The 288,358-nt window shown below is 37.2% G+C and overlaps 3 protein-coding genes and 1 long non-coding RNA gene across 14 annotated transcripts; 1 reads left to right on the top strand and 3 right to left on the bottom strand.

Annotated features, from left to right (window-relative positions):
- Nucleotides 1–76,624: 76,624 nt before the first annotated feature.
- On the bottom strand, nt 76,625–178,506 carry LOC103475352 (uncharacterized). Of its 3 annotated transcripts, none has more exons than XR_014090921.1 (4): nt 178,371–178,506; nt 177,982–178,141; nt 103,718–103,854; nt 76,625–76,639 (listed from the first exon to the last, which is right to left on the bottom strand). It is a non-coding gene; the product is annotated as an uncharacterized LOC103475352 (long non-coding RNA). The 3 variants fall into 3 exon arrangements; XR_014090920.1 differs by lacking the exon at nt 76,625–76,639 and adding an exon at nt 83,202–83,298; XR_535322.2 differs by lacking the exon at nt 76,625–76,639 and having other exon boundaries at nt 102,817–103,854.
- LOC145554880 (uncharacterized) lies at nt 168,287–172,756 on the top strand. Of its 4 annotated transcripts, none has more exons than XM_081615734.1 (5): nt 168,287–168,590; nt 169,281–169,312; nt 170,017–170,172; nt 170,791–170,883; nt 171,602–172,756. In XM_081615734.1, exons 3-5 carry the CDS (start codon nt 170,041–170,043, stop codon nt 171,917–171,919), a joined length of 543 nt encoding a protein of 180 aa, XP_081471860.1. In that variant the 5' UTR covers nt 168,287–168,590; nt 169,281–169,312; nt 170,017–170,040; the 3' UTR covers nt 171,920–172,756. The 4 variants fall into 4 exon arrangements, with proteins under 4 accessions (XP_081471860.1, XP_081471861.1, XP_081471863.1 ...); XM_081615735.1 differs by having other exon boundaries at nt 169,664–170,172; XM_081615737.1 differs by adding an exon at nt 169,664–169,955 and having other exon boundaries at nt 168,287–169,312; nt 170,062–170,172.
- Nucleotides 178,507–182,676: 4,170 nt separating the features above from the next.
- Nucleotides 182,677–224,279, bottom strand: gabrg2 (gamma-aminobutyric acid type A receptor subunit gamma2). 5 transcript variants are annotated; one of them, XM_008426916.3, is made up of 10 exons: nt 223,737–224,277; nt 216,711–216,850; nt 212,597–212,664; nt 211,164–211,384; nt 208,125–208,207; nt 206,535–206,672; nt 193,116–193,268; nt 190,793–190,998; nt 189,624–189,647; nt 182,677–186,284 (listed from the first exon to the last, which is right to left on the bottom strand). In XM_008426916.3, exons 1-10 carry the CDS (start codon nt 223,856–223,858, stop codon nt 186,003–186,005), a joined length of 1,437 nt encoding a protein of 478 aa, XP_008425138.1. In that variant the 5' UTR covers nt 223,859–224,277; the 3' UTR covers nt 182,677–186,002. The 5 variants fall into 5 exon arrangements, with proteins under 5 accessions (XP_008425138.1, XP_008425139.1, XP_008425141.1 ...); XM_008426917.3 differs by having other exon boundaries at nt 182,677–186,281; XM_008426919.3 differs by lacking the exon at nt 189,624–189,647 and having other exon boundaries at nt 182,677–186,281.
- Nucleotides 224,280–249,273: 24,994 nt separating this feature from the next.
- Nucleotides 249,274–280,513, bottom strand: gabra1 (gamma-aminobutyric acid type A receptor subunit alpha1). 2 transcript variants are annotated; one of them, XM_008426914.3, is made up of 10 exons: nt 280,362–280,513; nt 278,148–278,250; nt 271,192–271,304; nt 270,145–270,212; nt 268,323–268,543; nt 267,467–267,549; nt 266,436–266,579; nt 266,131–266,283; nt 255,098–255,300; nt 249,274–253,102 (listed from the first exon to the last, which is right to left on the bottom strand). In XM_008426914.3, the coding sequence occupies exons 2-10, from the start codon at nt 278,225–278,227 to the stop codon at nt 252,782–252,784; spliced, it is 1,386 nt and encodes a 461-aa protein (XP_008425136.1). In that variant the 5' UTR covers nt 278,228–278,250; nt 280,362–280,513; the 3' UTR covers nt 249,274–252,781. The 2 variants fall into 2 exon arrangements, with proteins under 2 accessions (XP_008425136.1, XP_008425137.1); XM_008426915.3 differs by lacking the exon at nt 280,362–280,513 and adding an exon at nt 279,549–279,884.
- Between the last annotated feature and the right edge of the window lie 7,845 nt (nt 280,514–288,358).

The raw sequence follows: 288,358 nt of genomic DNA, 5'->3' as shown, positions 1-288,358 counted from the left end.
TTCTGCATGAGTATTTTCTTAAAATATAATAATTTTGTTGGTCATTACTCATCCCAACCCAGCTGTTCAGTTCCTTCTTCTGTTAAAGTTGTGTGGCAAGTTGCTTTTCTGTACATGTTCATGTAATATTTATGATATTATAGCTATGGACTCAGCTGTGGAACCAGAGACCAATGTATTGTGATGAAAACCTTTGTTTTTGAAGGAAGATGGTTTCTACTAGGAAGGCAAACATCACATATATGTGATGTTTTATCAGACTATCTGATAAAACATATATGTGATGTTTGCCTTCAAAGATGCAAGTGAGAGAAATGAGAGAAGGACTAGGGAGGGGCATCTGTTGCATTAGCTAATTTATCTAAATAACAGCAAAAGAAAAAAACAGCTATGCAAATGACATATGACTTGTGACAAGTCATATGTCCCAAACCTACATATATGTATGCAAACTCAAAACAGGCAGAAACTAAAGAGTTTTTTTCTCTTATCAGTGAATGCACCATACATATGCGCTACCAGATCATCCTAACTCGAGCAAAAAGACTGTGCTACTTCCAATAACATTTTATAAATGAATTCAGAACAACTTGGAACGGTTTTGAATTAATAAAAAAAAAAAAAGATCTTGTGATATGGCCCACCTCCAGATTTTAATGTTCCAAAAAGGAAAGAAATGTTACTCAGCTAGAGTCCCATTTGTGAAACAGTGATTATGATGTAATTAGTTTTTTTTTTACTGGGTTTTATTTGTGCTGTCATATAACCCAGAGGATTTTCATGTACTGGAAGATTTTCTGTGATGCAGAGAGAGAGAAACGGGTTTCTAACTTTGGGTTGCTTGAGAAATTTCATTTTTCCATGAAGCTGCAGTCTCTCCGTTTCCCATCGACTATGTTTGAAGTATCTGTGTTGCCTTTGGTGCCCTCCTTTCAGAATAGTGCATGCACATGTACTGTATATTGGGATCAAGGGTGTGCTCTTCTGCATTTTTACAAATATACAACTATATGAATAAGAAATAAATAAGATAATTAATAGCTGAATCAAGCAGAAAGCAGAGCGTGACGTTCGTTTGGGCTTCATACATCCTGAATCCCAAGGCAAGTAAAGCACAGCATGACTTTCATTGTTTTGTCATTGCTGTGATATTTAATCTGTAGGGTTGTTGTTTCTGTAGCAGCAGAGCACATGTACAGAATGGACACCTTTCAGAGCTGATCGATGCTTTTTGGTTTTCCAAAAGAATCTTTGGCAGCCTGGCTTATGAGGTGGTCAAACTGTGGATGGTGTGTCGTGTTGCTGCGCGGGAACATTACTATCCAGCGGTATCATGTATTCCTATATCATCAAAACAAAATAGAAGATACATTATAATTTGACAGAAGATGGTAAAATGAAAGTAGAAGAAAGTATTTTTTTGTCATTTAAAACTTAAAACATAAAAAATTGACAAAATTTGTGACTGGTAGGTCAGAGCTTTATGCAATCTATATTAGGAAAGTTGCATCTGTAGTTAGAATGAACATAATAATCTGGATCTTTGTGCCCTTGTTGGCCTTTGTTGTGGAGATGATAGAGGGCATCTATCTGAACGGATGTGGAGAGGCTGAGCAGCTCACATCCCACAACGGCCCATGATTCACATTTACTATTGTCATATATTGATCTGGTTAGCCAGAATTGTCACAGTGAATGAATTGTAGGAGTATTTATGCCCAGCTATTGAAGAGAGAGGGCATCAGTTATAGCTGAGGCAATATTTATGCATTAGAGGAGCCATTTGGGGTGTTTGTGAAAGGGTTACATTTGAGTAGAGGAAACAAATGGTTTGATTGTTAACAAAGCTGAACAATAGTTGTCACAAGTCATATGTCATTTGCATAGCTGTTTTTTTCTTTTGCTGTTATTTAGATAAATTAGCTAATGCAACAGATGCCCCTCCCTAGTCCTTCTCTCATTTCTTTCACTTGCATATCATCTATGCCCTGTAGATGGAAGCAAAGTCCCATGGACAGAGAGAGAAATTTGGGTTGATGTAAGTTTTTCCACACGATGAGTGGCACACTTGAAGCTTCTCTGCTGGCAGACAGGTCCTTTAAACTCTCTTCAATCAAGTTTCCATAAAGGCAGAAAGTGACCCAGTTCTCCTTACGATGGGGGGGCGTCGCATGAGCATCATTCTGAAGTGACAGATATCGCAGTTTCAGATCCAATCGACCACAAGCCTGACAGGGAGAGCAGGAGTAGGGGAGAAAATAGCCTTGGAGAGAGGGAAAATGAGAAGGAGGGCACTGGTACTGAGAGGCTACAGATTTGATTAGCAAATGCAGTTTACCAGAAACCCTGAGGTCTTGAAAACACAAATGAAATAAAAGCAGATGGTTGACTCAGGCTTTCTGTGCAACTTTCCCCCTCCTGGACTCCTTGATCAAACTGTGAACTTGGAGTTTAATGCCTTAGGTGCGGCTCTTTCTTGTTCTCTCCATTGCTCCATCTCCCTCTCTAATTAATGCTTAGCTATGTGAACCCAGGATTAGATCAGGCCAGGGAAATCAATGCCTGACAGCACACAAAAGAAGATGAGGGGAGCCATAGGCATGCTGTCACGTTTTAATCAGGGTGGGTATGGACAGGAGAGGGGTGATAGTTACTCTAAGTGTGTCACGTCAATGCTTATTTGTGTCCACACATGTAAGCGGGCTTTTAGGGACGTTGTCTGTGGGAGAGTTTGGACCCTGAAGTTCCCACTAATCCAGCTGATCCCTGAAAGTCTTGGAGGCGCTCGTGGCTGTGGTGGCTAAGCAGGAGTGTGACCTCAGCAGCCGTAGTCGTGGGAATGGAAGGTACAAGAATATGTGAATCTAGGACAGCAGCTTCCCGTTTTGATTTATTAACTGTTGTTGCAAAACTGTATGAAGAAAAACATTGAATATGTTTGAGAGCCCCCTCATTTTTCATCATAAGGTTGTTTTCCAGTGTTCCAGTGTTTCACCCTAACTCAGAATGTTGTAAAGCTAAATGATATCAAAGTCCAATGCTATGACCTATAAGTTCTTATGGAAGTTCTTGAGAGTGACTATGCTTTGCAAAAGTATGTATACCCCTTAAACTTTTTCATATTTGCATATTCAGACTTGAATGTTGCATAGCAACACAAAATAATTCATAAATGTGAAGAGCAAAGACACTGGAACATTATTTTCAAAATATTTTACAAATATAATTCTGAAAATTGTGGCATTCATTTGTATGTTGCCTCTGTTACTCTGATTCCTCTAAATAAAAATCGAACACAACCAATTGCTTAAAAAAGCCAGGGTTCAACATTGTGTAAGGAGTGAGGTATTTTTTACAGAACAAATATGGTCATAGAGTTTGAAAACGATGCATCGTTTTCCTTCCACTTAAGAGCTCTGCACTACTTGGTATTGGTTTATCAAATAAAATCACAACAAAAGGCAGTTAAGTTTGTGGTTGTATGTCTCAAAATTTTGATGGTAGACCAAAATAAACGGTAAAAAAAGCAAACATTCAAACTCCTACATTTGAGACTGAAAAGAGAAAAATACAGTGGCTTACAGTTTGAGTTGTGAGTGTGACTCAGACTATGAGACTAAGCTGAATCTTGAACTAGATGAGACATTATTATAATAAAATAAGGCAATACGTCACTAACAGGGAACTAGGAAGTTCAAACAGGTAGCAAGTTGAAACCTAAATCAAAACTACAAAGAGGTGGTGAGTTAAAACAAGAAGGGAGGCTGATGTAGGAGTGATGGATATTCTGGGAGGGAAACTGAGGGAAGCTAATGAAATATGGCAGGACAAACAATAAGGAAAAGTATTAAACTATTAAACTATTAAAAAAATGGAACATAAACCAACATAAATATTCACCTAAAAATAAAGTGGAACACAAAAACTAAAAAAAAAACACAAAAACCAGGGATATTTTACTATTCACCTCCAATGAAGATGGTTTTAAATAATAAGATTGGTGTTCCTTTGCTTTAAAGAAACATTTTTTCCAAGTTGTGTTTGCTCCTGCGTTTGACTGAACGTCCTCGGCCTCATGCTGCCATGCAGCTCCAACGGTTTAAGAGAAGCTCCTGAGAGAAGCAACTGCCTTTACAATTAGCAGTAATGACCAATCATTTGTTGTGTGATTTAATGCCAGCCAATAAATGCAGCAAGGCCCTTGAGGACAACATTAAGGCAGAGCACTATCCTAAATGGTGGTGCACTTTTACATGAAAGATTTACATTGATTTTGGAAGGAGTTTGCAATGTGTGTGTGTGTGCGTCCGCATGTGTGTGGACCATCACAGAGAGATGGAAATTCAAAAACATTTGGCAAAATTTGAAATAAATATCACATTTATTTGATACTTGTTCAAGCTTAGTGTGAGTTTATGTTTTAAAAAATGTACACAGTATGTTTAGATCATCCCAGATGATGCAAATCTGAGCTGGAAATGGATTACTGCTTTTAAACTGAAAATAGAAATGCTGGTCACTAAACACACACACACACACACCCCCCCGCACGCACGCACGCACGCACGCACACACACACACACACACACGCACACACACACACACACACTGCCCTCACCTCGTCTCTCAAGTCCAAAGGACAGAAAACAGACAGGGGCAGGATGGAATGGGTTTTTCTCAGAACTTCTGAGTGTTTTGTTTTTCCACAGCTCCTAAAGAAAAATTCAGAACAAGAGAGCTCACATTCCCTTCATTGGTTTCCACTTCACTGAGACTGAATGTGACTGTTAGAGGCATGATTCTGCAGTATTTTATTGAAATAAACAGCCCAGCAGGCCTTTATCCAACAATTTGAGACTAATCAGAACCTGGTATCAGTGGACCTGAAGGTACCATCTGCCCCAAATACAACAGGCTTTGACCGGGCAGATGTTGGAGGATGTGCATAGCTAATGGATCAGAGAGGAAGACAAGAATGGGAAATGGGAAAAGATCAGGTGTGATAATGAATGAAGAGGGAATATAAATTGGAATTTGCATATAGAGTTGAGACTAAAATTAAACAATAAGATTGAATGGAGAATAGTACTCACCTGAAAATGAATTTTCATATTTTTTTAAATATTAAAATATATTACATGTCTACTGGGAAAGGATACTGCTTTGATGTGAATATGTACAAGTCCCTGGCAGTCTGACCAGTTCAGTTCACCAGTATGTTTAACGTGTGTGTGTGTCTGACCTGAATGATGATACACAGAAATGAGACAGCTCAGGATTCAGACATTCCCAGGAATAAAAAAATCCTTCTTTACCCGGTTCAGATTTGATCACAAAAAACTTGACGTGTAAAGATTTAAAACTGTGTTTGAGGCATAAAATGTAAAATCTGATGCAATAAATAACTTATTCAATGGCGGGAAAATAGGGCTGCACAGTGGCGCAGTTGGTAGAGCTGTTGCCTTGCAGCAAGAAGGTTCTGGGTTCGATTCCCAGCCCCGGTCTTTCTGCATGGAGTTTGCATGTTCTCCCTGTGCATGCGTGGGTTTTCTCCGGGTACTCCGGTTTCCTCCCAAAAACATGACTGTCAGGTTAATTGGTCTGTCTAAATTGCCCCTAGGTGTGAGTGTGTGTGTGCATGGTTGTGTGTCTCTGTGTTGCCCTGCGACAGACTGGCGACCTGCCCAGGGTGACCCCGCCTCTCGCCCGGAACGTTAGCTGGAGATAGGCACCAGCAACCCTCCCGACCCCACTGAGGGACAAGGGTGCAAGAAAATGGATGGATGGATGGAATGGCGAGAAAATATAAAAAAGCAAAAAGCTGCCATTACCTGTTGGTTGAGTTGGTAACAGTTGCTACTATATAAACTTCCCCTGAAATACAATCACAAATGTGAAATACAATTTAATATCCTGAACCTTAATCCGAGCCAGGAAAAAATATGGATCTACTAGATATGATCTAGTATAAGAAAATGTTAAATAGTGGTGAGGCCAAACGTAAAGTTGTCATTTTGGTCATATCCTGGCACCAGTGCAACTTTGTGCATCACTAAAAGAACATCATCCACATATGGATGAATGGATGATTTAGTTTTGGCAAAAGAAAAAAAAAAGTGGGTTCAAAAATATATATCCAGATCAAAGAATAAATTCAATTACAGGGAAAATTAAAGTGTCAGTAACTGGCTAACATGTTTTCAATATATGTTTAGATTTTATCTGTATTGTACAGGACACTTATTATTTGGGAGAAATATTTTGAAACTATTCATCACAGAATCTTTTTCTACATGACCACTTTTGAGAGTTTCTGTAGAAACATACTCTGATGATTATTAATGTGGGAACAATCAAGTCTATAACAGCTGCTGGAAGAAAACCTGCATCAACTTACGTCCTTCTGCTAAGAAGAAAAAACTAAATCAAAAGGTCAAATGAGATTAAAAGGTTATTGGAGGACACATGGTGCACAAGTGTTTCTCTCTCTCTTTCTTTTTATTTTCAGTGAGAAAAGATAATCGTGGCTGAGCATCAGTAGCAACTGAGATTTAAAAATAGGTTCTCCTTAAAGTACCAGTGGGGGTGGATTGGTCCTACATATTCTTCTGAAATGCTTTATTCTAATAATGGCCTAACTGGAGCATTGAACAGTGAAATTAAACAACGCTCAAAAGCAAATGGGACAGTCGTACACTGCCTTTTAGATGAAGTCCTGTCTTCTGATTTGGTTTAATTATTTGGAGTGCTACAGTCAGAACATAAAGGATTAGGAGGGTTTGTCAAATGTGCAGTAAGGCAATTTTGGTATTTGGCTGAATTTGAGTCATTTTCTTTGCCTGCTGAACAGAACCATGTTTTGGTCTGGACTTTTGTTAGTGCATTAGAAAGTGAAGTAAAAATATGTGAACAGACACCAGAATATTCAGCAAACGTGGTAAACGTAAAAAAGGGAGTTTATGTTCTATCTCTAAGCTGTCTGTGTCACAGTGCCAGTCTTATATCATTTTATTGGTTCCATTTTAATATTTTTAAGAACGTTTTTAAATTTTCAGTCATTTATTAGTTTTGTCATTTTATCTGTTTTATCAGTAGGTGAGTGTTACTAGATTAGTGAGTTTGTAGGATAAAGTATTTAAATGTACAGTTGAATTCTTATTAAACTCTTTTATAATATAGAGAAGTTGTCTATTTATTCCATACTCATCTGCATTATCTTGTTGAATGCCAGTGATGCTCTTATATCTTCATCTATAATTTTTAAACCTATCAGGTAGGCTTTATAGACAGAGACTGAGCTATTTGATCATTATCCTCCTGATCATCAGGTGGTGCCTCAACTTTGTAATTTTAATCTACATCACAGGGAATATTTCGTTATCCAATCAAGACTAGACTTTTGCTGTCACAACAATGTGCATTACTATATATCTGATAGAAAAGAATTGCCAGGTTCTGCTGTGTGAGTGTGTGTGTTGTGTGAATGCAAGCTTCTGACTCTGTTCCCGTTTGACAGCTGGGTGTGTCTGGGCTGCTGCCTCCTGCACACCTGCAGGAGATTCCCTCATTTGGCAGAGACACTAAAAGCTACAGAATGTCTTCTCTTCGCCTGATGATTCCTGGTAAAGTTTTGCCAGCATTTCTCTTGGATTCTACCAGAGTTACCTTCACATCTCTAGTGCTTTTTCTGAAAATGTTTTTGCCGTTTTTGCGAAAACCCCTTTTGCTCTGCTGACTTTGTTCCTTCTAATTTGATTACTCAGGTGACTGATCACTTAGAGGTTCCACCTCCATCTGCCCTCAGAGAATCTCCTTGCACTATCTGTCACGAACGCTGACTGCAGTTTCTCGCTCTCTGTCACGGCTTGCCCGCCCGCTCCCCAACACTCCACGCCCACCTGCTAAATGCTTCCAGCTTCTGGCTCATATAACCTGGATTCCTTCAGCACACTCACCTTCAGGATCTACAGACTCCTCCAAACAATCTCCTCTGACAAAGTTAGCTTCATCCCCCCTGCCATGCATTGCCATCCACCTGTATGACTGGATCTAACTTCATCTCACTCTTAAAGTTGCCCTGGATCCAATTCATTTCCCAATCAAGTTAGGACAAAGTCAGGCTAGATATACCAGCAGCTACCTCCATAAAGTGACTTCTATGACCTTAGCATCAGCTTTAGCTAAGAAAAAGCATGATGAGAACCACATGTCTGGAAACCCAGACAGGTTTACTGAGAGTTGACAACCAGATGTGGACCACTCTGAGGAGTTTTGCTTCTGATCTGGCATTTTCCTAGTTATTGTTGGTAAAACTGACAAACCCAAAACCCACAAATTACACACCACAGAAGTTATGAACCTATTAAGTAAATAAGAGCATCGGCACTGCCTCCACAGTGCTGTGCTGCACCTCCGCACCACCATCTGGTAAATTACCGAGTCTATTTTTACTGGATGCCAAAACAAGTGCAGAGCCCATCTAAAACAATCACACCGCACTAATAGGAAAATGAACAAGCATTTTTAAATGATTTCCAAAAGACAGACGACATCTTCTCAAAATCTTAGTTATATTAGTAAATATGAGCATATATTTAAACATACATGCTTTTGAAATTGGTCATTGGAGTAGAGTGCAGCCACATGCAGAGTTTGCAAACTTTAAGTTCTCTCGTTTTTCTCACATATAATTTTGCCTGAAATTACTGTCAGGTATTATAATTCATAATTGGACAATAAAAAATAAATTGATGTGCTTAGATGCTAAAATCAAAATGCAACATTTGTTTTTATTAATTTTCTTAGTTTTTACAATGACATCACAGTAATTAGTTAAACCAATAATAATCACATAGCCTTGCTAGTAAATGTCCACACTTGTTAGCAAGGCTGAAGACCTTGGTCACATAATGGACAAAGTATTTTAAATATAATGGAAAAAGTATCTTAAAAGACATTTAAATGTCTTTTGAAGACAAATGACAGAGGAAGTTAAGGCACAAAGATAAGTATTGAAAAGAGGGAGTAAGACAGGAAGAGGGGAGTTAAGATGACAGAAAAGAAACAAATATTGGAGAGAAGCACCAGCGGAGCATGAGATGAGATGAAGAGTGAAAACTTGGCTGAGAAGTGAGACAGACTGTTTAGAGAGCTAAAGAAATAACTGAACACGAAGTAAAGCTGTGTGATATGGTCAGCAAATTTACAGACCAAAACAACATGATGACTTCCTCACAAAACTCATCTTAAAGTGACAGACAACTCTGGGGATAAATCTGTCCTCTTATTTCCTTGAGCTGTTTAATAAAGACGTGTTGCTATGAGTGGGGCCTCCTGTAAGAAAGTGAAGGATGTCACTTTTCAAATAAATAAATGTTCGTAAAGCATCATTTATGTTGATTTGCATTTCTCTTAGAGCTTCTTAAATCTGTTCGTATGTTCATTTACACACCCAAGATCTTCATCTACTTGTTATTTGCCAAAGTCTTACACAGCATTTACATGCATCAGGGTCTCGTTGCCAAACACAGATTAATATTATGATACAAAGGCAAGATGTTTTTGTTGCCATGATTTCTCAAAATAACTTTTCGAATATAATACTCCAGAGTACCAGCACCTTCAATAAAACCAGCTAACATGTGGACTTTATTGCAGCCGTTTATCACTGGAGGGTGGATGTCTGTCCCTCATAGTTGAAGCTTAATCAGCTGAGTAAGACTGGAGTCGCAGCAGAAGATGCAGTTCAACTTCTGCTGGTTTTGGTTAGAGAGATCCTACAAATCAGAATAAACTGCAGAACAATAGCTAATACAATAAAACAGACAGGACTCAATCAGTCCTGATTGAGGACTCAGGAAAAAAAAAAGTACAGCATCCAGAAGAATCCATGCAGTTCGTCGGGCTACTTCAAGTTTGACTCTCCCTCCACATCTGCAACTACAAGACTTGGATCAGAAAACCCAGCTGATGTTTGACAGCAAGCTGCAGAAACATGTCTCCACACACATCTGGGTACTACTGCAAAGAGAAAGTGCAGAGTTTCCCCATAAGCAGTGAAAACCAGCCATCGCTGTGGAGGAAGCGGCCGTGTCGCGTTATGGCGACTCGCCAGAGGCACGCATTCTAGAAATGCTCAAATTAAAGGGAAATACTAAGAATGGAGACTGAATAAACAGTCTCCATCAAAACCATCTGATGTATCAAAGTTAACATAAAAAACAGCTTCAACTTTAAGATACAATAAATAACGTTTAATGCTTCTGGTTTTAACTTTTTAGTTGCAACAGCAGGAAATAGTTTTCAGCAGAAGCACTGCAAGGGAAAAACGTTAGCTGATAGCACCAACAGTATGTGTACAGTATGTCTCCATGTTTGGTTCTGGTTCTGGGGATGCAGAGCAGAACCAGAACCAGAAGACCTGAGTGATCTGGAGGGTTGGTAGAGCAATAGCAGGTGTTTAATGTATTTTGGTGCTAAGCCTTTTCAGTGCTTTATAAACTAACAGAAGTATTTTAAAATCAGTTTTCTGGGAGCCAGTGTAAGGACTTTTAAACGTCCTGGTTTTAGTGAGAATGCAAGCAGAAGAAAGAAAAACTCACAACATGGTTGTTTCTTGTTATAAGCTCTCTGCTGCCCAGCCACTATAGCAAAACATGCTGCATTACGAGCATGCTCAGTGCAATTTTCAACAACTCTGTAATGTAACAAATGGATTATAGCTCTGACAGGCAAACAGTAGGCTAATAATAATAATACTAAAGGTTACACAATTTTGTCAGAAAGGAAAGGAAAATCAATAATTTTCTTTTCTACATTTAGTGCACAAAATGCCTGGTAAGCTAACCAGCCTTTGAGAATTTATTTCTTTATCCTGAAGAAAAGGCTTTACAGGCTTATGGCTGCTTGACCAGTTGTTTGGTTTCTAATTAGTCTGACCTTATATATGTTTTTGCTGACATGACGCTTTGTATTTTACACAGACATCTCATAAGAAAGGCTGCTTTAAACTGGTAAGGCAAACACAAGTTTTAAGTTTCAGTTCTGTGCATAAAACTATTGCTAATGTTTTCTTTGAAGAACTTTTTAATAGTCGTCTTACAAACACGTACAAGTCTCCAATTATTTTGGAGGTCTAATAAGCCTGTACAAAACAAAAAATATATAGTTATTGGAGCAGAGGTCGTACAACGACTGGATGTGTAAAATTGTTGGAGCGCGTTAATTACAACTATTTCTGCAGATGTTTGACTGCATATATCAAGTAGAGTCTCAAAGGTCAAAGCTATAAAAAGGATCACATATTAAACTCCAAAAAAACTGCTCCCCTGTGTAGTGTAAACTTGATGCAATGATTAGAAAATGAGGCTGCCATTTTCTTTTCTTTCTTACCTGCTCAGTCGAGGTTGTCTGATTTCAGTCAGCCGTGCTGTTAAGCGAGATTCTCCAACATCCATATACTGAAGTGCATCTCAGTGCATCCATTATTTTTATGGTCTGTGAAACTAAACTAATAAAATCCTCATTTAGAGTATTAAAAATGAGTCACCTTATCCTTCTGAGTCTCTGCTGAATCAGCACTGTCGTAATCAGCCGGAGACTCACCTCCTTCTGCATCTCATGCCAAGCTGCAGTCAATTCTCTCTTCGTCAGAAATACACAACGAAGGAATTAAGTATGTTTTATTCTTATTATTTATAGAAGGAGGGAATGCACATTGTTTAGCTCCCATAGATGTTCTCCAGTTATTTATAATTATTATATGCATCAGGCATAAGAAGCATTTTGATGTTAATGACAATAAAACATATCATTTAATAAACATAAATCTGTTTTTTGTTTGGTGCATCTATCTTATAACTGACTTTGAAGAAGAAGCAGAAATGATCTTTATTTTCTGACATTTTCAAATGTGATCAATAAATACATTGCTCTATACATAATCAATGCAGCTCCAGCAAATATTTTAAGACATAGTGAAAGGTGAAAATAGAGGGTTGATGCTTGACATAAATAAAAACACGTACATGTAATTGCTGACATAGTCTTTTGAGAAATAAAGGTAAATATAAAATCTGAGCTCTTCTCAGTCTCACAAAACAAGATTTTCTTAAAAACAAAATTAAAATAAAAGTAAAACCAGAGAATGATGAATAATGATGAATGAATAATCAAAGCGATTTAACTCGCCGTTCAAATTGAATGGTGTTTTAATTACTTAATCTTAAAAGGAATCAATCAATGCAAGATGTTTAGAAAGTCTAATAACTAAAAAGGAGGAATACAGTCCAAACTCAGCCTGCAATTTAATAAGGAGCAAATAATTCATCACACAGAGAGCAAACTGTGGCAGGAATGACCTTCAGCAGAAACCAGTTGGTTCCTTTAGCAGCACTAAAGAAACCTCCAACTGAGTAAATTACTTTTCCAATTAGGTATTACTTTATAATCACTTACAGGTGACGGGAAATACACTGATTATATCTTCATCATTACATTTTTTAGTATGTGGAATAATATTAAGCAGCAAGTGAGCATCTTATTCTGAAAGTTGATGTGCTGGAAGCAGAAGAAATGGTTTAGCAGAAGGATTTGACCTGATGATGGTACCATGGGTCAAAGCGTTCCCAAAGCTGAAACATCTGGCTTGTACCAAATCTGCTGTGGTCAGTATCTATCAAAAACAGTCCAAAAAGGGAACAGGATACTCAGGGTGATGCCTTTCTACTCAAGTAGAACAAATAATAGGCACACGAGCAACAAATGAGGTGCCCTGATCCGATGAAGCAGTTTTTTCTTTTACATGGATGTATGTCACTCACCTGGGGAACACAAGGCACCAGGCTGCACTGTGAGACAAAGGCAGGCCAGTTGAGTTGCTGTGATGCTTTGGCTGCTGCCAGCTATTTGGATGTTACATTCAGTCATATCCCCTATGTTTTGCAGATCATGCACTCCCTTATGACTATGGTTGTAGTTTGGCAACCGGGTCCTCGCCTCCTGCAAGCTATCATTCTAAATAGCGAAGGGTCCAGACCCTCTGAGCAAAGCAAAGTGTAGAACCCGGGGCTGGTTCATACTAAGCCAAAACCCTCAAATTTGTTGCAGGACCCTCAGACTAATCCAAAACTATTTTTCCTTATGGCAGAGTGCACCGGCAAACTACAGCTTTGAAACAGTGCAGAAAATCTACATCATTGTTCACAGATCCCAGATCTTGAGGTCATAGATTCATGAAGGGACATCTAAGTCTACATAAAGGAGCTGCTGCTAACATCTTGGTACCAGATACCACAATCCTCCTAGTCTAGTCCATAATTTGACAAGTCAGGGTTGTTTTGGCAAAAAAGGGGAGCAAAACCCCCTACAAACAGCTCCAATGTTAGATTTTCAGTCTAGTTTGCCATCATGGCAAACTTCCAGTAATCAGTTATTTAAGATAATGAAATAATTTACTTCACGTACATTGGTTTAAAAGAAAAATATTGCTCCTAGTGTAATTAGTTTTGCTTCTGATTATTTGCAGCCCATTTGTTTGGCCCACAGGATCATCTGTGTGATGTGACCAACAAAAAGTCCCTCAATCTCCTTGTAAGTCAGCCTTATGTCACAGTCTGACATCACTTAACACCTTTAGCTGACCATCAATCAATAGGTGCTGCTGCTGTTTGAGCAGCGTTACAGTTTAATTAGCAGCTCTGATTTTCATTGGGGTATTTATCTATTGGTCTATAGATGACCTCTATTGGGACTAATTTTGTATGAAAAGGTTTTCATTCATCTCTTAACCCCCATGTGGTCTGGTGATATGAAGACAGCAGGACAAAAATAAGGTTAAAAAAGGTAAATAATTTGACCCAACTTAGTGGCCTTCTGAGTTTATGCCTTCGTTTCGTCAACCAGATATATAATAAACTTTACTGCAGAGTGGCAAGCATTTGTTTTGCGTCTTTACTCTGCTTCCCTCCTCTGATGCTTTAAATAGTCTGAGCAATCACATCGACAGCCCCGGAGACCACAAACCCACTGCAGAGCCCGAGATTCACGGCATTTAAATAAATAAAAACCAGGCAAACGAAGAAAGCGATGTTTGATAATGCAGGGCGAGGATGAAAAAGTGCAGGAGATTAGCTGGAGATATGCTGTATGCTGATGGGGAAGAAATGTGGTGTGCAGGAAGCAAGAGGAATAAATAAGAGAAGAACCACCTCGGGTTTAGAGCTTGATGATGGGCTGGGAGGAGATTTAATTCAGAGAAGGTATTTCATCTTCTCTGGAGCTAACTAGCACAAATTAGTGTGACGTTTTTATTTTAAATTCCTGTAAAGCTACTGACACACTGCTTCCTATCTTTGAACATTTATTGGTTTTTCATTTTTTAGACAGTAAGGCTTGTCATGTATTTGAAGCATTTGTGCTACTTTTAATATTTCCCCCTATCGCATTTGTCTTGGACAATCAGTGCAGAATCCAGTTTTTAATTGTGCCAGAATGGTGTACATTTTTTCTTATTTTTCTGTAACATGAAACTGTTACAGAAAAAAATGAAACTGTCTTGTTTCATTTATTCTTTTCTAAATTTAGAGATTAATTGATCAAGATCTGCTGATAAATGTCCCTCGTTCTTTTCTGATTAATTTATTAGCTATAGTAATAAAATAAAAATAAGTGGACTGTCATCATTTGTAGGAAAATCATCCTGCCTCAGGCAGGAGGCTGCGGAGCATCAAATGCAGGACAACCAGACTGAGAAACAGCTTCATACCAGAATTTTCATTTTTCTACTTCTTGTTCTTATATATTTGTAAATATTTTTCCTATTTATAACAATTGATCTTGTAGCTAGTTTTTATATTTTATATTTGGATGTAACTGGGGCCGTAACTCTCAATTTCGTTCCACCTCATGTAAACACGTGATGTGATTGACAATAAAGTCTCTTGAATCTTGAATCTATTCTATTGGGCAGCACATCTAAAAACCTGCACCATTCAAAGAAGGCAGTGGATCTAACTGCCTAGTTCAATTCATTTTAATGTTTTACTTAGTACAAAAAATATCGTCTAAAGTCTCTTTGCAGAAAGAAGAAAAAAAAAATCCAATACGTCAAAAGAAACGAATTCACAATCAGGTACATTCCAATTCTGCATCAAACAATGAAGTCATGTTAAGTTTTTTTCACGGAATCCCAATAGATTGCATCAATTCACTGACCTGTGGCCAATGCGCCTCCTGGATGAGCAAATACTAGACAGTAGGCTGCATCAGACTGTTCACTTTATAGCATCCATCACTCTAAGCACGCATGTAGTGACAGCAGACAGGAAACTCCCCTTTAATGAGAACAAACAGGTCAATCAGAAAATATCGTAGCACGTTAACATTAAGCAGAAAGTCCAGAGCAGAGCCGGCCACGACTATATGCAATATAGGCAAAGGCTGGGCGCAGTGGATTCATAGGGGTGCACTAAGGGCAAGTTTATTTCACACTGACAACCAACACTGCTCTATGTATTATTATTTTGTGATATTACCAAAACCCACTAGAGCATACATGAAGCATCATTCAACAGGAACACCCTTCATCAGCGCGCAGTCTTCAGCTGGCCAGACAGCATACAGAGAACACAGCTCAGTTTAACGAGCGAGCAGGCAGCCAGCCCAACAGCCAGTGACGGCTCTGACTTTAAACACACACCAACCAGCCGGCCTCGGTCATCAATCTACAGCATCTTTACAGTAAAAACAGTTAACGGGACATCATGTCAAAATGCCAAAGCTGTCAGGTGCTCAGGAAGAAAGACAAGAAAAGAGGAAACACAGATAATTCAGGTGTTTGTTGAAAGTTAATGTTGTATTTCTAGCTAGCTTTACTGAAGCAGAAGATTGAGAGAGCACAGAGTTACATGCAGCAGGTTGATTAGCTAAATGTAGTTCACTTTGGAGGATACATTGCTAATTAAGCAATGTTTACTCCAATGGATGGAAAGATAAGAGCTTTCAACAGTGACTCCCACTTTAGGGGAGGTTAGAAAGTATTCAGGCGCAGGAATACCCTGTTAAATATATTATTTATATATATTTAACACTAAGTCAGGTATGAAATGTAGGAACTGATCTAAAGATAAGGATGAATGAAATTCTTTTTCAGGTATATCGACATTACTGAGTAAATTGTCATAAAGCTATTTAGGTAATTCAGTTCAAAACGTACAACTCTTATATCATAACACACTGATATGTTTCAAAGCATTTATTCCTGTTCATTTAGATAATTATGGCTCACGGTGAATAAAAGTTATGTTTCCCAGAACACCAGACTATTACACAAAACCAACCAAAATTTATGTATTTATTTGTTGTAACTGCAGAAAATATTGATTTTTCCGCTTTAAAGGTTCATCTAAAATATGACTATCTTTAAAATATGTTCATTTCATCTATTCAAGAAGAGAAAGTCAAATAGAGTTATGGCATACAGAGTAGTATCCAGTATTTCAAGCTCCTATTTTATTAGTTTTGATGATTATGACTGTTCAGTAGCTAAAACCTGAAATTCTGTTTCCCAGACAACTAGAAAACCTCCATGTATTTGTTTGGTTAAAGTCTGCTTGCTCATAACTTACTGCATCAATGCAGCATAGCATGGTGATCAATCAGAGGTGTTGATGTTGTCAATGTTGATTTAATAAAGACCTTCAGCTCATCTGCATTGTTGGGTTTGGTGTCTCTAATCTTCCTCTTCATAAAGGTTTAGGTCAGGCGAGTCAAGCGGTGACTTCATGATCATTGAACCAGGGTTTAGTACTTTTGGCAGGGTTGGTAAAATCTAATTAACATCTCCAATAAACTTTTTAGCAGAAGGAAGGTTGAAGTTCTCTGAAACTTCCTGGTAGATAGCTGTGCTGACTGTGGACTTAATAAAACACAGTGGACCACCAGCAGCAGATGACAGGACTCCCAAATCACCACTGACTGTAATAACATTAAAGACCTTGGATTGTGACCCTCTCCCCCGTTTCCTCCACTCAAGTCTGTATCCATTCCTGTTTCTTGTGAACTTTCTCTGCTACACTTTCTTTTCCATCCAGCTCTTCGTTAATGTGATTACTGCTGCATGAAGACAGCAGCCAGTGACTCGAGCAGTTTTATTTAGTAACAATAACTGTTTGTTGAGCAGATATAAAGTCTATAGTATTCTCAATCATTGCACGGTATTTCTGTATTAATCTTGTAGTATTTTTCTCTGTACTGCTTCAAAAAAAGATACTTCTCATCCGAAGTCAGAAGGCCTTCTTTATTAACTGGACTTGTAAAAAGTGCCAGTGATCAGACGTCACCGCCATTTGAGGCCAGCAGACCTCAACAATGTTCCTGGTAGTGGTAATGAAATCTCCATTAAGGCCACATCGGGGCCGCTCACTCGACAACCGTCTCTTACTCCTGAAATCTAATGGCCATTAGACTTCAGCGCCGAACAGGCCCTGACAACTGCAGCTGCTCATGACAGTTTAATCAAATGCTGCAAGCAGCTTTGGGGTTTTCACAATGTTCCTCGCATGTAACTGTGTTTACATCAAACGTTGATGAGTGTGTAAGTGCTGTACACTTGCATGCTGACATTGAAACATTGCTGATACTTGTCTCATTAGAAAACTTCATACCATGAAATTGTCTTTTCGTTTTCTTGTTGAATAAGCCTATCAATTGATTAATGAATACATAGTTACAATATGAACAATACTCGACTGTGAAATTCCCATCTGAATGAATTACCTTTTAACAGACACATTGCTAAGGCTTCAGTTTCCAAGTCATAGGTGAAATATTCACACTTTTCAGCATATTGCAGGCACTAACAACACGTAAACTAGTTTGTACCTAAAATATAATAATGCTTTTGAAGCATCAAAAATTCTAAGCTGTACATAAGTACATTTTTATAGGATGTACCATTAATATACCGTTATGTTCGGCCTCCACTGCAGCGTTGGTTTTCCGTTGGCATTTTAGTGGAAAAAGTTGAGTTTAGCTGTTATCAGACTTTGCTGTGTCCCCCAGCTGGATAAAGCAAACATACTAGATTCTACTGTGTGTTTTTTCTATGGTGTATTTTTTTTGCCACTCTTATAAAAAGAACAAATTTGCTGAATGCAGTGCCAACAGTTGTCATGCCAACAGATTCTTCTAGCTGAGCTGTGGATGTCTAATGTTTATTTTTGCCCAGCTCATCAGTTTAAGTGGGCATGTCCTGGTGCATTTATGTGAAGGTGTTGTTTCAGGATGAATGGAAATGTGCAAAATGATATGATCAGTCAGGGACATTGTTCACTTTTTAAACTACTTTTTAAACTTCAGTTTTTGTGGTTCCCATGTAATAAAATGTGAAAAACTGTTCATGTTTACTTATTATAGACCAGTTTTTTTGTTGAATTTCAACACTGGGCTAAAGCAGTTGTTTGAATTCAGAGCAGTGGACTTAAAGAATGGTGTAAATATAAGTGATAAGAGCTAATAGCCATGAACTGCTTTAAGAATGTTACGTTTTTCTTCTACCTAAAGGGTAGTGAGGCCACGTTTCTGTTGGTTTAAGGGATATTTATATATGCATTGTTTGAGGGAGTGCAAATTATCAGTCACCGTTGACTGGCTGCTGATATGGCTGATTTATTGTCAGAATTTGATGAATGCTTAGTGTTAGACATGGTGAAGATGAACCAAGTGTGATAGGAAGAGAGGAGGGACTAGAACCACAAAGCTTTAACAAAGTTTGGCCTGTTTGTAACTTTGCTGCATCATCTTGCCATTTTATTGAAGGGTATATGGCAGTGGTTCTTAACCTGGGTTCGATCGAACCCCAGGGGTTCGGTGAGTCGGTCTCAGGGGTTCAGCGGAGCCTCTGCCGCGGAGGTAAAGACACACTTGTGTAAAGTCGTGATGACGCCCCGCTTTGCCATCACTTGCTGCAGAGGATCACGTTACATTGCTTAGCCAATGAGGATCACGTTACATTGCTTAGCCAATCAGAGGATCACGTTACATTGCTTAGCCAATCAGAGCTGCGGAGGAGCCCTGATTGAAGGAGTTTCACTCTTTTTACCAAATTCTATAGTCTAAATCTGCTCCTTAGTCGCATCTTTTCGGGGTTGCTACTGCCTCTAGTGGCGTGGGGGTGGTAACACAGCTAATATAATTACATTACTAAATCAGTATACCGCAAAGTATGTTGTGTGTCGGGGGTGGGGTGGAGGAATAAGAAGAAGGGTTCGGTGAATGCGCATATGAAACTGGGGGGTTCAGTACCTCAAAAAAGGTTAAAAACCACTGATATATGGTATATGAAGGGTATAAGAAAATGATTTACAATTTTGAAGTCAGGGTAAGAGGTTAGCTCTGAGCTCTGTAACTGGCTAAATCAGATTTTCTATTTGTTCTGTGAAAAGAACGCCACATTTACTGAAAGAATGCATTTCTATTAGATACCAAGGCACTAATCCAGAACCTTTATATTATTTTTGTGAAAGCATCATTAAATTTTTCAAATCTTCATTTATTAAAAGCAATCAGAACCATTTTGACTGAAGAGAAAAAACGACTTGACAGGATTAAGAAATTGTTGAATGACAAAAGAAGACAAGAGTAGCAGGTGTAGTTGATGAACCAGCTACAGGCCACAGCAGACTGCTGGAAACTTGTCCCAAGTGACGATGTACATGGTCTGCTCTGGGCCATCCATCTGCTCTCCCAGAGTGAGGATGTTGTTTTGTATGTCTAGATTAGTGGTAGGATGGGCACCACTGTGAGAGCCAAAGACGTGCAGCCTGATGTACAACGTGTCAGTGATTTATAGCTCATGATGTTCCTGCTGGCCGGGAACCTGAACAATGGCTGGTGCCAGTGACATTCATTCCCTATGCCTTTATGAATTCATACAAATTAATGGGATGTCCAGGTGTGAAGCATAAAGTGACGCAATAGATAAATGAAATGATAGACAGAGTATTGAAGTGTCCTTTGCTGGCCATTTTAATATCCACACTAAGATATGCTTTTATAGCAGTAGAATAACTTTGCAGTGGAAACATGGTGAGGGAGGAGTTCAGTGAGGCCATAGAAATGAGTTTTGTACGGCTTCCAGCTGATTCTGGTCTCAGGGTCTTGTTCACCAAATGGGGACAAAATGGAGCAGAGAAACGATAGATGGACTGGTGCTATGTCTGCATGTCTTGATGTTTATTTCAAGTGGACCTATTACGCAAAATTTACTTTTTGCACATTTGTGTACTTCCGTCTGGGTCTTTTATGCATCTAGAAACAGTCCAGCCACTAAAGAAACCATCCATCCATCCATTTTCCTACACCCTTGTCCCCCTAATGGGGTCTGGAGGGGTGCTGGTGCCCATCTCCAGCCAGCGTACTAAAGAAACCATCCAGCTATTTTTCATCAATAATTAAGTGGTTTTTGTCTCAGGACAAGGAGCTGTTTCAAAAACCTGAGGATTATTAAAATAAACTGAACTAACCAGGTGAAATGTCATGATCTGAAAGAGTTTTGCACAAAAATTTTTTTTAAAATAAAATGTAGTTGACATGGTTTTATAGCCCATAGATCTAGTCTGACTTGTTCAAGGAAGCATAATAGATCTCCTTAATGTTGCACTTACTCATCAAGGTTGTTGTCCTTTCATCAAGATAAAATCGCTATTTTTTGTGCTCAAGTTCATTTTGTTAAATCTTATTTTTTATTATTTCAAATGTGTTACCATTCAGAACAAGGCTTTCTGCTGGAATATGCTACACTGAGAAGAGAAACTCTTGTTTATGTCTGCTCTAAGCTCCATGTCTAAGTGCATAAAAATGTTTTGGGGACAGAGAATCCTGTCTCAACCAGATACAACACGTGTCAAAAATACAAATACATGCTCACATGCACTCTGCTTTGGGTGTGATAAAAAAGCCCAAACATGCAAATGGGAAAATGTTCTGTGTCTCTGTGCAGGATCACTCACTCACACACATAAACAAAGGCAGACCCCCACACACGTGCACTCAGGCAGCCGTGCACACTCACTGTCACGTGAATCTGCACGTGAGCTTGGAGACACTGGGGTAGAGAAATGCAAATGCTCATCTTTTCAAGTCAGCAGCATGGCATCCATTGGGAGATGAATGTGTGTGAGAGAAAGGGGGACATATTGAAGAAGAGAGCGAGATGCCGCTGATTCACTGTGTCCCCCCTTCGCCTCAACGTTCATTGCTGTGAAAAAACACGCTTGTCAGGCAGCGAAAATGCATCACACGGTCTCAGGAGGACGCCGCGTTGCCACAAAGTCTCATTTTATTTTATTTATTCTTCTCACTTCTCTTTTGGTCTAGTTCTTTTCACCCAGTATAACATGCCTTTCACATGTTATTCGCGACGACGGAAATCCATACCCCTGGTTTCTTTGCTCTCAATTTTCACTTTACCCTGCCTTATCCCTCCAACTCCCTTCGTGCTTTTCCTGGACTGTCAGGTTGCCAATCGTGTGAATGCAGGATTTCTGTAAGCACACACACGCTGGTGAGACACTGTGACTGACCTGATTGCTAGAAGACGACACAAGTCTGGGAGATACAGAGATAAATATAGTGACAAGACTGATTTTAGTAATGTTGGAGTCTATATCATTTTATTCTACTGAATAATAACAAAGGTATAACACATTAAAAATTAATTAGTAACCAAAATAGATGTTTTGATGATGGAAAGTAATTAACAACAAACAGGAATAAACAATAAGAACATTTCAAAGTATTTTTAAAGAGCCAGAGTTGCATTTCCTCTAGAATACTTTTCTGTGAAACTAAATTTATAAAGAAATTCCAGTAGAAATGCTTCCTTACTCAAATTTGGCCAATAAAGCTGAGTCTGATGCTTAAGTAACTCTTTATTGATTTCAACCAAACTGTAGTTTGGGTTAAAGTAGAAAATCTATTTCTTTTTTGTCAATATTACAGAGAATGCATCAAATAAATGTGCCTGGTTTTATTATGCAGTGTATTCTACTGGATTCCAATGCGTTCCTCTTTTTATATCATAATAAATTCCTCTACAGAAGAGAACAATAACATCATATTTTCATATTTATGTTTACTGGAACAGAGATGCATTACCACAGGAGCAGAACCAATTAGCAGAGTTCCTTTAGGGAGAAGGGACATGTCTGTGTTGGTACAACTCTTAAAAAATGTTGTAGCTTAGAACTATAACATTCGTTCATGATGTTAAGTTTTAATACAGCCGCTTTATGAGAACCATTACAAGTCCTTTGTTTTTATTCTGTACAATCATACTGCTGCTTGTTCGTTTCTTCATTTTGACTCATTTCCTGTCTCAAACAGTCCACATTCATAATTTACAAGCAGTAATTTGTGTGGCTCCCCGTACTCCACTTCTCCCAGAGCTAGTCGTTGCATTTCTTAGTAAGAAGAATAGAGAGCAGTCCCAGGCCTGTGGCAAAAATTAAAAGAATGTGTTTAGTTTCAGGCCAAATTCATCAGGGACATATTTGTGCCACCAACCGATATATTTGAACCACCAAGATTAAGTATTGTTCAGTCTCCAGGTGCTCACCTTCTATTAACCTGCCAGTTTTCTCAAGATTTGTTCACTTTTTCAATCTAAAGCCCACATTGCATTTTTGCTCCTCTTTTCCACTTCTGCAGGTTTTTTCTGTGGTGGTAGGAAAAGGTAAGCTACTTTCCCTTTTTTCCTTATAGCAGAATCTAAAAAGTGTTACCTTCCTTGTTTCTAAGGACCAATGTCGTCCTACGCAGTTGAACTTCATTTTCATCGCCAGGCTGTTCTCCTCCTGGGATTTCTCCCATTGAGCTCAATTTCTCCAGTTGAATTTAAACTGATTTACATTGAATTGTGACTGTTTTACAATTGTAATCTGCCTACGGCTGTAGTTTGACAACGGCAGCAGAGGAAGTGAACTCCAAATGTTGAGCAATTAAAGTCGGAGCAAGGGAAATGTACAGCACATTTTATATCTGGCCTTACTTCCCATGAGGCTGTTTACAGGGGGACCCACTTTCCATAAAACTTCATCAAGCTGGTGCATAATGTGTTCTGAATGATTGGATTTGATTTTACCCAGTTGCTAAAGTTTTCCTGTTTCTCTCCGTATGAAGCAACGCTTTGAAGATGGGGCTGGGTTTTACCAGGATACCTGCAGGTAGTCTGCCACGGCGCCCCACGTGATTAGGTGACATAGTTTAGAAAACTGAAGCAGCAAAGCTTCTTTGTTTTGAAATGTTTGCTGACATTATCATTTCAGTACTTTATTTCTTATCTGATCTAGTACAACTTTGACATTAAGTCTTTAAAATCTCTTCTGCAAGTCATTACCTTTTGACTGTATTCTTTCAAACAACACAAATGTCATTTGAAAAGGACAACCTTTACCACGTTGCTGCTTTTTCTCAATAAAGGTCATAGTCTTTGGAAAGTTGTGTCTTAAGCCCCTCCATGTCATTTAAGTCATGAATTCTCATATTTTCCCTGTTAGTTTCTGAATCATAATGTTAGTGAGAGTGTGTGTTTTGTCCCAGTGTGGATATCTGTGTGTGTTGCTCAGCTGAGCAGTCAGCCTACCTACTCACCTGTGGTGCCATACATCTCAGCTCCTTAATGTGATTTGACTGCATTCCTCCAGCTCCTGTAGCTGCCAACTGCCCTCAGCGCGATTCTGTTGTCTGGCACAAAGTAATGAAAACACATAAACTTCTCATTACGTGCCAATGGCTGTGGAGTGCAGCGCTAGTAGACCTGTACGCACTCGCTGTCTCTTTCATAAACACACACACTGTAGAGAAGAGGAATATGTTCCCACATAACGTACACATTGACATGTACACAGCTGCAGACTCTGATGCAGCAGTTATATTACACAGCTGTCATCCGACTCTGATTGATGGTTCCTTCTCTCGTGGTTTTTATTATGAGCTCTTATTGGCTGGGTAATTTTTCTCTGGCCATGTTAGGATGTGTGGGTAAACTGATTTGGAGTAATACATGAGCAGCCTCACATTCATGCAGATTACAGCCACTGTGCTCTTGCAGTGATATCTGCATGTTGGTACTCCTGTACATTTTGTTGCCGTTTGTATAAGATACATTTGATCATATTGAATTTAAAGATAGAAATGAATTATTATTTTTTAAGTTTTATCCTGTTTCCATCATTTTAAACCTTAGTAAATCTTGTTAACGACATTTTAACTGCAGCCATCAAGCAAACCGAAACCAGCCCTGAGTTCACTGAAGTCCACTGAAGTTAATTTTGCATGCCTGATTTTTTTTTTCTTGAGCTACCGGTCTTTTTTATCTTCACTTTGTTCAAGTGTGTCATTGTAGGTGCAGGTCATCAATCTTCAACAGAAAATTAAAAAAATTATAGACAATCATTCAGGAGCAGGTTCATTAACTTTTTTTCACTTGAACCTATTGCACTAATTTTCCCGCTGTGTGGCGTCTCTCAGTAATGTCTCCATTGTGGTTTCTGCAAAGGGTTTGAAGCTGGACCAAAGGACAGCTGCAGCTGAACTTTAATCAACTCTAAGACAAGATGGAGTGAGGGGAAACATTGGATTGGTTGAAAAGAAATTAAAAACTAGACTGAGAACCAAATGACATAAAAGAAAAAAAGCTTAGAGAGAAAATGCTGCCAAAAATAAATGATTTAAATCAATATTTTTTTTGCTTCAAGCAATCATCAAATGTATTTTATATACATAAATGCATGCACTTTTTCTTTAAATAGTTAAATTTATAGAGTGCTATTGCTATTGAAAGCACCTGTTAAACTTTTTCAGGTGGTGTAAAGATGTTTTTACCAGACGGTTTATCGTTCTTTAGCAACAAGGACCTTCTCTGGTGTTTCTGACAGCCTCAGGCCTTGTTCCCCTCCAGGTTTCTCAGTCTCAGCTTCACTTGCAGAATGTGTGTTAGATTCAACAGAGCTCCACTGTGCTTTGATTTTTACCACCACTTTATCAAATGGACTTCATAGAAAGTATACGTAGATTTATTTATAATCTGATTTGTGCTAAAACCTGTCCATAAGACATTAACCTGTTAGTGGCTTGTGGAAATGGAACTGGGCTTTCCTTTCATTATTATCTCTTTCAAAGATTAAGAGATAATCTGAGATGGAGTTTTCTGTTTTCTTCAGTTCTTTCAAGACCCATGTGCAATATGTATATTCTTACAAAAATAGATTATATTTTTTGTTCTCAAATTATGTTTGATAATACATTTTGAAATGGCCTGAAGAAAGGACTAATGTGAAACTATAGTAGTGTTTTCAACTTGTAGTGACTGAGTAATAGTGTCAATACTAACTTATGTTTACAGTGGAGAAAACTTTAGCTATAGTAGCTTTTTAGTGTTGTTCTCGAAAAGCATTTTTTTTGCATTTCAGCTCAAGAAAACATAAAATAGTATCTGATGCATCTTGTGTAAATTGTTGTATCAATAACTTCCTCTTTCCTTCTTTCAAGCACCATTTTTGGGAGATAAAATCTTCACCACAACTTTGACAAAAAAATCTATACAAGCCTTTAAGGCAGAATTACTTGTCACTAATCCCCTTCCTCAGTATTTACACTCCTGGGTAGAGTGTAAATACTATAGACATATATTGACATTTTACATAATATTATTTTTAGAGTTGTACTTGTATCATTGTAAAACATAAAACTACCTGATCAACAGGACAGAAATACAGTGTAGTTTTTACCTTCTCTGCCAGATCTTTATTCCTGAGTGGATAGCTCAGCAGCTGATGTGCTGCACAGCATTTTGTCGTTTCCTGTGTCCTACATGCACTGTGAGGTGCTGAGCATGTTCCATTAAAACAACGTTAAAGGAAAATGCTTCTCTGCCGAGTGTGAAGTGAAACATTACAAGGCTGATAAAACAGTTGTGCTGTGTTCGGCTGAGGACAGACGTGAAGGCAGCAACACTTCTTTTTAACCCAGAGTAACTCTAAAAGAATTTTCATCTGATAAACTTTTAATCTTAAATCATTTTGAGGGATTTCACAAAAAAAACCCCAAAAAACAATGTTTTTGGAGGAGTGAGCTGTTGGTTTGCCACAGCTGGTCAAAGCGGCACAAATTTATTTTTTATTGTCTCCCTATTTCACATAACAACTAAGAGAAAGTATGAGAGAAATAAACATGTTAGTGTTTATGACAGCTATTTAGATGATAAGCAATATATATATATATATATATATATATATATATATATATATATATATATATAAAACTTTCCCTCAGTATAAAAAATGGAAGTTGCTTTTTTCTCTATCAATCAATCAATCAATCAAATTGTATTTATATAGCACATTTCAGCAGCAAGGCATTTCAAAGTGCTTTACATAATTAAAATAAAAACAGCATGTGACATTCAATAAACATTGAGAAAGAGATTTAAAAAACAACAACAAAAAAACCATTATAACATTAAAACCCCTTTAGGACTTCAGTTAAACGCCGTTTAACTGGGATTCTAACCCTCAGGGACTTTAGTCAAAAACACAGTTTGACAAGGACTCCAACCTCTAGGTTTTTAGTTGAAACTCCATCAACTGGGACTCTAAACCCCGTAGAACTTTAGTTAAACGTCGTTTAACTGGGACGTTTTCCGGGGGGCATTACATCATTAAAACATAGAAAAGAAAAATAAATAAATTAAAAACATTAAAGACATAAAAACATGGAAGACATCAAAACCCACACTCTAACCCTAATGTAGCCATAAGCAACTCTAAACAGGTTTTAAGTTGAGATTTAAAGGCACCCAGTGTTTCAGCTGTTTTACAGTTTTCTGGAAGTTTGTTCCAAATCTGTGGTGCATAGAAGCTGAATGCTGCTTCTCCTCGTTTGGTTCTGGCTCTAATCTCTTTCAAATTCATTGGCAGGTCAAAGTAACTCCCTGTTACTTTATGTATATTTGGCATTTCATGTCGTGAAGATATAAAACTCCACCAACTGTCAGTATATCTCTGTGATCAAGCCTCTTTTCTCTGGGTTCTTTTAAGTCTTTCAGTGAAACTTTGCTGTTTTTCCCTCCATCTGTTGTTCTGTTGTCTTTGTCCTTTCAATGTTCCCTGCTGCATGTTTTGTTTTCTGACTTTTAATCAACCAGTACTTTCACAGCAGGACCCTTAAGGACCGCATTGGTGTAGTAATATAATCCTCAGCCCCTTTTTATCCGTACTTCTTTCTGTTCTTGCCGTGTCCTCAGGGATGGCACTGAATCCACTGGACATGTTAATTGTCCTTTCTTCACATCCTCATTTTGACTGTCTTTCTGTCCCTGTTCTTTTTTCTTTCATCTTAAGTTCATTTTCTCCTGCTGCATGCTGCTTCTCATTCCCTTTTCAACTTTTTTTCAGTTCCCCTAGGATGTCTTTTTCTCCTCCAGATACATCCACTCCTAATTCTTCTTCATCGCATACTTAGCAGGCATTCTTTCCCCTCTCTCTCTCTTTTCAGTTTCTTCTCTCCTTATAATGACATTTTTTGTCATTATTTTTGGACATTTTTTTCTATCTCTGTCCCCACATAAACTGTATGTGGAGATGAAGAGCTTTTTGTGTGTTTTGTGTATCTAAGCACAGCTGTCATCCCACACAGGCAGACCTCTGTTTCTGTGACAAAAAGACCATTATCTCGAAGATGTTCATGGACTTGAAGGTAATTGTTACACAGCTGACTTTCTGGTACATAGAGTGCTTTTACTGTGAAGAAACTCAAATATCTTTTTCTGTCATTTCAGGAGCCCCACTTTCTGTGTGCAGGATCATTTTAAGCAAAAAAAAAAAAGTACTTTAACGATTTCTTGAGGAAAATAACTAAAAGTTATGTTAAAAAAAGAGTATAATTAAAATATACAAATGTAATAATAAACACACTCAGCAGCTATCTTGTTATTTTCTTAACGCTGAATGACATCCATGTATTTGAATTGCATTTAAGTTAATTGTCTTTGTTGAGTCTTAAAATTTAAGAGCGGTTTTCATTCCACCATGATTTTTCACTAATCAAATCTTTACATAAAGCCTTTTTACAAATTATAATATAAAGAGTTTTATATGTTCAATACTGAGACAATTACATGTAGCTGAAGAATTGTACACGACGGTGGGACATTTTATGGAATATCTCAGCCGTACACAGTGAATGACGCTTTCTAAGACATGTTTTATTACATGTGCTACACATGCTGACACTCCACAGTCTGTCTTATGTGTCATGAATATGTTGGACTGTTAAAATATTTCTGGTTTAGAAAACATAAAGTGTATAATCAAAGTTATGCATAAAAATGTGTTTTTCCTCTTATGTGTGATCTCATTCTTTAAAGCCAAACATTATCAAACATGACTTTGATACGCATTACAATGTAGCAGCAAACTTCGCTTCTTAATGTCAGTCAGCCTGAACAATTCATAATTGTTAACAACCAAAAGGTTAATGTCGTGAAATGATTAAAATCAGCCCATGTTTTTGTCGTGTAGTCGGGGCTAATTTACTGATGAATTATTGTGGAAAACAGTAATTACTTTAGCAATCAAAACGTCACAGGGTGCATCAGAGCATCAGTGCTGTCACGTTACTGGAAAAAGGACATTTGGATACAGATCTTGACAAGTCATTTACAACAGATGATTTCTGAATGGACCATGACAACACGAACAGTGATTATAAAAATTATGGGCCATTGTTAAGCTTGGTTAGACATTGTAATTAATTTCTCCTGCAACAACAAGTTGTGTCCAGCCCCCTGCTGACAATGTCTAATTGGTGATGTGCTGAGTCTGTTCTCACATCTGCTAACAACGGATCTGACAACTCGTGAACCTGATGCTAACACATTCTTTGCACCCAGCTAACAGGCTCCTGCCTATTTTTCTAGTTTTTTCTTTGAGCCATAAATGTTGAGTAAAAAAACAGGGGATAAATGAAATAAAAATGCTGAGTGGATAAACATTGATGAATGCAGTTTAAACAGACAGAAATGTCAATGTCTTTCACTCTGGTGTTTTTTGCAATGCCTGATCCGTCAAAGATTATTTTATATCTGTCAAGCTGATAATGGGTTTTTGTCACCACTTGAGTTTGGACATCTATTCTTTTTTCCACAAAGGACGTATTTTAAAAGTAAGATAAATAGACAACATTCAGACTTCTGGATTTAGTTTTAGTTGTTGGATGCCTAACAACTAAAACTTTGTGTGTCTGAAAACTGAGTTAACGGTTAAAGGTAAGCCAGGAGATCTGTTAAAAGATTTTCCAAGTTGTGGATATTATTTCTCTTCTTGCTTTCACCTCCTTTCTGTCTCATCAATACCAAATGCATCACAGCCAAATGCATTTGTCGGTATTTTCTAGGCATTGTAATCTATCTGTCAAAATCTTTGGAATAAGTTTGAAGAGGTCATGTGAAAAATCCTGTCGTATTTACACACAAACACCCGTCCTGCAAACCTGAGATTACAAAGGCAGTTTTTCAAGTACAGTTTCATGTTTTAGGCCTTGAAGAGTTAAATCCGTCAGCGTTGAGGTTGAGTTGAAAGACTTAAAAAGACAGAGAAGGTCTGAGTTGATAACTAGAACTCAGATCTTTAAGAAAGCTTGTCCAAGTTTTTAAAGTTTGAATCCATCACTTTGCATTTAAATTTTGATTCATTCAAAAGAAGCAAAGACATTTTGTTTTTGTGTTTTAATCTCACAATAACAAAAACTACCTTTAAACATTACATTTCAAAAGCTGAGGTCAATTACTTGGACCTCAAGGGTTCTCGTTTACTTTACTTCTGTCCCTCCTGGGAAGATGGAGTCTTTCTTGCCAGCTCTCCTGTCACTTTCAAACAGCAGCTTATGCTGTTGAAAAAGTTAAATGTGCTAATTTGTGGCCCCTTGGCAGCTCTTTTAGGAGTTATAAAGGCACTCAATTTATGATGAAACTACTCTGAAACTGAATTAAAGTTACTGCAGGAGAAATGTGATGATGTAGCCATTTTTACCTGCAAAGGATAGATTCTACTTTAAAACCGATATATTTAGTAAAACTATGATATACATCATCTTGCTAAAAGTATTCGTACCTCTGGGACCTTTTCCCTGTTTGTCTGCAACAACATACATTAATTTATTTAATGAGATTTTATGTTATAAAAAGCAATCTGCATGTTGTGCACAAAGCAAAAACCTTAAAATTGTGCCACACATTTGTATTTAATCCTCATTTCTCTCCCATAGATTTCATTCTGAAGTCACTGAGTAGAAGTATAAAGCAGGTTTAGGCTGTAAAACATTAGATTAAGCTTTTAAATCTCAGACCTGTTCAGTCTGGGGCAGCATCAACACCCCATATACAGAAAAGTGGTCAGACTGAGATATTCTGTTCAGAAAAGGTTTTATGACAGCATTTGACCTTACTAGTGCAAGAGAAACCAACCTTTTCAGATTTGAAGAACTGATGAATATAGATAAAGAGCTTTTGGCAAAAATGGATCTGCCTTAGATTAAAGATTGGAGCCTTTTGTGATTGTGATTATGCATGCGTTTGCTGATATCAATCAATGGCATGCATCAGCACTTTTTAAGTTTTAAAGACCAGTGACCTGCCCTCTGTTTCTGCTTGTGTGTGCATGTCCTTTTAATGTCTCGGAGTGTTATGAACTGAAAAGAAATGCCGGATATGAACATCTGTTTGGCAAAGATAAATTGCTGTTCAACCATAAAACACATGTATCGCTTTGTGTGTTCTATCACTCATTTTACAGTCATCGCTCCACTTCTTCCTGAGAACCGTGTGGACGTCTGTGTGTCTGGATTAATATCAGCCGCTGTCAGTCAGCCAGCAGGACTTTAAAAGGTGCTGATCAGCAGGACCACTGATGGGTTAAATACCCCACGTCTTGATGCTTTGATCTCACTGCTGACAAAGTACGAGATGGCTGTGTGGGGTGGAGGCTGACAACGTGGGAGATGAAGGGGAAGAGGCGATCAGAGGAAAAGATCCAAGAGGCTGAGTTTGAAGCGTAGGGAAATGGGGTTAAAGTGTAGCACTGCGGGTAAAAGAAAAGATCCGAGGAGCGAGAGAGGGATAACACAGAAATGATGCATTTTGATAAAAAAAACTGCAACAACAAACTGATGAAAAGTGATTTTAGATGCTAACATTTTAGCCATTGACCTGTTTATTTTCCAGTTCATAAAACTAAGATTCATAAAAACAACACATCTCTCTCCAAGACACTAAATCATTTAGACATACTTCATCAAGAAAAGTTAAGCTTGATACTGTGGCTGTATATATTAACATATAAACCAATTATTTGATGGCATTCAATATAAGTATTTTTCCAAGTTAGCTTATTACTGCATGTCGTTTACAAAATGTAATGATTCCTTGTATATTTTCTATACTTACATGGAGATTTCAATACTTACATTTTTATTGCTTTAGCATCACAGAATAAAGTGGAAGAAGCGATAAAACCAACAAGATGCTCCATGTTTTGATAGATTTGGCTTGTGCACTTTACAAATGTTATGTTCTTCAGACAGACTTTTAGGTCTTAGAGAAGATTATGTTCTGTGGAGCTGAATAATTCCCTCTTAGTTTGTAACTGTGTGACATTGTAAACCAATATTTGATGAGATAGAAACTTTTCCTGGCTTATGACAAGTTTTTAAAAGTACACAAACATTTTGCCTTCACTTAGGAGCTCAGATAGCTTCACACAACCATCATTTCTTACACTCTGTTTTCATGTTTATATTTCCCCTCAGCTTTATTTTACGACTTTTGCATCTAGCAAAAGTTTCCACCGTGAATCATTAAAGATTTATCTTATCTTCACACAGAAAACGTCAGGCTGACAGGGAACAATGCAGACAAAGATATGTGGAAAATGGGACAAGACAAAAAAAAAAAAAAGTGAAAAGATGGTGCAAGCTGAGCAGCAGCCCAGCAGATAGACAGATAAAACATCCCGGCGAACCGAACCATTGAAAAAAGAACATGCTTTCTCCCTGTTCTATCTGGCTCTGTCCTCTCCGGCCACAGTCTTCAAAGCCGTGGCAGAAGGTGACACTTGCAGCTTTGCTCCCCAGCTGCTTTATAAAACCTCCTCGGGTCTATTTACTTTCTGCAGGGATTACATTCGGCACTCATCTTTCACTGCGGCTCATTTGGGAAAACCTCTCTTGTGTTTCTCTGGCTCAGCCACTGTACGCTTTAACATATGTGTGTATGTAAGAATGGGGACAGACAGCCTGTGTCAAATGGAGAAAATTTGTGTTTGTCAGTGTGTGTAATTCTATCAAGGGGAAGTTTCTTTTCTGTCTGTGAGGTTACTTTCATCCACAAGTGTCTTATTTGGCACAGAGATGATTTTCTGACTGACTGCGTTGTTAGTAATTTCCCTGGCAGGCGCATCTGAAAGAACAGGCAGGATGGTTGGTGTTTGTTGTGGAGATCAGAGCGTGTCAGTGGAAGACGTCACATGTCAAGAGGGATGATTTTCTTTTAAAACTCTGGATTGAGGCAAGTTATTATTTATTCAGCTTTGAAAGGTGAAAGGAAGATTCACAATAAGTAGATTGTCTGGATATTCTGTCTGTATTTTAAATGAAAAATATTCTCTTTCTTCTTTGAATGACCCTGTATTTGAATATTGTGAACAGGAAGGACTTTATATATATTGTTGTTTTCAGAAGAACAGCAGAAATGACGCTCAAACATTTTTTTTTTAGCTCAGAACCTTGTACAGTGTGTCCCTTATCTGTTTCTAAATGCCAATCAGAAAGACGCATAAATAAAGTTTTTTATTCAATGTTTCTATGTAAACATTTCAAAACAAAACATTTTGTTAGAACAGCACGCAAAGCTTCAAAATTCGATTTTGAAGCTTTATTTGCTCAAATCTAATGGCCAAAATATTTAATGTGTGTAAAAGGTTTTGCATTAATCACCATTGTTTGCTTAAAATGAGGCGGCGCTATCAGATCCAGCTGCCATGCTTTGAGGAACAGCTCCTGTTTGCTTAATGCTCAGCTTCACTGGTTGGGAATGGATTTATCCTGCTAGAGTGGAAAGCAGCCTTTATGTAGTAAAGCCAGGTATGCAGGACAAAATACACTTAGCATAAAGTCAAGAAAAATACATTGAAGTTTGTAGTTGTGACATGACAACGTCAGAAGTGTGAAACTTTTATAAGGAACTGTATGTGGAGACCTGGAAACTCACACTTGAGTCCCATGTTGTCTTTCACAGAATTTACATTCTTTATTTATAACTTCCTCAAATTCTTCTAAAATTTTAAAACATGTTTTAGGGCTATTATTACTCATTCTTCTGACAAGTACCAACCATAAACCAGGGGATACCTGAAGGGTAAGAACGGATTTGAAAGGAAAGCCTGTTATTCTTGCTACTTTGTTGACAAAATCTGGGTCTCCTTTGAGGCATCATGGCTGAGGCTCCTAAAGCTTAACGTCTTCTTGAAGATGAAAAACACTCACAGCTTCACCACAGTCGTCAAAAGCTCAGTGCTGAACATTCCTGTCCCTGCAGTGACCAGCTCAAACAGAAACCTCCAGTAAGCATCGCAGCTTTTTTCTTAAACATGGCAGAAATGCTTTGCATTGCTAATTCTGTATTAAAGTGGCACAGATGTGCCTCTGGTGTTGCCCATAGTAGCTGAAAACCAACAGCGTGCTGCTGCAATCAGCCGTCTTGCATATGAAGGTAAGGAATTTTATTTTTGTGATGTGTGTTTAGGCCAAGACAGCTTTTAAATCTGAGTTGACTACATTTCTCAGTTCATTTTACAGCTACATGTTGGATGGAAAATCACTCCAAGTCAGGAAAAATCTAAACAGCGAATACATTTGACAGATAGTTTTTTTGCCTGCAGGTTTCCTGGAGGGTTGTTGGAAAAAATCATCCAGTAAATTCTTCCTCTTATCAAAGTACCAAACACCTTTCGTTCCCAGTTCTTTGTTAAAAAAATTATTTGGTATGAAAAACTCCTGCTTGATCCAAATTCATCTGAAACCGTGAGGAAACTTTGTGCCCTCAGTGGATTCTAAAAGTAAAATGATGAAGTGAGTGTGACATGTGCCATCCTGCAAAATCTTATTCTTCAAGCCTGAAAACATCAAATAGTCTTTGGTTGCTGGGACTAAATCCTTTAATTCAAGTCAGTAGAGTTATTGCAGCACTTTTGTTTGTTGGAGTCTGGAGAGAAACAGAAGGGCGTCCTGAATGAGTTGTGACAAACGTTTCGCTGCTGCAGTTGGGCTGACATTTTCACGCACATCGTCCTCCATCCATCCATCCATCCATCCATCCATCCATTTTCTTGCACCCTTTTTCCCTCAGTGGGGTCGGGAGGGTTGCTGGTGCCCATCTCCAGCCAACGTTTCGGGCGAGAGGCGGGGTCACCCTGGACAGGTCGCCAGTCTGTCGCAGGGCAACACAGAGACACACAGGACACACAACCATGCACACACACACTCACACCTAGGGACAATTTGGAGAGACCAATTAACCTGATAGTCATGTTTTTGGACTGTGGGAGGAAACCGGAGTACCCGGAGAAAACCCACGCATGCACAGGGAGAACATGGAGACTCCATGCAGAAAGACCCCAGGCCGGGAATTGAACCCAGAACCTTCTTGCTGCAAGGCAACAGCTCTACCAACTGCACCACTGTGCAGCCCACGCACATCGTCCTCTGATCTTAAATCCTATGAGGCTGCCATTGCTCAGTTTTACTATAGTTTGGAAAATTCAAACAGTCTCTACATTTTACAATTCCTGTACACTTTAACGATGCCAGAGAAAGTGCAGGAGGGAAAACTGGGTTGGCCAGCGCTGCCCTGTTGCTGCACACTGCCAGTCAGCTGAATCCAAGACTTGTTCATTTTTATTATATTTACTGAAAAAAATCAAGAGCGATATTTTCATGTTTAATGTTTTTCACAGCAAATTATTTTTAATTGATGAAATAGTCATAATAGTCATAAATAGTCATAAATGTATGATTTGACTTTCGATTATGTGCAGCAATACTTAGTTTGAATTAGTCATGGCATTTTAATAGAAATTTGACTTTATGTATTTTTCACACATGTCTGAAAGCTGAATAATAATATAAATATATCTTTCAAAAACTAAAATCTTCTGAATTAAACACTTGAGGAGGCCGATCACATGATTCATTGTGTCCTCTCACCTCGTCTTATTCCACACTTATTTTTTAAATGTATAGTAATAATTACCTCAAAGTTTACTCTCAAAAACTGTTCCACTTTTTTTTTTTTATTCAGCACTGTTTAATTATATAACGCCATCATTAAACTGTGCTGCTCTCATCACACACTGTGCTTCCTGCCACCAGCAAAACACACAAGGGAGGAAGAGCGCGTCGCTCAGTCTGCACCGCATTCTGCTGCTCTGACATTTACTTATGTAAACTCTTGTTCAGGAAGCTTATGTGTCTACAATCCAGTGCAGTTGTGTGCATTATTTCTTCAATAAACTATTTTTTTCTGTAATTAATTATTTGGATCAAACATTTTCATTCTAAATTTTGAAGTTTAGGGTATAATTATCACAACCCACATTTCTTTTTGTATTTGTTTTGGGTGATATGTTCTATAAAAAGCAACATTAGCAAAATACTGGATATTTTTAAGTCCAAATTCTCTTGCTAATTCTGGCTAAATACTTTAGTCTGGGTTTTGCAAAAGATAGATTTGGTTCTACCTCTGCTTTCAGTTCCATAACTGACTAAAAGTGGTTTTACTAAATTTTATTTCGACGTTAAAACAACTGTAAGTGGTACTGATTAACAAATTGATGGCCTGCAGTATTTACATATAAAATAATTATTTTAAACTTATTCATCTTGAAATGTTTGCTCTGGCATATTAGGTTTGTTTTCAGAAGTTTGATTCAAATCTCACATTCAGCCATATTTTTGTTTACGCTCAGTGGGATGTGGGGTATAAATATAAATATATATATAATATATATGTTCCCAGCTGCTTACAAAATCCATAACTTTCCACTAAACTCTGAAGGAAAACAGCAACTTACATTGAGACAGCTGAATGGATGCTGCAACAAAAGCTAAAAAGTCTTTTATGTTTTGTGATTCTCCTTTAGCAAAAGCAAACATCTACCACCCACTCTGTCAACTGAAACAGTTCAGCGTGGAAAAAATATTTTCTATATTTGTTTTACATACAGTGACACTCAGATATGTTTGTTTGGGTAAATACACTGCAACCTACCACAGTTACTGTAATAAAGTGCTAAAAAACGTATAAAAGATGGTGCTGCTGATGAATAACCTGCTCTCTTTCTTCAATTAAGCTGACTCACTGCCGGCGGTGTTTTCGATTCCTTTTACTGTGTCAATATCTGTGTGTGTGCAAAGTGTAAAGCTGCCAAGGACAAGTTCCCCGTGGCGCCGTGAACACTACCCTCTCAGATTATTGTCCTTTTGTCATGTGTGACACGGGGAGCAACAGAGAACAGGGAAAAGTGAGAACGCCTGACGGCACCAAAACGCATTGAAGACACTTTCAAATCCAACTTTTAGTCATCTGTTCCTTTCTTTCTAAGCAATCCTGGATCCTTCTGTATCCCTTTCTCTTTGCTTTCTTCTCACATTTTCTTGATGTTATTCTTTCACCAAGTTTTTTCAAATGAATAAGGAAGGTCATTGTGGTAAAGAGTTCTCTGTTTACTAAAGTACACTTGTTTCTTTGTAGTGTATTATGCAAGCCAGCGTAACTCTGCGCCTGTTCAGCTGCTGTCCTCTAGTTTCATCCTCACCAGACACCAATCACTGGTAAACAATGTTATGACAAAGTCACAGAAGCAGCTGTATTTATGGTCCATAGATTATTATATGAGAAAAAAAACTGTGACATTGCTAGGAGAATCAAACTGATGTACAAACTTCTTGCTTGATGTTTGCAATCCATCCATTTTCTTTCACCCTTATCCCTCAGTGGGGTTGGGAGGGTTGCTGGTGCCCATCTCCAGCTAACATGCCGGGCGAGAGGCGGGGTCACCCTGGACAGGTCACCAGTCTGTCGCAGGGCAACACAGAGACACACAACCATGCACACACACACACACTCACACCTAGGGGCAATTTGGAGAGGCCAATTAACCTAACAATCATGTTTTTGGACTGTGGGAGGAAACCAGAGTACCCGGAGAAAACCCACCATGCACAGGGAGAACATGGAGACTCCATGCAGAAAGACCGGGGCCGGGAATCGAACCCAGAACCTTCGTGCTGCAAGGCAACAGCTCTACCAACTGCGCCACTGTGCAGCCCTGTTTGCAATATTATGTACAAATTGTAAAAAAAAAAATAAAATAAATGAAAATGAATCAATTTAGTTTTTAAATTGTGATCCTGGTGGTTAATTTTTGTCAGGACAGATAAACAGTAAAGTGAGAAATTCTCACAGCAGAACACTAAATAGCTCGATCCCCTAAGATGTAACTCCTTCTCAATCAGTCACTGGCCACTGCAACACTGTAATTAGCCTGTCAAACATTATAATGGGCCTAAAGGCAACTAACACAAGTGGTAGATTTTATTACCTTTGATCAATGAGACATTGCATTTAAAGTACAGAAGGATATAAGAGCAGATTTACAAAGACAATTATTCAATTTATTGGTCACTAAGTCCAGACAATGCAGCTGCTGAGGGTAAAGTCAGCAGCTATAAAGGGCAGTCTGGGATTTGCATTGACATTTAAACTTGTCATCAGCTTCATTATTTCATTTTGGTGAAATTCTGCTCTTAAGTCTCATGTGGCACTTTTTCCGCTTCCACCAGATTTAGTTGAAGTTGCTCATCCTGTCAGAGACTTACAAGAGAAGAGAGAAAATCCTGCATCAAAGTGTTTCTCAGCAGCTTTCTTGGCAAACCTCTACTTTTCTCGAAAACCTTGGTTGAATCAGCAGTATTTGATTCCTAATTTGTTTAGGAGAGTTGTACTTTCAGCATGAAGCTCAGCTAATATTAGCACAGTTTGGTTTTCTTGCAAAATGCCCAGATTTCTGGCTCCTCATCCTGCCTGCCTGCACAGCTCAGAAACCAAAGGAATATGCTGACTTGCCATGAAGCCAAGCGCAGACAGCACTGGACTGAAATTACAAAATAAACAAAAAAAGTGATCATATTTTAAATGATGCTAGAAATTGGCACCAGTATAACACTTATCCTGTTATGAGTTAATAATTCATATCTTAGTTGAGATCCGTTTTGTTATTAGTGAGGAAATATGTAAGCATCTTCTGTGCAATCCATCACTGCCACCGCGGGATTTGATCTCCTTTCGCCTGGGGAATAACTGTGAGAAATATGAGCTGAGAGTGATAATGTGCTGGCGAATACAGATTGGAAACATTACCGCTAATAGTGCAGAGGCTACTTTTTGGAAGTCAATAATGACACCCTCATCCTTCACTGGCTCAGGTAACTTCCCTGGCTGTCATATCACCCATGCTATTGCAGAGCGGGAGCGTTGTGAGGCACAATCTGCTAAAGTCAGAGCCATAAAATAAAGTTCATCACCATAAATTAAAGGGGAAAGATGATTTGGACTGGAGCAAAAACGTGTCTCCATGCACCTAATTGCAAAATATAGATTATTTTAACATCATAGCTTCTTTTAGTCTCCAATTGCACTGGATCAGATCCTTTGATGCACTTTGTAGCTACTTTTCTTCTGTTAACTGGCTGATTCTGACTTCAAATCTTTACTACTTCTGTTTGACTTAGTGACATGTCATCCATCATGTGAAATATAAACATGTCTTAGAGAAAAGATGAAAATTCTGCATCAGATTCTGAATAAAGTCAGCTGTTCGTCATCGTGTGAAAGCCAACACTGTGAATGTAGTGTTCATATACTCTTACCATCTGCTCACTTTGAGTTTTCATGACCGACCCCGACATTACTGACTAGTTTACTGTCCAAAAATAGGATTTGCTTTTTAAATATTGTTTTTGTAACATTGTGTAGTGGAAAATTGTCATTTATTTTCCAGTTGTGTTTTTATTACTATGTTGTGTTCACTAAAATTACTAGCTATATGCTGTAAAGTCAATATTTTCATAAAAATATATTAAGCTGAAGAGGAAACAAAAGCATAATCTCTTGGCATCTTATTGAGTAAATGCCGCACCTCACTCTTGCTCATTTATAACACTTCTGAATCTCACATGGAACTCGTCCCAAATAAATTCCCTCTCCCTACTTTCTTTTTCCCAAGGAGACAGGAAATCTAAACTGAGATGCTCATCAGCGCTCACTGCAGGATTACAGTTGAGGTATATCGAAATTATTAAACAACTCACAGGCAGCCTTCAACAGGACAGCCATCCCTAATGAAATCATTTGCACCATTCATGTGTTGCCTCCAGATGAACAAATAAAACCCATTTTTTCTACTTCTGTGATTCAATTGAAGTCGACCTACTTTGTGGAGAACCTCTGTCTGACTTCCTTTTCTCCCACCAGCAAATTTACAGGAAATTACAGACTATTAAGTGTGCAGCTACTTTCAGTGCAGATATTTAGGGCTTGTATTATGAAAATGTGACATATTCCAAAAACAGTAACCCAGTTTCAGTGATTTTTAAATCAAAATTCTAAACAGAAATGCTGATGAAGACTCAAAGAAATCTCACCATGAGACACTGGTACAAATTTAATGGACATTTTTGCTTGTCATTTTAAATGTCAGACAAATTATTAACTAGCTACATATTTTTTATTGCTTAAGAAAAGTGGGAAATATTTGCAACATATGCTGGGCTGCATCTGCAGTTGATTAAAAAAATAGGTTGACTCTGTTTAGAAGAAACCATGCCTGCTATGTGTTAAGTCTCTCCTAATTATGTTTGTGAACAGCTTTTACCATTATACACATTACAATCTTTTGAAAGTTAAGCACAACTACTTTTTTTATAGGAGCCATATGGGCAATTGCCCAGGGCACCATTAGAGGAGGAGTTGTGCCTTAAACAAGTTTTCTGCTTTTATGAATTTACCGTCGATGGGAAGTTGAGTGCTGAGTAGGAAACCTTTTGCGGTGCAGAAACAGGAGATTGGGTTACAAGCTCTGTGCAGGACTGAGCTGCAATTTCCTGTATTTGGAGTGATTGACAGCGGAGCTTACCCAGGCGCCACTGATTGGGCATCAAGATGCCATACAGGTTCTCTCCAGAGTCACTGAAACAAAAATCAGACAATAAGTAATATAGCATTAGCGCTCCAGCCTTTGACTGTTTTTGCAACTTGCAGGTTACTCTTGACAATTAAAGTAAACCAATAATAAATAATAAATTAAGCTCAGTAAACAGGTTTAATTATATTATTAAAATATGTATACCACTCCTTCCATGGGTGTTGCATAACCCTCATTGGATCCCAATGTTTTGTTATGTTTTTAAAATCATTTCTGGTTCAGAAGGATGAGCCGCTGACATTGATTTAATGTATTTCTGACATGATGCACAGCTGCACACATCACTGCAGAGGATCTTTCCTTAGGCTGTTTCCTGGCAACCAGAGCTGTGGTTGATATCTCTGTAATAACGATGCTGAAGAGGTCTTTAGTGTTTTAGCTATTAGGGTCACTTTGACACCGCAGACAATTGTGTCAGATATCACATGTCATAGCCTTGTCTAGAAATAAGGAAACTCGGATATCAGACAGGAAGAGTTTCACAGGACATGGTACAATGTGGTTCATGTCAATTCTTTGTCATCTTCAAATTTAACTCCACAAAATCTCCTGTGCCATTTTAATATAGCATATTTACTTGTTTTGCACTCATATCAAGATTTGACCTACTGCTCAACCGATGCTCTATATTGAATGATTTTATTATCCAGTCATCATATTCATCAATAAATGTGAAGTCAGTCATCAACAGATAATCTGTCTAAATATTTATCTAATTACTAGATTTTTTCCCCCTACAAATATAAAAGTTTCTACACTTCCATTTATGTTATTTCTCATATATACTCAGCCGACTGTTAGTTACTAACCTGCCAGATTCATGTCTGACTTGTTTTCACTGAATGGATACATCATTTATATCATTTATGTTGTCTATCATTAGAAAACTCTGTCACACAAATGCTGGATTTCTTTGTTTTAATGAAACGTACAGTCAAGTTATTTTGTAAACAAGGTAAATACAAATTTGGTATTAATGTTTTTATTTTTATTTTCTGTTGAATTTGTGTTTTCATGGTCAGGGAAAACAAATATTTCCCAACAGAATCTACATTTTATCATTAGCATGCATAGCAAAAATAATAAAACAGATTTAGTAACCAATAAGAATATTATTTTAGTCATATCCTCATATAATCCTAAATTGTCCTAAAAAAATAAGAATAGAGAAAAAAAAATCAATTCAATTGAAAACTTCTTTCAATTTAAGAAAAGATCAAACTTAATTTATCTTAATATTTTGATCCTTGCCTCCAAGCATTTTGTAAATGATTGCTTCTTTTCAAGCAAGATTTCAAGTGAACCAATTAATATGTACTTCAAATTTCTATCTTTATCTTAATTTCCACCAATATCCAATATTTTCAATGCATAGCAGCAAAATATTCCAAAAACATCTAAATAAACTCATTGTTTCAGGCGTTTTATCAGTTTGTCAAAACTGTGGAATTAGGTAGAAATGTTTTGCTTTCATGCAGTGCAGAAACATCCTAAATGAATTAATATTCACAGATTGTTTTTTTTTATCATTTACACTGTTTACTGTTTGCTCTTTAGATAAACATTTTAATCCACTTTCTCCTGTTTTTTCATTTATTAATTTTTTATTTCTCCCCCTTGTGAGATAAATGTTACTTTTATAAGCTGGAACAACTGATCTTTCCCATTATAGCGATGTCACATCTCATTCTTATGATCGGCTGATGCCCTTTGCTGTCGAGGTGACCAGAATGCTGAGATGATGATAAAAAGGATGAACGACCCATCAAACACTTTGTGTAATCCAGAACACATTCAGACATTTTCACAATACTCTTTTACTCTTTGGTAAAACGCTCATGTTTTGGTTTACTTTTGATTTGATTTTCCTATAAAACATGTTCGTTTGTAACTCTGTTACATCATATATATTAGAAAATGTCGTGATCCGTATGTCTATGTATTTATTTTCGAGTTTCTGGGTTATCCTGTTCCCTGTTAGTCCTGTCTCTGCGTCTTTCCCCGTTGATTGTCTCGTTCCCGTGATTGCCCCGTGTGTATTTAGTCTCACCTGTTGTCTGTGTTCTTCGTCGGATCCTTGTCTACTGATGTCGTCTGTTCCCGTTGATGCCCGTTTCCCCGTGCTGTTCTCTGTTTGGATCATTATCATTAAATTCATCATATTTTCACTACATCCTGGGTCAAGCCTCGTCCACTTCCTCACTGTAACCTACCACCTCATGACAGAAAACACATTGTGATAAGACTAATTTCATGCAATAAATGTACTTTTTGAAAATAACATGCTGGTATTGAACATGGTTTTTATTAAGCCCATTTCTCTGTTCGGTTGTTCTGGACTCACCCACTTCCTCTGCCACTGGTTTCACTCCTCAGCTTTTTAAGAATCATTAGATCCTCTCTTATAGCTGCTGGTTTCCACTTTCCTTTCGGTTTGTGGCAGGTTTTGGATTTTGTTATGCCTTACATATTTTTTTTGGACTCTGCTTATTCTTACTGCTTTTAGATCTAGAAACAAAAAATGACACTCAGCAAATCTGTGAAGTTCAAACCTTCCTCATCTCCTGACCACCTTACCAGAGCCACTGCCTCCATATCACACTGCAACTTCATTCTTTGAGAAGCTATTTTTCTATAACCTTCATTAGCCTTAAAATGAACTAAAATAAGCACTAAATTGATAACTGAACCAAATTTATATGTTTCACTTTGAACTAAGTTACTAAAATTAATTCACTTTTCAGTAATTGAAGTAAACTTCCTTTTCAAAAGGTTTATTTATTATATAATTATCACCCCTATTGTGTTAGCTTCCTCCTCTTCTGAATAGCTTCATTTATTATCATCTCTCTTTTTCCTTGGCATCTTGCCCCATACTATATATAGGATAAAAACTATCTACTTCTTCCATATAAACCCATTTATTGGTCAATTCTTCATTATTTTCTACTCGCTCATAGAGGTTGCTTTTCTAAAGTGTCAGAAACGCAGGCGAACTTCGCCCGAGGCATTTGTCACATGCCCCAACTGCATCAAGTAGATAGCTTTAAAGTCATTTTAGTATTTTTTTATTTGATTTATTCTAAACAAGTAAAGTGTCAGAGATGCCCTTCTGGAAGATTGTCCTTGGATTGAGGGGTAAAATACTTGAACTTAAAAACAAGGACACACTATATAGCAGTTGCAAAATGCAGGGGGTGAAAATCCGTTTAAGTTCAGGCAGTAAAAATAAAAGAGAGCGAACCTTTTGATAACACCATAAGTGCTCTAAAACAACAGAACAACGGCTACAACAGGCCGTGGACACTGTGGAGCCAAGTTCCCAGAGCAGAGGAGATTCATTAAAAGCTTAAAGTTGTGATGGATTATTGCTCAAAATCAAAAATCTCATAAGACTAGTGTTGAAAAAATTATACCCTTAAAAAAGGTTAAATACTACTGCAACTGATTTGTTGTTTAGTTTTGATGTTTTCGTTGATGAAGACTTGATTCAAAAATATCTGATGTTAAACAATCAATATTTTAATTTTCCAAATATAACAAATCTGAACATAACTGAACAATTGGGAAGCAGATTGACTGCAAAAGCCCCGTTCCTCTGCAGAGATGGAGGATAATGATTAGATGAAAATGTGAGGCTATAAAAAGAGACTTTGTGACTCGTAGTGCTGTTGATGATGTGCCTGATATGGTCTGTCATGTCTGTCCTCCAGAGATAGAAACTTGAGTCTGAGACTTGGACTCCAGGTCTGAGACTCTAATCTTATGAGCAGTTTTTATGTAAAGATGGATATGAAAGCTGCAGCCTGCAGCTGCTGCTTTATTGTGAAAGTTTGAGTTTGAATTTTGGCCAGTGATGTTGGAAGAATGTACTCTGCTAATGGCTTATGGCAATCTGTTCACGTTAGATGCAGCTTCACAATAATGGCCACATGAATTTCTCCCCAAATAGGAATTTAGGAAAACAAGATGAAAATAACTTACCTCAGATATTATCTCACCGTTAAGCTAACTGCGACAATTTAACTGAAAACATAACAATAAAAGCAATTTTTGTTCCATTCATTCAGAAATTTAACTGTCTTTTTGTACCTACTACACCAGGGGTCACCAACTCCAGTCCTTCAGGGCTACCGTCCTGCAACCTTTAGATGTGTCTCTGCTCAAACACACCTGGATCAAATAAACTGCTCATTTCCAGCTTATTGCAGAGAGAAATGAATGCTGGTGAGGAAATTCAGACATTTTGGAGCAGAGGTGAATCTAAAAGTTGCAGGATGGTAGCCCTTGAGGACTGGAGTTGGTGACCCCTGTACTACACTTTGTCTTGTGCATTATAGTGTAATTATTACATTATACTTGAACATTTACAGCATCTCCCTGGTGCTTTTGTGACAAACAGATATCTCACTTGTAAAAAAAACCCCAGCAGTTTCCTTTTTCTTAAATTTCTCTGTCCTGTGAATAACTTGTTTCCATGGTTTTGTGGTGTTGGCAATGATCCAAGGACTACAGACCAGGCTTTGCTCTGCGCTACAAATGGGTTGTTTCTTTCTGCCAGAGGTCATGGTGCTCTGTCTGCCTTATACAGATGTTTCAGGTGGGTGTTCAACTGGGGTTCAATGCAACTCATGCTGCAAAGCCTTACAAACTCTGAAAAGAAAAACTAAAACAACGATAGTGGAATATGGGTCGCATAAGTAATGCATTTTTAATACACTAAACATTTTGCTTCTGTGCCCCACTACCATGCCTCCATGGAGGAAAAGAACTGCTGCCTGTTGGTGGAAGCTGCTTTCTTTCTGCCAAGCTGCTGACAGTCTGTGCAGATTCATTCATCTTACTTTCCTAAACATTTCCTCAAATGAATGACAAACAATGTTGTCTTACTCTCAGCTGTGTTCCATATCTGCATGTGTTGAATGTCAATTTATTAAACTCTTGCAAAAACTCATGCAGACAGTCATGCTCAACAGACTGAAGGTTAGAACTCATTGTAAATCATATTAGAATCAGGCTGAATTGAAACAAATGATTAGTTCTGTTACACAGTCTCATTTGATAAGTTTATGAGTTGGGTTAGGAAAGAATATGGAAAATTAAGAAGACCTTTATGTTAACATTGTTTACATCACAGAGCTTCAACTCTTGTAAAGTAATTGAGATTATATCTGGTATGGTATTTATAACGTCCAATGTCTTTACTGTATCAGAGTGTACTATATCTGTGTAGGTGTGTGTGTGTGTGTGTGTTTGAGCCTGTCTCATTAGGCTGTGTTTCAGTGACACTGTTGTGGAAGAGGTCACCTATTAATCCTCTAGGGATTGCGCATAGCTACAAAGAGAACAGATGACACAGCACACAGGTCCTGTTTTCTGTAGAGAGTTGATAATTAGGGTTACAATTAGTGTTAAACAGCCAAACTCTACAGCATTTTGGGAAATGTGCAGTGATACATGTGGAAACAAAAGGAAAGAATCCAGGTTTGTTGTAACCAAACTCAGCCAAGCTGGGTTGTTTAACTCTAAAGCCAGAAATGAGCTTCACGCAACTAGTCTTGATTCTTACAAGTTATCAAGAAGTCAGCTTTTCACCGACTCTTATGATGTCATAATATTGCGCACTTATTACAAGCATCAACAATTGCAGACCTTTTCATGCTGACTGAACTGTTCTCTTTACAATGAAATCTTTAGACAACTACAGTTTTAATAAGTAGAATTGAATGTACAAGTTAGATTTTGTTTATATAGATGGAAAAAAAACTACACATGTAGGCTCAAATGTTTAAATTGTAGGAATAAATACATAAATAAATGTATTTATTCTGCCATGTTGCACAATAAAATATACATACATATACTTTTTAGCTTCTTGCCTTTCAAGCATACATCTACAACACTTTTCTTAGTAGATCTGGTAAAGCTCATTTAAATTGGTTTGTTTTCTTGCCACAGACCCGACTTTTAAATGTAGTCATGTAGTCGAAAATGTTATGATCCTTTACACATGTATTCCAACACCAACTGTGGGAAAACCCAAATCTGAGTTTCAACCACCTGGCTTAATTCGTCACCCTCAGGGGGAAATAGATTAATTCGAATCATCGAGAACGGTACAAAAACAATTAGGGTGCAAGTACATTTGACGGCTCCAATAAGTCAATGATCCCAAAGACACATTAGTGCCGATTTTGGAATGGTTAAAGCAGACTAACACTAAGCTTCTGGATTCCCTCACATCAACCCTGTTAAAATGAAAAAAGGATATGGACTGCATCAACATCTGCAGGGTGAGAAACCAGATGATCTACCAGAATATCACAGTTCTGTTAACATCTATCAAAGTTTATGTGAAATATGTTTGCGTTCACTTTGCAGCAAGTGTCACTTTGCAGTTGATCTTAGATTCCAGGATTTTGACATTTACTTTGTTTTTAAATCGTTGTCAAAGTTTTTCCTCCTTTCATGTGGCATTCACAACGTAGAATCTAACTGGGAAAATAAAGCTGCAACTTTTTTGGTGGCTGTTCACAACCTGGAACTAAAACTTTGTCAAAGCACCTTTTTCAGTGCCGCCATTCAGTTATCTTCGGTACACATCAAAGAGCAAACATATTTGATCTGGAATAAAGGAATAAACCAGAGATAAAGTTCAGCTGTCCTTGTAGAATTGTCTTGACATTTGTGTGTTTTAGTTAAAGCAAGAAAAGGGACTGAAACATCTTCGAAAATAAAAGCACAAAAAGAAACAGTGACATTGCAAAGGTTGTTTCTCTAAAAGCAATAAACTCACAAAATGGAAGACGGTGAAGGAGCTCCACCAATTTCCAATAAGTACTGGTTGTATTGTCCTTGTGACAACAGTCTTCTGCATTTTCCATTATTCTGGATTAAAAAGTAGGATTACAAGAGAGAAGTCTTTCTGTCAAACAAAACTTAGAACAATGTTTTAGAACTTACAGAAACCAGTCAGGAGTTTGTAGACTCTCTGTCATATTAGTGGCATTAACTGCAAAGCCTTGGGTTATTCCTTCCAATAAAGGTTTATAATTAATAGGTAAAAATAATACATTTTTAAATCAACAAAGAGACTGTTTTTGTTGGGAAGGAAAGGTCCTCCATCTTGTTAACATACCTGTTCTGAGCTATGAGTGCAGACGTATGTTTACAACAGAAACGCTTTGCACGTCTTCATAAAGAACACCAAGCTCACTCTAAAACACGGCGGTGGCAGCATAATGCTCTGAGGTTTCTTTTTTCAGTTTTGGGATATCTAAATAGACTCCATAGCTACATTTGACCCTGGGGTCGCCTGGTGTGTGATGTGGGAAAGAGATGAACCTGAAAAGAGATTTCACATTCAGGACAGAGGATGACGGCTGAGCTCTACAAAAAAAAAAAAGAGAAAGCTGAAATTTAGCTCAACAAAAGATCCATATTAATATGCACGCTTACGCAACTAGTCTATTGCTGTTTCTTTTTTACATAAGTACATCTTTAAAAGTCCAGATTTTCACTCCCGCTGTGAGAGAACATCAAAAGGCCACTGGAGGTGCTGACAGGTCATTTAGACTCATGCATTTTTCATCATCCTTTATGTTTCGGTGCTTTTTTATGAACAATCACCGGTTCACGGTTGTTACACCAGGTTTTAATTAGCACATCCAATCAGGAACCAGCATCACTGTTTGGCTTAACTGTCTCCTCACAAAACAAAATGCCACAAAACTCACTCGGTTGTAAAATTCAGATGTTCTTGTGATTTGCTAATGAGTGCGAGTACAAATGCAAATTGCTTATTCACAGAACTTGATCTGGGATGCTTGATACCCGCTGCCACCAGCAAGATTCATGTGGATTTACTAATTGGTAGGCTTACTCAGTGTTACATGATGCACATAATATTGCATCTTCATGATGAGTCATCTGACATTCTTGTCTCTGCTCACACCATCAGTCAGAGTCATTAAGATCACAACAGAGAATAAACCACAGCAGCGAATAGCAGGAAAGAAAACTGAACTGATCAAACTTTTAACGGTTTAAACCTGGCTCAAGAAGTAACGCGGAAAAGTTTCATGCAGTGTATTCATCTTATTCTAAAGTTTTACAGTCTTCATTGACAAATTGATATTGTGAGAAACAAAAATGAAGAATTGAAGACAAGCTGCCTTGAAGGATGAAAACATAATATGAGACAAATATTTGGTATCTAAATTCTCTCTACAGGTTTCTATTGGGGCATCATTATATAAAAGATGCTGAAAAAAATCAATGGCGTGTTTGGAACAATAGAGTTGGGCATTAGGGCATCATGGCTGCCCAAAAAGCACCAATAGTAAGTTTTTGATTTGCTCTAGAAGTCGATCTCGGGATGTCAGCTGATGTTTTGTTTTAAAAGAAGGTTATTCAGTAAAACAAAGTTTCTCACTGATGTTTCTCCATAAGGAGCATGTTGACTGCGTCCTCTTCCCTCAGTCCTTCATCTTCTTGACAAATCTCACCCATCTTTCCTGCAGAGCAGAATTTTTGAGGGCGGAGTCACCATTTATTTCTCTGTGTTGCCAGGCACATATCCTTTTAACTAGTTTGAAGGTCGGTTTTGACAACAAAATAAATAAATTTCAATGAAAGAAATTGTCTGTGATGCTCTACTACTCCACCCACAAGGTCATCCTCCATGTACTGCTTAGATGAATAACACCAAACACTCATTTTTTATTAGAAAAGTACGTTTTATAATCACTTATCTGCTTCAAAATATAGTCAGAGTGCACTAGATCCTTTTATTTGTACTTCAGACTTAAAATATGACGACATCTATTCAGTACGAGTTGCTATAGAGCATAATGGCACATCCCACTAACGTCAAATGGCTGATAGACTACCGGGTGCTACTGAGAGTGAAGGAGTTTGCTAACTCTGCATGCAGCTCAGACATCTGCCTGAAGTCTGAATTTTAATGACTTGTAGGTGGCCAGGGTTCAGTGTAAAGCATACAGCAGTGCCTTGCGCAGAGGGGCATATGCTAATTCCCATGCAGTGGTGATAGAAAAGCTGGTGGATTTGATTGCACTGCAGCACTACAAAAATAAATGCTTGCAAATAAATATCTTGTCACACTGGTGGCTTTCATAAAACTCTCAGAGGTATGAGTTCCCTCACAACATGAACAACTAAAGATGAGACGTCTTCACATTGTGAGGAAGGACACCCGTCTCTTGTTTTGCATCATTATTAGATGTGACGTCCAGTTTCTTTGCTCGTCAGCTGCCACCCTTTGCTGCTGCACTTGTGGCACCCAGACTGTTGAAGGGGGAAAAAATGAACTTTTACATAAAACTGCTTTGATCAATTCAACCATGATGATTACATTATAGTGGAAAAGTAAAAACTAGTGGTTGTTATATAACTGCACATCCATCAGAACTGATTTATTTTGTGAAATGTAGGTTTAAAAGCAGATTCAGTCATATATAAAACGACTTCACTAACAAAGATATTCACTTTCACAACCAATACAGTGAAATCAAAGAAAATTGATGTATAGTTTTAAAAACTAAAATGTGCGGCATGCATTTGTAATTAGCTACCCTGAGTCATTTAGCAGCATTCACTGCATCTTCAGGTTGGACATATCCAGAGCAAACGTTTCATCCAGTCTTCTTTACAAAGTGGTAAAGATTGAATGGAGAACGTCTGAACAGTAACAGATTCAGGTTTGACGTCTGAATGAGTCTTTCTTATAAGCATGAATAAGCTCATCTCTACTGAAGTCTGGTTGTATGTTTAAGGTCATTGTCCTGCTGAAACACAAAAATTTACCCAAGTTTCAAGTCATTTGCAGTCTCTAGCAGATATTCCTGCTTAGTTCCTTTCACTGCTGAAGAAAAGCATGGGTCAAGCATAACACTGCCCCGACCATGCTTTACTATGGAGACACAACACAGCATGATGCTGCCACCACAAAGTTTCCCACTACAGTGATGTTTTGTATGAAGCCAAAAAGTTCAATTTCAGTTTGGTCTGATGGAAATGCCTTCTTCCACATGTCTTTTAAAGTAACTCATTTACAGAGACCATTGGGATAATCAGAGTTTGACACTTTTAAGCTTCTCCTCATTATTATCCCTCCATGATGCTGTTTGTTCACTAATGTTCCCTAACAAATGCCTGAGGCTTGAACAGAAGACAGAACAGCTGTATTTACACTGAGACTAAACTGCACACAGGTGGATTTTATTTTTATTTTACTATTTGCTGCCAATATTATGTTGACAAGTCTTATGTTGACTTGTGCATTGGTTTGCACTGAATTTTATTCATGTTTTTATAGTGGTTGTAACATGGCAAAATGTAAAAAATGCACTTTAAACACTCATCTCATTGAATCAGAAATACAGTACCTTATGTAGACTTTTGTTTTTTAAATGTTTGATTTTGAATTCAAGGTGGCAGAATTACGTCTTCCAGGCACAGAGTGCCATTTTAAAGCTCAATCAAGTAACTGTGTTACCTTCATTTGTTATAAAAATACTGTTTATCAAATATGACTGAAAGGAAATTTTACTTCCTAATTTAATTCTTTGAAATTGGGACTCTGTCACTATAAAAAGTCTTGCTCTTTATGCAACGCCGCCTTCAGGAGTCATCATAACATCGCTCCTCTATTAGCCTTTTAACATCATTTTTAGCAGAGTTATGCTGAGAAGTAGCTGGCATAATGAGCTCAGCAGCTAGCGGTTCCACCAGATGTTTGCTAATTACTGCTTGCTAGTCTGAAGGAGCTGAGTGGGGGAGTTGGGAGGAGAGTTTATTCTGTGACTCAGGAGCTCAGAAGCTTGGAAACTCGAACGTGGTGCCAGGTCCCTCAAGGCATTTCGCACAGCTGAATGGTTGCCATGGAGATTACAGGATTTATCAAACATACATAAAATAACAAAGGCAAATGTCCAGGTATGCTTTTGATGACGGAATAACCTTATAATATGATGTGAAGCTCAAAAAAGTTGATCTAACATGATGCCGGCTCTTTAATCTGGGCTCCTCTTTGATCACACTGGGTGAACAAGTTGATGTTTTCACATTTCCGTTTTCTCTTTCAGAAGACAAGATATGTCGAAATCACAATCTTTAATTGCACTTGCTTTTTCCTGCTGTCACTGATGTTGGCACACAGCTGCAGCTGCTTCCATGCCTGGCCAGTCATTCAGAGAATCAGCGTTGTTTTTTATTCAAGCAGTCTTTAAAGGCAGTAAAAAATGATGCCTCCACTTCCAATTTACGAGTCTTATTGATTGAAATTCTGACAGAGAATCTGCCGTAAGCATATTTTAAGTACGAGTTGGAACAACATGCACATCAGTGAAGCATGAGGGAAGACTGCAGAGACCCTTAATGTAAAAAGTGCATAAATTAGAGCACAGTTATTGAAAGGAAATCACAAGTTAGCCAAGTAATGTATCAATTCCCAAATTGTCAAAATGTTCTTTTTCTGAAGCAACATAAAGGACTGACGAAATAAGAGTTATATATAGATCAAATAAGATTTTGCAACAGTGGCAGTAACAATTTCAACAATTTACGACCAACAGAGCCCATGGATGTGTTATTTTTAGTTCACTGCAATAAAAAGCTTCTAAAAAAATAATGTTAAACCTCTGATTTAACCATTTGCAAAGACTCCTCTTTGTCCAAGTTCTACCGCCTTTAGGGGGCAGTGTTGATTCATATCTCACCTTGTATTTCATAGCCATTGGAAGAGCGTACGACTGCTGCATGTAGGAGGGAAAGAGTGAGCAGAGCCGAAGATGAGGAGGCAGGGAAGAGTAGGAGTTTGGAAAAAGAAGGAAATCTAGAAGAAAATAAAAAAGATAGAAGCAGATGCGTACAAAAAGGTGGGCGGAGAACAAGGGAGGAAAGCTGAGTTTGAAAAGGCTCCACAATTACCATTAGGCTATTATACTTCTTAACACAACCAGTTAGAAAGTTAATTATAAATATGTAGCTTTTTTTTTCTCCCACTGTTGAACATTGTTGCACATACATCTCTCCCCGATTGCAAAAATATAAAGCACACAAGATTATTTGAAGGAAACTCCAAACGAAAGTCCAGTTTTCGCCATTCAAAAAAATGCTTCCTTCTCTGAATGAAGGCTGAACATGCAGTGCAGTGTGGCAGTCAAACTTCCTGAAAAGAACACAATGTCTTTGCGCCCCTCAGCCATCCCTTTTTCCCATCCGTTGCTTCCTTCCTCATCCCTCAGTTCTGTTCCTTCCCGATTCCTCTGCGCCCGTCTCCCTTGACACACTCTCCTCTCCGCTGTCTCTCCAGGTAGATGAGGTCATTGATCAAGTGAAGGCATTTGCGTCAGTGTCAAGCTGTGAAGTTGATGTTGAATCAAGCAAAATTAATTTTCTCAGAAAAAACATTTAAAGTCAGGAAGCCTTGTCTTGAGAAGTAGGTCAAGGGGAATACATGAAAAATAATTATAGGGTGACTAATCAACATCGCGTTTATGTAGAGGAGGTAATAATTGGGTAAGTGAATTGAAGTTAAAAAGGAGAAGAGCGAAAGGTAAGAAAATAGAAAAGTAGTCATGGTGTTGCCGTTAATCTTCAAGACTTGATGTTAGTTAATTCATCATGATATTCAAAAACATGTTCTGATGAGATGTAGACTTGGTGACTAAAAAAATCCCAAGAAATGAGGAACTGATTCATATTAATCTCTCTAATCAATGAACAAAAAGGGAGAAGCTGTGTCTGATCCGGCTTCAGAACGTCTGCGGTGCTTCAACATTCCCAGTTTTACTAAAAGACATATGTGAATGCTGATAGCAGAGACCTGGCATAGCTACTGTTTTGGTTATTGATGCCAAGTTTTATTTGCATGTCAAAGGTTGAAGAAAGACGACAATAGGAGTATTCAAGAACAGCAAAAAAATATTTCCAAGGATGATCTTTGAATACATTTACTTACAAAAGCCCTCATGAGCTCGTTTTCATAATTTATCACATAATCTGAAACTTTGATGTTTTTATTAGGAATTTATCCTGTGGAACAAAACACATTACTAATAGTATAGTAGAATAAAAATGACTAATTTTAAAAATACTTAAAAACATTAGTTTGAAAAGAGGGGCATGCATTTGTACTCAGCCCCACTGAGACAATACTTTGACAACATTTCTTTTGCTGCTAGTTTTTTGAGGGGTCGTTTTGAATAAGAAATATTTCTCAATTTTCTGAAGCAATAACAGCTCAAACTCAGTCAGATTGAATGGAGACTGTATACATAGATGTCAAATATAAATTCTTATCACAGATTCTCCTTTGGATTTCAGTCTGGACTTTGATCAAGCCGTTTAATAACAGGAATATACTTTGATACAAAACCATACCTACGTAGGTTTGAGGCTTTTTTTGCTGTTTCTAACAGGTTTTCCTCCAGCATATGCTCAGCCATTAGCTCCATCCATCTTCTTATCAACCTTTACCACTTTCCCTGACCCTGCTAAAGAAAAGCATTGACAAAGCACAATGCTGCGACCTCCTTGATTTACAGTAGGGATAATATGTTCAGTGGTCGATGTCGGATACCAGGCTTATTGTTTGGTGAAGGATTTGTGTGAGTCATTATTTTATAACCTAACCATGATTGAACCTAACAACCACACAGCAAAACTGGCTTATTGCACCACTGATTTTCAATTGATGCATATTGTAAGCATAATAAAGATCATATTGTCACCATGTCAGTAATCTGCCACAGACTACAACAGGGCATTATTATGCGCAGTAGGGCATAGTAATGCCCTATTCTCATTATTTGCATACTAAATATTTGCATACTTTTAGTGCCATGTTCAATAGAAAACACTCCTCTGACAGACGGAGCTCGCCAACACAAACAAGCCGTTTGAAATGTAGATTTTTTCCAAATGCTTGAATTTCTCCTAAACATGATCCCTGACCATGCAGCGTGCTGTTTTCATGTTCACTAAGATTTTCTGACAAACCTCTGAGGCCTTCACATGACAACTTTATTCACATCGAGATTAAAAATAAATGTTGTACTGATTAACATATTTTTTCACATAACATAATGTGGCTGTTAGGAATAGTTTAAATATTTAGCACCCCGACTGGTGCTTAATTGAGAATCATGCCTTTATGGGATTTTTTGGATGTAGAAAATAAATATTCTGTTTTGAGTTTTTCAACTGTTTTTATAAGCAAGATAAATGAAGAACCTTCAGCTCATTCACACTGCAGTATTCACTCCTCTGGCTGTAAAATAACAGACAAGAGAAGAATAATAAAAGAAATCAGGTTATTTACAAGGTGGTTTAAGTCAGTCACTATAAATCCTTATGGAGATTAACAACAACGTTCAGCTCAACATATGCATCATATTTCCTAAGATGGCTCTGAAGATGCTCTGTAACATCAAACATGTTTTCCAGCAAAGGAAGTAACTTTAAATGGGGCCTCCTGACAGCACCCTGTGCTGCATTCGGGCGACTGTAATGAAGCCAATCACTTTTAATTTGGCCTCCCTGCGTCAGCTCTGTGATGGTATAATTGGGTTACATAATTAACACTAGCAGGAAAACAAACCACAGCACTTCTATCAGTGTCTTGCAGGAGGATGAAGAGCTAAGAGCTGTTGCAAACACGAGGAGAGGGGGGATAAATAGTGTCAGTGTGCTGACAGCTATGATGTGCCGGATCTGGTAAGGAGATAAGGCAAAGGTAGAGAAAACAAGAGGAGAGAGGAATAAAACTGCTTAAGATTGATGAACAGAGCAGAGGGGGATTTAGATGAAACAAGACTAAAGAAAGAAAAGGGCAAGAGAGAGGACATATGAGAAAGGAAACTTACTCTTGTCACTGCAATTAGCTGTAAATGGTACACATGAATGCAAATGTTTTCACTTAAAAGGTCACCAAGCAATCCAGTGGCAATACTAAACCATCACGTCTTGATTACCAGCTCTCTTCTGCTTTTTTCAATGTTTTTTTGACTGTTTTTATTAAATCTTAACGATCAACAACACATGAAATAAAATCAAAGCTCTAATTTCTCCTTTTCGTGTCACAGGAACATGACACCCCAAATGAAGCAACACTGGAATGAGTGTACTCATTAGTGAAAAGGATGAGCACATATTAATAATGAAAACACCATATGCAATCTGTAGTGGAGGACTGGTGCAGGAAGAAGAAAGAGGTTGATGAAATGGAATGCAAGGCCTTCATTAAGCGCAGTGACAGCAACCTGCTTTCGATACGGAGGGAAGCTGCTGCTGCTCGGGGACCGCCTGTACTCTGAGGCTACAGCGTGAACTCCAGGAGAAGACTGTGGAATGTTGCTTTGAAGCTCTGAGAGCTACGGAGCTGCAGCGGTGACGGACAAACTTTCTGCAAAAACGCCTAGTGAGAGACAGAAAGGAACCCAGAGGAAGAGAGCAATCAGCCATCATTCTGACTCTGCAGCAGAAAGCAGCCAATCAGAGGCCAATCAAAATCTCCACTCTCGGGACATCAAAAATAACTCGGAGTAATTCAACTGCACTGGCTGCTGGGAATCGGTTCATGATCACTGGGTCCTTGCTGGGAAGGCAGAAAAGTTAGTTTGAAGTCATGACTCACATTTAAACTTACAGAAAACTTATAGCGACCCAATAAGCTCCTCTGCACAAAGTGGCACATCCAATATGCCACATCATTTTGAAAAGAGCGCAGAGGTATTTTAAACATTGGAATAAGTTAAACAGCATAAACACGTCTTCCACTCTTTTACCTTGGAGGAAATTTTTTGTTAAAATGTTTGTTCGGTGAAGTATTGAAATTTATTTTACCAGTTTTTGGTTATACATATTCAGATAACGATTCAGAGTGGGATCATAAGAAAAGACTCCAGAGATCAAATTAAATAAAAGGAGTTTTGCTAATTGCAAGATAAAAACATAAGTAAATAAATAAATGTGGTTGATGTTTTCTTAATTTAACCTTGAAATCAGGAGTTAAAAAAAACATTCTAAGGCATAATTGAAATTGTAAACTGTTTGCTGAAGTTCTGCAAACCATATGCAGCATGTTTTCTTTATTTCTGAGCGCTATGTGCCAGTCTGGTCCGGAAATGACAGTTTAAGGGAAAAGAAAACTTGATTTCCTTGCTGGTAAGAACCCGAGGGCGTCTACACGTCTTCATGCAGTAGAAACAGAAAATTGGAAAAAGAAGCTGACATTATATGTCCCTGCTTGCTTTTTTTGGGGATATGTGGTGCATTAATTATTCAAAATTTGATCATGTGGGCTTTGGTAATCCAGCCATTTTTGTGTGTTTTGTTCAACTGCACATGCCAAATTTTTCTGTGCCGTTCATGAATCAGGAGAGGGCCGCTCGCTTGCTGTGGCAAATTGAGTCTATTAAAGTCTATGTTGTGTTTACACCTGTATAGGAAGCTCTGAGACTGATAATCTGCTCAGAGACGGCTACGACAGAGGAGAAGGTGGGTGTTTGGAGAGACGGGGAAACAACTATCTACTGGAGCGATAAGAGAAAAGGGAGGAAACCAGGAGGATGAATTTAGATACTTCAGGAGAGATTGTGGAGAAGGGACGAAAACAGTCAAGTGGAGGACATGATAAGAATATAGGACACGTGAAAGCCAATGACACTTGAATCAGAGTGATGGGCAGTTCTCGTTTCCACCCATATATAACATTTTGGATGAATGATAAAAATATATTTGGACCTCTTATAACTTTCAACAATCACTTTCTTCTTAAAGGTCCTACCTACGAGGTTTATTGGTGAAATGCACAACAAATAGCCATCAAGTCCAAGGATTCTCACACTTGAGCTGTGGGTTTCTGCAGCTCCCCCACAGTTATGATCAATCTGTTGGCTTCATCACTATTTAGTCCCGTCTTTGCTTAGATTGTCTGCTTAGCTGGAACTGCCATGTCTTCACAGACTTTCAACTGGGTGTCATTCCTATTATTTTTAGGTGATGGATTTAACAGATGTTTAAAGTGTTTGATATTGTCTTACATATAGTTTGGCAGCTGGGACATGATAAACAGTGAAAACTGCAATAAAATGTTACAGAAATGTTTTGGTAGCTACAGTGTGTTGCTTTAACAAGACTAACAGACAGCTGTCAGCAGGGGTGTGTGTTGCTGTCCATGTCGGAGCTTTGTCAGCATGCCTTACATTTTCCCAGGCCTCATTATTGAAAGACAAGGAAAGATGGTTAGTTACAGATGTGGTGGCTGCTGTTGTCTCAGCCTCTGTGTTATGAACAGGAGCAGCATGTCATTAAGTTAGACCTAAAGGGACAAAGAGAAAGGAAAAACAACTCTTATAAACCCATTAGCTTTGCGTTGTAGCCTGTTCTGGGTGTCAGCTGGTCAAAACACGTCTAGCCAGCATGTAGGTGTCTGTGAGTACTTGTGTTTCTCTGCCCTGGAGGCTCAAAATATTCGCTTAGCATAATTCATCTTGATGAGGATCCCAGTGGGACTCTTGACAGTTTTAGAGTCCATGTATTTTCTCATGACGGTGCTCAGCGATACATCATTCAATCAAAATAAACTAGCCTTTAACCTTGGAGATAGCAACAGACCATAAAAGGAAAAAGTAATTATGAGCCTCACTTTCTTTTACGCTCTGCTTTTGTATTTTGGATCACCTTGTGTTAAATGACATGCTGTAATAAGTTATGTGCTGTTGCTCATCTGAAGTTAGATGCACCTCCTTTTGAGGTCTTGTAAAAAGTTTTACAATCAGGTCAGAATCTGAAGTAAAATAAATAAAAAGCCACAAAATGTTACGTTAACATGTAAGAAGCAAAAAATAAGCATATGTTGAGGGTAATATTTAATTTCATTGTAGTTAAGGAACATTTTGATTATATTATTAAAATCAATGTGTATTAGGAAAACAGGAGGAGTCATGCAGGGATTCCCACACTCCACCTCTGTAATTTTTAAAATTCCCAATCTGCCCGAGATGTGAATACACATTCTGCAGCAGTTTATACACGCTGTCTGACAGGACGACTCCCTTCATGGTTCATAAGAAATGTCAAGAATCACCACCGGAAAATAAGCGTAAAGTCAATGTTAATGAGGGCACCTTTATTAGAGAGCCAGCAGTTTTTTTATAGAAGACTCCTGACGGGGGAGACTCTGATCGCTGCACCAAGAGCATTCAGAAGAAGTTTAAAGACATCCATCCATCCATCCATTTTCTTCCGCTTATCCGGGGTCGGGTCGCGGGGGCATCAGCTTCAGAAGGGTTTGGTATTGGTAAGTTTGGTATTTCTAATGCCAAGAAAAACTGCATTCAGTTGCATCAAAATGAGCTCCGGGTTGGGCTTCCTCCTCCAGAGAAACGTTCAGAGTCCAGCTTCACTCACCACATATCAGAAATATTTCTACTGAAATTTTATACCTCGTCTTCTATCACACAATATTCACTGCAATTCGTGCATAAATAGTTTGGTGTAGATAAAATGTGCCTCTATTAAATAAATGCTAACCAAAGAAAATTGGTTTTCTACTCTAATGAAAAGGTCCAATCTTAAAGAGCTACTTTTAGTGTCTATAGCACTTTACAATAGTTAATTTGCGTTTATATTCAAAATCATTTTTTAAGCTGCTTTCAGCCTCCAACATGCTGATCTTCCTGTTTTGCAGAGCATACACTCACACCATGCACAAAGTTACAAAAATAGGAATGTGCATAATCAATAAATACAACAGGATAAACTGACTGCAGATGTCTTTCAGGGGACTAAGGACGGACACGACAGATATAAAGTTTTAAGGCTGAAACTGATGGTAAAGGTGCAGAAACCTCCTATATAAAAAGAAACATTTCCCAGATTGTCAGGAAAACATCTGAGAGCAAATGTGTTTAACAGAAGGAGCATCACTGTTGTTTGATGGCTGGGAAAGCAGGAGAACAAACTTGTGTGACAATAAGAGCAGAGCAGTATTTCACTTCCTTTCACACTGAAACGAGGTTCAACACATTTACTGCAAAATTTAAACATAGGCAATCCTTAACTCAGTATGAAGAAGGAAGGGCACATGCAGGTTACATTTTTGCACATCTATAAAATTTGTTTGTGGGAAGTTTGAAGACTGAAGAAGAAAACATTTAAATTTTAAAATATAAATGTAATAATTTTGAAATATAGTTGTTAAAACTTTAAAAATGAATCACAAAACAGAATACAACACAAACCTAAAAGAAGTTGTGTCGATACAAAGCTTTTTTTTTGTTTTGCCTGAAACAAGTATGTGATTAACCACAACATCTGAGGTCAAATCATTAATTAGATTTTGCACCTACATACAAGATTGTGGGCGGACTGTGGAGTAATGTGACTAATACTTGTGTGGGTTTGGTGAGATTAGACACAACGTGGTGACATATTTTTCCTTTTTTGAAGTTAAAAAAATAAGGACTGATCTTAAAGGGGTAGTTTCAACAGATTGGTCTTTTAGCTCGGAGATATCAGAAAGTCACACTCCTCCTCCTCCTCACTCTCCCCTGTCATGCCTTGAAAACTCTGAAAAGGTAGATGGGCTACACAAGAGCTGAGGCTTATCTTGGATATGAATTTTCACTCCAGTGAATATATCATTACGATATAGGTATTTTCAAGGCTGTATGCACTGGTAGACACACTTTGGCTTCATATTACACATAGCCTGCATAGCCTGTCGTGGCTTGCAAGATGATGCACATCAGAATCTTTACTTGTGGAAGGGTGCTGACCCAAATAGAAGCAGATACATGTGTACAGAGTTCACACTGGGATGAACATGCTGTGAACTTTAAATGGGATGCACACCTTTCACTGTGCTCATTCTCCAGAAAGCATTTTCCTGGGAAAGAGACGGTTTCTTAATAGTCAAAGATGTCTTGCTCATCTTTGAAAACATTTGAGAAAAAAGCTCAGCTTTATCAGCGTTATGTGGTGGAGGTTTGTAACAGAAGTCCCCTATGCAGGCTGGAGACATAAAGACTTACACTTTTGCACATTCTTCTTTGCAAAATATCTTAAGCTCAGTCAAACTGGATCATAAACTTCTCTAAACATCACTTTCCCAAGTCTTGCTACAGATTCTGTATTTGATTTAGGTCTGGAATTTGATATAATTTAAAATGTCCTTTAATCTAAACTGTTTATCAGGATATTTCAGGTTGGTGGTGCTGGAGAGTTTTTGCTTAATGTCAATCTTTTGTATCCTCTTCCTCTGCCCTCACTCTAGAATCTCTTGTTCTTGTAAATATATGTTTTATAAATGTTTGTGTGAATATACATGCTTCCACAGAACTTAATTTGCTGCTAAAATGTCGTTGATAGCTCAAAACATTCTACAGTTAAGAAAGAAGTTCAGATTTTACAAGTTGGTTTTATATCTTTAAGTACTTGGGTGCTTCTGAGTAAAGTCAAACATAATGCAATTAAATAATTTAATTTTTTCCTTTATAAAGATTGATGATTGAAAGAATAAAACTACAGATTGTCATCAGTTATTTTGGGAACCAGCAGAATGTGGCAACATTCCCTAAGCATGACCTCTAAACATGAAACATGATCGTTTTCTCACATACGGATTGATGCGCAATTCCAAAACACAAACAACAAAAAACACATCTAATTTAAATTATCTTGTATTTTAAAAGCTAAAACAGAGAACATTCCTTTTAAGTATTCACATCTTAGTTTGCTGCAAACCAGTTTATTAAGCATCCAAACTAACTGCAATCCCAGAATCTAAAGTTTAAGATGTGGAATGATGACGTTATGGTATTCCTTTGGATTTTATGTTGTTCAACAATTGTTAATTTTGAAGATGAAACATTCCTCATCCTGAGACAGGCATCTGTGCAATGATCAGTATGGCAAGACATCCTGACTAATCTAGAGTAACAAAGAGAGGAAAGATGGTGTAAGCCTGGAAGAAAAATATGAAACATAAAAAATGTAGCATCTATATCAGGAATGTATTCATTTGTTTAGAGATTACAGCTGTTAAGGTGCTTCAGAGGGTCATTCATCTTTAAAGTCCAGGTAATGGAGCGTGTTTAGGTTTCAGTCTGCCTGTCTGCTGGACTGTGGTGTGTGACTTTGTGCAGGCCAAACAGTGACATTTGAATTACCCCTTATTCACACTGACTTCATGTAAGGCCTGCAGTAACAAAGTAACAAGTCAATTTGTCCACAGTGGCGCTGCCATACAAAATTTATGAATGGTTCACATCACTCAGACACCAGAGAGGAGTATGATTCATTTTCTGAATATACACGCACACCAACACACGCACGCACACACACGCACACGCACAGCTCATATTTACTTTCAGGGTTTGTATTGGTGGCGTAAATTGTAACTCAGCATCTCCGATCTTTAATAAAATATCCAACAAACAAACTAAAAAGGTGTGACTGGACATTCTGAGTTGCACTAAAAGTTATTTTGCAAACAAACAACGTGTACTGTGATCTCACAAAAGATGACTGTTGAATTAACACCCACAATGCTGTGCAATGCTGCGTAAGTTCACACTTTCAAAGATCAATCAATGAATATTTAAATTAACTCATAATTTAATATTTAAATGCAAGTCTTGCAGTCTTTAAAAAGAGTCATGTAACATCTGAAATCAGAGGATTGCCTTTTGAATCTATTTACTTTTAACCATGTTTTTGCTTTTGATCATGTGCTCTTGGTTAATAATCGCTGGCTAATCAAAGCCATTTTGGTTTCTTGTGCTACAAACGTAATAAACTTAATATCATCATAAATCACATTATCACTGCTTTGTAATTACTCTAAATTGTCTTCAGTTCTTCTGCATAAAATAAGATATAAAAATCAATTGTGAAAAAGTTTACATTGAAATAAACTTTCTCTACAAACAGGTAAGATCAGATTTAGTCAACTTTTTGAAAGAGATTTTCATAAATTATCATTAAAAAAACAAAGTGAAAACAACTTTAGACAATAGGCTACAAAAATTAAGAGTTAGCAACAGAATCAGTATTTCAGTTAGTCTCAAACTATATGACTATTTGTACAATCTAGTCATGTGGTAACAGTGACCTGAATAACTCAAACTCTGTCAAATCCAAATTAACTTCAGTGACAAAGATAAAACTGATCTTACAAAAGCCTCCAGTTCAAGCCAGACTTTTTCCCGACTAATTACAGGGAGAACAAGGCCCAACATATTTCCATAATCCTTGGCTGTAATGACTGGATCTATTTAGTGATTTCAGACCCATCAAACCGACATGGCTCTGAGCACAGCGAGTCTCCTTCATCATTGTAGCATTATCTGTTCCTTCAGAAAGTAGGAGAGTGTGAGACAGATATGGATGAAGGGCAAAAGAGTTACATCATCCCTGCATGCTTGTCAAGATGGAAATTGACTTTGGACTTTAATTCAAGCAGTTTGATGGAAAAAAAAATATACAAATACACAACGGTTTGTCAAGTGCTTCAGCAGAGTGAATAAAACACTTCATGGTATATCAAAGATCTTTCATAATGGCTGACAGACTACAACCCCTTCTCCATTGCTCAGGAGCAACCTGTGATCAGTCAAAAGAAGAACTTGGAGGCCATAGACTTGGATGCACCGTGTAAGTCAATGCTGATGGCTGCACTGGAAGCTCCAGAAAATCAAAATGAATATCTCCATGATAACTTCAAATGGATCAAAATGGGAATTTCCATGTTTGAACAAGACAGTGAAAACAAACGCAGCAGAATACAGCAGATGATACTTCCCAAAACCTACATGTTTTACTCCAAACAGGACGTCGGCCATCTTGAATTGAATAAAAGGAGCGACAGTAGCATCATGCAACCCAAAGAAACGTGTGAATCTAATACTAGTTGGAGAGACACCTTGTTTTTGTTTGTTTTTACCAAAGACAGAAGAGAAATCCTATAACCACTAAATTATGAGGCCATTTCATTTCTGTTTGCATTTTGTGAAAAAGGAAGTTGCACGCATGTCTTCCGCTGAGGTCTTGCCACTACAAGCTGAATGAATACGTTTTTGAAAGGTTAGATCATGTGAGCTGAAAAAGTAACAAATGTTGCAATTTTTGTCCCCAATCAAAGCATATCTACTGGAGTAGCAGGTGTGAAAACACCCTTAGTTGACGTGAAATTAAATTTAACATCATTTAAATCCTACATGATGTCACATGTAAAGATTCTATACAATCACCATTCATTTCTTGACTCTTGGTAAATGCACATTTTGTCCTGAAAAAATTCCTGTGGCACCAAATGTTGAAGACTTAACTAGCCACCCAGAACTAATCTCCTTAAAAACCTTTGCCTCTGACTATACATACCTCATATATTTAGTCCATTTGACTCACAAAACACAGCTGCTCATGTGAAAGCCCAAACTGCATGATGCTCCATTTATTATTCATCTATGAAGAAAGAGGAGAGAGCAAAAAAAGTTTGAAACTTTAAAAAGATAAGGCAAAGTGCTGACTTATGAAGAGTGAAATCGAGATGAGCGCAGATTTTAGTGCAGACAGGTGAAGCGGGTGTTGTGTAGAGAAGTGTGCCAGAGTCCTTTGTGAGCATTAACCTGAAACTGTGGAACATTGTTTAATTAGCTTGAGAGCCAAGTAAGGGGTTCAAATTATGATGAGACTCTCAGAGAATGATAATCAAAGCTAGGAAAGCCAGAGTGAATAAATGATCACAGGGACTTTCTCTAATGCAGCTGGATGTTCATAGAAAATGTCTGAATTACATCTTAAAAAGTCCAGTGATTCTCAGGAACAGAATTAATTTCCTTTTAGAAAATTACCAAAGAAAAGATAGCAAATATTCCCATCTTGTTGCATCATTTTCATACAATTTTACCAAATCATCATGAAGACTTGTCAAGATATCCAAAAAATGGGAGCCCAATTTGTCAAGATTCTTGCTCAGAAAAATGTAGACCTAGTTGCATCTCTCTTTCACATGAAGACTTTTGAGACAAAAGTTGTCTCCCTCCAATCCCTGCCTGAAACTGGTTTCTACACTCTCAAAACTGCTGAGTTACTTTTTTCTCCAGATCCTTGGTTTTATAGTGATGGAAAAAAATTATTTTACTACCATTTGTGGTAATTCTATATCATTGTCAATTGGCTGAGAGGAGAAACATCATTCTTTAAAGAAAACCATGACAAACTTTGCAATTACATGGTCAGACTTCCCTGAACCCCGGCCAGGTTATTATATATGATTAGTAAATTATGGTGTACAGAAATGTTAATGTCAATGAGTTGCAGTAATAACTTCCCTCCAGAGTTTGGTGACTTAACATACAGTGACATCAGCTTTTCTTTCTTTGTTTTAGACACAATTGAATTTGTGTGTAAATTCAAATTTGTCTAGTTGAATTAGACAAATTAATTGGCAACAAAGACTTGAATGCCAACTGAATTCTTTAGTGATTTCTCCAATTCACAGAGTATTTTTGTTACATCCACAGGGCAACACTGTTTTTATAAATCAACCTGCATTTACCTCAGGTTGAATTTGTTTTTTTAAATATAGTATAATGTTATATTACTAGTTTGACATGTATGAAATAATTCACACTTGTATTAGTGTCAGACTTCTAAAAAGATATTCTCTCATGTAATGGCATTATTCCCATTAACTCTTATTACTTATTTGTGTTGGACTTCTTCCTGATTGTGCAGACAACAATAAGAGGGTGTTGCCTGCAGCTCTTCACAACAGTTCATGGCCTTACACTTGTTCTACAACTTTTTGCAATATTTATACCCTAAGTGGCAAAACGGAAAAGCCAAGAAACGGCACACATCCATTTATAAAAACAATCTATAGGTAAGAAGTAATACGATTTGTAATAACGCATATATCCTGAGGCTGCCTTGTAAAAATGGTGTGCTAGACAAAGTTTTTGGAGAAGGTTGCTGTTGTCATTGATAAATCTATGATCTCTTCCTACCTGTGTTATGAAAACATAAAGGTATTTCCGTTCCTGCCTGAACTCTGAAACTATTTCACTTATTAATGATCCCATGTTGTAAGGAAGAATACAAGCACATCAACATCTACCAATGAAAACTTTAACATTAAGCTATTCGGATATCAGCAAAATATAAAGCTTCAGTTCCACCCTGCCTCCTTTCTTTTCTGTATGAATGTGTAAAATATACTCCAAAGTTTCTTTCTGCCTCTTTGTAAAAAAGAAAGGTCCATATCTCCCATTGTGCAGGCGAGCGGACTGATTGGATTCTCAGCCTGTCAATGGAAATAACTTCAAAGAGTGAACAGAAATATGAAAAGGTGCTCCTAAGAGGGCCCAGGCTTGGTGGCTAAGTGGGAAAAGGGCACCCTGTCACAAAGAGAGGAAGAGTGAAGACTGAAAAGTAATGAATCTTACAGTACATGGCAGCTGATTTTTTTTTCCCAATAGAGGACAAGGTCAGAAGTCATGTTGAAGGAGATGATGTTCATTACTGAGCTGTGAAAAACACAATATTCTTGACATATTTCACTAAAATTATTACAAGTAAACAAGTCTTGGTAATATAAATGACTCTTTTTAAATTACACGTATGCTTTTAAAGACACTTTCATGGCAAAATTTTTAAAAAGCCAGTAAATAAAAGTGTTTTGTGGCCTTTGGAGAAAGGAACTAATTCCATTTCCTGATGTATTTTACACACACAGGGTGGTGCACAAAATAATATAACAGGATTGATTATATATTTAGATACAAAACTATTTTGTTCACCTGAATTGCAAAAAACATTTGGAAAACACAATAGTTTTGATATAAGATTCTCGTGCTTGTCCAAATTTAAAGTGGTTCTAATACATTTCTTCAAAATGTTACAACATTTATACAAATAGTGTTTTAAGGACCATCTCTTCAGTATCCTGTTCAGGCAGAATACTGCCTTCTCATTGTGCTTCATAACTTGTCTGTCATTCTGTCATTGTTTCTTTGCTCATCTAAGTACCTAAAATGCTGCCAGACTTAACAGGTGGGTTCTTATTCAGTGCTTCTGAAAAGCAGTAATAACCAAGGAGCAACAAGAGCAGACTGTCAATACAAGAAAGCAAAGGAAGTATTTCCGTTTTAACTTCATGGTTTCAAGATAAAGTCCCTCTCTTTTACATCCTGTAGCCATATTTCCTTGAACTTCCTGCACCAGGTAAACTCATGCAAACAATAACGAGTTAGCACTTTGAGTCAGACATGACTTTGGTTAGTCATTCGTGCTACTAATTAAATGCGACTGAAATGCATGTGCAGAAGAAGAACATTGACATCAAACAGCAGCATATGGCTTACAAAAGTAATAATGGTGCCACCTTGAATAGATCAGTTTAAAACATTACTGTCACAAGATCATAACACCAAGGAAGCTAATAAAAGACAGTACAGCTAATAGTGATGGCCTTTTGTGGAGCATTGACTGCGGCATCTGTATTGAAGTCTTTTTGGATGTGTATTCAGAGCCAGCAGTGGTGGGATTGTGATGTGAAGTGAAGTGAAGCGCTATAAGTTCATAATTTTCCCAATTATAATTTTCAGCCATTGTGTACATCTGAATTCATTGCTTCTGGCTTCTGCTGGTGCAGAATTATGATGAATGTCTCGCATCAATAAAATAAAAGCAGCATAAAATGAAACATGATCGTTCAAACTGAAAACGCTTTGAAAACAGTCGGATACATTTCCAAAGTAGAACCACATATGGAAGTTGCACATATTGGATATTTTGGGGGTGAAAAGGTCAGAATTGTGTGAGTTAGACAGCAATGAAAAAGTTGGATTTGTGTTGCAAATGTGCAAACAAAGCAGATGTGTGTTGCATTTGAATGCTGTGTGAACCCCTCCACATTTGTCATATGCAATTACCCTGGTTCACTTTCTATACCACTAACTCATACATTTACCAACAGATTCTACATAACACTGTCACCACTTATGTTGGACTGTTTAAACTTGTGATTATCAATGGTCACACCAAGAAAGATGTGTAAAGTAAAGTTTGAATGATGCTCTGTTCCATAGAGCTCATTAATCTGAGAACTGTTGTCAAAAGGTTCAAAAGGTAGGAAGACAACTACTGACAGGACATGTACTGTGGAGTATTATAAAACAGAAGTGAGTGATTGGTCATGGTATCTTCATCTGTCAGCAGATGTGTAGATACCCAGTTCAGGTTTGGTAAGTAGAGTAGGTATTTACTTTACTAACTAAACTTTTGCAGAAGTGAGAAAGCTTCCCAGGTGAGTGTTGCAGTAGTGGAAGGAACCAAGAAAATTGAGAAGAAAATCATATAGTGGTACAAAGTCACCTCCAGGCAGGTTATTGCTATCATGGCAGAGAACCTGGCTGATTCTCCTATAGCATGGCTCAAGGAGTTGATGGCTTGCAGGTGGTAGCAAGAACAGTCCAACCCTCAAGGAGAAAAGGAACAAATAAGGAAAATAGAACAGAGAAAGAGGAGAGACAACCCCGCCCCCCACCCCCCCAACTCTTCTCATATCATGGGATATTGGACTATTGGAGGATCGAACTGCAAACAAGAGTTCAAGAGCCAAATGGTTGTGAAACAGAATATGTTTAGGTTTTGGGTAAAACCATGTATTTATCTAAATCTATGCAACAAATTGTAGTCTAACAGAAATGGCTCAGAATTGCCAACAAACACTATTGTTACATTTTAGTTATTTAACTCCAACTTTCTGCAGCCTCAAAGAAATCTATAAAAAAAAAAGTTAAAAAAGTCTTAACAGCATTCAGTACAAGAGAAGCCTGACCTCGAACACTTGGCCAGGACAAAGGCCTGGCAGATAATTTTTTGAGTCTGATCAAACTCTTAAATGTCTCTGTGAGAAAAGACAGAAGGAATGGAGCTCCTGTCACAGACAGTTTTTCTTTTCCCGCAGGTTTTGTCAGATTGTCTGCTTGTCTACCTTGCTGGAAGTCAAGGTTTGGCAGAATACATCTAAAAGTAATCATGTTCCTGGGTTTTGAATTGCACAAGCCATAAGCAATCATTATAATGGAGGCTGCTTTGCATCTTTACTCTAAAAATGCATGAATTCACCGTAAACACAATCCACTGAGTCACTTCCTTCATATACTTAAAAAGATGCATGCGCATAATTTAGGGAAACTGTTGTATCTTCTGCTTACCTAATTCCTTAGCAATTGTTCTGCACTTTTTAAACTACTTGTAGCAATGAAAGGCAAAGAGAAACAGATGCTGCTTACACTCAGATTCAGTTTTCTTTTTCATCCCTATCTCTGTTTTTTCATGTGCTTCCCTCTCAACTCTTTTCATCCCATAGCATTAGTTTGAAAAGGTTCAGTGCAGTTTGAGCTGTCACATATTCGATAATGGTAATGACAGTAAAGACAGGCAGAGGAATCTTACTTCTGCTTCATTTCCCCAGAGATGCTCGTGATTGGTGCTCCACTGCTCCGAGAAAATGATTGTAATTATTTGTCGATTTATTTCCTTCACCCATTTTTACAAATATACTTTGTTTTTTGTCAGAATGGAAAATGCTTTTTCAAAGGACTAATGTAATTTAAGGTGGTTAGCCTTGTTTTGCATTAGTTATTTAGCTGCACTATTTAGAATTCCACTTTTTTTTACCATTTAATCATTTTTACTTAACCTTTATGCAGTAAAAGCTAAATACAACAAAAATGGCTTTTTCATAACAAATCAGCCGATGTCTGAAGAAATAAAAAGTTTAACTTCTAATTTATTACCACAGGTGTCAGACCACACAAAAATTTTAAGATTAGTACAAATTAATGAGAAAAACTGTGTATGAGCACATGTTTAGGCCAAGGGAGATTCAAACATACATCAAAGAGTCAAAACAACACTCCAGGTATGTTTTTTGACGACAATAACATTATGACATAAATTTCAAAAAAGTAAATTTTAAATAATGACCCTCACAGTTTTTAACTGCTGGACTTTGTAGTACCTTTATGAGATTCTTCACAAACAAGTCAATAATCTACACAATAGCCAAATTTAAAAAATGCGATCAAGTCAGTCACTGATTTAAATTGTTAAACAATATTTTTCAGAGACACAATTTCAGTTCACCAATTCCTCTTGAGACTAGTGTTTTGAGACAGAATAATATCCACACAACGCCATCTGTCAGAAAGAATGATTGCTGACGTTTATCAATCCAGTCATCTGTGCTTTCACACACTGTCAAGAAAACTGTCTTCAGATTGAATGTGTCACATTTGTAATGATGGACTAGCCTGAGGAGAGAGCAAGTTACATAAATCACAGATGTTTTTCTGTACTCAAACATATTTGACACACACAAATTGCAGCTACATAAAAAGTGGTGTGATTTATTAAACACACCCCTACCATATTCAAAAGCAAAGCCTGTTATCTACTTTTAACCTGTCCTGTATCTACTGCCTAATTGCTCATGTCTGATTGATGGGTTTCACAGACGAGACTATCATCTCTTTGTCACATAGAACTAAAGACACTGCATATCATTGTCTGGAATGATAAGTCATATCGGCTGAAATCATATTAAACTGTAGATGTCTAAAAGCTAATAATATGCAAACCCCGAGGCCTGGGCTTGTTAGAAGTGATAAGGACATTAATCTTTGTACCAGATCAGTGAAGTTTTACAGCGGGTCTTGCTGGATGGTGCTGCAAATTTGGTTTACACAAAGAAAATAATATTGTACGGATTTCACAGTGAGGTCACCATTGAAAGTCAGCCATTAAAGAGGTTTTTTGGACAGAAACAAATCCGAAAGAGAGAAGGAAGATTGGAGAATGGAGAGATAAAAAGCGCAGCATTGGCAAGTTCTGCTGTCTTTGATGGTGTTAAAGAGAAAATGTTCTGGATAGACAATCCATGCCTCTGGTGACATTCTTCCTTTGTGTTTCTGTTTTAAACTAGAGGCTTCCACATTTTTTCCTTTCTTGTTTTTCCCCCCTTTTCTGTTGCTCTATTCACATTCGCCTCCATTCCCTACATGCCTCATTCCACTTTCTTTCTTTCAGGCCCTCTCCCTGTTATGCCCCCGTCTCTTGGTTTCATTTTCAACTATCCCATTCTCTCTGCTTTCTTCATATTTCTCTCCAGTTATTTGCAAATTCTCTTTCAGTCTTTTATGCTTCCATCCTCAACTCTTCTGCCTACCAACCCCCTTTGTTGTTTTCTTTCCCTTTCCTCCTTTTCTCTAGGTGGATGGTTTGCTGTTCTCATGCATGCAAACCACATCTTCCAATATCTGACCAAGCACCTGGCAGGCGTTAAGCTGCGGAGACCAATCCGTTACCTTAGCTGGCCCTCAAACTGAAGTGCTTTTCAGAGGATCAGAAGAGTCCAAGCAATCCCACTGACATCCAACAATGCAACTTCTCAAAGGTGTCACATTGTTTTTGTGTAAAAATAAGTAAAAGAATAATCATGCACAGTATTCATATACATGCAAATTGAATTATACTATCAACATTTCCAAGTAGCATCCAAGCAGCATGGGGGCCAATAGCTGCTTCTTATTGACGGTGGCTAAACATGCTTGCCCTTGAAAAGTAAGACAATGACCTGATTGAGATGCAGTGGCTGAAATGGGTTCTTTCACTATGAAATTTTTCAGAGTTGGAATAGAGAATAAGCAGATCAAGATAATGGAATCGTTCAGATTGAAAATGGAAGAGGACAGTTTAGCCATAATCACATCTCCTGTTTCAGTTTTTCGCTCTCTGCCTCCTTTTCTCTACTTCTCATTTTGTTTCGTTTTCTCCATCATAAGCATGCAAACACCATCGCTCTTCTCCCTTACTGTTCTGTGCTTTTATTTTTCCCTCCAATTCCTAATGTGGCAGCATGGAACAGAACCTGCATAAAAAGCAGTATCCAATTAGGATTTCTCTTTTCATGTTGAGGCACTGCGCTGAATATAAAAAGGGCTGAATATGCACGCATGCTCAGGCCATCGTCACTGACAGCATGCAAATTCTCACACTTTCAGGCACTCAAGCAGTGATGCCACAAACACACTTTAACACACTTGCATGCACAACTGTAGAAGCTCAGCTTCCCTCTTCACTTTTCGCTACCATCCAAGGCTATTTGAATATGAAACCTCAGTGTCATTTGCACAGCCAAAAGAAATAAAACACCAAAAGAGCTTTTCTAGATGTGCCTATAGTGCTTGCACAAGTGCGCAAATTAAAAAGTTTATCTTGGAAAGTGCTTACTGTAAAGTAGCAGCAGAGAGATTGAGGTGAAATAAATAATTCATAAATAAATCAATGCTCTTTATGTAACGATTTTAGAATAAAGTGCCTTGCAAAAATATTCACTCCATCTGAACTCTTTCACCAATACAAATCTGAAAAGTGTGGACAGCAGTTGATGTAACCCCTTTTCCTCTGAAACTCATGAAAAAGCTTCAGTTGCTTTCAGAAATGATGCAATTAGCAAATACTATTTAAATGGTACTTGTCCATCTTGTAAAGGGACTTGAAATTATATTTGCTGTAACTGCACTAAAATTTACCTGCCCAGATGAAGTGTCTTTCCCAAGAACACAATGATGGAGATAAAGCAGAGGGTCGAACCGGAAACCCACTGGTTACAGGATCAACTCCTACCTCCTGAGCCACCATTGCCCCATTTTAAAATATGTTTGTTTTTAACTTTTTGGTGACATGTTAGGTATACATATATATTCAGGATTTTCTGTCACTTCTCTGGGGTGTGTTTGACCACCATGCAACATTTTGATCCACATTCAGATCACCAAGCATGACAAAATGATATGAACAAGATCCAAGACAAAATACTGAATCATTTTCATTATTTCAACAGAGGCTAAAGGTTTTCATTCTTTGACGAGGCCCATTATTTATATTTTAAATTGCCTAAAAACTAGAATAGTTTATAAGCAATCGAAGCTTCAAATGTATTTAAATTATTTGGTTACAATTTTAATGCTGAAAATCACAGCTTTTTATGTTATGAGGAGAACATCTCTGTCATTGAGTGAGATCTCAGTCGACTGGACACTGTTGCAGAGTTTGCTGGTCTAACTGTCCTGTTCCACAGTTGGGATGCTCACAAAAACGTTTCTGGAGAATGTTCAGGAAAATAACATAAGGTTCTACTCTACAGACGTTTAAAGTAGAGTTATGTGATAAAGCAATATTTGAAGCTTTCAATGTCCTTCTATTATATGAAAACAGTATAGTATTACGCCACTGTAAACCTACATCCTACAAATCACCATAAACACATAAAAACATGTTTTAGAAAGAAAAAATGTAAAACTTAATGGGATGTGAAAACATTTTTGTAAGAACTGGTGAAGTTTAATTTGGTCTAATGGGATCTAAGTTGTACTGAGGTTTTAAATGCCACTGAAAATAAAAGATCACAAAACCACACAATGTGCTCAAACCTCATTATTTTTCCATCTGCTGATTCCTCTTTAGTAGACTTTAATTCACTAAATACTCCTTCATATGTTAACTGAGACAGAAACAAGCAGATGCCGAGATGGATTTTTATTTGCTGGCACATTTTGTTGTTACTGTCATCATGATCACATCTTTTTCGCCTGGCATGAGCCATATGCCTAATTTCTGAGTCAGACAAAGTCATCCGTGTAAGCTCTATGGAGCTTTTTCTACATGGTTGAAATATATCAGCCAGCAAGACAAAGCAAGTGGGACTTCTGTTCACGGCCAACGGAGGTGGGGGAGAAAAGAGAAAAAAGAGCCAGTCGGGAAAAGACAATAATTCAAAACCTGCCAAAATCATTCTTCCCTCTCTAATTCCCAGCCGAGGAGGTGGACTTGGTCACTAAAGCTCTCTGGTAATGTATTATGGAGGCTCTGGATAAGATGGCCGTTCTGCTGCAACACAAGCAGATTTGGATGTCGGCACCAAGCCCTTCACGTCATTGCTGTTTCTTAAAATAAAGCCGTTCTGGCTCCATGATTGCTCTATCTCGAGCTGTAAAAACAATTCTCCTAAGTGCTGACTTAAAAATGAATCTCACTAGATTCTCGGTGCAGACAGGAAGTATGGAGTGTGTTATCACCAACAGGCATACTTGTTGGTGGTTAACCAACAAATATGTTGACTACTAGAAAATATTTCCCAAATTGAACAATTTCTCTCAGATGAACCTCAAGTATCACTGATGATTTTGCATCTTTTGACATTTAGATAAAGCATGACGATGCTAAAAGAGGGGCTGTGGCATTGCATGAGATAGTCTGGAGTGGCAGAGAAGTATCTTAGAGTGGTGCAGGACATGTGTGAGATCTGTGAGACAGCAGTGGGGTGTGCTGAAGGAGTGACAGAATAGTTCAAGGTGGAGGTGGGGCAGCATCAAGGACTGGCTATAAGCCCCTTCTTGTTTTGGAGGCACAGTCAGAGAGACCAGACTGAGTTGATTGGGTGAGGTTCAGAGAACAGACAATAATTATATTTATAGAAGGATGCTGAGTTTGGAGTCACTGGGTAGGAAGCCAGGAAGAGCGAAAAGTAGATTTATTGATGTGGGGAAAAGACATGAAGTTAGTTGGTGTAACGGCAGAGGATGTAGTCAAAATCCCAAGAGTCACAATAAACAAAAAATCTAAAAAAAAAAAAAAATGGTGGTGTAGAAACATCTGAAACAATTTCAAATCAATCACCTGCGTTTACAGGATTTTCACTTTTAAATTAAATTGATATACAGTGAAATATACGCAATTCATTTGAAGCATTACTTGGACGATTGTTGCATCTGTTTTAGCTGCAGATTGAAATTTGTGTGGAAAAACTCAATCATGGGAATGAATCCTGGCATAACAACAGCACTGTTTCTCTTGTACTATAAGAGGTGATTGTTTAAATTTAGTGAGACTGACGGGCTTGATAACTGGGTCAGAGCAAGGTAAAAGAAATGGGAGCAAAAAGAATAAAGCTGAGATAAATGTGGATGCAGTACGAAGTTATTTTTGAAGGAGTCTGTATATGTGAGGATAAGAGGTGCACAGGGAATGGCTGATGCGTCTCGGTACATTTGACACATCTCGCAGCCTCTGGCATCAGATAAGTCAGCTGGCGGAGGAGAAGTATTTTAAAAATCTCTGGGATTATGATAACTCCTGTTGAATCTTCTTATAGGTAGACGTGAAAGATTAATGTGGACCTTTAAAAAGTGATGATGGAAGTCATGAAAGTTAACTAAGCTCCTTCATGCTCAACAGATCACTCAAATAGCTTGTCTTTCAAACAGCCTCTGTCATTCTGATTCTGTATTAAGTAAATCCTAAAGTTCACTGTAATAGATGGTAACCCTTTGTCAGCCTGATAGTTGGTCAGCTGTGTGATGAAAGTGAGGGAAAAAAGACGAAATACAATTGAAAGTTTTTTTCTGATTACTGTTGATTCTTTAATAATCCATATAAAATTATACTTTATTTTTTTAAGACATGAACACATTCACTCACAGCGCTTAGCGTTCGGAGTGGATTTTGCTTTGGGTGTCAGAATTTAAGTATCTGATCTTTCTAAAACTTTGTCAGTCTTGTTCATATAAAATAAAAAGATCCAACACAAACAATGTCAGCAACAATACGCTATGGTATACATTATTCTCATTTGGCCGTATCGATTGAAACAATGAGGCTTTTTCATTGAATGTGTGGGTGAATTTTAATGGAGAAACTAGAGGACACACTGGTGTGTCTGTCTGGCCACTGGAAGCTGCCTCTGATCCACTTCTGGTGAGATGCCACCTTATCCTTTAATCTGTGCCCAGGCCTTTCAAGTAACCGTGACCTGGCTTTCCATCAAAACTTACTCACTCATGAGACAGTTTTTATGATTTTTTTGCAGGAGGATATGGGTATGGTAGGCGTGTAGGTGTTTTTCATATAAAACAGACATGAAGTTTGTGTGTGTGGCAAGCATTTCTGCAAATTAGAAACTGTTCCCTATCCTGCTTATAAATCTAACCACTGGCGCAAAAAGTGGGTATGCAACGCATAGGGGCGCAGCACCAGAGGGGGCGCCAAAACCCCGTCTGGAAGGGGCGGCGCGTCGATGATGTTTTCACATACACTTCATTGCGCCTTACGCTCCTTCACCTCGCGCACATAACGAGATAAATGTAGCGAGTTTTACCCTTCCCGTATCGTCGCTTCGGGGTGGGGGCGGGAGAGAGTGAGCGTCGCTCCTTCACCCTGACGTTCCTTCCCTCGGAGAGGGGGGGCACCGCTCTCTGTTTTCGCATCCACCTGAATAATGTGTAGTTGCGCCACTGAATCTAACATGACAAAAAACATTAATTCCTTTAAATGTTTTTTAAATGCCAGTACACAATTGTCTTCCACAAGTAATAACACACCTAAACATTTTTCTAAATGTCTTTCCTGTTGCAAACTCAGCCTACAGCATGCTGTATTTTATGTGACAAAAGCAAAAATAATTTAGAAATGTTAAAAAAAAAAGCATGGTTTTCCAGTTTTTTGCAAGTAAAATAAAAAATTGAGGCATGTATATCTACACTTTGTACAACCACTTTTTGTTGCAATTAAACCTGTAAATATTTAGGGCTATTTCAGCTTTGCACATCTGCAGTTTGAAACTTTTGCTCATTCTTCTAGGAAATAAATCAGACAAGCTTAGTCAGAATGGGAAGAGTGTTGTAAACATTAATTTTCTATCATCCCACAGACTTTTAGATGAGTGCAAGTCCAAACTTTTATTAGGTAATCTTACTAGATTACCTTGTGTTCATTCATTGTACCACAGTGAAGTCATGTGCAGCAGAAAGACAGATGTGGTCATTCTTTTACTTTAACAAAGTCAATTATATATATTATTACATTAGTGACTTATTATATTAGTGAAGGACCTTTGAATAGCAACTGAACTGAAGCACTTCAGCCCACAACACTTGTATAGAAAAATACAAGTCTGTCCAAAATAACAAAATGAAATGCAACCTAATTTTACCTCGAAGGAGCAATCGTTTAGCTTGTTCAGGTTCTTGTTGTTTCTGATTCAGACTCGTTCCAATGCTGTGTCTGAGTCAGCTAGGTCTAGTTCAGCAAACATTCCCTCAGGGTTCACACTCAGCAGTTGCCATGCTGGAGTGAAGACGTGCCGATGGTGAAAAGAGCTGCACATCCTAAAGGACAGGAGGTGCAACATGAGATAGAGTGAGAAACTACTCATTGTCCACCCTTACCTCACAGACACACCTCTTAAAACAGCCAGGTGTTCCGAGGTTGTAAAAATGGCATTGTGCATAAGCAAAGTGATATTTAGAATCACTAATAAATAAATGGGCAAGTAAAAGTATTACAACTTCAGTGCATTATGTATTTCTTTAAAGAGTATGCATAATGATTTGAATGTGAAACCCTTGTTTTATTGCATGTAAACTTTACAGTACGTCAAGACGTATAAAGAAACAGGTCTTAAAAGTGAGAACAGTGTATTGCGACCTTTGGATTTAGCAAAATTTTTATGTAGGTGTGACTACATTCTGAAGATTTGGCAGTGTTACGAATACAGCACCTGGGAACAAAAGCAGACTCAGGAGATGTATGGTAGAGACAAGAGAAGAGGAGATTATATCAGTATTTCCAGTGCTGAACAGCTTTTTGCTCACCTCTGTTATCTCTCATCATTCCTCACATCGGCTTTCGTACTTTAAACTGTAAATCATATTACACGCTGGGTGTCTCTGAAAAATCTTATATTATCTGGGAGGAATGGGTGAGAATTAAACAGAGTCTTTGCTCTTCCACTACCGTCCTACTGTAACATTTTGGCATTGCTTAAAGAAATAACCTAATATGTAGAATGCCTTTTTGTCACTTCTAACTAGGCCTGTCGCGATAAACGATAAATCAATTAATCGCATGATAAATTAAACCTATCGACCTCATTTTAATTATCGGCATTATAGTCTCTTCCTGCCTTTTTTTCCTTCTGCTGATGACACTGAATGAAAAAAGGCTCAACTCCGGTGCTCTCCAGTAACCCCTCCATTCCTCGTTTCTTTAGTGTAATGTCCAGCGCATATTACACGAGTTGTCGGCCGACTGTCAGCCCATTTTCAAAACCTGAGAAACACATTAGCCGACAGAAATCCCAGGTATAACGGTTCGATCGGGTTTGTCGTGTGGTGTCCAGCCACCTGAGCACAAAATAATGGCTACAAGTCCAGTTAACTAATTTTAAAATCAGGCATAAATCAATGCTTTACTAGAATCTACCTGTGATGCATGTGGCTAGAGTCAGTGTAAAGTCCTGACTGAACGAAAATCATTATAACCTCTGTCACTTTAACGAAGAACAGCTGAAAACTTACCGGGTTTATCAACTGCGGTAGCAATTTGGCTCCAACTCCTCCCCTTGTCATTTCTATATTATTTGCACGAAATGTTAAAGAAATATTAATGTTGTTTCCAAATATCTCCAAATGTCCGCTGGACTTTATGTTGCACCGTTTCAGCTGTTTGGGATTCCCTTCATAATTTCCCCTCAGAAAGCACGGAGGAGAATCCGCGCTTTCTGATTGGCTACCTGTCACATTCAGCGTTAAGCTCTCAGTCGGGGAAAATCCCTGATTAAGATCGGAGCGGCCACAACGACCTACCATAACACACCACACACTGCAGGATGATCGGTTACAAAATCACCAACAATCTTAGATCGGCCAACAATTTAAGATTAGGGGCAATTAATAGGGGCAAAAAATCATGTAGTATTAACTACTGCATTAGGTAGTCAATGTGCCCATTTTCTCTATTTAAATCTAGTGATCACTGAAGGGCAATATAGTATACAGACTTCATAATCTGCACTCTTTTGGTTGAATGCAGTATTTATTTCCACTAGTTTCTATTCAAGCACGTTTTTTGTTAATGGAGAATCCATTTTATTTTTGGTTGTTTTCTTTATTTAGTTTCGGTTCCAGTGTTATGTGTTCTTTTGAAAATAAAGTGTATATCTATGGCAGGAAATCGCGTGCATTAATAGTAATTTCCATTAAATCTGTGCAAAAGGTCTTGAAACAATATTATCGTTTATCGCAATAATTGTTTAGACAATTAATCGCTCAGCAAAATTTGTTATTGTGACTGGCCTACTTCTAACTTATTTTTATTGGATAAGAAACAGGAATCTGCTGGGATGTTGAGATAAGAGAATAAATTCATGAACTGTATTCTCTATTAGTCATCAGGTAATTTCTGAAGGCAGTTGGTTGCACTCAGAGAAAAGGGGACTGACTGAATAGTTTTGCACACTGCATTTTCAGGTTTTTATTTGTAAAAAATATTTGAATCATGTACAATTTTCTTTCTTCTTCACAATTGTATATCACTTTGCGTTGGTGATGACTGCTGATCTTTCAGGACATTCACAATCTGTGATTCACAGAAAACTGTCCAATAGAGAAAATATTCAGTGAGTGACAGTGATGTGGACGAACATGTCTTGTTGATGTCAAAGGTCAGAGGAGAATTGGCAGACCGGCTGAAGATGACAGAAAGGCGACAGCTGCTCACATAACCACTTGTTACAGTCGATGTGTGAAGTGTATCATCTTTAACAACACATTAAGCTGAACCAAAACTGGACAGCAAAAGTGCAAAATATGGCCTGATCTTGTCAGTCAATATTCAAAAATTACAGTATGTAATTGGTAATTTTCTGTAAAAACATGAAAACATGAATCCAACCTACCTTATTGTTATGGTTTAGCCTAGTGGTTGTGGTATAATGGTAAAGGGAAAACTACAATTAGACATTGTTTAAATGCCACTCCTGACGATTTCTGCTGATTATGTCTATCCTTTAATGACTGTAGTGTCCTGATTGCGGACTCCAGTAGAACATTGTTCATGTTGCAAAGCTCAGCTCATTAAAAACTGGTTTGTTTGGTTCTGTTTAGGAGAGCAGATCATGCATGTAGGAGGAGGAGATTCATATCATGGATGTGCAACTGACAAATCTGCAGCTGCTGTGTGATACTGTCATTTTAGTATGGACCATAATCTCCAATTCATATTTCCAACACCTTGTTGAGTAGGGTTGTGTAATAATATCGATTTTGCAATATATATTGATATTTTCTTTGCTAGAAAAAAATCGATATTCATCCGCAAGTATCATAACATCCAACTGTCACCTTGCTCACTCACTGCTTGCTTTGCCGGGAGAGTGATTAGGTCATCAGGCTTAGAGTGATTCCTTCAGATGTTAAGTGTCAAGGTTAAAAAGGTATCAAACTATTCAGAGCAGGTACTTGGTGCACTTTATTTACTTTACAAATGCATGTAAGCTACAGTTTGTGCTGTTTCAATTAAAAGAAACATGTTTTCTCACCACTTCTTTGATTCATTTTGTCCAGCTGTCGACTTTAAGTCTGTCCATGTCCAACCAGAGCCAGGTATTGTGTAGTTGGTGCTTTTAATGAGTTTTCAGTTAAAATAATTCAGTCCAACTCTATAACAGTCACAAAATGTCACCAAAATCACTCTGTCCCTCTAAAATCTTTCAGAAAATCGCAAAAGTGTATTGAATTGTATCGTTCGCTGAATATCACAATATGTATCAACGACTATCAATTTCTAATTATAAGAAATGTATTTACCTTGAATTTGACAATGCAAGACTGTGCTAAGGCAACACAGGAGTAATTAATGATTAGTTATTGATTCAGAATGTCCAATTTAAAGGAGAAAACATCTCAACTGTAATACATTTATCTTCCTGTTTTTCCTATAATGTCCTCAACCCCTTGAAGAAGCCTGGATAAACAAATGCTTCTGTTACAAAATTCATTTTTTATGCTCGTTTGCATCTCTTGTACTTTGTCTAACTTCCTATTTTAGAGCCATCATGATAGTGAAAACAGCTGGCTTTGAGTCCCGCAGTAACAGTTTTCATACAGATTGCTCCGCAGAGTCTTGTGTTTAAAGCACAGGTAGTTTTAAAGTCATGTACTGGAAGCTAGATACTAAAGCACAAGTAGCTTTAGTAACTATTATAACTGAATGTTAGAATAGTTGCACTTATAGCGCAACATAACAACTGAGCTACAGAACACTATAAACCAGCCAGATGATATAAACATTTCAATCTGTAGGCATGGTGTTACCCTGTGACATCCCATAACAGCCAGTAATTATGAGCAGTCCTTCAGCTAATTAACCAGCCTGCTGACGCTTAAAAGTATTTTGTGCCTATTTAATTACTGATTTGGTCGCCATGGCAAACAGATTGAAAGCTGGCCCCCAAGTTTGTTTACTTTATGGTTTTTTCTGCAGGGTTATGCCTGCCACGTCAGATGGTAATCAGAAATGCATGGTGACAGGCCCTTTAGCAGCTGAAGTAAATAAACATTTCAGATATTGCTTCAAAACCCTTTCTCTTTTCAAAATAGCACAGACACACTTTCCTTGAATTTCACTGCATATCAAGGCTTTTTTAATGAAGATTTTACATTTGCAAATGTAGCAATATTTTTTCAAATTGTTTTCATGGGAAAAATCTGTTTTTTATTTGTTTGTTATCCTCTTTGTACATTGAAATGTACTGGAAAAAATCTGGAATCTGAGCCTGTAAAGTTGTTATTTTCAGGCTAGATTTACATGATTAAAGATACTTTTTAAAGTTAAATGATTGATCCAAACATAGAAATACTATTAAACATTTTTGTAAAAAAAAAATGTAGTCTGCATAATAATAAATACATAATCTTTGATCAGATGGCCCAAACTCAAATGATCACATATCAGATAAATATCCCCAAATAGGTGACTTTTTTTCCAGTCTAAAAATATTGTTTGCCATCAGTATTATTTTTCAATATAGAATTCCCAAATGCTTGTTCTCATTCTTATTTTATGCTTTGGGCAAACCCAGCTTTATAAATATTTCAGTGTCCTATTAGGCTCCAGAGTCGTATTCGTCAGGTTCTCTGACTTTTAGTTCAACTATCTGAGTAAGAGTTTTGCGCAGCATTTTCACATTACTCTTCAATGTCCCTGGAGCTCTCAATTCTCTATTTCCTTCTGATTTAAACTATTTTATGCCTGGGCCTTGAAGGCAGCAACGATCCAAGAGGGTAGAAATGACTGACACATCATTCTCTCCTCGCTCATCTTCCTCAGTTTTTTTTTCTTCTAAATATGCTTAATCTTTCAGTCTCTATTTAATAAATTCTCAAGACTCGTCTGTCTCTGTTCTTGTGTCTAACTGTTTCACTGCACTTTTTACTTTCTACTCATGATTTCTTTAGTCCCCACTTACTCTCACTCAATCTCCCATTTTCTTGCTATATCTCTTCATCCTGTCCTTCACGGATAATTTACCAAGAGGAGCATTCATTCACCTTTTAACCTTCGTGCTTTCAACACCATTTTACACAAAGTAACTCCGTAGGTGAGAAAACAAGTTAAGGACAGCAGCGGGATCGAGAAAGCTAGAAAGGAAGAGCAAATGAAATGATAAAGAAAGAGTTTGGGCTCTAGAGTATTTGGATGGGACTTGGCAAAGTGCTCTGCAGTAGAAATTCATCCCCTGGAGTGAAGGTCTAGGAAGAGTTAGGGTTTATAACTTTCAAAGTGTCAGGAACAAATTCTTGGTCCTAAATGTCTTATGCTTTTCAAACTTCTGATTTGTGTTTCTTTAACCAAAATTCTTTTTTGCTGTTGTTTGAACTGAGGTTGGGTAGTTTGAGTCAAGCATCATGTCAAAGGCTTTCCCTTACTTTGATTTATTTCTCTCACAGTCTGCCTTTTTGAACCATGCTATTGATCTATGTCCGACACAGAACTAAGCTAGAATAATAGCAAGGCAGCTACTCTGCCACCGAGCCACGTTTGCTAGACTTCAGTAAATATCTGAACCCATTGTCTACTCATTGTTAAAGTTTTTGAAGTATTACAGAAAACAATGTTTTTATATATATTTTAGGTAGTTTAAATGTAACTAAAGACAAGCTGCAAGACCTAAAAATATGTATCCAGTATGCAGATGTTTCCTGGGCTGCTTAATTCATCGGCATGATTGGTGTGACAAATACTTGGCAGAATAAAAAAAAAAAGAAAAAATTACAGCTCATGGCAACCTGAGGCTTGAAATTAATATTTATGAAAGTACCTGTAGCCCAAGGAGAAACACATTATACAGACCTATCAGGCTTAGCATTTATTTCCACCTAATATCTGCAAGCCTGAAGGTTTATCTCAAAACTCCTTTGTCATAATAGCTGCTTAATATTTTCTGTATGGAACAATAAAAAGAAAGTGCCATCTGTAACTTAGTTGTAAGTGAAGAAATTGAGGTTACTGCCATTTCCCTTAGACTATGCTAATAAGTTGCTTCGGGTTGTGCCATTTTTTTGGATACAGTTAAATTTAAAGTGATACTTGGAGGCTGCAGGGAAGCAGCTGTACAATCAGATGAAACCGCAACAGAGACAAGATGTAACTAGGTGAGACAGGATAAGTCAAGTCAGCACGAGGCAAAAGAGGGAGACAGAAAAGGGCAGAAGATGGAAGACACTACCAGGAAACATGCATGTCAGAGTGAAGCTTGAGATGGTAATGCAGAAATAGAGCAAAATAATAATGTTTAAAAATCCCTTAATTGCTAGGTTGCTTTTATTTTTATGTGATGAACCATCTGTGCAATCTTAGCAATACTGCAGAGCTACTAGCTGAAGGAATTAGTGAATGTTGACCACCAGGAACACACCAGGGTGCTTGAAGGGGAAAACTGGAGAATGCCTGCATTTGATTTCCCTCGGGTCCTTTGTCCAAATCCCTGAAAAAAAAATAAGCTTCAGCCTCCAGTGGGCAGCAGATCATGAGCTAAGCTTCTGACAGACAGTAGAAACGGCATGCTGAGTCACCAGCATGCTGGTTCTACACTCACTTATTCGTTGTGGGAAAAAAGTATCTCAGGTGGTGACCTTGAATCAGCGGTGAGATGCAGCAACAGTTGAAATAACAGCAATTCGTGGACGTTAGAGAGTAGGAGAAGAAAATGAGGTAAGGTGGCCAGTTTGTTTTCCAGCAGCTTTCACTTAAAGCAGTGTAACTACAAAGATGGCTCAGAATAACATAACCTCTTAGAATGAGTCAGAGCCAAGGAGGACTGGCTTTCCAAAGTGTGTTTCCTGCCACTGAATCAGGTTGTAATAGACATCGTGTTCAAGAATGATGCAATCCAACTAATTCACTAATTAGAGGCCTGAACCCAAAGTAAATCTGACACATTATTAAAACTGATCAGTTTGATTCCAGAATAGTGTTGAGATCGATTGCAAAGGTTTTTGTGTAGCATTTTCCCTGTCAACTATTAATCCAGATATGGGTTATTGTAATTTATCAAGGTGGCAGACACAACATTGAACAATAAGACTTTATGTTATGAATATGTCTCCGGTTAGTTGAGACACCAGTTTAGTTGATCTCTCAGTTAATCTGATGTAAGGGTTTTCTTCCACATTCAGGAAAAAACCCACCAGAGTCATTTTGCAGATGGTTTAGTCTAAGCAACAGATGATAACAGAGAGAAAAGCCCATCCTCTTATTTCCAAAAGTCTTTTGAAGCCTCATCAGGTCTGTAAGTGCCTCCTCTCCTTAACACCTGTAAACCATTAACACGGTTAATTTACTCTTACTCTGCTCTCTGAACCTTTTTCTACTTGTACTCAACCTCTTCAAGAGCTTTAACTCCTGAAGAGGTTGGATTTCATGATTATGTTCGAGTTTGTAATTTTACAAAAGGTCTAGTTGTGCTTCTTAGTAAGTGGCTTCAGCCTAACACATTTGCTATAACTAACACAAATGATCAATAATATTCCCCCAAAGAGTACAGTAGGCTATTGGACAGAACTTGAGTCTTAAGTAGACTTTAAAAGATTTAACTGCTGTACTTCATTCGATTCAGAGACATTTACACGAGGGCTCAGTGACAAAGTTTTACTTGCCTAAACATAAAACTTGGGTTCTGTTTCAAGACTCGGACTCTGAGCGTGGATTTGTCAAATTCTTTGATTTTCCACTTTATAGAACATCAATTGTGAATTGATCAAGTCAGCAGGTAGAAGTTTGATCAATCAAGAAACTGCAGGGAGTAATTTAGATGAAGCTGTCAATTGTAAACTTTCATCTCCTGCAAAACTGGGAACACCAACCGAAAGAAATTGTGTTAGTGATGCAGTTAGTAAGCATTGAGTTTATCACAGCTCTGTTCTGTGACAAAGTTTTTGTCTTCGCTTTTATTAATTTGACTGGAATTATGGAATCTTTTTAAGTCTTTATTCAGTCGTTAAAGGGAGACTAACGTAAAAGAGGTGGCATTTTCTATGATAAAATCTATCCGAATGAAAAGTTGCAAAACACAGTCACTAGCAGGTAGTGTCCCTAATGCATTTATTTTTGGTGCAGTATGATATTTAAATATATTCTTCATTACTGCTATGCAGATTATATTTAGTTCTACATCTCGGGAGCTCTGAATAAATTCTTGAGCAGGATATCTTGCCCAGGTGCATAGATTCCTTTAAGCAAGGGATGAAATGAGAAATTACCACTTTTGCCCCTAACAGATTATTGCCTGAGGTCATGGTGCCCATGTCCAGTCCTCAAGAGCTACCATGCACCCTTAGTGAGTCTGTGATACTGGGTTGCTTGTATTCTTCCTTCTTATTTGCAAAGTAAGGCAAAAAAGTTTTGCAGAGTTTGCTTGTCCAGTGGACCTTGCATAAGAGTTCTCCTTAGCAAGTGTGTCCTCCCTTTGGACAGGTAACTTATTTTAGAATATGGGTCAAAATAAATATTCAAGCGTGCTTCGTTTTGAGGGAGATACTATTATATCAGCACTTTTCCAACAGGGTGAGTAAGTAGTGTTTTTGAAGCCACACCTGCAGGTTACAGAGCATTTTCTACAGTTTTACATGAGCATTTTAAATCCTCATGAAAAATTTAAGTTAAATATTTAAGCAATTGTAAAATTGTGTTAATCTCTGGAAATGCCACAGAGAGAAAAATTATACATAGTCAGAAAAAATGACAAGCAAAAAATTTATTTCCAGAAGTATTTTAAGTTAGATATATTTTGCAATTTTGTATGCAATATATATTCTATATTTTAATCTCTTTTTAATATCCAGGAAATGGAGAGTTTTACAGGTTGCAGACTGTATGTGTCAAACTGTCACGGGAAAGTCCAGGCATTACTGGAAATGAAAAGAAGGTAGAGATGAGCTGTAGAATCGAAGGTGTGGGTTCATCATGTCCCCAGAATTGTGGAGAGTTTAGGTCTGTTCAGCAGCTGCAGGACTACTTCAGACTGTGTAGCGAGAATTTTGACAGTTTTATGGCATGTTGTGGACAGTGACACCGAGACTCAAAAAAATAAGTAACTTCAGGCTTCCAATCACTCCAACATAACCTTGAGGGGACAGAGAATGTTATGAGCAGCACAGATCCACTCTGCCTTTGCACAAACCATACACATGGATAATTTTGGAAACCGACAGCAGTACTCATAACATGCTTTGTGAGAGCAGCTTTACTTACTTTACCCATCATTGTTATAGTTGATGTGTTTTTTCCTGCCTACCCAACAAATGATGACACTCGAGTGAGTAAAATACCATCGTAGAAAAACAAAAAACAAACCCACTAACAAACAAAAATCTATTTGAAAATCAATACAGAGCGTTTGTAATGCTTTTGTTAAAGTGTTACGAGCATCTTTGTGGCTTAGTAGATATCCATCCATTTACTTTAAATTGGAGTGTCACAGGGGTGCTGATTCCCCTTTCAGCACCCCTGAAGTCGCCACTCCATCGCAGTTAAGTAAAAACTGCGATCAAACAAGCTGTTAGATTTGATACCACTTACATCCAATTAATGATTGCAAAGTTCATGAGTTGTCAAGAAAAACAAAATTATAATCAAGTCTGCTGTTCCCACATACAATGGACCTTACCACAGGGTCCGGCTTTCACTGGCTAATGCCCATTTTACGTCACAGCACAGCTATCACGTGGGTTACTGGCTCACAAACTCATGCTAATGTACATTGTGGACTACCAGACCGACAGAAAGTTTTTGCGTCAGGACTCGAAAAAAAAATGGTTCTCCGTCAGTGGGGTATCTGCGCGATGTCAGGTATCCTGATCGTGTTTGTGGAACTAAAATTCACAGATTTCCAAAATCTGAAACGGAAAACCTTGCTTGGATCAAAGCTTGTGCACGACCGCATTTGCAGCTCAACCGTCATAGGATCAATAAGAACAAAGTGTCTGCTGGCGTAAGTATTATTGCTTTGCTTTCTTTGTGTTTAGTGAATGAAAAAAATAAAGTCAATAATAAATACATCCATTATGAAAACCTTTTAGCCAAGTACAGCATAATGGCAGTACCGATACAACTTCTACATCCTGAAGCCTGTCTGTTACAGCCTTACTTACGTTAGCTGAACAGATCAATATGCAATGTGTACCGTATCTGACATACATTAAAGATTTTATTTCACCTGAGAAGGCTTTTTACTAAACTGTAATCGTGTTAGCCACGCTAACTTTTACTAAACTGTAATCGTATTAGCCACGCTAGCACCGAGTACCGTTTATCAGGCGTAGGCACATTCGAACCCTCAAAACCATGAATGTCCGACTCACCCAGCCTTGCAAGAACAACAGCCATCAGTGATCTTGTCCACAGCTATATTTATGCTGGGGGTCCGAGGATCTGCTGTATTTCCTCATCGACTGGTAGCATTTAGCTGCAACTCGCACAATGTTAGAGGCATTGCGTGGCTAAAACATCTTGATGTCGTCCAAAAAAGATGACATGAACTTGTTGGTTCCCCTGTCCATTGTCGTGGCTGATATTTTGTGAAAATTCGGCAGAAATGCTAAACTAATCGACTCAGAAATACTCTGCAGAGTCAGTCGAAACGAAAAATCCCATAGAAGCTAAGCTCTGCGAGGAGGTTAGTGTGAGACATGAAGTCACGTGGGACTTTCGAGGGGCGTTTCTGGGCGGAGCTTGGTAAGGTCCATGAACATAGATTACAAGACCTCTGACATTAAATTAGATAAAAGTCTTAACTTTTTTTTTTTAATCGTTTACTAGGAAAGCAGCAACAATAATAAAATAATCCAGTTAATATGAGGCTTTTGTTATTTAAGATCTTGAGAGTGAATGCATCACACTGCCAGTAGTACAAGAAAGAAGGGTTTTATGTGTAATTTCTCTCCGTAGTTCTAAAATCCATCAGCCAGATCATAAAAACAGTACAAATATGGATTTTAAAATGAAGTCTATCAGTCAGCTCATCTGCATGGAGGACATTGAACTGTATGTCAAGAATTAGAGAGATATTCACTCTCTGATCCACTTAACGTGGATTTACAAGCATGCCACAATGTCATGGAAACTGGATAACTGTGGCCATATGGAAGAGGGAAGGAGACCAGAACCAAAGTGTTGAACTACTAGAAAACAAGATTCCAGACCCCAGACAGCGACAAGTCCTTGAAAGGCTGAAGACTAGGAAGAAATGGGGTGGACCGAAGATCCTGCAACACATCAAATACATATGAACTACGAAATGAGCGTCTCAGGAAGTACAAAAGAAAAATTGTTCAGGAAATGAAAAGTTGAAGTGACTTGTATTAGGAAGCACTACCGATGACTAGCTAAAGGACTGAGCTACAGCTAAAAGGCACTAATCCTGGTAGCCCAAGAGCAAAGCAGGCAACTGTCCACAAGAAAACTTTCATGATTTGTGGAACTTGTGTTACACTTTACTTTGATATATCATTGTACTGATATTCTGCTCCTTTGCTTCCTGTATGTTCCATCAGCCATTTCCCCCTATTTTCTCAGTTCTGCTTACCTTCCCTCCCAGCTGCATCCTGTTTCTAATCAACCATCTGCTCCTTGTTCAGTAATCAACTCCCCAGTTTAAATATCTGTCACTTCTTTCACTTCTACAGATAATCTCGTTATTCCCACTAACATGTTTTTTGTGATCCTCTTGCGATATATTGTTCAGTTTTTGTAAGGTTTTGTAAAAGTAAGTAAATAGTTTATTTCCATCTGTCTGGGTCTTCCTTGCATTTGCATCCCATTCTTCATCATTACATGACACAGACAATAAGATGCTGCCAGGCATCGGTGCAACTCTGTGGGTTGGAGGTACTACAGCAGGGGTACCCAAAGTCGGTCCTCAAGGACCGTCATCCGGCATGTTTTAGTTCTCTCCCTGGTTTAACGCACCTGGATCAAATGATGGCTCATTTGAGGCCCAAGAAGAACACTGACATGCTGAGAAGGTTGTTGCTTCCAACAGGGAGAGAACAAAGCATGCAGGATGCCGGTTCTTGAGGACCGACTTTGGGCACCCCTGTACTACAGTCTATATACTGATGTGGGCAATTCCAATCTATGTTCCATAAATCCACACAATGCATGCCAAAAAGTTGGTATGCTTGTGTGAATTCTTATTGAACAGCTTAAATAAAAAGTGTTCAACATGTAGAAGGTCAGAGAGAGAATCGGAGGGTTCATAGTGAGACGTTGAAAAGACGGCAAGAAAATCATACTGACTTTGCTGTTTAACAACAATAATATCATGGCATGGCATGACTTTCTAATATCATACAGTGCTAATCTTTACATGTTTCATAATAACACCAAAGATACATTACAGTATCATTTTCAATTCATCAATGGATTCTGCTTTGATCTGACATCAGCTCTCCTTCACTCACAGGAACCTCGTTTGCTTTTTCATCTGTTACTTCTGCACATTTGCATTTCATTTCTTTTCCTCAAACATTTACCTTTTGGAGGCAAGATGATGAGTTTGATTTGTTCCTTAATCTACCTTTATGTTACACATTTCCATCTATTTAATTTTATTTATACATTATAAGACATAGAAGATTGGGACTACCCTCCATCTTTTGTCAGACTCCATATTGATTTGGTTTTTTGATTTTTATTTGCAGTTTTGGAAGTTTTTATTACATTCCTTTGTTTAAAGTGACATTCTTTTGATGGGACCATGCTTCCTGTTACTGAGCCAGTTATAAAGCTCATTATGTTCAAAAACATTCTCATTTAACTGTTTCCTAAACACTGAATGATTTCATCTTTTTGTCCACTTGATTTGAAGATCAAAGTTGTGCTGCTGATAACTATGTTGTCATTTTTTTTCAAGATGAGCTGCAGAAAGGCAAAAAAATGTTTCTTCTGTCTGTATTAGTTTTTGACTCCATCTTCATGTAATTTATTTATTTGCTATTCTTCAGCTTAGCAGTTTTATTTTGTCAAGATTTTTCAGCTTAATCTGCAAAAATCTCATGTTCTACCTGTAAACTGGCCTTTGTTCAAAGAATTCTCATGACTTTATGCTTTTTCTTTTTTGTTTTTGTAAATACTGCTGACTGTGCCTCGTCTGTTCTTCTGAGTTTTGTACAACAAAGCCTAACCAGTTATGAAAATAATATCCATTGTTCTTTAACAAAAAAAAGGGGCACAGTTGGTGTTGCCTTGCAGCAAGAAGGTTGTTGGTTTAAAAGGGGATTTTCTGTATGGAGTTTGCATGTTTTCCAGCTTTGTACCACAACCCAAACACATGATCTGAGGTCAATTAGTCCCTCTAATTTGTCCCTAGATACGAGTGTGTGTGCATAGTTGTTTGCCCTACCCTCTCCAACATGTTACCCGCCTCTGCCCCAATGAATGCTGGGAACAGGCACCAGCCCCCCCGCTAGTATCGATAATGAATGGACGGAATTTCAATTCAGTCTGAAAATGCTGACAACCTTTAACAGCTTTTGTCCTTGATCTGCTGATTAAATATCCAAGATGTAACTTATTTTAAATTCAATTTATGCACTGCTGTTTTTGTAATGTTCAATTTGCCTCGACACTCCATGGTCTTTCTTTTTGCCCTTTTAAATCAAGCTCTTTGTTCATGCACTTTAGACTGATGGTGCTTACAGCCAGCATATCATTACTGCTTTTCTTTACCCCAGAAGTGATTTGGAACATTATTGACCTAGCATACACAAAGCAACCCTCAGTAATGTATTGAAAATATAATTGAATTTCAAACAGTCCATAGAGAGATTGAGAGGACCTTACTTTTCAAACGGACAGCCGTCCACATGTGAGGTTAGGCATTCTCACATGCCTACAGACATGGAGAGGCTGCATGTGGTAATGGAGACAATGTACTTGTAATGGAATCCTGCTCTCTGAGTAGATAATTGTGATGGATTAGCATTAGATTAGATTCGATTTCAGAAAACAGAAGTGTACATTATCTGCATGTTTGTGTCCTCTGCATTTCTACAACATAATGAGCTATATTGACTCTTTATGTTTTTACCCATAAAGATTAATTAAATTATCCTTTGCTGACTCATCTCTAAGTACGAGAGTCTCTGGGGAGTCTGATGCTTATCCACATATTGTGGACACAAAGGTGTTTTGTAATTGCAGCCTGTTGGATAAGAAATGCTGCTGGTGAAATTTAAAGAGTTAACTATGTTGCAAAACCAAACAAAAAGGTAGTTAGACATGTAGCATTAGCATTAATTAAATTAATATTCTAAAATAGATGTGTTCTTAATACATGCATCACTAAAAGCAAACAGATAAATCAATTGAAAAATAAAGATTTCTTGACATGTCTCACTTTTATGCATGATTAGATTAGAGCACATTTCAAAGATGGATCTCTTTTGTCTTGTAGCCGGCAGGGAAATCTGTCTGGAAGTCAGATGAATATCCACCAGAGGAGACGTTCACAGCAGACTGAGCTGCTTCTGCTCCAGAGGCCATTTGTAGCATGTTGAAAGTCTTTTTGAGGTCATTTTGCCTGCAGCTTCTTTTAAGATGGGAACTTCAAGTGTATTATTTACCACTGGCTGTTTTGTATGTTCAGGGTCTCCAGAGTCCAGGCCCGTGCAGAGACCACTTAAGGGGCAGGTGCTCAAAAAAAAAAAAAAAAAAAGGGCACATCTAACCGCATTCTAGGACAGAATATTAACAAAGCCACACAGCTTTCAGAGTTTAATAAACAATCATAAATTACAAAATTGTGAGATATACAATCAAAGCTAAGGGAAATATCTATACAGAGCATACAACTAGGAAAGTATTGCAATATTCAAACCCGCAATTTAGCAAGATGTGTAAGTCAGAGCTAGACCACCAGACATATTCTGTCTTTGCAGAATTACACTATTAAAAATATAAACAAGGGCATAATGCAACCTTTTAGTGAATGTAATCTATAAAACAGAGCTGCCTGTTTGCTACACCTGCAGTGGAGATGAAGACGGTCCATTCAGGAAAGCAGAGCTGCATCAAACTTTATCGTAGAACTGCAGAAAAAAGAAAAAAACAAAAGCAAAAATTTAATTGTTAATGCATGTCACCATGAGAAAAGCCTGAGTTATGCTTAAAAAACCTTTTTAAACATTTAAATCACACATTTGTCTCATGAATTTTGTTTGCAAAACAAACTTCTTTTTGCATGTCAGAAATCTTTTCTTAATATCCTAAGGTTTTGTTTGTGACTCAAAGTTTTGCTTGTGATTCTCACATGACGTCGTGGGCAAAAGATTTCTGATGTGTGCAGATAAAAGTTTATGTTCGGCAAATAACTTTTTAAGTTCACAAGACAAAAATTAATTAAAAAAGTTTTTAAACAAAACGATTTGTTTTTTAAAAAAGAAATCATTACAATTCCAAAAGTTTTGATTACAATTTTATTTTACTTAACTGAGGTTAGTTTTTTTTTTCTCCATTGAATAATTGGGAAACAAATTTAACTTCATACTCTGCGAACCAGACCCTAAACTTAAAGTCTGGGTTGAGTTTTTTTCCCCTTCATTAATGACTTTTATTACATTCATTATATCTATCATGGTAATTCAGGGTGAGTTATTTTTAATTCTAAATTAATATCCTTGTTGGACTTTTATTTAAGTGTTTTTCTCCTTCAAGATACATTTACCTAACGCTAGAATAACTGAAATGTACATTATACAGCAAAGGAAATTAGAAGATCGGACATATATTCATTATGGAGATGATCGGTTTTGGACGGGCGATGTGCCCTTATTGCATAATAAACACTAAAGAATGACTGATATCATTAAAGATACAGGGGAGAAGCTTTTTTGTTATCTAGCTTTGCTAGCAAAGTCGTTAGCTAATAGCACATGAACAGCCTAATATCTGTATGATAAAAATAGTGAATCGATAGATAAGAACAGTTTTTCCGCACCTGGCTGTCTCCTCCCGCTCAGTAGTTCTTCAGAGAAAGGCAGACGCAGAGGCCTGTCAGTGTCTGTTGTATTTCATTACCTCTCTGCTTAAACCGCGACTCTAAGCTGAAGTAGAAACGATACTTCAACGTTTTCTGTCATCTGACAAGCAGCAAGTCTACTCCACTTTATTCACCAAAAACGTTTTTTTTATTCACCAAAAACTGTTCTGTAATCTGGAACGTTCGCTACGTTGAGCTCCAGTTAGCCGCCTTATCTCACTGCGCAAGAGGCAACTGAGTTATGCGTCAAGGGCAAAAGGTCAAAAGTAACAAGGTGACCAGAGGGCTTATTATGTTGTACAAAAAAAATAATAATAAGATTAATTTTAGTACATGTTATGTGTCAGAAGAGGGCTCAGGAAATAATACAAAAAAAATAAATAAATAAAAATTGACCAAAAGGGCACTTGGGGGTAAGGAGCAAAAAGGGCAGGTGCTCAAGCCCCCCCAGGCCCCCCCTCTGCACGTGCCTGCAAGAGTCCGTGTTTTCCTTCCATTATTTTACACAAATTTAAAGCTATATGTTTATGAAATTTGATGTTGATGATGGCAGTTAGATATTAATTTGATCACTGCATTTCTTGAAGCAAAGAATAACCGTTATCTACATGGAAGTTAGAAAACTGTGTACATGCTTTGCACTTTCAGTAAAAACTTTGTGCCATCTTATTTTACTCACTTTCTGTCAGATCCAAGGCAACAAGCCTAAAATAACCCGACCGACTCCACACGGCTTAATTTTATTATTTCTTATTTTGAAAATGTTATTCATGTTTTATGAGATCTAGGACTTAAAGGATTTCACAAATATCTCAAAATAATGTTTGCATTGTAATGTGAATTTGATTTTTAAAAAGTTCAAGAGGTGTAATAGTTATAACTATGTAATGACACATACTGCTTTTTCACCCGTCTGCACAGTGAACAACAGAAGAGTCCATATTTTCCCTAAACCCAGAAGGAGGAGAACCTGACATCAGATGCTGACAATAGCAGCTCTGATGTTGATGTGAAAGCATGTTTCAGTACTACGTATTTCTCAGTGGACTGGCAGGAAGAAAATGGGAGATAATTTTCAGCACCTGTTTCATGTCTTCTCCTTCTGTCTTTGCTTTTATAGTTTTTAGTCTCCCAGGCCCAGCACAGGGTAGTTTCTCTCATTATGTATGCGTAATAACATTAATAATTGGGCTGCTGTTAGAGCTAAGAGAAGCAGGTTGCGCTGACAGCAGGAAAACAGCTTGCCAATAAATGCTACTATTAAATGAATGTTTCTATAGTTACTACTTTTTAACTTTCTGCGTAAAGTGACAGATTTACTCTCTTAATCTTACAATATTTTACATACTCTTAGTATGACTCAAAGCAGGGCATTTACAATTCAGTTACATGTCAGACAATTTTAAGTTGAATTTGAACTATAGTTTGCACTTTTACAGTTGCTAAGCAGTGTGTGAAAACCAGAATATTACAGAAGAGAGAAACTGTGTATTTAAGCTAATTTAGACTCATATACCAATCAAAAGCAATGTTAGTAATTGATAGGCATTGTCAACCAGTTGCTTCATGACTATTTGTAATCTCTAACATGCAACAGAAAACTACATACTCTGTGATGTAAAGCCCAGAGGGCTACACATAATTCATAAACAGGAAGCAAAATTATCCAGCTCTGCACTGAAAATGCCAAAGCAGCATTTCCTTCCTGTTTATCCCTGAAGGAGTGGGCAGCCTTTTCACTGAAAATAGATAAGTATTTAGGTGGCAGTGTGCAGGCAAGCTGATGACTATTTATCATTCAACAATGCAGAAACAGCTGACTAAATGCTAACATGGTCATACTCTGCCAGGTCATTATGCTCATTGTTTCAGGGATCTGCAGGTGCAGTAGAAACCTCTGGCTGCCACCACAACTGTGGATAAGGTCTCTTCCACAGCAAATACTTTTTTCATTGCTGGTAAACAAATGCGGCTAAAATTGGGATACTATTATGGAGAGTCTCAGTACAGCATGCCATTGTGGTGTATGATGTGCATGACAGTGGATCACAGGTTTGTTGTCTGTAAAATTTAATTCAAAACAAGTTGTTTTACTATCCAAAGTGAAGCTAACTGTATCTAGACTTGTGATGTTGACCTGGAAGCTTAAGACTTCAAGGTCAAGTGTGCCATGAAAAGGACAACCATTCAAAAAGGAGCAAGTCCACATTTTGGAGATGCCTAGTCAAAGTCTAAACTTAAATTTAACATTTTTCCCAGCACTTAATATATGACTTAAAACTTGTATTTAGCATAAATTAAAACAAATTAGACCGCTTATGTTAAGTATCTACAGGCCATATAGATAACGTGATAAAATTTTTATTTCATTTTCATCAGGACTTAATTTCAGTTCTCTAACTTGAGCCTGCTTTTGCTGTTATTTTGTTGCATACAAGTAACTTTATCAGCTCTTGGCTGAATATATGCACTTTCCACTTCTATTAATTTTTCAGACCAGCCTCCGTTATTTCCTTCAAATTCCAATTTGGTTTGAGGTCCTGATGAGAAAACACAAAAATAAAAGTTAATGAAGTCAAGTTGCCTTATAATTGACAATAAGAGTTTTCATTACTGTCATCCCCAGAAAGTTAGATTAACATACAGCAAATATTAACTTTAAGTGAGTATTCACTAATGAAGAGGAGGCTACAACAGATTTAGTGGTAGAAGAAAAACAGTTCAATATTCAGTAATGAACATAAAAAAGCAAATGAAAATTTCTCAGTCCGTTTTGCTCATTAACTTATGATTGGCTTCTCTTTTGTTTCTTATCATTGTGGGTGTTCATTTCATTAAATGAATGGACAGCTCTGCTGCTATGGAAAACAAATATGCACAAATTGGATTTCTTTTTTCTTCATGTGCACAACAAATTTTGATCATGCCAGCTCACAGGCCTTTCAGATGCAGGTTAAATGTTTAATAAAGTCCTGTCCATCTTTGACAAGAAGCGAAAGTCAAAGGTCTAAAGTTCTTCTACAATACATTTCCAATCAGTTCTCAATTAGACTGAGGTGTAAAATCATCAACCTTGCAATTTTTCGTGTACTTTAATTTAAGCCAGGGTCAGACTTCAGTCTATTATTTTCATTTAGTTAAATGCATGCATATATTTTAATGCGCTAAAAAGTTAAACTCGCTTTTTTTTATATTCACACGTTTGTGGTATAAAAACAAATCTTACTCACGAACAACAGCAATGGACGAGAAAGCCGCTCCTCTCTGCCCACTGGGCGTTCATTTTTGTTACAAAAAGATTATCTGATGGGACCTTGGAAAAGACAGTCGTGTGCAAGTTGTTCAAAAATAAGTTGGCTTATTATCAGAGCTATTCAAGCCTAAAATACCATCTCGATGCAAACCATGTTGCAGCAGCACAGATGTCCCTAAAGCTAACGTCAGAAGCCACTACATGAGTGATCAGAGGCTCCTGAAACACTTAAAACCTGAATAGGAAAAATTACAATTTACACCAACCTGATGGTTGAATAATCTAAATAACAGATTAAAAATAAAACATATCTTTGCCGTTGAGCTCATGTTTATGTAATTCTTTAGCAGCAAAAAGGGTTCTTTCAGTTTTTGAACTGAAAAAGTTGCCCTTCTTGTTGATATATAGTTTTCGATTAAAACGCAATTAATTGTGATTAATTAGACCCTGCAATGAACTCGATTAAATTTTTTAATCGAGTCCCACCACTAATTCAATCTTGTCAACATGAAATAATGACATTAAGATAATGTGCTGCCTTTTGATACCAAGCATCAACAGACATTTGTGTGGAATTCATTCCAGCATACGGAGACGCCCAGCAGGGCTTTCTCAGCTTGACGGCTCCTTCTTTCTCTTCCTGCCCATCTGTTTTTACGAATAAACCCTTCGCTGCCAGACTCCGTCACCCCAAGGATTTCATAAAGAGGTGACCCACACATATGGCCATTTCATTTGACAACCATCATATCAGAGCTGCGGCTAAATAAGTTGTAGGTATTTTCTCATTTTGATGTACTGAGGTGATGGATGTATTTGCTTCTGAAGTGAACCGTTGTCAGCTGATATAAATTACAACTTATTGATGGACCATTACAAACAAGCAGCTTCCTTGTTTTCTGGCTAAATATAATAAAGAAAAGGTTGGTCTACTTTTCATGTCATAAAACCTAATCATAAAAAAAAACGTGTGATTTTTTTCCCATCACTTTTATTATTAGTAGTGATAAATGTGATGCATTCATACTTCATAGAATAAATGAGTTAAGTTCTATGAATTGTGTTTCCCATGCAGGTTTTGTGCACTGAGGAGAGGACGCACTGAGCAGCTGTGTCTCCAAAAAAAGATCAAGGACTCTATTTTTAACCGGGCCTTTGCTGCAACCTTTAATTAGAAAAGTCTTATCCATAGACTCCGTCTGTCCTCAGATAGCTGTTTTAAATCACTAAGCAGCAGCATGGAACATTTCTATTAGACCGTTTTATTAGAATTAGAGCCAACTTTGTTTTGTCTTATTTCTTCATCAGCCCAAAGCAGCCATTGCAACTTCTTTGCTTCAAAATATTTTCTAGAGTTACGTTGACTACAAAACATATTTTGATGGGGTGCATATGCTTTTTTTCAAAACTAGATTATTTATACACAATTAAAATAGATATATTTATCGTACAAGGCTCGATATGTTCAAATTGGGTAAATGTGAAACATTGTTCAAAAGACATTTCATAATAAGGACAATATTTTTGAAAACTCATTGTTCATTTGTGCTTTTAAAAGCTCATTAGATTTATTCCTTAGACTTCATTTAAACTTTTACTTTTTTTATGTTTTCACAATGTTATTCCTCTTGACGGTGACTTGACATCTGTTTTTCTTCCGTGGGTTTTCTGATGATGAACCATGAATAGCGAAATGGATACAGAGGATAATGACACAGGAAATAACATGTTTTTTGTTGGTTCAAGAACATTCTCAGGTTTTCTCACAGACCTTTAACATCCTGATCCAGGTTAATGCAGTTTTTATAAAGTTTTTTCATACACGTTTTAGCACAAAATTAGTTGCAACATTTTCACATGAGTTCTCCAGCTGTAATAAATAGATTTTAAGATATTAGTCCAAATAATGGCCACTGCCCAGATCAACAAACTCAAGCCATCAAGTGCAACATTACACAATAGTTAATTTGTCAACCACACTTTGACTGGTTAAGAAAACACTCGTTTTTTGTCAGTATGTTTAGTATTTTGCTTTTTGTACACATTCACATGACTGACAGAGCAGTAAGTAATTTCAGACTGAGACTTCTTAGACCCTTTCCCTCTCCCCCTCCTCTTGCAGCCTTACAGACAGTTAGAACTGAAGCTCACCTTATTTCACTTTTACTCAAAATCTTTTAAAGTGAAGTATGGTGCTGCTTCTGTTTCCACTTCCAAAGGTTTGATTTTGCTTTAATTTGAGAAAGAAAAGAATGCAGCATATGACAGTACCATTCAATTAGGTGTGCTCATAAAGCACGGCTTATGATTGTTTGATTTGTTTAAAGATTTAGTTGGAGTTTGAAAACTCATTTTTGAAAAAGTCGTAGTGTTTGCAGAGTATTGACAGCTACTGATCCAGAAGGGCTTTAGTTTCCCTCATCTTTTCTTAAGCAAAGGGGTTTTTGACATTTTCACCAATCGCTAGATTTGATTGTCTCAAAATGAAGCAGTTAAACAGAAGAGACAGTGACTAAGCTTAATTTGCATAGAAGTCAGGCTGTGCTAATTGCTGTTTGATTTTAGTTAAGAGAGAAATGTGTCTGACTGGCTCCATCAACACAGTATGCATTCCCAAAAGGGAGGATGGCATGTTAGTGCTATCTGGTGTGTATGACAGTGTGTGCTTAATTATTTCTGAAACAGTTCAGCAGAGACAGAAACAAAATATAATATGTATGTTTTAATGAAAGCAACTTTTTAAAAGCAACTGCTGTGTTTGGTTTGATCTTGGTACTCTGACTTCCTCTCACTGACCAAAGAACTGCATCATATCTAGATGAGTTCAGCAAACCGGCCGCTGAAAAATTCATGAGCAACAATAAACTCAGACTCATTTTAGTCTTTGTTTAAATTTAGTTATGATTTTATTTTAACTGTTCCAAAAAACCCACCCTTAGATAAGATGAGGGAAACTTTGAAAGCTTTTATTTACTGATTCCTTTCTCCAAAATACACATCCCATGTGTCAAGGATAGAACTGGCAACAGCAGAAGAAACTCCTTTTTCCTATTTATTATCCTGCTGTTGGTGACCAACTGTCTCTACCATGTAGCGAAAAGTGACAGTTTTATGACTGTCTTTAAAAAATAAGGAACACTGTTATCTGTACCGCTGCTCCAATGTAATTCCTCAATGGATCACAGATAATTTATTTGATTTTGATGAGCTGAGCAGAACTGATGTCACTGTCTACATCTTGGAGTAAATTATCTGGTCTACCAATCAGTTCCAGAAACTTGTGCATTACGAGGCAGAATTTTAAAACGTGTTCTGTTATGGTTTTGTAGTCCCACAGTCCAATTCTCCCATCAGCACTGGTTTCAGTGTCTTTTGAAAACTTCATACTCTAAACTACTGCATGTGGTTTAAGGATCTCAGATACATCGGGCTTCCAAACTGTTGTCCCAGCAGCCATTTAAAGCTTGTTTTCCTGATTTTGTAAATCTACTTTTGACTTTTTTGGAAATATATACAACTGGTTGCAGATATTTTTGATTGAAGGGAAGGATATATTAGATTTCCCTTTTCCTATTAATTATGGATCAGTTTCCATATCTGTTGAAACCCTTTTTCTTTTTTCATGTTTCCATTTTCCAAAGCTAAGAGAAGAAAAGACACTTTTACACCCTCTACTTTCAGCATGGATAGCAAGAAGCAGAGTCTGCCTGAAAGGATTTTCCAAGCCAGTCTCCTCCACCATACCAAGATGTTAAAAAGAATGATCAATGACATTTTTGTGCAGTTATTCTTTTTCGAGATCTGGCAGTGCATCGACTGAGTGAAAATTGAAAGATCGTACTGGGTTGGACATTACTGGGCAAAGTGTCGGTATGTGACTAAAATTTCGGTATGTGGGGGCGTAAATGAGTGAGATGGTTTTATGCCTGAATTCAGGGCTGAGCTGTAGACATTGATCAAGCTGCACTTTTTGTAACCAACAGGAAAATTCAACTGCAGTAGTGACCTACTGATGAGGCCAGCACTGAGACGGTTTTGGGTCAAATATTGAAAAATTAAGCAAGTTCACACTCAAGTCTCATAATTTGCACAGTAGCATAAAGTACCTTTGAACTTCAATTTGTACAGTTCGTCTGCAAAAACAAAGTTGATCTGGGTTTTAGCAAAGATTTAACATTTGGAGTATTGCCAACATAACAGTGTTTAAGTTAAAAGTATATGTTCTAAAATGGTTGCATAAATTCACAAGATTTAGTGGACAGCATAGTTTGTTTGAAAGTGTGGCCCTTTGAACGTTTAAAATTATTTTAGTGTGTCTATAGGGCCGCAAATTTGGAAACTGAGATTTTCTACTTTGCTAAAAAAGTTAGAGTAGTTAAGAGTAAATAGATGAACATCAGTTTATACATAGATTGAGTTATATGAATTAACACTTACTGCGTTGAAAACCAAACAATGATAATAATGGAGTTGTTTGGTAAGAAGGTTGTGGACCCATCCACTGACAAGTTATTCACCTCTGGACTTTTTAAATCTTTCATCTGCTGTTTGGTGTTTGTGGTTTGGTGTTTAAAGGACCAAATATTATGCAACATAAACAGCCTCAATTTTTGGCAAATGCTTAGATTCTTTCATACTCCTTGTGAGATACATATCACGTACAACATACTTGTTAATTAAATTGTTATATCTGTCTTAAAACTGCATGTAAAGCTGTACCAGGCAGAATCTCTGAAACGGTTGCCTTCAGTGACTTTTTTACTTCCTGCTCTCCTGAAATCACATGACTGAATCCCGGCTGTCAAGTCATTTACAAATGTTAATCAAGTCCCACCACTATTAAATACATGTGAATTTTGGCAGATTTTGTATTTTACATATTGCTTTTTTGCTTCAGTTTATCAGGCTGTTCTGTATAATTCCAGTTTGCCACTGGTGTCCTCCATGCCGTGTCTTTGCTCAAACCAATTTGAATTGCCAAATTACCTTCTCAGCATGTCTTTACTGTGAATGGATTTTCCTCTCTATGGGCCCTGAACAGATTCACGAAGGACTGTTAATGTCACATTAAAACTAACCTTGAAGCGCCAAGCATGGGTCTGCATGACACAGCACACAGCGCAGCACACACCAAAGTTAAAGTACAATAATTAAAAGAACTCTGATAATAAATCTAAGTTTAAGTTAGTCCCCAACTAAAACTCAAAAGTTGTTTGTGCACCAATCATGGCAAACCAATCAAAGCAAGGCTCTGAACTTTCACGTTTATTTTGGTTTTCATTTCTTTTACTTCTCTCCATCCTCCACCAAGTTTGAAAGACATTAAGAAGGTATTATTCAGGTGCAACCAGCTGAATAATCAAAAACTCTCCTAAATCGGGCAACATCTGATCTCTTTCCTTCTGCCCATCACTTTCTCACTTTGGTTGGTTTCATCATTATTGTGTAGTCTACCACTATTTTTCTCAGGCGCGCTGATCAATAAATGAAGAATAGCAACTACAGGGTTCTGCAGCCTCTACGTTGTTATATTAATGTGCTTAAACATTAAAATGTTGCAGCTTCCACCCTGTCTGTGGTATTACACATAAACCTGAAAGATATGCCATTCATTTTAACTCTGTGAATTCATAAAAAAAAAGAAATGTTTCATAAAGGTTTATGAAAGTAATTTCTTTAGTATCATCTTTCAGCTGTTAGGGGAAGAAAATGATCACAAAGGGCTGCTTTCTCTAGATGCAAATCAGATCTGAATGTCCTCTAATCACACCTGAATGTCTGCTTTCAATTTCTAAAGAACATTTTTTTGTATTGGTAAAAAAAAAAAATTAAATAAATCAGATATCAAAATTGTTGCCGGTATTAACTGACATGATGAATGGAAAGGTGAATGTCTACTATCAGTCTTTTGAACAGTACTACATTGGAGCGGATCATTTACATTATTTTGCTTGCGATTTATTTTTCTACAGGGCAGAAATGGCAGCAGCTGTTTGGAGGACCTTTAAAGTTTTCAGATGACGTGAAAAAAAACAAAAAAACAAAACATGGGAAGCCAAGAGGTTTGACAGAGCAGGTGTTGGAAGGAGGAAACACAAGAGCTGGTAACCCTTAGGGAGAGGGAAGAGAGATGAAAAGAGGAACGACTTCCTTGTAGGACTGTGCAGAATCAAATTAAAGGAAAGAGACAAACTTGCAAGTTTCACTCCTGCTACATTAAAAAAACTACTTATGACTAACCTGTGAATATATCAACATTTTTCTTTGTCTAAACTGATGTTATTTCTAAAGATGACACACTAAAATAAACTGTTCAATACAATGCATTCTATAAGACCAGCAGTACAGTAAATCATGGAAGGAAACAATTATGCAGGTTCATATTGTGGTGCTGCCCCTGGTTTTGTTTCCACAAGGTAATCTCCTGAACAACCAATCTGAAAATAATGTGAATTCACAAGAGAGCTGAATTACTTAACGTTTCAGTTTGTATTGGCATTCTATTAGAACCTATAATAACATTTGAAACCTTGAAAACCTAGAAATGTATCTCCCATGATGGTTTCTTTATGCACAATGAGGGCTCATTTAGGTCTTCTAATTACATTTTATCCTATGATATTTCTTGGAGGGGCAGAGATATGTGGCTCTCATAATGGAATAAAAGATCTCCATGCTTTGTTTAGCTGCGCTCCAAACAAAAATTCCACAGGCACAGTTAAGTTGTTTTTATTTTACAATAAAACTGTCTCCTGGTTACAATAAAATGTCCACCCTTCCACAGAGAATCATTTTAACAGTGTCATTAAATCCTACAGCTCTCCTGCGTCCCTAAATGGGTGCTCTAGCTGGCACTGGCGACAGCAGAGGCTCATCCAAATTACTTCTTGGGACTCTCAAAATAATTGGGAGGCCATTAAATTGCCCTCGTCAGCTGCTGTTAATAAAGCTCAGCTGAACAAAATACCCCAAAGACATTGTCTCATGGATAATTTATACCTCAACTCTAGCACAAACAAGCTACCCTTAAATAAGTAATGGGGTCCTAATTAGCTTCAGATTGTCTCTTTTTAGCACTGATGCTTGGTTTTAGCCTGATGACACACAACCGTAGCAGAACTAAAAACTGAAGGATACAACTGAAGAGGGCTGACCACAGCTCATATGATCCGATTCATTCTATGACTCTTAATAGTCTGAAGCGTATTATTCATTAATCAGGTCACTAAGGATTAATGGGCATTTTGGTCTTGGGAAGCCTCTGATGTTGATGATGATGCAGTTTTCATCATAGCAGGGTTTGTTTCTCTTTAAGATTTCTGCCGTTATATAAAATTATCGAAAAACAAACAAACAAAAAAAAAACTGGATTGTTTTTAACCATAGGTGTTTTTCTTTAGAAATAATCTTCAAAGTGTGGCATCTGTACATTGTTCTCTGAAAAATAGCTTGAACTCTCTATGGTAACGGAGAGTTTTTGAATACTGCACTTTTAAGTCTTCTTATAGAATCTTAATTGGATTCAGTCTTAGACTTGGACTGAACCATTGTAATGTGAATATTCTTTAATTTATGCGATTTCAACAAAGCTCTGACTGTTTAAGGCTGTCGTACGTCTAGAGGGTGAACTTCTGCCCAGCTCCCAGCAGAACTTCTTCTCTGCAGTTTCTTTGATTGTTCTCCTTGCCTTGCCTCTCAGTTGTCATTGATGGCCACATCTTGGTTGGTCTGCAACTGTGCCACATTATCATCTGCAGAAAAAATTGAAAAGCATGTATAGTTTTCCTTCAACTTCAGCTATGCAGTACTTCGTGTGTCATGCATATATAATAGTAGTAAAATGTATTGCAGTTTGTAGTTGTAACATGACAATAAATGAGAAAGTCCTATGACAATGAACACTCTCAAGGCATGGAGCACACTGTTGTAAAACAAACATTCCTGTTTTTGATTTAAAAAGAAAGAACAAATTTGCCATTTACATGGTTAGATAAAATTATAAAAAACAGGCAATAAAAAATAGTAATCAACAGCAATATATCTGACAAAGCAGTTGTGTCACACACAGCTGAAAATATCACTTTTCCATGAGTTTAACTTTACTGTTCAGTTTTACTGCTGAGGCTTTGATTGATCTGCAGAGCAGTAGCTGTCAGCCTGGGACTTATTTAGCACGCTGAAAACCTACTAAAAATATTCCCCACAGCTGAGGAGCCTTCCGGCCTTGCTGTACCCATGATAGCCGGTGAGCTGGACAGTTTTCGCTGTTTGTGGGACGTGGAGGCTGTATGGCGAGTCAGGGACTGCACGGTTGCTGAGGTGCAGAAGCATTAATGATGCACTGGAGGCAAGCTGCAAAGGCATTTCCCCAGGGAGAAAAATACATGACAGGTGGGTGAAAGCACCGAGTCAGTTATGGCACTGATCTTACTGATGGGGAGTAATTAAGCCTATCAGTTTATACAGTTTGAAACTGTCCACAAAAACAATCACCCTCTCTTCTTAGGATGTCAGCTCTGGCTTTCCTGCATATCCACAGTTCCAGCCAGAGAAACCAGTATATGATGAAGAGTTTCTACTTTCTTGAAGATACATCTATGTAGCTAAAATTTGTATTCATCAAGTTTTGTTTTTATTTTCCAGAGTGTTTGTATTTCTGACTGGACTTACTGATATTACAGCTTTAGATGATGGTTTTTAGTTTGCTAACAAGGTAAAAAGCCAAAGAGAAGGGCGATATTTTCCAAGAGATGGGAAAAAGAACTACAAATCAGAAAAAAAAACAAACAGTCAGCAAGAATGAGAAATCCTGGATTTGGTGTAAAGAAAAATTATACAAAGCCTTTTTTAAGACAGAACTCTCCACTGATTTCCATGTAGCTCGAAGCATTTGTTACTCATGTCAGAATTTTGATCTATTTGGTGCTTTGTGCACATACATTGAAAAGCTTTGCAGCATTTCAATGTAGTCAAAACGAGTAAAACTGAAAATGTCTGACTCCAAAATGCTTGAACACTTATAATAAAAGTTCAACACTTGTTTTGTAAACTAAAATTAGTAACATGATCTTTGGAACCATCAGTTTATCCATTCAGCTCTGATCTTAAACTCTTTTAGGTGATTGGATCTACGTTGCCAGGCAGGTAGTGTTTGATTTGAGGTGCAAAACTGAACAATGTAAGGTGTTTCAAAATGTCCCTCATACAACATTAGGAAACTACTTTTAATAGCAGAAACTCAGAATGCCATTAAGATAATTTAAATCAAAAGTTAAATATTGAAGTTCAGCCTGAATCTCTGCTTCACATCAAATAAAACGGTCCTATTGCAGCTTGGTCCTATTGCACCCCCAGAAGTCTTTTTATGTTCTAAGATGGTGTATTATTTATTGAAAGAAAAAGTAGGATTTTGCCTGGGCTGAGAGAAAATCACACTGAATTGTTCCAAGAACATCTTGTCACAATAGAGAGCTTAGGCAGGAGGAGACACTGGAAATGTGATAAAAGCCTGAAGTAATGGGTCACAGGCATTCCTTCTGAGGACTATCTGAAGACAATAATATTTATAGAAGATCTAACAGTGCTCATCTTTTTAGAAGCTGACGTTTTAAAATTATATTTTTATGAAGTCAACATTTGCTTTTAGAAAATACTGACAAGTGGAAGAAGAAAAAAGCTCACCGACTTACATCAGAAGGAAACTATTTAATACATTGATTTATTTCTCAATTTTAATCCTTTAGTTTTTGATTTTCTCAGTTTATTAAGTAAATGCCTCTTTAGATTATTAAGAATATTTAACAAATAAGATTCAAAGGAAAAGTTAGTTTCAGTAATGAACCGCAACAGGAAGAGAGGTGTTTTAAATTCTTTAAATAAAACTTGGAAAGGGAAGTGACGAGAGTAATTGCTTGTCAAGTTTGTGACACGTCTACTTGCTTTCCCAGATGTCTTATAGAAATCCCATTTTTCAAAGTACCTCGCCTTCAAGTTGTTTAAAAGCTTATTTAAAGTTATAGATCTTTGGAATGTGTATTGATTAAAAGTTAAAACCACTCAACCCTTCAACTCCCCGAAAGTCAATTTCACATTGACCCAAGCAAGTGGATTGTACAAATCCCCACTTTGTCTATAGGAATTGTGGTCCGTGTGCTTGCTACTCTGGTGCACCTTTAATTGCTCCTTAAAGTCTGTCAAAATCTCAGACCCGGATTCCACTGGTGTCAGTCACCGTAATTGGTCTTAAAGAAAACAAACTAATACACATCACCCCTAGAGACTTCTTCGACAAGATGAGTTAGCAAGCTTTGGAGCGATGTTTTTGCTATACTGACCAATACATGTGTTGCTAATGTTTTCAAATAATATATCAAGCAATAAGTCTAATAAGAAGAGACCTTTTGATCTACCCAAAACCCTTTAAGGGATATTTACTTTAGGTAAGTTTCTGTGCGAATGCTATTTGTATGTTGTATGCAAGTTTGTAGGACAGACAATTCATCAGTGGAAGGCAAACAGATGGTTAGATAGACATCTGGTTTCAGCTGATTTTATCAACTTAAACTGAAAATATTTGCATCCAGGGTTACTGGATGTCAAAATTGTTGCTTGTTGCAATAATAGAGTTAAATTAGAGAGGGTTACCTTGCTATATTAAGCTGCATGAACCCAAACAGCCTGTTTATGAATTGATTTTTCCTCATGCTCATAGTGATATAACATCTACTAGAGGTAAGGGAAATACTCCTGATAATAACTTAATAGAAACTTTTTTCAGAAAATAATCTGAACCATCCCTGTAAGAATAAAACAGATCAAATAAGTTGTGTCCCTCTGCTCATGCAGATATTTTTCTTTGTGTGACGCCTAAAGAAACACTGAAACATTTGGCAGGTGGGACACTGAAAGCAAGGCAAGTTGGCAGCGAACATCTGGTTAAGCCCTCTCAAGCTCACAAAATGAGGTGACAGAATGTTTGGCAGGGAGTTGGTGGTTTGTAAAGTGATAATCCAGGTGAGCAAGATAAAGTAAATCTCTTTACACAGGTTTTACAAAGATTTGAGCCGTTCCATTTCAGTTCCACTAAGTTTTCCCAAACATTCAATTTAATTTTCATGGTAGTTCTACTCTCTCCATCTTAAAAGAATCAGAAATATACAAGACATAATTCAGTACATCCAATAAAAGAAAGAAAGAGACATGTAGAGGTATATTAAATGACTGAACTGGGTTTTCGGGGGCAAGTCATCAGTGTTTGTTTAAACAGTAGTGGAGAATTTAAAAAAAACAACAAAACAACAACTCATGAACATACATCACAAGAAAATTCCAAGAATCAAAATGCTCCATAACCTTTTACACTGGCATGAACTTTTTCTTTTTAAATTTCAATTTCATGTTAAAACATTTACAGAAAATTAACATCAGTTCTAATGTTTTATGAAAACATTTTCTCTTTCCACTTTACTCATTCAAATGTTTTCTATTAGAAAGTGTTTTGTGCTTGCAGAAGTGAAACAGCACATATATTCACTGATGCTGATTAGTCAAAAGATGGGGAAATGATCATGCATAAAAATGTCAAATATTGGGATTTACTGATAGAAGAGCAAACATCCATTTCGCATTTGAAGTCAATCAATTACTCTCCCATGTTGTTTTTTTTAGTTTAAGCAAATATTCCTTAGCATTGACTTCTGCTAAAAACCAATAAAACATTTTACTGGTGAACCTAATAATTTGATGGAACAGAGTGTTTTCCAGGACATGCACCTTAAACATCCTACTGTCTGGGGCATTTAAACAGACCAGAAATCCTTTGTTTTAATACAAAGAGGATTAATTAAATAAATGAAACATTTAATTTTGTTTATTTATAAAAGATTTAGTGGAATGAAATAAAAGAGATGGATTTATTGAAATGGATTTCCTTAAATACGATGCTGGGTGTACATGTGCAAACTGTACATCTGCATTGGATCATCTTGAGAATATCTGCGAACATGTTCATAAGTTGCTTGCAGTATATGATGATCACCTGGCATCTGGACAGCTTCATAACAGTCTGAATGTACAGTAAGAATATGTGCTCTATGGTTATAGAGCATATATTATAAGCAGTATTCTACGCTGACGGTGAAGTGATAGGATCCTCCTATTTTGTTTCAAACTGATTTATTCTTTGCTAAAATAATGCTGCAGGGTCAACTATCGCACAAACAATAGCCATAGCTTATAAGTGGGAATGTGTACAATGTCACATACTAGCTTGAATTTACTAAAGGCAATTGAGCAGCTAATGAGAACTATTAGACGAGAAAAATATTAAAGAGAAAGTGTTTTGCTCTTCAGCACATATTGGAAAACAACCATCATACTGGCTGTTCTCAAGAAGTCTGAGTGGCTAAATGCAATGAAACAGCAGAGGAATGTCATGCTCTCACTGCAGTCCTAGATTTGATAATGAGTGACAGAAAAATACATTGGCTCATATTCTTTTGCTGAGTTATGAAGGGGACTAAGTTTTTAAATTTAAAATAAAGTTCATATTGGTTTTACAATATATCAGTTTTATTATGAGTTACATAATTAACCAAGACATTTTAAATACTTGGTGAAAGGAATTATACATTGTTCCCATTTTTTTATTTATTTTTTTGTTGTTTTGAAAAAATAACCCTGAAATGTTTGGTGTGCAGTTGTAATAATCCGCCAAAGTTAATATTGTGGGGGTTTTTTTTTGGGGGGGGGGGGTTGCAATCAGGGGAGATGAATGTTATGTTATTTCTTATTCTAGGCTTCCTATGCTGTCTTGTCATACTTGTAGTAGAGGATCTGAAAAAAAATAAGTGAATGTATTTTAATGTCAAAAATTACTTTTATGCAAATAAACAAAAGTACCTGATTGTGTGTTGCTGCTGCTAGAGAACATAACTAGGCATGCCTCAAATAGTCATCCTTATTTCCACAGAAACATTTAAACAAAAAGTATCCTTATTTTAATTTACAGACACAAATCCAGAGATAAACATACTTATTTCCCCCTTTTCCACTTGTGGAAGATATATTCTGTATACACAAAATGCTAAATAATTTGTCACAGAGTTTACACTCTTATTGAAGTATAAGGAGAAAAAACACCTAGTCTATGATTAATCTCAAGTGCTCACTATTAAAGAACATGTTGAAATGTGGTGGTAGGTTGGCAGGATAAAAACATGTGATAGTGAGATATCCAGACCAGGGTAATTAATCTTGTGAAAGTCCTGGCAGATTGATTAGTTAAAATAGATTGCAGGTGATATGGAACCTAGTTGCTGCAATGAACCATGATGTCTGCATTATTTCATTTAGTTCTGCCTAATGTACCAGGGTTGTGGCACCTTCATGTTACCTGGCATGGAAAATTAATTGAAGTCTCTCCGAGACTCATGCATTAGTTTGGGAGTCATGCTATTCTGCAATGCAATGGAATATTTGTTTAGGTAACATTTTGTTTACACATGTCTACAAACTGTTACATGACAGTTTGTAGACAAAAGGAATTACACAGTCTAAAAAAATATTATACTGTTAAGGACAGGGAGAACAAACAGGTCATATCAGTGACAGGGTGAAGATAATGGGGGATTACGTAGGACGGATGAGGAATTCAATCATGTTTCAGGTTATTCTAGCAGAAAATGCCAGGCAGTCTGTGAATGTGAGGAAGTTGAAACTTGGGCTCCGCTGGACCTTCAAACAGGACAGCGACGGCAAGCGTGTCTCAATCTCCAATAAGGCTTAGTTTCAGAAGAAGTCCTAAAAGACATCAGGGACCACAAAGGTCAACATGAATTGAACTCAATTAAAATTTTCTGGTGGGATTTGAAAAAGGCAGCTGCAGCTCAGAAACTGAAGAATATTACTGAACTGGAGGAGTTGAAAAGTGAGCCAAGATTCCTCAGGACTTCTTGGCTATGAATCACATTTGCAACATTTTAATACACTAAGCATGTTTGTCCTCAGGTGTCATCCTTCTACCTTGATGACCCCATCCTTCATAGCATTTAAATGAAGCCATTATAGTTTTTCATTCAGCCTCCTCTGCTGTGATCAATAAGTGGTTTGCATAGTCCAGCGTCTTTGCTGAAAGGCCACAATGTGAGGCAGAAAATGACGTCTGTGGTTATTTTTAGTTGTCCGTGCAAAAGATGCGAAGTCAAAACAATGATGGACTGATGTTTGGCAGAAATTACTTTGCCCTTTTGAGTAACAAATGGCATTTTTAACACCAGTTGCCATTTATTAGTAAACAGTGATTGCTTTCACTGTCCTTCCCTGATCTTTATTGCTATCTGGAAGATTGATGGAGGTGATCAAAGAAAAAAAAAGTCATTATTTAGAGGAAAGGAATGGGTCTGACTTTGAAATTTGGTATTGATTAAATCTGGTCCTCCTCAGTCTGACTTTCTATGTCAACATGATTGCATACAAATGTACATACAATATTTAGGTAAACAGTTTGGTGGAGTACTGCCAATCCAAATTCTATTCAAGGAATTAAAGGTTTTATTTTGTGATTGTGATTTTTTGGTTTACCTGATCTGATTGCTTCCTGTTTGGGTGTATCAATCATTGCAAATGGTGGTGCGAGACCTGAAATTGACCAAAGCATTGGAAAATATCTCAATATATTCAACCTACATCTTAAATGAGTCTTATTTGGGGGCACAGTGGCCAAGCCCATCTAAGCACAAAATATTGATTTTCTTTTTCGAGCACATTACTTAGTCAGTTCTTTATAGCATTGAGAATGACGTCCTTCCACTGTGACAGCTTTTATCTATTCCAAGTCTATTTCAGTCTCTTTTGCCCAATCTCCCTCCCATAGCTTCATTCCTCTTTCAACCTTTTGTCAGCTTTTGTTCCATCCTTTTGTTCCAAACGTGTTGTAATGGACCTTGAAAATGTATCAATGTAATGATATTGAATCAGCATTTAACTCAGACATGCACTTTTCTTCATGCACCACATGCTGAGCTTAAACAAACAAGCAACATGTCAAATTGCCAACAACTGTAACTATTTTCTGTATCCTGGAGTCTTTTGGTTTTTGATTAAAATAGATGAACAGCAGCAAAGTAAAAAGGAACAAATCTCAATTTTATCTCAAGCTCATTTGTTTTTGATGTTCTGTTAATCTCATTTATGTTGCACTACCAAAAGATTTTAAATAGCAAATAACTTTTGTTTAGAAAACCTAAATAAAATATGTTACAATAAAAGACAAAAAACAGGGAGAACAAATAGAAAAATACATCAACATCTTTGAAGAAGAAAAAACAGAAGTAGTTGATCATACACTCCTAATGCAAAATCCCACTACCAGTCACATTTGTTGCTAGCGGATGATAAAAAGGTTTATTGTAAGCAGAAATTCAAAATGCAAAACAAAGAAAAATATCCTGATTGAGTTGGATCAACAAAGGGAAGTGATAGAGTCTAAAGCTTCATCTGCAGTAACCAGAAGGATCTGGTGGATTTCAATGAAGTTCTTCTACATTCTACTAAATTACTTTGACGTTTGTACTCATTACGTACTGGAAACTGAAAAAGCTCAAGGGTGAAGGCACTTTTTAAAACAGTAATTATGATTCTTTTTAAAATCTAATTTTGCTCATTCTCCCCATCGTTAATATGCACTTTACAGTTGATCATCATGAAAATAAACTACTCTAAATAGCTATCATGTTTGACTCAATGTAAGATGAGCTTTTTATAGGCACCACATTATACAACAACCATACATCAGGAGGAGTGTCAGTGAGAGTGTGGTCTAGAAATGCGAAAGCCAAAGCAGCTCAGTTGCATTTGATCCGCTACACACTCCATGATAGGCCATCAACTTGGCCCAATGTTGCAAGAAAAAGAGAGAGAGGCAAATATTCTAAAGTGATTTCCCTGACATGCAATATAGGATTTATGGAAAAGGCGAGGGTTTGCTCATCTTCATTGGATCTTTCAGGAGATGGTAAAGAAACTCAGACCTATACTTCCAACTGTCACTGAAAAGGGACAGAAGTATAATCCGTATTTGACAAAGGGGCCTTCAGATTTGTTACGCCTCTCAGACATTTGGTGCCCATAAAAGTCAAACACACCCAAAGCATATTTCAAGGTTTTGCAACTTTCCCATGTTTTGGAAGTGAGGAGGAAAAAGACACGGCATCCGAGCGACTGCCAGCCATTTTCTGTTGATGAGATGTTTCATGCTTCTTTAAGCATAGATTGCAAAATAAGATTCACATTGTGTCCTCCAGTGCTGAGGGAAATGATTATGGCCTTGCGGGCAAAGCTGTCTCAGACTACAGAATGAATATGCCAGTGAAGCATACCACATTAAGATGCTATGGACCAAGGCGTGCACTTATTCTGCTGTTGATAATGCCCCATGGTGTTGCCAACTCTCAAAGAACTTCCCACAGCAAGAGCACAACATGACAAGGAGTTACAACTTAGAGGAGAGGAATGTTCCTGCACTCTTCCACATGTTTGTCTGTAATACTCACTTACAGTACATGTATGAGTAGTTGCTGTGATTCTTGTCCTTAGAGACCTGTCAGAGCCAAATACAGAGTTCTACAGATATTGATTTGGGGGAGATTGTGTTTTTTTTAGGAGGTTGGCTCAGGCAGTTTCTTTCTGAGTGGCTCACAGTGATTGATGTAAACCCATCACAGGCTCCAATGAGACCTTTTGCAGAGCTCAGACAACAAGTTGCAAATCTCTGGGAGGGAGAGCGTTCTCATTTATCACCGATACCTATTTAGCAGCTGTTGCTCAAAGAGCCTCCTGCTGCTCCCTCACAACATTTGCTACAGATTACATTTTGCCAGGTTTTCTCCACGGTGGAACAATAAAGGATATTTTGAATTTTGTTTCTAATTTTAAGCATTTTACTTGTTGCCAGGGAAACAAAGTACTTTGTAAGAAACTTTACCTAATTAAAGTGTTGTCATCTCTTAGGAACAATTCTTCAACAGCACTGATTGTGTTTTACAAAGGAACAAAAACCTTTACAATTATGTGGCGGATTTACTGTTGATCTAAACGGAAAAGCTTGGGCCATCCACCCCTCCACCTTACACTCTATTGGGCTACGAAGGTAGAAGCCATGAAGGCACATGCCAGAAAAACTTCCAAAACAGTTACCAAACCCTAAACAAATTAAAAAAATATATAAATGTTTTGTTGTTTTGCTCTGAACATGTGCCTGCTCTTGATCCGTTTCGTGCAGACATTCATTGTTTAAGATAGGCAGGAGATTTCTGTGCCAGCAAATATAATTTGCTCACAGCAAATACTTAAGCAGGTCATCACAACAGGAAGAAAAAGTTAAAGGGCAGCAAACAGAATGAGGTTTACTTCAATGACAAGAACATCTTGTCCTGCTATAGATGCAGTGGAACAGAATGAGGAAAGGCTGGGGGCTGTTGTGATGCGATTTTCTGGATGTGTTTGGGACTCAGTTTTCTCATCTGCTCATGGAGAGGCTGAGGGGCGCAGGGGTAAAAAAGTAGAGGGTGAAATATGCTGATGGCTGTAGATAATGTGACGATGAAGGGGAGTGAAAAAAAGACAGCATTTGCTTACTGAGTGAAAGTTTACACCACAGAAAATCAGCAAATTTGGAACTATCCAAACTTTGGTTTTGTTCAGGTTACTAGAAAATATTCGCATTTCACTACCAGTGTGTCAGCAGCATTAGTGGTAAAAATAACTCACTCAAAGTGAAGAACTAGACAATAATCTATACTTTGTTTTTTATCCACAAGGTTCTATTCAGGATACTGTGATGAAAGACGCAGAGTGACAAACAAGATTAAAAGTGAGGATAAAAGGAGACAAAGAGAGCAGAGGAGCCTTGTTGCTGTAGTCAAGGGTGAATGCTGCACTTTTCAACTGTGCCTCCCTATTTATTATTAAAGCACTCAGATGAATCTTTCATGCGCCGGAAATTAAAGAACAGAGTGAGGGAGTACATGGATTAAATTAGTGATAAAAGAAAGCAACTGAAAAGAGTCAGTGAAAGGCAGCATTGAATGGAAGGAGGTACCGTCCCTTTAAAAGTATCTGTATACTATCATTTTGTTATATTACAATTACAACTTTCATCATAGTTTTGGGAATTTCACAAGTCATAGCAGTGACTAATTGTGAAGTGTAAGAAAAATTATTGATTGTTTATTAAGTCTTTGACTTATAAATAAAAAAAACTAGGTCTTGCATTTCTATTCAGCCCTCTTTACTCTGAAACCACAAAATAAAATCTAGTACAACAAATTTCCTTCAGAATTGAATAAACAAGTCTAGTTCAACCGTGTGCAATTCAATGTCTGTATAAATACTGCAGCCCTGTGAAAGTTCAAAATATTTCTCAGAGAATATTGTTGAACAAACAGCATCACAAAGACCAAAGAGCCAGAAAGAGAGACCAGGAAACTGTGAAGTAGAGTTTAATGGAGGTTTAAGATAGAAAACAATAGCCCAGCTTAGCACGACTAAGGGAACACTGCTCAGTTCATCATCTGAAAATGGAAAGACTACGGCAAAACTGCAAATCTACCAAGATGTGGCTGTACAATTCAGCCAAAAAAATTGGGCAAGGCAATCAATCAGCGATCAACATTTCTCTGGAGGAGCTGGAGAAATCCACAGCTCAGGTAGGAAAATCTGTCAACAAGACAGCTAATTAATTATTCACTATAGCAGTGCACACACCAACCCCATTATGAAACCTGGTGACACCAGCATCATTCTGTGGGGATGGTGTTTGAGAGAATGAAAAACAAAATGGAAGTCAATCCACGCAAAAACCCAATACAGTTTCCTTCCACTTCAGTTTTACACGACTACTACTTTCTAATTCTGCTACTTTCTCTTACATAAACTTCCAGCAAAACAAGTGCCAGCAAAAATCTTCAGAGAAACAAATACATGCTTAGTGTGTATAGACAATGGTCATATGAAATCCTTTTGATAGCTAAAACTTCAGTTCCATTACTCACAATTTACGTAGAAGGCAAAACATTGCAGCTTTTTAAAGCTTAACCCATTTGGGGAAATTCAGAGTTTACTTCTGATCAAACGTATCCGTTTTCTGTTTTTGGAGCCATCCATCTCAGTTGTACACACTGTTCTCTGTCTCTGATATTTTCCCAAACAGACATTGAGACAACGTGCAGCACCCAATTGCCTTTGATATTTTCTTCTGTGAAGTTTCATGAGTCATTAAAATCGGGGGCGTATCAACTCAGAATTTGTGACTTTATATGAGTTAATGTCACTTTGAAGGCTACAGACTTTATTGCGAATATAATATGTACTTCCTAATATCAAAGAATTTTCATAGTTTTGTATAAAAAGTACGTCATGCAGTGTGACTCATGAAGTTCACTTGAAGGTCATAAAATAGCTATGAAAGTTGGATATTTGACTTTTCTCACATTTTCTCTGATACAGAAAACTGCTCAGTTTCATTTCCAGATTTTATACAAACGTTCTTTAAAATTAATGCTGAAACAAATTCTGTGGTTCCTATTACTGTATCAAACAACAACTCATTTGGTAAAATCTGACGTGATTAAGTTGTTTATGACCCAGTTACTAACTATGCAGCATCCTTTCAACATCACACCTTGCATAAGCCTGACAGGATGTTGTCAGCAGTGACGATGTGTCTAAAACAAGCAATCTCCTGCCGGGTGCCAGATGTGTGAAAAGGCAACTCTAGACAAAGCCTGGGCATGATTCAAAGTCAAAAGTAAAGTTCATATTGTTCACAGATTCAGAAAAAGAAGTAAAACTGAGGCCGGTGTACGTGTGAAAAAGGGAATAGGATGGAGAGATAGTGAGAGAGACGGAGGCAAAGCAAAAAGGTGTAGATGAAAGGAGGCACCCTGCTGCTTTTGGCCTGGATTACACATCTCATGCAACTAATTTAAAATCTTTTTCCTGTACAGTGCCTCTGTCAAATAGTCAGCAATAAAATTGCTCCTACAGCACTTGTCCTGATTTAACCATTATGCAGCAGTTTAATTTGCTACCATTTTAAGTCATTAAGGAAAATAATACTCACTTCTGAAAAACTGCTTTAAAAACTCTGCTTTTTTCTGCATAATTATATAAAGCAACTTCATAAAAAATGAACAATTTACCCTTTTGAATTGTAGCCTGATTACTGTATGTCAGTTTGATTAAAGAATATCATTACACATGTTTACTTACCATTTAACATGTGTTGCTTTTTGTTTGAAATCCATAGTGGATATGTAGAATATCAACTAAAATAATGACTGATACATTATTTATGAGTAGCATGCAAATAAAAATTTCATGGGGAAAATAAGCTGCTATAAAAAATTTTGCAGATGGACTTTTTTTTCAAGTTTTTTTTTCAGCACAAACATTCTAAAGTATTTGTCAGAATTTCAGAACCAAAATGTCGACTTTCAAGAGTTGCTAAAAAATAATAGTTTACTGCTTTTTATGGTGAAATGTTTTGATCAACTCTAGTCCTGATCAAAATGACTAAATACTAAAACATGAGACAAATGTAATTGATGGCTTAATCAATTTGTTAAAAAGTAATTAATGCTTTTACTATGCTGTTCTATTGTTACTTTGATGGACCTACCTATTATCTAGCAGGTAGAAATATAATTTCTATGAAAAACAGTGGCTAATTAGTAACACCAGACTGCTATTTTTTTTAGTATGCACTTATTTTTTATCAATTTATGACTGCCTGTATACATCTTTGTTTTTAAAATATTGTATGTTGGCTAATCGTTTTGCTGAACCCTGTTTATTTTTTGTCCAGTGCACCTCAATTCCACAAAAGCAGAACATAACTACAACTGAGACATTCAAACATCTGCATCCAATGTAAATTATAATTAACTTAGCATCTACCCAAGATGAAAAAGCTGCTGTAAAAGTTGACATCCAATGTCTCATTTCAGTCTCTCCCTCCATCTCCCTCCTCCTCCCATTATTTTGCACAGTTTAAGTTAATCCATAATAACTGAATTATGTTAATACTTTCAACCTAAATGTCTGCAACCCTCCGCCCCCGAAAAAAAAAAAGATTGGTTTAATCAACACTGGTTAAACATTAAAGCAAGTGTTAAACATTACCAGAGCCATAATCAATCTAACCAGACTCTGATTAAGCATAGTGTCATTAAGCAGCCCGTCTGTTTGTGACATTTGGTTGGATTATAATTGATTTGGGCATGTTGTGTATTTGTGAGATAGGGCAAACAGAAGGAAATCAAAGCAGCCCGGCTCTGAGATGGAGCATCTGGCAAGTTGACATTTAGTTGGCTCGCTGTCTAACCACCTGTAAAGGTCTGTTTGTTCACATGCCTGTTTTCGTTTTGGCTCGTCTGCAAAAAGCTGCATTATATTTTTATTTATCTCAACAACCATCAACTTTTCAAAACTTAATCTTGCTTTGATAAAATAGTCAAATGTTACCATTTGAAAAAAAAGTATTTATAGATTAAGATTAAGAAATATCTCCCTCTAGTACCGTTTTAAGTGAAGAAGAAAAGGCAATAAGCACTTGATTCCTGGCAAGTAGAAACTTAGAAGCAGCTCAGTGGTGGCTCTGTTACAAAAACACAACATGTTAAAACCAGAAGTTTACATACACAGAATTAAAAAAATCCTCTGCTTGAAGTTAAAGTAGACACAACTTGTCTTGTTTAAAGTCAGTTTTGTAAAAATATTACTTTATACAAAATGCCGCAATAATGATAATCTGTCAGAGATTCATTTATTTATGTTGTCAAAATCCAAACTTTTCTTTATATAATGATTAGTATCTCATTATCCAGGAAAGTTGAAGTAATGATAAAGCTTTGGACACATCAAAACCCCCCCAAAATAATCAGCAAACTAACAAATAACTGGCTGTTTGTAGAGTCGTTGTCCTACAATGTGAAGGTTGTAGATTTTCTTCCAGTTTCCTCCATCGCATGTCTATGTGCTCGTGGGCAAGACACTCAACTCCATTTTGCCTCCTGATATGCATATTACTGTAGATATGTCTGTGTGTTTTTGACTTTATAAGAATAAACTGTTTTTGTACTTTATTCTTAAAGAAAAACCTGATTATGGAGGCTAGAATTCTTATACTTTCTTAGCAGTGGATTAGAAAATGACTGTCTCAAATACTGGAACAGTCTACACCATGACTAACAACCCAGTTCAATTTTTGTTCTGACTAAAATTTTTCCATTAAAATTTGTTTATAATTTGAGGGCATATAATTAGGGATAAAGGTACAATGGATTCCAAACACATATTCCATAAATAGATCTCTCTAATGGATGTGAGCCTTCTCTTGTGGGATTTGTCTTCATGACTCTCCTGCCCAGTGGCTACCTGGGAAGTCTGTCATCCATCAAGGGGAGAAAGAAATTGGAAAGAGGGAGATCTGAGAAGATAACCTCTTTGGTCTCCTGTAATTACTGCTGGTTTTAGGCTGTCCCACAGCACTTTCATTGATCATTGATAGTTAAAGCTTGCATGTGTCTGTTTCCAAACCTGTGACTTCCTATTACACAGTTATTGCTCTTACTGTCCCGAGGTTCTACCAACACAGAGACCTCCTGTTTGTATCACCATTCTCTGCCATTTTTCTCTACACTTTTTTTCAGCACACTTTTTTTAAACTTCATTTCATTTAATTGTAGCCTTTGTTTGATTTGTTTATTTTTCCTTTTATAGGCTTAAGGAGGATTACAGATTTGTTAAGGTTGTGTGAAGTAAACTGTCTTCTAAAGATATTTCAGTCTTCTGGATTATCAGAATGAAAACCGTTCTATGAAAACATCAGAGGTTTGTTGAGAGCTGTAGAAAAACAAAATCATAAAGACCAAGGAACACAGCAGAAAGTTGCCCGTGAAATATGCAATGCTAAGAAACTTGCCAGAAATAGCCTGAGAAAAAAAACTACATCATTCTGTCACATTTAAGTTACAAGAATGTAATTAATAAATAATTATTTCCAGTGACTAATTTTTATCCGAGTTTCATTAGTGTTTTCTTTTAGAGCTAAACAACGTGTGTTCAATTTTAATATTTGTTTAGGCCCTGGGCTGCAAAAGACACTTTTGAAAATCTGTTGCACAACAACACATTAAGTGGCATCTGTTCATGAGTGTTGATGTATTACTATTTGCTCTTAACCTAATTAAGAGCAAATTTGTTGTTTGAGCGTATAAAGCCACAGGTGGTGAACCATATCTAAATGAGGCTCCTTTTTACAACATGTAACTTGTTGGGCTGTAAATTTCAAACAATATCATCTGGAGGACTTCTGACTGGGTGGTTAAATTTGATATGGATTAGCATTGGCAGGTACAATTTCCTTTCATCCGTTTTCCCCCTTCAGATTAATTATGTTACCATTTTATTTTGAAATATTGAAAAACCCAATTTCTTATAAACCCCCAGGGCTTCAGAGACTGAGCTGAGAGGAAGCTCCACAGTGACACAATTTCTGCTTATCTTTCCTTTCTATTCCACTTTCATCTTAAAAAATTTCTGTCTTTTCATGAAAATACTTCGATACTTATTTTTTTGTCTGTCTTCGTTTTTCAGTCTCACAACCTACTTTTGCTCCTGGCCTTTGCCTAAATGCTCGAACCCACTCCAAGTTTTTCACTCTCAGTATTGCTCCTCCTGGGTTGCTGTGATGTTTTATTACTCTAGCAGCAGGAGTATATGATATTGACCCCCTTCCACCTTGCAGTCAGCCTCAGTTAGTAGAGAGGGTGCAAAGAAATATAACAAAAACCAGGTTGATTGACTTTGATCGCAGTGCAACAGCAGGGGGCACTCTTAAGCCTCAAGCTGTCATTTGTTGCTGTCACTGCCAGCTTGTGTTTGACTGAAATGGGCAGAAGGGGAACAACGATGCTGCACTTTTGTCATGGTTTAGTTTTCTTTTGTTGTTTGTGCATGCGTGAGTGTGATCCCAGGCATGGAAAGTGTGTCCTTTGCTGCGCACTGGAAAAGGGCAGAAGCGTTGTGGGAGAAAGAAGCAACGTTGTCAATCTCATTAATATGGATGAGCTACTGCATATGTGTATGTTCACATGTGTGGTTTGTTGCTTTAATGATTCTTTTGCGATTAAGCATGCATTTGCCTCAATGATACCAAAGGACATGTCAAGAACGAGGAAATAATCCTTTGTGTACCATGTTACGGTTTTAATACAGATTTGCACTCAGTTCAAACTTAAGCTCAACAGACCGACAGTTCTAAAATAATTAGATTTTTCTTCATCCACCAAAAGTCTACATTTCAAGAGTTGCGGGGAAAATTTTAAACATATCTAACTACTTCACCCCTGATTAGAGCTCAAAGTTATTTGATGACTAGATTTGGTCCAGTGGACAAAACTGACTAAAACATTTTCCTTTGGTGAATTGGTTTTAGACCAAGTTCAAATTCATATATTAAAACTGTGGACACTGAACCTATTCTGCTGCATCTTTGGCTGGAAATTGGTCAAGACCATCTCTGGACATAAAACTTCAAAGAACAGTGCTGAACAGCAGTTCAATTGTTTGTGAACATACGTGATGCACCACGGCAAAAGGGTTAGGGTTAGTGTGGAAGAAAGGGCCTTGGCGATGTGGAAAGTAAGAGAAAATCTGGCATACTGTAACAGTACCTCAAATAACCTTGTTTCATCCAAGGTATGCAACACATCTTCCCTGATCAAAGTAACATCACACTGAAACATTGAAGTAGAAATACTTCAGTACCAGAAGACCACATATGCCACTACTGACAGCTAATCTTACCACAGGCTGATAAAAACTGACCAATAACAGTGTAGGTTGAAAAGTGGCCTAATCTCTCACTTTCAGCTGCAACATTGAGATGACATGTCAGAATTTGGGGTAAACAACATGAAACCATAGATCCATTCTGCCTTGCATTAATAATTCAAGATGGTGGCAGAGCTGTAAACCTCTAGTTTTTTTATTTATTTATTTTGTTTGGTTTCAATGTGTCATGCACAAACCATTTTTTTTATTTAGATTTTCCTCCACCACTTGTGCAGGATACAATAAGCTAGACAAGTTGCATCATTTGTTGAAATGGTAAAGAATTGTTACTGTTGCACCATAGACTTTCAAACAAACAGAGGGACAAACATGTAGAGAACACAGAAACAAGGTAGATGGAAAACTGAAATTATATAAGAACCATTTCCAAAATGTAAATGTGAACAAATTCTTTTCTTTTTACTGTGCTTGCAGTCATTCTTTGATATAAGGCATGTTTGAGCCGACTAAAGTCTTTGATGGAAAATTCAAGGTGTCTCATTTATTGAACTTAGCATGTTAAGGTTAGCTTAAGAACTGATCCAGTGTTGATTGCACAGGACGAAAAGTGGGATTTTTGACCTTGTATTCTGACGCGAACGCAGCTCGTGTGCGACAGATATCGACAGCAATCGACAGTCTGCATTTTCAGTGTCTCACGACTCACGGGAGTCGAAATCTGTCGATTGCGGAATCCTAGGAGGGGGGAGTGGAGGTGCGGGGGAGAGGTGTTAACGACTCTACTTAGCATACGAATAGCCTAGCATAGCGGTTCTCAACGTGGGGGCGTTCAGAGGACAACAGGGGGCGCTGGCGGACATTTTTACAAAAGGGGGGCGCTGGGATGCCTTTGGTTGAAGGTAAACTTTACACCTTAAAGGCACAACAATGCCAGTTTAGACTTTGAGCAACTTAGTAAAACTGTATTGTGTAACATTAAACCATGCTTGGCTGCAACTGTATTGATGGCAGCTCTTTTTTTAATCAGTGTTTGTTAGCTACTGTTAGCTTCTTGGCGCAACTCCGTTCTCCTGCTACTGGTAAGCTAAAATCACGACGCCCTCACTGTGTATCCCTCTGAAAAATGAACCCATTTAAATAAAGAAATAAAGAAATCCCTCCATGGGTGATACCTCGATAGAGAGCGTTCATTTTATAGCGTTAACACGATGCTGTAAGTGGTCCGGTATGAAACGGGGGTGATAGAACAACACAGCACTTTTAAATTTCAATAATCAGAATGCAGAAATTGTTTCTGTTTTAAAATGTTTATGTCAGTCTGCCTTTTCCCCATCGATACGCTTCCCGACCGCCCTGCACCTTAGGGGCTTAAAAAAAAAAAAGACGTTCACATTGCGCAAAACTCTGAAACAGGAGAAGGGGGACATAAAACGGAGCAACGAACTAGATGTGAATTATGGCATAAAAACAGAGAATCCGACGCTGAACAGTGAAAAAAATCAACACATGATGTGAAACACATCATGTGTTGATTAGGAGGGGCAGCAGGTGATGAGATTACCGATGGTGAGCGTCAATAAACGGTAAAATAAATCTAGCAACAGGAAAGAAACTAAAGTGCACATAGCAATAAACCAAGAGAGGATAATACTAATCAAATGAAACTAAATGTAAATGAATGAAGAACAAAATGCAAGAATAAACTAAGAAACTAAAGTAAATACAGAGGAATAAACTGGTATGGCAAGACATTTTGAGCAATAATTAATACAGAGGACTGTATGGCAAGAATAAACAGACACTATTTCCAGATAAAAGGTAAAATAATATTGTTGAAGTGCCATGGATTTGTTGAGACCATCTCTAGTACCCTTCCATCCATTTTCTTTCACCCTTGTCCCTCAGTGGGGTCGGGAGGGTTGCTGGTGCCCATCTCCAGCACACACACACTCACACCTAGGGAGAATTTGGAGAGGCCAATTAACCTGACAGTCATGTTTTTGGACTGTGGGAGGAAACCAGAGTACCCAGAGAAAACCCACCATGCACAGCGAGAACATGCAAACTCCATGCAGAAAGACCCCAGGCTGGGAATCGAACCCAGAACCTTCTTGCTGCAAGGCAACAGCTCTACCAACTGCGCCACTGTGCAGCCCCATCTCTAGTACCGAGAATAAATATATCTTACAAACCATAACAATAACAAACTTATCACTTACTTATGTTTTTAATTAGATTTGATATATTTATTTCTTCAATATTATTGAGGCTGATGACTCCATGACACTTTCAATTTGACTCATTAGGATTTGATTAAGAGCCAGATTTGTTCTTTGTAATTTCTGTCCAGTAAAACTATTAATCTTTAAATCAATAGACAGGTCTATATAAATATATAATCCATGTTTCTGTCTCATATTTGTATGGCATTAAAATGACCTGGAACTTTTGTTTTTCCACTGAAAGTTCTGGTTGGCTCAATAAATGCCATGTGGGTGAAGTTTTATGGATGATACTCTGATGTCCCATTCTCCTGAAGGCAGCACGGAGCTGCACCACCAAAATGACAAACACTGAAGAGAAGAAGAGCTATGATTAATGTAGTTACAGTTCTATCCATGTTTTAATGTTGCAGAGCTCAGTTGTTTTGCAAATAGTTCAAAGTTTAAACTGGCATGTTGAACAACTTTTATCAGGTCATTTTGTGCAATATTTAACAACTAGAAAATGGCACAAAATAATATTTTTTCCACTGATTGGCTGCTGCTAGGCCTACCAATTTTAACTTGAATGTTTATTGCATTTTTCGTAGACGCCTGTGAAAATAATTTCTATTCCCATGACTTTTATGTTCTCTGGGAAATTATTTTTGATGATAAATACAGAAACAAGCATAAAAAGCAAGATATCTACAATAGTGATAGTAATATTAATGATAAAATAATGGTCAGTGCAAAGTAGCCTGCAAACTCTTTGGTGGGGGGCGGTGAGGGACCTGGATAAAGGCTAGGGGGGCGCTGGGCCAAAAAAGGTTGAGAAACACTGCTCTATCAGACGGTATCACAAACTTTCAACCATTTTGCTCTTCAATTTAAACTCGAGAGTTAAGAAACTGAATACTGATTAATCATCTGTAGTTTCTTAAGTCCTGTATTGTGATGTGGAATGGTGTTACTACCACTCCAATATAGCATGACTCTGGGTCTTTAAAGCAGTCAGTGAACATTAACATTTAGTTTGAATATTATTCACAAAAATATTTTCTGTACATTGAACCACTCTGGAACATATAATTATTATTTTTGATTAAGTTGTGCAATGATAAATCTTCAAATGGGAGGAATGTCAAAGTAAGATCACGTTTAACAAAAGTCTTTTTTATGTAATCATGCATATTCTTCTTTATATCATCAGTACAACCAAAACTAAGTTTTTCAGTGCTCCTAACACATGTAAAATATATTTTAATGGATAAGATAGATTATTATTTTAATATTCTTTCTCCAAACATCTTCATGGCATACTTCTATAACTGAACAATACCTACAGACGTCTCAAAATGTGTTAAACTGTTTGGCCCATTGCACTGCAGCACCAACATGTATTTACATCCCCATTTGAAGGAGTACATGTTGGAATACAGGCTTTTTTGAGCCAGTGTTCCAGTATTTGCGATTAAATACTGAGAATGTTTAATCACAAAGTCCAGATTAGGAGACAATTTCAGAAGAGTCAACAATAACTTAGTATGCCATGGACACCTGCCTGTGATACTATAATGACCAAAATTTTACATGTGCAAATGATTTGAACTTTGTCATGATGACACAACTGATGCTCAGTGTTTTCACGTTGGCAGAAACACTTCTCCTGGAAATGTGTACAGCGGTCTGCATTCCATCACACAATCTTGGATGAGCTTGACAGACATGCAATGTTGACAATATATCATCAGATTTACCCTGAAAATTGTACTTTCATATGCACACTTAAGTGTTAAGGTTACATCCCTAAATTGAGCTAAGTGTGTTCAGTGCTGGGTGGTGAATGTCACACAAAATGTGTTCCATTTGTGTGACTTTGTAACATTAGAACATTTTCAGCATTAATGCCTGTTTTATACTTAAATCTCATTATTTCTCAATTAATAACACTGAGGGGTTTTGGCCAGGTCCTGGAACTAGTAAACAGGTGAACAGAAGGTAAAATGGGTTAGCTACAACAGGAATGAGAGTCAAAAGGCAGTGCTCAACAGTTGATTTGCATTTGCATGGCTCTCAGCAACTTCATTTAAATACGAAAACCTCTGCTAGGCACAAGGGGAGAGGGGTGATAGGCGAACATGGACACACAGAGCTTTTGACCATTCTTTGCAGTGCTCTACAATTTTCCACTCTGACAAAAACCTCTTGCTGATAGCCCTCAATCTCCATGTGCCTGGCAGAACTAGTGTCAATAGCTGTCGAAAATCCCGCTTTTCATCCAGTGTAGTTTATTGACACACTGGGTAAATTAATATTTAATTAGCTTGTTCTTTGTGAGACTTCAAAAATGTTAACTGAAACCAAACATTTTCTGTCTTTATCTGTTACATCTAATCAATATATATTGCCAACTTCAATTATTTTGATTTGTGTAAGCACTTTTAAGTTTTAAAAAACAAACTTTTTATTAGCTCTTTCTTGCAAATGTTTTGGATGTTGACAATTGAGAAGTCAAGTGAGGTGAGGTACAAAGTTAAGCAGGGTTGCATTACAAAGGAAAGTTAACTTTTGGAAAAAAGCTTTGGCAAGAAGGTGCCTAAAGTAAAAATGATTTTTTATTTCCATGTCAGCAGGTTTGTGTCAGGGTGTCTAAGGTAATAACTCTTACAAAGAAAAATGACTTATCGGTTAATGAGTCATGTTTTGTTAAAATGTAAGTTCTCACCTACCTTATGTAACCTTTATGAGGCCTTAGGTAGCTGTCAACCTGAGCTCATCTTTGCCCCAGAACTGTTCACTAGACAGCGTGTTTAAATGCCAGGCACTGCTGTGGGCTTTTATACGCATGCATGTGTGAGCACATAAACTCTGGCCTCTGTGTTCGGTAGGTAGGAAGAGAAATACATTATTGATGGTGTTTGAGGTATGCAAAGCAAGGGAAGGAACTGCTTTGATCTCTCACAGACACCATGTCCCCGGCAATCTCCCTCAGATTTAACTATGAGCACACAACGCCAGCAGGCAAGAAACACAAATTTCTACTTGATCACCTCTCCCTTTTATCTTTTTATTTCTTTATTTCTCTCTTTCTATTTAACCGATGCAGCCCAAGGAACAATTGTTTTGGTATTTGTCTTGCCTTGGTTACTAGAACAGCTAAACAAGAAAGCTATTGCAACCCTTCTTTAATTTAAAAATACAATTGAAATCTGAACCAAGGAAATTGCAGACAAATAAAATATATATATATATGCATAAGGTGTACCTATCTGCTGAATTAAAATTGCACCCAGGATTGATGCTGCATGTGTTTAAAACCCAAATCATGGCCAAGTGAATTATGCAAATCGGGCTCATTTCCCTACAAATTTGAAGTGACTTGCCTGTGCCGACATTTATACAATGCTTTAATACCTTAAATATAAAGCAGTGCCACAGTAATTACTGTGTAAATCGTCCAGTGCTTATTTTGAAATAATAGAAACAGATATCCTTGAATTCAAAGCAAGGAACACGTAATATAAAAATACAGACTCAGAACCATAGGCTTTGCTTTTTTTTTTTTTTTTAAGTTATTTTGACAGACTAAAATAGTTGATTCTGGGGCTTATTTGGGGTAAAATATATACATTTTTTAAGTCTAAAACCTCATTGAGTTTAAAGACCATAATCAATAGTTACAGCTACGAATGAGGCTCCAAAGTAAGATCAGTAAAACAGAATTATCTAGCAGCACCTGAGACCCACTGTACCTCCTGTGTGAGTGTGAATGTGTATGCACACCTTTGTTTCTCTGTGAAAGTCCACAGTCCACATGACAGTGAAGAGATCTGGCTTACCTTTTCTGACTGTCACTTCAAGTATTTGTTTTGAAGCCGTTTGGTTCAATTTACCTCTTGTCATCCTCTGGCCTATTCCAATTGTTCACGCCCCCACTCCTACACAGACACACCGGATGGGTCACATGTGCTTCTCTGATAGGCTGCTAGACAAGCCATTGACCTTCGCTTTGCAATCTCGCAGGTCAATCAGTAGGCCATTCTTCCATGTAATGTTTACATCTCTGTGGGCTATTCGGCCAAAATGGTGAGCTTGCCTTTGGTCAACAACCTGTGTCTATAACAATCATTTTCAGTGGTGTGGCACAAAGGGGGGAGCCCATCAAAGGAGCACATTGTTATGGCAATTCTTTAACTTACTGAAACTAGTAAGAAAGACATAGATGTTAAAGAAACAAAGTGTTTTTTGTTGTTTTTGCAGATGATGACATATGATAAGATTCTACGGTTTGCCTTTTTATATAGAAATATGCCAGGCATAACAAGCAAACACTTGATCTACATGAAACATTAGTTTGAAATTAAGTTGTAAATAAATAGGATACAAAATAATCGTGTTGTCCAGCAGGGGGAGAGTGAATTTTGATGCAACAATAAAGCTAAGTAGTTTCTTCATTTCACAAATTAGAAACCACGTAGAACATATCTATACGCTCTACATAGAACATAAAATACTGCTTCATTTTACTATACAGTTGACACAAGATGCTTTCCTTTAATAAAACAATCCCCCCCTTTCTGTTTAATTAAATTAATCTTGTTTTAGATCAGTGAAGGTTATTAAAATGATTTATATTTGCTTATTTACTTATAGTAAGTTATTTCATAAGCTATATTACTTTTTTTTCTAATTCACATGTTTACATACACCAACATTTTTAAGCCTTTAAACAATTTAGAAAAGTTTAAAATCTTCTGAAATTTTGTTTTGGCTTGAAAAAAACATGTTGCATTATATAACAGTCCTTATCCTACCCACTGGTGTTGCCATTTGAGGTGAGTGTACCACTAGTTGTTTGTACACATATTACTGCGTGCTTGAAACAGATGAGTCCTGTTCATTTCCCTCCTGTTAGCTATGTAGTGGGTATTCACATGGAAACTGACCTACATCTGTGCAATTTCACTTCGAGTTTAGCCAAAGTAAAATTTCAGCAATGGCAATTTCAAAGGTTGTCATTGCTTTCAACAAACACATCTTAAATATTTAGGATAAGTGACAGTTTCAAAAATATTTTGAGCAATGAAGGGGAATGAAACTAACTTCTCAATCCCACCACTGTATTGAAATCCTGAAAAAAGTTGAAAAAAAAGTAGCAAAACATAGCACATTTCAGAACTTTTAATTCTAAATTTAAAATATTTCACAGGACCTTCTAAAAGTGATCATTCAATTTTAACATTTTTACATCATATTACAACCATAAACACTTCTGTATGTATCATGTATGATTTTTGAGTCCGTCTCCATCAGCTTTGCACAACTGGATATCCAGTAAGTATATGTGTTGAAAGCATATGGATATAGCTGTAAAAAAGTTTAGGATATCAGAAGATAAAAGTTTAAATTACAGAGGTGTTGGAAAGGATGACACACATACATGATTGAGATCTGATGTACCACGTAACTAAGAATGTGTTCAAGTAACTGGGATAGTGGGAAAATACCATTTTTAACCGGGGTTGCATGATGCTACCACCATGTTGTAGCATCATGCAACCCTGGTGTGCAGACGGTGTGTCCAGGGAGCAGCACTGTTAGTTTTGTACAACAAATAGCATAACTATGGTTGGCCTGCATTGCATGTAAATGAAAAGGTTCCATTTTGATTTAATCTAAACACCTCAGACATTTTTGTTGTTTCCACTAAATGATTTTCTGTCTTTATGATGTTGGTTAACTAATGTTTTTCTAAATACATTTAAAGTATTGACAAAAGAGCTGTATTTATGCTCAGTATAAAAAATGGACATAAATACCAAAGGTATGAATATCAGAAAATAGGTATCTGTACCCGTTTTCTGATATCAAGAAGGAAAAAAATTCTTACAGAGTTGACCAGGGCTGTAAGACCCTCCAGGTTTCACAAATATTTTCAGAAAAATCAAAACCTTCAGTTTCTGGGATTTCAGAAGACACATACTGTAGTAGTGCAAAATCAAAGCAAACACATGCCTCTGTATGTGCAGCCTGCATGTACTAAGACCGTGATGCCGGGGTGAAAGATGACAGTTTTGCCTGAGGATCCACAGGGAATGGTCTAAGAGCAGGTGCACTGCACCATCCCACAGCCCTGCCAGACACACACTGTGCCAGCAATGTCTACTTTTCAACACCCCTGACCCTCTCCTGATGTCTCTGTTTTTCTCTCTCACCCTCCTCTACCTCTTTTCAACCCTCTTTGTACCCAGTTTACCATCAACCTCTTTCTCATGCTTCACATATCCTTTCTCCTCTCAATGCTTCCTCTCACATTTCATAAAAATGATCTAAACCTCAAACTATGCCTTGGGGATTTCTTTGCCATCTGTCAAGAATGTTATGACATGTTATGTTTACTCTGTTTACTATAAAGAAAACCAATTATTTAGTGAAGTCTAGACAAAAATGTCTTGTGATTTTTGTTAATTGGTAGTTGTAAGAGCAGTGGCTTTAGAGTTGTAGATTTATACCTATACGCCGTATATTTCTCAAAAAATTACTAAATGAAAGTCATGTGAACAACAAGCAGAAGGCACATGAACATAAACATGTTTGTAGCAATTTAGAATGACAGGTGGACTAAAGCTTTTAAAGTTACAGGAATGTTACAAAATCCCAGCTGTGACATTTCCAGACACAGTCAAGATGCCAAAACAAAATGAAGTGTATTTGATTAAATTCCTTTTGCTATTTTCAGTCAGGCTCTTTTCATCTAGAATTTTTTTTCACACATTAAGAACACACATTTTTAAGTTTTACTATTTGGCTAAGTGTTATACATATATATTATATATATTAGGGCTGTAGTGATACAATGATCTCACGATACGATATATATTGTGATATTCAGCAAACGATACAATTAAATACACTTTTGCGATTTTCTGAAAGATTTTAGAGGGGCAGAGTGATTTTGGTGACATTTTGTGACTGTTAGAGTTGGATTGAATTAATTTAACTGAAAACTGATTAAAAGCACCAACTACACAATACCTGGCTCTGGTTGGACATGGACAGACTTAAAGTCGACAGCTGGACAAAATAAATTAAAGAAGTGGTGAGAAAACATGTTTCTTTTAATTGAAACAGTGCAAACTGTAGCTTACATGCATTTGTAAAGAAAATAATACCTTTTTAACCTTGACATTAAACATCTGAAGGAGTCACTCTAAGCCTGATGACCTAATCACTCTCCCGGCAAAGCAAGCAGTGAGTGAACAAGGTGACAGTTGGATGTTACGATACTTGCGGATGAATATCGATTTTTTTCTTGGAAAGAAAATATCAATATATATCGCAAAATTAATATTACACAGCCCTTTTTTACTTTCATTTTAGGTGGTCAATTTCAACTCCAGCCACATACTTTATAGTCTCACCACATCTTCACCACATGCCATCAATGACACACTCTCTCCACACACAGACAGACATACATTTTAGCCACACAAGTTAGATCTGAGGATCTAATCAAATCTTCCTGCTGCGTTCAGGCTCCAGACTGCTTATCTGCACTTCAGCAGCCAGTTGCACAGGCGCTCATTCAGGTCTTCTAAGAGGCCGTTTGCAGAATTTCCACCTGTTTTTACTTCACATCTGTTTTTCTGTCATTCTGTTTCTTTGTCCTCATGCTTGGCTGAATTGTGTGACTGTGGTGATGCCTAATTATAAAGGACTCCTTAATAAGCAGTCTGCTATTTCTATTGTTAAAGAACTACACCAGTTAAACTCTAAATGTTCATCCTGCGGAATGCTACGATGTGTGACTTATCCAATTATCTGTGGTATTTTATAACTCTATAGATGTATAAAAGGGGTTTCAAATAAACCATGGGAAACAACACTTGCAGCATGTTATTAGCCAATTAGGCAGAATGCATCAGCAGTCAGTGAGCCTTTATATTGGAAATAATGTATTCAGAGGCTTTTTATTGTAGTGAAACAAAAGTTTGATTTCACACAAATCTTTCTAAATAAGCTGAAGTTCACCAAAAGTTTGCACATTAATTGTGACTCAATTCACAATGCTGTCACAAGGCAGCTTTTTTCATGGTGAAGTTGCAGTGGTGGTGTTTGCTGAGAAAAACAAAAAAACCCAAGAAAAAAACATTTCCTTGTATGCATCTCTCATAGGGCTCAATTATTGTGTTGTAGATATTTCCCATTTTGGGCCAAAAGAGTTTGATATCATCTTAACATTTGATGTCAATAACATTAAAAATCAACCTGTTTCACCCAATTCATTTCTATTTAATTTTCCCTCCAGATATCTCTGGAAGATTCTCCTGCTGTTTTGACGGGTTTTGCTCGTGAACACATATTGGCTTGTGTGCTTCGAGAGAAGATGCGCACGTTACACAATGCAACAGGAAAGACTTTGCCAGAGAGGTAATTAAGAACCTGAGCTCTGAGGCCTGACTGCTGACCACATAAGGCAGACGGTTTCAATATTTACACCAATTCTTTCTGCTCACACACATGCATAAAGAAGGTGAATAAATTCACAGTAATTGACCTGTAACTTTGCTTTGGATGACTGATTTGTCCCTGAGCACAGCCTGGGAGATTAAAATGTTAAATGTAGCTTGTGGCAAAGGCTTTGAAACAACATGTTTATAGGTTCATTTCTGTTGTGTACACCCCATTATTAATAAGTGGCGATGTTCGTTGGGTTGTTGAACTTCGAATGTGCATTGCCAGTGCTCTTCTCTAATGCTTTGTTGTTGTTGTTTTTTTTGTTTTCTTTTGCTTCATGCTTGCTTGCATTTTGTGGTTTCAGAGATGAATAAATGTATGAATGCAGCCCCATGGGCCCTGCTTTATTGCTTTTGGTTCATTGTGAGGCATAAACAGTTTGACAGCTTGATTTCATTTCACTTGTCTTTCCCTGTCCTTATTTGATGTTGGAATGAAAACAATTTCATTTGTTGTTCACACTTGCCAGGCAGCATGTTTATCTTTACTCTTGAATGAAGGGATGGTTCAGATAGCTTGTTTTAATGAATGTTTCTGTATGGGAAAACAAGCAGAGCTTCATATTTGTATTGAAATAAAGCCATTAAACAACAAAAGACGTGTGTTACTATTTCAGAACACAAAAAAAGACACCTCACAGGATATTTTAGACATTTTTTAAGACATTCAATTTGAGTTATTTTTACTGATCTGTTGAAACTTCATGTTAACTATTTGCTTTGATACTTGTTGAAGGTTGGTACTTGTTGAACCATGTTTTCATGGTTTCTTTGTAATATGTGGAATAATAAAAATGAAGAAATTCTGGAATTAATTAAATCAAATCACTTTATAAGGGTCCTTAGTACATGCATCTCATTGGAGGCTGTTAACATTTTTAAACAATGTAGTTTGTGATATGCAAGCTTCACCTCATTTGTTTTGACAGTACCATGTCTTGGTGCAATTTAAGTGCATTTATTTACTTTTCTCATTATTTAGTGTAATGCACATTTAGTTGTTGAGTGATAAAGGACAATTAATTAGGTCACGTTTTGATTAAAATTTATTTTAAAGTTGGAGTACTTGTTGCATTTTACTGCCCTGACATCAATTGATGGTTGTTCAAGCATCATATCTGGTCAAAATCTTGATGCTTGAACAAGCATCAAGATTTTGATGCTTGTTCAAGATTTTGACCATATCTGACATGTAATGCTCTTTAACCCTGTAAGATACAACCATTAACAACAAATGAGTGGTTTACAACCCTTCGCAAAAACTATAGAATGACAAGTCTTGTAGGATGTTCACTGACTTGTTTTAAATTGAACCAAAATCCTAAATTGTACAATATTTGATTATGTGGGTTTTCTAAAAAGCCTACAATTGAATTAATTTAATGTTCACCAAAAGGGAGTGTTTGCAAAACTTAATGGACTGTTGAGTCTGGTTAATTTATATAATTTATGGCTCCAGAAGAGCTGCCAGATCAAACAATGGAAGATATTATAAAAAATGTTTTTAGAAGATAAACTGACACAAAGCATGGCCAGAAAATTGTTCCCCAATCAGATGGGTCTTAGATTTGACATGTGTAAAAGGAAAGCATACAAGTAGACCAAAGAAGATATTGAACAGGCAGAAAACTCACAGCAAAATGCCTTGAAAATAAACAAGCAAGTAAAGACATGAAAAACAAATGGACAGAAGCAGAAATCAATGTTTGTTAAATAACTTTCAGATATCAGCAGGGGAAATGGAATTTGAAAATAGAATAAAGCAGAATAGTCAAGCACAACCCATCACTAACAGCTAAATAGAAGAAAAACAAACTTGCACTGGGCTAAAGAGAAATAGCCACAGATAGTGGAATAAAAATGGACAAGGAGAAAATACCAGAAGGTTTGGTGCCATCATAAAATAATATAACCTGCCTCAAGAAATAAGTTTTTATCCATCAATTATAACACACAATTGTATAACAGGAAATTAACTCATACACATCAATTGCATGCACACAAAAACATTTAAGGTGAGTTTAGAAAACAATGCCTTTCCTATCCTTCATTTATTTTATGTAATGCTATTTTTATGCTAGCTTCTATTTAGTGCTTGAACTCTTAATGCTCCTTCTGTCTATTTCCTCTTTAGTCCCACAAAAGGTGTGAGGGGTGGTAAAACAAAAGAGTCACTTAATTCGTAGTCAGTTCATCAGTACTCCATGGCATCATGTAAAATGGGCCACAGTAATGCATAAGCAACAATTTCATTCATCTAACTCAGCAGAGTGGAGCTAGAAAAAGATGAGAAACATTTGGCCTGATCATTTTCACATGATGAGCGTTTTGTGAAGGATTGGTTCTCACTATGGCTGAAATGTAAAATCTTTGTTTGCGCCAAATATTACAATTTTATTACCATTTCTTTAACTATTCAAAGTAATTATCCCACCATTTGGAATGAAATCCAGCAGTGAGATGCATGTCTAATGAGGATTATTTCCTGATGTGATGGATATCACATGATTCATGGTCTGGATTTTAACTGCAAAAACCAAAAGCGTGTGAAATTAAAATGTCCAGAGAAGAATAAAGGCATGGAAGTGCACACATGCTGATGAGCTGCAATGAACTTAATATCAGAGAGTTTGGGTTGCCTTGGGTTGCTCGTGGAGACAGATTAATTGAGGTTGTATTAGGGACCTCTAGGAAAGTATTTAACTTGTCAGACTAATCATCATAATGTTTGGCCTCAGGTCAAGGCCCATTTTCATTCATGCCATCACAGAGACAGGGTCACTTTAGTCAGCTGAGGGTTCCTCTGTAGTTGGGGAAGCAATTTACAAAGAGGAGTGGTTGTGTTATGCCTTAGATGGTCATTTCACAACTTGATTGCCATTTTGAACAGAGGTACTGTTTTGGGAATGGAAAAGTAATGCAGGGGTCACCAAGCACATTTAAAAAGTTTATACAAGTTTGAATGGTGTGAATTATCTTTATACAAACAGAATTTTGTTACATATTTATAGCTAACCTTTTGAAGTCTATTTAAAGCCTGAGAGAGTGTATGAAACTGTGTTGTGCTTCGGTACAATAACAATAAAAACTATCTGATTTTGAGGTGCCCAAAACATTTATATTTGAAGAAATAAGTCCTAGACACTCCTGTTCAAAAAGAGTCTAAGCAGGCAATCTAGCAATTTAGCACAAAAATCGATTAACTCTAAAAGAAAAATGTGTTATTGGTTAACTCAGTACAACATTCAATTGACAGACCACTTTGGTTGTCAACAAGGGCACGTGAATAATGATAGAGTATAGACATAGGTCAGGACCCGGGGTAGCATACATATGGGATCTCCAAATACATTTTTCAGGTCTGAAATAGCAGCAGAATACAAATAGTGACTGTTGCCAAAACAGTAGTTAGGGTTGAAATTTATAGCCATCTGTCATATTTTTGATAGAACTAGATGAGTACAGAACTGAAACTAAATCATTCAGTGTATTGATTTGCCTCTACCAAGCAGCACTGCAATTTTTTTTTATTTTTAGTGAATTAAATATGGGCATTTTTTTTAATTGCAGTTTACACTAGATCTAAATTGCTGTGTATCATTAATGTACACATTTTATATGTCTATTGACTGGGTCACTAACAATTAATTGCAGGCAATTAATCTCAAGGGCTCTGATTTATTAGTTCATTTTCCAATTATGAGACACTAAATTAATCAACATACCAAAATAAAAAAAAAAAGAACTGAACTCACCAATATATATTTTATTGATGTAAATATGTTTTTGTTTGCAAGTTTTCTTCATCAAGTTTATATTATTTCCAATCACATTGTAAAAGTAATCTTTACTTCAGTTAGTTTTAGTGTTTTAAAGTCAATCATCATTCAAGCCGCAAAGGGCATTCAGGTTGGCTACACTGCTATTGTGTGAGCCATCAATTTTTAGCTCGTCAATAAAACTATTCCAGTTTAGTGGGGAAATAATAATTACAAAAGCTGTAATTTTACCAGTATACAACAACAACTGCTCAACACTATTCAAATTGAGGGGTTGTGGTTGAGAAGGGTTTTGTGCTTGGTGTCACTTTCTCAAAACAGGTCAGCGTGTCCTCTCTTTCGAAAAAATGTCAGTGGAATGGATATCTGTATTCAAAACGATGCACAACCAATGGGCTGTTCAGTTGTAAAAGGTCACAGGGACTCTAATGAGGTGTCTGCTGGGAAAATAACAAGCCCCTTATGCCTCGGTAGACACCTCTCTCTGTCAGAAGAGGTCAGGTGTATCAGGATGGAAACACTTCACCTCAGATGACATCATGTGAAGTTTCAGACTTTTTTTATTTTAAAGCATTTTTTTATTCATATCAAATGCTTTCTTACCAATATCTAAATACTAACACTATTTGGAGAACATTTCTTCTCAAATTCTTTAATGGGGAACAAATGGCCTAATTTCTAGGTTACAAAAGTCTAAGGTGGAGGAGACAACCTTCCTATTACTAAATGATCTAAACTGAGGTGTTTGTTATTTTGTGTGCACATTTGTAACAAAACCTTTTGCCCTTGTTAACTCATTCAGCAGTACATGCTCCATCAGAACTACCTTTTGTTATTGCTTTTAGTTTTTCTAGCAAACTTGATAAAAGAAGAACATGTTTTCATGTTTTTCCACCGTTTCTGTTCTGGCGACTTGTTTCTGGTTTTGCTGTGGCATGTCACATACATGTAATAAACAATAAGAGTTTCCAGATAACAGCACCTTTAAGTCAAGCTGCATTTAGCCACAGGAAGTTTGTAAAGTGCTTAAAGTTAGTATAGTTCTCCTTGTTTGCCCATGAGTGTTCAAGACATTCAAGAGTCTTCTCACTATAGCACACAACGGCTGCTGTTGTGTGACAGCTGACACTGCACACATGAAAGATGTGACAGTCCTCTCAGTGTGGATGATACTGTAATTGGTCCAAACATGCTGAAGTCATTGGTTCCTGAATTTGTACTTCCTCTTTCTTTTGACTACATCTAGTGTACTCATGATTGTGATTGGAAAGGCAGTCACATGGAGGGTAAAGTAAAAAATATTCAGATTGTATAAAGATGTGAGGAAACGGGTACATGTTAGCGTGATGGTGTTGTCTGCTGCAGGTTTGTGATGAATGTGGCATTTGATATACTATTAGATGTTACTTTTTCTTGAGTGACAGATTGTGGTTGAGTGCAGATTTCTGTTGTTGACACCACACAGCAGCACACAGTAGATCTGATGCCTACTGACAGTTTCTCACAGTTGTTTTGATAAACCTTAGGTCTTGAAAAGGAGAAAAAAGAAAAGTCTTGAAAGAATAAATATGAGCTCTTGCACTTTGTTGCATTATGCGTTACACAGTTTGAAGGGGTTTGAAGTGTCATTTAAGGATCATGCAGATCAAAACTGACTTTGGAACATAAATCTTAAACGAAGACAGTTCACTTTAAGCTTCTAAAAAAAATCTGTTCTTTTGATGGCAATGTGTGAAATTTCTTAGACGTATTCAATGCAGCACAAGACACTTAAAGTTAAAATAGTAAACTGGAAAGTGATCTTAAGGAGTATTTTCACCAGAGTTTTCTATTTATATATTAGGAATATAACTATAATGATGATTCTCACTGGACTAGACTTTGAAAGGTTATTTCCAACTCTATGTCATGCATCATGATGAAGTTATCCATAGGTCTGAAACATCACAACCAGCGCTAAGCGCAATAATGCCTGGCATCTTGGATGGCACTGTAAACACGACAAGTCAATAAATCAAATTTCCTTCTCTGTGGAAGAGCATGAATCTTTGATAACTAATTCATGTGATTCTAACTATTAGGCCAATGTACTGATGCACTATTCCAGTGTAACCTGCAGGGGACAGTGGCCATCTCCCAACCCCACCCAGGCACTAGCTTCTAACCCCGTTTCAAAAACCAGAGAGCTCAGAGAAGACGTGCTTTAATATTGCTGACACCTGTGAGCACTCAGCTGAGGACCGTGGCTTATAAAATGCTGGCGGTGGTTTAAAGTGGGTGTGTAGTTGGTAAAACCTGAGGCAGGACTTTGAGGTTGGTTTGCTGTGGTTTATGAATGTGAATTTTTGTTGGCGTACACCATTTGGGCATGCATACCCTTTTAGTATGCATCCTACCAAATCCTTTATAAATGAGACCACAGGTATTTACCAGCAGGCTCGCTACTTCTGGTCAAATTTGCCATGTCTTATGGTCTTGTAACATTGAAAACTACAAATCACACCTCCCATAATCACGTCAAATATACAAAAAATATTGCTTTGCCCTTTTGAGCATTTATAATTATTCTAATATTCAGATTTTACCCATTTATAGAGATTTCATTCACATTATCTACATTAAATCAATAGATCAATGTAACAATAAAACACTTATCATTTTTTCACTTCAGTTAGGTGATCAATAAGATACCTAACTTCATTGCATCCATCACATGGGAGCAATATATTATGGATGCTCTGGAGGGTGCTGTGGATTATTTAGTGATATTATATTAAGCAGTACATGCACATTTTTCCAATTCAATGTAGAAGATACTTTAAGATGAATTATTAATATGGTTCTGTGGAGACCAGAGGAAAAGTCTGTTTTTAATCGTCACAGTAAACTTTAGAAACTTTAACTGTATAAGATCTATTCAAGTAAAAGCCAGCTTTGATGCTAATCAAGTTCATAATGCAATTTTGATTTTATCTTACAAAGAAAAGTTAATTGTAAACTAGAGCTTTTTCCATTCAGTGAAACTGGGAGTTGTATCATTTTAAATGGTTACAATATATATTTTTAATCTGTTTGATTTGAATTTACCTTCGTGATCGTCTTTTCTTTTGATATTGTTAAGGTGGGGAAAAACAATCACTTTTCCGTAAAATTTAGTTTGAATTCGATCGAGCGCCACATTTTGTCTGCTTTCCTGATTCATTTCAACAACGCTGACCCTAGCTGTCTCTTCTCCCTCTTCTGCCTGCATCAACATCTGATGACCTCTGGACAAATGCTAACCCATCTTCACTGCTCGTCTTCTCCACCATTTTCTCTATCAATACACCCAAACCTCGAGTTCTATGCACCTCTTCCACTTTCCTCCAAATGGTAAACCAACAAACCATACCTCATTCTGCAAAGAATCAAATAGCTATCTAAAAGTAATGCGTTCTTTTTAATGCTAATTACAAGGACCCATGTCTTAGTATGAGCAGGTTCTTTACCAAGTCCGTGTTTCTGCCACATGTTCTAGAAGCAGCTCTTTAGTCGTATTCACTTATGTTTTCCCACAACCTCAATGCATCGTCTAGTGAAAACGATTAGAGCTACATGACACCAAGAATTGATTTCCTTTATGTACAGTGTTCTGTGAAGCCCAGGAATGCTGTGACATTTAAAATAAAGTGTCAGTTTAAAAGTTCTCAGAGGAGCATTGGAGCAATCAATATTTCTTAGATATGGTTTCAAGACTGATTAGGTTGATGGGTCTCTGCCAACAACAATTCCTGATAGATTGCTTGGGTCGTAACTCATTTTTAATTTACGTCCACACAATTTACGTCAAAAATCTCCCACGAGACTTATGCTTCTCTTCTGTTATAAGAAAATCTTTCAATATTATCAAATGATCTAGCTCATTTTGAGTAAGGAGGCGGATCTCTCAGAACACCAATCGGTCATTGTGTTCCTGTGCCCAGTTGATCTGTTATCTGTTCTCCGCCTCACCTCCCAGTCAAATACAACAGGCTCTCCAAAACAAATACCATCTATCCAGTGGGACAGCCAGCCTTTCTGGGTCACAGCTCTATTGGAAACGTCCTTGAAACCGACTGGGTTTGCTGAAGCAGGCTCTCAACATGAATTAAAGGCTATGAGGAAATAAAAATGCTTTTGCTGTGTTAAATATTACCCTAACGAGATACAAGGTTGACAAGAAGTAGTACATTAAAAATTTTGCCGTTGAAGGATTTATTGGACACTTTCCTAGCATTTGACTTGCAAATTCATCACTGTGGTGGCTTATTGACAAGATAGTTTATTCCATTTGCGTAGTCGTGTGTGCCGTTAATCCATTTCAAAAGTGTTCACAAGCCAAATATATACTCTGTACTGGGTAAATACAAAATTAATTGGTTACCTTTTATATGTAGTTGTTGGGAGATACAAAATTGAAGCCTCAGTTGTCAGAGCATAGTCATATATCCACGTTGTGATCGTTTAACAAGACAATATTATAAATAATCAAATTTAGAACTAGCTCAACGTAGTTCTTTCATCCTAGGATTAATAGCCTGAAGTTTTTTTTTAATCTAATGTGCGGAGGTGATGTAACAATTACCAAGTTCAGTAGTCATTTTCTCAAAGTTGATTCAAGAAAGCATGCACAGCACATACTTCCCATATTATTTACAAGACAGACACTGTGGAAAGTGAATTTTAAATCAGTAATGTTGGTTTGGTGATAATCATCAATAAAATAAAAAATATGCACATTAAATCTTTATGTGCGTACCAGGCATGCAGGCATTCTACCAGGCATTAGACATTTGATCTTATTCATATTTGTTTTATTTGGCTAAACTGTTTCTATTTGGATTTGCTTAAAATCAAGTTATCCCAAGTGACAAAAACATAATACTTTAAGTCACTATGAATAAGGTCCTCGTCTTTCTCAAAGATTTATTTACTCCTTTACCATCACTGTACGCAAAGCAACTTGAGAATAGAATCAAACTAAACTGATTGAAATAATTTTTGTCACTTTTCACTTTTGGTGAGAATTTTAAATGTATTTTTTAGATGTTTTGAAGCAAGGCTCACTTAATATTTTATCAGTACTAGATTATCTTGAGAAAGTAGACAAAACAAAAAAAAAAAAAACCAAAAGCAAACAAATACCCAGACATAAAAGCACCTGTTTTAGAAGATTTTATAAACCTAACTAAAGGTGGTCAAATATGTGAAATACAACACAATATATGCTTATATTAGACATCTTTCACAAGATTATTTTATAATAATTTTAAAGTTTGCACAAAGCTCAAAATGCACAAAAAAAACTCTAGGGAGGATTAAAATGTAATGTACAATACAGGGGAAAAAAACCTTATGAAAGCAGTTCACAAGACAGATTTGGGGAGAAATTAGAGTAGTTTCTGATTATATATATATATATATATATATATATATATATATATATATATATATATATATATCGTTAGAGAATTGTCTTTTTTTTAATTGCCAAGATCTGCTAAAATGGAGATCCTAATTTGACAAGTTATTTTACAGTTTGATGACAAAAAGTGAAGAAAAAGTAAAGCAACCAACTTCTGAAAACAACATTCCAGCTGTTAAAATACAGATAATGTAATCTATTTTACTTGGCTTTTAACTCCAGCAGGATCTAGTTTTAAATTGTATGTTTGTTTTTAAACTGCAAGAGTTTTTATTATTATTATTATTGTTATGTTGTGTTTTAATGTGCAGCACTTTGTGTCAGCTGTGGTTGTTTTAAAGTGCTTTATAAATAAAGTTGGATTGGATCTAAGAGTTAATGGCAGTAGTAGCTCCTTTAGTGGCTCACCAGTAAGAAACGACATATAAATCCTGAGTAAATAGCAAAGTCCACGTTATCAGAAACAGAATACACAAGAGATAAGCAGCAAAGAACAGGGTATATATGTTTTTCTTGTGTTCAAATGTATTTTCCAGCAGCACCTAAACATTACTGTAAAATAAGCACAGTATCTTATTCTTATGTAGCAGGGTATCGTTTGTGCCTGTGCTTTGAAAAGTGACAAAGTTCTGGTGGAAATTCAGGGTAAAACTTTACACACTTGATGTTCAACAAGTATTTAGTTTTTAGAAATTGTTTTCCAACAGGTTTATAATGATCGTTGCATCAGAAATATTTCATCCCACTGTCCTGCCTTGAGGAGCTCAATCGATCGTGAGCAACGATGTTCAAAAAAGGTTTCATCCGTTATTTATTCCCTCTGCTGTTTCTGCAGTACTCATAACTTGTCGACATCAAAAGCTTACAAAAATATGCTACCGTATAGAGGAGAATAACAAATGTGTTCAGTGCTGTTTAATATTAAGTCCACATCGGGTTCCTAAAATGAAAATCACCGGAACAGTTATTTCTTTGAAGTGAACAATAAAGCTAAAAACACATCCATAACAAATCAAAGGATTTAATAGTAAAAAACACGTGTGCATGCTTTATTTTCAGATGCATAAAATACCCAAAATACAAGTAATTCCTTTAGAAAAAATGGAAAAAAACTAATTTGATTTAAACTTTTTTTATGTGCAGAAACAGTACAACCAGTAACACTGCACACATGTGAATCAGAAACCTGAGATATTCCCTTAGAGAAATATTTTATGCTCATTAAGAACTTGAACTCAAGTCATTTTTAACTATAAACAAACTCTTCCCCTCAGGAATGCTTCACATTAAGAAAACATTTATTTTTTGCTTTTTTTTAAGTACAACATAAAAGCTTGACATTTAAAACCTTCAAAAGCAAACACTTTATGCTTCATTACAAGTAACTATGTTCAGTTGCAGGAATGCAAGCCAAGTAAGGACACAAAAACATGGAAGAAACTGAAATGTAATCTTTGAACCTGCAAAAGTTTTGGTGTTGCAGAATAAAACATAACACCCCAAATGTAAATTGCAAGACATGGTTTTGGCAATATTATGCTGTGGGGACAACGTTTTCTGCAGGAACAGAGAAGATGGGAAAATGGAGAGCAGATAAAGGAGTAGATTTAGAAGAACGTGTGCTAGTGTTTTTTAAAAGGTGAAATCACTTTCTTATGTCTGCCTGCTCTCTTCTCTCAGCTGCAGACTGTTCCTGGTCAGCCACCCATTTCTGATCTAGTAATCAAACTCCATGTATATGAACTCATCACTGGCTGCATTTACATTGAACATATAATTGAAATTAAACTCGCTTAAAAGAAACGCACCAATTAAAAAATAAACCTCAGTTTTTGATAAAATACTTTGGTGCCAGGATACGTTTTTATTTTTAGCTGCATCAAAATTTGTGCATTTTGCTAAACTGCAAACACTTTTTTTGCATCATGAGTCACGTGATCAATGGTGAGATGTTCATAGTGGCGGAAAAGACGAAGACGGCAACGAGAAATGGTAAGAGGATGATGGCGCACAACGATTTTTAATGAACAAATTATTCATGTGACTTTAATTGCATTTCCTATATGGTGGAAACATAGTAATTGTAAAATTGTGTGTTTTTTTTTTTACAAGGTTGTGCAAAAATGTGTAATGGAAACAAAGTTGTCACTGTACTGTACACTGTCTACATGCGTTCACTCCCTGCTGGATTCTCCTGTTTGTTTCCTGCTCCTACCCATCTGGCTCTGCTCCTTAACATTTTTGTAAGTTTGCTTTTATTTTCATTAAGTATCTCAATAATACCTTACCTCAGTTGTGTCTGCTTTTGGGTCTTACTACAGACATATATGTCAAATTTTTCAAAGTCGTTTTCTCCCATCCCTCCCTCCATGTTTAAGTTCATTCCCTGGTTTAACACACCTGAACCAAATGATGATTTTTCAGCAAACCTCTGCAGAACCTTTTCATGCAGAGGAGGTAGTTGGACCATTTGTAAGAGGGTTGCAAAATAACATTTCTATATTAGAATCAGTCATTTGAAATCCAAAATGTCAACCTCATGGTTCAGCCTGCTTAAAATGATGACCAAATTACCACTCCAACATGATGAGCTGCACTTATCTATAACACTTGTGCACCTTGCAATATTTTTGTTTCAGCAATGTTTACAGTAAACTTATTTGCATCTCCTCAACAAATTGTTGGTATATATTTTTGAATAGGCACGTGAGATTTACACACCAACTCAATGCTTACTGCTGGAGTAGAGATATAACCTTGATGAGGCAGCAAAGGAGTGATGACACTGAACTGTTAGCACATGTAGATTCATTTCATACATCAGTATATTGGATTGTTGTTGCCATGTAGCTTTAAAATCTCAAGGGAATACATCAGATGAAAACGCCACATTTCTCAACTTCATGCACGTATTCTTTGATAAACAGATAAAGGTTTAAGGTTTAATCCTTCCACTATTATAACTAAACACTTATAGAGGTAAACAGAGTGGATCCAAAAGGAACGAGGTCTGACAGGAAATTAGATTTTGTCTGCAGAAAAGCCTCCAGCTTAAGGCTCTATTTTTAACCAATACACATCTATAGAACTGTTTAATCAGAAATTCTCTCACTTGTTTTATATTTTATCTTTTTTAAACAGCCAATTACCTAAAACCATATTCCAAATCTGACACCAATATAGAAATTATTATTTCACAGAAAAAGAAAAGATTATAAACCTGGCATTTCAAATGCTGTAACGATTTGCAGAAGTATGTACACCCACTCATGCAAACACACAATTTAGAGTGTCATTTCTCTTCCTGTGTTTGACAATTTGCACAAAATTGATTGCCTTGATTAAGATGAGAGGTAGCAATTATTTATAAATCAGAAGTGTCACAGACTCCGATTAAATCTCATGCTCCTGATATGCTTGTGTAAGTGAATGTCTTAAGTAGATTATCAACTGAAAATGTTTTTGTGCTACATGCAAATGACATCATTTGGAAATAGAGTTTTGGTGTTGAGAAAGAGTAAATACCTCCTCTTTTTGAAGATAAGAGGAATAATCGGATCACTTCTGCTATAACATTTTTACTTTTTCAGAGCCTGTAATTTTTATGGGGTAAGCCGTTTTCAAACAATATTTTACATATTCATCTAGGATCTGCCTAGATGAATATGCCAGTTTTTCCTAAATCTTTGTCATTTTTCTCTAAATCAAATGGGTACATATACAAAGAATACTATTCCTTTCAAACAGTTTAATATAAACATATAATGACATGGCTGTCCAAACTTCTGACAGGTGAATTCATTAATCATTAGAGGGTTCATCTGTGGATGTATTCTAAACCTCGTACAGTCGGACAGGGTCCAGTTGACCCTGTGTGAGCTTTTCACCCAGTGTGCGGTCCTGTCATTTTCTCCTGTCACTCCATGCTGTTTTTTTTTTTTTAATTATTATTATTATTATTTACTTTTAAGCGGTTATAAGGCCCAGTGGGGAAACCTGAAACTGCTGCTGTGCAAGTTACTCAACAGGTTGTTGCTAGGTAACCAAACAGTGAGTGAGTAGTTGATGCCACCAACCTTTCTTAACTGCTGTGAGAGGTTGAGTGGCTTAAGTCTTACAAATAAAATCTTAAAAATATATTAGGATTTTATACCTTCTCAACAATACATTGTGATATTTTAGTTAAATATATTTAGAAAAGGATCCGTTGATCATTCTTTTGGGTTCAAGTGAAAATCGTACAATATGCAATAAGAACAGGATTTATATCCCTTTATATTTTCAGTTTTTAGCCAAGTGTAATGAATTAATTAAAAGAGTTATAGGCAGTGAAATCTGTTTTTAAGTAAAGGTCAATAGGTAGATGTGGTCCTGTTAGTTGTGGCTAACATTTTCCTTTGTAAGAAAATATTTTCGCCGTAAAAATTTTGCCTTTAAATTTAAAATAAAAACCTGATTCGTTGTAGAACGGTAGTCAGAGTGTGCACAAAATTCGTCTAGGGGCCATTGTGCTGCACTCTGGACACTCCTGGTGTAAATTATTTGTTGTCCCTATACAAGTAAATAAATTCAATCATGGTCATGCTCTTCTACTTTGTCCCTTAAATGTAAATATCTTTAGGCTCATGTAATGGTTGGCAGGTTTGATGTTTAAGTTTATGCAGAACAACCAAATCTGCGATTGGTCTATCTGATAGAATGTTTTATTATTAACATAACATTAATAAAGCAGCTGTTACATCACATTCCAGCTTTAAAACTTGCATTGGGAAAAAAAGTGTTCTCTTAAAGAAATAATCAAAGGGAAGGTCGTGGCAGTGCATTTCAAGAGTAAAAGTTTTACTTTCTTTAAGAGAAATTGGATATTTTGAACAGCATTTTAGCTTGTTTTGCCTTCTCGGTTTTAAATAGCTTGTAATCCACAGTTCTTACTCCTGGCAGGAATTTTCACCAGCAGGGGACGCTGTTTGGCCTATTGTCAAATATAATATTTTACAAGATGGGTATATGTCAAAGATGATGTCCTGAATAATCCTCCGTGTCTGTACATCTTCTATTAAGCTGACTGTCCAGTACTATTTTCCTCTTCTCATTACTCATCTGAATTTTGAAGAGAAGAGGAACAATTCAATCATTTCTGCTCTAACATCTATTTGAATTGTGATGTAATATTGCACCATGTAAATTTTATCAACGGACCTTTTTTCTCTCTCTCAGCATCTCATTTTAAATGATACGCCAGGCCGGATGGCTTCTTTAAGTCTTACTTTCTGGATAATGCTTTCCGGTTCCTCTCAGGCTTATTTTCTTTCTTACTTACGTAGGAATCAGTTTAAGCTTTGAAGTGGATGATTCCACAAACACACAACCAAACTGTTAATGAAGAGCCTCTCTGTGGCACAATGCTTTTGTTTCATGGGCTTGTTTGTTTTTTTTTTCTCATTTTTGTGGGTGGGTTGGTGAAATGTCTGCAGGGATAAAAAAGATGTGAGGCGTTTTGAAGTTTAATCATTTATTTCTGGGCTGTCAGCTTCCTTTGCCTCCTTCACTGTCCTTCCAGTTCCCTTGTATGTCCCTCCCTTCTCTCCATCTCTCTCTCCCAGACCACCTCTGTCTTAGGAGGAGAATCTGGCTTGCTGCTCCCAAGTGTCCTGGGCTGCAGCATTTATTTAGTCATTACGTAGTTGGGCTTGCTTGTTTTTGTACATCAATCTACTCTCTGTGCTTTTGGGGCTTCAGTGGAATGTGTTTGAGTGCATGCTGTTCCCACTTGCAAGGATTTCTAAAAGCTGTATTCGTGTGTGTGTTTGTGTGCATCCCTCTGCACTTCGACTTCAAAGTCTGTCTTTAAGAAAGCTTTGCTTTCTCATGCAACTTTTGTAGTTTTAATGAGGTTTCACCCTCTCAAAGACTTTGTGGATAAGACACCATTTGAGAAAAAGGAGATTTATATATATTTTTGTTTGTAGTGTTGCTTTGTTGAAATAAAGCACGACATAAAAATCACCACAAATCTAATAAGCTCTTGTAGCAGGAGCTACAGAAGGAGCTCCTGCACGTCTGTAGTTTAGAAGGATTAATTTTTCTCTGACGTTGCTTGAATTGGTCACTGCTCCTAAATCAAAAGAATATTTTAAAATATATTTTGGTTGAAAACTAAAGATTTTGCTTTTATTGCCACTTTGCTAGCCCTTTCTTCATCTGGACCCTCAGCTATTGAGAACAGATCGCACAACTGGAAACTCCTGAGCAAGAACAGTAGACGTTGGCTGACGTAAAAGTCACTCGAAGTTGCCAGGTGACTTATTGACTCATTTTCATTTTCGGGCAATAGAAGAAAGGAATATCAATACCGATTAAAAGTACTCAAAATATGTTTATTACTACAAATGAACTTTGTGAAATTTTTGATAATGTAAGTACTTTGATTGAACCAAAACAGTGACTGAGGCTGTGTGAATCCAATGCAGGGATTTATTTTAGTGCCAGTTTTGGTAAAAAAAAAAATAAAAAATACAAATAGGCAATGTTGAAAATTATATTTACAGTATATTTATATCATTTGTAATCCTGAGTGGATTACAAAGTATTTTTAAAACCGAGTGATTCTAAGGTAAGAATTCTATCTTAGAATTGTTCCATATTTCCATTTCTGAAATATGTTCTAAAAATAGAAATTGAGTATAGAAATCGAATGATGCTTCTCCATGTTTAGTTGCCATCAGACCTGAGTGATCTGGAAGGTGAATGATAAAAGATGTTTAAGGTATTTTGGGTTTATAAACTAAGTATTTTATAAAGTCTACTCTCAGAGCTTCGAGGAGCCAGTGTAAGGACTTTAGAACTAGGCTGAGAATGCAGGACGGATCAACTGCAGCTGACTTCTTAGAAAATCATTGTCACAGTTCAAAGATTCAACCAAAGATAAATGCATGGATGAGTTTCTCAATATAGTGCCACTTTTTTCTGCAATTACAGTTAGAAGATTTTGGAGGTATGTCAAGTTATTTTTGTACATTTAGAGTACTTCATATTAACCATTCATCTTTGCAAAGTAACATTTAGGTCTAAAATACACCATTCTGACAAATATAATAACTTATCTAAACCAGGGGTGGTATAGTCCAGTCCTCAAATTCTACAACTTTTAGATGGTTCCCATCTCCAACACACCTGAATCAAATAAATGGCTCATTGTTACCAGGCCTTTGCAGAACTGCATGGCATCTGGATTTGGGGGTTCAGCTATTTGATTCATGTGTGTTGGAGTGGGAATGAATCGGAAAGTTGAGGGTAGTAGTTTTCAGGGAATGGACTGATCTAAGCCATTCCATTTTAGCTTTGCTGCACGTTTTAGATTGTTGTCTTGTTTGAAGGTTAACCCGTTTGTCCTGCTTTTAATGTAATTAGTGGAATAATTCCTTCAGGTAGTAATAATGAAGAAGCCAAAATTGCTAGATACACAGATGATCTGACCTCTGTGCTTTCAGATAACACACTGACAGGTAAATTCTTGGAGTTTATGAAAAATTAATTGTGGCCGCAAGTTTGAAAGTGAATAAATATGAAATTCAGATTATTTATGTCAACTGTGGACCAAAGGTACTTGGGGGTTAGTTGAGAAAATGGACACAATAAATGATTTAAGAGGGCAACTAGGAGAGGATATCTAAGCCAAGAACTGCAAAGTAAAGCTCCCTAAAATCCAAGGAAAACTGCTGCAGTAGAAAGACGGGGAACTTTCCCTGATTAGTAAAGAAAAGTTAAAATCAGAGTTTGTAGCTTTATTGGTTGTTGTGCAACAACAGGTATGGCTTGACTATAAATAAATACCAAGAGCAACTTCCAATTAAGTTAGTAATTTCAGTCAAAATTAACAACTAAGGGATTAAGGTCAAAGCAGCTGTCAGTATGGGTCAGTTATTGCTCTATGAATACCTGCCTTTTGAGGTGTGGCATTACAGAATGGGTGAAGGAGGGAATTTCCTGCTAACTGATGTTCTCAAACAGCTGTACACATACAACTGAAACTGTATATGTACATACACTGAATAAACACAAAAAAAACATGTATTTTTCTCACTGAAATTAAATCACACCAAACTGATGTTTAAGATCGGTTTGCGTTACCAAAGTTGTTTCTATTCAATTTTTCTACAGAATGTATGAAAACTTATGAATTGAGAAGTTTGCATACATACCAATTGTCCAGTATCTTGGACAATTGGTGTCCAAACTGTACATCTTAGTTTAAACCTTAAACATTTTTCCACAAGCTTCACACAATAGTTTGCTGTGATAAGCAAAATATTGTGAACTTTGGCCCATTCCTCCTGACAGAATTGGTGCGACACAGTGAGGCTTGTAGGCGGCCTCACTCCCACACACCTTTTCAGCTCAATTAACTTCTCCAAAAGATTGAGATCAGGACTTTATGATGACCACACCAAAACATTGACTTTGTCTGTAAACCACCTTACTAGCACTTTGGCTGTATGTTTATGGTTACTGTTAATTTAGAAGAGCAATCTGTACCCTTTAACTTTCTGGGTGATGTTAGTCCAATAACATGATGCTGCCATCCCCATTTCACACTTCCTCCAAAAGTAACAATGATCACAATGGCTAAATAGTTCTTTCCAGAAGGACTGTACTGACCAATTAACTAATTTCAGGATGTTGCTTACCAAAAAAACCCTGCGTCAATTTATTCCAATTTAAAGATAGTACTTGGTTTTGATGTATTAGATAAAATCTTGGTTCTAACAAAACATGCAAAAAATGTTCCAAGTGGTTTGAATGACTCGTGAGCACAGTGATTTTTTTCTACTTGTTGCTTTAAAGATGTCATCAGCAGGTTTTAGAGGGGCAAAATCCCCTTCAAATTCAAGGTAAATGAAGAAAAAAAGAGAAGCACACGGACGCTAAAAAAAAGTAATCACAGCTGAGACAAAATCAAGGATGCCATCTGTCAAGTAGAAGTCAGATGGGTCTTAATCCGGCTGGTGGACCAAAGAACACAGAATGAGATGAGCATGTTTCATAATCTGGAGGTAAAACAGGATTTACTTTCCCAGATATGCAGCTCACACCCTTTTATGCAAATTGATGTTCAAAAAAAAAAAAAAAGCCGTTTTGTTTGACATGTAGTGTAAGAGTAAGTTTTTTTCAAGCTGCCCAATTGCTGCTGTGAAAGGCACCTGAGGGAAGGTTTGTCCTTCCCCAGCTACCTCTTGTTAATATTAAAGCTGAGTCATTCCAAGTGTGCATGTGCTTGCAAGTACACACAGAAAACATAGACAGAGACGATGATGTGTGCATGTGTGTGCAGATACAGAGAAAGCACATTGGGTTGTCACATGGTTACTTAGGTTTAGAAGGCAGACACCCTCTGGTCAGATCCAAATAAAGTCTCCTCACCTGTTTGTGGCCTTTGAGGAAGACTGTGTGTGTCACCTCCCCAGGGATACTGCCATGCTGACTTAAAGCTGCTGGAACAATCAGCCGACTCTACAAGGCCAGGTCAGATAAAATAGCCCCAGAACATCTAACTCCAAAATCAAGGGGCTGTTTTGTTTTTCTATGGAGTCTATGCCGGGTAACTCAAGGCCAAGGAGGATGACTTTAAAGGGTGAGTGTTCTGCTTGAATGAATGGAGCTAGACCCAAGACATGAACCTTAATTCTAAAACTGGTTGGACAGAATGAAATTTTTGGAAGACCTACATTTAACTTCCAAGAGATACACCCGTCTTCGCTTGGTTCACCATCCCATATGAGTTTGTGTATGGCTTTTATATATAAAGGAGGGCTCTTTATATTTAAACTTATTCCCGAACTTAACGTGCAAAGCAAATTTAATTAAATGTTGAATACACTGGAAAATTCACAGAAAGTTCTTCTAAATATCTGGTTCTAGTAAAGTAGCATAGTACCTTTGAAAAGTATGAATATCCATTTAACATGTTAACATTTTATTGTGATTTTATGTGGTAGATCAAAATTTATACATGTGAAGAAGAAAAATCAATAGTTTTGTGCAGTGCTAAAGTGCAATGGTATTATAGCAGAAACCTCAGCAAATTGTTCACAGCTGGAGAAGAAGAAGAAATATAGAAAAGAAGATGGTGAAGTCCTGTGTTTAACAACTGAGCATCAGAGGTTGCAGTGAATGAGGAAATTAGTGAACAACCAAACCCCAAAAGAAACTTAAGTCAACCTTTTTGTAAGAACAATGTACAGGTGGCAATATTTAGCTGTTACACTAAATATTATCACCTGTTTATTTTCACTGGGTAAAACTCACTGGTTTGATGCAATTTGGCCACAGAATTTATTCATATTGCATTTCAAGGTGTATTGTTTTAATTTAATAATGCAATTCACTTCAAATATTGAATACATAATGTACGTTTCATACTTTTAAATCCTTCCTTTTGACACGTAAAGCATTCACTTATGGTCTATATAAAGTAGAACTGCCATGCTGTGGTCTGAATTTCTCGTTATTGTAGCTCCACAGATCCCTCGTTTGCCTCTGTTCTGAGACACGTTTTAGAGCAACTAGTTTTCTGTCTTTTTAAACGTGAATGAGACATTAAATGCCCCACCCCACTCCACCTCGTTCAGCCATTTTTGGTGCAGAACGCATCCATCCATCCATCCATCCATCCATCCATCCATCCATCCATCCATTTTCTATACACCCTTGTCCCTCAGTGGGGTCAGGAGGGTTGCTGGTGCCTCTCCAGCTAACGTTCCGGGCGAGAGGTGGGGTCACCCTGGACAGGTCGCCAGTCTGTCACAGAGCAACACAGAGACACACAGGACAAACAACCATGCACACACACACTCACACCTAGGGGCAATTTGGAGAGGCCAATTAACCTGACAGTCATGTTTTTGGACTGTGGGAGGAAACCGGAGTACCCGGAGAAAACCCACCATGCACAGGGAGAACATGGAGACTCCATGCAGAAAAACCCCGGGCCGGGAATCAAACCCAGAACATTCTTGCTGCAAGGCAAAAGTGCTACCAACTGCGGCACTGTGCAGCCTGGTGCAGAACCCAAATGTGCTAATATTAAGCTCACACACAGGTGGCCAGATATCTTCTTCTGCTGGCAGAAAGCAGAATAAATTTTTTCATCATTTAGGGAGAATTGTTCAGGTTCTGAAGCAGCAAAGCAGTCCTGGTACATAGGGGTGTAGTGATACAATAATTTCACAATACGATACAATATACAATATTCTGGTCATGATACGATATGTATCACAATATTTGTTGAGCGATTCAATGCGATACAGTTCAATACGATTCGGTGCGTTTTTACGATTTTCTGAAAGATTTTAGAAGGACAGTGATTTTAGTGACATTTTGTGTTCCATAGACTTGAATTTACTTAACTGAAAACTGATTAAAAGCACCAACTACACAATACCTGACTCTGATTGGACAGTCTAACAGTCTGCAGCTGGACAAAATGAATCAAAGATGCAGTGAGAGAATTAGTTTCTGTCATTTAATTCATGTGGATTTGACATAAAAGTCAAAAGTTTAAACGGTAATCGAGGAGCAGAGTGGGGAGATTATCAGCCTCTCAATATGCAAATGATTGATTGCACTTATGTTTTTTCTTCTGGACACTGTGGCTGCATTTTGGAGTAAAAATGCAGCCACAAATGCAGTCTTTTGAACTATGGGGAAAAAGGCTTTTCTACCTTGGCTCCCGGAGTTAGCCGTGACTGTAAGATGCTTTATTCTAACTGCTGAAGTAGTGGCTCCGCCTCACCCCGTAGTGATCGACTCCTGCAGCTACGCAGCGCCGCTATTCCCCTGCCTTGCTGCCTCTCAGACTGCCAGAATCTCATAGTTCTCTCAGTCTCTGATACCCTTTGTCTGTTGCTAATAAAAATGATCGATTAGCCATCGTTATCATGGAAATCCTCACTGCGCCGCGGATTCCGGCTGGAGGGTTTTCCTGCTCAAAACACAGGGCCGCTGCGCGCCCGCTTCGCGCCCGCTTTGCGCCCGCTTCGGATGTTATCAACCCATGTTCATTCTTCAGGTAATCCTTTATATACAGAACAGAAACAGCTAAGCTAAAAACTAATTACGAAGTGAATGCTACCAGTCGAAATTTGCATTAATTTTGCGATCTCACTGCTTTTGCAGCTGCTCAGTTCGCGCTGCTACTCCTTTCCGCTTCTCGGTTCCGCTTCTCTTTCACGGTTACTTGCGCAACTTTACTTCGTTTCTCAGCAGCAAAATACAGCCCATCGTTATTTATTGAAGATTTTACATTTCCAAAAAAACAGGAATCTAATGTTTCGTTTCGTTTTGTACGTTTGGAAGCTCATTCCCTCTCACATAATAGGAAAAGCCGTGGAATGGCGGCGCTTTTGACATTTCTCTGACAATCGGAAAAATATGGTTTACTAATTTTAGCATAAATCCGGTTATACTTGGCCTATTAACACAATTTAAAAACTGGTGTGTAGTTTATAATGTGCACTTTATGATCAACTTGAAAGTGAGACTGAGGGAGGCGGAGTCTTGCTGCTACGCCGTAACAAACTAGACATTAAAAAGAGCTATGAGGATATGGGACCCCTATAGTTTAACGGATCGATACTCGCGGATGAAAAATCTATACTTTCCGAGGGCAGAAAATATCGATATATATCGCCGAATTGATTTATTTATACAGCCCTACTGGTACATCACAGTACAAACACTTTGTTTGACAGGGGGGGGATTTTATTTTGTCCTCATCTCTTTCTTATTCTTGAATTGTGAACATTGATGTTCACTGACACAATTGAGGCCTAAAGTGCTCTAGAAGTTGTTCTGGGTTCTTTGTGAAACCCTCGATTAGTTGTGCGTCTGTTCTTAGATTTTTATACATCAGAAATTACCGGAATTTAGAAAGAAATTAATTTAATCTAGATTTTTTTTTTGGGGGGGGGGGTTCGTTCATTTTTGAGATCTTAATACTTTGTCAAATTCTGATTTTACAATCACAATTTGAGATTTGAAAATATTTTAGTTTAATCGTTGATATTAAAACTCATTTTCTGAAATATCCCCACTCAGTAGTTTTGAGTTCTTCAAAAAAAAACAACTAATAATTCAATTTATTTGCAGAAGAGAAGTCAGTTTAGTGATTACATCAGTTGTATCCGTTAATGAAGCTCAGTCAGTCACAGGTGAGTTGATTTCAACACATCGTTTCTCTTTTTGACTTTGCATACACAATGTAATTTAGAATGTTGAATTGATGTTTTTAAGCAGATACACATTACTTTAACCACATGTGAGTTTTAAAGCTCATCCCTACGACAAATTCACAAATTTGTGTCTACAAGCACAAGTAAAAAAGAAGTTAGCTTGTCCAGATGCCTGTGTCACCATTTTGTTGTAAGCATTCGCTGTTCTTTTTAAACATCCCTACCGGTCATGCTCTGCTGATGAAATGGGCTGTTGCAGCATGAGAAAAGAGGATCAAGAAAATACGCCACTGCCCTGGATGTGCGCTGGTGTGTCATCTGATGTTTGATCTTTCTGAGAGAGCAAGTTTGAGATCTTTCCCTCTAGGGGTATTTTCAATATTTCATGACTATGCAATCCATCTTTTGACACTGAAATATGTCTTGAATTAAACATAAGCGGATGCATACTACAAAACATTTTTAGTGAAAATACTGGGCAAGCATCTTTAGGTTCACTTTGAAATTAAAGAATAAATGACCACAGATTTTATTGAATGTAATGAAGCATAGATTCTCTTGATGCATCTCATGCACTTCAAAGACATTCTCTCTGCTCTTGCAACCTTGCTACCCCCCATAGCATTACACTCTTTATTAGCCATTTGCAACAGTTCAACTAGCTGATGCAGGCATGACAAAGCAATAAAAAAGTGGTTTGTGTATACAAAACTAAATGTGGGGGGAAAAGGCCTAAGGGCTTTTATTTTCCTGCAAAAGCACCATCAAAGGCAGTGTTGATGTTGGCCAGTCTTTTAAGTGCCAACACTGTAGTGGTTTAATAATGAGCCGACACGAGACTTTAAAAGTGTCAGCATTTGAAAATCATAATGGAGATAACTGGCACCGATACAGAACATCAGTACTTTATGATTAAGTCATTTCTTGGAAAAGCTGGGAAAGTTCAACCTTCTCAGTGGAATATAAATTGTTTCTAGGTGAAGATATTGCCTATGATTTTTGGTGGAGAGATAACAGAAACATCTTAATTTAGTAAAAGCCACATTTTACTAATTTTAAATCAAGATCATTCAAGGATAGAAGTTATGAATAAATTAGTTGGTGCAGAACGTCAAGAACCACCTCCAGAAAGTGGAAGGGCAGTCTTGTTATAGATCTCTTATGAATGCATTTTCTGATCAAAAATTCTACATCATATTTAAACAGAATTATATAAAATATAATTGAGCAGGGAGAATGCAGCAACATGGTTTCCATAAAAAGTTTGGGATTAAGCAGTGCATTAATTTATTTCTAGAAAGAAAATTGGGCAGATACTCAAATGAGCTAACTTTGATATTCACCACTGTATATGTTATAGAAATGTAAAATGTTATACAGTAATCCTCACAGGGGGATGTAACAGGAATAACGCTGTAAGAAGTAGTCCAGGAACCATTCTGATGCCAGAACAACAACAACTTCAATGCAACAGACAGACATGGTTTCTGTCTGTTATCCGCCTTAGTGATGGAGTCCCTTCGTTAGGCTGAGACACAAAACAATAAAATAAAATATAACAGCTCTTTAGTTTGAGGAAGCAACCGATTCTCAATCTCAAGGGGGCATTCCTCCTGTTTCTAGACAGGAACCACAGTGTTGGACTTGGAGGTGACCCAGTTGTTGCTCACTGGGCTGCCAACTGCTACAGTGCAATCTGAAGACTAAGGCAACTGGACCTCCTCGTCTGCTGTAAACTGCACTATGAAATAAAAATATTTGTTGATTCCTCTTGGTACTCTGGTTGGATTGAGTCAACTTAAAGTGTCAAGCACAGTACACCAAAATTAATTGACTCTATATGCTCTGTTGACATAACTTGCTTTATTGAGGACTAGAAACAATTCATTGAGCCAACTTTAAAAGATGTTGGTAATGTCAAGGTTTTTCAATAGCATATTTCAACAACACAATAGTTCAAAGTGCTTCACGTCATAAAAACCTTGTAAAACAAGCAATAAATAGCATATGACACTAATCACCCAGTAGCAAACTTCACTGTTAAGGGTAAAAGAAAAAGTAGAGACCATTAAAACAGTAATACAGTGTAATGTTTCTAAAGAAAGATCTCTATCTTTTTAAAATTGATTATGTCAAATAAAACTATCAAAGTGATAGATGAGAAGACCTCAGTTTTCTGGTGGTATTTTGGCTAATGTCAATTTTACCCTTACAACTTGTGAAATAATACAAAAAACTCAAAGGCTGCTATGAGGCGCAACACAATTTTAAATTTATTGTTCAGAAAAGAACAATGAGCTTCACTCACAACTATATATTCTGAACATTTGTCATGATGCAAAGGACTGAAAGGACATGTTCATCAAGAGTTTGGAGATTTTAATGATCCTCTAAGGGGTTTATTTCCCACTTTGTCTTTCTCTTTCTTCTCAGCCTTTCACTCCCTCCAAGGAGAAATCCCAGAAACTTAGATAAGGATTGCTTCACTGAGAATACATGACCTCATTTCCTCATGTCACAGTGAGCTAATGGCTTTGGACACTACAAGTGAAGATCTAAAGTATTTAAAAATATTCTTATTTTAGGCCTATGTCTTGTAGACCAATATAGGTGGGAGTCGACAGGATTCAGACAAGAAGCAAGCACTTGGACTACTTCATCCTTATTTGAGCTGAAAGCTAAAAATCAGACTGTAGAAGGTCAATGTTTCAACTGTTTACTTAAAGAAATTGATTGTGCCGGGTTTTTTCTTATGTTCTTGGGCTGCCAGGTTACGGACAGGCACATATAGCTGTGAATTTGAGACCAACACAACAGAGGAAAGTAATAGAAACTTACTAGAGCAACTGCAACAACTCAACTTAACCTCCAGAAGGCGATTTTTGGCCAAAAAAGTGCAGTTTTTTTAAGTTAACCATCAATTCATCTCTAGAAACTGGAATGTTATTGAATATTCAAATTCTCCTTTCTATAACTTTTTGCTGCTCATTTAGTTTGTTCAATACTAATTTCCTGTGTCATTCCACCTTATTGCTCATAATTTAAGTTATTGACTAACTTAATAATTTAAGTTAGTTATTGACTAACTTAAATTATTGACTAACTTAAATTATGAGGGTAAAGACTAACTAACTTTACCCTTCCTTTGATTTTTTTTTTATTTATAGATTACTTGAGTGGTTACCATCATAAAATGGGGAAATAAACATTTCCATGTTAGAAATATTTTAGATGATTTGTGCAATACTTATGAGCCATAAGTATTGCATAAGAGGAAAGAGATTGTTGAAATAACACAACCAGATATTTCCATATATTTGTCATTTTAAATTATCCTATGTACGGGGCAACTGACATTACAGGGGTTTTTTGATGCCTCTGTCTGCCCATCACACAGTCATCACTATTTGCAAGTCAACCTAGTTTCCATGAACAAAGCTGACATTTTACAGCACGCCACTTAGACACTGCTCCCACAGCTGTTTATACTTTCACAGAGGGGATGTCATTTGTTGAAAGTTTTCAGATAGCACCAATCCCATGGGAAGTTTTTTTTCAAACTGACATTTTGAACACATGCAGTCTTTCTAAACTTTTTCATAAAGACCCACAAATAGATCTCTGCCTGTCTTTAGTTAACATTTTACAGCATTCCCCAGAAAACACCCCACCCCCTTCCTGTTGCATATCACTTATCCAGCATCCCTCTCATTCCTGTAGAACCTTTCCCTGTTACAGTTGGTGAGATTTAAATTTAAAATGCACTGGACTGAATTATGTACTGAATGATTCATGTGTTTTTCTTACAGCACTCAATTCTTGGTATCCTTTTGAGCATAATAGTGTCAAAAATTAGAAATAAGAGCAAACATAATAGAAATGCTTTTTTGTTGTTTTCTCTGTAGGTTGACCATGTTTTAGTTTTGACCAAAAACAGGTTTTTCAGCCTCTACTGACACTGGTAACGTTTTTTTCTAATCACTAAAAACACATGTGATACTGAACACAACAGGAGGGAGATGGTCATTTGGCTTTCTTCATCAGTTTTTTCACTAACTTGTTGCCTTTAGTATCTCTGGGAATAGTAATTATGTTGCTTCTACTTTTTTGCAGTATTTTTGGATTTCTAAATGCTTTACATGCTGAGCAGGAGAACATGTTTCCCTGAGTGATTGATGGTGATCATGTACCTGTTTGCATTTATGGTACATTTTTAATTAATAAATTAATTTCCTTTTTTAAAGAATAATTCTTATTTTGAATGTTTAACTTGCAGTGAGTTGAGCTTTATTCACATCAGACAACCCTATCCCCCTTAAAAAAAAAAAAAAAAAAAAAAGAGCCTAAAACATTTATTTTGCTATATGTTGAAGGATACCATTTTCAATCCACAGCTTTTCCCATCCTAGCAAAATATGTAAAAGTAAAACTGTAAAGTAAAATAATTTCACTAAAGGCATCATGTCACAGTAGGTGCCTGATTATACACCACCAGCTATCAGTCTGTATTATGCAGGAAAACATTAATAAGAGGTAAATACAATTTATTTCTGTTCCAATTAAACAGAATATTACCAATAATACCATTCATGGCATACCACAGACATAAACCAACTGGTATTTTAAGTAAATCAAAATACTACAGAAAGGTTGAACCCAATAGGTTTCAACAGGTAAACTTGATTATACTTTTGCTGTTTTGTTTTATGATGTTAGAAATTGTATTTCAAAAACTTTGGTAAACATTTTTGTATTGTTATTTATGTTGAATAATGGGAAATAATATTTGTTAGAATTTTGTGTTTTAAAGTGATACTTCCATATTTAAATGTGACCAGTGAATTTTTAATGTCAGAAAATGCATATATATATATATATATATATATATATATATATATATATATATATATATATATGTGTGTGTGTGTGTGTGTGTGTGTGTGTGTGTGTGTGTGTGTGTGTGTGTGTGTGTGTATGTATGTGTAAAGGTTACAGTGAATCATTTTAGATATGGTGTAGTTTTGTAAAGATGTACAGATGGGAACCATGACAGTGGTGGACATGGAAATACATGACAGATGCAACTAATTATGTTAAACGTGCTTAGAATGACGAGCGGATATGAGCAGGTGCGTAATTAGTCAGTAATAGGTATGAAATAAGTTTCCAGTCAAACAGGAGTGAAGCCTGGCACAAGTCCTTCATATTTCCACTCAAAATTAGGGAATCCTGGATTCAGTAGGAACATGATGAAAATGAGATGATTATCATATGCATTTTAAATACAATGACAAAGCAGCTAATCATCACATACATACCACAATCCTTGGTATAAATTCTGCCCTCTAATCCTACCAAATGTAAACATGTTTTGTAAAACCCCTCACTGCACCACCTGAGGCCTCCATGAAGCTCCAAGTAGTAGCGTCCACTAAAGCACTGGGATCTCCCCAAGATTGATTTTGGCAGACGTGAGATCAGTTAGGAGACCTCCCCACTTTTTGCTTCTGGTCCAAACCCAATCGTCTTTTCTGGGGAAGAGGCTAGGGACCCCTGCACTACACAAAAGCAATATCGTCTGATAAATTGCCTTTCCTGGCACAATCATACACCAGAGTGTTCCCTGTGGTCTTTGGGAGCACCGTTTCTGAACTGCTGCATCGTCGGAGGGTAAAAGTGAGGTAGTCTGCTTTGCAATACAACTCTAAAAGGATAAACTCATGTGCTTGGCAGCAAATAAACACTTCAGAAAAAATAAAAATAAGAATGATTCAATATATTATACTGTGATTACTGTTATGCAAGTTATTGGTTTATATATTTAAGTTGTTTGGTAAAGAACACTGAAAAAAAATAGAAAATAAAGTCAAAACTTTATATTCTATATTTATATTGACATACACCAGGGGTCACCAACCTTTTTGAGCCTGGGAGCTACTTCACAGGTCCAGAGCAACACGAAGGGCTACTTTTCTTGGCTCAGGCTTTATAACAATAATACATATGATTACATGCCGTCTAATAATATTAATGTTAGGGACTATTCACAATAGTTATCAGTAATTATTACCATGGCAGCTGTGGTTAATTGCTGTTATGTGATCAGAAGCTCTTAGTTTAGTTTTAAGTTTGATTCCCTTTCTTAGCTTTTCTGTGTGATTCTAAATTTCTCACAAGTGACTGACAGTCTGGATTATTGCAGCTGCTGGACGCACTGTGAGATTTTCCTTTAAATAAAAGAAAAGTTATTGTATATTTTTATTATCCCTCTTTATTATTAACAAATTGTGCAGAGAAAAAAATGTCAGACAGATTATAAGGTAGCACAAAACTATCCCTGCACCTGACCTGTAAGTGCGCATCTCTCCAATGCGCATCATGTGCGCGTCGCACGAAACCAGCGCAAACTTAAACCACTAAAGCAGCGAAATCTTAACACAAACGATGCTAAATACTAATAACTACATGGAAGCGGAGCCGACCTGTGATCCACGGAAAGAGGAGGATGCTGATCCAGGTTCAGGTGTCAGACGTGCAGAGGAGAAGGTGAAGCAACATTGTTTGCTTAGTTTTTACTCTTTTAGAAAACGTTTCAACTAGATTAAATTGTTTAACACACAGTGTTAGAGCGACGCTAAGTAGAAGTGGCAGATGTCAGCTAACGGGTGACCTGCTAACTGTCCGGTTCGGGAAACATAAAAAAGCTCATAACCGGCGACCCGTCAGAACCGAACACGGTAAAAAGCTCAACCGGAATCCAAACCGCTTCTAGAACTACGGGAGGTTCAAATTCCGCTCATTCAGTTTTAACTTACAGAAAAAGCACCGAGTCGCCAAATAAACAAAAGCAAACTGACCAATAAGATTTAAGCTTTAGGTGCCCTTTGACCCCCACAGACTCAGATGTGCGCTACGTACAAGATGTTTTGACGCATAATATATTTTTTTTTCTCCACAATTTTAATTGTAAAGAGGGTTCGATAATTAAAATTTCAGAAATTATTTTTTTTTACTTCAAGTTAAAAAAAAAGACCTACGCGCTGCTCCCACTCTAAGCTAGGCAGAGAGGGAGCAGCAGGCGCTGCTGCCCTCCGATAACATCCTGCAGGCGCATATTCTGAACTTTAACCATAGAAGAGTTTTATGCATAAAAATTTACATTTTAATTTTTTTTTATATAATTAGCTTTTTTTAAAATTCTGAATATAAACAAATTTTACTACTTCAATGTAAAAATATTAAATAATTTATTTGGCAATGCTCCCTAATGAGAATGGCCATTTTTAGAACTTGCCCCGCGGGCGACTGACAAGGGGCCCGCGGGCGACAGGGGCCCCGCGGCACCACGTTGGTGACCCCTGACATACACTATAAAACATCACTGTCTGACATTAAATCCCATTTAACCCGTCCTGTTTAGTGGGACAAAGTTCTTTTATTTGTCAAATGACAAATTTTGAATATATATATATTACTTTTTAACATTAAAAGTAAAACTGTAAACATTTCTGATATTCTTCCACACGCTTCTCACAATAGTTTGATAAAACATTTTCACCCAGTCCTTCATATGGAGCTACTGTAACAGTCAGGTTTGCTCACAGACCTGTTCAGCTCTGGAGAGCCATTGGGGACAACAGGTGAAAGGAGGGTCAGGAAAAGGAAAATGATCGTGTTTTCCATGTAGTGCTTTTATGAACTACTTTCACATGATTGGCCCCAATGTAAAACGATCAATTAATATGTTCTCTTCACAGTCGCCGTTAAATGTGTTTTTAATATTGCCAAACAGATGCAGAGAATATTCAGTTTCTTAAAGTTCCAATTTGTGGCTAAAGTGCTCTTTGCCCTAAGGGTGGTTGGATGAAGCTTTGGAAATGCAACACATTCCCGGAGCTTGCTCTGAATGTGCAAAACTAGTCGACAATCAGACCTTAGGGAATAGTGAAAGCTTTTTCCAAGGCATTGGCCTATGCACTGTTTTAGTTGAAGCACTGCAAAGTGATGTGACTAAGAGGAGAATGTCTGCCAAAACTGTTGGGCGCACTTTAATTATGGAGAGGGATTGTACAACCCGCCTGACTGGTCTGACATTATTCAAAAGTAATTAGTTGCTTGTTATTTTAATTATGGATGAAAGGACACAAGAACAGAGTTAATCCAGAAATGGCATGGCTGCATTGCTAGACAAAGACGGTAAAAAAAGAATGTAGTGGGGATTTTATTCATTCATAATTTAATCACAAGATGGAAAGCAACATTCCTTTACTCCCAAAGTCTGACTTTAAGTTTTCATTTAAATGAAAATAATTTCAATCTATTGTTGACCAATTCAAATTACACTTCCTAACATTTTTAAAAATCATTCATCTAAAAATTAGCCCATGGAAATATTTCCATTTATTTAATGGTGTGTGTTTGGCAATAATCAACTCTGAAACATTTTTAAGGATTAGAGTTCAGAATGTTTTCAGTGTTTCTCTTGCTTAGAACAGCTACAAAACGTATCCATTTTAAAAATAAAATTGGTGATACCACTTAATCCAGCTAAGAAAATCTGGATCTTAAAAACATGAATGTACATGAAACACAGTGAATTCAGATCCAAGTACTTCAGTCGTACAGTGTCAAATAAGTTAACTTAAGCAACATGCATGTCTAATAAAAGGTGACCACAAAGAAAGGTTTCCATTCTGTTTTAATCTTCCTTTATATAGCATGTTAATATTTTATTTAAGCAAAATAAACCTAGGCTTTGCTTACACAAATTAGCATGTATAGTCTATGGTTTATATCCTTCATGGAGTTAAGCTTTTAGAAAGCAGAGGCAGTAGTGGGTAAAGAGTGACAGTCCCCTGAGGATCCTCACCACATTTCAGCAGAGAGCTCTGACTACAGATTAGGCCCCATTGCTCTTCTTTTCCGTTGACAGAGGAATCTTGGCCTTCTTCGTGCCCACAACTTGTCTCCTTCGATTCTTCCTTTTTCTCTTTTTTAGCCTTCGCTTTGTCCATGCATTCATCCGTTTGTCTGGGTTAACCTTTCCATTTAATGGTTTTCTGCTGTAATATGTTTTGTCTACAATATGTAGGAACTTGCATCAATTTGAAGGATCATTCTTTTGTGACTTGTTGTCTGAATTAACAATGATTTCCATAATTGATATGCAGAGAGTCTCCTCCCTTGATGCCAGTCTTGGAAAACTCAGTGTCTCAGGTGCCATGTTTTCCAGATTGTACTAACCATACTCAAGAGACATTGTGTGTTTGTCCTATTTTCTGGCAGCTTGCAAAAGTTTATTACAGTTGCCCTCGCTCACTTTACCTTCACCCCCTTTTCAGTTGTGTCTCTCAGTACAATTTTCGTCTGCAAAAAATAAATCCCCTTCATTTTTGTACACTTATTTCTAACACATACAATGACAAAAATGAGGACAAACTCTTTTTTCACATTTTTCTGTTTAAGAACTTCTAAAAAGTTTGGAGTTAAAATAGAAGCTTCCCCTGAGCATTGCTGTAAGCTTATTGTCAAAACAATTCTGATATTTTAACCCACTTTCCTTTTTAGTAGCTGTATGTTGAACTGGTGAAAACAAAAAAGGGCATGAAGGCTGAGGAAGAATGGTTAAAAATTAAAATACCAGCAGCTAACAATTAAGATATTTATTAATCACTAAAGGATTTTTTACAATATTTTTATATCAAACTAGTTTAAAGTACGAAATGGTTCAGGAATAAATGCTTTATAGATGCTAAAGTCAAATTATGATTAAAAAATGGAATGAAACTTGGTCACATAAAAGCTGCAGAAAAGGAACGTCGTTGACCACCGTAAGAGCAAAGTTTCTGTACAATGTACTGAGTATCTGAGCTGAGGGTTTTTTTCCCTTTGATTTAAGGTTTTTAAAAAATACAGTTTTAAAATCAGCAACAAAAAAAAATCCTGTAATTCTATTTCTGAGTTGTGATTTTGTTTTTTAAACTTTCAAAACAATTCAAAAGACAGAAAATGCAAGCTGCTAAGGTTCTGTGCTGTGAAGAGTATCATCCCCCCTCTCAAGTCCAAGCTGTCAGTCTGCAGTGTGATGACCAAAGAAGCTGAAATTCCTAACTTTTCCCCATGCCGAAAGAGAAAAAATAAGGCAGCATCAGGGCAAGACGGAGCACACCAGAGCAAGGGCATGTCCTGTATGTCTGAGAGCCAGGCGGTCTTACCAAAGCAGCCTCATCCCGATTGGGTTGCTAGGTTATTCTTTGTGGGAGGTCTGCATGTCTGCCCAACTGCCAGGCCATTCTTCCTCTCTGCATATCTGGCCTTGACGTTCACACAGTGCACATCCCCTGCAAGGTCACCCACTAAAGAGATCTCACTGATCTGTTCATCTGTGTGCTTGACCTTTAGATTGCCTCTTAAAATCTTATGGCTGCTGGGTCTGTTCCTTGAGAGGTTCCAAATTATAATGTTCTGTAGTTTAGTAATAGTATTTTATTGAACAAAATTAATAGAAACAAAACTATGTGACACTGTTTATATACTTAATCGTCTCCAAATCATATTCAGCTATCTGATGTACAAACGATCACTTAACGTCTTCATCTTCCTCTCCACTAGCTCAATAGTCAGGGATGCATTTAATCGTTTTTTCTATTTTACAGTGTGCTGACTAGCGTTTGATCCCTCAAAGGTAAAGATTAATTACATTCCAAGTCCTTTTTTAGTTGTTTGTGCTCCTGTTGTCTTAAGAGTATTAATTTAAAACATTGCAAAACTCCACAGATAATTAATTGTTGATGCCTAAAATAAGCACATCTGTTTATTTACATAGCACAAATTTACAACACAGCACATTTCATTCAAATACAGAAAGATTCAAAGTCAATTACATATAATCCAAACTGATCCTAGTTATCAAACAATTCCAATCAAGTTCAGTTTATTGTTAAAATAGATTTTTTCTCTTTGCACCTTTTTAAGTAACTTGACTCCTTTGTATGTTTTTCCTCTAATTCTCAAACATACGTTATAATAGGCAGCAGTTGACTTCAGTAAAAATAGTAGCTACTCCCCTCAAAATAACATAATAAAAAAGTTAACTTGCATACAATGCCTTATGAAACCATTTCATAATGTTTATGCAGCTCTCACACCTTTACTTACTATGTTTTATTGGGATTTTGTTTGATTGGACAACTCAAGGGAGTACATTATTCCTGAGTGGAAGAAAATGTTATTTTTTCACAAATAAAGGTGCTGCACATATGCATTCTGTTTGCCGTCTCATTGATACAAAATGCTGTGCAGTCAATCACCTTAAGAATTCCCAGTAATTACTTACATTTTTTTCGACTACATATATTTTAAGATATCCTTTCACCTTGTCCAACAATTTTTCAACATGTTTTCCAATTTTTCACCATTTTTACTGAACTTCTGATCATCATCACAACAGGAGACCCTTGAAAACCCAGGTGTTTGCATGAGTCCATGAGATTATAGTGTACAACAGAGCAAGGGAAAGTGTTCACCACTGAACAGCATGCAGTTTGGTCTTCAAACATTTTTCGATTTAATCTGAATAACAAAGAAGGAGTAAGAGCTGTTCTGCTGATTCGGCAGTTTTACAATCAGGCAGAGACTGCAGTTTATTCCTCCAGGGGCTTCTGCAAATGTTGAAGGGTTACCAGGCAGCTGTGATACTTATGCCTCAAAACACAAAGAGTTCTGGTCACTGTTTGACCCACATTGCCCTCAGTGGAAGTAGAAGTCTTTCTACAGGACCACCTGCCATTGAGGAGGATATTCTCAGAAATCGAAACCTTCTGTAAAGCCAGACAAGCCCCATTAGGGCAGATCAAGCTCCCTGGGAAGCAGAGATCTTTTGTCACACTTCTAAAAGGTTGTCCCACAATAAAATAGCGGATTTAATGGCTATCCCACAGCCTGGGAAAATACTAAATTGGGTGTTATAAAGCAATTCTGACAAGGGCACAAGAGCCTGTTTGAGTGTCAGCAAAAAAATGACAAATAGAAAAAGATAAAAAAAAATCCTTTTTGGGCAACCTGAGGGCAACATAAGCTGACAGGCCATATTATAAACCACATTGTGACCAGCAACTTTACTGTTGATTGGATTTCTTATGTTAGCTATTCAAGGCATAAATCTTATATTTCAAGTCCAAGTCAAGTCTGAAAACTTTAGAGGAGGACATGTACATTTATATGTACTTTATACAACAATCAAGTAGCATCATTTGTTATGATCATGCCGTGTTTATCAAAATCAACATTAAGAAATGTAATTTCGCGCCATATCTGATGCCCTGAGCTGCGGAAGGATCAACATTTTCCGACTCTCCTTCTCCACTACATCAACACGATACTACCATGTCTACTGAACAGCAAGTAGCTCTGAAAATTGTTAAAGCTCCTGTAAAAAGTCAAAGTTTTGAAAACTTTAAATAATTGAGGAAAACTACAAAAGGATTTTTTGATCTGGTGGTATAAGAACACAACTCAAACTTAAAATCGTAAAATCACCTTTTAATTCAATTTCAATATTCAGTGACAATCGGCATTCCACATCTTGAAATTGTAATATTTGCCCACTTTGCTTTACAGAAGTATTTCAATCCAACAGACAACAGTGGCAGTTATTTAGGTATTCCTCTAAATGTGACAATAACATGTTAAGATAATTTAGACCTCAAAATTGATATTAAGAATAACCACAACCACAAAGAATGTTTTCCTTTCTAGTTCCTCCCCTTGTGATTTGCCGTCAATCTGTTCAGGGTTACCCTGCTTCTCACCTCATCATGGTCTGGATAGGCTCCAGCCAACTCCCTGAACAATACAAAGGTCCTATGGAAAGCAAATGAATGAATGTAAAAGAAAAGAGAAACTCATTTGGCCTCAAAACTACCTGAGGGAGTTTAAGTAGATGTGACGAAAGACAAATGCGTTGCGGGGAAGATTAAAATGTGGTCTCTCTCTCAGATGCACCTGCGGGACCAGAGCTCGTCATTACCACAAACTCTCAGAAGGAACAGAAGACAAGACAAAGAGATAAAAGGGAAAGCAGTGTAACACTTCAATGACTTTTACATCATTTCAACTTGCTCTGGGGAAAGCAGGAAGCCTTTAATAAAGAAGCAATGCAGCGGCAAAAAGTCTTCATATTCACTGAACATTTCTGTATGAAATAACACTGTTAAGAGTAATTAGCACACCTTGCAATGTTAATTTGGTTTGTTTTAACTGTAATTTTTATGCAGTTTGAGTGTGTATTCAGGGTAGCTGAAAGTCTTTTTCATAATGCTGTCAAATGGACTACTAGGTAGGTAACAATGACAAATGCAGATCTTCCAAAATTATTTTAAATGTGCAAATGAAGGACAGGGATTGGACCAGGAAATGTACAGAGGACAGAGGTAAATGAGTTAGGCAGGCGATATGCAGGATGGAGAAGATGACGAATTAATTTCTGTTATCTGGACACGTGTCCAAAGGATAGTAAATAGCTTGGCAGAGTATGTGGTTGGAAGAGAGTAGTGGCGTCTGGAAATAACTACGTTTCTCTCAGGTAGACTTGAGGTAGAGAGTGGACAGACGGGAGGCTGAAGGTTTTCAATGGTGAGCGGCCGGAGGACCAGTGAAGAGACAGCGGGAGACGGATCGGCAAGCTGCAAACTTGGCAGCACAATGAGGTAAAAAGTGCATCATTAGATTATCCTGAAAGGCCTCTGCTTTAACCAATGGGCAGGAACAGAGTTTGTTCTTTGAGGTTTTAATTGTGTTGTATTTTGTAGCATTTATTTTGATTGCTATTTTCTTTGTTTTGTATCAAAGTGTAAAATAAAGTGTAGTTCAATTGAAACAGAGTTTATTAAAACTGGTTTTAATAAACTCTTTTGTTTTTTTGTTGCACCTAACAGAGCTGTATTAACCCTGGTGTGGTGTAATCTACAGCACACAACTAAGAATGTTCGACAGGCTGTAGAACAATAATAGATTACTTATGACCTTTCTCTAACATGCTTGGTTTTGGACGGGTCACTAGGGGGGAACCACCCCTTGCACTCCCCAAAAAGAAAAGAAAAAGAGTAAAGTCTCTTACAAGTTGATGTCTCTCCAGAAGCAGATTTCATGTTCTTCTGTTGTACACTCTAAAAAGTGTATTTGGGCTGTAGTTAATGTTATGGTCTTTTTTACTTTAACCTGACTTAATTGTTTGGCTTTAGTTGTGTCAACTTACTTTCATGAGTTCAATTAACTTAAAAGTCACACATTTCATCTAAAACAAACGTTTAACTTTGAGTTGAAGTGAACCAATTAAGTTGAATGCAGTTTTACGTCTGACGTCATTACGTAAGCTTTGTCCGAGACAGATCCACTTTACCGACCGTGTGTGCAGCCGCCATTTCTTCTGACCGTTGACTGTTCATCGGATTGTAATAAAACAGTAAGTATTCTACACACCATGACAAAATATTATTTAAACGGTGTAAAAATATTCATGACTTTTTCTACCTTTAATTTGAAACAGTTAACTGTGTTTAACGTCGAAGTATCATCAGTTATTTGCTTTGAACACATTTGCTAGTTGTAATTAGCCGCGCTATTCGGCGGAGCATGTTTGAACTTAACTGCTCTATTAGTTAGTGAACGTTTATTTTGGGTGTATACTTTTAATTTGACCCTAAAGAACTTAAGTAGCTAGAAGCCTTGTATGTAGTGAAAAATATGAAATGTGGACCGAGGACTGCTGGCGTGTTCCGGTCGGAAGCTAGACTGGGTCAAAGTGTGGGAGCAGCTAATGCACTGCAGTGGTGGCCAGACTTTATAACAGGAACTACTGGACAGGTTGTTTTTAATGGGTAAGCTTAACGTACAGTTACGGAGGTGTTAGTGTTATACGCAAAACTTATTTAATGTGACGCAACTGCGCTCTTCTCGTCACCGTGAGCTGCAGTCAGGGAAGCCATTTGTTCCAAATGTCAGGCTGCTTACTGACGACAGGATATAAAACGTATAATATCCTAACTTTGCTAATAATCCATGTCATTTCTCTTAAAAAGGGAAAAGCAAAAAATAAAATAAGCAATTCATGTTTATAGGAACTTTGAGTTAACTTCTCTTTCCTCCTCTCCAGGCCTGGAACCAAGCATCATCAGACCATAGAAGGTAAGCCATATTTGCTTCACTAAGCTTCTAATTTAACAAAAAAAAGTTATTAGTTAATATGCTGTATTGTATTGATAATATGAAAAACATATACTCTAAACTAATTCAAAAATAGGTTCCATAAATAACATCATTTAGGGAGCTTAAAGTAAAAGGAATAATAGTTGGTCAAAGAACGAGATGAAATTAATTTCCTCCAAAGGGTTGATGAGCTCTCCCTCAACATGGGGTCAGAAGCTCAGTCATCTCGGAGAGTACTCAAAATAGACTCTCCATCCATATTTGTTTCATCTTCCTTGCCTTCAGATTTGGCAACATACATGTAACTCAGTTCCTGTCTTATCCTTCTAGTGTTGCACTTCATGTGGAGATGCAAAGACTGCGAGAGCGTGTTTTCCAGAAGATCTGAATTGCTCAAGCACTACAAACTAAATCCCAGGCATTATGGACGGGGCTATTCATGTCCATGCACATATTTAAGTTGCGCGTGTAGATTCAAGACCTGGAATGCTTTACTGAACCATTTATCAAGACATCATCCAGTCCACCAAACAGTTACCAATGACTTAACCACATTCAAATGCCCCATTTGCAGTGCAAGTAATGCAGATTGAGGATTTTTACTTAGATTTTGGAATGATTGGTCAGTATTTACTTTTAAGTCATTTTATAACATACTAAATAATTTTTATTTTGTTTCTCAGATTAATGCAGAGTTCTTGAGACTCATGGCTCTTCCCCTTGAGCAGACTTTCTTTGCCCAGTTGGACAGGCTCTCAAGTCAGCTGATTAAAGTCATCAAAGCCAAGGGAGGAGCAACACGTGCAAAAATAGCTGGAATCATGAGAACCTATGATGAGGTATGGATATCATCGATAGGAACACTGAGGGACATTTACCATTTTTAATTTAAAACAAAGAAGTTAAAGTATCTAGTTACTTTCAGACTTTTTGTTTTAATTATTAATACTTGATACACTTTGTGCAAAGCTGATATCACTCAAAGAAAAGCAATTTTAACTGTCTTATGTATTTTTGGTGGATTTAGTCAGTCTGTCTGTATTGCGGTTCATTCATGAATTTCATAAAATGCACCTTTCAGTCCAACTTGCCAGAAACATTTTTTTTAGCTTATTTTAAAATTAAAATTTTTTAAACGTTAGACTTGCATCAATTTTATGCTGCAAGATATCTCTTTAACAACAAATGATATTCATTAGTCCCAGTAGATTGTGCTAAGAAAAAGCCTAAACCTCAACAATATAGTCTAGTTTCACACATTGAGACCTGAAGCATAAATATGGCAGAGGTTGAATTTGCGTAATTTTGAAGAGAACTGTTAAAGACCGGTGGACATGTGGGCTGCACATTATGGTATTTGTTGGTCCTTTGCTGTTGTGAACAGCCTGAATATATTACTGTTGCATCCAAAATCTTGTCAGAGATATGGAATATTGATAACAATAATTTTTCTCCAGGTGGAGGACATTGGGATTCGAAGGGAATGTGTTCTGAAAGGGCTCATCACCTTTCTTGGAGAGGATCCAGAAGACCTTATTAAGGAATACTGTGTAAGTTTCTTTTAAAGGTTTGAAGTTGCATCTTAATCCATTCAGAAAAAATGAAAAATTCAATGTCAGTTGCTTTTACATTTTTAAATTATTTCTGGCCTGGCTTTGCTATATGTAAACATCTGTTTTAATACAGCAGGCAGATTTGGTGTCAGAATTGTAAATTTAACATGGCTAAGTCCTGCTTAAATCCAGCAGTGGTGTGCTTTGCTATTCAGCAGAGACCATTATCTAACTTCACTATCAACTTCATTTACTGTTCACCAACATAATAAAAACAAGTTAATAAGACTGTTTTAGTCATGCTATTTTCATACCAGCTCCAAAATATCTGATAAGCAACAGAAATATGCATTTTGTGTTGATTTTCAACCTAAGATGACCATTGGCTTGAATTACTATTCTGCTTTGATGTATAATCTATAAATTTGTTTAAGCTAAAGCCTGCAATATGACAAAACACATATAAAGTTACATGCTTGCATTATCTTTAAAAAAACCCATTAAAAATCACCCTTTGAGTTATTCAATTTGTAATGCAACTGTGAACTTGGAAAATTTATCAAGGATATTTCAGATGCCATAAACGATTCTCTTCAATTCACAAGCTGTACACCTTTACACTTATACTTGATGCTTGTATTTATAAGGCTTTTCTTTTTCAATTGAGAGATTAGTTACAGTCTTCAAGTTTAACATATTGTTTATCTCACTACAGGGCAGCAGTGGAGATGATGCCCAGATGGAACTCAAACAGCTCACCCTGGCAGTGTTTGTGATTCGGAAGGAGGGAGAGGGATTGAAAGAATCCCCAGAAGACATTGTCATTGAGGGAGTGGAGGTGTTGCATGACCTGACTTCAGTTGCCTCAACATGTGCCCTGCTTCTGGGTTTGATATATGCCCTTAACCTGGCTTATCCAAAGCCTCTGCAATTCACATTTGAAGTGTTTCAAAAAATCTTCATGCAACTTGACCAACACAAGATGTCTCCCAAAGTTCAGAATTTGTTTGGAAGACTTCAGACCTCACAGTGAAGACAATTGCATCCTGTGCTAAAGGACAGATTATTTTCTGTCTTTGTTTGAACATGAGGGTGCCATGTATTGGAAGCTTAACCTCAAGGGACTGAACTTTTTGAATTTCTTTTGGGACATTGTGCATATTAAAGCCACAGCATTAGTAGGCTGCTGTAGTATTGTTCACAGACACTTTCACAGCGTTTTTTCTTCTTTTTTTTTTCAATTTAGATTAAGCATTGCTTAATGTTTACTATTCTGTTCTGATGTCAGTTAAATAAGTATCGGACATGGTTTAAATGCTGCAGCCATGACCCCACGCCCTTGTTTGAAAGGATGTAGATGCTATTGCTCGTTTTCAGTTTGTTCTTGAAGATGTTAAAAACAGTCACACATGTTGTTACATTTTATGTAAAAACAGTTTAGGGATTGAGAATGTTGATTTCCTTTATTTTAGGAGGACTTGTGGTAAATCTATAAAACCTTATTTTTTCAGAGGAATACTTCTGGATTCTACAAGCTCACACAGGGATGTCCAAGGTTTGTTCTGGAGAGCCATCAATGTGCAACTTTCAGATGGACTGTTTCAATATCACCTTACTGAATTCACACACCAGCAGACACTCAGCTGAGCAGAGACATAGTAATTAGCAGTTGATTTTATTTGGATATTGGATTCATCTGAAAGTTGGAGGATGGTAGCTCTCCAGAACTGGACTTAGGATACCCCATGTTGAGTTTACTAAAAAGCTAACCCAATTAAGCAGAAAAGCAAAAGATCTGTGTAGTATGTTCAGTGCATATGTTGTGAAAAATCTGTAAGTTTGTGATTTCACAATAAAATAACAAATTTTCTATTTGTGCAATGTAAATTTGTTATTAGAACCAAGTTGAATTTTTGAGTAGTGTGAAGGAATTATACTCCTATTGTAAAAGCTAAAACATACTTTAAAAGTGATTTATATTTAAGCATTATTATAAGTACAAAATACGTACAAAACGACTTTGGGGTAGTTTCATTTTTTAAGTTAGAACAACTTAAATTTTTGAGTTGACTTTCTATAAATTTAAGTTAGAGGGATTAAAAATTTGTATATGAATTAAAGTAAATAAATTGAGTTAGACTGACCTACATTTATCAAGTTAAACAAACTAAAAAATATATGTTGATCCAACTTAATTGAATTACTTGTTACCTACAGAAGTAATTCAATTAAGTTGGATCAACTTTTTTCTTTTTAGAGTGTAGGTGTTCTAAAGCAAGTCATCACCTGTGATTTATTTGGTGATTTTAAGCCCATAAGTGGGCTTATGGACAACTGTGGCTCTGTGGGTAGAGTAGTCGTCTTGTAATCGGAAGGTTGCAGGTTCGATTCCAGCTTCCTCCTGCCACACGTCAATGTGCCCCTGGGCAAGGCACTTAACCCCGAGCTGCGTATCGGGGTTAAGTGTGATACGCATTTGTGAGTGCGAATGGGTTAATGTGGCTCTAGTGTAAAGTGCCTTGAGTGGTCTAAATGATCGGATAAAGCACTATACAAGTTCAGTCCATTTACCATAAGTGTGCCTAGTATTTCCCTGCCCCCCTTTGAGATAGTTCTGCGTTGCACTGGCAGCTCTGACCATATTCTTTCCCATCTCATGTCAGAATATCACCAGAAAGATTATTTTGGCCGATACCAATTTTTTTGTCTGAAATGTTACTCAATATAGCAAGAAAGTTGTTGAGTTGACAACAGTGGGGTAACTACTGTTAATTGTAAATTTGCAGACATAACTTGGCGGGGCGGTCTGTCAATCAAACCTTCGGAGAGCAAGAGAGGACAGTGGTTGATTCTTAGGCCTTTGCCAAGCTAGATAAGATCGGCTTCACATGTAAAGATCGGCCGATCACCAATTGTCCGAAATTAAGAAATTCGGCACCGATGAGTCGACTAGCCGATAAATCGGTGCAGCCCTACTTTTTACATTTAATAGGAACATATGGTGGGCTCCTGGTGGACTGCCCTACCCCCCTTATCACCGGGCATAGTGGGCTTTCTGAAGGAAACCTTGTAGAATCAAAGCATTTGCACAACTTTGTGGTGTGTAATTGTCTAGGTGACTGTGACATTAATGCAATATGATTATTGTATCAAAATGACCAAAAGACAAAATTTTTCAACTTTTTTGTATGGCCTACATGAAAACTTTGCTTTTTATAATGATGGGGTAAATCTAGGAAAACTCATAAAATTTCAATTTGAAAAAAATCTATTTTTTTTTTTTTTTACTTATTATTATTGTTTTTAAACCATCTTGGGTCATTATGACCCGAGAGCAACAAGAAGGTTGAAACAAGAGTCATAGTTACACAATTTTCCCGTCTAGCTGTTGCATAAAGTGTCTCATTTTCCCACTCACTGGGTGCAGCTGAGCTTCAGTAAGCAGGTGCTGAAGAGCACAAATGGGGACAAATAACCCAACATAAAACAAGTAGATAGAAAAAAATGCCCTTAAGGTAACCTAAAATACTCTGGCTGGTTTGTCACATGCATATTAGAGGTGTGCCGATCGATCAGCCACCAATCATAATTGACCGATTTCCATGAAAAAGTGTATGATCGGTGATCGCCGATCACGGTCTCTTGTTGTCGATCACACAAACCGATCACCTGCATCTCATTTCGCAGCCTGCCTGTGCAGCTGGTCTCCTCTTTCCTTCACACTGCGCAAACGCGCAGCAACAAATCCTAAGCGATGTGTAACTATAACGCACTGAGTGACTGGGGAAGTTTGCATGTTGCGGCGGAAAACTGAAGCACGAGGGGTGAAGCACGTCAAAATGCATCAACACGACAAATCTAATATGGCATAAAAAAAATGCCATACTTGAGGAGTTTGGCTACATCGAGGCTCACTGCAGTAAAAAAGACATATGGAGGATCAGATAGCAGGTAAAGCAGCGCACAGCTACAAACACACGGATTAGCATGACGGTCAGAAAGCTAAACAAATAACCCGGAAAATTATTTAAGTCTTCGAGCTGCGATGTAAGACGCTGGTTCTGTTCTCGCTGTTGAACCGCTGCTACGCTACAGGTAGTAATATTTGACAGACGGAGCATCGCTTCTGCTCCACCTGGTAGTGACTCTCACACCGAACCTCTGCTTAAAGCTGCAGCATCTAACTTAAAAAAATACATTTTACATACGTATTAAAACTTTCGCTGTCCTAACATGAGACAGATAATCTCTAAAAAAATAATCGATCTCCTCCCTGCTCTGCATAATTACTCCGCTCTGTCAGAAACAGCCAATCAGAACTAGCAGTAATCAGCTAGCCGCCATGCTATCAGGACGTTTTCATTCAGTAACTCAGGATTGTTTATTGTAATGGATCCTGTATTTGCCTTTGAATGTTTTTATACTTGAATTTTTTGGCAATGTTGAGAGGTTTTATTTTGACTCTTTGCATTATTTTTCCTCTTCAGACCCTCCATATGTTATCAGTCTGTTAAAGATAGTATTACCGATAGCAGTACAATTTGCACAATGTCTGTTTTTTTCTTGGAAAAAGTTATTAAAAACAAATTTTTGTCTAAATTAAGGTGAATTAATGGTTCCTTTTTCCACATAATGTAACCGGTAGTGCTTTTGATTAAAAAAATAATTATGTGATCGGTATCTGTGATCGGCCCTCATGGGTGATCGGAATCGGCATCGGCAGGAAAAAACCTGATCGGCACATCTCTAATGCATATAGAACGTTATTCCTAGATCTAAAGTGATAAATGCTAATCTCATTTAGACACACAGGTTACTGGTTTCAAAGTATAAAAAAGTCAGTCTCAAAAAGACTGTTGTTGCACATTATAATTTGATTTATCTTGGCTATTAAAGCAGTAGAAACAGTTATTCTACTAGATGTAAACCTCATCAGTATAGGTTAATTATTCTGCATGCCAAAAATCCTAAGTATGAACACACACACTACAGTGGAATGAAATTTCAGCATCACACAGCATCACGTGATCTAAGAACAGCTTCCTAAGACAATTACACACTATAGAACGTATGGTTAAAGTTACACGTCGATCCTAATTGTTCCTTTATAGCAGTGGCATTGCAACAGCTCATGACAAAGGGTGAAGATCAGTTCGCAATTCAGCAAACTTAAGTAAATTGTCTCGACATCAAAGCATGCTAAAGAAAATGCAAAATACCACACATCTGTAATAACAACACCTTGATAACGTAATATTTTTACTTAAGGTTATCACATCGTCATAATTTCCTATGGCCCCATGCCTAATCTTATTAGAAAATGTGGAAGAAAATAAGAAAAGGATCACAAAACACAAGCAATAAAAATAAGTATTGCCAACTTCCAGGTGTATGAGGTTTTGGATGAGTTTAAACAGTTTAGCAGATGAGCAAATGTGCTCAATCAACCCTTCAGTGCATTTTGGTATTCATAATTTTCACTCTCTCGTAATATGGGCTGTATTATTCATTTTGCTTGTTTCAGGCAACACAAATATGAGTTCTAGATTAAAGCTTATTCATTGTGCATGACAAAACACGCTGTAACAGCTGGCTCGTTCAATTTTCATCAAACTTTTCTGCATTCAGCTGCCTCCTATTTACTTTATTTCCATGCCTACTAAAGCTATATTTTACCATAACTCAGATGTGTTTTTCTAAGTAGATAAAGAACTGCAGTAGTAGTTTATGATAAAAAAGTAGCATTTTTTTTTTTTGGCATACTTTGACTTTTTCTGTTTACACGGCATTTCACATCAAAGCAAAAAGCAAATAGGCAAATCCCTGCACTAATGTTATTCAATTAAACACAGTTATGCTTGACATAATATTTTCAAAGCAGGGTAAGGCTTGTTAATATCTGCCATTTTCATAATTCAGATATCAGGTGCAAAAGCTGCCTGTGAGGTACAGAAAAAAAAATTGCTTAAACAATAATGCATCACCTTTAACGCCTTTGTTTTTTCCCACATGGGTCGTTTGTATCAAAGTGAAAGTTATGCTGTTTGATAATGTGGGTGCCGAGGGTACAAAATAAAAGAAAAATACCAGGAAGCAAATCGAACCAAATCTGATTAAACTCACATTAGCATCTAGAGAAGTCTCATCAATCAAAGCTGCCTTCCTGAGCCAACTTCAAAAGGCCACCTAGCGCCAAAGGACTGTGTGTTTTTTTTTTAAGGTGGAGTAAAAAGTTAAATATAAAAATCCTTCTTAAACTAATGACCTTTCCTTACTACCTACAATCTAGCCTTTGATTTGACAGCTATTTGAATTTAATGATTGTTCTTATCCCAACATTAGCTTTGACATATTATTCCTCCTAGTTTCAATATAATGCTGGTAAAATGAAAGGGGAATTAAAAACATATTGACCTTGGTAGTGTTGCAGTATAAGTAGTAGGAGAAGAGGACAAAGTGAAAATTTTGTACAAAACAAAATCGTAGCTTGTGAAACAAATTTACTTAATTTACCTTCTTGATTCATTGTTAGGGAATACAAGAATTAATCAAGACGTTAGGTTAGAATGTAGTACACTGGAAACATCATTTTACAGATCATTGTTCTACCAGTTTACAGGAGATGCAACTTGATATTTATATTGCATTAATACTTTTCTCTCAATCTTCTGAATAGATACTTTGTTTAAGCCACTAAGAATTTAGCTTAGATAAATGTATGTCAAATACACTTGGAAAACAAAACACTTGAGCTAATTTGAAACAAGACCCTGATGCAGAATTTAAGTTTAAACAACACTTTAAGTATGGGGGAAAAAATGCAAATGCAATTAATTTGCATCACATATGGAAAAAAAAAAAGATTTTCATAGTGCTGTCCTTTCAGTTATGGTGATTTGAACCACAATTTCACTCCATACCAATCATCAATATTTCAGTTAAAACTTCAAATAAAACATTGAACAACTCAATAAACCATTTCAGGCCTGAATCAATACTTGGTGCATTGAAGCTAAAAACAAACAGCTTGCTTCCTTGCAGAACAAATAAAATAAACACACACACACACATTCATTGGTTTGGTTTTGTACTCACAAGTCCTTCAGAGTTCGAGTTTGGAACGGGAGGGTAGATGTGGAAATTCCTTTAAAATGGCGCTGAGCAAGTAGGGAGGTGACCTCACAAATGGGAACCCAAACGGTCGAATGGGAAACTTCTGTTGGTCCAGCCGGCCCAAAGGGAAGATCATGGCCCACTGTACACATTAACAGGTCTTAGTATGACTCACATTTTCCTCATATTGAGCCATTTAACAAGCCTCTCTAATGTTAGCCTTTTAACATACAAAATAAGCTGCTGAAAGGACAGCAATACGTCACTGTAATGGCTGCTACATCGCGCTAGCTGCTAGCTAAAATCTAGCTGCTAGCTAAAATCTAGATGTACATAACATGGTTTTCTTCTAGATAGACAAAGGCATTTACCTTTCATATGCTTCCTAAAGTCCTTTACAGACAGTAATTCTCCATTAACTGTTGTAATGTATAGCTTTACTTTGTTTTCTCCACACATCTGCTCTGTTGTTCGCGCTGCGGCTTGAACGCCTACCTACCTTTCACACAGGGTACCGTTAATCCCGCCCACTCCCATCTGATTGGGCAAAATAAAACGCGTCAAACAAAACTGAACGAGATTGACACTTTGCACAAATCAAAAGTAGGTTTTGAACCTGTCCCCAAACTACGGCCCGCGGGCCCTCCACATTTGGTCCGGACCCCTGAACAATACCAGAGAGCATTCAGAATCTTTTTTCATATATTGTATTTTCCGGTTTATATGTGGATTTTTCTTCAACCACCAGGGGGCTCTTTAGAGTACTGTAAGCTGAGGGTGTTTTGTTTTGCATGGCGCATTACTGCCAATCTGTTGGACTTTTAGGGAACTGCTTGACTTATTATTATTATTTAATTAGCACAGTTGTTTGCACAGCAGTGTTTGTTATGAAGCAATGCCTGTAAGTAGCAGCTTGTACTTCAAAACGAGCATTTATGTTAACATATGAGGAATTCATATTATGAGGAATTCATATGTTAAAGTTACTTTCCCTCAATGGAATATATATATATACTAGTCAGTCCCAGTGACCGTTTCACTAACGGTTTTTGCCCATGTGCTTTCTGGGTAAAAATCAATCGAGAAACGCGCATCCCCCCCCCCCTGAACAGTTTCAACCTTCAACCCCCCCAACAATTTCCGGCAGCGCAGGTGATAAACGTGTAACACATTTTCTGTTACAAACTGACTCCGGCCCCCCACCGGAGAAGGGAAAAGTGATGTGGCCCTCACAGGAAAAAGTTTGGGGACCACTGGTGTACACAAACCTATGTGACATTCAAGCAACATAGTAAAAACGACAAAGTCCTGTTCTAGTCTGCTTAAAATAGATTTTCTTAAACAACAAATATGAACTATTTTTACATCTGATACATTTTTAAATGGTACGGAATTTTAAAAAATAGTAAAGAACAGATTAGTAATATTTTTTTATAAATTTTGATCTTTTTACTCATCAAAACCAAAACAAGATTCTCAAAGTTAACAGAATGTATGTATCTTAACAAAAAATTTTTTTTACAGTTGATGAAAAACTTATGGAAAAAATATTAATGTCAAAATACACCAAAGCTCTCTATGATGCGCCCAAAAGCAGAAAGTGTGTAATCCGCACATTAATTTATTTGCATGAAGGTCAGTAAAAAACCTGTAGACATGCACAACTATTCCCACTTTTGTTCCACTTTGCTGTTGGTGGCCATATGTACCATGTTTTGAACACTTCTCTATATTAGGATCCATGTATTTCACAGGTAGTAAAAGTAGCAACTATATGAAGCTAAAAAGATTTTTTTTTTTAGATGTCTGGACTTAAAACAGAAATGTTAACATATACTTAGTGTGGTATATATGTCTATAGATGGCTGTACAGCAAGCAGTCTTTATTCATTGTATAAAAAATTTGCTAAGTTGTACAAAGGGCTCTTTTCATTAAAAAAAGTAATTCCCAATCAAAAACAGTCCTAAACAAATTTTACTAAAGGGTCTTGTTTTTTAAGAAGAGAAAATTATTTAATCAAACATTTGCTTGAAAAATGTTCAATCTAGGAATTTTTAAAGACATGTTGATTGAAAAGGTTTTCCATAAAAAGTTCTTGGACCATCAGCTGATGAAAAGCTTTCATTTATTTTTGCTTAACTTAATCTCTAATCAAGTTTTAAAAAGAGTTAAGAAAAAATGCTTCCAGTTTAGAAATTATGGATTATTCTAATTATTAAGAAAAAAACTGGTGGGATCCACCTTTCCTTCTTTAATTTTGACAATATGTACATGTAAACTGCATGAAAATTACACATTTTTAATCTTTACATTGAAAATAAAGAACTATGGGTGTGGTATGCATATGTAATCTGTATTTAATATGCCCAAATTCTGCATAACTTTGGTTTTCAACTTTTTTATAATGACAAAATTAGTGTTTATATGAATTAGGTGAAATTCTTGATCTTCTTCATGAATTTAACCTTCTAATGATCTTCTTGAACAGTCTGTCAGTTTAGTCCAACAACCATTTCGTGGTATGTTGTACCTTCAGATGATGGATTGAACAGTGATTCAGGACACATTCAAACATGCCACCTAAAATTTTCTGTCATAACATTTTTTTTTACCTTAAACACCTTAAAATTGATTAAATTTAGTGGTTTTAAAGAGACAAATGTGAAAGAGTTGAAGACATATTACGTTATCTTTTGCAGGACACTACTGCTACTGTGCGTCTCAAAAGAAAGCAAAAAACGTGCATACTTTAATTAATGTGACAGCGACATAAAGGTACTGTACGAGTGTTAGAGAAAGAATTATGGATTTGTTTTAGTACAAATAATATCAGACCACAGGAAAGTTTATCAGTATTTTATATCCCAAAAACCATTTTTATGAAGTACAAAGTAGCATCTTTAAAAGAAATGTCTGCAGACTTCTTGGGTCTTTTTTCTTGAAAATCCACATCAGCCTTGCTGTATCACTATAATCAGAGTAACCCAAAGCAATAGAATGTTCCCAGTTTTACACATTTAGAAAGAAGCCACTAAGAGGGAGAGATTAGAGATAGACATCTCTTCACCTCCAGCCTGCTCTCCCTACAGGACCTTATGCAAACAAGGAATAGAGTAAATGCACATGGATCTCGATGTGATGAAGGTTACTTAGGAAGTGGCCATTATTCACATTGTGAGGAAATTATTGGCTTTTGGTTTTCACTGTGTAGGACTGCAAAGTGAATATACAGCTTCAGGAGATGTAGTATGCACTCCTTACAATCCTGTTGCTGCTCTGAAAAATGTTATAGTTTTTAGTTTCAGTTTTTTATTGCAGTTGGTTCTGATGTGTTTATGTATTTCTTTTGTCAATACACTTTGCATTACTCTTTCTGTGAGTAATCCACTAGATATAAGCACTTTCAGCGTTACAGGGTAAAATGAAAGACATCTTTGATTTACAGAGTAAAATGAAACAAATAGCCTGACTGGATTTTCTAGTGTTGTTTACAATGAACACATGAAGGTTGGTCAATATGACCCTGACCCACAGCAAAGCTACCTTCATATGCCTCAGTTTGATAATGATTGCTTAGGGGTGAATTGTTCATCTGTCTCTCCAAATAGCAACATCTTACTGAAGAGAGAAACTTCAGTAAGAAGTAATAAATGTAAGCATGCTGTACAGAGACATAAATAGATCATAAAGTGAAGACCTTTTGATCTCATTGTAAGGAACAATATTGTATCCATTAAATGTGCAATACTGTGTGCCAAAGGAAAGAAGCAGCAGGATTTAATACCTAGGAGAAATTTTAAATAAAACTGAATCAAAGTTCACAAAAAGTCCAGTTTTTCTCGGAAGCAATAAATACTGCTTTAGAGGGAAATATCATTTTTTAGGACAGTCTGCTGGTTTTGCTGTTTGCAACAACACTAAATCTGATGTGGATTTTTTCTTAATAAAACCTTTTGCAGTTAGTCCTGTGCAGATTTTCTACTTCAGACCTGCACACATGCACTACATTATTCTCTTTTAATGTAAATTTCATGGTCAATGAAATTTACATTGACCATGAATGCAGGGCTTTCTTTCTAAACAAAGAAAGCCCTGCATTCTTTGTTTAGAACTTTATTTAAAAAATGTTGTGGTTATTAATTTTTCTTTTAACATTTTACACAAAGTATAGTTGTATGTCGCAGCTGTGTTAGTGGTTAAACTGGAAGCTGTAGTAAAATATGCTACAGTCAAGCACATCTTTCCTTACGTAACACACACTTGTGAAAAAAAGTTATGCATTTTATTAGCACAACCTACTCATGTACAACTATCCTCATAGGAAACTTGTTTATTCTTATTTAATTGCTTACCAGAAATACCTGCCTAAGATTCATTCTACTGTAGGACAATGTGGCCAAATAAACAATGATGGCCAGTAATAACTATCTTCAGTGCGAAGAATAGCAAGAAGTCCTGGAAGTGGAAGTTTCATATCGAGCCTGGAAGTGAACATAATCAAGTCTGTCTCAGATAACAGGGAAAGAAAGAAGGATTTGAGTAAACTGACACTCACTGAAGATCTGTAATTAGGTTTTCAAAACCTTTAAGACAACCAATGAGCTGAATTTCCTCCAAACCTGTCCTAGAAAATTAATTAGATAGATAACAAATGAATAAGACCAACTACACGCAGACAAATGCAACCTTTTTATTATAAAATTTTACAACTATGTGCTGTTTTCTCATGAAAATGAATATTTCTAGGACATTTGTAATATATGATCTAGACCCTGTCAGATTTGATCAGTGCCCCTTCAACACAATAATCAGATATGAACACAAAGCAACTAATATTGTATGGATGAATCTCATTGGATGCATTTTTCTGTTGGGTATCTTTTACAAAGCCCTGCATGTCCAGTGCTTTTTGTTTTCTTTTCTGAAGATTTATAACATTGATAACACAAAATATCTACATGTGCTGCTCACATACTTTATGTTTTTCCCATTGGTCCCAAAATAAATAACACATGTTAAAACGCTTAGAGTGAATGATGATGTCTGTGGCGACACAGTATTTATAAAAAGATGAACCAAGTCCAGTCTTTCCAAAACTTTTTGACTGATAATTTATTCAACGAGCATGCTTAGGAGTGTAAACCTGCCTCAGTACTTTGTGCACACCTTTAGATCTCTGCATTCACAGGATACCAAACAGAAGTATAATAAACTTACTAGTAACAGGCTTCAACCTTTACCCCAATACTGAAAACCCAAAACATTTTTCATCAGGCAGAAGCATCTTCCAATGTGACCTCTCACACTAATTAGATTTTAGAAATTTTGGTTTCATTTGACCTGTTGCTTTTTCTTCTTAGTAATTTGGATTTTGCATTGTACCACAAATGAATTGAGGAACTATACTAGAAGTGTTGGTGAACTTCAAAAACCAGGTCAGTTTATAAAGAAGTCAGAGATATTTCAAAAACAACACTAAAGTTAGGTATTCAGTAGACTTGTATGTCAGTTTTGGCACTGCAATTACTGATTATTATTATTATCTATGATGCTAATGACAATCTCATGTCCCTAACGATGCACATGTAGACACTGACAACAGGTTCAACCTGCTAAGTGGAACACAGTGGAATTATCATTTTAGACATATGGGGGAATATAATATAATCTGGATATACACGTAATTGCATTGACTTCTTACGGAAAAAGTCAACACCACAGCAAACAACTGAATGAATGTTGCTGGAAAATGTGAAAAAAAAAATTATAGAAGAAAAGCAAATGTTCTTCTTCTTTTGGCTTTGGAACGCTTGCATTTTTTTTGTCATCTAAATAAAATCTACAACGCAGAAGCAGCACGAAATATAATTTTGCAAGTCACTCAACAAATAGAACATTTTGACAGGCCTTTTTGAGAGTAGCGTACATTGATCACAACATAGAAAACACAAGATAAATAGGCTCAAGTTCTATTGACACATTGAACAATAATGTATCGTTGATATAGATGACAGCATTCTGTTTCTTTTAAGGGGTCATATGAGCATAAAATGCAATTTAATAAATTCAAAATAATACCATCAACAATTATATAAATAAATAAATAAATAAATAGCCCCATTGCACAATCCTGCCCGCCCTTCCCCCATCAAGTATGTTGCATGGTCAGTCCAGCATAAACAATAAATATAGTATAGTGTTGATTGATAGTGTAGCAATGTTACAATTACAAAATATATACCCTTTTAGAAAATGCCAAAGGCTTGACAAGTGTTTTTTCCATTTATAATTTATGTACATAGACCATGTTATTTACACCCATTCTGTGTGATTTTACAAATCATTCTGCAACACTGTCAATTGCATACTGGGGTCTAACAAAACTGAACAGCATCGGGTTCTTGTTCACGTGCGTTGCATGTTGTCATCCACAGCATTTGCTGTCGTCACGCATTTAATCCAACCTTAATAGAAATAAAGACCAAGAAATAAAGGCCTTTAACACCCCAAAAATATTTTTTATGACTATATGAAGGGACTTACATTCTCAACGTGATTATTAGCAGAGACAAGAGACGCCGGATAACATTTTTTACACATCTGGTTTCAGATAAAGCAGCCGTGGGATAATTAGGAGTTTCTTTTTAAAGATAATAAATGCATCTGCAGACATCTCTAAATACTCTTAAAGCTGCCTGGACTCACAGTTGCACTGACATGTAGATAAGTTTTGAGTCCTTAATTTCAAAGCAAAAATGAACCTCTGGTTGTGCAGCTATCATTCTGATAACGCAAAGGGCAAAATAATTATCAGCTTTTTCAGCCCAGTTTCTCCTGAATAGCCTAAGAATAGAAGCAGATTATTGTTATGTTAATGAGCGCTTTTGAGGGCAAATAAATGTGGACATGAAGGGTCAAAGTTATTGATGCTGCAGGCTAATTCTTGAAGGGGAAAACAATTAATTGAGATATTTTTGCTTAAATACTGTGCTGATCTTCCCACTTATGTGCAACGATAAAACCTTAACATAAAAAGATCTTAAGAACCTTTTATAAGATTTAATTTTCTAGATTTTATAAAAAAAGAAATGTTTATTAAATGAGTCGAAATAATTTTTTTGATTCTTTTGCTGTCACCATAGCCAACAGTAGAAGACCGTAAAGATATGCTGGGTTTTTTTGGCCTGAAAGGTGCATGCAATAGAGACAAACCACTATGTAATAATAAAATATATACAGCGTCTGTACAGCTGAACATTGTCCATATAAAGCGTTATTGTACTCTGACCACACATGAAACACTTACTGAAGTTGTTCATTGTTAAACAAGCTCTTTTAAAGTGCCTCAGATTTTATATTTCTGTTAATGAAAAATAAAACGTAAAAACAAAATGTAAAGGATGTGAATGTGATCATTTCAGCATAAAAGAACTGATAGTCATAGTCAATACATAATTGGCTACATGAATTTTTTTTTACGTTTACTTGAAAATGTAATTTTTTTCTGCAATGGTGTTTTTTTTTTACATCCAGTATCTTAACTTATTTTCGACTGTTTCACTTGATTAAAATTCATCAATAATATATTTCATTAGTATTTCATTCATTCAGTAAAACGCTGATTCTTTGTATTTCATGAACATCTGATGGCAAACAGACTTGATGTCAAATTAATTCTAAATAACTATGTATTTTAAGACTATATTTCAGAAGAATTGTTTCCAGCTGAAGTAAAAAAAATAGATTGTAATCCTTTACAGAATCGATAATTTTGCAACACAACTACAGTAAAACCATTTAACACCAATAAAATGCAGTGCTACAATATGTGCAATGTTTATTAGGGTTATCTGAAAAAAAACTAGCGGAAATTTAAAGGGACTTAAATAACAAAAATGTGAAATTTCGGGGTATTTCAGTGGGTCTCTTTCCTGTAAAATGTCACTTGCTGGCGCTGAGCATACAGAAAATGGTAATGGACTGGCTGGGAATGCTCCCATGCCTAAAGATATAGATAGGAGACCCAATAGACCAGATTGAAGAGAGCAAACGCAGTGGGAAAGAAGATGCGTGCGTACGAGTCTATCTTGGCAATGCGAATGTGCAGCCTTCCATGCCGCCAGGCTCCAGAGCGGCAGTCTTCGAAACAGCAGAAGAAACTGGTGCAGTCTTTTCCATCGAGACACTCATAGCCATATTCCTCGTCTCGCTCCTGCATGTGTGTGGCGTTGTTCATCTGGATGGCTGTCGCCGAGCGTGGACGAATGTCCACCGTTGGTGTCTGCTTTAAATAAGACAAACCAACAGTTAGCCACAAAGTCATGTCATGAAATCTCTCCTGAAGGCTAATATTTAGAACTAGAACTTTATTTTTGGGTCAAAAATGGACAAATGTAATTTGCACCGTCAGCTTGCCAGGGGACCTTCTTCAATGCAAAAAATGCAAAGACTCATAACTTACAAGTGGAATATTCCACACCTGAGTGAACGCTATTTCACTCAGGTGTGGAATCAGGTGTTTACAGATACATTACCTTGGACTACAGTTGCCACTAAAAATATCTTATATTAATTAACACGGTGTGCTTTTCAGTGACGTTGTAAGATATGCATGTGTTGTTTGCCTCTGGGGTTTCTGTACTTTTTTCTCTCTTGCTGCAGGTGTAGAATCAGTATGAGTGTTTTCTGTTATTCTCTCTATCCTCTCCTCTCTTAAATTTTTACTTCACCTCCATTGTTTTCATGAGGACAAGGAAAAGCAAGAAGTTGTGTGTTTTCCCTTCTGTCTCTCTGTCCAAAGCATTAGAAACAAACTCAAATCTATTTCTAATGGTAGTTTTTAGGGGTGTACCCATTTATTTGCATCAATTTCCTTAATTTGGCAAATGTTCCACTTGTGAAAGTAAATTTGCTCGGCTTCTTTTTGATACTCAACCAGTTCTGCTTGCTACACTGCCAGACAATACATGTAAAGAAAAAATAACATCTAGAACAACAGTAAACACCTGGAGTAGTTTGTGAATATTTCAGGTGAACCATCACAGGTTATGACTAAACCTATGATGCAAATCCACCTTTGGGTAGAATGAAACTGAGAGGCCGTGGTGACTGTTGTTTTTCTGATAGCTAGAATAAATATTTTATAGAATTTCTGACTGATCATTATATCCAATAAACCACCTTTGTTCTGTTGTAATCACAATGATAAATGTAACTGAAGTCATGAACCAATAAGTGTTTGTTGTCTCATGAGTTGACCTTTTTAAGTTAACATTGGTTGTAAGAATTGCTGTCCAGCACCTTTACCACAAACTAGTATTAGGGGTTTTGCTTGGGAGATCCAGTTGAACCAACCTGAATATATATGATGGCAGGTGTTATGGCAGCTGGCTTTCAACTATGCAAGTAAACCCAGAGCTACTGACTCTGAATATGTTCAGTTTCAGGTAAGACAGGAGAAGATTATATAGGAGCACCAATCACAATGAATAGGCAGGAAAAAGCTGATGGATGGGCGAGAAAATGACAATATTGCAGCCAGTTTCATAAAACACGAATGCATTTTACATCTTTTCAGAAAATGTACCAGTTTTAGACATTGCAACTGTCATCTGTCAGACATGAGAAAAAGTTAAAAAAATATCTGTTTATAAGCAACAATTCATACTGTTTTAAAATATGCTTTGCTAAATGATCTACAAAGAAACAAAACAATTTACTCCAGCAGGTGAGATGCTGACATGTCAATCTCGAAGTTCATTTTTAGTTTTAGTTCTTTCCCTGGTTCAACACACCTCGATCAAATGATGGTTTATAAGCAGAACCTTTTCCAAACTTTGACATACTAAAGATATACTTGGACCATTTGAATTAACTGTTGGAGCAGACTCATCTAAAACTGTCCGGACGCCGGCCTCTGACCTCTGAGGGTCCAGCCCTCAGAGGTCCGGCCCTCAGAGGTCCAGCCCTCAGAAGTCCGGCCTCTGAGGGCTGGACCTGAACACCATGGCCTAAGTTCTCACCACCTGAGGTCTGAGCTTGCTAAAAGCAGTTGGATGAGTCTCACAATCCAAAATTATAACAGTTGATGCATCCTACAAGGCTGCTCCAACAGTCTGCAGAAACTACAGATATTCTGATTTCTAATGTTGTGCTGTAGTTTTAGTCCAGTGCAATGTTTGAATTCTCCTTATAATATAGAAGTCGACAAACCTTGAGAAAACGTTTTTGTGCTGTTTTAGGGTAGATAATACAAACTATGTCTTACTAATTAGAATTTAAAAACACAAAGCACTTGATACTCATTTCTTCATTTGCTTTGTAAATAATGACCCTGTCGATTATGATTACACATACATGGCTGCATGGCTAGAAATGAAACAAAAGTAAAACCGGGCAATGCAGGTTTATATGAAACTATTAGCTGTAGGCATGCATCCTCAAAATCCTAATGTTGATTCCTTGAAACTTCTCATTATGCACAACATTAGATCACAAACCGGCTCTCCCTTTGAAAACTATACATAACCACAAACATAAGCAAAAAAGTAAGAAACACACAGAACATGGGTTAGTTGAGGCATATTTTTCCATATTAAAGAACCATAAAATGTTAAGTTAATAAAAGGAGTAGCAGTGGCAGGTTATGACTGAGTTTTCAAAGGGGGTTGCTTAAGGAAAAAGTTGTGGAAGCTCAAGCAGGAGGAACAGTAACACTGTCCTGCTGCATGATCCGGTTAAGCTGGGGGAGGCTGATTTGGTGTTTGCAAAATGAAAAAAGTAAACAGAACCAGCATAGTGGCACCGGCAGCTTTAACTGGCTGAAAGTCAACAACCCGTTTGAGATAAGAAAATTATGAACAACCTCAGAAGGAGGAGAATTTTGAATTTCTACCTTTAAAATAACAAGACAAATATTTGTTTTGATCCTGCAGCAAATTTAGACAAGCTTTTGTATTTTAAAATATCCCCATTTATTGTCACTGATGTAGAGACAAATGCAAGAGAGTAGAATTAGCATATTTTCACTTATTTTATGTAATTTCTTTTATAATTTCCATACACTTCTCTAAAATTACCTCCAAATCAAAGTAAAATTTGCACAGGGCATGGGTTGTCTGTTTCAGCCTGTTAAGGCTCTGCTGACTCTTTAGGAAGCGTCAGGTTAAGAAGCTCAATGCGCACATTGAAAGATTAACTGACAGAAAAAGGAAAAGAGAAAATAGGAAGCTCTTGGTTCGGCTGCTTGTTCGCTGTGGTAACAACAACAAAGAGTGAAACAGGACAGAGGGAGCCAGAATGAGTCCTCACTGGGCTCTTGACTAAAAACATTTTTGACCGCAGGATATGTGAGATGCTTATTAGAGTTTCATGAACAAAATAAACTGCATAAGTATGTCTAGCTGGCTGCCTCCGCACTGTGCACTGCTTAGCGCCCCTTTCAATGTAATCTTCAGTACCCATTTAGTAATTGAGGAGGTGAACAGTTAGTTAAAATGCAGGTTTATAAGTGGTAATAGGAAGAGGCATATCTGCTGTTGCGTAGAGAGAAAAGCAGTGAGGTGCTGGGGGCCCAAAGAGGCGAAATGCAGCAGACACATGCAGTCAGACACAGGCAATATACCTTGGAGGAAAAGAGCCGGAGGAGCTTTTGTCCAGACGGGAGAAACAAAGCAAAATAAAACAAAGGAATGTATATACACACAATTTTTGTAAACAGAGAGATATAAAACAGTAACCAGAAAAATAAGGGGGCACACAAAGATACTGTATTAAGAAACAGAAGTAAGGTCCAGTTTTGGTCTTGTGGAATGGCACATACACCGTATGGAGGATTGTTCTTGTGCATTTCACATTTTTCTTACATCGTCATCACCTCCGGAGAAAAAGAACCAACAGTAAGTCTGAAAAGATTTAGTGCATTTCATAAAAAACAAAATTCATACTGTAGATGTACCAAAATTGGCAGCGGTTCATAAAGCTTGGCCTTCTAATACTGAGTTTAGCTTTTTTCAATTTCTCTATGTTTGAAAGTGTCCAACATATTTCTCCAGCCTTCTGCATCTGAGTTGTCATTAATTATATCAGGAACAGAACAGTCCATGTTTCAAAATAACCGTAGAACCCTGACTTACAGAGGAAATTATAAGTGAGTCAGTAAGACCTACACATTATGCATCATCCTTCCCTTTTCTTTCCCCATCTCTGAAGATGTTGGACAATTTACACAACTTTAAAATGCATTAACAATGCATAGAATTGCTCTATTGTTCTTACCCATCTCTCTCTGTCTCTCTCTCGTCAGAAAATATCGGTACACTTACACAAACATGCTGCCTTTATTTTTCCCAAGTCTCAAAATCGCTGCTTTGAATGAATGATTATTCCTGCTCTTTGAACAGTAACGCTGCAGAGGAGAGCAAGATTAATGTGAAATATTTGGAACGAGCTCACAACCGTTATTTTGACTTCCCATGATCTCTTGAAGGATTTAGAGCTCAGATGAGGCCAAATCTTATGTCATGTGACTCTGGTCTAAAAACAACTGTAACAGATGTGTGATGGATTATGAAAAGGTTAGAGCTTCATGTCTAACCTACTGAAAGCAGCTCTGGGTAAAACACATTTATTGGAAACTATACAACATAAAGCTTCACAGTTTATTCAACTCTACTATGTAAGGGATTGATAAACCAATAAAAAAGAGCAATGACCAACTCTAATGCAATATTAGGAAGCTCAAATGATAATTTAGAAACTTGCAGATTCTGTTATCTTTTAGAAGGGGCTCACCGGGTTTTTCTTCTTCTTATCTTTTTTGGCGCTCGGCTTTCTGTTGCTGACAAAGTAGTGTAGTGTGCCATACTCTATGAGTGCAGCAAAGACGAAAATGAAGCAGACAGACACAAACAGGTCCATTGCAGTCACGTAAGACACTTTTGGAAGAGATTTCCTGGCAATGGTACTCAGTGTGGTCATAGTCAGCACGGTGGTGATGCCTGGTGAAGAAAGCAAGGAAAAATTTACATTTTTATAAACATGCACCAGATAAAACCTCCAAAATACTACGAGTCCAATGTCTTTTATTATCTTTACATTCACTTTTATTACATTAGTAAAAACTCTCATGACAAGATCGTTTGTTATAGATTAGAAAACTTTGATCTTCCAAGAAAATTGTTATTTGAAAACAGCTTTTTGTATTTACTTGGTTCATTTATGTTGGGCTTTAAATTTTGCTTGATGCTATAAAACTCAAGCATGTCAAAAAGCAACAGAGGACTTCTGTTAAGGGGTAAATATTTTCCCCCAACACTACCCATAAGGGTCACATTTATTTATATGTATTTAAACTTTTACGAACATACAACCCTTTGCATTTAATCTTACATGAGGGCAGGAAAATATACATGTGACAGAAACTGTATGCGACAGTGGTAGAACATTAATAACTTCATTCAGTTGTCTTTATTTTAACTAAAATGTTTATGTGAGGCCAATTTCCTTGAAAAACAGGAAAACTTACTGCTTCAGCTGATAAACGGAGTAAATATAGATGTTTTAATGTGAATGTTACACTACATGTCCATTTATTCACTTTTTAGTTGTTATGAAAAAAACAAAAGCTGCAGAATTCAGACAACAAATCACAATGTTATACAGTTCATGCCATTTCTTACTAGTTGTCCTATGAAGCATAAGTTAGAAAATAATTTGATATTTTAAGCAATTTAATGAACAAAGCAAGAACTTAATAACACATTGACTGTTTATTGTTCACATTTGAATTTACTATTTCTTTTTTTCATGTCATCTGCCATTGATCACTATTTTGACATAATGCATTCCTACGTCAGCCATCTTGTAAAACTATTTTGAAACACTTTTACTTTCCCTGTTAATACTGATGACAGTCATAGAGGTTTTCCCATGACAAGCAAAATGTAAGTACACAGATACAACTGATTACCCGGCAGCAACTCACAACCACCAACAGGCAAGCAGAAAACTTCCTCTCTCCTTTAATTATTCCCTGTGTGCTTGATATCTGTTGAAATTGATTTAAGTATAAATTTAATGCGAGTTTAGTGACGTTCGTCTGCAGTGATATTTTGTGTGAACTGATGTATTTTTAGGCATTGAAGGATTAGGAATTATGTCATCAATGATAATCCACTTCCTAAATTCACTGGCAGCATGAACCTCCTACATCGTCTTTTAATAGACAGAATTACATTTGATTTGTGTTATTATTAATTTATTAATATAGCAATTTATCAATGTTGGAAAGGTGAAAGAAAAACTAGTTTAGAATGATGTAAAGTAATCATGGGAACAAAGTAGATAAAAGTTTCTGCTTTAAATTCTAGAATTTTCCTTATAAAATCTCTTTACTTAAATCTTAAAACCCCCTAAGGAGCTACAGGAAGAGCTGACTAAGGGATGTGTTTGCAAGTGAATCACGAAGTAGCATCTGAAGATGTCAAGGGCAAGCTCAAAAGCTGACAAATTTCCTTGAATTTCTCACTTTTGCCCTCTTTTTTCGTCCTGTGTCCCCTTTTTGCATTCTGTGAAGAAGACACCTGTATTATTATTGTGCTGAAGTAGCATCTCCACATCTTCCTGCCTCTATTGCATAATTAATGCCTCATTAAGGCATGGATGCAAACATATGTCTGAGGATGGGCTCATCTTCTCAGGACACACAAGATTTTTAAGCAGCTGCCCCGTCTCACAGGGGAAAAGAAGGAGGGGAAGGATGTTGAAAGGAAAAAGAAGGCAACAAGAAAAAGAGAGCTGCAGTAATAAGGAGGCTTAAGCTTACTGCTATAATATAAGCAGTAAGCTTATATTACTGCAGTGTTTTAAACACTGCATGTGGCTCTTGATGTGTTTCACAGCAGGGAGTAATTAAAACCAAGGTGGCCTTGCAACTTACATCTGCATTGTGTGTGTGATGGAGTTAGGTGAACTGATCAGAAAAGAAAGTATTAAATTAAGATTATAGTGGAGTTTAAGGTTTTATGGCATGATAAGCACAGAAATAAATTACATGTCATGCAAGCATACATTTTGCAAGTATTGTAGTCAGTAGGCATTAGTGTTTCTTAAATACCTAATGAAGTCCTTGCAGGAACTGCGTCTTTGTTGATCCAGAAAGAGACCCAGGAGAGGACGACAATTAGTGTGCATGGAATGTAGGTCTGGATGGTGAAGTAGCCCATCCTCCTGCTCAGGTCAAAAAAGACAGTCAGCACTACGTAGTCCCCTGGAAAAGAGACAGAAAAGAAAATACACGACGCTGGGTGTCATTTGAGGCGTCGATCATTATCATTTGTAACATAATTTATGGATGTAGCTCCAGTGAGAAGTATAGACTCATCATTGACATGAGTAGAACCATCATGGTAAGGATCTACTAATCTACAAGAGATAGTCGTGTATTACATAAAGTGGATGACGACAAAGACAGCTCCACCTCCAAACTCTATCTGCACATCAAAATAACAGCAAATAGGACAATTGCTCCAATTATACATGTAAGTATTGAAATGGACAAGTCAGATGAACATACAGATTTCAAAATGGTCTCAATCTCAAAATTATTGAGAATGTGTGAATTATGCATGAGAGCAAGTCAGTGTCAGGGAACCAACCAATGACTTTAGGTTTCTATATGTATGACATTACTCCTGTATGGACGAGAAAATCCACAATAAATATACATTTTTGCACCCCATTCTGGTTTTAAAAGATATCAAAGTTGACTGTTCTATAGCGAATCCAAAAAGGAGAATGGTTCAAATAAATTATTAAAGCCTCAAATTAATATGACAGTCATGCTGATAATAATTAGAAGACATTCTGAACAAACAGTAACTTTATTTTTCAAAACATTATTGTTTGAAAAAAGAAAAACTGACAAAAATTATATACATTAAAAATCCCCCTGAAAACAGCCTAATATAAGGGAGAACAATAAACAGTTCAAGAACAAAATATTACTGTATGCCATCAATTTACAGAAATGGGGAAGGTAATCATTTCAAGTCCTCAGTTAAATAAGAGCCTCTTAAAAAAAAACATTTTGTGTGATATGTTATGGTCATTAAAAGACTGTCAAAACATAAACACCTAACAGATTTAACAAACTGCTAAGTGTTCAGTTAATTATGTTGTGCAACCAAAACTCCTTACTGTTTGTTAGCTTGGGGCAACTTCAGACTTAAAATGAAAGCGAGTGATTCAGTGAACTGGAGCTGAACTTGTACGGATGCACACTCAAACCTTAGTCTCCTGCCAGGAGTTAGCCAGAACACGACCACCAGCAGCCAGCAGATGATGAGCTGTCCAGGCGTTGGCTGGCCAACCCAAGCAGATGCCGGGTGTGCAGAGATTGAGGTTAACTGGGCCGAGAAAGACATGACCCTGACAATAAGGATCAACTGCCTTGTGTGTTGAAAATGCATGCTAAGCATGAATGCCACATGCACAGTAAGCATGTACCTGTATACGAGTTTCTCCCAATATGACAGGCTGGTCCAGCAGCCCACTATTTTATGTTATTTTAATGTGAGTTATTAAAATAACTTGAAAACATTGAAGCACTGTCAAAACGTTGAGCCAGTTTGGTATACACTGATACCAGTAACCATCCTCTGTGAAGTCCACAGGTGAACTCCAACATTCACCACACATTAAATCAAATACATTTTTTATACTTTTCTATAAGAGTTTCCATTGCACTGCTTCCTAGCTTGACAGTACGACATCGCTTGCCAATAGCTACCGTCCCCTTTATCCGTTTACCAGAAAACCTGTCTGTTTCTGTGAACTTAATGACAGTTTACTCCTGGCCTCCAGCTCATTCAAATATCTACTAATTGATTAACATCAGACAATTAACAGTGTCAGAAACCTCCGTTGGCTTCCCTCCACGGTCTGTAACCTTCGGGCACAAGCACACTGTTTCTCTGGTATGCATCTGTGTGCCCGCGTGAGAGTGTGCGTGCATTTAGGCACCCATAAGAACGTGAACAAAATGTTCGCAGCTGGGGAATGAGCAGCTGGCTTATAATTTTTCTCATGGGAAAGGACAAACTGTATGAAAAAATAGACAGCATCTGTCTTTTTGTGTGGGTAAGAAGAGGCACGGAAGGAGATGAGACTGTCAGTACTCGTTTTCTCTTTAACCATGTGAAAGTACATTCACATTTTCTGTACAAGGACCGGAGTGGGGTGATGCTCCCCTCATGCAACCCTTTCACTCAGCGTTGATAGTATCATTAAATAAACCACAAGCAATAACCTCAGCAACCAGAATTATTGCTGTTCATATCACCATGTGTGCTTTCTGCTGATGGAGGCAGGTGCATGGGATATTACAGTGCCCTGCCTTGGTGTGTAGGAGTAGAGAAGACACATGAAGGCTTCTCTCAGGGGTCCAGCAGCCCACTATTTTGTGTTTATTAACATATCATTAACCAGCCTCCAAAACCAAGACCCCATGACAGCTGAGAAACTGCAGGTGAATACATTTTTTCAGCTTGGTCAGCAACATAATGGCTGCTTCTCAAATCCTCAGACTCTTAATGATAATGGACTTTCCACCACAGGGATGAGGTCAGTTAGTGCAGGACTTTCCTGCTGTACCTTTCACTTCCTGGCTCAGTTTCACTGTGGTCTATGCCAATTGCCAAGATGACACCTTCAAGGGATGTTTTTCAACAAACTGGCTCCATACTTTCAGGGTACTGTATCATTATGGGACCGTCTACCATTACTACTCACCAGAAGCACACAGTTTTTGTTGTTTTGAAGGGAAGGAATTTACAATGTAGACATTTTGTGCTCTGGATAAACAGTCCCAACACAATTACTAACCGAGCAAACTCATTAAATTGCTTTTAGCCGTTTTATATTGAGCTGATATTTGCACAGCAAAATGTAAAACAGAAACATGATTTGGGTCATATATGAATGTTAGTTGACCTCATCAAAGGTAGACATTTAAAACAAAATATGGATTAAAATGTTTAAGTTGTATATACTGCAGAATTTAGGAATCGACGATGTGTTTTATCCTCGCCTCCATTATTATAACGTGAACAAAATGTTATTTGTGAACTGAGGAGGGGAAGATGATCCTATGTAAAACAGAACATTTTAAAATTTAAGTAATGTTTTCAGAGGCAACATTAGTTGGTGAATATAACACTTATTTTATCACAAGGTAAAAAGGTAGAGGAAGAATATTCCACTAGGTTTGATCAATGAATCCTCTTTTTTATGACATCATTTGCTATTCCCTCAGACTAATTAATCATTTTCTATACCCAACAACTTCACGGTCACCAGGGGATGCTGCTTATTTCCTGGGATGAAATGGCATGAGGTGTGAATGCACCTTCACCTTTTCAATAGTCCATGCCAGTGCAACACACACACCCGTGCAAACGACACGCCTCAGGGCAGTTTAGTGGCCAATTACCTTGCATGTTTTAGACTGGATCATCACCTGAACTTTATTCATATGAGTGATGTTTAATGGTAACCCAAGATCAGGGCAAATCTAGCAAGACCTTAAATGAAATCCTTTCATTGCATAAAATGCATCAACAAATATACCTTGCAGAAAGACTTAATCTAGCAGAATCACAAAATAGTTGACCAAATACATGAAGAAATTAATAGATTAAAGAATAAGAGGAATCTTACAGTTTTCTGTATAATTGTTTACTTCATCTTCTACTTCATATACACCTTTTGTATCATCAGTGGTGCATAAAAGCCACGTCATTTACATAGAAACTGAAGCTACTTTAGTAGCTATATCTTAATAAGAAGACTGTTAACGCTCATCTGTCAAAGGTCACATAGTACTCCAGTAGGCAGTAACAACATAAAGGACGGCTGATGCCTCAGTACTGGATGTCAGGTTTAATATACCACAGTTCGATGGCTCAGAGGTAAGGATGTCCCATTTTGTTAAGTTTCTGTTGTCTTGACTCGTGTGTCCTTGAATCTCCTTCCCACCTCCTCTGGTTACATCACAGGTGGGAGAAACAGAGGGGGAGAAAAAATATGAACATAAACTACTATAAGGCGGGAGAAACAAGACAAAAAGGTAGAAGCCCAAAATAAAATAATAGCTATAAACAAAGACAATAATAAACTCCTTAAATTCAACTTCATTATTTTATGTTTTCTCTTGAAGTTTGCTTTTCTTGTTTGTTTTTGTTTGAATGCTCAAGGCATAACTGTGCAGCCATTTATTCCATCATACAATAAAAATAGAGAAGTCATAAATGATGTTACCATCTGACTGCCATTCACATAAACCCAGAAGGGAAAATCATTCAAAGTAAATTCTGATCTATTTTGTTTAGTAACAAACCCCAAATCTCCAGGAAGGGAAGCAATCTTCTCCTGTCATTAAATTACGATGTAGTTTCCACACTTTTCCTTTGGAAGTTGTGAATTAAAATGCTGTGTGAAGAACAACCATTCAGACAAAAACTCCAATCATTCTTTGTAGAACAGCATGCTCTGGAGTAATTTTTTTTTATTAAGATGACAAATTCTCTCCGTCAAAGTAATTTGCTGCGAGTTGATGTAATCTACAGAAAGCAATAAAAGCTTGGCAGACATGATCATTAATCAGAAAACAGTGTTGCTTCTCTGTTGGATTTGGGTAAAGACAATACACTAAAAGGAAGGACAAAGAAAAATAAAATTATTTTAACATCTGCCTTGTTGTCACCAATCAGCCAAAACACTGCAACTACTTGCCTCATAATGTGTTGGTCACCTTTTGCTGCCAAAACAGACCTGACCCATCATGAAATGGACTAAATTCAGCCACTGAATGTGCTTTGGTATATTTAGATAGCATGTTTAGATAAAATGTCCAACTTCCAAGTGATACTAAGAAAAGCACTCAATACTTGATACCACAGCAATATATTTCACAGGAATTATAGTTTTTGAAAAGCTCTGAACCAAGTTGTCAAAATTCTAGTTCAGTTCATTTTCTCCTGAGTCCAGGTGAGACACATCTGATGTTCTCTGTGGTTCAGTACTGGCTGCCTAGTCTAGTATTTGTTTGGCAATCCCCTCAAAGCAGCAGTTCTCCCAGTTGCTGGTGCAACTTTTCCTACCATACTCCTTCCTTCCACTCAATTTTCTGTTAATATGCTTGGATTCAAAACTCTATGAACAACCAGCTGCTTCAGCAATGACCTTTTGTAGCCTTCCCTCCTTGTGAAGGCTGTCATTGACTGTCTTCTGTTAAGTCAGCAGTCTTCTCCATGATTGTGTAGCATACTGACCCAGAGTGAGAAGCTGTTTAAAGCCTCAGAAAACCTTTACAGGTGTTTTGAATTAATTAGCTGATTAGGCTTTCACAGTATTCTAATTTTCTGAGGCATTTGGAGCTTTCATTATCTGTAAGCCATAATTATCAAAATTACAAGAAAAGACTTGATAAATATCACTCTGATGAGTCTACCTTATATACGAGTTTCACTTCCTGCGACGACAGGCAAGAAATGTTTAACTTTTACAAAACATTTCAATATTTTCAAAAGACTTGCTTAAAGGTTATTACTGTATTTTTCGGACTACAAGCCGCTACTTTTTTCCCACGCTTTGAACCATGCAGCTCAGAGCCCAGTGTGGCTTTTCTGTGGATTTTTCTTCGACCACCAGGGGGCTCTTTAGCAGGAAGTAAATCATTGGAAGACAAACTTGAAAGAAAACACTAATTTTCATTTAGAACAAGCACATGCTAGCACCAGGCAGGATGGAGAAATTTCTTCAAACTCATACCCCCTCATCATGGAAACCACATGAAGAAAAGATGCCACTTTTAAGTTGAATGCTATCGATCTGGTAGTGCAGGAGGGAAATAGAGCCGCTGCACGTCAGCTCGGCGTGAACGAATCCATGGTTTGGCATTGGAGACGGAGGGCTGCGTCCTTGTGAGAACTGAGAGCGGCAGAGATAGTGGCGGCTTATACATGTACGTTTCCAGTTTTTTTTTTTTTTTTTTACTTTGTGGGTGGGCTTATAGTGTGGTGCTCTCTACAGTCCAGAAAATATGATATTTTGACAAGGTACTTTTAATCTGGCAAACGAGCCTTTCTGGATTGCATATTGTAATTTATTGAATGTGACTGTATGCACATCTTTATTTGTTTGAATGTGAAAATGCAGAGAGAAAATGTAATCTTAGGAGAGTTGACAGGGGGCAAAAATACCTCTCAGACTAAAGTATCATTGGGCTGGCAGCAAGTCTGGAAACGGCTGTGGATATGCATGGGCAGGCGAGACCTGAGGCACATGCTGGGCATCCATTGAAGGGAGACAAGCAAGACACATTGCAGAGCAGCTGACAGGCTGTCTCACTGAGCTCCTCTCCTGTCCTGTCCGGAGTCGTGTATATGAGAGGTGACAGTGCCTGTTATTGCACGTATATGTGTGTGCATGCGTACATATTTGTGTTGGTTACAAATAAAGGGAGATTTCCTAATGACTGGTTTCCAGGATCAACAATGCATACACAGAATGCAAGTCACCACTTTTTGCGACATGGCCACAGGCTTCATGTGAGTGATTAACCAGTCACTGAAGCTTTGTATTGTCCCTCCACAGGGCTGCTGGCAGCTATTCCTACCGCACAGTGGTGAGCAAGATAAAGTCACAGAAAAAAAAAAAGAAGAATAGCATTGTCACTGTGAGCAACTGCAGCAACACAGCCACATGACTGAATCTCAAAAACGAGTATATAGACTTTGACTGCTTAGTAGTGAGTGTTGTGTTTACCGTGAAGGGGACAGATGATTATCCTGCTTTCATACCCGATGACGGTGCTGAAATTATGAAGAGCAAGGCTGTTAATAGGTTTTATGACAGTAAAACGCTATCCAAGCTACTGCTTAGAGCAGATTTTCTGACGTAAATGTGAGTCTGCCAAGGTTTTTTTGTTAGTTACACAAGAAGGATTTGTTTAAATATAAAAAGAGAAATGACAGAGGCAATATTAAAGATGTTAAGATTTTTCCTATTTCTTGGTTTTGTCTTAGGGGATGCATGTTGCTAGTTATTATCACTCAATAATATTCAATTATCACATTTCTAAGACATCTACCTCCATATACTTTGTCTAAAAAATGAGATAATTACATTTATGCCTACATTAAGCATTCAAATTAATTTCTGCCCCCCAGATTTCAAGGCAAAATAATATTAAGAAAAACACTTCTCAGGCTTAGTTTATTTTTGTTCCAGTTTCCAATTTTTTTATTCACACACAAGAAGACGTGTGATTCACACCCATTACATAAACTTTTGGTCTTATTAAACTACATTGTTTTCTACATTGTCTCATTTTTATTCTGTTCTAATCCTTTGGTCAGGTGACAGGATTATAATCCTCTGTTCGGCAGGAGGGGGACACTGACAGGACTTATATCTGCCAATGTAGAAGTTTTGAAATGGATGCATGAATTTTAAATAATAAATAAACAAAAAACGCAGTGGGAAAAAAGTTGTTGCCAGAAATCAACCCCAACTAGTTAGTAAAAAGGATAATTTGTGAGCATGTTGCATTGCGAAATGTTCTTTTTCTCACCATTCACTCCATCTCTCAGTGGGCATCACCATCAGCACCTCTAATAAATATATGCACAGATAAATTATTGCTAATTTGGAGCCCCTAGACTTTCAAACAAAAACATTTTACACAAGTTATGCAATTAGCATGACTTTTCTACTTGATACTAGGACATGCACGTAAATGTCTGAATTTCAAGAAAGTCCTAAAAAAAAGTATTACTTTAAGCAAATAGAAATAATTTCAGTAATCCCAACTGAACTAAAACAGTGCAGAAGCTCCATGTTCACATTAACGTAATGTGAAGAGTGGACTTTACATTTAGAAAGTCACAGTGCCAGGAAAAGAATAAAAGGCCCATGAAACTTAAAAATACGACATAAAATGTAAGACATTACATCAGAAAAGGCAGACGTGCAGTATGTGTAACCACCTTATGTCTTGTACCTTCAGGGTGATGAAATCTGAGGCCAACTCTCGGCACCCAGACCTGACCTTTCTGCAGTTGATGCAGAAAGATTTTTTTCCATATGTTTTTAAATTCTTTAATTCATTAACCTACTGTCTGTTTGTATGATTTCCTTTTTTGCCTTGCAGCAAACGATACCTATGGCAATGTCACTACTTTACACGTTCTTGTTTTTTCCCAATGATGCAGATTGTATGACTTTTATGTTGTTTTCCATGCATTCAGTTGTCCTAGTTATCACTTCCTTGTATATGTTTCTACATCATGTGTGCTGAACCAAGATATATTGTCATCAAAGACACTTGAAGAATTTTTGGTTACATCTGACAAACCATATCCTATTGATTTTGTTTCCAACGTCGAACATGTAGCATTTCTCAAAATAAATTCCTTGTATTTTGCGCCCAAAAGTCCTACTTTATATGCAGAGAGTGGCTGATGAGATGGAAAGCAAGTGCTTTGTTTATCCAAAGCACTCTCTTCATCTAGGACGTCTTCCCTGGTTTCAGGTGTTAATTACTGGCTTATTAGGCTGTAGCAAAAAAGGACAGGAAAAAGAGAGCAAAACAAAGAGAGATAGAGAAGCTGTGGATGGGGGAGGGAGTGTAAAAAGTAGGACAGGAATATACCAGGCTGAAAATAAAATCCTCTCCTTGTGAGAGTGAGCAGGGGGAGAATGGGAGGTGGTGGTTTCACAGAGCAAAACCCTTTGTATATTTACTAGTTTGGGATAAAAAAAGGACATGAGAATATGAATCCTGTAAGTGTACCGGGATTTTTTGGGAATGCATGTGTACTAAAAAAGAGATGGGGAAGAGTATAAATTGGTATTTTATGTTACAAAGGGGAGATTTGTGCTGAGTCAGATTGTTTTCAGACCACTCCTGTCAATCACAAATCACCCAGAAGCAAAATGAGAACTCAGAGAGATGGAAAGAGAGAATAAAGGCGTGGAGATATCAGAAAAAATATGCATTACAGCAACATACCATGCTAATGGATTGTTTCTGAGCCTCTTAGCCTTTAGAAAGCTAAACCTCTATAATACAGTCCACTGTATCAGACCTTCTTTTAATGTAGCAAAATTACTATTTTCATATTCAAGAAAATCACCATGAATAATTTGAGGAAAAGAAAAAGTAATACTGTGCAGATGTATTGCAAGTTGCTCAGTTACATAAGCATTCATTAGTAGAATCAATTCAGAAGGCAGATATTAACTTCACTTTGACAAGACAAGGCAGAAACAGACTTGCTGTCTGTTGTGGATAAATAATCAAGAAGCACTGATGTGACTCGTCGTCAGAAACGTGACAGAAATGTAGAAAGTGCAGCCATCATTCATATTATAAACATAGTCTAATTCCGTTTATTTCTACAAGTTGTTTGATCAAATATTCTCCTTTGTAAATTTTTCTGAATTGCTCTGAGGGTTTTGTGCTGAAATGATTTCAGACTGTGCTGCAGTTTGTACTGGTTATTTGATAAGGGATTCGACGTCTCAGTAACAATAAAAGGCCATTGTCATTTCAGTTTATTGCTTTTTCTCTCACTTCATCTTTTCATGATTAAAGCAGGCAAACAGCGATAAATACTCCTGTCTCAATGGCATCATTTACTTTGAGTAATGTAATCACATTCTCCCATTAATTTTCCTTGGGTTGAACTTGTGTTATAGCATAGCTATTATCATACAGTTACTGAAGCATTTAAAAATATCCTTCTTACAGTAATGTTAAGACAATAATGTCTAATGTTTTCCATTTGACTTTCCTTCATACACTTTTTTGTTCTTTTCATTTTGCTTTGCCAAATATACTTTGCCAGAAAAAACATTTGATAATTTTACTGGTACTGTTGCCGGAAAGACAAAATGTTCATTTCGCTTAGCCATCGCTTTAAATCTACTATAATTGGTGACCACTTAATTATAAAGAATATATTTACATTAAAACATGCAAGAAGCTAGTTTTAGATGAATGAAAGTGACTTAAAAAATAACTGCACCAGGATGACCAACTTCTGCAGCGCTTGGTTTAATCATGAAAGGATTTGGACGGTTCTCCTGAATGATACATTTACATCACCCCCGAAAGTGAATGGGCACCTTCCACTTTCATTGTACAAATGAGTAAGTAGAACATCATGAAGATGGGCAGGAGGAAAATGATTTTCTCTCATTTCCTTTTGAAATTATGGCCTGATAAGGAAACACAGAAGGGCTTAGACATCAGCAAGTAGATTCACTGCTTTTCCTGTCCTTTTAACAGAGAGCAGATGTGCATCAATAAGTTGTACGATTATGTCTGTGAGTATTTTCAACAGCAAGAGTGCTTTGGTCTGTGCCCTCATCCATGAATTATTGCACGTTTTAATGTCCATTTGCTTGCCTGCACATTTCAACATGTGCTTTTCATTGGATATGAGGCTCGTTTACTTATCGGAAGCTATTCTTAGAGTGACCTTTCAAAAGCCATGCCACGCAGCCCTGTTGTCTGTGTGCGGCCGCCTGTATGATTCAGTTTGAGAGCAGAAAGCCCAGGGACACGTCACTGGCCTTCTTGCGATTAGGGAGCTTCTCAGTCTTCACATGATTCCTTGATGGGGCAAATCTGGAGGCCCTTTGCCTATCTGCTCTGCATGAAAAGTCAAAAACACACCCATGCTTATAACATATTTATATAAATGCACATGGCAGGAGCTTAAAGGATTATCCAAGCAATATGATAAATCACGCCTTTGTTTCATCTGTGCGTCCTCAGGGGTAATTGTAGGGCCCAGACAAGATTCTCCAGCTGCATAATGATGGTTTCACACAACGAGGAAACTTTGGTAGATAAAAGAATTGGTTTTGTAAAAGGTGAAGTTGGTTTTTGAGTCTGAAAAAGTAACAAAAACCAACATCCATCCTTTTTAACAAAATTAACAGATGCCATATTCCTGCAAGTCATTTTTTACTATCCTTTTTCAACATTCTATTCTGTTTTGCACATCTATTATACTCTAAATTATTATATTGTAGATATACGAGTAGGACAGGTTTTGCTGTTAAAATTGAATATAAGTGGAGACAAAAGGATTTTGATGCTTTTTTAAAGAATATAATATTTGTTCACTAAGCTTGTAATTATGAATACCAACATTTAGAGCAGCTTATTTTAATTTAGGAGGACAAAACCAGATTTTACCAAGAATTTACAGAAAACCAAAGAGGGATAGCAAGCCTTAAATTATTTCAATTCCTATTGCCTAAAAATACTGTTGTTCTGTCAGAATTATTTTAATGAGGTTTTTATTAAATATGGCAAATAAATAAATACATATGTTTAGTTGTATTTTGCCAAATGACTAGACAAATCGAGAGCGGCTGTTAAAAAATATAATTCTGAAATGAAATGTGTGTACAGCAAAGATGTTTAAAAAGTAATAATATCATCATTAGAACTAACAATTTAAATGAAAAAAACAAATCAAATCATAATCATTCATTATGTGTTTGTCACATTTTAAATAACAATCCAGTTCCTGAAGTTGCAGTCCACTGCATGTTGGTTATCTTTGATGACACAGTAATTATAATGTCCCAACTGACTGCTGTTTGAGACAGATGTTGTGCTCACAAATCTTGAAGCAGGTCAGTTCCCAAACTGACTAGAACATGAGACAAGAGGTCTCTCAGCCACAGTCAAGGTTCTCTGCTCCGACAAGAGAGCAGATGGCAGTTTGTGAAAATAACAAACCAGATCAAAAGGAGAGAAACTGAGAACTGCAGTTTCTCAACACACGCTTAGATTCCCCTTTTATGATCCCACATGAAACATGCTAGAGAACCGTGAAACAGACAAACTGCAGGACATTGTCATTGTAAACCACTAACACAGCATATGTGAAGCCAGACGAAATACACAGCAACACTGTAATGACAGTGATTTGTGTTTTTTAGTTTCTGTTGTACCATTTAGTGGTACAGGGGGAGCCGTTTTTAAAATGTGGTGAATTTCCAATCAATAACACCACCCAGTAATACAGTCGGCCTGCCTATCTGTCTGAGTTTTCAGATGTTAGTTGCCATGTCTAATCCCCGTTGCCGGCATGCACTTTAGACATTTTAAGCACTCAAAGAAAATGTGGTTCAATGCTGAAGACATTAGTTAAGTCCTAAACAAATGGGTTTTTCCACTTTGTCTTTGGAATCTATGTGGGATCATAAATCAAAAAGCTAAAATATTTATAATGGTCAATTAGATTTAGAAAAAAAAAAAGGATACTGTGGATTTAAAAACAAAAAGACATTTTGGATGCATTTCTGTTGCAGTAAGCAATAAATCAATAAATGGCATGATAAAGTAAAAATGAGCTCGATAATTTCAATTCTTATGATAGTTTTTCAGTTGTGTGTGGTTTTTAGTTGTGGTTTTACATTCAAGATGTCTTCCAGTTCCAGAGTGTTCTGTACAAATTAAAGTTTATTAGTCTGCGAGAAGGCAAACTCGCATTATTATAAACGAATCTCATATGACTGGAAAATGTTCTAAAAATAACAACATTAATCATAATAATTTTGGGGACATTTTATCATCCAGAAAAATGTGTTATTGTGCCAGACCTAACTTTTCCACATTAAATTAAAACAAGCGCAAAAACCTGCACTGAATTTTTAAATACTGATTACAATGAAAATAGTTTTAAAAATGTAACAATGTTATTAAAAAAAAAGGTTTTGCAAAGATTCCCAACAGTCAAACCCCATTAAAGCATCTACTTGTTTGTGTCATTCATCACGTAGAAACTCGACTCTATGTAGTTTGAAGCTTTACGCTTCAAACTACATAAACTTTCTTTTTAAGCAAAATGTCATTGCTAATAAAAGCAGAACACTGTACCCCGTTAATAATCTTTTAAAAAATGAGCACACCACAAAAATCAGTGAAGGATGCAAAATCATTATCCAGTACATTACTTTGCAACATCTCAAGTTGGTAAATATCAACATATTGCAATAATCATGCCAGCCTAGTTTTTTCCCCATTCCGTCTAGGAAAGTCAGCCTACATCCATCACATCTTATGATATTATCCCTACTTCAGCCATTCCAGTTACACAGTGACTCCCCTCCACAGTATGTTTTTTTTATTTTAATTCATAGCTGCATCCATTCTACTGTTTAAACAGACAATGGCATAAGGTCAACTGACTACAGAAAGAAATGTGGCAGGAAAAACAAGACAGTTGGACCTAAAAGTGGCAACAAATGTCTCTTTTTCAGGCACAACTGTAAACCTACTGCTACCTTAACCGACAGGCAGAGCTGGGAGAGCATTGACCCCCTGCTGCCACGGAGGTATGAACACTTTTGATGAATCTGATGCTACAAAAGAGCACAAGGATCCATCTTGTTCTTTTGTAATAAAGTATGCAGATGCTCTTTTATTGAGAGTTGGGTTATATACCTGAAACTGTCCTGACGGTTTCAGTGGTGTTTCTCAGGCCAACGAAGGAGAATTGGTAAAGCCTCCATGAGCGAATGTCCCCAACTTCCACGGAGCTCCTTTTCCACCTGTACATAATTTCCTCCTTGGGGTATCCATCTGAAGAGGACAGGACATTTGCACAGTCAGGGAGCTTTTTAAACTTATAACAGAGCATTGTTTTTCCAAAGCAGTTTATCTGATGACTTTTTCCAAATAAGAAAAAAAATGGCATCACTATTCACAGTTTGATTAGTTTAATTTTACTCATATCAACCTGAGACAATGATTGTCTAACTGAGGGATGTACTTCATGTTGAGAAGATATTTGCTCCATTTCTGAGGAAAAAGTGTATTTTCCTTGAAAATACTGAGCTGATTTAGAAGTAAAAATCGCGTCATTGATCTCAGGCCATGGGTGAGTGGGCTTTCAGTAATTTCATTCTACACTGCACACTCTGCAGACACTCTAATGAAAATAGTAATCTTACTTGTCTAAAACAGATTCACTTAACTGAGCAATTGGATTATCATAATCAAGTCTTGTGAGTATCGAATTTCTGTGCGGTTTGGAAAAACAAACTGACCCAAAAAGTCATTGGCTTTTCTCTATGTTCTCCGGCGCAGTGGTGTAGCATCTCTGCAGACGCTCAAAGTCTAGAGATGAGCTGTGGTTTGAATTATGCAGGTGAACTCCGTTAGAGCAAGCCTAAGTGCTCTCAGACATCCAATAATGTTGGTCTTCAAAGTAACACATCATCGCAGACCAAGAAAGCAGTCTGCTGTTTTGCTTCTAATGCATCTGGGAGATATTATACATTCAGTCTACTTCTGGGAAGTTGAAACAAGGAGGATACAACGTTCTCAATGACAGTAGTTTAACTTCATATCAGTCCACTACAGGTAAATATACTGAAAGGTATTTTCTTCTCATTTGAAACAAAATTTCTGCCAAATAGCCTGATAACATTTGACTAGTTTTAACCATTGCAAAAAAGCATGTAATGACTAAGCTTTGCTGCTTTTTGACAGGTGATGTGGAAATTTTCCCCGCGATAAATAGCTGCACGCTTCTCTGCTTGCAACATCTGAGACCGAGCTTCTGTGGTGTATGTCAAACAACTTTGGAAAAAATCCATAGCTCTCATTAAATTTAAATGAATTCACATGCTGCAGTTTTAGCCTTGCTAACCTCTTCAGCTTCACTTTCTTCTGCTCCAGAGACATTCAAGCAGGATTCTTCCTGGAGAACATCCCATAGTATCTCACGGTACAGGTTTAGCACATTAGTACCCTGAATACAATGGGATGTTAAGTATTTTGAGCTCCTGTTACTTATTGACAAGATTCCAAGGTTAAAAAAAGTCTCAAAAATATTCAAAAGTGCATAAAAACTAATCAACAGTGATGTTGGTGGATGATAAGAAAACAAATTATTCTGACTATTTTAAGAATTTGAACACATATTGTGCTAATTTGCACGGAAATATTTCACTACAGTCTATCACTATGCACATAATAAAACAGAAAAGAAGAGGAAGCTGTAAAGTAGTAGTGCATTAGCAAACTTACAGCTTGAAAACTCCAGGGGACAGGAGTGCTCATCCATTGGGAAGTTATTTAACTTAAGCTGGCACTCAGCATCAATGGTTAACCTGCAGAAACAAACATTTCCATTCACCATGCCTAAAAATATACTACAAAGACTGAACTTAATGTTTAAATACTTAATAAACACATAGTCAATTAATTTAACTAACAGCAAAATGCCCTTTTTCCTAATGATGCTACATATTAAAAGTGGGATTTTGCTAAATTAAATAAGACAGAAAACATTTTTCTCTTTTCTTTCATCCTTGAGGAAGTTTAACAGCAAAGTCATTAAACTTCTGCTTAATGGGAGAATGACCTTAAATTGCTTCACCCATCCATGCATTTGCTATTGTCATGTATCATTGTGCTTGGAATCACAGCAGCCATCCTAATTAACCAGTGCTTAAGTTCTGAGTTCCCTAACAAATTAATGAGGTGGAGGACTGGTGTTCTGCTCAGGAGGACATCCATCATAGCTTGATTGACTCCAGAAGACTTTGCTTTCTCTCTTTTATCACAGGTAATGCATTTCTGTGCAAGTGTCTGCAAAAGTGACAATATAACAAGGTAATATCTGTCACTTTATGAACGTATGACACAATTCTTTTTTTTTTTTTTACTCTGAAGCATAATATTCTTAAATATACTTGGATATATCCATCCATCCATCCATTTTCTTGCACCCTTGTCCCTTAATGGGGTCGGGAGGTGCTGGTGCCTCTCCAGCTAACGTTCCGGGCGAGAGGCGGGGTCACCTGGACAGGTCACCTGGACAGGTCACCAGTCTGTCACAGGGCAACACAGAGACACACAACCATGCACACACACACTCACACCTAGGGGCAATTTGGAGAGGCCAATTAACTTGACAGTCATGTTTTTGGACTGTGGGAGGAAACCGGAGTACCCAGAGAAAACCCACCATGCACAGGGAGAACATGCAAACTCCATGCAGAAAGACTGGGGCCGGGAATTGAACCCAGAACCTTCTTGCTGCAAGGCAACAGCTCTACCAACTGCGCCACTGTGCAGCCCTACTTGGATATACTGATAACAAAAATAAATTAATACATAATTATTATATTAACTTATTATAAATAATTTAAAAAGGGAGTAAACGATATTTTGCCATAGCGGTAGGCTGGTTTGAATAGTTTTTTCTCAGTGTTGACTCAAGTTATTTTCCTCTGATATCTAAAGCTGATTATTTAGAGATCTGAAACACAATGAGTGACACAAATAAACAAACAGAAGGACCATGTAAGGTTTTAACAGCACTGCTGCTCACTTTGCTCTCTTCAGATAAGTTACCACTGGCCTGGCGTTTTGTTTAGCAGTGACACCTTCCTGGAGGGGGGCATTGACAGGGTTACTGTTGCCAATAACTTTATGTTATTGTTTTGTAGATGATACACTTGGCTCTGTCTCTCGTTGTTTAGCAGTCTCTCTCCAAGACACAGCAATTGAGGGAACTGTGGCTGTGACTAACTGTTTTTCATAGCATAGATCTGGCTCAGACCTGATGTAATTAGATGTGTTCCTCTCCTGGATGAAGTCACCAAAAGAGCCACTGCTGCCGTTAACTTTTTAATTTTTGTTTAGCAGATGGCGCTACAGATGGTAACTCACACTGAACCAGGTTCTGCTGCAGGTTTTTTTCTTTTAAAAAGGACAGTTCTCTTCTCCACTAAAGCTATATGTAAGCTCACTATGAGGAATTACTGTAAAATTAATTACTAGTAATCAACTATCCAATATCGCCATAGCTACTCTTGCAGGAAAAGTGATTTTTGTAAAGGAAATTGACTCAATTTCTTTTGAAAGGCTTGCACCAAATGAAACATACTGAACAGGACTGCACTGCTTTGAAAAAGTGATCAAATTAGAATGAATGTGATCATAAATGTTTATAATTTTGGAAACTTTTTTGGTTTTGAAACAATATTTTATGTGTATTGATAGAATATAAGATATGAATTATTTTCTCACAGGTATTGAGATTTGGACAATTACATCTCTGCTACCATAAGTTGTAAATAGTGGAATCAAGTGTACAATTTTCTCATTTCTCAAATAAGTAATTAATTTGCCTTTTTTGGGTGAGACATTGTTTTTATCTGGAGAATTGCACCCAAATTGTCTAGTATGTTTCATTGTTATAACAATTAAAATTATTTTTATTTTAAATATATATGTTTTTTCACAATTGTGCTGGTGATATATGCATATATATTATATATATTTGCATTTCAACTTATTTGTCTACTTGAAACACAAGGCACAAAGTGTGTCTTTAGCATTTGCTCTTTTAACTTTACGTTTTCTAAATATATTTCACGGTTTTGATGGATTACTGCTCCTTTCACACAATGCACCATAAATCTAAACTTGTTGTGATTATATAATTCATTAATGAGTGGACAACGTGAATGCAGCCATAGCAATAAATTCACAGGAAAATAATTGAGGCTGCTATGTGTGACAAGTTTATTAAGAAAAAGTGACAGGAGTCCTGCTGAGCAGATAATAACTAGAACAATCTCTGATTCATATGAGCACAGAGCTATTCTGGACTTTAATAGGCTTCAGCATCATTGTTGGTTTACATGGACTAAGGACTCAAAGTTGGCAACTAAACTTGCAGAACTGTTTGAACAACAGGCCTTTGCAGCCGCAGAGAAATAATTTTAGCCCTTGGTGTCACATCATTTACAACAAACTACATTACAAGCAAACAATAGCAAAGTCCTTGTGTAGTATTGATTTTGAAATGATTGAAGAAACAAAATGACACTCTTTCCTAGCATGATTAATTGATTGTGTATTTTTTGTCACACAATTAGGATTTATAAATCAATAAAAGTAAAAGAAAACATAAGAAAAACTGACAGGCGTTTTCTGAAACATTAGTTGCAACTCAAATGTTATTCACTTTCAACTCTTCCATTCTTTATTGGGATAAATTGTTAGTCTATGATGAATCTATAAAATCTTAACATGTCAACACAGTTGCCTTGCCTGAGTGTGTAGAGTATTCTTCCATCATTCCAGATCCTGAGCATGCGATTGGGTGTGGTGATCCAGTGGGCGTCGGCTTTCTTTGAATTCCGAAAGAAAGTGTCTGGGATCCAGATCTTCCCAACCATGTTGCTGTTGAGACGAAGAACCTTCATCGTGCTGTTGAATTTTAACCTCCTGTCGTACCAGGTCTGAGCAAAAAATATGTCGATGGTGTATTCCTGACATAAACAAAAAAATACACGTTTAAGCTCCATTTATCAAGTACATTTGCAACAAGCTATTTTATGTATTTGTGCACGTTCTCCAGGTCATCCACATTCAGACAGCAAGAGTGCTGGAGTAAGTAAAAATAAACAATAAACAGAAAAAGAGACTAGATGAGCCCAGAGGTTCGGAGGGAAGCACAAAAGAAGTGGAAAAATAGAGATTTGTAGGTAAGAGGACATTAGAGTATTAACTTTCTAACAAATATTTCTAAAAATATAAAACCAAAGTCCATGCTAAAGTGTTCTAACAGAAACTTGAATATACTAACCAGACAAAATTCTTCTTTTCTTTCACAAAGCACAGACAGACAGCTGAAAACAGTGATGACAGAAAGTCTGAATAAACCTCAGATTTTTTTAGGACTCAGTCATGCATGTGGGAATGTTTGAAGGATAATAGTTTTTTTTTTGTTGTTCAAACTGTTGGAAACATCCACGAGGAGAAAAGCTCTGCCAAACTCCCACAGCCATACAGTCTGAATTCCTGATAGTCTTCAAACATCAACCTCTTTCTCTTCAATAGTTCAATAGTCCCTCCTCCTTTTGACTCCTAGATCAAAATTAACAAATCAAAATTGACCGCTACACATGCATACGCCCACACCATCCATCTTCTCTCCTCTTCAGAAAAAATGACATGCCGCGTTTGTCATGTCATTGTGGGAACGCACTTTCCCAATAGCATGCATTACATGTGAATGTTAAGCCATCAGTCAACCTTTCATGTGAGTAGAGTGTTCTCTTCTCACACACACACACACACACGCACACGCACACATACACGCACGCACGCACGCACGCACGTGCACGCACACACACACACCATGCATTCAATGTGCTTGTATTGTGATTCCCAAATGCAAAATGAAACACTCATTTTCTAACTGATCATATTGGGTCTTGAAGTTAACACTTGGTTAAATGAAACACCATCAACATCATAAACTACGGACAGAAATCAATTAATTTTGACCCAAAAGAAAATAATTTAGAACTAGATCTTGTTAAGGATGAACTGGCAGAACACCGGACACAACAGTCGCATGTTTACACCTGAGCCAACACAGCGCCTGTGACAGGCATCTTTATTTATAACAAATAAAGGTTCTGGGACACTTTTCATCTGATGGTGACCAATTTGCATACTATTCCTTTCCCACTTACCATATTGATGGCATTGACTGGGCCGATGCTGTTGACAAACATGTCAGTGTGGATCACTGTTGGCTTGACTGCAGAGAAGAATAGAAAACTAGAGTTCAGGATTTGGCTGCCGTTAAAAAAGTTACACAAGTACCTTGAACACATGTACAACAGTTATTCCATCAGTGATATTTCATAAGCATTTAAAATGAATGCTTATATTTATTCTTTTATATATATATATGCTGTTCATATACAGTAGTATCACCAAGGAATCTGGCCAGACAGTTTTATATGCAGATTTTCTTTCTTTTAAAGATAAATTGAAGAAAGTACAGGCTCTATTGACTTGTAACATTCATAATTTGTGACCTTCCTAACATTTATGTTTTAAATATTCCACCTCTCCACCAGGATTTCCAAAGCCTTTGAGTTAGCCTGGGTCAGAGGCTGCATGTCCATAATATATGGATCATGACTGAAAGAACAAGGTTCTGGATGCAAGTGACTGATCTGAGCTTGATGACTTCTATCAGCCAAGAGGATCAGTTTATTTTCTAAAATAACATTCTTTTAAATACCGATATGAATTAGTATCATGAATTGAGAATTGGTTTTGATCAGATCTGATCTCTGCCCAAATAACTTCAGTTTTCATCCAAACAGCACTTTTCAGAGACATTAAATCATAATGGACTTCAAAAGAGAAGCACAATCAGCAACTATTCTTAATTTACAGCACTCCACGGAACAGAGGTAAAACTTCTCTGACTAAATATGGCTCGTTAGTATAGTTGCTGGCTCAGACACCAGTAGAGCTGGCTAATTATTTCCCCTGTGGGAATGTGTAAGTTGTAGCAACTGAGAGAGACCGGCACTGAGAGAAGCATGTTTTGAAGATGACAGTAAAGACAGTGGCTGCCAGCTGCCCAGTGAGCAGATGAATGTATGTAATGTTTTCTCCACAATGACAAAAAGCACTTACATTTAATGATTTCATCTAAATAATGAGTGATTCATCTGCTGCGACTTGAACACAATGTTTCACAAACTCCTCCTGGTTCACATAGACCTGAATTGTGCGTTATCAAATGTCTCTTGCTGCAGAAGCTAATATCATGAAGTTTTGAACTTTTGCCTCCTGCTGTTTTAATGTTCATCTTAAGGTTGGATCTGCCCTCTGCTGCCACACTGGAGACTGGAATTACAAGCACCACTTCAGCCAAATCAGGGAACATTTATCTAACTGAAGTGATCAGAAGTACCTGTACTCTGTGTGTAAAGTTAAAAAATGTCTGTATGTCTGCACCAAGTTGTCGAGTCTTTCAAAATCACAAACAAGCTTGTGATAGAAAGCACAGAACATATGCAGGTAAGACATAATTAGAGAAATACCGGTTTCATAGAGCTAGAAAAGGTTGGAAATTATTTCAGCGGAAATGCATAATTTACAGAAAACAACAAAAAAAAACAACATACAGTAGATTGACAGGGCTTTATCATTACAGGACGGTGTGTGACAGCTTCTCTCTTTAGCCAGATTTCCCAGGAATGCTGCCTCATGAATCAAGCATTCAGGGATACTGAGCATCTCCCAGTACTGCTCTCACAGATGGATGTGATAGGCACATGCAGACAAGCAAGTCCTCCTCAGCTGTCTGTCAAAGTGAAGCAAGAGAGCAACTTGTCTGCGGTCTTACAGGACCATGATGAACAGCTTCCCTCACCGTAACACGCGCATGAACATAAACACGGGTAAATGTTTTTATAAATAGCCAGGCTGTCTGTCACAGCTCAACACACAGTGGCATTGACTACCCAGCATGTGGTAATTATGAATTAGTTCATTTGAATTTGGAATCTTGTTTAATTTCTGCAGCTTGAACAAACAGAAGACACCTACAGAGCTTGACCACAGCTGATGAGTAATCTGTCTGTGGGTTTGCAGGACCATGATGAACTGATTCTTTGTTCTTCATGGTTCTGAATTTTAACTTGAGGATAATTAAAATTCAAGAACTTTAAGTTTTCAAAACAAACTTGATTTGGAAGCTGTTTGATTTGTTAGGCCAAACAAACTGATTGGACTGCATCTCACAGCATTTGTTGAAGCGCTGGAGATCATCATTCCAGATGTCCACCAGGCCTGCCTTTCCTCTGGGGTCACAGGCCCGAAAGGAAGGCACACAGTCACATGTGGATTATTTTCCTTTCACCCTCCTGGGCAGGAAAAAGGACTTTCTAAAACCTTCAAAGGATGAGCTAGAAAGTTTAAGATCAGTTGTGTGTTTAGTCAAAACTGAGATGTGTCATTTCCTTTGTTGTCCAACTCCTCCAGAAGTCCACTAAAGCCAATATGGTGAAAGTCTTGGAGTGGTTTCCCTTTGGTCTTTACAACTTAATGATGCCGCCGACTCTACCGGAGCAGGGCAGCTGTGTACCAGCTTGCCTGCTGGACCAGAATGAGTTTTTCCAGTTGATTGTTTTGCTTTTTGCCAGTCCGCCAAGCATTGCCCCACACAGGTCTGGGCTTGTTAGTTAGATAAAATTATTTAGCCATTTTTCTTTTATATGTTGGTTAATGCTTCTCACTGAAGAGTTGCTGATTGTATGCTGTGTGATTGTTGTCACAGGTTTGGAGGATTCACTGGTCTCTCTTAGCCTTGGAGCTATATTTGTGATATTAGAAGTCTTTTCATGTTTGTGTCTTTTTCTCAGTGCATAATAATTGATCTTTCAACTGCTAAATTTTTCTTTTTTGTTAATACATTTTCAGACAAGTACGTCTGTGATCATTCTGTGTCTGTGTGAGGAGCGTTTACTGTTCAGTAGCACTGAATTCATTCTTTCATGGGTGACTGGCATCTTTGACTAATGATGCAGTCATCTACTGGTCAAAATCAATCAATCAATCAAATTTTATTTGTATAGCACATTTCAGCAGCAAGGCATTTCAAAGTGCTTTACATAATTAAAATAAAAACAGCATGTGACATTATATAAACAGTGAGAAAGAGAAAGATATTTAAAAAAAAGATAACATTAAAACCCCTTTAGGACTTCAGTTAAACGCCGTTTGACTGGGATTCTAACCCTCAGGGACTTTAGTCAAAAACACCGTTTGACAAGGACTCCAACCTCTAGGTTTTTAGTTGAAACGCCGTCAACTGGGACTCTAAACCCCGTAGAACTTCAGTTAAACGCCGTTTAACTGGGATTCTAACCCTCTGGGACTTTAGTCAAAAACACAGTTTGACAAGGATTCCAACCTCTAGGTTTTTAGTTGAAACTCCGTCAACTGGGATTCTAAACCCTGTAGAACTTTAGTTAAACGTTGTTTAACTGGGACGTTTTCCGGGGGGCTTTACATCATTAAAACGTAGAAAAGAAATAAAAAGAACTTAAAAATATTAAAGACATAAAAACATGGAAGACATCAAAACCCGCACTCTAACCCTAATTTAGCCATAAGCAACTCTAAACAGGTGGGTTTTAAGTTGAGATTTAAAGGCACCCAGTGTTTCAGCTGTTTTACAGTTTTCTGGAAGTTTGTTCCAAATTTGTGGTGCTAGAAGCTGAATGCTGCTTCTCCTCGTTTGGTTCTGGTTCTGGGGATGCAGAGCAGAACCAGAACCAGAAGATCTGAGGGGTCTAGACGGTTGGTACAGCAATAACAGATATTTAATGTATTGTGGTGCCAAACTGTTCAGTGATTTATAAACTAACATCAGTATTTTAAAGTCTATTCTCTGAGCTACAGGGAGCCAGTGTAGGGACTTTAAAACTGGTGTTATGTCTCTATCTTCCTGGTTTTAGTGAGAACACGAGCAGCAGCTTCTGGATCAGCTGCAGCTGTTTGATTTATTTATTAGTCAGACCTGTGAAGACGCTGTTGCAGTAATCAATGCGGCTAAAGTGGTACCCCAATTAATAATTTCATTAATAATAAATTTATTATATAAATTATAAATATAAATATAAATTTATCTTATCATCGTCATTAATAATCACAAACAAAATATTTATTCAATTTATGATTTCTAAAATATTTATCCTTTTTTCTGCTTATCTGCTTAGACTGCCTAATTGTATTAGCTGTGAAAATAAGAGAGAGAGAGAGAAAAACACTCCATACCTCCAATGTCAGGTCTGAGCTTGTTATCGTAGCCATCTAGTAGGCTGTTTAGGATGTGTGTTACATCACTCTCATACACTTTGGGAGTCAGCACCCACGTCTTGTTAGACACCTCATCATCATCATCATTCTGGAGGGAGCTGCAGGGAAGAGAGAAGGAAAAGTACACGGAAGTGGTGAATGCTTTAAAAAGGCAAGCAGGCACAAATCTTTCCTGCCAACAGCCGTCGCCATCTTCAATAACTCTTTGAAGAATCTAGACTGATGAGTTACAACATTTAATTTTCCTCTGGGATTAATAAAGAATTTTGGAATATTAAATTGTCTTCAGCCAAAGTGTAAAAAGAAAAAGAAAACTCAGGCAAAATGAAAATCATCACTGAAATCCCTTTACTGTTTTTATTTTATCCTGTGGAACTAAGTATATAAAATGCTGCAATCATGTTCTGCAGGTACAGAATATCTGGGTTTCTGTTGTCTCGATCGTTTAAAACAAGGCAGAAACTTAGGAGCACAAAGCAATCACTGACACGATGCTCATAAACATGAATGTTCTTCATTTTATATCTGCCTTTAGCATATGCTGCACATGGTACGTTATGCCTTTACTATATTTTAACTATTTTCTTTGCTCTTCTGTAACCTTTGTACTCTTTTTGTCTACCACAATTCATACCCTAGTAAAGTAATCAAATTTTAAATTGAATTTGTTTAAGACCATCAATGGGGTTCCACAAGGTTCCGCACCGAAGCCTAAGATGTTTGTGAATCAATAACTTTGACAATATGTAAATCAATTAAATCAGTTTATTCATACAGCACCAATTCAAAACAAAAGTTGTCTCAAGGCACTTTACAAAATAATACCATATATATATATATATATATATATATATATATATATATATATATATATATATATATATATATATATATATATATATATATATATATATATATATATATATATATGTAGTACATTAAATCGGTTTGAAAGACTGATGGTTAAAGTGCAAGTAATAAAAAAAACAGCTCAGTTTGGGCATATGCTTAATGATTGGATGTTTTTAGTTATGTTTCTGAAAAAGACTCACTAAATTTAGTGAAAAGTTGTAACATTTGTTCCCAAAGTGAAAAGTAACAAAACACCTTTTATGGAAGACTGATTAAATGTTAACATTGGGTCACAACCTCAACAAATTCATCACATATAAGTAGCCATTACCTTAGCATGGAAGTGACCTGATGGAGAATATATTTTCTTCCAAGCAGATGGTCAAAATCATCCACTAAACTATGACATACTTTAGCATCTCGAGGGACAGAGGCATTTTTAGAGCTTCTTTTTTGGCCTGACTTTAAATAGCACCAAGCTATCTGATCAGCTTATCTAACCCCCGTTTTACACCTCTAAGACCAGGTTGTGATTTTATACGGAAGGACAACTGTCAAAAAAAATTATAAAAAAATAACATCAACATGTCAACTTTTTATTTGCCATTACACAATAATGTGCTGTATTAAAAAGAAAAAGAGGCTAAATGCAAATGAAAGTTGTGTCTTCTTCTACTCTTTCTTTAAGTCAAAGAAATCTTGCAGGTTTTACATCTAAATTTAGAAGAAAATGTTTAGCCAGCTTGTCTCTTGTTAAATCAACTTAATGCACTTTAGTTTCTGAGTTAACAAACAAACAAACTTCTAGTTGACTTTACTCAGAGAGTGGTAAGTAAATTTCTATCTTCAGGTCAAACCACCTGAAAATAGGTGGTCAAACCTGACCTATCATTAGGTCGTTAGGTCATAACGATGTAACCTGATATCATATCATTAATGAGTCGTCAATAAGTCTTAGCAAAAAGATAAACTTAAACTTTAATAAATAAATAAATTAATACAACTTTTCTACCTCCCACAACAACTCCCAGAGCAGATTTTAATTTGCAGCCAAAACTTTTGGCAAGGACAAAAATGTTCTGTTTTGCAGCTCTAATATTTTTAGATATTTTTACATGTCTCCATAGTATGTAAAAAAATATTGAAGAGATTTAAAAAAAAGGTTCAAATGCTCTTATAAGCAAATAAGCATATATATGTGAAAAATGTATTTTAAAATGTTGAATCTTCTTCATATATTTAGTAATTTCTTACCCCATGCTAGATAATCCATGTACTGCTATGGCATTAAGTTAATTACATTGCTTTTGTTCATTAACCTGTTGTTAAGAATAGATAACATTTCCTTTACAGGGTTAAGATCTCTAAACGCTCCTGACTCAAGTAACTAAATATCATTATTTTGATCTATATTCTTCTACGTTGTGAAAGAGTGGCTCATCAATACACAAATCACCAAAATACAACACTGTGTGCCCAGCGTGTTGGAAGAATTTTCTCTGATAACTCCTTATTCATGGCAGTGTTCTCAGGAAGAACAGTGAGCGTCACACTCTTTTAGATAAGAAGCAACCCAACACATGTACTGTACATGATGCTTTAGTATTCGTAAGACTCAGGACTGATGGTAGCATTCACATTTTTCTCTCTGAATTATTGATTTCCCAGGTGTTGCAAACAGGAAGATAAAGAATTTTTCAGATAAAAGGAAGGGCACCAATTTTTTGTTGTCCATCTTTGGGTTTCCTTAAGACTTTTTACAGGGGGATCTTTCCTCCTTTGCTCTGGTTGGTGTTTATATCTCACCACAATGCTGCATATCAGACGCTGAGAATCATCTCACTGACCTGATAGCCAACGACAAGAAAAAACACCCAGACTCTCTCATCTCTGTTGTTGGGAATTTCCACAGAGCAAATATTTCAAATGAATTCCAAAATAAAGACAGCGTATTATCTGTTGCACAAAAGATTTAAGCACACTAAGAATCTGACCACTGAGCAACAATAAACCACGGTTAACTCTGCATCTGAGGAAAATAAACACGCTTATTTAGCTGAGCATAAACAGGCAGACAGAGGAGACAGACAGGGAAGTAAGAGGGAAGAAATATCTGCAGTTTTTCAAAGTAGCTGGATTTTTTAATATTCATGTTGAATGGCATCTCTCTATGGAAATATTCCCAACATAACCGGATCAAAGGACAAGCCATGTGTTCTCCACTGGAGACAGAAATGAGGCTCTGCCTACTAATCTGATACCTGAAGTTACACAGAGAGAAACAGAGCACTGAGCTATAAGAACGCAAGTTTGAGCTACATGTGTGTATTTGTGTTTATAAATATGAATATGTAAGCCAGTGACTTCGTTTGCAGAGATAAAAATGAGAACAATGTAGTTGGATCATGGCAACAAACAGCTCTATGACGACCACTTCACATTCCGGTTGTCTATATTATTTTAATATAAAGAAACTAAATGTAACAAAAAAAGCAAAGCATTCAGCAGTTCAGGCTTCACTTTTTCAGGAACAATATAACAAACCAGGTTTGTTCTACTGCTAAACTTTCTTTTAACAAGTTTAACCACACTTAGAAGGAAAGACAAAACAAATAGTATATTAGAGAATCAAATTGTAGCAACACACTGCATTTTGGTATTTAGACTTGGTAATAAAGACACACCAGTGATCAATCCATGCATTAGAATCACAAAACAAAGAGCTTTACGATATCTTGAATGCTAGCTTGTAGCTAACACTACACTTCTCTGGGTGAGGTATGGGTTTTCCTGATAATTTTAGAAACGTTCATGTTGAACCATCACGCAAGTTTACAAATAATAACCTAAAGAAGAGGAATAAAAGAAATCCAGTGAGTGGCAGTCGTTTGGTGAAAGTGGCTCAAATAACTACTTATTACAACCCAGGTATAAAAAATATCCCTGATGAACACAGCAGAAAACTTCACTTAGTGTCACTCCCGTGGGTTAAGAGCAAGAAGATTAAGTTATGGTTGTCACAAATTCATCAAACTTGGACAATAACAAACTGGTATAGGTAGGCATGGTTCTAGGAGTCTTGATTTGGACTGGCACATTCATGGTGGGATCAGAATCTGGAGTAAATACCATGAAAACATATCTCTTTCCTGTCTGGTTTCCATAGTATGGGCTGCTTCTGGTGGTGTAAAGTTATGGGAGACATTTTCTTGACACACTTCAGGCCACTTAGTAGCGACTGAATGGTGTTTAAATGCTGCAATCTACCTGGGTATCCAAACTGATGATGTAAATCCCTTTAAAACCACAGTGTATCAGTCTTCTATAAGCTATTTTCAACATATTACTGGATCTTATTACAAAGCTCAAATAATCTCAGATTGGTTTCTTGATCACAGCAATGAGTTCACTGTACTCCAATGGCCTCTACAGACAGAAGATCCCACTCACAAAGAGACTTTTGAGATGCAGTTCAACAAGACACGTGGATCAATGACGTGCAGCCAACAACCGTACAATGCTATACTGATCAAATGGACCAAAAATGTCCAGGAAACGTGCTTAACGACTTGTTCAATGTCTGATTAGTTAGTTCCCAGTGATAAAAAGGTGTGCCTACTTAAATGGCCAGAGTGTGTAACTTTGTAACTCTGCTCTATATCACATATTGTTTTTAGAGTTACCATATTTTTTTAAAAACCAAATCAAACAAATTTTACATCTACTTTTCTGCATCAGTGGTTAAATATGTGTGACTTTAGATTAATCTCTCCCACACCTGTCCTCCATTTTACTTCAGACAACATGGCTACATAATACAGTTTACCAAGCCTGAGCTGCCTTGTAGGGCGACCCGACGCAAATCTGACTTTTCTACTGACAGTCAGTGGAAAAGCAGGCAGGTTGCCTCCATGTTGCTCAACGGCAACACGGAGGCAACATTCACACATCTAAAATCAATATTTGCAGGTAAAAGCTAAAGCAAACTTAAACCAAACAAACACTAATTCTGCTCATCTCTATATTTATGTCTTTAGCTTAGATAACTATGCTGCCTCTTGTTCAATAATGAAAAATAAATTAAAATGACGACGTACTGCAGCTGTAACAACAACAGCTAGGCATGCACTGATGAATTTCCAGAGAAACATAAACGTTCACAGACAACAAGATAGAGAACAAATGCAAAATAGCTCTATAAAAATGTATTTAGTAAGATAACCAGCAGTCAGGCCCTGCAGTACATTATAACAATTTGGTCAGGATTTTGAAAGTCTGTCACAATCATTTGAAGTTCATCTTTATGAACGTAAAAATATGTTTTAAGTGCGAAAAACGTAAAAAATGTATAAATGGCTAGTCAGAGATTTTTTTCACAGTGAATAAACATACTCAAATTACACTTCTCCTTATTAAGTAAAACTATTATGCCATTCTGTTTTTGCACATCTGTAACAACAGAAGGAACTGAACATATGAACTGCAAACAATTGTCTGTGTGAAAAAGCTCCTGATGATGCAATCACTCTATTTCTCTACATCAACTATGTAGCTATGTTCACTACGTCACAATTTTCTTCTTCCAACTAAGAATGAGTTGAAGCATCACACAGGAAAATAAAAATTCAGTCACATGACTTCTTCAAGGCTGCGTTCCCATGACATCAATGTTTTCATGACCCACATCTCATAATCAGTTGCTGATAAATGAAACAATGTCCAAACACATCTCCTGCATGTTGTTTGTTGGTTTTCTTTGAACCAGGATCACGTCGCAGCTTTGATCTATATCTGGACCTGCACTGAGGTCCATGTATCATAATGCAGTCTGACATCAATGCACATAGCAGATGTTGGTGAGTCACAAAGTGGCATAGATCACACTGAAAGCATGCACAGACCTTGGGAAATGCCTTATATAAGAGCTGTCCTACATGAATCATAATTAACTTTATGAAAAATAAGGTAGGAAACAAACACAATTGCTAATTAAATCATCTGCAGGGCCTTCGTTGTCAAAATGAAATATATTTGATATAATGTGTGACTTTTATGTAAAAAATATCTTTATATGAATATTTTAGGTAATCTGGAAAAACCTCTGCTGTGATTTGCTTTAACTATTGGTGTTTGAACTCTTGCACAATGTCTAAATTTCATACAAAACCTCAGATGTAAATGGAAGAGTGTGGTGTTTACCCTGACGCATTATGAACACTAATTACGCACACAATTAGAAATAAACAGGCCTGACAAAGGAAGGGTTGGACAAGGAGCCCTGAGGTTGCCATTAACGTGATGGAGACTGATTTATCTGCCTCCATTTTTCACTCTTCAAGCAGCACAAGAGGAAATGATGGGAGGAGAAAAATATCAGCTGTTTTTTTTCCATCTCTGCACATGGGAATGAACTAACTGGCACACAGCTTTTATTTTATAAAAAGAAAAATCACCCACACTTGAAATACAGCTAAAATTGACACTAAAAATGTTGAGGATCACTCTTAGTGTCTGTGCCTTTCTCTTATGTTCTCTGTGTGGTTGTCTGCCATTTTGAATTTTTTTTTTCTTTATAAAAAATACAAAAGCTCTCAATAATGCCCAAGCTCTTAAATTAAGCTGACAGTTGTCCAATATTTCACCTGAGGCTTATCTGACACATGAGTTTATAAAGGAAGCTTTGACTCCTGAAATAAACCTGATCCTTGAAGAGAGCTTATGTAGCTTTAGCTTCCCCCAACTTAGCCTGACACTGTGCTATTTCTAACCGGAGACATACTGAGAGAGAATCTGCAGGAGACGTCTCACCATAAGATTAAACAGCAGCAAATCTTACACTCAGTATCACTATGCGGATGTTTCTCACGTTGTTTTCAGTAAATAGAAATAATTCAATCGATGTATTGATGAGGTTATTAAAGCTCGTTTAGTTTCAAGCCACAAGTAAACATTAAAATACCCACCGGGTTTATTCCCTATCAAGATTTTCATCGCTAAGAAATCCGTAAATAGCAGGGCGGTATTAAATGGGAGGAGACATGCATTGCTATGTGCAGTTAGAAGAAATATGCAGATCCACAGAGCCGACATAGATTCACGATTTGAAGGGAAATGTGCATTTTAATAGCTTACCTTTGAGACAGACTAAAGACAATAAACACCCAGAGTAACCGCTTCAGTGGGAGGGGAGGCTTCGCCATTGCTGTGGAGCATCTAGAGGTTGCCTTCGGTGAAGCCGTCATCACCATCTTCATTTCCTCTTTTCTGCAGATGGACGTCTCCGTCTATTTACTGTGTTTCCTCTTGGCGATGCATTACGTACGCTGACAGTAGCGGCTCTGCGATTTTAAACCCAAGACGGACGAAACGACGTGACTCGAAGTGCGAGCAGGCAGAACTAAATCGATGCGAGTCGGCAAACTGGACTCGGTGCAGCTCGCCTGTTTTTTTTTTTTTTTTGCGTGTCTGTGTCCCGCACGACAGCGTAGAAGGGGCCTACGGACCTGCCACAGAGGACGAAGCCTCGAGTGATAAAACACTCAGCGAGCACCGGAGAAAAGCTTGGAACCTCAGAATGAATGCAGATTAACGCCGGGGTCAGAAAGGAACTGATGCACGTTGCTGCAGCACAGATCAACACATGCGCGGTCTCAGAAAGCGGAAGTGTAATATATATATATATATATATATATATATATATATATATATATATATATATATATATATATATATATATATATATATATCTTAGGTGTACTGATCGCAGCTCAGCACCATGGACAGCTCCACAGACAGACAGGCAGTTGGGTTTTATTTACTAACTAATCAGTTCTGGTGCTGCGGTGAAATGTACATTTGAGCTTAAATGGTATCCAATTCCTAATTTTGGTATTGATTAGATAACAGCATTCACAGTTTTGTATTTCTGGAGATTTTTGCTGACTTTTCCAGATGCGTAATTGTGAGGTCAGACACTAATGCTGGACGAGAAAGCCTGGTTTAAAGTCTCTGCTCTAATTTCTCCCGCTGGTGTTCTTTGAGGGTTAGCTTCGGACTCTCTGCACACCAGTCAAGTTCCTCCACACCAGACTTGCTCATCATTGCTTTATGATGGCATCCATTCGTGTTAGAAAAATAAGGGAACCACCAACAAAGTGTTGACATGAACATGGGAGTATAAAATACTATCCTATCCTTTGCTATGCTGAAGCAGCAGTAGCTCTGCTAACTTCAGTTTACAAGCAGGATTTACACTGAGTGAGTAAAATGCTGCAAATGTTTTATGCTATATGCTTTTTTTGTTGTTGCAGTTTTTTAAAAAACGTTTCAATGAGTATAGTATTTTAAGTACAGTTGAAATGATCTGATCATAAACGTGACAATAGGAATTGGATATGTGTGCTTTGTGAAGTGCCTTAATATAACATCTGTTGTGAACTGACACTATAGAAATTAACTGAATTGAATTGAAATAAAACACTTAATCATGGCTGCAGAGCTAGTTGAGGGGTGTCAAATCAAAACTCAAAGAGCCAGTTGGACCAGCATGTATTAATAAAGACCGAAAAAAACTGCTAAAATATTAATAAGTAGCTGTCTCTGCATTCAACAAGTACTTCTTAAAATTTTATATTTTTGAACATCTTTTCACATTAATGAAATTTGGCAGAATACAGAAAAAAACATTTGATTTGGTTTGATTGATAATAAAATATAAGCACACCTCTTGTCTTGAAGGTTTTACTAGTGGGCCACATTAAAAGCTATGGCGGGTTGGACTTTTCCCATTTCTCTTTCTTACACTGGAAGAATATTTTCTTTAAGTAAATTGTATTCAGTTGCCAGAGAAAAAAATTTGTTGATTGGGACATGGTTAGCTCATGGATGGATATATAATGAGATTATCACAAAACTGAATAACTGACTGTTAACGGCATAAAATGTAATAAAATTTAAACAAACAGCAACATTTAAATGAAAGCCCATTAAATGTGTTCGGGGTTTTGATATTCATAATCACATAGATTACATTACAACCAATAGAGACAGTGTGTCTATAAATTATAGTTTGATGACTTTTCTGCTTAGAAGATTCACTATGATCTCATCCTTATTGGCATCCATTTCCTCTCCACACAAAGTCATATGTGTGAGTTGGGCAGCCATGATATCTTGTGTCATCTTTAGATAATAGCTGGGGGAGGTACAGTCTTCCTTAATGGCAATGCTGAATGCACAGATGCCCAGTTCCACTATCATTCCAGCTTTACAACCCACACATATGGCATTACAGCCTCTCTCTGTTAGCATCAAGCTGTGGGAGCAGAATGATCTCCTGAATCCGCTATTGGATATGAAGAACAGTCTGGCATTCTGTCCGAAGTGATGTAATGTCAGGAGCAAACGCGCAGTACATTCCAAGACATGTTAGTGGGAACCTGTCACTGAACCATCACAACACAAATAAATGTGAAAATAACTTTTTAATTATGCAAAATATCCTGGATGAAGTGATGTGTTTTATTTATTGAACCTGGCAACACACACATCAGATTTTTCTTAAAGCTTTTGGATGTGAACATGAGAAAGCACTCTCTATGGTGTGATATTCTCAAAAATAAAACTGATATCTAAAATAGAGCCTGACCTGGAAGTGCCACGTCTATTTTGCTGTAAGTCAACTTTCAAAAGCCTTTTTATACTGCCAGTTGGTTTGTAGTGCAATTTATCAGACTTCCATAAGAAAGGACTCCTTAACTACTTGAGTGTCCAGCTGTCATGTGGTGCTCTCTGATGATAATGAGACTCCCATGAAGGGGGACATAAAGCATTTCTAGTCTTGCTGAAATTTACTTTTACCTTCTTCACTCGTGCATTGATGTAGTTCAGGTTCAGATACATTAAAACACAATCACAGTAACATAATAACTAAAACCATGGTTAGAATAGGTATTTTGTGTTTGCTTTTAGTTGCTTCCACCAAAATATGTGGTTTTTGGTCGAAGGGAAGCAGTTTTTACCTTATATGCACCACAAACCTGAAATAAACTCCCAGAAAATTGCAAAACAGCTGAAACATTAAGAGCCTTTAAATCTAAAATAAAAGCCCACCTGTTTGGAGTTCCTTTTGAATCTTAATCAATAAAGAATTAATCAAATCTGATGTGTAACGACTACAAATGGCAAAATGGAAAGTTTTCATTTTGTTCTGTGACTTTGTATTTTGTATTTTTATGATGTAAAACACTTTGAAATGCCTTGTTGCAGAAAAGTGCAATACAAATAAAATCTGATTGATTGGTTGTCTTTTTGCTGAGTAGCCTAAAACTTTACTGCCAATATCAACAATAAAACTATTCATGGCCTGAGTACTTTTTATTGTGTGGGAAACCACGTCTAACATAAACTATTCATAATGACACGAAGGGTTTACTGATTCCTTGTTTCTGAAGAAATGCAACCTGCTTTGTTACATTTCTTCATTATATATAGATGATCAAAATAGCAAAGAAAACAAAAAAGAACATCAAAATGAAAGAAAAGGTTTTGCAAATGTTCTTAGCTCTTGTAGCCTTAATAGAAAATATTTTACCTGCATACTAAGAAAACAAAATGTTTTCTGAAAAAACCTGAAAAAGGTAAGCACTTCAAAGATGTTAGCACTAAACATGATGGGATAACATGATGGGGTTAAGCCAATTCAGAATAACATTTCACAGTTTTGCTGGGGGTTTTGCTAATCCGGGCTTCACAGTGGCGCAGTTGGTAGAGCTGTTGCCTTGCAGCAAGAAGGTTCTGGGTTCAATTCCGGCCCCGGTCTTTCTGCATGGAGTTTGCATGTTCTCCCTGTGCATGGGTGGGTTTTCTCCGGGTACTCCGGTTTCCTCCCACAGTCCAAAAACATGACTGTCAGGCTAATTGGCCTCTCCAAATTGCCCCTAGGTGTGAGTGTGTGTGTGCATGGTTGTGTGTCCTGTGTGTCTCTGTGTTGCCCTGCAACAGACTGGCGACCTGTCCAGGTGACCCCGCCTCTCGCCCGGTACGCTGGCTGGAGATGGGCACCAGCAACCCTCCCGACCCCACTGAGGGACCAGGGTGTAAGAAAATGGATGGATGGATGGCTTTGCTAATAAATAAAGAAAATAGCACCTCATCTTGGCAAAACTCCAAAACTTAAGATTGCTTTGAGATTTCTGGTAGCTTCTGATAGATAGATATTCATTTTTCTCTATCTATCTATCTATCTATCTATCTATCTATCTATCTATCTATCTATCTATCTATCTATCTATCTATCTATCTATCTATCTATCTATCTATCTATCTATCTATCTATCTATCTATCTATCACTCTATCGACAGTCAAAACTGAAACCTTCTTGTTTTAACTAACTGTAAAGTGAAAAAGTTGCATCCCAGGTGAAATAATTAGGTTGTTCTACCAAACCAGACATCTTTGTGTTAAATGAGGAAAACATATCCAAGTTGAAACCACTGTCAGGAAAATGGTTTTGATTTATTACCACATGGAGTGGAGACCTTTCAGCTGCAGATTCAGCAGTCAAGTTCATGTTTGATGATTAGGTGAGACCATCTGTCTAAAAGTTATAAATAGCAGTGGGTGGAAAGTGCAGTGAATGCAAGAAAACGGTTTGTCAGGTATTACACTTGACAGTAGGGTTTGAATTCTTTGAAGATGTCATTTTCTGTCATAGCAGGAAATACAAACGTTAAAGGGTTGTAAGATCCTTGCAATGTATTAAAGCAAATTTAACATTTTCTTGTTTAGACACATAGAAAAACTCAAATAATTTTCCTGGAAGTTGCTAAGTCTTCACAAGGTCATCGTACCTAAGAAATACCTACAGTTTTATATATTGGCTTGGTCTAACTGTCCAGACTTAATTTTATCTTAGATACAATTGAAACTAGATATTAACATGAACCAAATAAGAAGACACATGCACATTTTCTCACTGCCGGAAGTTAAGTCTGGCCAAACTTCTCTTTTTAGTTCAGTTAGAATTACCTAAATTAATTCCATTTGCCAAATTCTTCAAAACTCAAAGAAAACTCAAAAATCTACATACATTTGGTCAGAATCAGAGATAACTCTTGTCATCATTAAACCTTTTCATCTGTATTTTCATTCTAGGCTCAACCAGCCATTCAGATTATTCAGAAACCTCTTTTGCCTTGAAACTCATTCACATGCTACCTGTAAAGTTTCCACACGTTTTCCTGGACTGTGGGTTTGTGAGGCGCCTGCCAGTCACTCACCTCTCTGCTGTGATTATGAGAAAATGTAACTGGCTGATTTCATGGCCTCTTTATGTAGTATTTGGAAAGCTTGACGTTAAGCGGGTATAATCTCCTCTCCCGAAGGTGGATCACAGCAAATTTCAGCTTGTATTATTTTGGAAGCTTTTATGGTTCCTTTAGGGTTACAGATTTATCAAAACAAAAAATACAAACAAGTCCAAAGGCACCATAGCAGATGCTACAGATTACAAAAGACAGGCCCAAAAGGGAAAACCGTTGGGGGTAACAGGCAGATTTATGAAAGGATGGAGCAAAAAATTTAACTGTGAGATGTTTGCTTTTTAAAAAATATTTCTATTTGACCCTTGAGAGCTGGTGTATTCTCAGGGGTCTCAAGATGAGACAAACGCACTTTGTGGTGATACAAAAATATGTATCTGCTTTGTAAGGAGTCCCTAAGGGGACATGGAGAAAAAAAAAGGAAAGAAATCCCGACTTATTATCTCGAAAGTCGGGATCTCGAGATAATAAGTCTGGATTTCTTTCCTTTTTTTTTTCTCCATGTCCCCTTAGGGGCTCCGTAGCTTTGAGATGTACTTACAGCGTCTTTTTTTTTTTTCCTTACCATCAGAATTATATGTTTACCATTACAGAGCAGTTGCTCTCACAAATAACTGTTTCCTCATGCAGAAGGCAGAAGGATAACGTCCTAGAAGTTCTGTGTGGTCCCTTTATTGCCTCAAAGCACAACAATGCTAGAAGTAAAAAATTAAATTAAATAGATTTACTTTCTTAGTTCTCAGCCATCTTCTTAACTTTGATGAACTTCAAGGTGGACTTTCAGTTTCCATTCACACAATTTGCCACTGAGATTGAATCAGAGCCCTACTTTGTTATCTTAGCAACAGGCATTTTTTGCAATCATTTTATCAGTTTAGTTTGATGATCAGTGCTACATTGTTGTGCCATTTTTGTTTATAAAGACACCTTCTTGGTTTGATTATTGATAACAGATAAAGCCCAAATGTTTCCCTGGAGCATATCATGTAGATGATAATTCTGGTTAAACAGACAATCCAAATGAAACATTTCACTGTTACATCAAAACTCATCCATTTTTCTACTTCCAGCGCATGCAAAATACCAGACCTTAGTAAGATAACTTGGTCACCATATAATCAATCAATCAATCAATCAATCAATCAATCAATCAATCAATCAATCAATCTTTATTCCAGACCAAAAAGGTCCATAAAAAAGGTAAAAACAAAATAAGAGAAAAATAATAAAATAAAAAAGAAATAAAAAATAAATAAAAAAACATGACATTCACTGAGTCACAAATAAATGATGACACCAATGTTTCCACAATCTTGAGAAAAATCTCACTGTACTAAAAACAGGATTTACTAAAATTGCAATTATATTATTGCATGACACAGAAAATCTACACATACATCTATACATGAGATTCCTGAGCACAGCTGCACATGTGGGAACATCATTATGTACAAACATATGGCTAGCACTGCTCCATCTAGGCACTCTGAGTAGGAGCCTCATGCCGTCATTGTAGGCCACATAAAGTTTCTGCCGGCTACTTTTGTTGTATCTTCGCCACAGATGGGCCGTGTAAAGTGAAGTGCAAAAAGCTTTAAAAAGAGCTATCTTCACAGAGGATGAACACATACTAAACTTTCTGACCAAAGTATTAGCTTGTGCATACATCATACAATACTGCCTACGAATGTCACAATCATCAGACAGGTCATCAGTTATGTAATGTCCCAAATATTTAATTTCATTGCATCTGTTGAGGACAATGCCAGATAAAGAGAAGTCAGGGGTTATCAGATGCTTATCTGCCCTACTTCTAACAATCATAACATTGCTTTTCTTAGCATTATATTTGATGTCAAAGTCACAACCATATTGTTATATACTTATATTCTGCTTAAAATCTATAGAAACTAATTAGGAAAGCTATCAAAGGTTTGGTTCTCAAGCAAACTTTTTTGTGTCTCATTTTAATGTCATTAGGAGGGTTTCTCTCCAACTGAAAAACAGTAAAAATTACAATTTTATATCAAAATAACATTTTACATGAGAAATATACTAGCAATGCATGATTACTGGCGATAAATGTGACAATTTGTTGGTTATGAAAAATATTTTAACAGTTTACATCAATGAGTCTAAGCTTAAAATTACTTCACACATTCAAAAGAAAAATCAATATGTAAATTTTAGTGTGATTTAATGCCTCTGTGTGAAATTTATAAACACAAGCATTTTGTCTTTGCTTACCTCAATAATTTTCTTTAATGTTTTAGATTTAAATTCATTGCGCAGGAGCGGGTTTTATCCAATGCTCATTACTTTTCCCCGTGTCTCTGCTGGGATCCTTACATAACATCTGTTCAACCCAAGGCCGTAGTACTCCATCTCATTGTGCACATCAGGCACATTGGCCATTCACAGCAGTGCTAGACAATTTACTGAGTGCTGTGCTCATAATGAAGGTTTCACAGTTTTTTTTTTCAACTGAATTGAAACTTTATGTTTAAATGCCACACATCATTAACTGCGTTGAATGTTAGTGTCTCTAAATTTAACATAAGAAAAATAAATGTATACTGTTCAACAGACTTAAAATATATTAAAAATGTCTAGGACATTCATTTTATTTAATTCAATTCAATTTAATAAAGCACCAAATCACAATGCATCATCTCAAGACACTTCAAGGTAATTTCATCTGTGAAATTACCTATCATACATCCACTCCAGCTGATCCTCGTTATCAACAAGTTTAAACTGAAACCCAGCAGATTGCATCGAGTTCCTTCCTCCAGGATGAACATGTGGAGAAAGCTTTGCAGCAATCCCTCATATCAAGCATGCATGTAGCGCAGTGCTGCACACGTAGTGCATGTTTCATGTATGATTCATCACTCCTGTTGACCATCTACCATTTATTTTGTTTATTTTTTTATATGCTGACCTAACTAACATTGCAGTATTTACATGTCAGTGTGTCGTCCTCCGCATCTCAGAGTGAAGGAACAACAATGTGAGGTTATTCATCGAGGTGTGACCTGCTGTCCTGTATGACATTGTTAATATCATCAGATGATACATCAGATTTACCTACACAGGACAGAGATAGGCCAACGTTAAATGGCAGTTTACTACAGATCTTCATATGAAAAACATATTTACAAAATTGAACATGTCCAACAATAGTTTGATTGTTGTCAGAGAAGCAAAAACAAAGAATAATTTTGAAATATTTTTTCATAATAAACCTAGCATATGTGAAATGTAATAATATTTTCGGATATAATAATAATATAATATTTGAGTATAAAGTTATAGTTGGAATTTTCTGTCAAATTAAAGTTTGACTGAAAATTATTAAGAGACAAAAAAAGAATCTTTGGCAACCACAAGCTAATACACTTTCTTATTTCTTTTTGCGTAAGTGCCTAACAGTGGCAAAGTGACTATGCAGAGTCTATCAGCTGACAGGTAAAAATTAAACAAAGTGCATATGCTCTGAGCAAAAGATTGATACATATATCTGACACATTGCCTTCAGCACACTGTCAGGCTGCACATAGTCAGCCGATCTTTCACTAATGGAGCCTCTCTGGGAAAAGCGCTTGATACTGTCAATGATTAGTTGTCATTTTATTTCTAATAACTTTCACAGATTCAGTATTTTCCAGATTTTCATATTTCATATTTAACTTAAGAATTATACTCCTGGACAAAACACAATATTTAAACAACATAGTGATGCATATGTTTGTGTGTGTGAGTTTTTGGTGAATAAAAGGCATCTCTAATACTAAATGTATGAGCAACAGAGCGTGAACATACTAAAACCTACAGCTGTTGATGTTCTGCTCCGAAAGGTTAATGAGATTCTGTGTTCAGTTATATCTTAAAGATTTTCAATTATCCCGTTTTCTCCTTTGATTGGCGCCATGTTAGGGTCAATCTGGACTTCACACATTGAAGGTTTGAGTAATTCATTAGGTGCTGCACACTCATTTTTCTCACTTGCAGATGACCAAATGAGGACTAATGTGGTCTCCTTGCAGAACCTCATAAATCCTGATTTGTATGACGGTGTGTCATAAATATTTTTAAATTAGGTATCAGACCATATTACATTTTCTTCACATAAATTTGAAATCATGTTAAGTAGATGGGTTCTGCTGATTTAATATACACATAAACATAAGGGAGTTTACGTGATTAAACAGTCAGTATGGAGTTCAGATTTCAGTCTTTAATAGCTTATATTTTATCCTATCTCATGTCAAATTACTGGCTGAATGTACCAGATATGACCCGTGTTATTCCTAGAAAATCACATGTGAATACAAAAATATATTAAAAGTGTCTGTTTTCCCTTGTTAAACTTTCCTTACTATTGAATCTATAGTTATTCTTTAAATTGGTTTTAATTTGTGACATTCAGTTGCTATAAAAAAATCAAATAAGCAGTACTGAAGAACGTAGTAGTGTCATTTTAAATGTTGCAGAGTCATTTTAAATTTTATATTTGTAATTTTGTAAAACTTTGACGTATTTTCAAACTAGACCAGAAACTCCAAATGTTTAAGGAAACTGTGTTACATAAAAATAACTGCAAGTGACAAATACAGATGCCATTATTGGATTAACTATAATCTACTATTAAATTATTTAATCCATTATTGGATTAATAAAAAAGGAGTAAACTCCAAGTGCACAAAGTTTTGTGTGTATGATGCCGGGGGATAGAGTGAGTTTTAGAGTTGACCAAGTCATGATATTTAGTATAATTGAACAAGTTGGCTGTCTGCTTCAACTGGACTTGATTATCTGCATTTAAGCCTAATACAAACATAAATAAATATATAGATAATCCATAACATCCCAATCACTTATCCTTATATTTGAATTCCAATCACTGTATCTTGATCAGGACTCTTAAAAAAAGAGGCATTTGACAATACCAGGAATTGCTACAAAAATATATAATTTTAAAGCATCTTTTGGTGTTTTAAGGTAAAAAAAAATGTTTTTCCATTACCTTGAGTGTGACAAAATCTGAACCAACTTGTATATAAATGCAACAGTTTAGAATCGGTGGGCCTTTAAAACACACAGTAAAGTCAATCTGAAAACATGACCTAGACAATCTTGCAGGAAATTTAAGCTGTTTTTTAATAAGAGTGATGTAAAGCTTTGGCTGATTACATTTTTCTTAATGGACCCCAACAATTAAATATCTTGCTGACTTTGAGAAAAATGTTCTCAGTTGCTTCCCTTGAAGTGGTACTGAGACAAAAAAGTCACATTTATTTTACAGTTGCCATAAAAATGTGTGAACTTCACTGCGGAAACGTAGACGTTCAATAAATCATGGCTAAATGTTGTCATGTCACTATAACCATCACTGCCAAATGTTATGCTGTTTGTGTTGTTCCTGCTTCGTTATACTTCATTTTATCACAGAATAAAACCTGTAACTCCCTCTTCTTAGTGTATATTAAATCATCAGAACCCATCATCCGATTCATACTTCATCCTAAGCCTTTCGCATTAACCAATCCCCTCACTCAGGCAGATGGGGCAGGGTAAATGAGCATTCTGGGGGTTGGAAGTAGGATGTAGTTTTTCTACTGTGAGAACAATTATCTAGATGCTTGATATGATTTAGAGCTGTGAGGCTGCTGCATCCTGTGAGCCCTTATAGATTTATCTAAGTAACTTCTTAATGTCTTTTTTGGATCGCATTCAAAACCTCTACAGATTTTTATCTTGCTTTTTGTCTTCACACTTTTGGCTATAATAACTGTCGGTCTTCCTCTATGCACAGAAATTGTGTCAGAAATCATTTGAAATGTTCAAAACTCCAATGTATGTGGGATATTTTAACAAAATTAAAAATTATGGATGTAACTGATGATGTTAAAATAAATATGGTGTCACTTAGCAACATTTATTAGAGAACTAATCATACACCTTTATAATTATAAGGAGATTATTCTACATACACAACTCTTAAATACAACTGAAGGCATTTACTATTGATGAGTTAAAGCTTACTTTTGTCGTTCTCTTAAAAAAGAATACAAACATGTTTTCCATGGCTTTTTTGTGAAAACATAGATGTCAGTCTTTCAGTAAATGTTTTTACTTTTACATTGGACATTTTTCTCAGCAGAAAACAAAGTCCGCAGTGCTTTCTTTTCTGCTATCTTCACTTCGTCAATGCTGAGATTCTTCTTCACTTTGCTAACCTCTGAGCCACAGCCTTGCTGTGATCTGGAGTTAACCGTAACATCATTAGCGTTCAGGTCAAGCCAGAGAAAAGCCCCTCTGCCGGTGTAAACATTTCACATTTGCTCAATGGTTTTATGTCCTTTACTGGCCATAACTGTTTAAATAGATTGCTCATGCTTGCGTCGTGTTTCTTCCTTTTGCACAGCAGCTGGAGTTTTGTCTATAAGTATAACAACCAAGATCTGAAATAGAAGTAAATGAAGCTGAAAACAAATGAACTGTAGTCACATGTTTCAAACATTTTGATAAGTTATTTCAAGATGATTGAGCTCTACGATAAATAACAGTGACACCACCTGTAAGAATAGCTTTAGTTTTTATTTTCCCTTCTGGCCTTGGCAGGTTTGTTTCTCGTAGAGTTGGTGTGTTATGTTGGAAGAATCAGATGACAACTCAGGCTGGACATATTAGGATCCATCATTACTCATTTTCTATTATCTGTATTTGTCAATTGCAGCTGCAGCATCGCATAAAACTTACAGATGCATCTGTTATTTTTATGTAACGCTGTTACCTTAAAACATGCACTTAGTTTAAAAACTGCACAAGAAAATGGCGGGCATGAAGGAGAATTTAGGTAATTCTAGGGTCATGTGGATCAGGTTTGTGTTCACTTTTCTTCATTTTAATTCCACCTTTCTTCCTATTTTTTGTGTGATGCTGATCTCCATCTATTGTAAAAGTTCTGCTGCAGCTCACCAGCCACCTATCAGCTCCTGAAGCAGGAAAAGACCAATGAGATTCTCTGTAGAGACCAAAGTGTCTCTCTACATTGGGACTTATTAACCTGGAGCTTGCCTTGCGCTTCCATCGGTGCGTTCACAATGTTTAGGATACCACTTGGTTAATCCATGTGAGCTTAATGCTGGTCTTTGTCTTTTTCAATAAATGCAATAAAACAGTTGTTACCACAATCATGCTTTCTAAAAACCTCAAACCTGTGTAATTTTACTTACAGCTGTGTCAATAGGGTCAAAGTCTGTCGTTTCTCCTAAGAAAGAAATAAATTCATATACATGATGTTATGATTTGGCTTTGACACCTACAGTAATTTGGAACAGAGAAAGGAGCAGAAGGCTGGAGGGCTGTGAAGCATTGTGGGTAGGAGGATTCTTCACTGATCAAGAAAGAATGATTCGTTTTGTTTTAAGAAAAATAAATCAGCATCATTCATCACACTGAAAAATAATTCACTGCCATGGCTCACAGTGGGTCAACTGTGTATATCTGAGTTACAAACAATCTTTTGTTTTAAAGTAGATTTCTTTTAGAAATTACCATTACAATACCATTTAATTTACACAGTTTTTTTAATTCAGTTCTTTTTAACCTAATATATTTGTCATAATTGCTGAAAACAAAATCAGTAAAAGATTATTATTTAAAAAATGTCCCAATTATACAGAGGAGTAAAATACAAATCCAGAGGCTCTTGGGGGCTGAAGCTAATGCTGCCTTTAGAAACTGTTGGGACAATTTGAGTTGTTAATTTATGACTCTTTGCAACATGTTAGATGAAAAACACACACAAAAGCAGGTCGCACAAGTACTGAGCAAAACTGCAGCTGAAACTGGTTGCAGTCAGAAATAGTCGAACCAAAGGAAGGATTTCTGTACACAAAAAAGAATCAAAAGAACAAAATTAGAAAGAAAATGCTCGTTGTAGATTTTGTGCATAATAGTATAATTATATTATAATAAAGCAACATCATTATTTTCTTTTTACCTCAAAATGAAATTGAGTTAAGTATAATTTAGCTTTTGCGAACTCTATCATGATGTTGTAATAAACTTATTGTTTATCACACCTAAGAGTCCTCAGGTACCGGAGGAGGGAGTTCACTGCTTTGACTCCATCTGTACATCCACACAATAACAAGGCACATGCTTTTCTGCTTGTTCATGTCACAAAATAAATAAAAGCAAGACGCATAAATAGGCCTGAAGGAATTTGACATTTGCTGAAAAATATAAAGGTCTCATTATCGTGGCAAAGCAACTGTACTGCTAAATTACAGCTCTATTTTAAAAGCAAACAAGTTAAATTAATACTAAATTAATACTAAAGCAAAGACAACAAGAAGAAACAAATAAATATATGTGAGAGGAGTGAATAGAGTGGATTCGGTAGGATAGTGATAAGTTTTGAAATCCACTATTAACTGTCCTCTAGAGTCTCTTTAAATTAAGCAATTTGTGTATATTATCTACTAAAATTTAGAATTAGGTTGTGTGTGTGTGTGTGTGTGTGTGCGTGTGCGTGTGTGTGTGTGTGTGTGTGGGTGTGCGTGTGTGCGTGTGTGTGTGTGTGTGTGTGTACGCGGGGGTGCACGCGTGTGTGTGTGCGTGTGTGTGTGTGTGTGTGTGTGTGTGTGTGTGTGTGTGTGTGTGTGTGTGTGTGTGTGTGTGTGTGTGTAAGAGAAAACAATGAATCTAAAACCAAGATTTCCATATAGCCCTTTTTGATCTTCTGGGAACATAAACGTCTGCGCCTTTCACTTTTGTCAAAATCTTTAAAATGTCATCTTCTCCCAAGTGAGGGGAGGCATTTCATGGTTTATAACAGCTCCCTTTCTGCCTTGTTCCTTATGTACGTTTCCTCCAAGAGCTCCAGATTGCAGACATACACAAGAGAAGACACACGGTGAAAACACAGATTTTAAAAGGAACAGCAGCTTCCCTCTTGCCTTCATGTGACTGTCATTGGGATACAGGAGCTTTGTCAACTCTGGATGAGTGATTACTTCTCAGGTACACACACAACTGCATGTAGCTCAATGTGATGCTTAACAAGATACTTTAGTTAAGACAATTGTGTAGCACAAAGGCGCTCACCCACCAAATATTGCAACACTTCCCCCTGCTGGATCTACTGCAGTGAGATGAGCAGATGAATAATTGGTGCTTTCTGCATCTCTCTGTCACAATCATTCACTCCTTCATTCTCCTAACATGTGATGCTCTGTCTATCTGTCTGTCCATCTGTCTGTGTGTCAAGTTCAAATGCCAGACAAAATCTGGAATATTTTGGGGGACGAAAGACTTGAAGGACAAATTATGCCTGGGGTGGGAGCAAATGTCAGCAATTATCTTCCACATTAGTATTAGTATTGTGTGAGCCAGACATGTAGTTTGTAAAATAGTTGCATTAGTATAGCAGCAAATTATGTCCAAGACTTAAGGACATGTAGAAACACACAGCATGCTGCAGCTCATGTGCCTTTTGCTTCCAGAAAATAGAAACCTGTAATCTTCAAAAAACAAAAACTGAGAGACAAAAAGAGAGTGGCTGAACTTTAACAACACACTGGTGAGTTTATGAACAACATAAACTCACCAGTGTGAGTTTATGTTGTGGAAAAGGTGGATGTGTTTCTCCATAGCTTATCACCACCATCATATCCTGAATGTCTGAACAACTTCAGAGGGTGCAGCTATTCAGCTCCCATCATTTGTAAAAAATAAATCTGTAATGATCTGCATTCACACTGCAAAAAAGGCACAAATGACTGAATTGCTAAAATAATGACATTACTTTAAATACCAAATATTTAAAAGGTAAATTAACGTAATTACGTAGAGCTTTTTCAGTCATACTGACCAGTGAAGGCGCTTTACTCAACCAGTCCCACTCACTAAACCGCATACAGTCATATACTGATACACAGATTGGTAAGCAGCATGGGGTTACACACCAATATGTGACAGAGGGACACTGGAATCAAACCCACAACCTTCTGACAAAAAGATGGATCCACCCAATGAGTCACTAAACCCCTGATTGACTTTTACCTTCTACCATCAAAACCATCATAAGAAAAAACTTTAGTGAAATTTTTGATGTACAGTTTTTCATTAATATTTTCATTATGCATATTTTAACATTTCCTGGTGTCCTTGGTGATTTGGCTAATTTTGAATTGTCTTATTTTATTAGTTGTGCTCATCTTTTTAATGCTGTCTCCATTTTCTTTGTTTCACGATTTTAGGCTGTAGCCAAAAAGATGAGGAAAGCTAAAGAGTACTTACACTGTGAATAGTCAAATCAGAGAAAAAATATATCAGTTATTAGAAATAAGGGGGGGGGGGGGGGGACATGCCACTTTGCATTTCATATGTTTTGGGGTTTTTTTCTTGGCTCTTTTGTGATCTGTCCCTAAAGTTGATTAGAAAACTTTGTGCACCACTGAAACAACAGTTCAGGTTGTTATGTTTTAAAGAATCTGGACTGTTGCACTCAAAACTAGGTGGCAGTGCAAAACGACATTCTTATTACTGTTTATATACAGGTGTAGGTTTGAGATGCATATCCAGACCCAGATGCTGAGAGGGACTACAGGCAGAATCTGACAGACTGCCAGCCAAGCAGCAAAGTAGGTGGCAGGTTGCAGAGCAGTGTGAGCTTTGGCTCTGTTACACAGACAAAACAAGATTTCCACTGAAGGAAAGAAATGGTGGCACACAATTATTTTAGCTGGGAATTTTCTAAAGAACCTAAAGGATATTAGGCTCTTTGAATCATAGTAAACATATTTTACAAGGTTCAAAATAAATAAAATGAGATGCTGATTTAAATAACAAGTAAAAGATTTAATTCAGATTTTTATTTATTTATTTTTAGATATTCAGTGAAAATATTAACTGCAAAATGACCCTTCCTCATAAATGCTGCACTGGATGTCTTCAAAAGCGGTCAGCTTCAGTTGTGAGCTAAAGCATGTTGGTAAAGTGGGTCTGTCTTGACTGCATCCTGTTCACTCTTCACTTCTTCAGTCACCAGCAGTTCTCATCAGCCATTAAAGGTTGCTGTAGGGCGCATCCTCTTACAGCGTTTGTTGGCTTGTGGGTCTCAATTAATATTCATTTTCAGAGTGTAAGGCTGCTGCAGAGAAGCTCGGGGCTAACGATTGTTAGAAGGAGTCTCATGGAGTTTAAAAGAGCCCTTTTTCTCTTTTATCTTTCCAACTGTGAGCAAGCCAAGCCCATAACAAGATAATTAAAGTCTTAAAAAATCTGCAAAAATGCACACATTGGTAATCCAGCATATTTTGATACATGCAGGAGGTGACATAGCTTCCAGATGGATGAGAATCCATTTGACTTTACTATTTAAAGTATGCACAAGCCAACATGCTTGTACCAAGTTCAGGATGTGTTTGGTGAAAGAGTCTATTTTTACTTACTTGTGGAGGCTGAACAAGCAAAGCAGTGTGCAGAAACTCAAAGCAGCGTATGATAATGGATGAGGATGTTGCTTAGGATGCTAAGATGGAGTAACATAAGTCTGTTATTTGTTGGTGTTTGTGTCTCCACCTTTTGCATAACCTTATGTACAGATTTATATGAAGATTACTCGGTTCTATAAATAACATCATCTTGTTACCAATGGATACCGCACAGAGCTCAGTCAGGTTTAAAGTTAGAGTGTGGAACTGCTGGCGCTTTTGTGATTTCTATTTTCATTTTTGTTGGCTTGTGTATTTTCATTAAAGTTTTTTTAAATATAGACCAATTTGTATATTCACTAAAAATAAAGATGGTGACTGAGCAGCTGACCTTTTGTCAATGAGGCCCTGGTCTCATTGTTTACATCAGGAATCGGATGTTAGCTCCAGGTAGCTCACCAAGCTAACAGGGCAAGAAAAATATATATATATATATTTTTACATTTGTTGATCAAAATCATATGTAAGAATCTGCAGTGGGAAATTATGACTTCAGCAATGCATAGTCTAATGATTATATTTTGCTTTCTTTTTCTCTAAATTGTCACCTTCCTTACTCTCTTTCTTTGATTAGAACAGTTTAGATTTATTTCCTAGTCCTCTGTGTACTATCCCTCACCATTCTCTCTCTCTCTCTCTCTCTCTCTCTCTCTCTCTCTCTCTCTCTCTCTCTCTCTCTCTCTCTCTCTCTCCTCAGCCGGCTGTCTGCTCTCCTCTCACACCTGTAACTCATTTGCTAATCGTTCCAGGTGTTTAGTTCCATCATTCACCCTCACAATATTTAAACCCTCCTCCTCCTCACCCTCCTTGTTGGTTCATCTTGTCAAACCCAGTTGGGCAGAGTTAGATCCTGTTTCCCAGTCATTCTCCTTGTGCTTTTGTTTGGTCCTGAAGTTTTTTGTTCTCCTCTGGCTTCCTGTACTCCCATGTTTTTTTTTTCTTTGTAAGTTTTTGTTCGTTATTTTTTCATAAAATCTTGAAATCAACTCACAGCCTCAGCCTATCTGTATATGGTCCACTTAAACAAACACACAACATGACTGAGTGATTTTTACCTAGCACTGCTTGACAAATATCTTTTCTTCCACAACACAAACAAAAAGTAAAACCTGAGACATCTATAAGGGGACAAAGACTTCATCATAGCCCATGTCCAGGGCTTTTGGCTGAGCTTCCATTTGACCATATTTCTTGCCCACAATGTATCTCCAACTGTCTTGTCTCCATATCAGTCTTCTCTATCACACTGTCATCATAAGTCCAGTAAAATTGTCTACCTCAACCTTCATAATCCTCTATTTCTCTAGCTTTTACAGTTCTCTAATCTGGTTCTAATCTGTTTGGCACTTCTTTGGTCATTGTTGTCTCAGGGACTGGCTAAACTGGTGAAGAAAGCTTCTTTATCTGCCAGAACTTTTGTTTACTTGACTTGGAAATGTCAGTAGGACTAAAAAGTCTTGAGACCACCTTGAAAAAGACATTGAGCCGACACAGATTCATGTGCAAACTAAGATTTCTTAAATGATTCCTAATCTTATACTTTTCAAATTCAGTCTTCAGAGACATTAGTCAAAACAATAACACCTCCTGTTCTTACACATCTGAGTATTTTTGCTAGACTTTTATGAAGATAAAAGCAGCTTTGTCACCTACTATATTGGTTTCCATTTTGAGGGATGTGCTTTTAATTTGTTTGCTGGATTTGTCTTACGCAATGCCAGTTACATAATATAATTAAAAGTGGCTGTTTTACCATCATTGAATTACATTTATGTGTTTTCCATTTCCCAGTCAAGCATACTTAAATCAAGAAAGGGTTCAAGCTTATTGAAATCCGTGGCTATATTTAATACCAGACAACAGAGTGGCAATTTATTTAGCTCAAATCACCTTGTGCAGCCTGTTCTTTTAAACTGAAAGTGGATTGAATGTGGAATTAACTTGTTTTCTGACTTTTGATTGAGAGATTTATTCAGCTAAATCTATTTTAAATGTATCAATGATTTATAGATGAATTTTTCTTTCACCTTTGCCTAACAGTCTAAAATATTATTTACAAATCACTGCACTGGCATCAAATAACCTCTCCATACAATACTATACCCTAGTAATATGATTTTAATGTGAAACAGCAACATAAAGTTGTTCATTTTGTACAATGAAAAGAAAAGACAGCTAGTTTTAAAACATTTACAAATGTACAGACTGCACAGAAAGCTTTTGAAATAGAAGACCCATTTGAAAGTAAACGTCACCCTTTTACACCCTTTAATAAAACATGGTCACATGGTCACAGTGAGCCCCGCCTTACTTTGTTTCATGCCTTGTTTGATCTGAGCTGTTTTACTTTTCAGCGATTCTGATGGAACTTTGCGTTTTTATTCTTTGCACACAAGTTTTCTTCATTTCTTTTACCTTTCCTCTCCCTACGTTTCTCCATCCGTTCCCATATCCAAATTGACCTTCTCTTTGCAAAGCCTTCTAGATGTCCCTTGTTAGAACCTACAGAAGCCATGCTTATCTGTAACAAGGTCTCCAGCTCACAAGGCCTCACTGCTGTTCAGCCAAACATTGCCATTCAATCATATCTTGTTACCCTGGCATGCCCCTTTCAAGCCATCCATTCTGGAAGATAAATAGCCGCTCAAAGGGCACAAGAATCAAATTCAATCACCAAGCATAACTTTTTTCTTTTTTCTTGTTTGGCTCTACATACCAATTTCATCCATCCACATTACTGCGTTTGAATTTGTAGAAAGACATTTGGCCTGTTTTCCACAATGGATCCCTCTGCAAAACTGACAAACTTCCAGATGAAAAACCTTAACTGACTTGGAACGTACAAGCCCTAAATATAGTTCCTTTTGAGGCAGGACGTACAACTGCAAAAGCTTAAATCAATGAAGAACGACTGAATGGCATTGTATTTGACCAGTAAAGTACAATCAGAAGCAATAATTGAATGATAAATATGTTTTTTTTAAATTGTAGGTCTGATCCACAAATCTTAAATGTTAAACTTCATTTCTGTCATTGTATTCACATTGGTTAATGTGCAAACCAACAATCATCTGAACTTGGAAAAAGCATAATTTTTATAGATTTGTGGCATCAACAAGGAACCTCTGCAGACCAGTCCAGCTACAGTACTATTTACAGTACGTCTCACATCATTACCCAAAGCATCCATAGCCTGCTAAAACATCTATCGGTGAATTAATGTAAATTATTAACCCTCCTATTATGTTACGGGTCAATTTGACCTGTTTCAAATTTTAAAAATCTTTTAAACAACGCTGTCTGTAAATGTCTGGGTCATCAGTCAGACCAGCAGTTATATAATGTCCTTGGTATTTATCAGAAGCAGACACCTCAAGAACAGCACCAGATAAAGAGAAGTCAGGAAGTACCAGCTTCTCATCCCGCTTTTAAAAAAAAATCATGTTAAATTTTAGTACATTGTACATAACGCCAGACTCCTGACCATATTGTGAGCAGGTCCTCAATCATTTCTGAAAACCAAAATAACTAGATCACCAGCATTCATGAGGTGGTTAATTATGGTCTCACCCTGTCCCACAGTTTTGCACCCACTAAAATCATCCATGTTTACGTTAAAAAAAGAGGAGACAGAATGCTTCCCTTTCTAACCCCTGTTTGTTATTTTAAAGGGAGCTGACATACTGTGTAAACAAGCAAGATGGAAGAAAGGGAAGCACACATCTAAAAATAAACGGAGAAAAGATAAAACTTAGGAATGAGAAGGGCTGCTGAAACAGGCTGCCTGTTCCTGTGGCTCTGGAAGAAGAAAATAAAGATATTTATTTAACTTGCTCTCAAATGATCAATGTCAATACAGCATTAAGATGGAAAGACATCCATGTGGTCCTCACAATGAAGTTACAACTAACATGGTTAGTTCATGTTGTTCTGATCAGTAATCACCAAACATCACTGGTTAATTATCAACCACATCCTTTCACAGTAAAAATGTGCAGCAACTGCAATCTGTTGTTCAGATGCCGGCTTCTTTTCACTGTTTATTACCTGAAATAAAAATGTTACTAAGACTCAAGTCACAGACAAGGAGTGCAAGTCTACATCAAGCTAGAAGTTGTTTTTTTTATTATTTTTGCCACTTCACTGCAAGTCAGAGTTTGAAACTTAAATAGCCATTTCTGTGTTTATATAGGGAATTTTAAAAATATGTAGACAAAAACAGTCACTGTAGAGGCTTATACCATTTTGGAGGACAAGATGTAGAGCAATTAGGAATTCTGCACACTTGCATTTTTGTTACTTTCTTCAATTAGTCAATTAGTTGTACAAGTTAAGAGTGAGATTAATCACAGATTCTTGCTGCTGGCCAAGCAATCCATGGAGTCTTCTGCAATGTAATGGGAAAAGAGACGGGAGGAAATCGGTGGAAGTGAGCTGCTGAAAAAAAGAAGAATGAGCAAGAAAGGAGAAGACTAGTAGAAATCATGGGAGATGTGAGGCTCTGATTTGGTTGCTGCTTAGGAATTAAGCCCTGAAGAAAAAACATGACTCAATAAAACTTGGGTGTGAGTGAGAAAAGAGTGAATTTGAAATCTTGTTGATCTGAAGAATCTAATACACTAATTTGGACATTTGAAATTCTTAATATAATTGAATAAAAGACTTATTTTTGCAAAAGCTGTATTGTGTAATGTGTCCACATCATTTAAGACTTTGTTTGTTGGGTTCATGTTTGACAAGCAATAATTTTAAAACAGTTTAATTGTCCCACCTCTAATCCTCGACTCCAAACATTCCCTTAAAGTTTGTTGCATTAATTAGTAGCATATTCATCAGATCATGTTCTGCACCCATATGATGCTCTTACAGAATACAGGGTTGTTGTAACCTAATTTAATGCAGTAGAGAAAAAACCCCAATAATTTATGACGTATTTTATTTATTTTTTTCAATTTTAAGATGTATAGATATAAAGATAGTCCACTTGTCCTCATGTTTGGGCAAAAGAGAGGTTAGGCTCCAGTTTCTCTGTGTTCCTGCAGAGCTGATAGTGGTTTGATAAATGCATGGATCGGCCTTTTTATTGAAACTAGGACAGTCCTCCAGGTCCACTATCCTGCATGTTTTACTTTTTTCTTTAGTTCTCTCCCTGGTTCAACACACCCGGATCAAATGATGGCTTGTTAGCAGGTCTCTGCAGAGCAATGACATGCTGAAGAGGAACTAAATCATGCAGGATACTGGCCCTTGAGGACGGACTTTGGAGACCCCTGAACCAGGAGATAAACAAAACCACTTCTAAGCTGTGTATCTGTCAAAAGTTATTCAACCAATGTTTTGGTGTCTCTAATCCCAGATCAGGAAGAAAAAGTTTATATGCATGTGAAGCATTAAGGGTTGAAATACAATTTTTATGACACACCCTCTTCCCCAATGTCTGTCCTGTCCCCCGTTCTATCCCTTTTGACAAACACACACACACACACACACACACACACACACACACACACACACACACACACACACACACACACACACACACACACACACACACACACACACACACACACACAGATGGGAGATCTTACAAAGAAAAAAAATCCACTGACAGAGGTTAAAGAGGAGAAGAACTAAAGACGGTTAAAGGCAACTCTCTCTGCTTCTGCCAGGCAGAGGCAGCTGTATTACATAACACTCGGAGGGTTTGGTAGCTCACATGCTTTTAAGGAAGAAGCACATGTTCCAGTGCACCTGAATTCTCATGCAAGGTAGATGAAGACAAGAATCAGGCGAAGGATCATAAGCCAAAGCAGCAAAAGCAGAAGCTGAACAATTACCAAGAAAATAAAAGTTCTGTGTTGTGCAAAATGGCTTATTTTTCTTATTTATAGTCATTTAGAATGTCTTTAACACATTACTCCATTTAACAGTGTTGTGAATCGTATTAAAAGTAATTTATTTATCTTAAAACTACTGATGTTTAATATGTAATAATTACACTATTGAATTATAAGCAAACTGCAGTGGCTCCAGATATGTGATTGTTTGCTTAAACCGATGGTCTAACAAAACTCTCTCTTGAATGGTGGGATGTTCCAGCCACAAGTCTGAAGTCAGAGAACTGATGGGTGAGTTGTCTTTGGTTGCTCTGCACAGACTGTTGCAGCTGTTAGGCTGACACCATCTGGGCCTGCAGCCTGGTTCTGGTTCAATCTCTCTTCCAGAGACAGACGGGTGACAGACGAAGCAATGGGCACAGCAGAGTCTCCTGAATTAGTTGAGGACAAATATGTTAAAGTAGAAGGGCCCAATGCTGAGATGAAGGATGAAACACTTTACAAGTGACAGAAAAGATGTGAGTCAAAGGACTGAGGGACGTCAGCTTGGCTGGGGACAGGAGAGGAGGATGCTGAGTTTGTTCCTGAACTGAACCTGTTGAAGAAACTTTGTGATTTTCTTCACCCTGACCACACGTCTCTGATATTGCTCTTCTAGATCTAGCTCTCCAGATTCTTCCTATACACTTACATTTTGCACACTTACTGGCATTAACTTACTTGTTCCATGCGATATTGCAGAGTCGCGTGAGCCAACACACCCCTACGACATCCAGATCCTTAAGGAACTGATCTCATCCACCCCCGGGGCCCTGCCACAGAGGAGCTTTTTGACCACCTCGCGACCTCGTCCCCAGAGATTGGAGAGCCCAACCCAGCCCAGTCCCCAGGCTCAGCTTCCTCAACAGAAGGCATGTTGGTGGGATTGAGGAGGTCTTCGAAGTATTTTGCCCACCGGCCCACAACGTCCCGAGTTGAGGTCACCATCCCCACCATAAACAGTGTTGGTGCTGCACTGCTTCCCCCTCCTGAGACGGCGGATGGTGGACCAGAATCGCCTCGAAGCCGTACGGAAGTCTGTCTCCATGGCCTCTCCAAACTCCTCCCACGCCCGAGTTTTTGCCTCAGCGACAACCCGAGCCGCATGCCGCTTCGCCCGCCGGTACCCATCAGCTGCTTCTGGAGTCCCACAGGCCAAAAAGGCCCGATAGGACTCCTTCTTCAGCTTGACAGCATCCCTCACCGAAGGTGTCCACCAACGGGTTCGAGGGTTGCCGCCGTGACAGGCACCAACAACCTTGCGGCCGCAGCTCCAACAGGCCGCCTCGGCAATGGAGGTACGGAACATGGTCCACTCAGACTCAATGTCCCCCACCTCTCCCGGGACATGCTCGAAGTTCTGCCGGAGATGAGAGTTGAAGCTCCGTCTCACAGGGGACTCCGCCAGACGTTCCCAGCAGACCCTCACTACACGTTTGGGCCTGCCAGGTCTGACCGGCTTCCTCCCCCACCACCGGAGCCAACTCACGACCAGGTAGTGGTCAGTGGACAGCTCCGCACCTCTCTTCACCCGAGTGTCCAAGACATACGGCCGCAGATCCGATGAAAAGATGTTCAATATTATTTAATTTTAATTGAATGCTGAAACAAACAGTTATTGATTGATACTTTAACAGTTTAATGGTTTTATCGATACATTCTGACACAAAGTTTTGTTACCACCAAGACAAATCTTTGGCAATAAAATGAGTATTTTCATGTTAATTTTCTTTTTCTGTTAAATTGCTTGTGTGGTAAATAGTAAGAAAAACATTTAATGTAACTTGTGGAGTTTTCAGCTTAACACTTAAAAACTTAACATGTGGTATTTCATCTTAATAATAAATAATTTTACATCTGTCTGGTGATCCACAGAAGCAGACAAACCAGTCATTTGTTTTCTTTTTATTTAAAGACTAATGCAGAGAATCAGGATTTACAGGGCCATATCATAACCAAAAGAAACAAAAAGAGAACATTTACAGAAGGTTACCAAATCATCTACATCAATCACAACCCTCTATCAGTATCACTGAACTACCAGCATATGTACTGCATGTGGATATGTGAGCTCGTGTGCATTTTGTGTGTTTATAATGTCCATATAGATTCAATCTTGTTCTGTTTTCATTCACCCTAATCGACCTTTTGTGCTTTAGAAAATTACTACATTTGAAGTTCTTTTCAGTGAAAATTAGAATATATCATGTTTGATAAAAATACAAGAAAAAATATTCCAGTAGGAATCTAGGAATAACCAAAAGACTCATTGTTGGAAAGCATGTTTGCAATGATGAAAACCGCCATGGACCCGTAAGAATGTGATATTTACATCATGAAATGAGTGAAGGTAATAGGAAGCTCATGACTGTACTGTGTCTTATGTTTCACATTCTGAAATGTAACAAAATTAGTATTTTCAGACCTGGCAAAAAAAAAAAAACCCACAATAATATATACTCAGACATGGTATTTAATCTTTGTTTTTTTCCCTCTTTGAATACTATGCTTCTGGTGGAAAACGTTCAAGCTGTAGAAAATTCACATTTATACTCTCATTTTAACATGTAAGGTCAAAAACTATGTTGGATTTAAAAGTACTTTTGATTTAGGAAATTAAGTGAATAACATAAGTACTGTTTTATTAAACAAAAAAAGGAAAACATGTTTGCCTTCCTTCATTTTTGTACAAAAAAGAAATCATTCTAGAACTTGAACACAAATTTTTAGACAAAGAAATCTTGTTACAGTTTTGCTCCTGACTTTTTCGGCTCAATCCTTTTATTGCACAACTCTGGAGAAAAAGTGCAATTGGCCATAAAAGCCATTTTCCTCTCAACCAAAGACAAATCTGAAGCACAAACAAAAGAGATAATCCACTGTGTTCTTCAATGTCACCCTGTATGGCCATTGTTGGAAGGAAAAAAAAAAAGAAGCTAATAGCTGGTATAAAAGCTAAGCTATTTTCTTTTCATTATAATTTGTAAATCTAAAGCTTAATGGTTATGGAGAAAAAGGTCAATGAAGCAGTTCAAAGTTGTCCTTGCATAGCACGAAGCCAACTACATAAATGTAATGTTATTGTTCTTTTTAAATGTGCAAAATGCATAACAATAAATTGATAATACAAACAATATTCATCATCTTCTCTTGTAATATCTTCAATAATATAATCAAACGCTGTATGTTTATGTATTTTACATATGTATATCTATATATATATATATATATATATTTCTTCATGATAATAAACATAAATACATTTTTTTAGAATTCTAACATCTTTGTACAACTCTGTATCCTGAACCTTACATCGCTTGGCCCTCTGCATGTAGGTAAAGAGGCCGTGAACAGTGGACTGCCTGCATACGCTTGCTAAAATGTTCCATTCAGGGATAAATTTAGTAGTGATTGTAACTGTGATGCAAATATAATAGAGAAATCACTAATCTCTTATTCGGATTCCTTCTGGCAGCAATGTGATCTTTTAACAGCACAACACAAAAAATGTAATCCTCTGCAAAGTGTTCATACACCTTAAACCTTTCCACAAAGCAACCACACACTTTAATGTATTTCAGCAAGACTTCATGGGATAGATGAACACAAGTGGCACATTTCTGAAGCAGAATGTAACAGCTGTTTGTTACCAAGAAATATTTTGTGTGATGCAAAAGCATTCAACTCCCTTTACTCTGATTACCCTAAACACAATCCAGTGCAGCCAATTTTTTTCAGGAGCCAATTAGCGATTAGCTAATTAGCAAACAGACTTCACCTGTGAATTTTAATGTCATTACAAACCGAGCTGTTTTTGAGGCCTTGGTGGTTTGGCCTCAGAACATTAGTGGACACAAGGAACACAACAGGAAAAGGTTGGAGTAAACTCTATGCCGTTACCATGGTGAAACATGGTTATGGCAGTTACTTCCTTTCATACTCGTATTGTGATGTGAGGATCTATGTCTCCTGAAAAATGTGGGAAGATGGTCAGAGTAGTTAAAAAATAAACTGCAGTAGAGGAAGAAAAGCTAATTGAATGCAAAAGTACTCAAGAGTTGGCTGGATGCTCCAAGTATCTGTGGCAAGACTGCAAATTGATTTTCATAGACACTCATAATCCATTCTGATTAATCTTGAACTACTTTGCAAAAAGGAGTTGAAAAGAAATTGGCTCCATATGCAGATCTAGTAGAGAACACAAAGTATTAATTTTGGGGGGGGTTGAATACAAATGCATGTCTGAGTTTAAATAAAAACATGTCACTTTCCCTTTATTTGGAAATTATGCACTACACTGTGTTGGTCTATCATGTAAAGTCTCAAGGAATGCATTAAAGTTTGCTAGCACAAGAAAATGTAAAAATGTTCAAGGGGTACTGATGTTTTGCAAGAGATGGCTCTCCACGGTTCTTATATGTGTGTGTGGCTTAATTCAATCCCATGTAAAATACATTCAGCACAGCACACTGAGAGTCCACAAAGCAGTGCTGTGGTACTCCACATTTTGTCAAAGAAGGTCAGAATTGAAGCCAAAGGCTTCACAAAGCAAGATGGTTACATAAAGCCTGGTAATTTTACCAACATATCAAAAGTATTTAATAAATGTCCATGCCCAGCACAAATGAAACTACAAGTACAGATGGGTCAGTGTAAAGCTACAATGGATATCACCCCCAGACTGAGTGTCAGGTTCAGGTCCTAAGAAAAGCCCTTACTAATAAATATTGCTACATCAACATAATTAAAAATTGGACTGTTTAGAAACCTTTACATGTCACGTCAGAGGAGAAGCATTTCCTAAAAGCCTGTCTTTTTAATTTAAAAGAAGAAAAAGAAGCAAGCAATGTTCAAACCCAAACGAAAACATTCTTTCCACTTTATGTTGTTTGGAAGAGGGATTGACATCATGCTACAAAAATATATTCATCTTCTGCACTATCGTTGAACTACAAGACAAGTCCTCTTTGAGAAACACAGCGCCGGCTAACCTAAGATTACAGTGCCACTTCAACTCATTGTCTTTTTCCCCCTTTTGTCTCCTTCGTTCTCTGTCCCTGTCTCTTGCTGTTGCTCACCAAACAAGCAGCAACAAAATGACTCCAAACGGGGCATGTGATACTGAAAGGCAGTGTAGCTGGTACTTTCTGAGTATTATGTCTCAATTTTCTTTCCAGTGAATCTGGAAACTGTAGTAAACGTGGTCAGCGTGGGGATTCAGTGGGATGGAAAATAAAGACGTGCCGCCCATCTACAAATCCATCACAGCTTGAATTCTGGAAATGATAAAGGCACTTCTCCTCCATCTCAATGTGCCCCACCACATGCTAACTAAACTTTTCTACAAATGCTGTATTAGCAAAGGAGGCCCCAGCCTAAAGACTCCAACAGAAACAAAAAGTAAACAAAATTATTAAATAAACTCAATGCCATGTTTAATTCAGAGAATTTGCGATGGTTCTAGATTGTTGCCTACAACTTGCCATCATTAGAAAGGATTTTATTGGTGCGTTTGGTGGTGTGGTCACAAACACCCAGCTGAATGGTGTTTAAATTCAGTTAAACCAATTTAGCATGAAATGCAGATTAGGTGAGAAACAGTCACTCAAAAATGAATGAACTCAGTTTATGCTCCATTTGTAAAAAGAATCAGAATGAAAAAGTTGACCTTTCCATTGATTCAGTTAAAACCCCGTTAGTTACACTTTGCAAAGCTTAATCATAATAAAGACATCTCTAACACTTGGTAGTATTTACAATGCAGTGAAATTAAATCCATATATCTTCAGTTCTGAGCACAGGTGATTTAAACTTTGTATGTTTTGTCCTCTAAATAAACTGTGTCCACTGAGACATGTTTTATTGCTATTGCAGAAACAATAAAATATTTTTTTTCAAGAATGACACAATCTAATAAACATTCTACCTAGAATGGAAGATATATTTGAAAAAGAATGAGCGTTACACTTGTGACATCAAATAACCCAAGCCATCAGTCCACACGGGTCTAATTTTAGAATAAATAAATAGAAATCATAAAATTTCCTGCCCATGCATATTCACAGGTGCCTCTTTACTGTCTGTAATTCCACACTTTAAAATAGGTTAAAGAAAACAAAGAAACAAAAAAAGGGAGATACTTACGCAAGGAAACAAACAAAAACACTGCCCCAGAAAAACCTGGGCTATGAAGTGGTAGAATAGCATTCTCTTGGCTAAATATTTTTAGTAGCATTTTGTAGTAGCATCCTCTTGGACCTGAACGATACCCTTTCAAAACTCTGAATTTATCTTTTTTTTTTTTCTATATTGTTTCTTTTGAAATCTTCAAAATTTAGGTAAACACAGAAGCAATGCAACAAGTGGGTATTCAAACCAGAGTGGACGCAATGTTTATCTCAAAATAACCACTTTTTTTGTAAAAGGATTAAGAAAAAAAATAAATAAATCAAAAAGACAAAAAGATGAATTAGGTGTGATTGACGCCCTGCAATTTGGGCTTCTTATTCAAGTAGGTTGCCCAGTAGACCAAGTTAAAGGTTCCAAAGAGCAGGGGGAAGGCTATTCTGGCAATCCTGTCTATCTTGCTCACACTGTTAAAGGTCTTCTTGGCCTCAGGGGGTTTGGGTTTCGGCTCCTCTTTGGGCTCATCTGGGGGTGGAGGAGCGCTTTTGGCGATTGTGGCTAATCCCGGGTTCCTGGCTGGATTGGGTGCGAAGGGTGTAGCAGTGGTGGGCGGGTAGGCCGTTGTGTTGTTTTTCTTCAGGAGAGACTCCTTCTTCTTCTTTTGCTGATTGCGGTTTTTAGAGAAAGAATTGGAGGAAAAGCAAAAGCATATCAAAACTTCAATTTACAAAGAAATTACATGTTTTAGAGAAACTTTTTCACTGGGTAAGAAAGGGCAATAAATTATAACTCTCATTTGTCATTATGTAAAACACATTATTAGGGCTGAAACGATTCCTCGAGTGATTCGAGTACCTCGATTATTAAAATTCCTCGAGGAAAATTGACCTGCCTCGAAGCTTCGCTAATTTATGTTTTATCATTTAGCGCACCGTGTTTCAGCCGGAACATTATTTGCGTTGCGCGGAGCTCTGACTTCCGCCTCTGAGTTGTTGACGGAAGCTACGTGTTAGCGGCATAACGTCCAATCTTCAAGTTCGGCCCGCGGGGATTTTACTGATTGGTGATAATTCTGGGTTTTCATCGTTTTTGTGGGACCGATAAACATCCTTAAAATGACCGGCGCGATGCCGGGAGTTCGGCAGCCTTTCTGCTCCGGAGCTGCTGGTTGAACGGCGGGAAGAAGTTGAGGAGGATTTATACAGGTGAGCGGAGAGACTGAACACGGCGGGCGGCTGAGGGTTGATGCTTACAGGGTAAGAGCAGCTTTACGGACGAACCGCACAATAAACTTATATCATCCCGGTCTGAACAAACGGGAGGCGGAACATGGCTGGTAGATGAGTTTCTGAACGGAGGAGCCGTAAATATCCCGTGTTGCTCCCCCGGTCTACAAAAAACGTAACTGGTAGGGAAGCTCAAAGGTGGAAAAAATAGACTGATGTTGATATCCGATAGTAACACTGGTGTTATGGAAGATTTACCAATATTTTATTTCATAATTGTTTTTATCCGATTACGCAATTAATCGTAAGAAAAATCTATAGATTACTCGATTACTAAAATAATCGTTTACAACAGCCCTACACATTATATGTAGTTACTACACGCAAACCTTTGTTTATAAACCTTGATTTCTAGTTTTAATGACTTTCTTCTTAATGCTAATTAAAACATATTTAAGGAGATTTGAATATTATATTGGACCAGTAAATAAATATTGTTAAGACAGAAATGAGGGAATATTAAAGGTTATTTTCAGAAGGTAACCTGAATTTGCCAAATGAATCTCATCAGAAAGCATATGCCAGTTTACTGAGATCTACTTCTGATTTAAAGGGTTAAAAGTACCAACAAATGAATAAAATGTGAAATAAACATTTAAAAAATGTAAATAAATTTAAATTAATGTTTATATATTGTGCGACGAGAACATGTTTCCTTCTTGTACCGTTGTTTTTCTTTTTGTTTTGTTTTTCTCTTTTGTCATGCAAAAATGTTTCTGAATATCAAACTAATGGAATATCCCGGATATCCCACCCGAATATCAGCCGACCAGTAAAGGTTAAGGCTGAACATTGTGTGTGAAAACAGCACTGTGAAGTATTTAAATAAATACTGAAATAACCTTATATCCTTCGTTAAGCATATAATAACGACGTCTAATTTTAAGTACAATCTTTTAAGCGATTCTAAGATGATAGAAAAGTATTTATCGTTTGGTTTTGTTCTCTTTTGGCTGGAGGATTCGGTGTTTGGTGCTGCTAACTACAGCATGCAGACAAGTAGAGCAGAAAGCTCAGGATAAACACTAAACTATTAATGTTCATGTCATGTTTCTGAAATAGCACTTTCTGTTAGATGATGTACAGACTGTAACAAAATGCTCTCCTGAACTAACTTGCAAAGCAATTATCAAAAATGATTATGTCTTTAAGAAGCATTTCTTACAATGCTTGTGTGAAGGTTTTATATTTTACTAGACTGAGGAAGGATATGTTCAGCTGAACACATACAATATTTTCTTATATTTAATATAGCAATAGAATATTTGTTCATCTTTTATTGCAACATCATCCAGAGATGAAGGGAAAACAACACAAAATAAAAAAAAAAACCCATTTGCTAATACAGAGAGCCGCTAACATTGAATAAGTACCTTCTCAGGGACCACACTTTTTCCATCCCAAGCATAACCCCTCTTGGTGAAGTAGTTGACTGTGGCAAACTCAATGAGGGCAGAGAAGACGAAGGCGTAGCAGACGGCGATGAACCAGTCCATAGCTGTGGCATAGGCCACTTTAGGGAGAGAGTTCCTGGCGCTTATACTGAGAGTAGTCATGGTCAGGACAGTGGTCACTCCTGCAGGGAGATAAAACGATGAGAATGATAACCGTCACGTGGATTATAAATGCATGAAGAATGTCAGTTACAAACAGCGTTTAAAAGGAACGATAAAACAAAACGAGTTTCATTGTAACACTGCAAATGATTCGTAAAGTATCAACATTTTGGAAGCTGGGACATGAATTTACTTGATCAAATATAAAAACAAGCCAAGTATATAAGCAGCTGACAGTCTTGGCATTTTAGGCTTTGCATTATGGAGATTTTCAGACAGAGATGGAAAGCAGACACAGCATTGAAAAGAGATGAGAATCAAGCAAAATTATGTAGAAAATAATGAGCAGTGTAGATTACAGCGTTCAGACCCATGTGGTCCCATCAGGGAGGCTTGGCTATCATTAATCCAGCCATCATAACATAACCTTTTTACACTCACAAACACATGTATCTTCCATAAACTTCAAGAACACAATGTTGACTTGCTCCCTTTTACATCCTGCCTATTATCAAAGAAAAGGATATTTAGAGCTGCCGACTTCACATATCTATTTTCACGATACCGTTAAAAAAATGCAGACTTCCACCTAGTTTAACAGACGTTTCTGACTCCCTTCCAGCTCACTAGAAATGGAGGTTTGTAATTTATACAAGAGAAAGAACATATGATTCATGACTAAACTCACCAAGTACCGGAGATGAAAAACACACTCACTCCCATCCCCTCCACCCAAAATTAATACCTTCAGACAAAATGTATCTAATTATGCAACTACAAAAAAGGGTTAATAAAAAAAATTATTCATTTTGAAATAAAATGGCTTGACACAAAGTGCAGTGTGTCAAATCTAGAAAATCATATTGCTCTACTAAATCAGCCACGCAAAGGTATGATGAGACATAATGAAGCAGTGGAGTAACTGGGTCAGACCGTATCTAATAGAGCAGTGCTCATTTTAGAACAGCCAACTGCAGATGTGTAGACAATCATCAGGAACAGCTGGCTTCAGATGTTATCAAAAACGCTGAAAATACCGATCCACACATGCTGCATGTGGATTACATATTATATTATAAAATGAGAAAGGTGTTTTTCTCTCAAACAATTCTCTATTGCCAGCAAAGAATGATTTGTCTGAAACAGACCCTCACCCCACCGCAAACAGTACAGCTCTGATGTATGACCAGTTAAGTCTCGCATTTGTGAGCATCAAATAAGTAGGTCAAATATATTTATTGAGCTGATTTTTTTATAGCTACCTCAAGGCAGTCGTCCAGAAAATTCTTTGCATCGTTTGAAGGAGACCACAGTAAGGAATAACAGGTTGCCTTAATAACAAAAGCAAGGACGTATCTTCTTATAGGAACATTGTTGCTGTATTAAAATAACTTGATTACAGAATCCATACACAAGTGTGCTCAGGACAGCACCAAGTGCTGAGCTGTTATGTGCAATCTTGATTTCCTGACAAATGGAAACATGAAGCCAAAATGTTGCTGCTTTCCAGCTCATTAAGCTATAAACATCTAATGCTGGGCTTGGTGCGGTTTTATCTAGGTTGCTGCTGCATTTCAGGGGTTTTTTGTTAATATAAATTAGATAATCCACAATGTGTGTCGAGAACATCACATTAGGATGTACAATAATTAAAGCTTGGGGTAACAGTTGAACTAAATTTAAATATGGAAACTGTTTCAAAATTTGTGGCTCTTCCACGGAGCGGCCATTTGAACAGCAGAACATTCCCTTTTGGACAGATGCCAGGGAAAAGGAATACCGCTTCTGTTTCAACCAGGAACTGCTGCACCTACATTTCACTGTGTTGGAAATAGGATTTACAGGAAGGCATGGAAGTAAATCATCTGAAGGAAAAGTTTGCTCACACAGAGCCATGAAAATGTATTCACACGTTTTAAAAATGTTCAATAATTGTCACACTCTGCCGCGTATTCTGTTGGGATTCCATGTGATGTGGAAAAAAAAATGTATACATCCTTAAAGTTCTCAAAAAAAATCTACAAAATGTAAGTTACATCTGTAATCAGCCTCACACCTCTAATTCAAATCCAAAGCAACCATGTGGAGTAAACTCTGGTCATATGAAACCGAAATCAAACTACTGGGCCGACATAAAAAATGCATTGTGTGAGTGAAGAATAATACTACATCATTGACCCTGAAAAAACATTGTCACAATTAAACCTGGTGCTGGCAGCATAATGGTGTGGGGATCCAGTCTGTCAGCTCTGACAGATGGACAACATGTGTAAACTTTAACGTGAAAAGCTGGTGGGGATATACATCAGAATGCTTGCAGTCATAATTATTGCAAAAGTAGCTAAACAAAGCTTTTACTCAGCTTGGTTTTTAGATTTTTAAAAGCTAAAAATCTTGAAAAAGGTTTGTGTTTGTCTATTATAATAGAACTAAGATTAAATGTAAAAAAAAAAAAGGAAGAGTAAAGACACTTTTGAGAGGCTTTGCAATAACAAGTATCACAAATTAATGTAACAGTTAATATTGAAACACCAATTATTTTGGACCGTAAGAATAAGTGATGTCGCCATCATAGTTATTATGTAATGTTGTGAAGCTGCTAAATCTGGTAGATTTTCTAAGGAGAGATTATTTGATGTTTGCGTTCTTGTGCAAGTGCAGTAATTTTCACAATAGGACCAAGTATTTCTCTCCTCTTCCATCTATCCCGCCTACATACTTATGTGAAAGTAGGAAAGATGGTGTTGGAGGTTGTTTTTACTCTTTTTTTTTTTTACTAACTTACTTTTTCAACTCCTCTCATGTAACACAATCTCTTTTGTTCCTTTTTATTTGAACATTTTGTCTCTTAAACTAAACAGTTGATTTACATGTGGGCTTTACAGGATTCTCAGCTGAATTTAAAGCCAAATACTAATGAAATGGAAGTATTTGATTAAGATAAGACTTCCTGAAACATGCACTCTTTTCAACTGGACATCGTGCGTCTATATGAAAGCTGGATGTGACAAATTAGCAGTGAGACCAGACTGCCAACGTTTCAGCTTGTTTACCACGGAAACAGGAATTTAATTGGAGAACGATGAAGGCACCACCACTCCACTTGGTATTTTATTATTGCTTTAAAAGTGTTGTCATTCTTAGTATCTCGTATACTTTAGTGTGTTTGACAGGCTCTGTTGTCATGGAAACAAGTATCCTATTTTCTGCAATGTTTACCACAGATGGTGAGGAAAGGAAAAAGAGAACATTATGATTTAGCAATAAAAATAATATATTCATTCATTGCATCAAATAATAAGGACTTCCTGTTTAGACACAACGTGTTTGGGGGTTGTGAGAGCACAGAAAGTACTTTAAATTCATTAAAGTCACCTTGATCACAGATTGTACCCAAGATCAAATGCATCTTCTGAATAAGGGATAAAGTTCTTCTCTTTTCTTCAATCACTTGATTATTTTCTCTTTTAAAACATCCGTCATAACATCTTTCTGCTAATCTGACGAATCTCAAGCAAGCGAATAAATGTCCAGGCCCTGAATCAGAGAGGAACCACAGGCGAAACCCTGTCAGCGAGAGCAAAGGCTCCAGGAAAATGTCTTTGTGTTTCTGTCACGCTCAGTGGTTCCAAGCAGAAGTGTCTTTCAAACAGTGTTTTGACTGAGAAAACAACCAATCAGACATGACAATCAAAATGTGGGTCAAAAGTACAACAGTACAGCGGAAAGCCTACTGACTGAAACATACCCAAAGTTCTTGGTGTGACATAAGTCATGTTTCTGGGTGCTGGAAAGACCTGGCACCAAAGATGGTACAGATGTTGAGATTTAAAAATGAAAATACACATCTAGTTTATTCATGAATAATGCAACAGCTTTAATTACCTAGAAGAAGTGGAAGGATGTGAAGACACAAGGTTTTGTATCAAACCATTGATCAATCTAGATGTCAGAGAGATACATAAAATATCAACATGACTTCATAACACCCCAATATGCAGGTTTGCCGTTTGATTTATCAAAACTCACGCTGTTTTCACTCCCCTGGCAGAAAGGTTCTCACCTATGAGACGATATTGACCCAACTTCTAGATGGAGCATCTATGTTTTATTATAATTCAATTATTGAAATAAGCTGACTTTTTAAGTATTTAACACTGATGTATTATTTTACACATTTCAGAGGGCAGGTTGCTTGAAGCCTCTTTAAAGTAATAAGCTTGGAGAACTTTATAACATTTAGACAGACGACCCACTGATTAAATAATTTGTGACTTTTCCATGTGCTATGATCTTAAATATTTACTCATAAACATCATCTGTGGTTATGAGAAAAGAATAAATGAAGAAGGTTCTGGGTTCGATTCCCAGCCCCGGTCTTTCTGCATGGAGTTTGCATGTTCTCCCTGTGCATGGTGGGTTTTCTCCGGGTACTCCGGTTTCCTCCCACAGTCCAAAAACATGACTGTCAGGTTAATTGGCCTTTCCAAATTGCCCCTAGGTGTGAGTGTGTGTGTGCATGGTTGTGTGTCTCTGTGTTGCCCTGTGACAGACTGGTGACCCATCCAGGTGACCCCGCCTCTCGCCCGGTACGTTAGCTGGAGAGGCACCAGCAACTCTCTCGACCCCACTGAGGGACAAGGGTGTAAGAAAATGGATGGATGGATGTTGATATTTAAATTTTCTTTCTTCTTCATAAAGTTTAGACGGAGGCTATAAAAATGCAGTTGAACACAATCAGTTGACATTCACACAATATTTAGTAAGTATTTATGTTTTTCTCGTAGCAGTATGATGATAATAAGTTTGGAGACCATTTTATTTCATAATGAGCACATTAGTGTTGAATTTAATGAAGTGGGTGAATTCAATTCAATTCAGTTTTATCCATACAGTAAGAATTCACAACAGATGTCTTGAAATACTTAACATAAAATCCTTAAATTTAATCATACATATATTCCCACTGATCCTTGTTGTCAAACTGTACAGTAAGCTAAGTTAATTATTCAAAGTAGTAGAAAAAAGTTTCTATATAAGGAAACCCAGCAGACTGCATCGAGTCATTCAATGATCATAGCTGCTCTGTGGGGACTTGTCAAGTTGATTATTTACAATCCCTCAATCAGTCTGAAAAGGAACTGATCTTTGCTGGAAATCTGTCAACATTCCCACTGTGCTGTCTCTACTCCATGCTTTATCAATAACATAAGTGTCAAATAAGATTGTTTCTCAGGTCAATTACATTAAGCATCACTGCATCATCTCTGGTTATGGGAAAAGAATAAATAAAGTGACATTTTGATTGGCAGATGATTAAATGACTGTGCTGGCACCACAACTGCAGGATGTAAATCGTCCAGAGACGCACACAAACATTCATCAGCATTTCTAACAAAGTCAGTGACTTACCAAGTGCAACAATGTACATATAACCACCATGCTGCAGCAAAACAAACATGCCCAGTTCACAACTGTGTGCAGATGAGTGTATGCGTAAAAATACACTCGGTACAAACTCTCACACAAGGTACTATTGCTTAATGAGCAGATACATTAAACAGCATAATGGGGGAGTCAATAAATCCCAAGCCAATCGCTTTTAAAGCGGAAGAGAAAGAATCAAGCTAATCTTCCAAGCCCTGCCCCCATGACAGCTCAGACTCAGAGAAACAGAGGAAGAAGGAAGGGAGGGAGAGAGTTAGGAGGATGGAGAGCATCGTATCAGCGCTATCAATGGCTGTTTCCTTTCTGGTTTCATTTAGACTCCAAGTAAATAAATTGCAAACAGTTTTCCACTACACCAAACTAGCTATAAACTAATCAGCCTCTTAATCGGCACTGTGATAAATAAGATAACTTTACCCATTGCTGTGTTTTTAAATTGCCTATTCATCTATAGGGCAGACTTCAGGAAAAAAATGTGCATAGCCTTTGTTTTATAGTAACATAACGTAATTTAAACAGTCATTTCAGTAGTACATTTGTTCATATTATTGCTTTTTTCTTTGTCAGACTTGGACACCCAATCACCTCTATAGTAATAGAAAATCTTACAGCATGACAGTGGTTATTTATTTGCAGTACCGGCAAACTGAGTAATAAATGTTGATGGTGTGCAGGAATTTTAAGAAACAAAGTTGTGAATAGGTGGCAGTGGGAAAAAAATGACTTGAACATGGCTTTGCAGTTTAGCATTTTCTCCTACAGTGAGCACAATATTAAAAAACTATTTGTATTGGTGCAATCTTTATAAAGACAGGATCACACATTGCCCTCTTGTTTCTATTTTCCTTCTCCCATTGTTTTTGTGGAATTTCCCTGGCTATATCCCAGGACACGCTATGTGACTAGGCATGGCTCACTGTGCTGATCCTGGTGTATAACACTTTGTACGCCAGTGGCTCAAAAACTAAGACAAAGAAACACCAAGATTATTTTACGTCACCTAAATCTATCTCAAGCAGTGCACAATGAAAGGTTTACGGAAAACTTTAAGATGAGCCACGTTGCGTTGAGGATACTTTTGTTATATGTGGTATCTTATAAAACACTTCTAGCTCAATGGCTCTTTTCAGTAAAATAACTCTAAGGGATTATTGGAAAGACTTCTGGTTGGGATGTGTGCCATTTACACCATGCTGTGATAGTCTTGCTGTTGAAAATTGTGGCGCAGTCCTTTAGATCTTTCCTCTTTTATGCATCGCTTTGTGGTTATTACAACTAAAAACCAGCGATCAGCCGGGAACCTGGGAGTAGTGATGGACTCTGACCCGAACCTTCAGAGGCGGAAAACTGTAAAACAGCTGAAACACTGTGTGCCTTTAAATCTCAACTTAAAACCCACCTGTTTAGAGTTGCTTATGGCTAAATTAGGGTTAGAGTGCGGGTTTTTGATGTTCTTAATGTTTTTATCTTTACTTTTTATCTATTTATGTAAAGGTGGCGAGTGACTGAGGGTCACAGAAAAACCCTGTAAATTCTAGACTCTAACAGGTAAAAATAGTGCACAAAAATCCGTGTAGGTCGGCGAAGTCCTAGCGCAAAAAATTGCGTGACGGGTGGATGGAGCCAGGTGCTGGAAAGCTTGGAGACCTTGTCCTGTTAGATGACGGGGCCTGGATAATACCTGGATAATACCTGTGTTAAACGGACGGCGGAGTCCGGCGACGACAGGCGACGACAGGCGACGACAGGCGACGACAGGCGACGACAGGCGACAACAGGCGCTTAAATTCTATAACAAAAGTATGTTTTTATCTTTTTTAAAAATCTTTTCTTTTTTTTTTTCTTTTTCCAAAATCCCTTTCTTACTGTTTATTCAATGTCACATGCTGTTTTTATTTTGTTTTTTAATTATGTAAAGCACCTTGAAACGCCTTGCTGCTGAAATGTGCTATACAAATAAAATGTTATTGATTTTGATTGATTGGTCTAACTCTAAACTTAGTAATAAACACTGAACAGTTGTGACTATGTAACTTATATATGTCTGATCCTGATGAGGTAGAATACCCTCAGTTATTTTTAGACTCAGCTATGCTGCTAATGTGACAACTTATATTTCAGTATGGGTCCCGCTGGTGAAATAGACAACACTGTGCTTTACTGTCAAAAGCTGAAATAAATTCATACTAAAGAGGAGTCGCTTCAGAATAAAGTTATGAATGCATTATGCTTTAGTTGCACTTAACATTATTTATTCTCCTCTCTAATTGTGAATTATTGGCAAACTTTGAGATTGTACAGGTAGTTGCAATGAAACATTTCCTCACATGTGACACAGCAATATGCAAAACCAAAAGAAATTGAGAGAAAGAAAATCATTGATTTCATCTGTCAAAAATATCAGTATTTAAATTATTTAATTTAGCATATTACTGAGGTTTTATTTGCTCTTTACCTGTGCAGCTAATAATAAAAACAACCAAGTAAAAAGATTGACAGACTGTGCAGGTATCATGTTTACAGTGATGTTCTGATGTTTTCCAGTTTATCTCTCTTACTAATAGCATATCATCACGTTCCTAAAATAATGTTCAAAGCCATTTGATGCCAAAAGCTATTTTATGTCATTTGGCAAAAAAAGAAGAGGGGATTTTTGTTGGCCAAAATGCTTAGGAAATTATTTTAGGAAAATGACAAAAAGTAACAGGTCTCACCTGAGCACAACACTTTTTTCCCCAAGATTATTGCATTTCCTACATGGCTTGTAGTTAATAGCAAACAGGAATGACTTTCTTCTCACAATGACTTTCTTCTTGTCACTCCTCCATAAAAGGAAGGTTGGTGTTTAATTATCTTATACACTTACTTTCCTATTCATTTTCAGATCCTAACACTGTCAAATGTTCAAAAGTTGGGATATAGTTTTATAATCTAACCCTGCCATAAATGTTGAATTCAACTGCGCTTTTTGTTGTTTGATCTTCTTCGAGGAAGGAAGTACATTTTATTCATGTAGGATTTTTCTCAGATAGCAGTCACACTAACATCTAAGTCCCTCAAAAGAATGACTGTATTTATAGAGACATTAAATTAGACTTTACTAATTAGGTGCCTTCAAATGCTGGTGGTTCCACTGAGTCTCATTCAGTAAGTGGCATCAGACTAAAGGGCATGCTAAATACATGTAGCATACAGAACTCAAGGTTAATCCATTAGATTCTGTGTATGTGGCATGACAAAAGGTGTAAAAAGGTCACAGGGTGAGAATATTTAAAGATATCTTATCAGCTAATGCCCAAAACAAAACAACACACTCAGAAGAGTCACGTTGTTTTAATAAGCAATGTGTACATCTGTTTATACAGCTCAGAGCAGGTGTGTTTTTTGTGTTTAGATGCATGCATGAACACGTTTTGCATGTAATCCCACGGAGCACAACCAGTCCTGATAGCATGGGGGACACATACATGCCCTAGATAGTTTGAATCTAATCTAGGCCATCCTCATTTCCCCTCGACACGTGACAAGCACTGCAGGTAGAAAGCTGTGGCACACATGCAACAAGCACACACACACGCATGAATACACACCTCAACTCATACAAACGCATATTAAAACACTGCGAGAAGAATGCCAAACGTACAGGAGACGGCAGTGCAGCAATATATGGCCGTTCTGAAACAATTCAAGGAGACTCTTCAAGAAGCCGGCCATGGGAGACACGGGCATTAATGAGGAGAATATGAAGAGAGAAGGAGTGAGTAAGGGAGAGGAAGAGGGAAAAAAGTAGAAGGAAGTGCGTAGGGTGAGGTAACCCAAGGACATTCCGGCTGCTGCTGCTCTTTGCTGCTGTAGAGCATGCTGCAGACTAGCAAGAGCTTTCCATTTGGTTGGTGTTATGTAAGACTTTACTGTGACAGACAGGCAAATACACACCAGATATCCAAAGAGACTAATTCCATACAAACACACATCCACATTAACCAAGCAATATGCACACACAAGCAAAAAACACACACAGACAGGCACATTCACGTACACACTTGTAATCTTCCATTCAGGGCACGTAATTGTAAATTCATTCTGAGCTCTTCTTAAATTCTGCTGCAGCTAGCCACAACTCATTACAACTCTTCACCCCATTGGAGCAAACACAAAACAGAACAGAACACAAGAGGATAGAAATATTGTGTAGTAAGATTGGTGGCAGGGAACAATTGACCTATTAATCTTTTTTATGTCCTTTAACACTTTTCTTTTGTTGTTGTTATGACAGATTTGGAAACAAACCTATTAGTTTTTGGGGAGTTGCATTAATAATACGGTTTGTCATTGCTTCAAGAAGTTATTGTGCCCTCTGAAATATCTTTGCGCACAAGATCAGCAAATGAGAAACAGCATGTCATGGTGCATTCAAGGTGTTTACTGCCTCACTGACCATTTTCCCCGGTTTCCTGCCGCCATGCTTGGCTAAGCAAATCCACTCCTGGCTCCGAAAATTTTGGCAAGATAGAAAACATTTTCTAAAGCGATAAAGCGTTTCAATATTTCACAGCTTACTGTCTTTCCAAATCTGTAACCAAGAAGGTAATCAAAGTTGATATTATGACGCACCAAAGACTACAATGGGTCAGCTGCATTTTTGGAAAAAAAAAAACTCACTTGGAGTAAAATAAAGCCTTGCAAAAGTCTCTAAAAAGGGCTTTTCACTCTGCAGCAAATGCTAATGCTAATGAACAAGCTATGCCAATGGATTTTTTTATCAGAGCTTTCCTTCGAAGAACTACGATGGAATAAAACTCAAAGTAAATATTTAATTTTAGACATTTACTTTCATTAAAAGATATTTTTAAAAAATTATTTGTTCAATTTTAATTCAGCTTAGATCAATTTAATTTATGTCAATCTGAATGATACCAAATTTCAACAAATTATTTTAAATTATTTAAAATAACTTTACAAACAAGTCAAATTTACATGCAGATATTTAGAACCAAATCCAGTTTGGATCAATTTAACTAGTGACAAAACTCAATGGGTAGTTGGATCCCATTTATTTGATCCAAATTATAATTCAGTAAAATCAAAATCAGTTGTCATGATTATAAACTAACTTTTAAAATGTTTTAAGTCACTGAATTGGCAGCAGTCCTTCCCTATGAGGTGTAATGATGTATGGCATTATAATTGGCACAAACAGGCTGATTTACGTCCAAGCCTCTTTTATTTAATGATATCCCAGATGATTCAGTTCAGTGCTCAAACCTACTGCACCGAGTGCTTGATGTGTCATTATTGTATCATCCACACTGAATTTCCAGGAACAAGTTTGGAACCTTGTGCTGATTGGCTCATTTCTGTAGGCACAGGTGTTCAGGATGAGAAAAGAGTCAACAACTCACCAAAGACAGTTCTGGCAGGGACAGACTCTCTGTTGAGCCAGAAGGACACTTGGGAGAGGATCACTGTCATGATGCAGGGCAGATATGTCTGGATCACAAAGTAACCAATTTTCCTCTTCAGGAGGAAGTGGGTTGTCATCACAACATACTCTCCTGTTTTCAGCAACATAAGAGACAAAGCAAAGTTACATTTTCCCTGCACCTAATTATCTTGTACTATACATTCAGAAACGTAGCTGGGTGAAAAACTTAAAATGAATTTAAAAATCAGGGACATGGGATGTCTTTGTAATTCTAAAATATACCTGTGCTTGACTGCACCACGCCAGAATCCACACTCTGCCCCATCAGATCATACTGGTTTAACCGGGAGCCGTCCTCTGCCACCACTACAGACTGAGCAGCCCCTCTGGTCCACACGTACACCACCTCTGCCCTGGTATAGGCATCTAAGGAGTGAAAAAGTTATTTAGTTTCCTTCTGGTTGTTTTTCTTTTGTTTTAAAACTAAAGATATAATTTTATCTAACAATTTTCCATTAAAACATCTAATGACATCCGGTCTATATGTTATCACCCAACATCTTCTTATATGAGACGTCACATTGTGCTGTGCCACAGCCTGTCATTCTTGTCTTATAACAAAATAAGAAAATAATGTCCCAACAGAGTAACGTGACCTTAAAGCAGCAAAGTCAGTCAGTTTTTTTTCCCCCCTTCTGGCCACCCAACCTGTCAAAGCTGCAGTGTGGCTCGGCCACTGCAGAGGAAAAGATGGCTCAGCTGCAGACTGCGGAGCGAGGAAGAGAGCTCATCACTGAAATATTTAGCAAGTGAGTTCAGTTTAAAGGTATTTAAGGCTTGGTACTCTCACACATGCTGTGCAGCTGGAATTGCAAAAAGGTAGCATGGCTCACGTCTCTGTTGCTTTAGTGTCCTCGTGGTGTTTTTTGTGATATTTTCTTGCCTCCCAACACTCATTTACCGTATCATACTCTGGTATGAATGGGTTCTATTATTTCTCCATTACATATTTCTATAATTATCCATTTCTAAGTCCAGTCTATTTGAATCTGTGTTTATTAAAGAAAGATGCAGGGCAGTTTGAGCTGTCAGCGGTGAGCAGCTGGTGTGATGCTCTGGTAGAAGATACTGCAGGCTGCATGCCTGCGAGAGTCTTGAAGGTCTATAAAGGTTGAACACTGCCTTTCCTTCATATGGAGGCAGTGGCACATCAAGCAACACACATATTTAAGTGTGTGTGGGGGATGAGAGGAGATGTGGATCTGGTATGTTCATGAAATGTAGAATTGTATTCGGCTGCAGAGGCTACTTACAGCTGCCAAATTTCAGGGGACAAGCATGGGCGTCCATAGGGAAGTCTTCCAGATGCATAGGGCATTCTGCTCTCACTGTAAGCCTTGAAAAAAGCATTTAGATCACAGAGTGAATTCAAAGATATAATGGCGGATAGAATAAAGAAACCAAAGCCTTTAAAATGAAGTGTTACAGCCAAACAGCAGCTGGGAATGTGTTGCAACATACAAATATTTTCTTACTATATCAGCACTGAGTGAGTACTCAAGCTGAACACTATTCCCCCAAACAGAAATGTTCCAGTTCCGTGCGCTTTGAGCTTGTGTTTACTTATGGCTTGGTGGAAAAACAGCGTGTCAGACCACCCGTGACACACTAATCTCCCATCTAACCCCCATCTCAGTCATCTGTGCCACCAATACAGGCTCTGCCTCTTCCCTCTCCTCCCCCTTATTAAACAGGTTGAAGCAAATGTTAAACTGTACTGTCTTACATTAACACAAGTCAGTGGTGTGCATTAGGTTCTGTGCTGTCATGAGGGTTTACTCAGCCATCTTTTTCTAAAGGATGGTGCTAAGATGCCAATACAAGTTCTGATTTCAGATCTAGTCTTCTGGCTTGTTGCAAAAAACAAACTTCAGATTTGTCATAAATTCAGGATTTGCAAATTGACCAATTTTGCACAAAAACAAACATAGTTTGCAGTGTACAGAATATAACTATTCTACCTAAAATAATCTACCTTGGTAATCTACCATTTGCTTTTACAGCAACTGATAAATTATGTCTGTCTCTAATAAAATCTCATTTTCAACAAATAAAATAGATATTAACCTTAAAGATTCTTTGTGAAAGCAGTGGACTAGCTCAGCCTACCTCATGGTGTAAAGCAGCGTGCCTTCCTCTGTAATTCGTAGAAGCTTGTTCGGCATGGTCATGTTGTGGGCCACTGACTTCTTGCCATTGTGGAAGAAAGTATCCGGGGTCCAGATCTTGCTGGCCATCAGGTTGTTGAGACGCAACACGGCCATGGGCCCTTTGAACTTTAACCTTTCATCTTTCCAGCTCTGTCTGAAAAAGACATCAATGGTGTACTCCTGCGGGTGAATGGTGAGTAAGAGAGAGACGAAACACAAAGTGAACAAAAGTGCATACTTGCGGTTCTGGAGAACTCTTCTATCTGACTTCACCTATAGCTGACAGCTGAAAATGTTGAGTCATGTAACCTTACTATGGCAAACATAGAGAGGATTTAGCAGAGAGAGAGGTTTATACAGTAGTTTTATAGCTGCTGTGTTTTCAAAAATTAATGCCTCAGCTGTTATAAGTCATTGTTCTACTCCTGGTGCTGTAATATGTGTGGTTATCTTTCCATTCCTTCAATTTTTTTGTTTGCAAAGTCATTGTCAGGATAGTTAATTGCAAATACATGCATGCATGGGATATATATATATTTTTTTAATCCAGCTATTTACAATTACATTGTTTGGTAAATACAAAAATTAATCTTTGCATTTATCTTAAGGTAATATTTTCCCCTGAGTAATATAAATTGCACTCATCACAAAAACGAGACACTGGACACAAAATTAGAAGGACACTTCATTTCCACGCCAGTTAATGACAACAGCTGAGATTTTAATGGTTCCACACGACTGTCCACTAGAATAAGAAAATAATTCACAGCCTGCTTTCTGTGCTGTTTCTCCTTTTTTCACTCTAGTTCTTATAAGATAATTAGTGTGAACTGAAACGGAGCTTCAAGGTAACAGAGAAGGGTACAGAAAGGCTACAGGTGGAAAAAAAATCTTCTTTAATGTTTTTTTCTTGTCGTAACACAACAGTAAAATACTCCTGGTCTGCATGTCAGCCTGTACAATCAAATGGGATTATGTCAAATCAAGGACACACATTCCTGGACATAAAAACATTCAAATACTTTGAATGAGACTTATTGGTTTCCAGTGTATGATGCAAAGTTCACAACTGTTCTGTTTGAAAACATTCTAAAGATTTAACTGTTGAAACATAAGATATTTTACCTTCAATATTAGGTGACAACAAAACAAACAGTCATATACAATGAATTAGAAATGTCTTGAAATGTTTATTTCATTAACTCAATTCACTAAATAAAACAAATTATGCAGCTTAATTATGCAGACTGATATATTCAAGCCTTTATTTCTGTTAATTATGATGATGTTGGGCTTACAGCTAGATTAAATTAATACATCAGACTAATAAAACTATATATTTTCTAATTAAAAAATATGCACATAATGAAAAGTATGTTTGCTAAAAGGATGTTATTTTCAAAATGTACTTTTAATGTGACAAACACATTATTCTAATTTAGAGATAAAATTTAAATGACTGCTTTGAAAGCTGTTGTAATTAGCAACCTCTGGCTGCAAAGGTGTACTAGTTTATTCTATAAACTAGTTTTCCAGAAATGTAAACCAAGTAACTGAAAGAATGAATTTTTTCTCCCCGCAACTGAATAAGTAGCACTGGAGAAGAGAGACATTATCTATAAATGGTCATTACAAGTGACAGCTGTAACAAAACTTCCTATCAGTGAATATTTTCCAGTTTACAAAGAACTGTGACGTGAGAGATGGGAAAACAGGTGTGAGGGTTTAAGGAAGGGCACAGGGAAAAGAAGTGACATTTACAGAGGTGGAACGGGCCTTACCATGTCATGGTCCGAAACTGGTCCAATACTGGTCACAAAAATGTCAGTCTTGACTTCAGTTACACGCTCTGTTGAAGCAGGAAATTGTCAGAGTGAGTGTCTATCAGTGGCATTCATTACATCTAAACTGCCTGTTAATACAATGCCACCTGGCTACACTCTCTTATCTGTTCACACATGTTTTTTAGCATACACAATTGCATAACAAATATACAATTAAAATTAAACATATACCACATTGTCATGGCAAATACATCTATCCACTACAGAGAACTTTAGCCTTGAATTGTGGTACTAATTTCTGTTTTTATTGGTCTCTACTGCATCAGCTCTACTGCCGCCTGGGCAGACGTTAGGTCTCTTAATGACATCGTGTATGGTGGAAAACATGCCACTCTCCTCCGATAATGTTGATAGCCAGCTTAGGATCAGTGGGAGGGGAATTCATTTAAAGAAGCTGGCAAAGAAGATGTTTGTGAACGTGTCTTCATATATTTGTGTGTATGTGTTTGACAGAGTGACTGTCAAATTGAAATGTGACAGCGTGATTTGTAAATGATGCCTGTTGTGATTCATAATTTCTTCCCCAGACTTTTTGTTCATTGTGTTTGATGCCTACTGCATCATATCACTTTATATTGTGTGCTCTCGCTATTTTTGCTTTATTTCTTCATTATTCTCCCTCATGTTCTTTTCCAAACTCCCAGCATTCCTGCCATGTTGCTTCTCTCTAACAATGTGTGGTTGTCAACACGTGGAATAAAGCCAACGGTAAACGATGACAGTGTCGGGTTGATAGTGTAAGTCTGGACTTGATGAAAATTTCAGAAAAGCAGCAGCCAAATAATGAGACTCTGGTCCTTTTTCTTGCTAAAGGTAACAAAAGTCTGGTACTGACAGCGAGCCCACACTATTCAGTCACATGGTTATTATTCAGTGTTTTCATGAGGATAATAAAACTGTTTCAAGGATGACACTTGCATATTTAAAAATAATGGATTTTTTTTATGAGCAACAGAATTTCTTCAATGACTTGGCTGTACTGACCTCCGAGTCCTGGCCTGAGGCGATTGTCATAGCCATCTAGAAGGCTGTCTAAGATTTTGGTGAACACTGTGGTGTTATCTTTCTGCTCGTCTGTCATGCCATTCTGCCCAGAGCTGCCAAAGCAAAGAACAAGATTTAAAGTTGCAGCTAAAGTCAAAAACCTACGCCAAAACTGCTGGCAGAAAAACAAACAGCAAGAAAACCCTTCATGTGAATCATATATCATATATCAAAGACAAAAAGATTTCATTTTAACTGTGGAGTACCCCAAGTGGAATTCTGCTGGCATGCACAGTGAACCATGAGTCACAATATGAAAACATATTCAGTAAACTGGCCATACTTACTATGACACTAAATAATATCCCTGTTACGTTCATCACACATTGTGTAACCATGAAATCAGATCATTTCATCATTAGTTAGAGGAAATACTTGTTCTTTAAAATGGACTACTCATGCATTAAAGTCACAAGTGATATTTCAAATGCCTGAACACAATAATAAAAAGGGGCAAAGGATATTATGCAAAATCAACTTTTGGAAATTTATATTATGTTATAATGTTATTCTCTCATCAAAAACATATCCGGAGTGTTTCTTTGATTTATTCACGCATGGCAACCCTTCAGGGTATCTAAGTATTTTACCCAAAGCTCATCCTAGGAGTTTGAGTCCCCAGCCACTCATCCGCCCTACCACGCATCCCACACCTTCCCCTCTCAGCTTCGACAGACAGCGGTTAGCAAACACCTGGTGGAAACGCTGAGCTTATCATGCAAACTACATGTCAGAATGACTGTAAATGTGATGAAGTGCTGAAGCAGGAGTGTTGAAGAGAAGCAGCAGCTTCTTGAAGAGACGCGGGTCATTTTCAAAGCTTCAAGATTCTTTTAAGTTATTGATGCAATGCAGAATTTTCAAAACAACTGAAGGTAACATAGTTACATGATTGTGCTATAAAATTGTACTATGTGCCTTGAAAATAAGCATCTCCCTTTAAGCCCTACATTACTAAAAGTAAAAATACATTTTACAATTTTAAAATGTAAATCATAAAATGGACATTTTACAATTGTTCACACTTCTATCCTTGATTTCAGACAGCTTCTGAATAGAACTGAGATCATTTGCTTTGCACATCATCAGTGCAAAAGTACTAATAAATCCTACAATGTTATTACATAAAATGTAATTATTTAGGAACAGAGTAATCACAACCATTTCACCGTCACACAAAGTTCCCATGTTGCCTTATAACACATTTAACACTGTATCATGCACTATTTAACCAGAAAAGCTGTGACATGAGCACCATAGGAATCAAACATGATGCTCACTGCACATGTGTGCAGCTGCTACAGAACTGATGCAATTAGGATTCAGATACCACAGCAGCCATCCAGTAAGAGTTAAATTTAATCTGATGGTATACGATGCAGCTTCCCTCAAATCCGGATGCTGAATCCTTGAAACTTAGAGGGACACTTTAATCTCCACATGCTGTCTGATTAATTAAACAAATAATCATCTGACCACTTAAGGGATTCATACAGCATTGACATTTTATTCCTAGGTGGTCAGTGAATCATTTAAGTATGAAAAAAAGATGGTGACATTATAGAAAAATAATTGCCATGTCCTGAAACAGCATATATCTGAGAACTCCACACTCTTAATCCCAATATACACACACTATTCAGAGTAGGAGAATATATCTACCAACACACAGATTTCAAATAAAAGAAAACAGCAAGACAACAGCTTTCTTCTGTTGCTTTAAACAAAGGTAGGATTAATTGTGTGTGTGTATATATATATATATATATATATATATATATATATATATATATATATATATATATATATATATATATATAATCTAGCCCTAGCACAGAGCCTTACTGTACAAAACAAGTAATCATAACTAAATCAGATTCAAGATTATTTTATCTGAATATTCTTACATCTTTTATTATGTAGCTTCTTATCCAATAACGTATTATTCCTTTGATACCAAATCTCTTCAGCTTTTTACTCAGCATTCTACAGTTCATGCTATTGATGAGAATTTAATCTGCAAGTAAGTTTGCTTAGGTATTCAGTATTTCTGTGTTTTTTATATTAAGCGTGTTAGTTTGTTTCATTTGTCAAAGGATGTGAAACTGTTTAAAGGGACAATAAATACAAAGAATAATGACACAGAGTGAAAAAAAGAGAAATCAGAATACATTATTTATACTTTAATATGGTCTTTCAAATGAAAAACACATCACTGAATGTGCTCTTTGAACTACATGAAACAAAATGCTAAGAGCAATGCTGAAAACGCTCATGATCCCTAATTGTGAGAGCAGGGCTTGAATCTCCCCGCATAAATATTTCACCGTTCTCCTAATCAGGGAACCAACCTCTAATTACATAGTGCACCAAAAAGCCAGGATATGACATGGCTGAGCTAGCATGAGCATAAAGTGTGTTAAAACACATGGACCAATGCGTGCACATAACCACATGCTCCCAGATATTTCCTATTTCCCAAGCCAGTGGGATTCTGCTTTGATTACTTATGAAATAAACAGCATGTGTTTGAAGAAAGCCTCTACTAGCTGAACATCTCCAAGGAGAAGTGGAGGTCATCAAGATTAGTTAGTAGAGACCCGCAGCTGGAAGGAAGGAAGGAAGGAAGGAAGAGTGTAAAACGCGACACAGCAGCATGTGGAGAATCATGACAATTAGTCTATAGGAAACCAAAGAAGAGCAAAGATTAAGATAACAGAGACAGAAGAGAATCAGCTGGGGAAAAAAAACATTTGGAAAGGTATCAGTTCTGAATAGAATGTATCTGTTCGAAAAGAGAAGCTCATAAGATGCAGGACTAATGTTATGAGCTTTCAAAATGAGATAAAGAAAAGGTTCAGTCACATATTTTTCTTTGCCCCCAATTATCCCTCTGTCAGTGGAAATTATGAAGTAAAGAAGGAAAATTAAATGAAAGTTGTGATGAGCAATTATGGTCTTTGCCAGCTCTGAAGCCGTCTGCCTTAAATCACTCAAAATTCAAAGAATATTTAGTATCCTGTTTAAGGTCTGGGATAATAATTACGTCTAAAAACACACAATATGAACTGCAGCTTTGGAATGTACTGCAAAACTAAAACACATTGTTCTAATGCCCCACCACACTGATGTGATTTTAAATTTCCAAAACTGAGACATACAAAAAAATTATTAAAGGGTTGATCGTCATATTCCAAGTTATCATTACAGAGAAGATCTAAATAATAGAGGTGTGCCGATCGATCGGTCACTGATCATAATCGGCCGATTTTTGTGAAAAAATGCATGATCGGCGATCATTGGCTCTTGTTGCTGATACCGATCACCTGCTTCTCATTTCTTAGCCTGCCTGTGCAGCTGGTCTCCTCTTTCCTTCACACTGCGCAAACGCGCAGCAACAAATCCTAAGCGATGTGGAATTATAACGCACTGAGTGACTGGGGAAGTTTGCGTGTTGCGGCGGAAAATTGAAGCACGTCAAAATGCATCAACACAACGAAGCTAATACGGCATAAAAACAATGTCATACTTGATGGAGTTTGGCTACATCGAGGCTCATTGCAGTAAAAAAGACATGGAGGATCAGATAGCAGGTAAAGCAGCGCACAGCTACAAACACTCACCCGGATTAGCATGACGGTCAGAAAGCTAAACAAATAACCTGCAAAATTATTTAAGTCTTGGAGCTGCGATGTAAGACGCTGGTTCTGCTCTCGCTGTTGAACTGCTGCTACGCTACAGGTAGTAATATTTCACAGACGGAGCATCGCTTCTGCTCCACCTGGTAGTGACTCTCACACCGAACCTCTGCTTAAAGCTGCAGCATCTAACTTAAAAAAATACATTTTACATACGTATTAAGACTTTCGCTGTCCTAACATGAGACAGATAATCTCTAAAAAATAATCGATCTCCTCCCTGCTCTGCATAATTACGCCGCTCAGTCAGAAACAGCCACTCAGAACTAGCAGTAATCAGCTAGCCGCCATGCTATCAGGAAGTTTTCATTCAGTAACTCTGGATTGTTTATTGTAATGGATCCTGTATTTGCCTTTGAATGTTTTTATACTTTAATTTTTTTTGGCAATGTTGAGAGGTTTTATTTTTGGCTCTTTACATTATTTAGCCTCTTCAGAGCCTCCATATGTTATCAGTCTGTTAAAGATAGTATTACCGATAGCAGTACAATTTGCACAATGCCTGTTTTGTTTAGTTTTCTTCTTGGAAAAAGTTATTAAAAATAAGTTTTTGTCTAAATTAAGGTGAATTCATGGTTCCTTTTTCCACATAATGTAACCGGTAGTGTTTATGATAAAAAATAAAATAATAATAATAATAATTATGTGATCGGTATCGGTGATCGGCCCTCATGGGTGATCGGAATCGGTATCGGCAGGAAAAATCCTGATCGGCACATCTCTACTAAATAAGGTAGAAAAAATATCTTGGTAAGAAATATCTTAATCTTGGTCAGATTGGACAAGGAGCTTCAATGGACAAAAATGTTCCAGTCTTACCACAGAGTCTTAGGTTTCAACCTGACCGGGACATTTTCACATCAAATGTTCTTTGACTTAAATCATGTCACTGTAGCTCCGGCTGTGTTTCTAGGGTTGCTGGATGATGGACTTCCACCACATTCCTAAGTCTGTTTCAGTCTCTAACAGGTTTTCTTTCATTTTTACTCTGTATTTAACTCGTCCCACCAACACTGCAGCAGAAAAGCATCTCCACAGCATAATGCTGCCACCATGATGCTTTGCAGTGGCAGAAGGGGTGGTAGTCCTTGGTCAAGAAGGTACAGACACAAATGGATTCTTCTTGTTTTTCATGTGACTCCTACAGGCATTTAATTTCACCAGATTTTGTATATTTAATTAGCATTTTTCAAATTATCTGAGGAAAATTTGTAATTCAGTTTCCACATGTGTTGCTTTTTCACATACATTCTATTCAAATACGTTTCTGGCTGCAGTGTGAAAATATATGCATATCTTTGTAAGGCAGTAAACACTGATTAATTATGTTTCCAATGACAATGGCCACGATTCAAAAATACTGGTTTGTCAAATGGCAAATTTTCTAAATTAAACGATTTTTTAAACTTTTTTTTTTTTTTTTTTGCAGTAATCACGCATACTGTTTCTAAATGGATAAGTGAAAAATATGAGGTGGAAATGTATATTTTTTTTTTACAAGTATAGGGAGATAGTATGCTTTGAAAGATAAACATCTTTATTAGTTAGGGGCTTCCTCTCACCAACCACTGCACACCATCCCCATCTACAGGTCATCTGAACAGCAACAGTGCTATTCACACTTTCACTGCCAGTCTCTCTCTGTCCATTTTACTCACTGTTTCTTTCACTTTCCTGTCAGCCAGAAATCTAATTATGAGACATTTTCTTTGGTAGCCAGATACCGTAGCAAAGCTCTTGGTCTGCTCAATTATCACATCTTGCCAAAATCCCCAAAGGTGTATTCGCAAGTCTGTGATTCTACGTCTGACTCCGAAAACGGGGGACTGGCTTTTACAGAAAATCTTTGGGGTGATAATTGCTTTGCAGTTTCCGTGTTGTCACCACGCAGCACTTGAATGCTAGAATATCTTCTCTAAAGCAGACAAGATCCTCCATTTCTAGCCATTACATTTCGAAGAACGCAGCAGCTGTAATTAGTAGGTGAGATTATATCCGTATACAAAAATGAGATACTACAGTGCACTACAACTCTAAAGCATTAAAAGTGTCTTCATAATCAGCTTGGCGGTTCAAGCTGAAACCTGTATCACATACAGAATTAACTTTTTGTGGTATAGCTGCTGAGCAAAGCATAAGTGGTGATATCAACGTTTCACCATTTAGGTTCTACTGTTTGATTCAGCTGTGAGGAAATTCCTGATCTGTTCATTTGCCAAAGATTTCTCTTGGAGAACCGCAAAGGAAGAAAGCTTGAATATCCTCACATACTTAAAAAGGTTCCTGAATTTGACTTTTAGGGTTGTTTTCTTATGTTCATGTGAGTGTTAAGTGATTTTCTCATCAAAATTGTCCACATTTGTACAATGAGCATTTTTAAATCTGCAGGAAAACGAATGTCCGCTTAGGCTTAGAATTGTGTAGAAATTAAAGCAGTTGCAGTCTCATCACGGCGGATCTCACCCCTGTCATTTATAATCCAATTCTCTCTCTCTTTCTCTCTTTTTTGTCTGTTTAGGTAGCTGACAGCCAGCAGTTCCATGTTGACACTGAGATGGAGAGTCTGTACATTGACTCTGCTATCCCTGCAGCTGCTGTCAAAACAAATGTGCAGTAATCTATGGCAAACATCTCAGTGCAATGCGGAACATCTACCCTACGTATAGCCCAGGTCTGAAAACTGACAGAGTGGATGTTGTCCCACGCAGCCAGTCAACCAAAAGAAAAAGGTGCTATTCAACAGTAAAGTGGCTATTTTTTGCTCATCATCTCTTGTCCCTGTGTTGCACTTCTTATTACCTTGGCAATAATAAGCATGCAGGTGTCATGTGAGTGTGCCCTAGTTACAAGCACAGTGATTAGATTCTGTAAAAACAAGCACTGAGGTGGATAGTAGAGTATAAAACTGCCAGATGAATCACTGTTGTCAGTTTTAGACATTTAGGAGGCGCACATTGAGTAAAAATTGACTTCTCCATTTAAATGTAACTGAAAATACCTTCCACAGTATCTACTAGATAATACATAACAAGCTGGGTTAACCAGAAAAAAAAATTATAATGCTAAATTGTAATCCAGAATGCATTTCCCTGCACATTTAGGACATTTCAGCAATGTGCAGATGAACATGCATGTTTCTGTTCACACCAATAGATCTGGTACAATCAGGTGCAGTTATATATTAAAATATTTTCTCACCTTTTCCCAGTCAGTACGCTGCTTGTGACCAGTAAATAAGTCCACACACACAGAGAGGCCACCCTGCTCCGTCCACACATAGTTGAAATATGAGGACCTTTCACTGGTGGAGATTAAAGAAAGAGAAAATGAACATCATCGCCATGTCACATGGAGCCTGTAAACCATTACCTCCATCCTATGTGCCGTCACATAAAAGTGTCAACAAATTAGCAAGCATAGACAGAGAAGGTCACTTTGCTCCGTTTGATTCCGAATCAAACATTTACGTCTAGATTCATTCACAACAAATGTACCAAGTCCAAAATGTTCAAAAATGATTCACACAAACATCAAGTATTTTGCACCATTATCTTTAATCGCATGTCATACTGGCTGTGCCCCTGACTATCAGACGGACCAGATCCAACAGATGCTCCTGTGGCTGCATCCATAGCGCAGAATAATTAAGAGGAAATAACAAGGAAACACACCATCGACCACATATACACATCGTGTGAGGCTGGAGCACCTGTGAACAGCCTCCTCTAGTAATACTCTGCAATGTGAAGCGTAGCCATTAAAACGGGCATCCAACCAAATTCCTCTTCTTTAAGGGAAAAGAACATGTCATTCCTGCCTTAACATTTAAATGTGATGTCAGTCAGTCTGCAAAGTATAGTCAAGCGACACCCTGCGCTATAATATGCATGCAAATTCAGAATCCATATTGGAAAGCGCAATCAGTGTGTCCACGAGAGGGCCAGTTGCTTATTTATAGAAAAAGAAAGGGTAAGAAATACACCGAAATTTGCAATGACAGACACACAGCAACACTTGCTTGTGGTGCTTCAAGGTGTGCTGTGAGTGGGTGGTGGCCACATACTCTGTTAAAATGTAATACAAATAAAATAAAATATCCCCTTGTTGACACAGATTAAACAATGGGAAAATGATGAAGCTTATCGGATTTAGTGGGGGGGAAAAACCCGCACAAGCACACAAGCGCACTTTTTAAGTTATTCAGAAGGGGAGGAATGTCACCCTGCACAAACATTCAACATTTGAGTAAACATAAGCACAGTGGAAATTTTGCATGCAACTGACATCCCCTGCAAGGCTTGTCTAAATACAGGCATGACGATCCGTGCGTGGCGGAGTAATTAACTGGATGCGCGTTGGTGCCGTTTTATTTGGAGAGCGCTGTCCGCGGTGCTGAAACCAGGCAGCATCCCCGTTAAAGCCGCTCCTGCGAGCCATTAAAACTCCCCCCTAAACGGTGCTAATTTCAGCGGTAAACTCATCCATCCCTCTCAATAAAACTCATCTTCGATTGTTGCGCTGTTCACCGATAAGAAAAAACCAGCCCGCTTCATCTCTTTAGCTCAATAAACATAACAAAATGATAAGAATATCACTTACAGCAGATGGACCCGGGTGCATTTGATGTCCACTGACTATATCCTGAAACTTTTTGCAAATATCTTTTTTTTTCTAGCCGGACGGAATGTGAAAAATGTCCTCTGTGATCTCAGATCTGACGAATTTTAGCTTGAGGCTGGAGAAGCGGCTGCTGACGATATGCGCAGGTCTCTCTCACTGTTCATTGGTGGTTGTGTAGTGAGTTCAACTCTCAGTCTGTCGGCAACAGAAATGTTTCACCAAACTAGCATATCTAGTCTAATGAACGCTGAATGGTTGAATGCACTGATTGCGCTTCCCAAAACGAAGCCGAACAGAATATCCCCATGTCCAAAGGCAGACTCTTTCATTTTAGAATATACCGTGCCAATGTAACATCATGACAAGCCCGCCCATTTTATATGCAGCACAATTTAACTTCCATTGCTGTCCTCCTAATCTATTTCCAGCGGATGTTGGATAGAAAAATCCTCTTACATTTTCAGCTAGATTACCACTCCGTCCCCCTGACTCGTACGTGATGATTTGCAACGAGATAAAATTCTACCAAAACACCGTCTAAGACAGCAAATTGACTCTTCAGGGAAATGAACAGCCTTTTATCAGCACATACTCACACTGACGCCAAAATAACACTTAAACCGAAGCGGGTTGCGGTTTGGATAGGCGCGCACAAGCTTGGAAAAAAATCACCTCCAGAATTTTTAAAACATATCCCCCCGCTTTCACCCTGGTTTACACCAGTGAAAGAGGATGTTCTTCTATTATCTGCAACAACAATATGAAAAAAAAATCCCCAAGCAGATCACTCACCGTCTCCTAAAAGCCCACGTTTCGCATCTAGACAACTGCTGGTGTCTCTGTTATAAACCAAATATTCTGCTGCTACAGCCGCGCCGCTTCAGACTGAGCCAGAGCACGACGAGCGGCGCTGAGCTGCGTGCATCTGCAGGAGAGAGGGGGAGAAAAAAAAAAAAAGAAAAACTGGGCTTATGATTCGTGGCGTATATTTCTGTAGGCATCGGCGCTTTTCTAAGTTGAGACTACAAATCAGGGGACATTTGCTTCATTCAGCAAGGACCGAAACAGAAACACAAACGAGGTGGACAGTGAGGCTATTATTGGCAATTTATACAATTTCATTGTAATTTGGAAAAGCTTATGTTTTCCATAAATCCAAGCTGTTGATGAAGGAACGGCTCTTTTTTTGCCCCTAGTTTTGGCGGAGGGTTTATTTTCATGGGGGCAGGCAGAGTGAGCTAGCAGTGGAGTCACGTCAGTCTAGTCTGCAGTGCAACGTTTCCTCTGAGAGCGTGTGCGCTGCCTGCTCACGCGTGGTCCAAGTAATACATGTGCGAGATTAGTTATGAGGGACGTCAGAGGTCTGCGCGCCCGTATTTTCTAGATTCAATAAGTTCTATCTATCTATCTATCTATCTATCTATCTATCTATCTATCTATCTATCTATCTATCTATCTATCTATCATGCATACACTTTATAGCAGTCTGCTCAGTCTTAACCTGCTGCAGGTGTGTGTGTGTGTGTGTGTGCGTGTGTGTGGGGGTGTGTGCGTGTGTGTGTGTGTTTAGGTAACAGTGAATCCATCCCATCCGGCTGTTTCGGTAGAATTAATGCCACTGTAATACAAGTGGAGCATCGTTTCAAGCTGCATCTCCTTGCCCCTCAAAGCTCAGTCTCCAACCGCTGCATGTGACTCGGTTTTGCCCGTGCGCGCGCGTGCGTGCACGTGCGGGCGCGCACAGCCAACACGTGCCGCGGCGTGCTCGTGGAGAAGTGGAGACTCTTGCTTCGGAGAGAGGAGCAACAGCAGACAGCTTCTCTGAGACGCCGCGAGAGAATATCCAGCGACAGCGTTTTTAAAAACACATGCCTTCCCACAGCTCTATCTCTGGGCAGGTGATGGTGAGGGATATTGCGTGTGTACGCGCGTTTGTGTGTGTGTGTGTGTACGCGCGTTTGTGTGTGTGTGTGTGTGTGCAGGGCTAAGCAGGAGAGAGATGGATGACGGTAATTTAGGTGAGAGATGCGTAGTTTATGGTCAAATAATCACTGGCAGGGAAGAGTTCCTTTGAATTTTGAAGGAAGGTATATTGACTAAAAACGCCCCCTTGCCTATACTTGTTCAGCCATTATTGGTGTGTTTGTGGTGATAATTACTTTGATTTATTCACTGTGGGAAATCGGTTACAAAAAGGAGTGTATTAAATGTTTTAATCATTACCATACAAGCAGATATTATTAAACTTGAGGAAAGCTTTTGTAATTAACATATATACCTAAAACGATCCTTTATTGTGTATTGCTAATTTAGGTTTTTGAAAGTATTTTGAAAGTATTTTCCATATGTGCATTATGTTTTTGTTCATTGAATTGTTTTTTGTAATAAAAAAATGAGGTAGTGTCCAACAATTTGCAACATTTCCTGGACAGTCCTGTGGATTAGTGGGCTGAATGTTAGATCACCAGGTCAGCTTGTTTTCAGAGACATGATGCCATTTCTTCACCATAACCTTTTCCCACTCACCTTACCAAACCACTGTTCCACAATGACATGATCCTAACACCTCCACACTAGCCTGCTTTTCCATCAGACAGAATATACATTGCAACACATTGAGCCTTAAAATGCTTAAATTCACTTATTTGCAAAAATATCCTGGTCCTTTGCAGCTTTTCCATATTTTTACAACCAGAAACGTAAATATATCATATTAGAGTTTATGTGATACGTCAAAACAGTGCATGATTATGAAGTGTAAGGAAAAGGCTACACAGTTTGCAAACAGTGTGCAAATAAATATATAAAAATAGTTGGATACATATTTAACCACTTTTGTTTTCACGTATATAAATGAAACCCACTGCAACAAATGACCTTCAGAGGTCACTATATGTGTAAATGGAGTCCACTTGTGTCTCTGCTGCTTGGTGGAGCCCTCATTGGGTCTACTGGGGAACTTTAGTGAATAAACGCCATTAGAGACCTAGAAACACACCAGATAGATCAGCGATGAAGTTGTACAAAGGTTTAAAGCAGGGTTAGCTTATTCAACAGTTTTCAAAGTTGTGAATATCTCACAGAGAAGTCTTCAATAATTCATCTAAAATGGACAGAGTATAATGCAACAATGGAACCAGAAATTCACAGCTCAGGTGGGACAATCTGTTTGCAATGTTATTAGTTACGCACTCCACAAATATGGCCTTTATTAAAGAGTGGCAAAAAAACCCCTTATCAGTAAAAGACCAAAGGGAATAATATGCAAGCACTCTATCCAAACTGTGAAACAGGCCATGATGTGCAGATATTTTTTTCAGAGACAGGTCAAAGACAAACGGAAGACAGATATGGGTAAACAACATGCAATTTAAAAAAATAAATAAATCTGGTAAATGTAGAGGCTGCAAAATGTTTTGGACTGGCATAGAGGACAACATGCAGGATACAGTCAGACCTAGAGTGGAATGACCCATATCAGCACTCATTCACATGTTAAAATGGCTCTGTCAGAGTCCAACTCTGAAAGAAGCTTGAAGTTGCAACATGAATAACCATCAAAAATTAGTATCAATCATTTTTCAAGACATTGTGAACAATGACTGACGATAAATTGAGATTAGAGGTTCATGCTATGTCCTGTAAACAGTCCACTAATGTCAAAATATGCTAAAGGTTTTGGACTGGCATAGAGGACGACATGCTAATGTGAAAACATGCATGTCGTAGAACAGAAGCTATTAATAAGCTTCTGTTCTACTTTGACTGTCTTTTCTGTTATTTCGGCAGTAGCAGCACCACACACCTCCAGCTGCACCTAACTGAGCGCTCAGCAGGTCATAAAGAGTGATAAACACAAGTGGTGCACTTCAGTTCAATTACTGCAGCAAAGCTTAATTTGCTTTCACCCTTTTTGACTCTTTGTCTAAATTTCAACGCGTCACGGGGTTGTAACGCTGCAGTTGCTCTGTGACTTGAACTTGCTCAGGTGGATTTAATTTTTATCCTAATGGTTTATGTTTCATCCTCCTAAACAACCTCAATCAATCAAACTGTTGCTGCCCACAGAACTAAAGAAAGAAAAATGAATGAACAAAACACTAGAGTCAGCCAGAGTTGTCAGAAGTTAATGGAGTTACATTGCTGCACACCTGTCCTTCCACAGTTTTACTACTGCACACAAAACTACTGTGACGGCAGTTGGTAGTTGCCATCCAGCAGGGAATTAGGAGTGACTTGCCTCAATCAGTCGTCTTGAAGAATAAATCAGGCTTCTGCAGGAGACAAAAGCAGGCCCCCCCTCTGTGAGCTGCTCACTGCAATCAGCAGAAGTTGGCATGTTCTCTGACTCACCATTCGAGGTCAAGTCCAGTGTGACGCATGCAAAGGTACGTACACACACATACACTCACAACTTCCAAAATATATCCATATATCACATGATACATTTAAGTGTATGTTCTGGCAAAACCTATACTTAAACAACATACAGCATTGAATCTAATGTTAGAAGTATGGAGTGAATTAGCCTGACCATTGCCTCGTTGTGCAACTGTGCTTGAATAAAATTCTGGCACCCAGCACAGTCTGGACTTTCTTCCCTGGACTCGAATTGTGTCTGGTTGATTTTTTTACTGGGCCAATCAGTGAACAGAAGGAGAAGTTGTGAACAATAATGTCAATTTTCTGTGCTGTTTTAGGATTATAGTTTGCCTGTAGTTTTAGCGAAGGCAGCAGAGGAAGTGAACGAGGCCATTCAGTCCTTGTTGACCAAATTTACAAATATTGAATTAACATTAATAGCCTCCTTGTTCTGATCGGCACTTCTGTCTTCGCAGTGGAGGACGGTTGTTTACAGCGCAGGGTTTTTCTAGTAACTTTCATAGCATCGAAGCGGTGCATTACATATGTCATGGCCAAACGATAGCAATTAGTTAAAAATTAAAACCTCAACAAGAATTTGTCACAAAATTCTGTACATTGAGAGACTCCGCTCCAATGGTGCCACACTTTTATGTTGCAGGTACTAAAATATTTTCTGCTTTTTGAAGTGCCAAGACTACATACTAATATTGTAGGTCTATATGACTGACACTGGACATTTATTTATAACACTGTTGAAAAAAATCAGGGCACAAGAGCTAACATTAGTTACCATGGTCACTAAAAATGAAATGAGCTGATATTGTTGAGAATAATGACAACACTTACAAAACTTTTAACAGACATGACTGGGATTTTTCAGACATCATTGTGACAGTAGATCACAACGTGACTGTGCCTACAAATGATGAGCAATTTCATTAAGAACCAGTTATTAAGATGAAGTGCTTTTGCAGCCACCTAAGATTGCAAAAGTATACTGGAGGGCTGGTGTGCATGACTGCAAGTCCTTTTTGAAGAATAGTGCTTGTCCTACATTCCCTTGGAGTACTTTGACTAATGTGCTGGTGGTGGCATGGTTCATAATCTTGCACTGTACAAGGGTAAATTCTTTTCAAGATGTTCGTGTGACTCTTCTCAGATAAGTGGGAAGACTTTTCATTCACTAAATTTCTTGTTTTTTGTTTTTGGCATTAGGTTTATGCTGACCTGATTGCTTCAGTCAAGTGAAGTGCTAATATTTCAGGCTTTTGGATTCTCTCCTAGTCAATGCATTTTATTAGCAGCATATCATCACTATCTATCCTTCATTTCTTGTGAATATATTAGCGTACATTTTTAATCAAACTAATGTGCAGCTACATATGGTGAGGTAGTCAATATATCTTTTGTTACTCAGAATTTTCATCAGGCTTAACTTTAGCAGCAGAGATTTTCTGACACTATATAATAACGTTCCTAAGCTGTCCACTTCGAAGAGGGTTGGTATTTGTCTGAAATCATTTATAACCTTTTGAATAATCTTTTTTATTATAAAAAGAGGCTGCACAGTGGCGCAGTTGGTAGAGCTGTTGCCTTGCAGCAAGAAGGTTCTGGGTTCGATTCCTGGCCTGGGGTCTTTCTGCATGGAGTTTGCATGTTCTCCCTGTGCATGGTGGGTTTTCTCCAGGTACTCCGGTTTCCTCCCACAGTCCAAAAACATGACTGTCAGGTTAATTGGCCTCTCCAAATTGCCCCTAGGTGTGAGTGTGTGTGTGCATGGTTGTGTGTCCTGTGTGTCTCTGTGTTGCCCTGCGACAGACTGGCGACCTGTCCAGGGTGACCCCGCCTCTCGCCCGGAACGTTAGCTGGAGATGGGCACCAGCACCCCTCCCGACCCCACTGAGGGAAAAAGGGTGCAAGAAAATGGATGGATGGATTATAAAAAGAGAAGTTACATTTTCAGATTTGTTTTAACACTAGAGCAGTGGTTCTTAACCTGGGTTCGATCGAACCCCAGGGGTTCGATGAGTCGGTCTCAGGGGTTCGGCGGAGCCTCTGCCGCGGAGGTAAAGCGGTGGTTGGAATAAGAAGGGTTCGGTGAATGCGCATATGCAACTGGGGGGTTCTGTACCTCAAAAAAGGTTAAGAACCACTGCACTAGAGCAAAGGTTATCAATGGCCGCACAATAAAATCAATTCCTTTTTGCCATTATGTTTTTTAAATATCTAAATAATCCAAATTTAAAATCTTCCAATTCGCTAGTAAACAAGTGTGCAAACCTGTAGATCTTCTCTTACTTAATGCGTTTTCTTTAGAGCACATGGTGGCTCCCCAGTCTTGCATTTATAAGTACCTGGACTAAAAATATATCTTTAATACTGGGCCTGAAAAAATCTCTATAAAATAAGTAACTACATACATAAAATCTAATCAAATTACACCTGTGCATAATTCTTCTTACTCATTGTGTATTTTGAATCATTGATGAGCCTCAGTTATTATTGCATTAAAAATCAGTGGATGACTAAAACCTACATCTGTTTAGAGAATTCAGCCAGTTTACTTTTTATTGTTGCCAGTTAGATTTTTATGCATTTTTTTTGCTACTCAGCTCCTTGCAGCCAGCCTCTTGTGGCCATAACAAGAAGTGCATCCAGTAATTAAATGAAGTAATTGCAGCAATCAGTTGTTGGAGCTGTTGATTACGCATATAAACCAACGAAAGGGGAAATCCACAAACTGCGAAACGCTGCGTCTCCTTTCATTGTACTGAATGTGTCTCTGGTTTACTCTAATTTGATTCTGCTTTGTTTCTGTCCGTGCTACCACACATCTTAAATCACCAACAACACATGCGGATGCCTTCAGACGAAAACATACTCTGCATATGCATGGAGACAGTGCAGGAGCAGAGCTGCTGAGTGGAAGCAGACCGCGCAGCAGCAGCTGCACTCTCACTTGTCAGTTTACATAACACTGATTATAACCCTGAGATTTAGCCAACCACCAGCAACAGTTTAGTTTGGCCTGGGCATTAAAATTTTACTGACCATCTGCTCAACTCTTCAGTTGCTTTCCTTCAAATACTTCTCCTTGATGCTGATTCTGCCAAACTAATCTGCATAGTGCTGCCACTCAAGAGAGGGTAGCAGTTATAGGAAAAACAATCTGTTCCAAGGTTAGTCTCTCCCTAATAAGTATTGTTATTCTATTTTACTTCTATAAATTATGTGCTTAATGTGATTAAGCTTATGTTTTTTAAGTTGTGTTTTTATTCCAAAACACGTTATACTATTCAGTAAATCCAAATAGCTTACAAAGCCAGTAATGGGCATTTATTCATTTTGAAAACTGAAAGCTGCAGTCAGTCAGCTGTAGGTTGTCTCTTCTTCTTAGAGATTTTATGTTTATTATGATTTTTCGCTGCAGAAATAATCTTGACCAACAAAACAACCTCCCAAGCTTAAATGTGATGCCAGTGTTCTGTCACAAGTCCTCTGTTACATTTCTTACATTTCCACTGAGACCTACTGTGAATGTGAGTCAGTGTCCAAAGACCTCCAAACCAATCAACACAAAATAATAATAAAAAAAAAGTTGAATAATTTCTATCAAAACCTGACATCACAGCTTATTAAAAGTTCACATACTTTTATCGACATTTGGCAACTGATTTCAGTAGAAAGTCAGAGCAGAGATTATCCCTTTCATTTGACAATAACTAATAACTTTGAATTTTTTAAAAGTAGTTTATTATTATTATTATTAGGAAGCTTCCAGAAAATATTCACAAAATTTTTTTCACTTTTTTACGTTTTGTTACATTGAATTCTTATTCCAAAACTGAACAGAGTACAGTTATCTCATTTTAAAGCATTATTAGTAAAAAGAAATAAATGCACTTTTGCAAGAAAAAATATAGTATCAAAATGCAATAGACATCCCTCGAGGGAAAATTGGAATTAGACTGTTTGCTAAAACACAGTGTCTTGTAAAAGTAAAAGTGTAAAAGTGCTCATTGAACTTTACCACATTTTTATCACTTTACAACCATAAACCTCAAGAGTTGATGTGAAAATACAATATTGCAATAAAAACCTGAGAGGTAGCTAAAGACTTGAGAAGGGGTGGAGGTTGGTTTTACTTTCAGCAGAACAGCAGCACTAAATACACAGAATAGTTTTCAGCAAATCATATTCATGTGTCTGCCATAAAAATCCTCTCAAAATATGAGGCTTATGGTTCTACACACTTACCAGCCTTACAGATGCTTTTTTCTTTTCCTGGTCATCTTTTAGCAAACTTGATTTATTGTCGTTGATTTTGATTATCATAAATCTATATGCAAAAAAAAAAGTGATTGACCATGTTTTTCTCTGCTGTAGACAATGTTAAACTTTTCTGTAACTCCTCTTTGCTACAT

Source organism: Poecilia reticulata, chromosome 14, assembly GCF_904066995.2.
Source record: "Poecilia reticulata chromosome 14, P_reticulata-male-v2, whole genome shotgun sequence".
Classification (NCBI taxonomy): domain Eukaryota; kingdom Metazoa; phylum Chordata; class Actinopteri; order Cyprinodontiformes; family Poeciliidae; genus Poecilia; species Poecilia reticulata.
This window is presented reverse-complemented; position numbering and strand designations above follow the sequence as displayed.

Coding starts and splice junctions, on each gene's coding strand:
- LOC145554880 (XM_081615734.1), top strand. CDS start 170,041: ATGGCTCTTCCCCTTGAGCAGACTTTCTTTGCCCAGTTGGACAGGCTC. Junction 170,173..170,790: donor TCATGAGAACCTATGATGAG/GTATGGATATCA, acceptor ATTTTTCTCCAG/GTGGAGGACATTGGGATTCG. Junction 170,884..171,601: donor ACCTTATTAAGGAATACTGT/GTAAGTTTCTTT, acceptor ATCTCACTACAG/GGCAGCAGTGGAGATGATGC.
- gabrg2 (XM_008426916.3), bottom strand. CDS start 223,858: ATGAAGATGGTGATGACGGCTTCACCGAAGGCAACCTCTAGATGCTCC. Junction 211,385..212,596: donor CAGTCAATGCCATCAATATG/GTAAGTGGGAAA, acceptor TGTTTATGTCAG/GAATACACCATCGACATATT. Junction 186,285..189,623: donor TCCGGCTCTTTTCCTCCAAG/GTATATTGCCTG, acceptor TCTTATTTAAAG/CAGACACCAACGGTGGACAT.
- gabra1 (XM_008426914.3), bottom strand. CDS start 278,227: ATGTGTGGACGGAGCAGGGTGGCCTCTCTGTGTGTGTGGACTTATTTA. Junction 271,305..278,147: donor AGCGTACTGACTGGGAAAAG/GTGAGAAAATAT, acceptor TTGCTTTGGCAG/CTCTGGGCAGAATGGCATGA. Junction 268,544..270,144: donor CAGTTTCGGACCATGACATG/GTAAGGCCCGTT, acceptor ATTCACCCGCAG/GAGTACACCATTGATGTCTT.